This window comes from Biomphalaria glabrata, chromosome 9 (genome assembly GCF_947242115.1).
Source record: "Biomphalaria glabrata chromosome 9, xgBioGlab47.1, whole genome shotgun sequence".
NCBI lineage: Eukaryota > Metazoa > Mollusca > Gastropoda > Planorbidae > Biomphalaria > Biomphalaria glabrata.
This window is the reverse complement of record NC_074719.1, coordinates 21761718-22050075: the sequence shown is the minus strand read 5'-3', so window position 1 is coordinate 22050075 and position 288358 is coordinate 21761718. Positions and strand designations below refer to the sequence as shown.

The following is a 288358-nucleotide window of genomic DNA, read 5'->3' as shown; positions in this document are numbered from 1 at the left end:
CTTTCAGAGTATTTTATTAAATTTTGTTTTTGTATTTGAAGATTATGGTTCAGTGTTTTATGTATAATTGCTACTTTACTTTTATGTCTTCTATCCTGAAGGCTTTCTAAATTTAGTGATTTTACTAAAGGTGTTACTCTAGTCAAATGTGAATATTCGTTTGTTATGAATCTTTCTGCTCTATTTTGTGTCTGCTCCAATTTTTTAATGTTTTCTTGAGGTTCGTGTGTCTATTTAGCACGTAACAGAAATGAACAGTATACAAAGACTTGAGTTCATCTTCAGCAGACTAATATAACATTTATTCAATAATAATATGTACTGCAACTTCTTTGTCCTTACCAGGGGCGGACTGGGTATCAAAATCGGCCCGGGCATTACCATATAAACTGGCTCACAAATAGCATGTCATATATTTTCTGGGGGGGGGGGTTACCCCACTCCGCAATTTATATATATATTAGTGTGTGTGTATATGTAATTAATCTTCATTACATTCTGATCTTTCATTCTTTCAAACGTTTTTTCTACCCTAGAAATAATTAGTGAAATAATAGTACACACCTTCAAAGTGCAGCTAGGGAGTCCGGGGGAGCGCTGTGAGCTCCTCCCAGTGGGGTCAGGGGCGATGCCCCGGAACCAAGCATTATTTCCGTTATTTTAAGCTTTAAAAATGCATATTTTGAGGTATCTACAGTGCAATTAGCTTGCTACTCTTCCGCTAAAAAATTCAAAAACCAAATCTGCTATGGAATTCAGCGACTGGTAGAAAATGGTAACAATAGTTTTGCTTTACTTTTTGTATTGGAGGAAAAGGGAAACCACAAAACCCCTTTTGGCTTTGCTCATGAAATTTGGTGACTGTAGTCTGCTTAAGTTGGCTGCACTGGGGCAGTAAGTAAAGTTTCCCTTTCAGACAATGAGGTCTGAGGCAAGTGATGGTTTGAAGACCCTCCCCTCCCGGCTACGCCCACATGTTATCTTATAGATGTAAGTCTAATTCTTTACAAAATATATAAAGTTTGCTAACGCATCGAAAACAGGATGTATGCATTCGTAGGATTACAAAATGCATTCTATTTATACATGTATGTAGTCTGGAAACTATTATCAATACAATAGCAGCCTAATGAGTTTAAAGCTTTTTGGTATTACTTATAGATTACAGACGTTTCTTCAAAAAATAAGATTGTTACGTCTTACGCATTACATGTATCAATCTAGTCATGCATGCTAAATCATTGGTTTTCCTGGCTGACTCAGGCAACCCATTCCATTAAAAGATAAGAGAAAGCAGAACGGTTAGAGAGGCACTTACTTAATGTGAAAAGCTCTTGCTTCCTCTTAGTACATTCTCAAAAACGCGATTTGTATATGAATATACTATGACCAATTATTTAATTACAATATAATTCCTTTCACTAAATATCGGATGTGACAACGCTATATAAATTTTTGTAATTATTGTAAAAATTTTCATCATTAATGACTTCATACTAAGCATAAGTTTGCCATTAATTATAATAGTGTAAAAATTGATTTAGATCTAGATTTATTTTTTAATTAAATATTTTTTTTGTAAGCCTTAAGTGTAGTATTTTTAGAAAGAAAGTTACATTTTCTTTTCAAATCGCAGAAAGTAGAGCTTTATACCCATATTGAGCTGTAAATAAGTTGTGTGGTTTGCAATTAAGCGGCTGTGTGTATGTGTTAAAGTTAATTTCTATTAAGTAATGTTAAAGAGCTAATTGTCACGCCTATTTATTTTTTTGCTGCGTTATATCAATGTTTTCTAGCTTAACCTCTCTCATCCCTCTTTTTGGTTAAATTTCATTGGAACCATTAAAAGACGGGGGAGGGAAGGAGAAAAAAAAAATGGGATTGTCATCAAAGGCCCATGCCGACCGGCACAATGATTAGGCCAAACACAACATCGAAGACATCAAAGCAGTCCATGCCGCTCGTGCAGAGTAGAAAGTACGGTCTAACGTTTTGCAAATGATAATACTTACAGTATACAGTGTATTTTTTGTCTGGATATTCTTGTTGAATTTCAAACAAAATTAACTGTAATAAGAATTAAAAAAAAAAACGATAAGAAAATGTGTTCGGGCCTTTGTGTCTTGCTGCTGTCACCACTTTTTTTTTTAAGTTGTCTGTATTGAATTTTTTTTCTTTGGTCGCGACCAGACCGGCCCATTTGTTACCGGCCCACCGGCATTTGCCCGTTTGCCCATATAGCCAGTCCGCCCCTGGTCCTTACATCAAGATATACAATTTGAAACATATTTACATACATCTAACAGCGGTGTCAAATGTACAAGTCCCTTAAAATAAAACTTCACTACTAAAATACATCCGCATCACAGCGGGTAACAAAAAACTTCAATAGCATGTATCCAACTCTAAGTACAGAAAATAACTAATAGAATAACGTGTACAGTCTCTAAGGACTTTAAGTTACTACTCTGAACTCTGCTCAAGTTACTACCATCTCCAACGTACTAAAAGATTATAGAACTTCTCTTTGCAAAGAAAGTTTTATACTTTAACACATGAACATACATTCAAATTTGTTTTTCCAAAGGATTTTTTAATGCATTCATTCGTTCGCTAAAGCTGCGAAGCCGTGTTAAGATGTATTCTAATAGTTTCATTCATTCGAGTACATCTAATTAAAAAGGTCACGCATGTGCACAATGAACTCTACCCAAGCCAATATTTAACTCCAGATTACTCGAGATCTAGATCTATGTCTAAATCAATATCTACTTTATACTTTAACACATGAACATACAGAATTTAGTCTATTCATTTCAAATTTTAATCAAATATATGTAGACAAGCAAATGTTTTTATTTGAAAAAAAGTTGATATAAGTAGATTAGCTATTTTGATAGCATCATTCATACTATTTTTACATTTACGCATTCCCTTTACTTATAACATTATTATTTCGTTGAATTGTTTACAAACCACTCCCAGTGACTCATCGACAGTGATACGCAAACAAAAAACCCGCGGGCCGCGGGTAATATATGTCTAGTGTAATGATAAAGAGAAATATCGGTTTTAAGAATATCATTTCAAACTGCTTCGTTATTAAACATTAAACTTTGGCAATGCATATCAGATACTTACAGGAGAGTTCCATTCTATACTTACAGGAGAGTTCCATTCTATACTTACAGGAGAGTTCCATTCTATACTTACAGGAGAGTTCCACTCTATACTTACAGGAGAGTTCCATTCTATACTTACAGGAGAGTTCCATTCTATACTTACAGGAGAGTTCCATTCTATACTTACAGGAGAGTTCCATTCTATACTTACAGGAGAGTTCCATTCTATACTTACAGGAGAGTTCCATTCTATACTTACAGGAGAGTTCCATTCTATACTTACAGGAGAGTTCCATTCTATACTTACAGGAGAGTTCCATTCTATACTTACAGGAGAGTTCCATTCTATACTTACAGGAGAGTTCCATTCTATACTTACAGGAGAGTTCCATTCTATACTTACAGGAGAGTTCCACTCTATACTTACAGGAGAGTTCCATTCTATACTTACAGGAGAGTTCCATTCTATACTTACAGGAGAGTTCCATTCTATAACAGAAGGAACAGTTAGTTATGCTCATGAACGACAATAGCTTAGTAAAGGGGAGGAGGGGGTCGCCGCAGAGTGGAGAATTGTAAAAAGGGGTCGCCGAGCTACATAGGTTAAGAACCACTGACTTAATACTTTGCTTTAAATTTTGAAATTAACAAAAGATAACTATAAAACCTTTTCATAAGCACTTCTCTGGTGCAGATTGGTTTGAGGAGGGTAGAGCCCTCGAGTAAAGAATTTAGGTTGTTCAACTTTTATTTTCCTTTTTAAAAAATGGTTTTCAAAAGCGATCGCGGTGATATTCACACAGATACATCCTTCTTTCTTCATCTAGCCCTTTCCTAACTGGTCTAGAGAAGCGATAGGATCATAGCGTATTGAGAAAGTTAAAAGCATGACATTGCCCTAAATAAGAATAATTGATAATCGCACAAATTTATTATTGTTAATCTAGATCTATTACAAATTTAATTACATGACATGACTGATCCAAACTAATTGATACAACTACACTTAATATAACCTTTTTTCTTTAAAAAAAAATTATTTTGATATTTACTTTTTTTTCATGGGAAAAAAATTAGAAGTAGATGAACATTTTATTTCGTACTGATACAGTAAGCCTGATTTGCATTGCAAATTCGTTTTAAATACAAAGAGGAAAACACATTTCTATGTTTTCATTGAAAATACATAAAAATTTATTAAAAAATAATCAAAAGGTAGGAGAATAACAAAGTGAAATGAATTGAAAGTTTAAAAATAATACAATTTTAAATGACAAATAAAAATAAATATGTAGACTCTAGGACCAGCAGTATGTAAATCTCGATAGATGTAATAGCGTGCACATTTTTGTTTTTAAATTATCTAATTAAAATTTCACTCAAGGCTGGTTAGCAAGTTTCATAGAACGTTGAGCTCATCTCAAATGCCATGGGTTCGATCCCAGAAGAGTCTATTTTTTCTCTCATCTCTTTCAATGACAAATAAAATAATGTTTTTTTTTATACTATCTGAACGTAAATTAAGAAATTGGTTTTAAAAAATAACAACTAATATTTTAATGTTTTGTTTATTTGTGCCTTTTAAAAGAAAAGGCGAAATACCTCATATTCGAAAGAGAGTCCGAATTTAATTCCATTCTTTGAGAAAAGCATTGCGACATTGGCTTATGAGTGAAAAAGGGTAGATAAGTGTGTATGTTCTCTTGCCACAATTAGATATATGTATGTTGTTATTATCAAGGACAAACACGTTTTCCAAGATCAGAGATAACATGGAAGCCGTAAAGAGGAAAGAAAATAAAAAAAGTCCGTCAACGTATAACATGGCGTCACGCCTTCTTAAAAGACTTGGGCACCAGATGGGAAAAGGCTGTGAGACCGATCTAGATGGAGAGATCTGGACGCTTTATGCGATGAACGGCACGGAGGTGGGGTGGGAAATCTGTGTCAGTTGAAGTTATCATCTGATAATTACCTTGACCTATCCCTTAGTCTGTGTTGAGCCTTTGGGGCCCAACTGAAGACTGTCAACCGTCTTTCTTCATTCCGCTCTGTACTTCATCTTGTTAGAATTTCATTCAATGACAGGCCTGTCCATTCTTTGATGTTGTCTTCCCATCGCGTCCTCTGTCTTCCTCTTCTTCTTCTTTCTGGTACTGTTCCCTGAAGGAAGGTCTATGCGAGCCCTGAGAACCTTGTGGTTTGGCCATAGAGTTTGAGTTAACATTTTTTGACAGAGGTTAGCAGATAATCGCTAATCTGATATAAATGTCCAAAAGTGCAACTGTCTATATATCACTTCTGTGTTGCTGTATATATGTATATATATGTATGTATTTATATACATCTTTGTCCACGGCTGATAAAGTTCATGTAGATTCTGGTGTGCTGAGGAAGCCTACTCATTAGTTGAAGTCTGTCCCAAGTAAGACATAGATAGTATTATTTTTCGATGACCTAGATAAACCAATTCTCTCTTTTTGACTGTTTTCGTGGTCCCGCTAAACTTTACCTTCAATCTTCCGAGCTGCAGCAATACTTTCTTCTGTGTAGGCTCTAAGACCAAAGCCTGACTTCAACAAAATTTAAATCTGAGTTTTAAACTTTTCATTGAAATGGGAAAAAACACTTTCGTAAATGTTTCCCTATAATTTTTGTTTATTATGTAATATAAAACTGCGCTGGCGCTTGCGTTGATAGAGTCAAACAGAAAAGTAAATGATATACTGCTGATGTAGATGTTACGGAGTGGTCCATTAAGACTCATGCCCGGAACAATATAAACGACTCCACACATAATAAAACTTGGAGTGAATGTTAGTATCAGAAATAAAGCTACCACCACCACTGTCCTGACTACCATCTTTTCTTTGCTGGTAAATCTCTTAGCCTGCTCATTTTTTATCATTGAATTCTGTCGCCACTTAGTCATTCTCTTGAGTTGGATAATTAAATTAAGGGTGAGGCCTATGACAGCTAAAAAGGAGATGATCATACTTATAGAATATATGAGTATAGTCAGGCCTTCTAAGTGAATATAATCACTTCTAATGACTAGACCTAATTTCAAGACATTCATTTGTGTGAAGTTTTTAAAGTCCAATGTGAAAAGCAAGTATTCCGGTATTAGCTGTACAATGTTTGCCACGTATATAAAGATCATAGCCAGAGTTGTTCTCTTGACAGTTATACATCTTTTCACCATGAAAGGCGATGCAATGCAAAGACATCTCTCGGCGGTAATGTAGACTGTGATCCAGGCCGTGATTCTAGCCACGCAAGCATGGGGCATACCGCTAGTATAATAGCTGACCTCTTTTGGGAAAATCACAATGTCTGGACTGTTTAATAATAAAGGATACGAACTTATGCTGACCCATTGCAGTAGAATGACGTTGATGAGGTCAGTGATGGACAGCGCCATGAAGCTAATGTTGACTGTTGATTTCAGCCCTTGTCTATAAAAGACAATTATATTAATTAGATTTGAGAAGAGCCCCAGAATGCAGAAAAAACTGGTCAGAACGGAGATATTCACCATTTCAAACATGCACCTCACTTCATCGCTAATATCTGAAGAGGATCTGTTAACACCTACATCCATGGTGTAAGAAGCGGGATAAACTTTTGCTCGTTTGAAACAGACTCTGAAATAAATAAAAAACAACAATGAATTGACTGGAAAGTTAACTTTATGTGGAATATTATAGGTACAATGTAATATTGAATCAAATCGATAAGTATCTAAAAAAGCATGTGTGTCTATTAAGAGTTATTATTTGGTTACTAAATGATATCTTTGTCGTATAGGCCTCAGACAAAACTTCAATTAATATTTACTAAAATAATTGTCATAGACATTTTCTTTTATCAAACAACTGCACTATTCTATTACTGCTATAATTTTAACTATAAGGTCATAAAATAATTCTTAAAATTTCAAATCTAATGTAGATTTTTGTCATTAACTTCAAATATTTATAATAAATTATAAGATATGTTTTGGAAACGAAGTCTGGGGAGATATCATTAAAGCTAAAGAGCTGAAATTATCAGCCAATTAAATTAAAACCTTTACCGTTGTATATGCCACAGAACTAAATACTAAATTATGAAAATAATGATAGTATTTATTTTGAAGAAAATCACAAATAGTTGTGTTGACTGTAAATACATACACATAGTCACAAAGGCTACAATTAGAATCATTTGTTGTTTTATATCCAAGATGTTATTAAAATCAGTGTGCTCCCAATCTTGTCTCTATCACTCTCCTCTCATTTCGTCTTCAGTACTCAATGATCCAGTTCTATTTTTATAGTTCCTATTGCAGCTAGTTTTAGTGTGGAGATTTGATGTTATTACTATCACATAAAATGGTACACAAAATGAGAGCGTCACTTTCTACTGCTGCGCACCCCTTTCTTCTATGTGCTACGTAGACGTTTCAATGACGTCATTGGCACTTGGAATTATTTTGATTTTTTTTTCCTTGACGCTACGTCATGATTTGTTGTGATCTCAGTTACTTTTGAATGTCAGTCGCCATCTTTAGCTTATTGAAGAAGCCGTGTTATGGGTCCGGAAAAGTTTTGTGGTTTATAAGCTAGACTCTAGAGGACAGCCACACCCTTGTTTCCTTGTTGCCTAGGACATATTCTTTGGAAGGACTTTTTGACCACTGTTTAGGGTGAGTTTTATTTCATATTGGTATGATATATCCTATGTCAGGGCTGGTGCCCAAGATGGCACGCGAAACGATTTTGTGTGGCACGCGACGACGATGATATTAAGAAATGTGTTTTTTGGAAAAGTCACGGATATCTCAAAGTACCATAATTAATAACGTTCCGAGAACTGTAAATAATAAGGAAGAAGCGCTAGTGGATAAGATCCCATATAATTTTTTTATATGACTGTGTTTCATTTGGGGAGCATAGGGCATAATAAGTTTTGTTCAAGACAAATCTCGTATTTGAACGAGATCTCTTTAGCTTCCGCCATTTTGTCGATACTGAAAACGTGTCGGTCTTACATCGATTGCTAGCGTTGCCATCAATAAATTTTATCAGAATAATTACCATAACATGTCATTCTCAAAAATAAAAAAAAATATAACTTAATGAAGAAGAAGTAAGTGGCCGACCTTTTCAAGACTGGTGGACTGAAAGATATGGAATGATTCACAGAGAAAACAAGGCCTTTTGTGCCATGTGTTTGGAAAGTGTTGTTTCTCGGACATCATCAGTAAAACGTCATTATGAGTCCAATCACAGCTGGCCCTTAGGCAAAAGCGAGGATGAGCAAAAATAACATATATCGCGTGAGTTTAAAAAAAAGTGATTTCACAATCCAGTTCTTTTGTAAACTTTGTTAAAATTCTTCTAACATAGTGGCTGCAAGTTTTGAGGTATCAAAAATTATAGCTAAGCATGGAAAACCTTTAAGTGACGGTGATTATATCAAGGAAGCAATGTTAGAATGTGCGTCTTATTTGTTTGAAGACTTTCAAAACAAGGATAAAGTCATTAAGAGAATAAAGGATTTGCCAGTAAGCCGAAACACGGTTAAAGCGATCGTTACGAAATTGCATGTTAATATTCAAGAACAAGTAAAGAAGGATATTAATGCATGTCAAGCCTATTCTATTTCCCTTGATGAAAGTGCTGATGTGACATCGTCCGCTAGACTGGCCATCATTGCCAAATATAGCAAAGGAAATGAAATACACGAAGAACTAATAAAATTAGCAACTTTACCAACGACAACAACAGGTTCAGATATATGTCAAACTGTTGTGACTGAACTCAGAAATGCAGGTGTATATCTCAAAAAATAGTTTCTGTTACAACTGATGGTGCTCCAAGTATGACTGGAAAAGATGCAGGTTTCGTTACTTTGTTTATAGGACATGTTGGACACCCACTAATAACTTTTCACTGCATTGTGCACCAACAAGCCCTATGTTCAAAAAACGGCTTGAAGAACTTGAAGACATTATGAAATGTGTCACAAAAAACGTAAACTTCATTACTGCTCGTACTTTGAATAAGAGAAAATTTGAACAGCTGCTAAATGAAGTTCAGTCCAGTTACTCTGGCTTATTAATGTACAACAACGTACGTTGGCTAAGCCGAGGTCACGTTCTGGAACGGTTTGTGGAATGCCTTGATGAAATTCGAATCTTTATGGATGATAACAAACAAAATTGCTCAGAATTGACAAATGTTGACTGGCTTATCAGACTAATGTTTTTTTTTACCGAGTTTTCATCCCATTTCAATGAACTTAATACGAAGTTGCAAGGTTTCGGAAAATCTGTCCATCAGACATTTGACATCTTGACAGCATTTGAGAAAAAGTTGAAGATTTACAAACGTGACATAGAGAAGGAAGAATTAAAATATTTTAACAAACTGAAGACATTTTGGATGATTTAAAAGTTCATGATACTACCGGCAAAGATTATCAGAAAATATTGTTTTTAGAGATAATTGACACAACTGCTGAACAATTTTCACTGCGTTTTGAACAATTTCGAAAATTCGAGTACACCTCCAAATTTATAAAATATTCAGATACAGTAGATTTTGAAACTCTGGATTTGACCATGTTTTCTTGAATGGGATTACACGACTTTGAAATGCAGCTTGTTGAGTTTCAGTCCAGCGCAATTTGGAGACAGAAATTTAATGACTTACGAATACGACTTGAATGAATTGAACGTGAACGGTTAAATGGATCATTAGAACCTCAGATATTAGCAGAAACTAAGATTCTTCAAGTTTGGAAAGACCTGCCTAAAACTTTCAATTCTCTGATAAAAGTAGCAACATCCATTCTGTCAATTTTCTCGTCTACTTACTCATGCGAATCTTTATTTTCTACAATGAATTATATTAAATCAGAGACCAGAAGTTGCTTGACCGATGAACTAAGTGCGGCGTGTGTAACTTTGAAGAATACACGGTATACACCAGATATCAAACTGTTATCGTCTACCACACAACAGCAGAAGTCGCACTGATTGACCTGCCCTAAGACTTCAAATCTGTAGGTCAGGATCATAAAATTGAATAAACAAGTAATATTGTTTCTAAGCTGTTTTTATACATGCAGTTGACGTACTGGCTGTTGCACTTCTTTTATATAGCGGCGTCACTAGTAGACCTACTGGGCACGCAACAATCTTCATTGTTTTTAAATTGAAATTAATTGGCACTCGGACTGAAAAAGGTTCGCCAGCCCTGTCCTATGTGGATTCGTTTCCAGTGTTAGATTAGTCGTAAGAGTCTTGCTGTTTATTTTGTATATGGTTTAAGTGTTAATGTTATATGATTCCAGTGTTAATGTTATATGATTTCAGTGTTAATGTTATATGGTTCCAGTGTTAGTGTTATATGGTTCCAGTGTTAATGTTATATGGTTCCAGTGTTAATGTTATATGGTTTCAGTGTTAGTGTTATATGGTTCCAGTGTTAGTGTTATATGGTTCCAGTGTTAATGTTATATGGTTCCAGTGTTAATGTTATATGGTTTCAGTGTTAGTGTTATATGGTTCCAGTGTTAGTGTTATATGGTTCCAGTGTTAATGTTATATGGTTCCAGTGTTAGTGTTATATGGTTCCAGTGTTAATGTTATATGGTTCCAGTGTTAGTGTTATATGGTTCCAGTGTTAGTGTTATATGGTTCCAGTGTTAGTGTTATATGATTCCAGTGTTAGTGTTATATGGTTCGTGTTAGTGTTATATGGTTCCAGTGTTAGTGTTATATGGTTCCAGTGTTAGTGTTATATGATTCCAGTGTAAGTGTTATATGGTTCCAGTGTTAGTGTTATATGGTTCCAGTGTTAGTGTTATATGGTTCCAGTGTTAGCGTTATATGGTTCCAGTGTTAATGTTATATGGTTCCAGTGTTAGTGTTATATGGTTCCAGTGTTAGTGTTATATGATTCCAGTGTTAGTGTTATATGGTTCCAGTGTTAGTGTTATATGGTTCCAGTGTTAGTGTTATATGATTCCAGTGTTAGTGTTATATGGTTCCAGTGTTAGTGTTATATGGTTCCAGTGTTAGTGTTATATGGTTCCAGTGTTAGTGTTATATGGTTCCAGTGTTAGTGTTATATGGTTCCAGTGTTAGTGTTATATGGTTCCAGTGTTAGTGTTACTTTTACGTTATACGGATGTATTCAAACGCGACATGAAGCTCTTCAAAATCAACACTTGCAGCTGGGAAGAGGTGGCACTGGAAAGATCCACATGGAGACAGAGCATAAAGGAAGGGTCACGGATTGCAGATGTCATACAAAACAGAAGCAGAAAGAAGGGTGAAAATGCAATGGCGCCTGGTGATTATATATGCCCAACCTGCGATCGCAGCTATGTATCAAGGATTGGCCTCTTTAGTCACACAAGTGTTCCAGTGTTAGTTTTATATGGTTCCAGTATTAGTGTTATATGGTTCCAGTATTAGTGTTATATGGTTTCAGTGTTAGTGTTATATGGTTCCAGTGTTAGTGTTATATGGTTCCAGTGTTAGTGTTATATGATTTCAGTGTTAGTGTTATATGGTTCTAGTGTTAGTGTTATATGATTCCAGTGTTTCTGTTATATGGTTCCAGTGTTAATGTTATATGGTTTCAGTGTTAGTGTTATATGGTTCCAGTGTTGAGTTACTTCTCTCAGTATTGATGTTACCCTTGCTAGTTCAAGTGTTCATGCTACCGTTATCAGGATGGGTGTCGAAGTGCTGATTTAGGACTTCCATACCGGTGTTGGCTTTCAGAAGTGTAGATAACAGTCCTGAGTTGCCATTGTCAGTGTTGATATTTCATTACCAATGTTACTTCATTGATTGTATCATTGCCAATAAAGAATAGTTCGATGTTTACGACCGATTTTCAATATTAAACTAGGTGATTCGAAGTTTATACTCCTTTATTTAGGTCTATATCTGAATAATTACTGTTAAAGTTATTATAATTTAGCACCTATATCTCGATATATGTTATTACTTATTCTTCATTCATATCATTTTCATTGTGTATATATTGTTACGTATTTCTGAATCTTATGGCTAGATGTATTAGTTGGCACACACAGCAAAGAACTTGACGACTAAACTTTCAGTTTCATATAACTTTAATGACTATTAACTCTAACATTACTGTAACATGTAGCGTAGGAGACTGTACAATATCTGTCAGTTTACAGTTAGCTATACTTCGTTGCAATTCATCTCTTCACTTCGTTGCAATTCATCTCTTCTCAACTTTCCTCGAGCCGTATTCCACAGAACAGACCAACGACACACTTCCCAGTGTCGCTCCAGGTCTCCCAAAGCTGAACCAAGTCGTCCTCAAGTCTATCGAATCAGAGCCGCACACGTCTTACATCGACTGTATCGACTGTAACGGCTCAAGTCCACTGTAGTTCGCTGTATAGACTTTAACGACAGTAGTCCACTCCAGTTAACTCTACCCTAGTTAACTTACATCGAGTCGTACACATTTCTCTTCCACAGAGCCGCATACGTCTTACATCGTCTGTATCGACTGTAACGGCTCACTCACGACTCCATACGACTGACTTTAACATTAACTCTCTGGCTTATATAGAGTCCCTAATCGCTTGTCCAAAGTTGCACAAACACGGCTAGTATCCTCTGAAATAACACGTGAGGAAACGTCACATCCTGTCTTTGTTTATACATGTAGATTCCAGAAAACATCGGCTGCAGTGTCATCAAGTTGGGGTCACACGTAGTGACCCCTATCTGTCACTGTTCATTAGTAACTATCCCCCTACTTAGATCTGTTCGTCCCCTGGAACAACACGTGAGGGCACGTCACATCCTGTCTTTGTTTGTACATGTAGATTCCAGAGGACACTCGCTGCTGTGTCATCTCGCCGGGGTCATACGTTGACCTCTACCTATCACTGTTCATCTGTAACAATATTTTATATATATATATATACATATATATATATATATATATATATATATATATATATATATATGTATGTATATATGGTTCCCGGTCATTTCATCCCGTCACTTTATCCCCGGTCACTTCATCCCCGGTCATTTCATCCCCTGTCACTTCATCCCCGGTCACTTCATCCCCTGGTCACTTCATCCCCGGTCACTTCATCCCCGGTCACTTCATCCCCGGTCACTTCATCCCCGGTCACTTCATCCCCGGTCATTTCATCCCCGGTCACTTCATCCCCGGTCATTTCATCCCCGGTCACTTCATCCCCGGTCACTTCATCCCCGGTCACTTCATCCCCGGTCATTTCATCCCCGGTCACTTCATCCCCGGTCACTTCATCCCCGGTCATTTCATCCCCTGGTCACTTCATCCCCCGGTCACTTCATCCCCCGGTCATTTCATCCCCAATTAAATATTTAATATATAAATATGATTATGTAGAATGCTTTCTTTTTGACATTAAAGACATATTACTAATGCGTTTATGGTGTTTCCTCTTCCACTTTGTATTCTTAATAAGAAATCTATTATATGGTAAATCTGGATGTGCACTTATTAAAGGCCAAGGTGTAGTGCAAGTAGTGGGAATCTTTTGAGAGATAGAAGTGTGATTAGAATAATTATGACCGTGCCGCTGATAACTTATCATCAAAGGCCAAGGTGTGGTGAAAGTACGACCATATTTCACTTTATTTTATTTTTCAATCGCTCTTTCTTGAAAATGGGAGAGTCATTTTTAGCCTTGAAATGAGGTTTTATTTTTTTCTAATAAATGCGGACTTACTTTTAAACAATAAAGTTACAAATTGTGTTATAGGACTATTTCTATCGATATTTCATTTCTACAAGTAAATGTAATTATGTATTTTGTTTATTGATATTCATTTTAGATATCAAAACTGGTGGGCCTATATTTATGTGAACATAAATGCCCATCATGATGAGTTTAATATGTCCTTAAAATTAGAAAAAATGAAGGAGAAGATGTCGGAAACCACAACAACACCGGGGGCGTTGCCAGGCTAATGTAATCATCGACTTACCTCCTTCTGTTCTGATGGCTTGGCCCAGAAAAAAGTGTTATAAGCAGGACTCTCAGACGACATCGTGAACGACTCAGAAACAAAGACATTGGTAGAGCTTGGCCATCTCTTCTGGCTGAGGCTAACTTTGAGGTACCAGCAGTGTACAAAGAGTTTCTATTATACGACTCCTTGGAGAAAAGCGAAAATAATCGATTTCTAGTTTTTCGGTGACCGACAGTTACTAGAATGGCTCGGACGTAGCAAATGTTGGTTTGCTGATGGTACTTTTAAGGTTGTCCCCTGTTTATTTTATCAACTCTACACAATTCACTTTCAATACGCTCAGGGTGTGATTCCACCAGTGTTGTACTGCTTACTTCAGGACAAAACCAGAGTTACGTATGATAGATTGCTGGAAGCAATCTAAGAACTTGTACCAAGTGTAACACCAGAAATTATTGTTACAGACTTCGAGAAAGCCGCCATGACAGCTTTACAAGAGAAGTTTCAGACATGCAGAGTAACGGGATGTTATTTTCACCTCTGTCAAGCTGTATTACGTAAAGTCAATGAATTGGGCATGAAAAGTGACTATGACGGTTGTAATGAGTTACGTGGTATGGTAAGATGTCTTTCGGCTTTGGCCTATGTACGTGAAGAACACATTAGTGATTCCTTTGAATTACTCGCTGATTCCATGCCACAACACGATCGGATGCCGGAACTGTTATCCTACTTCGAGCATACCTATGTACGTGGTCGCAGACAGCGTGGCAGAGGAGATAACTATGCTTCAGCTTTAATCCCTCCAAGTACATGGAATAAATACCTGGACATAATAGGTGGTGTTGCGAGAACGAATAACGCTGTGGAAGGTTGGCATAACGCCCTCCAATCTCTATTTTCATGCCACCATCCAACTATGTGGACATTTCTAGATGGTTTACGAAAGGATAGTCAGCTGCACAAGGCATCAGTTTTACAGGCTAGCGCCGGCACTGAAGAACGCCCAAGGAAGAAATATGCAACACTGGCTAAGAGAATAACAAACATTGTTCATCAGTATGAATCGATGGATCGTCTTCTGTACTTACAATAGATAAACACAAAAACACTTTTTTACATTACCTTTTTATTTTTACATGCTAAAATTTTTTATAGTTTTTAATAGTATTTAATTTTTATTTTGTTCTGTTACAATTTTGTCATTTAAGTAAAAAAGGAATACATTAAATATTGCTCATTTAATGCTTTTTAAAATTACAATTTGTTAGATAAAATGAACAGATGATGAAAATATCAGGGGATGAAATGACCGGGGGATGAAGTGACTAGGGGATGAAATGACCGGGGTATGAAGTGACCGGAGGATGAAGTGACCGGGGGATGAAGTGACCAGGGGATGAAATGACCGGGGATGAAGTGACCGGGGATGAAGTGACCGGGGATGAAGTGACCGGGGATGAAGTGACCGGTCACCATATATATATATATATATATATTATATATATATATATATATATTATATATATATATATTATATATATTATATATTATATATATTATATATATGAGCATTAAATTCATGTTTTATTTTAAATCATCATTCACATAGTTTGTTCCTTTATTTACAACTGTGTGTGCATGGTGTGTCTGTTAGGTGGAATTTCAAGCTTCAATTGACCCAAACGGCACGGACTAACATTTCTAACATTTCACACTACAGAAACACATTATAATATAATTATAGAAATTAAATATAATAATTGATTACATAAACATTAATAATTTATGTAATTGCAATTTATTAATAATAATTCAGTAAAATAAAATTCTAGGCCATGACATATGCCAATGATATTTGACACAAGTTTGTTCACATCACTAACGGATCCAGAACATTGGAGTGGGGGGGGGGCGATTTTTTTCCGAACCCTAACCCTTACGCCCACTAACTCTAACTCTAAGCATAAACGCGCATACTGCGTATATAAGAGAATTAAAAGATAAAGCAGTGTTTCTCAAGCTTCGGCGAAAATTAAAGAAAAATAAAACCAAAACAACAGCCATGTTGAGGCCTTTCTCTTGATAGCTAGGTGGTCTGGGGGAGCGCTGTAAGACTCCAAAAGTGATTTCTTGTATTCTTCACTGCAGAAACGCATTCTCCTGACATCTACAGCTCATTATTCATCCTATAAGGAAGGAACTTTTGAATAATGTTTTACTTGAAAAATATTCTAATGTGAATTTACAGGACCATACTAAATTGCAAATACAACCGATTAGTTCCTTGAAATGATAATATATCTCACATATTTAGATAAGGCTTTGAGAATCGCCGCCGAAAAAAAAAATATTCGAAAAAAAAACTTTAAAAAAAACCCAGCCATGTTGAATCCTTTCTGTTGACAGCTACGAGGTCTGAGTGCAGCAAGCTCACCCAGTGGGGTCAGACGCCAATAACGTTTCCTTGCATTCTTCACTGCAGAATTGCATTGTCCTGACATCTGCAGCTCATTATTCATCCTATTAAAAAAATGACTGTTTGAATAATGTTTTACTTTAAAAATATTCAAATTTGAGTTTACAGGCCTTTAGTACAATGAAAATACAACTGAGTTGTTCCTTGAAAAAATAAGATACCCCATATATTTAGATTAAGATTTTTAGGATCGCCGCCGAAAAAAAAATTATTGGAAAAAAAATATTTTTTAAAAAAGGTAATTTGTAAGTGATACATCTTATTCAATAGGCATATTTGTAACTTTGTTTTGTTACAAAAGTATAATTCAAAGCTCTAAACAAAAAAATTTGGAATGGCTTTAGAAATGAAGTGGACCAATTAGATTCTACTCTAATTTTATTTTTTTTTTGCATTTTTAGGATTCAAGTGCATATTGTCAGTTAAAGTCCCATTTTTGTCTATATAATATAAAAATTTCATTGTGAGTAAAGGTTTGAAAAAGATGACTAGGAAAACAATATTTGGGTTCAGAACTCATCTCAATTGTTACTCTTATAATGAAAAATTTCGTATGAATTCTAAATTTTCGAAAAACAAAGTCTTTCTTAAAATAATTAAGATCAATTTGTGTGCAATTACAGAAACTCTGCCGTCATATTTGACAATTCTGTTTTAAAACGTCATGTTTTTTGTCTGGAAAGGGGAGAGGGCGGTAGAGTGAAAATGTTAATCCTCGCTCTTTTTTATCATTTCTGCTAGTGATTGCATTTTGCATTAATGTATTCTTTGATATAAGAATTTAATTTATAGCACATATAAATTATATTAGTAACATTTTTTTTATTAATTTTGTAATTTCTTATTTAAAATAGAAAAAGAAAAAGTATTAGTTTGTCCGATGGACGGAAGGTGATTGCATGTATTGCCCCTCCCACCTGGTACAACCCTTTTCATTTTATATTTACTAATGATACAATTTGAGGTCAGAGTGTGGTGCCACATAATATACAAATGGGTTAAAACATCAACATGTACCATTTTTTCTAGTTATTCAATACATTTTGTTCACAAACTATGATTTCTCCATAACAATAAGATCGCCCCACCACTCAGAGAGCTAGAGTAGAGAAAGCAGTAGAAACAATTCCCCCCCCCCCACACCTCACCGACTCGGTTAAGATACTAGACGTGTATCGATATAATATAAAAACTATAAAGTAATTCAACTAATTTTGTTCACAAACTTTGATTTCTAAATAAAAGTAGGACCGCCCACAACTCAAAGGGTTTAGGTAAGTGTGACAGGTAGGGAAATGTGACGTGTGTTTGACGCGTTTTATGTCTAGGGGATGATTATTTTTAAAGCTATCACACACCAACCTATCAACATATGAATCGGGAGCAGACACGCAACGAGACAAAGCAATGAAAGTTAGATACAAAAGTTAAAAATGAAGAATATTTATTTACATAAATATACATATAAGAATAAAAGGGGGGAGGGTTTGCCTCTATCTCTAAATAATACTAGCTTTAATCATCACTCTTGCATTTAATAAGAGAGTATGTCACTTTGTCCTCCGACTTAGCTGGTTGTCCTGTTGATGTCGCAGCTGGCTGTGTCCTGGCTTGAGGTTCTGCAGCTGGAGGTGGCGCTCTAGCGGATAGAGGGACGCCGGTGATATAGCTCTTGTGGAGTTTCAATCCCAAAATTCTAATATCTGTAGTGGGCACAGTAGGGCGCGTGGCCGGCTAACGTGGGCACAAGTGTACTGCGGGCAGAGCGGATCTGCCTGGGCAGCGTAGTGAACAGGGTATGTCCAGTGAGTTGCAGAGGGTTGGCGTAGCTATGACGTCTCGCACAGATCTGAATCTATAGGGACGTCTCACCTAATAGCTCGGCAGGTGGGCTGTCGAATAGGCGGGCAATGCCGATAGCGCCAAGTAATAGAGTTGAGTAGATCTCAGTAGGCAAAGGCAGTGCTGAATAGCACTAAGCACATATGCAGGTAAATAGATCGTTGATCCAATAAATAAATAGGCAGACACCTGAGGGAGGCTGCGGATAAATAAAGACAAGTTAGGACATGTCTCTCATGCATCTTATCGATGCCCTCGACTGAGGTGCATTCGTCAGATTGGTAAAATTGCTTTTGAGCACAAAAGGGGAGATGATGACAAATGGGATTTGGAATAATAGATGGCTGATAGTAGCAATATAAAAATGTACATAAAAGGGAAAGTAATAATATAATATGTACATAGAAGGGGAAACAATAATCTCAAATAAACAACGCAGGTGGATAGAGAAAGAAAAGGGGGGGGGTTAATTGGGCGGTGGTCAGCGACCCTGACGGTATGTTTACATATGACCGTCGATCGAGAACAATGGAGCGCGCTTGAATGGAGAGGGTGTCAGTTCAAGCGGCGCAACTCTCGTTAGAGTGAAATGGCTACAGGGGAGATAATTCATATCTCCTTTCTAAGCGCAGTATTAGTGCGATAGTAAAATTATCAAGGCTGTCAACCGAGATAAAGGAAATAAAATAAGGTGTACAAATATATACACGGTTGCATCAATGATCAATTGAGCAACGTAGCATTAATAGATTAATGCAATACATAAAATATACATTAGCCATGTTCATGTTTTCTACTTACGACAGTGAGAAATACACAATGCACTAATTAAATATAAATGAAATAATAAACTACACATGATAAAATCCAATGGAAATATACACAGAGTAATTAAGATGGAACTTGTGATTAAGTTCGGCCTACCACCAGGTATTCCTCTAGGAGGGAGAATAAATGATATAGTCCAGACTCGATTGACAGCGATAGAGGAGTGAAAGGGTCTGGCTTGATTTGGATCTACTTTTTATAGGCCTGGAAATGCGGGCGGAAACAGGAAATGTACTAGGCTTAGAATTATCTTACACGTGGGTGAATTAGACTTGAGATGGAAGTCGCACATTGGGAAGATCAATGGGCGGGTTTGTCCTCGCGGTCTCCTAGATCAAAGAGAGACGTGGGAAAAAGGGGGGGGGAGAAAGATTGGTTTGCATTCCAACCAAGGTGGTGTCAACCGCGACCGTACTTCAGACATCCGGCGGGTAAGACAAAAGAGATTGTGTGTTTACCTTTCCCCGATCAGGGGCAGATAAATGAAAGGACGCGCCTTAGCTATCTCCAAGGTTGTCAACTAAGTCTAGCCTGGAGGGGAAAAGGTGGTGCGGGTGGAGAATTTAGGGGTAGGATGGGGAAATAATTAAAATAAAATAAATAAATAATGAAAAATAATAATTAATGCTGTGATAAATTTGAGTGACTCTGACAGCGAGTTTTTGACTTGTCACAGTAAGAAGGTCAGTAGATATATATTTGCGCCCCCCCCCACACACACACACGTTATCGACTACAAGGGAATAACATAATATAAAGATTGATTAAAATATCAATAACAAGTTTTAATTATGTAGATATTTAATTGATTCTGTTAACAAGCTGTGATTTCTACAAATAAATTGGACAGCCCCCCCCCATTCGAAAGTTTATGGTAGGGGTGGCGGGATTGATGCCCCATCCCACAAAATACATACTAGAAATAATATAGAAATAGATTGAAATATAAATAATTAGTATATATTATTAACATAACTAGTAAATTCGCATACAAAATTGTGTTTCTTTTCTTTACTAAAATTCGTAGCCCCCCCCCCCCCCGAGTGGTAGGGGCGATCGCCCCTAAGGCACCCCCCCACTGGAACCAGTGCAATAACTTGAAATAATACTAACCATTCAAATTAATATATTTTATTTGTAGAACAAGCGATATTCAGATTTTTAAGTATAATACCTCTAATATCTTTTACGGCTCACATCTCTATGGGTAGCTTGTAGGCTTTTAGTGTGGCCGTCAGTCCGTCACGTTTGTTCGAGCGAATATGTGTTTGCACTACTGCATAAGGTGAAAGACATAACATAATGAGAAAATATCAATGACACTATGATTAAATGCCAGACACAAACTCGACAATGTCTTCGACTCCCTAGAGTAAGGATGAGTGCAAAGTATTTTACCTGACCAGCAAACTCAGTTGCCACTTCTGACATCTGCCGTAGAACTATTAAGGTAGCAAACCCCCAAATACGATTTTTATTTCTCTCCCTACGTCAGTGTTTCACAAACTTTTTTTTTGAACAGTTTGTTATGGCACGATTAGGAATTCCTGATTTAGTTCGGAAATAAGGGAACTTAGTGACTTAGTGACAATGACGTGACTTTAAATAAGGATAAAGTTTTATAGTTAGAATGAAATACCAGTCGACATAATCAGACGCTTTCATAACAACGTAGAGATAAGAAGCTATAAAAGGCTATAAGTAGGTGACATTCGATGGTTCCTTTCATTGGTATTAAACTTGTTTGATATTGAACATCAGCGTCGACTAACTTCTATTGATTGTTCGGCCTTTCGACGGTGTTAGTGGATTCTGCATGACGTTCAGTGTGACCTCCATTTAGTTTGTTTGCATTAGTTACCGCGGAAGCGCCTAACAGGGAACACTTCGCACATACTGAGGTTTTAGCGGAACACTTTGCTTTTTTTTTTGTTGTTTTGTTTGTTTAAGATAGATTAATTAACGTGCTGGCCTTCAAGTTGACTACTCATTTCATAGAGCACCTATTCTGGCCTTGTGCAACACGTAGGGTACTGCGTAAAGCAGTTTATGTAAACACTGCACTAAGTAATTGCACTATAAAACTATTGAAATTAGGAAGAGAAAATTAATTTAGGTTCAATACCGCTGTCACAGTTCTTTAATTATAATATATTGCTCAACAATGATTACTCAGGTTCTAATTGGCTGTTAGCTTTAATATCTTGCAGCAGAGCTTACAAAGGCCCCCCTTTTCTCCACACAAACACACACACACACACACATTTTTTGGCAGATTTTTCAAGGCTTAATAATAACATTTTAAATGAATTTAGTACTCAAAAGATTGAAATTTGCTTCATTGTGGAATAATAAAAAAAAAAAAAATTAAAATGTTCGATATAATATTATACTTTAAATCAGCTAGACGCCTTGCACATACAATTTTCAGTGGTCTTTAATGGGGGCGCTATCGCCCCATGTGGGGCGTTTTCGTGAAATTAGGGGGCGCTGGGAGCCAAGGGGCGGTAGGGGGCGCTGGGCACAATAGGGGGCGGTAAGAGGGCGCTGGGCCTACAGGGAAAAGTAAAGATGAAAGAAGAAACTAAAGGTGCACTGAAATAAAACAAATAATTTTTTTTTTGTATAATTAAAGCTGATAAACTAAATATAAACACAATTCTAGTTTGCTTGCTTCTAACTTAAGAACAGAAACAACGTTAGAAATTGAGTTAAGAATCTCGTTTTCCATTTTTAAACTCTTACTCTGTTGCTGTAATCAGACGGTATCTATTGTCCTTAGATCTTAAGCGCGTAAAAGTTTATGATTCGATAAACAAACTATGTATTACGACTTTCATATTTTAGTTTTTATGTTAGTATATTAATATTTAAAATCTAATTTTAAAAACCCGTTAAGGCTAACATCTGGATGGGATAGTTTAACCTTTTTTAAAACAAAATACATTGACAAAGTGTTGTTACGAAAACTCGCTTTTATGTAAAGGAATATTTTCCTGAGTTTTAGTGAATTTTCACTAGATAAAAAGTATTCCAATGTTCTACTTTCAATGACGGCATTTTCCTATACGTTAAGAAACCAAGTCGGCTTCACGAACATATAGCAATATCCCAAAATAATTTAGGAATATTCATGAACAATTATAAAATTCTACTATTCAAACAATATTAAGAACAAAAAAAAAACGGCAAAACGGGATATGTTTTAGTGGCCTCTTAGAAAAATGCATCCCTTTTTATAAGTCTTATGATATTGTTTGAAAATTGATTAAGACTAACAATTAAAACTGGTTACAAACTTATAGCCTAACGATTTTAAATAATCTTTCAGCATTGATTTGTAGAGATGTAGATTTACATAAACTAAACGTCTGATTTAGCACTCTTAAGATATATATATATATATATATATATATATATATATATATATATATATATATATATATATATATATATATATATATATATATATATTGTTTTAAACCTGGTGGTGGCACAAATGGGGGTAGTGGTGTGTGTGTAGTCACCCGAATCGCCCCAGGCCAGCGTTAGACGAGCGGTCAACCTTGACGAGCTACGACGGTTAGCCGAGTCGAGTGTCTGTGATAGGTTGGGGAATATGATGTGTGTTTGGCGCGTTCAATGTTTAGGGATGATTATTTTTGAGATTATCACACACCAACCCGTCAGCATATAAATCGGGAGCAGGCACGCAACGAGACAAGCAATGAAAGATAGATACAAAGTTAAAAATGAAGAATATTTATTTACATAAATATTTACATAAAGAATAAAAAGGGGGAGGGTTTGTATCTATCTCTAATCAATGATATCTCTAATCATCACTCTTGCACTTAATAAGAGAGTATGTCACTTTGTCTTCTGAACTTAGCTGGTTGTCCTGTTGATGTCGCAGCTGGCTGTGATCCTGGCTTGAGGTTCTGCAGCTGGAGGTGGCGCTCTAGCGGATAGAGGGACGCCGGTGATTCAGTTCTTGTGGAGTCTCAATCCAAAGTTCTGATATCTGTAGTGGGCACAGTAGGGCGAGTGGCCGGCTACCGTGGGCACAAGGTTATTGCGGGCAGAGCTGATCTGCCGTGGGCAGCGTAATGAGCAGGATATGTCCAGTGAGTTGCAGAGGGTTGGCGTGGCTATGACGTCTCGCACAGATCTGTGTCTATATGGACGTCGCACCTAATAAGTTGACAGGTGGGCTTTCGAATAGGCGGGCAAGGCCGATAACGCCAAGTAGTAGAGTTGAGTAGATCCACGTAGGTGGGAGATGAAACTCAATAGCAAATAGGCAATTGACTAGGCGGGCAATGGCAAATAAATAGGCAGGTGATCCAAACAAATAGTTGGGTAGATCTCAGTAGGCAAGTGCAGCGCTGAATAGCACTAAGCACATAGGCAGACACCTGAGGGAGGCTGCGGATAAATAAAGACAAGTTAGGACATGTCTCTCATGCATCTTATCGATGCCCTCGACTGAGGTGCATTCGTCGGATTGGTAAAATTGCTTTAGAGCACAATGGGGAGATGATGACAAATGGGATTTGGAAAATAGATGGCAGATAGCAGCAATATAGAAATGTACATAAAAGGGGAAATAATAATATAAAAATGTACATATAAGGGGAAATAATAATCTCAAATAAACAACACAAGTTGGAAGAAAAGGGGGGGGGGTGGAATGGGCGGTGGTCAGCGACCAGGACTGTCTGTTTATATTCGACCGTCGGCCGAGAACAATGGAGCGCGCTTGAATGGAGAGGATGTCCGTTCAAGGGGTGCAACTCTCGTCAAAGTAGAATGACTAAAGGGGAGATAATTCATATCTCTTTTCTGAGCGCAGTATTAGTGCGATTGTAAGGTTATCAAGGCGGTCAGCCGAGATAAACGAAATAAAATAAGATGTACAAATATATACATGGTTGCATCAACGATCCGTTGAGCGACATAGCATTAATAGATTAATGCAATACATAAATAAATACATATGCCATATTTAAATGTTTTCTACTTACGATAGTAAGAAATACACAATGCACTAAGTAAATATAAATGAAGTAATAAAATACACATGATAGTATCCAGTGAGAAATATGCACAAAGTAATTAAGATGGAACTTGTGATTAAGTTCGGCTTACCACCAGGTATTCCTCTAAGAGAAAGAATAAATGAAGCAGTCCAGACTCGATAGCTCAGCTCAAATGAGAAAATGAGAGGGTCTGGCTTGATTTAATCTACCTTATATATAGGCCTGGAAAATGTGGGCGGAAACAGGAAATGTCCTAGGCTAAGAATTATCTTACACGTGGGTGAATTAGACTTGAGATGGGAGTCGCACCTTGGAGCGTCGAGAGGCGTGTTGACTCAAGTAATCTCTTTGATCAAAGAAAGACGTGGGGGGGGGGGAGAAAGATTGGTTGCATTCCACCCAAGTAGTGTCAACTGCGGTTGTCAGACATCCGGCGGGTAAGACAAAAGAGATTGTGTGTTTATCTTTACCCCGGTCAAGGGAAGATAAGTGGAAAAGCCGCCAAGGTGGTGGACTCAGTCTAGCCTGGAGAGGGAAAGGTGGGGCGGGTGAAGAAATTGGGGATAGGACGTGGAAATAAGTAAAATAAAATAAATAAATAATGATAAATAATAATTAATGCTGTGATAAGTTTGAGTGACTCTGACGGCAAGCTTTTGACTTGTCACAGTGTCAACAGGACGGTTCGGGAAGGATCGTCGTCGTGAACAGAGCTCAGGAGCGTCACGAGAGTTGTAGTCTTCTGACCACCTAGAAACGTCGAGCGGCGTTCTGTCCGGTTCGAGAAGGCCAGTAGGGACCCTATATAAGAGCGGAGGTGTCGCAGTCAAGACGGTACAGAAAGGACGTTCACGACAAGAGTTCAGAACACGGTCGACTACAGCACAGTTCAGCGGTGTGGTTTTGTACGGAGCATTACGACGGTTCAGTGCGGAGTACTATCAAGTACAGTTGAGACGAACGGCGTCTTGATCTTGGTCTGTGATCGAAACCGACACAACGAGCCTAGTGTGTGAAGTCAGTCCTGAACTGTTAAACCCAGTGCAAGCCCGGAACGAGACGGAGAGGCCAGTGCAAGAGTTGATACGTCGGAGAGATATTTGTACAGTCTTGTGTTACGTGCTGCCAATTGTACAGTATTCGCTGTTATTTATTCAACTATTAAAATGTTACGTTACTTTGGAGCCCTGGGTTGTCAAGTTCTTTGAGTTGGTGTTATATGGTGCAGTTTGCAGAGAGCCTGGATAGTGAGATTCGTAACAATATATATAACGCCGTCCTCCTCTAAGCTCGCCAAAGAAGACCACCTTTGTCATGCGGTCGTCCCCCATGCGGGATAAGTGTTATCGACAGCTTAAAATTTAATAAATAAATGACTTTTTTTTTCTTAGAGGGAGACGCTGGCAGATTTTTCTAAAAAAAATAGGAAAAGGGGGGCGGTAGGCCAAAAAAGGTTGAAGACCATTGAATACATCCATATATAAGGATGTGTATAATACATTTAAAGCAATAGAGCGATATTGTTCAAGTAATGTTAATTTTAAATCTTAGGTGTTTATCGACAAAACTTAATTTTCTGAAAATAAAAAAAAATAGTTTTTTTTGTTTACATACTGCCTTACTTTTAGCTTGACCTATCCCTTAGTCTAGTGGTGCCCAAAAAATACGGCCAGCCCAAATGTGAGCACAAAGTGTAGAAAATCCCCCATCCAAAAAAAAAAGTGGACAAAAGTGTCTTTACCTATGTTAGGGCCTTCAATTTTTCTTTAGTTAATTGGTACCATGACTTTTAATATCTGTACGCTTATTAAATGGAAACAGTGATCTTTACTTTTTGTGGAACATTATAATAAGCCAACAGATTTGATTTGTAAAGAAAATGCGACTGTTTTACATGTAAACGGCTTTATAAAACAAATATGGCAACATCCTTGATTTAAGCCGCGAATAAAAGATGTTAAACTACTCATACAGATTGTAGGACCAATGGGAATATTTACTAAAAAGAGAAAATGAGTCGTTGCAAAATTAGCTACAACGTTGCTCATATTATAAGAACAGAAATCAAGCCATTTTCTGGCCCGTGAAAAAGAAGATTAGCTTCCAATATCCAATTTATTAATGTAAGATCCAAGGGTATCTTATCTAATAGTTTCTGGTCATTTCAATTCGTTTTTGTACCTTTTCGTTCTTGTTGCCCGCGACACGAGTATCGGAAAGTAATAAGCCCGCAGGTCAAATTAGGTTGTGCATCATTAGTCTATTGGACCGTTGGGGCATCATTGTCGACCGTCTTTCTCCATTTATCTCTGTCTTTTGCCTTAGTTAGAGCCTCTTTCAATGGCAGACCCGTCCATTCTTTTATGTTGTCCTCACGACGCTTTCTCTTTCTGCCTCTTCTTCTTTTTCCTGGTACTATTCCCTGAAGGATGGTCTTTGCGAGCCCCAAAGATCTTGTAATATGGTCATAGACTTAAAGCTTGCGTTTTTTTTATAATAGTTAGCAGGTCATAATGGGGTCAAATCGCAACAGTAACCCTGTCTCTAATCGCTTGGTTTGTGATGCTATCTCTAAAAGTGATACCTAGGATTCTTCTGTATCATCTCAATTCCATTGCTAGGATCCTCCTATCTAGTTCTGCAGTCAGCGCCCAAGACCCACAAGCATATAAAAATGGGGCCATGACCAGGGAGCGCATCAGTCTGATTTTGGTACCGAGGGCTAAGCCTTTATTTCAATATTATTTTAAGTTTTGAAAGGGCTGCTGTGGACTGTTATTCGGGCCAGTAGGCCAGGTTTCGTTCCCTCATCTGTGACTATAGCTCCGAGGTATTTGAAGCTGCTAACACTTTTCACCTCCAATACTGATGCCCCCTTTTAAAGCCCTTTTGACTATTTCATAAGTTGGGATTTTTCGGCATTCACTTGCATACCATATGCTGCAGAAGTCTTGTCAATGCGCATCACTAGGTCAGCTAGTCCTTTTCTGTCCCTGCTAGGCCATAAATGTCATCTGCGAAGCGCAAGTTAGTAATTCTTCTTCCTCCAATGCTTACAGTACCTTCATAACCCTCGAGAGCATCTTCCATTATCCTTTCAAGGAAGATATTGAAAAATGTTGGTGAAAGAAGGCAGCCTTGTCTTACTCCAACTGTGGTTTTGAACCAGTCCCTAATATTATTGTGGCATCCTTGTAGAGGTTCTGGATCACTTTAATTATGTTTTTATTGATGTTGTACTTTTCCATTGTCGCCCAGAGTGCCCTGTCTCATACTCGAGCGGAAGCTTTCTTGAAATCAATAAAGACATTGAAAAGATTCTCTTGGTTTTGGGGATATTTCTCACAAAGTATTCTTTCTGAGGTATAGGATTAATTCTGTTGTGCTGCGATCTTGTCTAAAACCCGCTTGTTCTTCTGATATGATTTTACCAGCTATCGGTTTTAGTCGATTTAATAAAATTTTTAACAGGACTTTGCTAGAATGGCTTATGAGGCCGAGGGTGCGATAGTTTTGACAGAGTTGTAAATTGCCATTCTTCTGACTGCCAGATCTTGTTGCAAATCCTACAAGGTGCGTTTATTATGGTTTTTCCTCCCGCCTGTAGAGGTTCACCAGGAATGTTGTCAACTCCGGACTGTGCCATGTGGTTATACACGATTATTTTGTGGCATCCTAGTGTGTAAGCCAGTAAGAGATTGTTGTGTGGCATCCTAGTGTGTTAGCCAGTAAGAGATTGTTGTGTGGCATCCTAGTGTGTTAGCCAGTATGAGATTGTTGTGTGGCATCCTAGTGTGTTAGCCAGTAAGAGATTGTTGTATGCCATCCTAGTGTGTTAGCTAGTAAGAGATTGTTGTGTGGCATCCTAGTGTGTTAGCCAGTAAGAGATTGTTGTGTGGCATCCTAGTGTGTTAGCCAGTAAGAGATTGTTGTGTGGCATCCTAGTGTGTTAGCCAGTAAGAGATTATTGTGTGGCATCCTAGTGTGTTAGCCAGTATGAGATTGTTGTGTGGCATCCTAGTGTGTTAGCCAGTAAGAGATTGTTGTATGCCATCCTAGTGTGTTAGCCAGTAAGAGATTGTTGTGTGGCATCCTAGTGTGTTAGCCAGTAAGAGATTGTTGTGTGGCATCCTAGTGTGTTAGCCAGTAAGAGATTGTTGTGTGCCATCCTAGTGTGTTAGCCAGTAAGAGATTGTTGTGTGGCATCCTAGTGTGTTAGCCAGTAAGAGATTGTTGTGTGCCATCCTAGTGTGTTAGCCAGTATGAGATTGTTGTGTGGCATCCTAGTGTGTTAGCCAGTAAGAGATTGTTGTATGCCATCCTAGTGTGTTAGCCAGTAAGAGATTGTTGTGTGGCATCCTAGTGTGTTAGCCAGTAAGAGATTGTTGTGTGGCATCCTAGTGTGTTAGCCAGTAAGAGATTGTTGTGTGCCATCCTAGTGTGTTAGCCAGTAAGAGATTGTTGTGTGGCATCCTAGTGTGTTAGCCAGTAAGAGATTGTTGTGTGGCATCCTAGTGTGTTAGCCAGTAAGAGATTGTTGTGTGGCATCCTAGTGTGTTAGCCAGTAAGAGATTGTTGTGTGACATCCTAGTGTGTTAGCCAGTAAGAGATTGTTGTGTGCCATCCTAGTGTGTTAGCCAGTAAGAGATTGTTGTGTGCCATCCTAGTGTGTTAGCCAGTAAGAGATTGTTGTGTGCCATCCTAGTGTGTTAGCCAGTAAGAGATTGTTGTGTGCCATCCTAGTGTGTTAGCCAGTAAGAGATTGTTGTGTGGCATCCTAGTGTGTTAGCCAGTAAGAGATTGTTGTGTGCCATCCTAGTGTGTTAGCCAGTAAGAGATTGTTGTGTGCCATCCTAGTGTGTTAGCCAGTAAGAGATTGTTGTGTGACATCCTAGTGTGTTAGCCAGTAAGAGATTGTTGTGTGACATCCTAGTGTGTTAGCCAGTAAGAGATTGTTGTGTGGCATCCTAGTGTGTTAGCCAGTAAGAGATTGTTGTGTGACATCCTAGTGTGTTAGCCAGTAAGAGATTGTTGTGTGACATCCTAGTGTGTTAGCCAGTAAGAGATTGTTGTGTGCCATCCTAGTGTGTTAGCCAGTAAGAGATTGTTGTGTGGCATCCTAGTGTGTTAGCCAGTAAGAGATTGTTGTGTGACATCCTAGTGTGTTAGCCAGTAAGAGATTGTTGTGTGACATCCTAGTGTGTTAACCAGTAAGAGATTGTTGTGTGGCATCCTAGTGTGTTAGCCAGTAAGAGATTGTTGTGTGACATCCTAGTGTGTTAGCCAGTAAGAGATTGATGTGTGACATCCTAGTGTGTTAGCCAGTAAGAGATTGTTGTGTGCCATCCTAGTGTGTTAGCCAGTAAGAGATTGTTGTGTGCCATCCTAGTGTGTTAGCCAGTAAGAGATTGTTGTGTGCCATCCTAGTGTGTTAGCCAGTAAGAGATTGTTGTGTGCCATCCTAGTGTGTTAGCCAGTAAGAGATTGTTGTGTGACATCCTAGTGTGTTAGCCAGTAAGAGATTGTTGTGTGACATCCTAGTGTGTTAGCCAGTAAGAGATTGTTGTGTGACATCCTAGTGTGTTAGCCAGTAAGAGATTGTTGTGTGACATCCTAGTGTGTTAGCCAGTAAGAGATTGTTGTGTGACATCCTAGTGTGTTAGCCAGTAAGAGATTGTTGTGTGACATCCTAGTGTGTTAGCCAGTAAGAGATTGTTGTGTGACATCCTAGTGTGTTAGCCAGTAAGAGATTGTTGTGTGACATCCTAGTGTGTTAGCCAGTAAGAGATTGTTGTGTGCCATCCTAGTGTGTTAGCCAGTAAGAGATTGTTGTGTGACATCCTAGTGTGTTAGCCAGTAAGAGATTGTTGTGTGGCATCCTAGTGTGTTAGCCAGTAAGAGATTGTTGTGTGGCATCCTAGTGTGTTAGCCAGTAAGAGATTGTTGTGTGCCATCCTAGTGTGTTAGCCAGTAAGAGATTGTTGTGTGGCATCCTAGTGTGTTAGCCAGTAAGAGATTGTTGTGTGCCATCCTAGTGTGTTAGCCAGTATGAGATTGTTGTGTGGCATCCTAGTGTGTTAGCCAGTAAGAGATTGTTGTATGCCATCATAGTGTGTTAGCCAGTAAGAGATTGTTGTGTGGCATCCTAGTGTGTTAGCCAGTAAGAGATTGTTGTGTGGCATCCTAGTGTGTTAGCCAGTAAGAGATTGTTGTGTGCCATCCTAGTGTGTTAGCCAGTAAGAGATTGTTGTGTGGCATCCTAGTGTGTTAGCCAGTAAGAGATTGTTGTGTGGCATCCTAGTGTGTTAGCCAGTAAGAGATTGTTGTGTGGCATCCTAGTGTGTTAGCCAGTAAGAGATTGTTGTGTGGCATCCTAGTGTGTTAGCCAGTAAGAGATTGTTGTGTGGCATCCTAGTGTGTTAGCCAGTAAGAGATTGTTGTGTGACATCCTAGTGTGTTAGCCAGTAAGAGATTGTTGTGTGCCATCCTAGTGTGTTAGCCAGTAAGAGATTGTTGTGTGCCATCCTAGTGTGTTAGCCAGTAAGAGATTGTTGTGTGCCATCCTAGTGTGTTAGCCAGTAAGAGATTGTTGTGTGCCATTCTAGTGTGTTAGCCAGTAAGAGATTGTTGTGTGGCATCCTAGTGTGTTAGCCAGTAAGAGATTGTTGTGTGCCATCCTAGTGTGTTAGCCAGTAAGAGATTGTTGTGTGCCATCCTAGTGTGTTAGCCAGTAAGAGATTGTTGTGTGACATCCTAGTGTGTTAGCCAGTAAGAGATTGTTGTGTGACATCCTAGTGTGTTAGCCAGTAAGAGATTGTTGTGTGGCATCCTAGTGTGTTAGCCAGTAAGAGATTGTTGTGTGACATCCTAGTGTGTTAGCCAGTAAGAGATTGTTGTGTGACATCCTAGTGTGTTAGCCAGTAAGAGATTGTTGTGTGCCATCCTAGTGTGTTAGCCAGTAAGAGATTGTTGTGTGGCATCCTAGTGTGTTAGCCAGTAAGAGATTGTTGTGTGACATCCTAGTGTGTTAGCCAGTAAGAGATTGTTGTGTGACATCCTAGTGTGTTAGCCAGTAAGAGATTGTTGTGTGGCATCCTAGTGTGTTAGCCAGTAAGAGATTGTTGTGTGACATCCTAGTGTGTTAGCCAGTAAGAGATTGTTGTGTGACATCCTAGTGTGTTAGCCAGTAAGAGATTGTTGTGTGCCATCCTAGTGTGTTAGCCAGTAAGAGATTGTTGTGTGCCATCCTAGTGTGTTAGCCAGTAAGAGATTGTTGTGTGCCATCCTAGTGTGTTAGCCAGTAAGAGATTGTTGTGTGACATCCTAGTGTGTTAGCCAGTAAGAGATTGTTGTGTGACATCCTAGTGTGTTAGCCAGTAAGAGATTGTTGTGTGACATCCTAGTGTGTTAGCCAGTAAGAGATTGTTGTGTGACATCCTAGTGTGTTAGCCAGTAAGAGATTGTTGTGTGACATCCTAGTGTGTTAGCCAGTAAGAGATTGTTGTGTGACATCCTAGTGTGTTAGCCAGTAAGAGATTGTTGTGTGACATCCTAGTGTGTTAGCCAGTAAGAGATTGTTGTGTGACATCCTAGTGTGTTAGCCAGTAAGAGATTGTTGTGTGACATCCTAGTGTGTTAGCCAGTAAGAGATTGTTGTGTGGCATCCTAGTGTGTTAGCCAGTAAGAGATTGTTGTTTGACATCCTAGTGTGTTAGCCAGTAAGAGATTGTTGTATGACATCCTAGTGTGTTAGCCAGTAAGAGATTGTTGTGTGACATCCTAGTGTGTTAGCCAGTAAGAGATTGTTGTGTGGCATCCTAGTGTGTTAGCCAGTAAGAGATTGTTGTGTGGCATCCTAGTGTGTTAGCCAGTAAGAGATTGTTGTGTGGCATCCTAGTGTGTTAGCCAGTAAGAGATTGTTGTGTGGCATCCTAGTGTGTTAGCCAGTAAGAGATTGTTGTGTGCCATCCTAGTGTGTTAGCCAGTAAGAGATTGTTGTGTGCCATCCTAGTGTGTTAGCCAGTAAGAGATTGTTGTGTGCCATCCTAGTGTGTTAGCCAGTAAGAGATTGTTGTGTGCCATCCTAGTGTGTTAGCCAGTAAGAGATTGTTGTGTGCCATCCTAGTGTGTTAGCCAGTAAGAGATTGTTGTGTGGCATCCTAGTGTGTTAGCCAGTAAGAGATTGTTGTGTGCCATCCTAGTGTGTTAGCCAGTAAGAGATTGTTGTGTGCCATCCTAGTGTGTTAGCCAGTAAGAGATTGTTGTGTGACATCCTAGTGTGTTAGCCAGTAAGAGATTGTTGTGTGACATCCTAGTGTGTTAGCCAGTAAGAGATTGTTGTGTGGCATCCTAGTGTGTTAGCCAGTAAGAGATTGTTGTGTGACATCCTAGTGTGTTAGCCAGTAAGAGATTGTTGTGTGACATCCTAGTGTGTTAGCCAGTAAGAGATTGTTTTGTGCCATCCTAGTGTGTTAGCCAGTAAGAGATTGTTGTGTGGCATCCTAGTGTGTTAGCCAGTAAGAGATTGTTGTGTGACATCCTAGTGTGTTAGCCAGTAAGAGATTGTTGTGTGACATCCTAGTGTGTTAGCCAGTAAGAGATTGTTGTGTGGCATCCTAGTGTGTTAGCCAGTAAGAGATTGTTGTGTGACATCCTAGTGTGTTAGCCAGTAAGAGATTGTTGTGTGACATCCTAGTGTGTTACCCAGTAAGAGATTGTTGTGTGGCATCCTAGTGTGTTAGCCAGTATGAGATTGTTGTGTGGCATCCTAGTGTGTTAGCCAGTAAGAGATTGTTGTATGCCATCCTAGTGTGTTAGCCAGTAAGAGATTGTTGTGTGTCATCCTAGTGTGTTAGCCAGTAAGAGATTGTTGTGTGGCATCCTAGTGTGTTAGCCAGTAAGAGATTGTTGTGTGGCATCCTAGTGTGTTAGCCAGTAAGAGATTATTGTGTGGCATCCTAGTGTGTTAGCCAGTATGAGATTGTTGTGTGGCATCCTAGTGTGTTAGCCAGTAAGAGATTGTTGTATGCCATCCTAGTGTGTTAGCCAGTAAGAGATTGTTGTGTGGCATCCTAGTGTGTTAGCCAGTAAGAGATTGTTGTGTGGCATCCTAGTGTGTTAGCCAGTAAGAGATTGTTGTGTGCCATCCTAGTGTGTTAGCCAGTAAGAGATTGTTGTGTGACATCCTAGTGTGTTAGCCAGTAAGAGATTGTTGTGTGGCATCCTAGTGTGTTAGCCAGTAAGAGATTGTTGTGTGCCATCCTAGTGTGTTAGCCAGTAAGAGATTGTTGTGTGGCATCCTAGTGTGTTAGCCAGTAAGAGATTGTTGTGTGGCATCCTAGTGTGTTAGCCAGTAAGAGATTGTTGTGTGACATCCTAGTGTGTTAGCCAGTAAGAGATTGTTGTGTGCCATCCTAGTGTGTTAGCCAGTAAGAGATTGTTGTGTGCCATCCTAGTGTGTTAGCCAGTAAGAGATTGTTGTGTGCCATCCTAGTGTGTTAGCCAGTAAGAGATTGTTGTGTGCCATCCTAGTGTGTTAGCCAGTAAGAGATTGTTGTGTGCCATCCTAGTGTGTTAGCCAGTAAGAGATTGTTGTGTGCCATCATAGTGTGTTAGCCAGTAAAAGATTGTTGTGTGCCATCCTAGTGTGTTAGCCAGTAAGAGATTGTTGTGTGACATCCTAGTGTGTTAGCCAGTAAGAGATTGTTGTGTGACATCCTAGTGTGTTAGCCAGTAAGAGATTGTTGTGTGGCATCCTAGTGTGTTAGCCAGTAAGAGATTGTTGTGTGACATCCTAGTGTGTTAGCCAGTAAGAGATTGTTGTGTGACATCCTAGTGTGTTAGCCAGTAAGAGATTGTTGTGTGCCATCCTAGTGTGTTAGCCAGTAAGAGATTGTTGTGTGGCATCCTAGTGTGTTAGCCAGTAAGAGATTGTTGTGTGACATCCTAGTGTGTTAGCCAGTAAGAGATTGTTGTGTGACATCCTAGTGTGTTAGCCAGTAAGAGATTGTTGTGTGGCATCCTAGTGTGTTAGCCAGTAAGAGATTGTTGTGTGACATCCTAGTGTGTTAGCCAGTAAGAGATTGTTGTGTGACATCCTAGTGTGTTAGCCAGTAAGAGATTGTTGTGTGCCATCCTAGTGTGTTAGCCAGTAAGAGATTGTTGTGTGCCATCCTAGTGTGTTAGCCAGTAAGAGATTGTTGTGTGCCATCCTAGTGTGTTAGCCAGTAAGAGATTGTTGTGTGACATCCTAGTGTGTTAGCCAGTAAGAGATTGTTGTGTGACATCCTAGTGTGTTAGCCAGTAAGAGATTGTTGTGTGACATCCTAGTGTGTTAGCCAGTAAGAGATTGTTGTGTGACATCCTAGTGTGTTAGCCAGTAAGAGATTGTTGTGTGACATCCTAGTGTGTTAGCCAGTAAGAGATTGTTGTGTGACATCCTAGTGTGTTAGCCAGTAAGAGATTGTTGTGTGACATCCTAGTGTGTTAGCCAGTAAGAGATTGTTGTGTGACATCCTAGTGTGTTAGCCAGTAAGAGATTGTTGTGTGGCATCCTAGTGTGTTAGCCAGTAAGAGATTGTTGTTTGACATCCTAGTGTGTTAGCCAGTAAGAGATTGTTGTGTGACATCCTAGTGTGTTAGCCAGTAAGAGATTGTTGTGTGACATCCTAGTGTGTTAGCCAGTAAGAGATTGTTGTGTGGCATCCTAGTGTGTTAGCCAGTAAGAGATTGTTGTGTGCCATCCTAGTGTGTTAGCCAGTAAGAGATTGTTGTGTGACATCCTAGTGTGTTAGCCAGTAAGAGATTGTTGTGTGCCATCCTAGTGTGTTAGCCAGTAAGAGATTGTTGTGTGGCATCCTAGTGTGTTAGCCAGTCAGAGATTGTTGTGTGACATCCTAGTGTGTTAGCCAGTAAGAGATTGTTGTGTGGCATCCTAGTGTGTTAGCCAGTAAGAGATTGTTGTGTGGCATCCTAGTGTGTTAGCCAGTCAGAGATTGTTGTATTTAACAAATTCTATTAGTCGTTGCCGTCGTTCATTAGTTAAAGGTCACTGTATCTACCAATTGTGCCTTTCCAGGTTTGGTAGGAGTAGCCTCCTACTTGTGCATTCTAGTCTACTTGTACAACAAGGATGTCCTTTGTCGGGACCTTACTGTCCACTTCCTGTAACTACTGCCTCGTCTTCATATGTTGATGTAGGAGCGTACGTTTGAAAGATGGTGATGCTGAAGGGTGGATGCCTTTAAACATACTGACTACTTATACCTATATTTAGTGTACATTTTCTTTTTTTTTTAATAGCTGCTGAGGTAAATAAACAAAATCTTTAATAATAATTAAAATCTGAATCTCTATGTACTACATTTAATTTTCGTGCCCGAAGGCAAAGAACACTCATAAACGATAATATGGTTTTCCGTTTGTTTACCTTAGTAACAGCTAACAAAATGTACCGTTAATGACCATAAACATGTCTCATTATGATCCTTCTGAATTTTCAGGTTAAAGTCTGAATAGTTAGTACAGTAAAGAATACTCAAAGCAAATGTAAAATAAAAATTAATGCAACTCCGACGGTTTAATATTTTTTTAGGGTTACAATTACATGAAGATCTATTTAAAAATAAACAAGATTACAAAGAAAGTTAGCGTGGAAACTCAAACTTAAAATCGGCCCGAAGTGGTCCGCTCAGGCAGATAAAAAGGCAGGTTTAAACATTTTCAGAAAATTTATCAGAAACTATGAACTACAAACTATCAACAACTACAACCCTATCTCCATCGATACGAAAAGAAGAGACGTGCTGTTGTATTGTTAGTTCGACTAACGACTTTATACCACAGGATACGGAGATTTATTAATGTTATTTTTATTACATTGTTAATATTCATTTATATTCGATGAACTGATAGTTATGAAGATATAGTTAAATCCTAGGTGTCACTTACAAAGACCGCATCACGAATGAAGAGATTGGAAACAGGATTAATACATACTTGGACTCATGGGCGTAGCCAGGATTTTTTTTCGGGGAGGGTTTTGGGGGGGGGGGTGAATTCCCCCCGCCCCCCCCCCCCCCCCCCGCGGAAAAAAATTATATATATATATATATATATATATATATATATATATATATATGTGTGTGTGTGTGTGTGTGTGTGTGTGCATAATTAATCTATATTACATTCTGACCCTTTCGGAAGACGTTTATTATTTATTGTAGACTCCCCGCCCTTGCTAGCAAGGGGGTCTGGGGGAGTTCGCAGAGCTCCCCCACCGCGGGGCGAAGGCGGGCACTATTTCTGGTATTGAAAGCCAACAAAATGCATATTCTGAGGTATCTACAGTGCATTATCTTGCTATTAAAAAGTTTTATTTCAAAAACCTATTGTGCTATTCTTGCTGACTTAGACCCTCTCGCGCCGTTCGGCGCATTTTCCGGCAAGCTGTTTCCGCAACTCTTATTTTGCGTAATTCATTTTGTGTAAGAACATGTCCCGCAAAACCTCATGCGACGCTCTGTCACAACCTTACTAAGGATTCGACTCCCAGTTCGGCATATGATTTCTTTTATTTAGACCCGATCTCTATGACTGACTCCTAAAATCCGTCTTAGCCATCTTTGTTGAGATACATTTAATGATTTTCAATTTCGGCAGAAGACTATTCACACTTTATTAATGGAGCCCAAGCCACTGGTAGAAATTTGTAACCTTTCTTGACTACGCTCTTGGAATTACATGCTTGTATTTCGCTTTAGATTTTATATCGAAAAGGAAAGTTTTTTCGTCAAATCATCTGTTGAGGGGTTTTTAATTCAAAACCCCATTTAGCTACGATTAAAGAATTCGGTCACTATAGTTTGCTTTAAAATAATATTGAAGAGAGAGGTTTTCAACTCTAAACGCTCTGTAGGGGAATTTAAAACTCAAAACCATCTGGGCGGGGGTTTAAACTTTAAAGAAAAAGCCATCTGAAGGAGGGGGATTTACACTCAATACCCCTTTGGCTACGCTCATAGATTTTATAGTGTGTAATTTTTTTTTATATTGAAGAGGTACTTTTTAGCTTCAAACCCCAACTGGAGGGGGGGTGAAACTCAAAACCCCTTTGGCTACGCTCATAGAATTTTGAGTGTGTAATTTGCTTTTTTTATTTTGAAGATGGGTTTTATCGTAAATTTTGGAGGGGGTTTTAAAATCAAAATCTTCCTCAACTGTGCTGTTGGAATTTGGGGATTGTTGTTTGCATTTTTTTGTTTTGTTTTATAGAAGAGGGGGATTTAACTGCAAAAACCTCTGGTAGGGGGTTTAAAATTCAAAACCCCCTATAGTGGGTTTTAAACTCAAAGCCCCCTGGTAGAGGGATTTGTATCTCAAAACCCCCTGATAGGGTTTTTTTAAATCTCAAAACCCCCTGGTAGGGGGATTTAAACTCAAAACCCCCTGGTAGAGGGTTTTTAACTCAAAACTGCCTCGGCTGTGCTGTGGTAAGTGATGATTTAGTATTAAAATCTCACCTAAAATAAACAAAATGAAAGCAAAAAATCATTCACTTAATTCCGTTCCCCCCCCCTGCGGGGGGGGGGGATTTCATTTCGGGGGGGGGGGGGTTGAACCCCAAGAACCCCCCCCTGGCTACGCCCATGCTTGGACTCCACGATGACCTGATAACCATTTTCAAAAAAAAGTAAACTCCATGGCCACATCACAAGGTCCTCGGGGCTCGCAAAGACCTTCCTTCGTGGAACTGTTCCAGGATGAAGATGAAGATGAAGAAAGAGAAAGAGATGGGAAGAGTGAATGAAATTTTACCAAAAGCAAAGGACAGAGAGAAATGGAGAAAGACGGCAGACACATCTTGTGTGGTGCCCCAATGATCCAACAGACTAAGAGATAGGTGAAGATGAAGGTAAATGTGAACCTGACCTAACTAATATAATTTAATAATTATGTAATATTTCGAAACGTTTTGTAAATGGAAATCTCTAATTCATAGCATTAACAAATACAACGTTTCCCTAAAACAAAACACAACCTTTCCCTTTAGTTAATTGTTGCAATAACAATAGAATGCCCTGCAGGTCACGTTTATAATATAAAACACTATTTATTAATTGTTGTTTTAAATTATACTAGTCGACCCACGCTATTTTGCAGGGTGGCCTTAGGCCAGTGCTACCTATGCGACCGCAGTGGGCCCCGCAATTTCATAGGACCCGCGCTAATTCTAGATGTAAATTATTAAATTAAAACATTTTATAACTTATAACAGATTTCCCGCGGTCTCCTGATTTACCAGGAGCTCATGGAAATCTCCGGAAACTTTAAAAATCTTTTGAAAACTCAAAAATCTCCGAAAAATATAGATAAAAAATTGTCTTTTTGGGGTGTCATTCAATATGGAAAACGCCAATCCTAAGCGCGATGAAAAAAAAAAGGTATATTGCAATACCCGTAATTGTGGAATCTGGTAAACGAAGCTTCTCGCGCCTCAAACTAATGAAGAATTACTTGAGGTCAACAATTCTCGTAGATAGATTGAAACATTTGGTAATTCTTGCTATTGAGCTTGATCTATGTAGGAAATAGAATTTTTATGATATAATGTATGACTTTGCCACACGCAAGACTCGTAAAATAATTTTGTACGTAGTAAAGAATAAATAAAATAATTTTTTTTTTAAATTTGTATTGCTAAGTTAAGTAAGTTCTGTTATACTAACTAGTACATTTACAAAAAAAAACAAACAATGTTTACTTTTTTATTAAGAGAAAAAATCTATTTAGTATGCCTATAAGTCGGACATAATTTAAAACAACAATTAATAAGTAGTTTTTGATATTATCACGTGAACTGCATAGCCACAAGTTATCCATAGAACACTGAACTAAATGAATTAATTTTTTACGGAATAATAAGAGATTGTCCCTTAACAAAACAATTAGAGCGATACATTATAAGACATTAGTTAGGCCAGGCTCACATCTAACTTCACATGCACTTTCGCCTATCCTTTGGTCTGTGGACCGCTGGGGCACAACACAAGATACCTCAACCTACTTTTTCCATTCTTCTCTGTCATTTGTCTTTCATAGAATTTCATTCTGATGTCCTTTCTAAAAATATTGAAACCTGCCTTTTTACCTGCCTGGGTGGACCACTTGGGTGTTGGGGGGGGGGGGTAGCGAATTTGAGTTTGTGTCTCCACACAAACTGTCTTTGTAACATTGTTTAATTTTAGGCAACTCGTAGGACAGAAATTACTTAGTTTAGTAATACCAATTAAAAATATTTTTTTTGCAAAAAAACTAAACCCGTTTTCATAATTATGTTAAAATATGGCAAATAATAATTTTCTTTACTAATAAATCCCCCGTGTTTTTTATTATTAATAATGAATATTTGTAAAAATTGTGTATTTTTATGAAAAAACCGCTGGCATAGTTGATTTCAAAAACTAAATTTTTCCATTTCAGAAAAGAAAAAGTAGTCTTTACATCAGGAACTTTGAAAAGTCTAAAATACCATTATGTTGTATTTTCAAAATCTTTTCTAGTTTATGAGATCTAAACTCGATGGACCGAAAGACAGACCATACAAATCTAATAGTGGCTATTAGCCTTTCTTGAGGGGGGGGGGCACTAAAAATATGTTCTTTACCCCGATATAGTGTCTAAGTACGGGATCATACCTAAAGAGAAGGTTTGTTTAATTCGTCAAACTTACCATGTTGAAAAGAAGAAAATTTCAATTCAAAATGTTCTCATCCAAAACAAAATGCACTCATGTGCTATTATTGTAACATTGGATGTTAACAAATGAAGTGCTATTGACAAACGTTTGTTTCAGCACCGAAACATTTAAATTTATATGTAAATATTTTGATTACGATAGGTTATACTCTTCAGAGAGAGAGAGAGCCGTTACAATATTTGGTGATGGTGAAGCAAGTTTAGGTGGATTATTTCTGTATTTAGTCACGCACGGTACATCTGAACTGGCAGTTGTCACGTTCTTTGGTACATTTTGTTGTTTCAACGCGGCACTGTTAACTTGTAGTGTTGCAAAGCTTATATTAACTCATTTCTCCTGGGGGAAATATTCGGATCAAGTTGAAATTTTGTACAATTATTTATTGTTTCTATCGAAACATAAATCAATCACAAGTTAACCAATTAGTTTATTGAATAATGGTTATTAATTAAGGGATATAAATGTTTGATATATATATATAGATATTTCCCTGCTATTTATCACGACCTGCCTGATCTAGACTATGAATAATACAAATTATACATTTGATGTTAAATTGATGAACAGCTGCACATTTTACTTTTAAATCGAATTGAATTGTCTGTCAACAAAGTCTGTCTAAGCAACTAAGTACTGAGCTAGCTAAACGTGCATGTCTAACAAATAGAATAGAATAGAATAGAATAGAATAGAATAGAATAGAAAAACGTCCTGACAATTAGTATTTCCTCTAGAGTCATATCTGTTACTTATATCAATTATTAATTTAAAAAAAAACAACGCAGCTAGTATCATTTACTTATATGTAATTGCTTAGTAAACAAAAAAGTTTCAATCAATTTGATTTTTTTTTTTTTGGTTTTATAATTAGAAGCCTTAATTAGCTAACTTAAACGAGCATTTTGAGCCCAATAGAAATCTTTAAGCTCGCAAATAAAGTAATTCTCTTTCAATGATTTTGTAGTACGATGATATAGCAAGGATACAAAGCCACAGTTTGAGAGACGTTGTACTTGATACCAGCATGACGTTTGCTGCCTGACCTTAGAGACAACATCGTGCACTGCTATCTTTTTACTATTTCTCTTTTCTTTGATCCTTGGTCTCTAGTTTTAGAAGTTGAACGCAAAGATGGGAAAAGTTGGGTTTTTTTTTTTTTCATTCCCCGTGCATAGTTCCAAGACTGTAAAAAAAAAGCGTCTCAGCAGCAACACATTCAGATTGAAGTTAATCTTTCAAATCAATATAAACCAAGTATGACGCCACGTTGACTGAACTCCCTGCAGATGCGTTATTAGTAGCTCCCCCTGCCACCCGGAGTGACCGCTACAACAGTGTTTCTCAAACTGTGGTCCGAGACGATTAAAGGGGGTCCGCGGAAAGATGAAAATCGTTAACAATTAAAATAACTTCTTGGCTAAAAGGCAGTTTATCCGATCAGATAATTTGAATAATAAACTCACCCTCACTACTGTTTAATATGTCTATTATGTATTATTATGTGACGACCTAAACCAAAGATTTGAAGACATTCTTCACTTGGATATTCCCGACTGGGTATCGTATCCTTTAGCGCGTGGACAAACTCATTTCCCAATCAGATGAATCCATGCTAGTAAAAGAGCAGCTAATTAAAATATCCACAAACGAAGAACTTAAACCAATGTCACAAGATACCACAAATTCTGGTTACAAAAACATATTCCTAATTTATAATCTGAATGTAGGAGTCATTATAAAGACATTATCTGCTTTCCCTTCTTTTTTCCCGTAATAACGAACCTTATCACGATTAACAAAAAAAAATAAAAAAAAATACAACTCGAAAATTGTACTATTTGGGTCGGGCACAAAACTCAAACATTTTCATAAACCTCATCCAATTCATTTTTTTTTTGTTCATTTGTTACTTTAAAAATATTTTTATGCAGCTTTTTTCTTAGGGGTCTATCAGCAGAATGGGGTCTAGGGCTTAAAAAAAAAGTTTGAGAACCTCTGCGCTACAACAATATAGTATTTTGTTATAACAAACGTATTTTGACACGAAGTGCACTCCAACATCTAGTTGACTGTTTTTTGTCTTGCAGGAATTCTATCATCGTTACGTTTCAATAGTTCATAGAGCATCTAGTCATCATGGACAGAAATAAAACAACCTTTCTAAGTTTGTTGTCTGATTTATTCTAGACATTCATCTATATCCACACAATGAGAGAAATAAAAAAAAATTAAGTACAAAATATATATATACTAGACATATGTTACCCGCGACCCGCGGGTCTTTATTTGCGCATTACTGTCGATATAGTCACTGAGAGTGTTTTGTAAACAATTAAACGAAATAATAATGTAATAAGTAAAGCGAATGTGTAAAAATAGTGTGAATGAAGCTATCAAATCAAAATAGCTAATAGGCTTAAATCCATTTTTTTAAAAATTAAAACATTTGCTTGTAGGCCTACATATATTTGATTAAAATTTGATTAAAATTCTGTGCTGCGCATGCCTGAACTTTTTTTCATGAATGAATATAGGCCTACCTCAACACGGCTACGCAGCTTTAGCGAACAGCGAACGAATGTATTAAAATGCTTTAGAAAAACAAATTTGAATGTTAATTTGATTAAAATATGAAATGAATGGACAATAATTAGTATGTTTATGTGTTAAAGCATAAAACTATCTTTGCGAAAAGAAGTTTTATCATCTTAGAGTTCAATAAGAGTTTTAGACCTAGACCTAGGAATAGACTCAGAAGAGAGATGTGTTAATGAGTTAATGTGTAACCATTTGGTAATGTCTAATGAAAGAATGTTCGCCAGGAAATCTGTAGATATCAGGAACTAATTTATGTAAAAAATGCTTTTGAATAATCTAGTGGATTGGATTTAGATGTATGTTAAACGTAGCTAATGATCCTTTCACGTTATTTCTCTTTCGCTACGAAAATAAAATTAGTTTTGCGAAAATGGGTTTACCCGAAGTCGATACATTCTTATCTATTAAAAACGAAAAGAGCGATAGCTTTGTTAAATGAATGGGATTATAAAGTGAACAATTAAACGAAATAATTTTTAGTACGCGATTCATGAATGAATATAGATCTAGGCCTATCTCAACTCGGCTTCGCAGCTTTCGTAAACGAATGTAGCTTTAGAAAACCAAATTTGAATGTTTATTTGATCAAAATATGAAATGAATGGACTTTAATTAATAAGTTTATGTGTTAAAGTATAAAACTATCTGTGCGAAGAGAAGTTTTATCATCTTAGAGTTGAATTAGAGTTTTAGATCTAGGGATGGGATTATAAAGTAAACAATTAAACGAATTAATATTTAGTACGCGATTCATTACGGTATTGTCTAATGAAAGAATGTTCGTCGGGAAATCTGTAGTCACAGATATAAGGAACTAATTTATGTAAAAAATGCTTTTGAAACACAAAATTGAAGGTTAATTTTCTTATATAATGAAATCAATGGATCTTCTTTTGTCTTTTCATGTGTCAAAGTAAAAAACTATCTGCGCAAAGTGTATTTCTTAAAATTAGATCTAGGTCTAAATCCTTTCTATCTTTTCTCATGTCAACATTGTAGACATGGCCTAGATCCATAAAATACTATAGCTGTAATAGAGTCGGACAACTTTATTTTTTTTTAGGGTCTTAAGTTTGTTTTAGGGCTACAATACATACACTACGGTCTAAGTTGGTACCCAAGGAACATTCCTGCCTAGTTTTATCAAGATTGGTCAAGCGGTTTTTATGTCTATAAGTAACATACATCCATACATACACCACACATTCTACTTTATAATATAGATTGTTGTAACCACGCTCCCGCGCTACACTAATGGTGCGCATCTGAGCACTACTGAACACGACTAGTGAAAGACATATTGAGACAGGAAGAAGGACTGTTGTGAGCCGGCTAAAAGTCATGGGAGTCTGAACAGTCTGGTGCTGAGTGCTGTCCTGTGTGATACTAGGAAACTGTGTGGGAGACCTGGAGCGACACTGGGAAGTGTGTCGGTGGTCTGTTCTGTTTTCTGGTATGAAGTAGGACTCTTAGAACTTAAGACATATTACTCCCTGTGACTTTATAGCAGAAGTCCAAGTCTAACTAGTAACTATTACTATTTGTTGATGCTTATACTAGACTAGTTATAATAGGCCTAAATAAATACATCGTTTACTGTTGCCGACCTGTCTTTCGTTGAGTGCCTGCCTTAGAGAGCTACAAAAATATATTAAACAGCTTAATTTCATAAGACTGAAGTTTATAAGCATCGGATCAATGATGTAGCTAGAAATTGGCCATCATTTTGCGTAATATTTAATATTTAATATAAAAAAAACCCACTCATTGGGGGGTTCCTTTAAAGCGGGAGCCCGGGGGATTTTAAAATTCTGCCCGTCCCTCCTCCCACCATAGCTACGCCTCTGCATCAGATTGCAACTAGAATTTCTTCGAGTCCTGAAGAGGTGTTCCACAAACTATTGGAGTCATTCATTATTAGGCCTACACATGAATTACTACCACAGTAAATTAGCTCTTCTCGGCAAAGGGAAATAATCTATACTATAACACCACTACGAACTTTAAATTGCTCTAGATTGAACTCTAGATTGAAACAAAGATACACAGATAAACCATTAAATGATTTCTGGTCGACATTGTCTGAGAAGTACCACACAATTTTAAATCAAAAATCAATATTTTGCTTTAGTTTCAAGCTTAATATTTGTATGACTATTGTATATGTAGGCCTACTAATTAACGAATGTCAAAGATGATGATCTAAACAACTGAATTACATAAACATTAAATAAAATATGGAAACTTATACTTTAGTGAGTGTGTGGTTGTCACGTGTTTGTTCATTTTTTAGTTGAGGACCATGTGACCGTGGTGGATTTGTTCTTCTTACCAAGTTTAGACATTTCTTACATTGCAATACCTGTAACATCAAGGTACATGGGACATCTAATTACCTGATAACATCAAGGTGGGACATCTAATTACCAGATAACATCAAGGTGGGACATCTAATTACCTGATAACATCAAGGTGGGAGATCTAATTACCTGATAACATAAAGGTGGGTCATCTCATTACCTGATAACATCAAGGTACATGGGACATCTAATTACCTGATAACATCAAGGTTCATGGGACATCTAATTACCTGATAACATCAAGGTAGGACATCTAATTACCTGATAACATCAAGGTTCATGGGACATCTAATTACCTGATAACATCAAGGTAGGACATCTAATTACCTGATAACATCAAGGTGGTACATCTAATTACCTGATAAGTTACTTAAAGTTGGAAATCGTTAAATAATATGCACACGGTTTTAACACTAAGCACATCATTTAACAATGAAAGGGATGGCTGCATGGTGGTGCAGTATGCAAGTTGTTCGGTTGTCTCGATGGTCCAGGGTTCAAACCTTGCTCTACAACGTTCTATACAAAATGTTACAGGCATGAAAAATTATTTAATATTTTATTATATATACATATAAATCTTTGTGTGCGCTTATTTGAATAAATGTGCTTTTCAAATGTTTTTCTTTTCGTATAAAATTAATTGATGATAATTAATAACTTAAAAAATGTTTTTCATCTTCTACATGGAAGGCTTTTTTACAGACGTAGAAGACGATTCTTTGCAATACGTTTGATACCGTTTCTTGCAACATAGATTTCACCATACTGATCCAACCTTTTTGTGGCCTTCCTCTTTTTCTGTCAATGAAAGAGAACTCTCTTCTGTTCAGAGCGAGCATAGTTTATGCTGTTGGGGCAGACGATATACCAAACAATGTCTTGAAAGTTTCTCTGTAGCTTCTGTTCAGGGTGCAATACAACACGGTGTTGATGCTGGCGTTTGTAGCGTCAAACAGAAATGCAAACGATATGAATATAATATAAGAATTACTCAACGAGCCTGTCAAGGCGAAACCTGGAACTATAAAACAAACACCACAGAATATAAAACTGGGTGTAAATGTGATAATTAGAACACAAGCGACTACCAGGACTGTCCTGATGGCCATCTGGTCTTTCTGCGTCAAAGATTTTGATGGTTTGAGAGAGCCTTGTGCAGTACTGCGCCATAGTGACATCTTCTTGAGCTGTAGAATTAGAATCAGAGTCAGACAGATGACAGTCAAAAAGGAGGTGACTGTCATGACAGAGTACGACAGAAAACTAACTCCTTCTAAATGAAGCTGGTCAAGATTGGGCACCAAGCCAATGATGAGTCTATTGAGCTGCGAAGAGTATTTCCAATCAAGCTTGAAGAACAGATACTCTGGAACCAAAGGTACAATGCTGAATATGTATATTATTATCAAAACTATGACAGTGAGCCTTGGTGTTATCAAAGTTTTGATTTTAAACGGTAACGCTATACAGAGGCATCTCTCTGCGGTCATGTAGCATGTAATCCAGGCAGCAATCCTCGACATACACCCGTGTGGGAAGCCACCGGTCAAATAGCTAATCTCTCTCGGCAGAATATCAATGTCCTGGCTGTTTGACCAAAATGTATAGGAACTTATACAGACCCACTCAATGAGCAGGATGTTAATCAGGTCAGTGATAGACAGCGCCAGTAAGCTGATGTTGACTGTTGACGTCATCCCTTGCTTCAAGAACACAACAATGTTTAGGAAGTTCAAGGGGATGCCCAGAAAACAAATGATGGATGTTAGAATTGTAAGATTGACTAGTTCAAATACAGAGGCAGTCGAGTCACTGACATCTAAAGACTGAAGATTGAAAACTGTAGCTAAAGAGGAGTTTGTATTCAGGTTTACTTCTATACTCCTAGACATGACTACATAGTATTTCTGTTTCAACAAACTAACTTAGAACTTTAATGTGATTTTACTCAATATTGAACTAAGCATTTGCCTTTCTAATATATTTAATTTAAATCCATGTTTCAACCTGGCGAGAGTAACTGCAGAGATATCATTTAAAAGTACAGAAAATTTTATATTGATTTCATATGAACTGAGAGACACCTTACTACCTGACAAAACTGGCATTAAGTCTAATTGTCATACCTGTTTAATTGAAGTGGAAGACCGAAGTAACAGATAAACTCATTGAAATATTGACTATATAAATATATATTTTTACTCCAATTTTCAAGATACAATTACTATTTCTTGATTCCTCTGTGTGTTATTTGAAACATTCCAGTGCTATTAGCGGACAAAGCGTTGCGTACTATTACATTGATTCTTCATGTTTGTATAATACACTATCTAATATTAAAATTCTTATTGAAAATAAATTTAAAAAAAAAGCAAATTATTTAATTGTAGAGATGGAAAAATGTTTTATTGATGGGAAATATTGCTCTTTGTTAAAAAACAAGATTTAAACGAAATAATTCAGTGTGACAAGAAGTAGCCATTGGTCGTATACCTAGAGGTAAGCAGTTTTCTCTTCTTTGGATAAATTAAAGAACTTCTACTGGGGTGATATATTTAATAGATAACTCAACTATTTAACAACTTAATGCACTTAATGTTATCTAACATGCTAGTGTTATTCGAATTTATTACATGATGTTAATCTATAGAAAGTGCTAACTTGGAATTTTATGTTTTCAAATTTCTTTTAAACGAACCTGAAGCTTTTAATATGCAGGGAGTGTGTAGTCTCCTTAAAACACTAAAGACTAAGAACTTTAGTGTAAATAATAATGTATTTAAAATGTGGTGTAAGCTAGTTTGAATGTATTTTGAAAGAGAAAGAATAGACAATTTTTTAAATTATTTAATGAAAGCTTTTAGGTATGGTCGCTATGTATTCTATTAAAACTAAACTCTGAGATATCATGTATTTATTAAAGCTCTGTGATAGACACTTCGACCTTTACAATACAATGCTAACAACGTTTGTCGTCCAAGGGGGAGATGAGAGCTTTGCTGTACACTATGTTATCTCCCATTATGTGCTTGGTGAAACCAATGTGAGCTGTAAAAAGGGAGGCTCACCAGGCTACGCCCATAGAGAAAGAGATGCAGAGAGAGATGATATAAAGAGAAGTTAAAGCAGAAGTTATCGTCAACAGGCGATTCAGATCGATGTAGAGAATTATATATACAAATTGATTCAGAAGTTATTGTCACCATTTGATTAACAAGTTATTAAGAATTGATTCAGAAGTTATTAAGAATTGATCAGAGGTTATTGACAATAATAGATTCGAAAATTATTCAAAAGTTATTCAAAAGTTATTAACAGCATGGGGCGCAGCAGCCTAAACCTACTAAAGAAAAATTGACAATGTTCAAAACATTGGTCTAAGGATAATGACAGGAGCAATCAAAACAACACCCATTAGAGCTATGGAAGAAACCGCTGCCATGGTCATTGAATGAAAGAAGAGAAATAAAAATCCTTTCCCGATTCACTAAATTGTAAACTTTCGAAAGGCACCCACTCAAAACAAATATCCACAAAACTGGCATTAAAAACCGTTCTCAAAAGAACTAATTTATACAGGAACCTCTAAACCTAAAAATGAAACACCAACTTGAAAATATAACTCTGGAATCCACGATACATTTTGATTTCAGGGATAGATGAAACAAAAGCTCTGTTCCTACTATAAGAGACCATATTGAAAATATATCCGAAAAAAATCACACTACATTCCAACAGAGCCCAAGGAAATATTGAACTCTTTTCTACAATCTCACAATCCTAGCAAAATGTGGATCAGGGTTTAAAATGGTGGCTTATCTCATAAGATCAATAGATTCTGGAAGAGCAGGCTATGGAGCCTACATCGACTTTCTTGGCTCTTACACAGTCAAAATCTTTGGACCATGTGGTAGTGTTTGCAGTTTTGATGCGGAGACCATGGCAGTCTGTGAAGCCTTAAAAGTCATTGACTCTCAACTCGGCGAGGGACATTTGAGGGCAACACAGATTGTTGTGGTCACTGACTCAAAATCTGTACTACAGGCTTTGCAAAGCCCCGGACCATGGCCCTCCAATATCAACACTGTCATCATGGCTTCACATAACATTAAACAACGCTATGGCACCCCTGTAATAATGCAGTGGGTACCGAGTCACATAGGTGTGACTGGCAACACAATCGCAGACTCTTTGGCCCACCAGGGAGGGCAAATTTCACCCACTGATCAGGCTGTAAGCTTTCATCAAGCAGAAATGGAAAAGTGGTTTGAGTGTTGGGACAAGTCCCAAAAAGCCCATGGAGTCTGGGAGCGCATGAGGCGCCCTGACCGCACTTCCCCGTGGTGGAGGCTGTCCAGGCCTGCTCAAGCTATTATAGCACAGTGCAGGACAGGCCACTGTCCTGTTGGCTCATATTTCTCGCGGCTATGGCCAAATTTTGATTCACGGTGCCCCCGCTGCGGGGAAGAAGAGGAAACCGTGCCTCATATTCTGTTTGACTGCCCCAGACTTGCTGATCTCCGTCTCGACAGGTCTGGGAAACCCAAAATTCTCGACCTGTATGGCGACATTTATGCACTACGCAAGACAGCAGGGTTTCTGTCCAGGGCTTTTGCAAGAGAGGATTTGAGCCTCTCAAGCCCTAACTCTAATGGAGTTTGATGATGATGTTGATGATGAATCTATTATTAATAATAACTTCTGAATTAATTGTTGTTGCTACTGTCATTATCCCTAAACCAATGTTTTGAACCTTGTCTATTTTTCTTAGGTTGGTTTGTCTGCTGAGCCCCATGCTGTGGTACCATATTCTAAAACAGGTCTTACTTAACTGGTATAGGTCTTTTTCAGGATGTGACTAGCTCCCCAATCAGTACCAGCTGATGTTTTCATAAGAGTTAGTTTAGTGTTTTATCATAGGTGTGACTCAAAGATATGTAAGGCTTTCATTTTTTTCTAAAGCTTCCTCATCTAATGTTAATTTTTATTGTTTGTTGTTTTATTGACAGTGAAAAGATGGTATATGTTGTCTTTTTTTCAGTCTTTAGACCATTTATTGAGTTTATCGAGAGCATCATGTAATCAAAATTTCGATCTTCCTTTTTTTTCTGGGCTAATTAAGGCAAGGTCATATGCATACATGCTGTTTTTAATTTTTCTTGGTAGATTTTGATTTAGATCATTTATGAATATTACTAAAAGTGTTGGGGAGATGGCTCCTCCTTGGAGACGCCATTTTTTTATACCCACTAAGTGACTTCTTTGTTTTGCCCTAGCATGCAAGCTTGTCGATTATTTAGATATTTCTTTACCCAGTTGTACATTCTGTGGGATATGTGATGGTGGATTAGCTTCAGTAAGGGACCTTGGTTCCAGACTTTGTCAAACGCTTTTTCTAAGTCAACCCACACAATCTTTGCTGGTTTCTTTTCTTGAAAGCCGTCTTCTATTTCTTGTGTGATGAAGGCAATTTGATCTTCTGTTGATCTGCCTTTTCTAAAGCCAGCCTGGGCTTCAGTGAGTAGGTTATTTGACTCAAGGATCCATGTCAGCCTTCTATTTATCACTCTTTCCATAAGTTTGCAAGTACAGCTAGTGAGGCTGATGGGACGGTAGCTATCCAGTTTATTTCTTGGCTTGCCGTGCTTTAGTATAGGGATCATAATGGCTTTTTTCCAGATGTTTGGAATTCTGTCTGATTTCCAGCTAGCATCAAATATTTGTAGCAGTTTTCTTTTGGCTTGAGAACCCAAATGGAGAAGCATGTCATTAGAAGTTTTATCTGGGCCCGGGTCTTGTTTTGGATTGTGGGCTTTTAGGGTTTTATCTAATTCCTTCATTTTAAGGTTTGTGATTATTCCCAATGAGTAAGCTGGTTTATTATCTTTATTTCTGAGTTTTCTGTAAATAGCTGATAGCGAGGAAGAAACAAAGACAGAGGAATTTACAGACAATGAAGATCGAACTAATTGGTAGCTGACTCATGCCCCGAAAGTAATTTTTTGCGGACCCGAAAGGGGAATAGACGCTATTAGTTTTGTGTGGTCTGTCTGTCCGTCCGTTCCATTTAGATCTCGTTAAATAGAAAACATGTTGAAAATCCGACATTGTGATAATTAAGACCTGACAACGTTCTGATGCAAAGGCTACATTTTTCTTATCTGAAAGCAAAAATTTAATTTTTAAAATTAACTATGCAAGCAGTTTTTTTCATAAAAATTACACTAATTTTACAACTATTTATTATTAATAGTAACAAACACTGATTGCTGTTGAGTAAGGGAGATCAATACTTACCATATTTGTAACACATTTCTGTCAAAATTTGTTTTTTTTTACGATTGCATTGCTAAGTTTAATACGTTCTTTCATACTTACTTATTTGTTTACAAATAATGTTTATAAATGCATATAAGTGAAACATAATTTAAAACTATAACTAATAAGTATTTGTTCATATTATAAAGGAAAATAAGGACATTTCTATTTGTTTACGGAAATGTTGTGTTTTTTAATTGAAGCTTTGAATAGGAGATTGATCCTTTACAAAACAATTAGATCATTAAGATACTCATTATATGACATCAGTTTGACCAGGTTCACACCCAACTTCACCTTCACTTTCAATATCCCTTGGTATGGTGGACCATTGGGGCACCATACAAAATCTGTCAATCTTCATTCTCCATTCTTCTCTGTCATTTTCCCTTGATAGAATTTCATTCTGATATTCTTTCTAAAAAAATTAGGAAGCTTCTTTTTATCTGTCTGTTTGGATCATTTCGGGGGCCGATTTCGAGTAACTGTCTTTGTAACCTTTGTATTTTAGTTAGTTAGTTAGGAGACTATTGCCTTCCTCTTTAACAATCCACTTAAATAGTTTCACCAGCTTTCTAGGTACAAGAAACAAGATGACTAGATGACACAGATAAATTGTCAGAATTGTCGACTATGTACATTTCAATAAAGATTTGTGCCTCACTGAGACGTGAGAGAATCGTTAAGCCCTCAGCCCCCTGGATGACAAAGTGGTCTTCATCGAACCACGATGGACGAACTATTTATAAGCCAAAATTAAACTTTTGTCAATAGAAATTAGACTTTCAAGTGGTAGACAGTTGGCGCTCCAGGACGGTTTAGTTTCTTCTCATCTCTTTATTGCATTCTACGTTTAGATAATATGTAAGTAAACATTAGCGTGTGTACAAGAAAAATAACATTTCCATTAATTTATAATTACAATCTATTGAAAAATAAATGCAAGAATGTATTTAAACTGTTGTAAAAAATATTAGAAATAGAAAGAAGATAATGTTTAAATTAATGAATTAAAACTTGTAGGTATCATAATCAATAATGACAACTTTTCTTGTCCAAAAATGGCTGAGACATTTCCAGTGCACTTTGGTACCTCCCCTCATGTTATTGGTGAAAGTTTGTAATAGTTGGCAGCAAACTAGGCATGCTATTCCAGCTATAACTTGCGTCCATTTGCCTTCTTTATCCTCTCTGGCGCCTTGTCTATGCTAGAGTCGTCACCTTCACATCACAATTTAGACAGTATCAGGACTTAATGGACATTTTTTTCCGGCCAGCTCTTTGGAGGGTTTCTGTCTCATGTATCTTGTGGAAGGGATCTTAGCTTCTTTCAATTCCTCCAAGTTTTAGGGAGGAGGCTGAGCGGTAAAGCGCTTAGCTTTCGACCCGGGGTCCCGGGTTTAAATCCTGGTTCGAATCCTGGGATTTTTAATTTCGGGATTTTCTGAGTCCACCCAGCTATAATGGCTAAGTGACAGTAGTTGGGGAAAAAATAAAGGCGGTTGGTCGTTGTGCTGGCCACATGACTCCCTTGTTACCCGTGGGCCACAGAAACAGATGACCGTTATATCATCTGCCCCATAGATCGCAAGGTCTGAAAAGGGAACTTTACTTTTTAAGTTTCAGAGGTAATATAGTAAGTATAAGATCTCAATCGACCCCGAGCTTAGTTCGTGTGATGATGTCTGTGTCACTCATTTCTAGACAGCCTGCCTCAGGATGCATTGATCTTAGTACGTTTTAATCAATAATCAAACATGGTAAGTTAATTTAAAAATACTTTACATACTTTATTTCCAGTGATTTGTGAGTGATTATTGGTACTGGTATTGGCTGTACTTATTTGACTAGGTGCTTTGGGGGTAAAGCACCGATAAATCGCTGCCTTATCTCTCATTATTGCAAGTCTCATCTCTTAATTACTTAATACACTTTCCTTATAAAACAAACTTTATTAATTTCGACTTATTGATTGGTTAATTGGTCTGTTGTTATCGACTATGAATAATTGAGCCAAGTTTCAACCTGATTAATGGAAAGTGGGAAAAATAACGTGTACGAGATCTGTACCAGACAGCAGAGACATAGTGAGCAAAACATGCGTCCGGGGCAATGTACAAGATCTGTACCAGACAGCAGAGACATAGTGAGCAAAACATGCGTCCGGGGCAATGTACAAGATCTGTACCAGACAGCAGAGATATAGTCAGCAAAACATGCGTCCGGGACAATGTACAAGATCTGTACCAGACAGCAGAGACATAGTGAGCAAAACAAGCGTCCGGGGCAATGTACAAGATCTGTACCAGACAGCAGAGACATAGTGAGCAAAACATGCGTCCGGGGCAATGTACAAGATCTGTACCAGACAGCAGAGACATAGTGAGCAAAACATACGTCCGGGGCAATGTACAAGATCTGTACCAGACAGCAGAGACATAGTGAGCAAAACATACGTCCGGGGCAATGTACAAGATCTGTACCAGAAAGCAGAGACATAGTGAGCAAAACATGCGCCCGGGGCAAGGTACTTTATTGGCGCCCCCATGAACCTCATCTAGAAATATACGCTGCAAAGTCTACATTCACTGCATTCTAGTGAACAAAATTAATGCTAATGTTGATCGTGTTGATTCATGTATCTTCTGAAACATTTCTTATTAATAATCAAATCGGTACTACAATGAACAAAATAATCATTAAAAATACTTTAACAAAAAAATAACAAAAACAAAGTTTATTCAAAGTGTAGTTGTATCAATTAGTTCGGATCAGTCATGTCATTGAAATTGTACAAAAATGTGACTAACAACAACAAATCTGTGCAATTCGAAATATTTGTACCAATTGTTGTTGTTTTTTTCAGCGCTATTTCATGCTTTTAGCTTTCTCAATGCGCTGTAATCCTATCACTTGTCTGACCACTTTCCCTTGTTCGAGATACCAAACCAAATAATTAATTACTAATAGTTTATTTACTAATTGGTAATTTTTTTTATTCCTGTGTTGTCAGGTAAAAGAGATAATTATAATTATAATTGTTCAAAATCTTAGCTTGATCCGAGATTGGGTGTTTGAGAAATAACGTGAACAAACTTTTTACCAAACAGACAAAATGGCTTGATATAAGGCTTTGTAAACAAAAAAAAAACAACATTTTGTCCTCAAAATAACAAATTCAACCTTCACGCGCCCCATGGTCAATACATCGTGTAGCACAGTTTAACAAACAAAAGTGTTTCCTTGTGAGACTTGACTTCGAGAAGAACAAGACAAATAAGTTTGTAAAGTTTGCCTGTAGCTTGAATGCATCTTATAATACAAGACCATATTGATGCTGGCGTTGGTGGCCTCGAACACATACACTATAGACGAGACCACAATAAATAAATTTCTCAACCTACCATTGATCCCAAACCCAGGAACCATGAAACACATGGCACATAAGATCAAGCCAGGTGTGAAAGTTAGGATGAGAACAGATGCAATGACCAACACTGTCCTGATAGCCATCCTGTCTTTTAGACTGAGCCGATTGAATTGGTTTTCTTTGGAAATACTCAAAGTTCGCCATCTTGACATTTTCCGAAGTTGTACAATCAATGTTATAGTTAGGAAAATGACCAGTGTGAATGGAGACATCATCAAAACGGACATCAGAATAAAACTCACTTCGTCCAGTTGGTTGTTATCTACACTAACCACTAGACCAACTACGCTTTTATTAAACTGAGGTGAGAATTTCCAGCCGAGGTTAAAATACATGTATTCAAGAGTCATGGGCCCTACAATGTGAAGGTAGATTGTTATCATCACCAGCAACGTGCGCCGTGGGGTTAAAAAACGTTTCACTTTTAAAGGCATGGCGATACATAGGCATCTCTCAGCTGTCATGTAGACAGTAATCCAGGCAATGATCCTAGCCAGGCATCCATGTGAGAAGCCACCCGTTAGGTAGTTGACCTCTTTCGGGTTAATAACTATGTCGGAACTGCTATTCAGCGCAGGAAATGAGCTTATACTGACCCACACCATTAGCAGGACGTTGATGAGGTCAGTGATGGACAGCGCCATAAAGCTAATGTTGACTGTTGACTTCATCCCTTGTTTATAGAAGACAACAATGTTAATGATATTTGAGACTATACCCAACATACTTATAACACAAGTCAACACTGACATATTGACCACCTCAAATAGTTCACGTATTTTGTCGCTAACATCTGACAGTTTTGGGCTGGATAGTTGATTGATGGTACTGGATAGCGGCCAGTTAGCTGATATATTTACAGTCATTTTGCTTTGCCGGTACTCATGTAATTCTGTTAGAATTTTAGAGTACAACTTCTACTATTAGCAATAAGATGCTAGCTGGCTAGAGCACCTAAGATTGTTAAGTCATAAAAGCTCTAAATATACTTTCTTCGAAGTATGACGTGCTCTCAGTGTGGGGAAACATTTGATAAAAGTAATTATTGTATGTAGTACTTGTACATGTACACTATACATGTGCTCTTCTGATAACTTTCGGGGCTAACTACTTCTTCTGTTAGCTCCCATTATTTATCTACCTGTGTGTCGAGGATTATTTTTTTCTTCCATTTTACTGGATGTGTGCATGGAGATTCCGTCGATCAGCTGTACCCCATGATAAAATTCCTGACGCTATAAGTTATGCATGTGATCTGTGGTCCACGAAGACCTTTCAAAGAATTTTTCTGCTGAATTTATAGAATGCTCCCAAATGAACCCGATTCATGTTTCATGTCATATTTCAAATAGCTCAAACTTGAAACTCTCATTATGGAAGATTTGAATTACTCACAATACTCAACCACGACTCTATTGTATCTGCAATTCTATCGCAACAAAGTGAGTTCTTTTACAATTATTGCTGAGTTACATTTTTAATTTTTAATGTATTTCCTCTGATTGTGACCTCTGGAAGTGAAGGTCATATGGAAGCAACAGACTTCAGTCTGAATAGCCACCAAAAGAAAATCAAAGAGATTATATCGTTAACGGACGTCTTTAACTTCTAGAGCAATATACTTCAAGATATAAAACTTTTTGTAACCAAAAGTGATTTATGTCTATTATATAGCTTTGTATTTTTCGTATGGCTTTGTGTGGGTTTGGTCTAAAATTATGTAGGTTTTATAATAGGGATGTGACGACACATAATTATACTTTCGAATATACTCAATAAACATGGATTCGAAAGCCGATCTTAAAAAAAAAAAGGAATTTCAACTAAAAATATAAAAACTAATTTTGCCCATCCGTCTTTTATTGTCCAAGTCACCAAGACACACTTTAACACGAGTATTAAGTTCTAATATCAGTTGAAACCGACAATTACAGACAGCGACACCTATCATAACGTCAGGCAACCCAAGCAAAGATCGCTCAGTATGGTTTGCTGTAAACCTAGTCATTAGGATGTCTTATAGACATATGTTTCTATGTGATAAAAAGTGAACGGTCTTATTATCTCTTAATATACAGTCTGCTTGTCAATTACTTATGACTCACAAATTACAAACTGGTTCATTTCAATGTTACTAGTGTAGAGTAAATGTTTGCGGAATGAATGCAGGGGAAGTTATTCAATTGTTCGTAAGCTATACAGAATTACTATGTGAGTTGTTAGAGCAATGAATTAGACGAGGAGACATGACTAGTACAAGTAGTGTTTTAAATGTTAAACCCTATGTCAGACGAAATCACTTTAAGAGTAAATGAAAATGCAAGGGCTCTCAACTGAGCTATATAACATAAAAATATATTAAACAACATAAAAAAGAGTTTGTGTTATCACACAAACTCAAATGCGGCCCATGGAGCAAGAATATTCAAATCATGGTCTTGTTTGAACGTCTAAAGTGACAAAATCTTTAGGCGTTATTTTTTACTTGTAAGCAAACTGGACAATACATCATCGATAATGTCTTTTGACCATTGGCAAGAATAATAGATGCAATAGTATAAGTAAGATGAACAATTGCAATGGATCATTGAGGCATTTTATTAATGCATTCATGAAAAAACAACCACTTTAGAAAGTATTTTCGAAGAAGAGGTCACTATTACATTGATTTTTGAGGCCTATACGAGAAATAATCTTTTCAATATATTTTCTAGCTTTATGTGTCTAACTAAAAAAGACAGACCGAAAGACAGACGATGTAAAACTAATAAAAGCTTATCAACGTAAGAAAGCCGATTAAAAAAAAACTTCTTATGAAATCTGGATTTGAAATCGAGCTTCCTTGAAAGCAGAGTTAACTGAGCACCTAAAGACAGCACATAGATCTCCCGGGTCTCCCTCCTAACAAATTCACTCATGCATGAGAGTTGCGCTCTACAAATATAATTAAAAAGAAAGATCGGATCAGCTTTGAATTCAAGATTCCATTATTGAGGAGCGCCTTTGGTAATGTCTTGATACTTTGTGTAGAGAGGCGTCGCTTAAAAGTTTAAAACTAACAATAGATATCTATAAACCTTCAATTTTTATAAGCACTTTGCTGGCACAGTGGTTAGTGTGTTGGCATGAGGAGGATTGAGCACATGAGTTTGAATTCAATTCGTAGAACTTTTCTTTGTATCTAGGAAGCGATCACAGTAACATTTACTGGAATTATTAATTTCACCCTCAACCTTTTCCCAACTGATCCAGATAACTGATAGGGTCAGGGCGCATTGAGAAATCTAAAATCCTGAAATTGTGCTAAACAAAAAAACAACAACATAAAATGATATCTAGTCGCACAGATTTAATATTGTTATTCTAGACCAATGATGCCTAATCTAGCTCAACATGTGGGCCATTTTATTTCCAACACTCGAGTCGCGGGCCATATCAACCAAAAGAGAAAAAAATTAAATATAATTAACCTGAAACTATTTGATTAGAAACCCGTGGATCTAGTACCCGTAGTTTAACAATCTTTTATTCGCGGCACAAATCAAGAATGCCGTTATATTTTTTTACAACTCCATTGATATATTTTTATTCGACAGTCAAATGTTCCTAATGAAACAAACATGTTAGCATATCATCATGTTACACCAAAAAAAAAAAAAGTAAAAATAAGTTCACTTTTCCTGGTAGATTCTTTTTTCAGAGTCTCATTTCATAAACACGCTAATGTTACTAAAGGTCATGATACCAACCCATTACAGAAAAATTAGTACCCTAACGTAGGTAAAGATACATCTTTCAACCTTTTTTTTTTGGAGGGGGTTTTTCTACACTTTGTGCCGACGTTTTTGCGGGCCGGATGGAACCACTTTACAGGCCGGATCTAGCCCACGGGACGTATTTTGGGCATCACTGGTCTAGACCTATTACAAATTTAATTACATGCTGATCCAAACTAATTAATAGTAACACTTAAAAGAAGGTCTGTTTTCAAAAATGTAATTCTTAAAGTTGTCTTCTATTTTATGAGACGAAATATTGTTATAGTTAGTTATAAAGAGAAAAGCAATCGCTCAATTTGTTGTATAAAGGAGGTATTGTCTTTTTAATGAAAGTTTTATTTTACCTTTTTTCTTGTTCTTGTTTGTTCTAGTCTCAGAATCTCATTTGTTCAACTCATTTATACATAATTTTTTTTTAAATTCAAAGATGTATAAAATATAATCAATCACCTATTTCGAAGTGGTTCAGTCGAATCGTTAAGTATGGGGCGGAGAGAGGAAATAAAAATGTAAGATCTAATTGAAGACACTACATTGTTTAGACTACAAAGTACAATTAATGTATGTCCTAAGACTAATGTTGTTTTTCGTACTTTAAACATATTTTAAAACAAACAATAAACATAGTTTAAAACATACAATAAAGATAGTTTAAAACAAACAATAAACATAGTTTAAAACATACAATAAAGATAGTTTAAAACAAACAATAAACATAATTTAAAAAATACAATAAAATAATTTAAAACATACAATAAACATAGTTTAAAACTTACAACTATTCAATGATATCGTTTTGGAGATATTTACAAACGCATTTGAAATGTGTTTAGATGATCGATTGAGACTTAACAAATTTTTCAGGTGTCAAGAAGAACATCTCCCGTAAAGTTTTTCTGTAGGTGGAGTTCATGCTATAGTATAAAAAGGCGCTGGTGCTGGCGTTGATGGCGTCAAACAAAGCTACGAACGAAGCAAAGTCCAAATAAAGTTCACTGAACTGTCCATTGATGCTAAAACCTGGTAAAATAAAAGACAGCCAACACAAAACAAAGTTTGGAAAGAAGGTGACGATGAGGACACACGCAACGATCAGAACTGTCCTCACTGCCACGCGGTCTTTAAGGAATAAACGTCTTGGCTGCTCGTCCGTGTTTTGAGAACCACTGCGCCATTTTGACATCTTATTTAATTGGAAGATTAATATCAGTGTTAAAATTATGACCAAGATAAAAGATATTATCAGAGCTAGGGTAAAGAGAAGAAAACTAATACCTTGGAACTGGCTGTTGGATTTGTTGACCACAATACCAACTTTAGTTGTGTTAAACAGCGTCGAGAATTTCCAGTCGATTTTGTAATACAACAGTTCTGGCACCATGAGTAGAATGTTTAATAAATAGATAGTTGCGATTGCCAGTACAGTTCTTTTCTGTGTTATTAAACGTTTGACTTTGAACGGTAAGGCAATGCATAGACATCTCTCTGCGGTCATGTACACTGTGATCCAGGCAGTGATCCTTGTTACACAGACGTGGGGAAACGCCCCTGTCAGATAGTTGATCTCATTGGGTAGAATGATCACGTCTGGGCTGTTTAAAAGTAATAAGTAGGACCCGATGCACGCCCACTCGGTCAGTATGACATTCATGAGGTCAGAGATGGACAATGCCGTGAGGCTAATGTTGACTGTGCTCTTCATTCCTTGCTTAGAGAAAACGGCAATGTTAATGATATTGGTGACAATGCCTAGAATATTGAACAGAGTACTTAACATGGTGACATTTATCAGTCTAAACCATGAACTGCCACTTGCTTCAGTAGAGTGACTAGAAACTTCTAGAAACGTCTCGTTCATAGCCATGTATGTCATTGTAGCACTCTACTGCAGGTACACTACTGACACCACTTTTGTTTCGAGTTACCTGGCTTTATCAACAATAGAAACATTCACGATGTTCTCTGTGCTTTAAAGACTTGAGTGTTCAGTATATCCCATCAAATGTATCAGCCTATTATTCACTTCAAATAGATTATACGCAGACCCTTTTATGCTGCGACTTTATAGAAGAATAAGATTATTCCCCCTTTTTAAAGGTGTAACAAAGATTTAACAATATTTTAATGTATGCTTTCTGACTGTTTATGCTTCCGTCTAATGATGTATCCTCTTCTAATTATACGTAAATAATTAAGTAACAAGGGTTTGCAATGTCAATGGAAAATATTTTTTTCTGTTAAACCACTGTTATAACATATGTTAAATGGTTAGCTCCCTCTACCGTCTAATAAAGAACACACAATCTCGAGCCTTCCCCTCCCCACCCAGTCCCCAACACAAAATATTTAGTTTTCAACATCTTTACATAATCATTGAGTCAGCTTTTGTTTCAAGTCAAATTGTTTGGATTACAAGACTTTATGATTATAGTGTTTGACTCTTTTGATACATGAGATGTTTATGATGTTTGTATTGTCTTTATTTTGCCATATTTAGGTATACAGTAGGTTGTTACCAGTTTCTAATTATGTATCTCTTTATTACAGGACATCAACGAGTGCAGAGTATTGAATTTCAATTATACAGAGAGGGATAATTTATCATGACTTAGTCACTTTTTTAAAGACATTATTTCATAATCTTTCTTGGAAGCCGAGGTGGTGAGGAAGAAGATCTTTTTGCTGCCACATCTGCGTAAAGAGTTCGAGTTCTACTTGTTTAAAGTTAAACATTTTACTGTGAACTTTTCTTATTCCGTTAGAGAACTGTTTCCAGTTTTAAATTACACCAGAATGTAAACAGATTTCTCTTGAATTCTGTCGTTCAAGTCATTTGATTGTATATATAACAGAAATAGAATCAAAGTTTATAAGTACATAAAACCTGTACAGCCCTTTGTTGTAAACCTCTGCGTTGCCACGAGAGTAAGCTATGTTCAAACAAAGGTACTAATACACTTCCTACTAATAGATCAACATAGACAAACTCCAACAATGTAACAAAACAAGACCGATTCATAAACATTGAATGAAGAGAGTCCGTCTTTTTAGCCTGTAAGTCCAAAACTTCTTAATAGACTTAACGCTAACATATTAAAATAGCTTAAGAGGAGACGACTCAACGATATAGATGTTTATTTTCCAAAACATAGTGTTAATAAGCTCATAGATACAAGTAGAAGTAGATCAACAACACGGCCGATATACAAAATACACACAGACTTTATTCCATTATATTAGATAACGAACAGCAACATGTTCACTTTGTTTATAAAACTGTCTCCTACACTGGGACAAAAAAGCTTATTAACACAAGAACAACGTCTGACTGGAGCACAGCCTCTTTATCAGCTCTAGACTTGGGCGGAACTCCGTTATTCTCTACATGTCAACATTCCTTTCAAGTCCAGTCTCTAGCAGTTCGCACTTTCTGCACTAGGTTGAAAGTTGGTGTGCATGGCAGGGTTATAACATTATGAACTGTTTTCTTGATTCCATCTCTATCCCTAGTCCTTGGTTTATTAAGAGTTATTGACGCTATAGAAACTTTTCGTGCAAATTCCTTGTTGAAAACTAGCATAGCCTAACACTATATGTTTTTGTAATTAATTTTTTAAAATAACTTTCATATAGTGGTATACAATAGAAATTACAAACAATTCAAAGTATTTAAATACATATTGTTGTTTATGACAATTTTAAATTCAGAGTAAAATCTTGTATACGTTTTTCTCACGATTCCAATATTTGGATCTGCTGCAAAATTTTAGACTGTCGATGCTAACACATACATCAATCATAAAATCTATCTATGTATATAATTCTCTTCATGGCTCAAGAGTTTGGACACGCAAGAAGAAGTAAAGGTAAGATCATTCTTGTATTTCTTCAAGTCAAACGAACTAGTGTTACCCTATGAAAAAAAAAAAGGGGGGGGGGGAAGTAGTATTCACCCGTCACAAAATAGCAGGGCAAGACCGTTGTGACCAAGAAAGATGACTTTTTTTTTCTAACTCACGTAAATTTAGCGGCGAAAAAAGATGGGGGGGGGGGGGTGGAGAACAAGTAATCTAATCTGTATTCACCTGTCACTAAATAGCACGACCGAACTTAACCATTGTATGGCCTTATGCTAAACGGAATTCGCGGTGTCCAGTTTGGGTAGGGATACGGATTATAAGTGAAAATTAAGAGTTTATATTAGAAAATACATTCGTCTTTGCATTTTATTAATTCTTTACTACGTACAGATATACTTTAAGAGCCTTGGGTGTAGCGAATTCATACAGTTGTTACGTATTTCTTAATCTTCTTGCTAAATGTACTAGTAGGCACACAAATAAAAACACTGCAAAGAACTTCACGACTAAACTCTCAGCTTCATATAACTTTATTGACTATTAACTCTAACAATTTGTTACTATAACATGTAGCGTAGAAGACTGTACAATATCTGTCAGTTTACAGTTAGCTATACTTCGTTGCCATTCATCTCTTCTCAACTTGCATCGAGCCGTATTCCACAGAACAGACCAACGACACACTTCCCAGTGTCGCTCCAGGTCTCCCAAAGCAGAACCAAGTCGTACTCAAGTCTACCGAATCAGAGCCGCACACGTCTTACATTTAATGTATCGACTGTAACGGCTCAAGTCCATTGTAGATCGCTGTTTAGACTTTAACGACAGTAGTCCACTCCAGTTAACTCTACCCTAGTTAACTTGCATCGAGTCGTACACTTCTCTCTTCTACTGTCTCGCACAGTAGACAACAGTACCGACGACTCACTCACGACTGACTTTCACATTAACTCTCTGGCTTATATAGAGTCCCTAATTGCTTGTCCAAAGCTGCACAAACACGGCTAGTATCCTCTGGAATAACACGTAAGGAAACGTCACATCCTGTCTTTGTTTATACATGTAGATTCCAGAAAACATCGGCTGCAGTGTCATCTTGCCGGGGTCACAAGTTGTGACCTCTATCTGTCACTGGACATATTGCTAGTACCTTCTGGAATTACACGTAAGGGCACGTCACATCCTGTCTTTGTTGATACATGTACATTCCAGAGAACACCTGCTGCTGTGTTATCTCGCCGGGGTCATACGTTGAATTCTACTTGTCACTGTTTATTTGTAACACTGTATATCATAAAAATTCTATTTCCTATATAGATCAAGCTCAATAGCAAGAATTACCAAATGTTTCAATCTATCTACGAGAATTGTTGACCTCAAGTAATTCTTCATTAGTTTGAGGCTTGAGAAGCTTCTTTCACCAGATTCCAAATTTTCGGGATAATGCCGTTTTTTTAATCATGCGTAGGATTGTCGTTTTCCATATTGAATAACACCCCAAAATGACAATTTTTGTGTATATATTTCAGGAGATTTGTATGTTTTCAAAAGATTTTAATAATTTCTGGAGATTTCCATGCCTTTTTCGTATATTTTGCAATTTCATGAGATTTCCAGGAGCTCAGTAAATCAGGAGGCCGTGGAAAATCAGTTATAAGTTATAAAATTATTTTAATTTAATAATTTACACCTAGGATTAGCGTGGAACTATGACAGTGCGGAGCCCACTGCGGTCGCATAGGTTGCAATACACTACGGCCGGCCCTGCAAAATTGCGGCGTATGCTACGCCGCCGGTCTACTAGTTTTAACCTATAAGTTAGAAGGACGAGTTGGATTTACGTAAAAGTATATCAATAAACTTTAAAGTAACTTTCAGTTTAATAAACAACTCTTTTTCTATACACTACGCTATTGCTGATTAGTCCAAATATAAACCTTTAAATCTAGACTTGATAAACTAATTTTGATAGTTAGTAGTGACGTTTAAAGTGGATAGTTTTCAGTTATTTCGAAATAAAAAAAAAATCACCAACAATTAATTTACTAATTGTTTCATTTTTTTTGTTTGATTCATGTCTTGTCAGATTTAATGTCTAAACATGTCTAAACTTTTTACCAGACAGACAGACAGACAAACAGACTGAGTGAGTTTATATAAGCTTTGTAATAAAAAGGAACATTTTACCCCGTCCCCCCCCCCCCCCCAGAAATAATACTAGTTAAGAGAATGTATTAAAAATATATTACACTTACTCTACAAACTTGAGCGAGCAAGTCTTCAATTATTGTATGTGTTTGTGTGGGGCGTTGCCGGGAGGGGGGGGGGGGTTGGGGTTAACATCCCACTGAAATGAATTTTGTGAAAGATTGTTAGCTTTGATTTTGTTTATTTTATGTGACATATTATAATATTAAACCATCAATTGCCTCAGCGCAGCCAAGAGGGTTTGAGTAAAATCCCTTTCAATGGGTTTTAATGCTTTAAAACAAAACAAAAAAATAATGCAAATGACAATCTCCGAATTCCAAGAGCATAGCTAAGGGGTATTTTTATTTTAAACCACCCTCCGAAATTTTTTAAAGACAAAACTCTCTCTTTAATATAATACTTCTATGAGCGAAATGTTAAGTAAGTATGGAAGTTTCCTTGTGGTTTTGTGAATAATGTTTTTCTCACAAGGGCATTTTTAAGGTGGGGGTGTGACATAATGGGTAAATAACACTTTTGTGAGTATTTGTATAGTTAGGAGTGATTCCCCTTAAAAGGTTTATATAAGGGCATGTAGACCGTGTTTAGTTGCCACTGCTACCAGCTTGACCACTGAACCTGTGTTGTGAACTGTATATATATTGTTGTAACCCTGCCTTGCACCAGTGCTTGAAATGCGCACTAGCGCACTAGTGAACGTAAACAGGAAGAGACCAGAATGGAGAGAAGAACAGTATATCAGGGATTGTGAAGAGTCAGAATGTTTGGAAACTAAGAAGCCAGCTTTTGGTGCTGCCTGAAGGTTGTAGAAGGGACCTGGAGCGAAGCGGGGAAGGCTGTCGTTGGTCCACATTCGGGTTGCTGTCTAAAGGACTGGTAAATTAGTAGAAAGACTCCGAGGAAGCTGAAGGATGCTATGTGTTTGTCCTAGTGAATAAACACCTGTCTTTATTTCCTGTTACACTGTGTTGTGTTGCCTGCCTTTACGTTGAGTGCCTGCCTTAGAGAGTTACAACAATATCTTTTGTCAGTTATTGGTCGTGCGTCTTGGGGTACTCGGGAGAAGCGTGCCCTGCTCTGGACATCTTTGGGATAAGTATATCTTGAGTCATTATTGTATTTTCTATGATGTGATTAATTTGTAAATATAGCCTCAAATGATTTCCAGGCAGTAAAGTTTTATCCCATGATACATAGCATCAATTATTTCATGTACTTCACGTTTGACAGGGTTACAAATTTAGTTTCCTCTCTAGAAACAAGAAAGTTGAGTGTGACAAGAAAAAAAAACAAGATTACAAAAAGAGTTTGCGAAATCACTCAAAATCATAGCTTCCATCAGACCCGACCGTGGACAGGTCATATTCAAGTCATGATCTTTTTTGATTGTGTAAATTCATACATTTTCTTATTTTAAAATCCTCAACAACCTATTGTCGATATTTTTAAAAACGTCATTTGACATAACTTGTTTTTTGTTAAAAATCCGGAAGAATTTGTTACTGATAATTAAATTATGGTGACATTTCGTCAAAGAATATACGTGTAACATAAGTTAATAATGCGACTTCAAACATTTATGTGACGAAATTTCTATGTCATAAAACAATATCTGGAACAACATTATAGTTAATAAAACATTAAGTCAGTATAGAGATTTTCATTTAGCAAGTATATGCTATTCACTTAAAAACATTGGAACAACATATTATTGATAATGAGTTTTTGTAACGTTTAAGCACGAAAATAAAATGTTATACAAGCTAGAAAACATACAAACATTCGTTTGCATTCATTTGGAACAATCTATTTTAGATAAAACTACTGCGACGTTTTGGAAGGAACATTGAAGGTTAAATCAGATTAACAATAGCTTTTAAATTTTTTTTTTAAATCTTTACTTGACGGGGGTTAAACCCAGATCAACGATATAAAAAAACTTTAATACAGAATGGGCCACTGTCGACTTCGTCACTAACGGTGATGTAACCCCATTGAGAGCCTAGCAATAAATGAACTTACAAGTCTATCCTACTCTCTGACCCCAACGTCTAGGTCGTCACTATAAAATGTGCGTTCTCTGTCAGTCTACTATAGTGCGTAACTAAACTAGCTATCTAACAGACGTAATGGATTTTTTTTTTCTTTGACGTAATATGTAGTTAATTATTTAAATTAATGCTAAAATAACTCGGTGCACTAATGTCTATGAACCCTCGAGAGCCTGCTCGTATTCATAAAGACATTTTTTAGATGGTCCCACCCGTATTGATGACATGTTTTAGTCTAGCTAGGCCGTGTTGCTTAGTGAATTTTTTTTCTTTTGACGTCATATGGAATAAATTCTTTAAATGAATTGCTAAAACAAATCGGTATAGTAATATTTATTAAACCTTGTAATCCAACTCGTATTTAAAAAATACATAATAGCAAGATTTAGATCTAATCTAGATTTTCAACAATAGATCTAGATTTTTTTACACTAGATCAAGATTTTTTTTACACTAGAGATAGATTTTTTAAACTAGATTTAGATTTATATTTTAATTAAAACCATCGTAGATTCTAGATCTAGAATTTCTAGGTCTAGTTTAGAATGTTTGTTGTTTTACATGTTTCGGATGTTCCTTCAAAGTTAAAGATGTTTCCTTCCTAGTCCAAACCACCCACAGGAAGACGGGGGATGGGAGTGGGCTGGGTTTGATCCTGGGACCATAATTAAATCCAAACGACAGACCAGCGCGCAAACCGCACGACCAGGCAGCCATGATTTATACTAGATCAAAAACTATGATTTCAATTTTTATACTTACAGTGTTGATTTTTATTTTCAAATGTCTAGATCAATATTGCAATGTTATAAAATACTAAAACTAAGCTACTATTTTTAAATTTAATATTGCATTCAGTCTATTAATAGATTATCTAGGCTTTTTTTTTACATAAATCTTATCTAAATTACATCTACATTATTCTTATAGTTTAGATCTAGATCTAGTAGCTATAGATCTTAAGAGTGCTATATCAGTAGTTTAATTTAGGTAGATCTACATCCTTCTAGTTCCATTTAAATGAAAATGCCAATGGCTTTGTTGGTAACTGTGCTGGGACATCGAGCAGACGTTGCCGAAGTACAAGCTCGTTGCCTTGTTCTTTTTTTTTTCAGTTACAAATCAATACCAAAAGATTATCTAAAATCGCTGGTGTGACATTTTGTACTTATCCGGTAGTTGTCATGCCGTAATGTGTAATATACCTCTTTATCAATAATAGGCTATTAGTTTGTTATTAAGCTAACAGCAATGTCTGGTCGTGCAGTTAGCGCGCTGGAATGATTATCTCGATGGTCTCAGTTTTATACCCTGCTCGCCGCGATCCACTGTTGTCCAGCGGGAGATTTTGATAAGTAAGTAAATTATCTTTAACTTTGAAGAAACATCCAAAACATGTACAACATTTTACAGAAAAAAACATTTTTTTACATAGCCAATTGAATCTTTAAAACATTATTACTTTTGACAATCAAAACAAAATCACGTTTTGAATATTCCTTGCGAATAGGCGGATCCGACAGGGATCACACTCCAACGGGCGCCGCCTATGAGTTTGTGTGACAACACAAACTCTCTTTGTAATCTTGTTAAATGTAATTCTAATATTTTTCGTGTTTTTTTGTTTGCTTTGAAACGAAATATTGTTATAGTTAGTTATTACGAGTAAAACAATCGCTCTATGAGTTGTATAAAGGTGTTGTCTTTTTAATGAAAGTTTTATTGAATTTTTTTTCTTGTTCTTGTTTGTTCTAGTCTCAGAATCTCATTTGTTCAACTCATTTATACATATTTTTTTTTTTAATTCAAAGTTGTGTGAAAAATAATTGCTCACCTATCTGGAAGTGGTTCAGTCGAAATGTCAGCATGGGGGAAAAGAGTGGCGGGGGGAGGGTGCACTAGACACTAGCCATTCACGTGATCAGAAAGACAAATTTAAGATGTAATTGAAGAGACTACAACGTATAGACTACAAAGTATAGTGGATGTATGTCTGTCACAGTCTCGGTTGACATTGCCTGTTAAATGTTCACCTCGGGTCATGAGGGTGAAAAGACACGTGAAACTCCTGATTTAGAAACAGGAAGTAAGAATGAATAAATTGACTTTTAATCAGTCAAGTAGTATCCTTTGGTCCAGGGCAGTCGGTAGTATCTTTTGGTCCGGTCTGGACAGTAGTGACTTAGAGAGTCAAGTAGTAACTTTGAGTTAAGAAGTATCTTTTGGGCAGTCGAAGCCAGTGGTCACTTGAGACATGTATTTCTAGTAGTTATTATTCTGTACTGTTATTACTGAAGTATCTGTTACCAGCTGTGATGCGGACGTTACTTGAAGTCTATTTTGGAGAATTCAACATGTTGGATATATTTGATACCGATGTTATGCGGATGTGAATTTGTTTCTTAATGGATCATGTAACTGCCAAGAAGTGTAGTATTATTATTGTCATCAAATAAGCTTTATATTTTGTCTGCCAAAGTGGATTTAAGTCACTCTGTAATATCTATGTTTGCCACGTGTCATGAGTGATTCCAGGAAGCACGAACCCAGCATTCTACGACATTCGCGACACAGTAACCAGTCTCATGTGTAATAGTATAATACTACGTCAACGCGCACTTAACGTTGACAATGTCTTTAAGCTAATGTGAGTTTAAAACATACGAGAAACAGTGTAAAACATACAATAAGCATAGTTACAAACATTAAAAAATTAGTTTAAAGCATACAACTATTTGATTATTTCTTTGTGGAAATATTTATAAACTCATTTGACATGTCTCTAGATGCTCGATTGTGACTCAACACATTTTTTAGGTATCAAGAAGAACATCTCCTGTAACGTTTTTCTATAGGTGGAGTTTATGTTGTAGTATACAAATGCGCTGGTGCTGGCGTTGATGGAGTCAAACAAAGCTACGAATGAAGCAAAGTCCAAATAAAGTTCACTGAACTGTCCATTGATGCTAAAGCCTGGTAAAATAAAAGACAGCCAACACAAAACAAAGTTTGGAAAGAAGGTCATGATGAGGACACACGCAACGATCAGAACTGTCCTCACTGCCACGCGGTCTTTAAGGAATAAACGTCTTGGCTGCTCGTCCGTGTTTTGAGAACCACTGCGCCATTTCGACATCTTATTTAATTGGAAGATTAATATCAGTGTTAAAATTATGACCAAGATAAAAGATATTATCAGAGCTAGGGTATAGAGCAGAAAACTAATACCTTGGAACTGGCTGTTGGAATTGTTGACCACAATACCAACTTTAGTTGTGTTAAACAGGGGCGAGAATTTCCAGTCGATTCTATAATACATAAGATCTGGCACCATGAGTAGAATGTTAAAAAAATAGATCGTGGCGATGGCCAGTGCAGTTCTTTTTAGTGTTATTAAACGTTTGACTTTGAACGGTAAGGCAATGCATAGACATCTCTCTGCGGTCATGTACACTGTGATCCAGGCAGTGATTCTTGTTAAACAGGAGTGGGGAAACGCGCCTGTCATGTAATTGATCTCATTGGGTAGAATGATCACGTCTGGGCTGTTTAAAAGTAATAAGTAGGACCCGATGCACGCCCACTCGGTCAGTATGACATTCATGAGGTCAGAGATGGACAATGCCGTGAGGCTAATGTTGACTGTGCTCTTCATTCCTTGCTTAGAGAAAACGGCAATGTTAATGATGTTGGTGACAATGCCTAGAATATTGAACAGAGTACTTAACATGGTGACATTTATCAGTCTAAACCATGAACTGCCACTTGCTTCAGTAGAGTGACTAGAAACTTCTAGAAACGTAGCTGTGTACGTCATTGTAGAACTCCACTGCTGGTATACTTCTGACAATAAAGTTACCTGCCTTTACAAACCATAGAAGCATTCACGATATTCTTTGTGCATTAAAGACTTGAATGTTCAAATTTAACAGTGTAGTCTGTTATTAACATCAGACCAATACATTCTTGGTTCAAATAAATTACACACTTTTGTGATGCCACGCTGCAATATGTTATTACCCCCTATCAGATAGTTAAACAACTATTCTACAAATTATTCCACTTTTCTGAAGTTAAAACAAAAGTTTAAGTTAATTTTTAATATCTTCTTGTCTTATTAGTCATCAATATTAAACTATACCATTTTCTAATTATACGTTAACAATTAAGTAACAAGGGTTTTGTATATCAATGGAAAAAAATGTTCCTGTTAAATAACTGTCATAACACATTTAGAATGGTTAGCTCCCTCTGATGTCAAAAAAAAAATAAAAAATCTCGAGCCTTCCGTTCCCTGCGCCTCTCTTCAACCCTGTGTCCTACAAAACATATTTAGTTTTCAATATCTTTACATTATCATTGAGTCAACGTTTGTTCCAAGTCCAATTGTTTTAATTACTAGTCTGTCTGATTTGAAAGCTTCTCTACTCTTTTGATACATCCTAGGTTTAGGTTGTTTCTTTTGTCTTCATTTTGTCCTATTTAGGTATTCAGTAGTTTGTATCCAGTCTCTAATTATGCATCTCCAGTGATAGTCTCTATTTTAGAACATCAATACTTGCAGGGTATTGAATTTCAATTATACCAAGAAAATCAGTTTTAATGCTAGTGGTTTCGTCACTTTTTTTAAAAAGACATTATTTCATAATATTTCTTGGAAACCGAGGTGGTGAGGAAGAAGATCTTTTTGCTGCCACATCTGCGTAAAGAGTTCGAGTTCTACTTGTTTAAAGTTTAAAATTTTACTGTGAACTTTTCTTATTCCTTTAGGAAACTTTTTCCAGTTTTCATGTCACCATTCCTTCCTAGTCTAGTCTCTAACAGGGCTCACCTTCCTAGTCTAGTCTCTAACAGGGCTCACCTTCCTAGTCTAGTCTCTAACAGGGCTCACCTTCCTAGTCTAGTCTCTAACAGGGCTCACCTTCCTAGTCTAGTCTCTAACAGGGCTCAAGTTCCTAGTCTAGTCTCTAACAGGGCTCACCTTCCTAGTCTAGTCTCTAACAGGGCTCACCTTCTGCACTAGCTTGGAGGGCGGTATGCGTGGCAACACCTTAGTCCATCATAAAATGAACTAATAAGTTAGATCAGTGAGGCCAAAACTAATTCCACCTGCGGGCCATTTTAATTTCCAACACACGTGTCACGGGTGTCATGACATAAAGGTAAAAAAAAACGACTTGAAATTGACCTGACACTATTTTATTACCAACCCATGGGTCAAGTACATTTATAAAATGGGATATTTGAATTTCATCTTTAATCTATTTTATCTACGTGTTGGAAAATGTATTCATTTATATTCTTTAAATAGGAGCAGCATAGAAGCTAGCCTCACCACTAATTCAGTTTCTTGTCATATTTTGGTCAATATTCCTATCGATCCTCCAATCTCTAAGCGTAGTTTTACAATCTTTTAGTCGAGTTTTTTTTTAATGTTGTTTCTATGTGTTTTGTATTGAAACAGGTACACGTTCTCTATACAAGAATTGTGTTGGCTTATTATCATGCTACACAAACAAAAGATCCTTTCTGATAGAAAATTCCCTTTTCTTAAAGACATACATATGGTACCAATTTATCAGAGAAAAGTGAGGGCCCTAATAAAGGTAACGATACATTTTTCAAACTTTTATTTTTCAACTGGGTGGGGAGATTTTCTAAACTTTGTAACCACGTTTTGGTGGGCCTAATAGAGGCTCGTCACAGGCCGATCTGGCCCGCAGGCCGTATTTTGGATTTTGGGCATCACTGAGATGAACGAGTTTGATATACGTAAAATGATATCAATAAACAATAGGCGCGTTAGCTGAGCGGTAACGCGCTTGGCTACCGAACCGGGTTTCGGGGGTTCGAATCCTGGTGAATACTGGGATTTTTCATTTCGGGATTTTCTGGCCCTCTAAGTTCATCAAAATTTTATTGGGTACCTGACGTTACTTGGGGAAATGTAAAGGCGGTTGGTCGTTGTGCTGGCCAGAGTCCACGTAAACTTGAGCCGAGAATCAGAAATGCGGCGAGGTAAACAAAACACGTTTCAACTTTTTACCAAACAGACAGACAGACAAACATACTTTGAATTTATATAAGCTTTGTAATAAAAAGAAACATTTTTACGTTTCCTACGCATTTCATGCGTCAATTAAAAGTGATCCCAGTTGTGGTGACTATGTTGCTATATAGTATTGTAAACAGCACCGAATAGAACCTTGGTTGTCAGATTTTAAAAAGTCTATATTTATTTTTTATTATTTACTATTATTTCATTGGTTCATTGGTCGGGACAGAGTGACAGCGCTTGGAGTTTTGTTATAGTTGCCAGAGGCCTGAGCTTTAGAGCCTAGTCGTATAGTGTAGGTAATAAAGAAGTCAGTTTTCATAGTTGTGCACATTTACTAGTTGTCTACAACTACAGTTATCCTGATTACTTTTATTAAAGTTCTATTTTGTTGTTAATTCATCTCTGGCGTCTCTTTGAATGTATTGAAAGATATATGTGTTTATGTGTTGAGTCAAAGCCAAGCGAGGAGTTGACAACATCAGTTTCATTAACATTTAATGATGGGACTTTTTCTTGTCGTCCTAGACCCAAAGCCTTCCCCGTGTTCTAAACTTCGGAAGACTCTAAAAATGTGCATTGTTTCCTTTCTTCTTTACTAATCTACTTTCTTAGTCTGTATTTTGATCATGACACTATTGTCACTAAATCAAAACCTAACTCGAAATAAACAAAACAAATGACTTTTTGCGCCAAAGTCATGATTGTATATCAGCGTAGCTACATATTTGACCAAATCACTTCCTTTTATGACCTATGCACACGATATTGAACGATTTTGTTTTCGAATAAATAAAGTTTAGGTAGGCCAACATACGAAAGATACTGGATGGCGTATGATGGTGGCTGATTCGAAGAATGGTGGAAACTTTTTTAAATCAGACCTCAATACGTAATAGTAAGACTCTACCGTGTTGAAATTGTAATACTCCAGGTCATGTACGGAGGAACTGTTACATAATTGTAATACTCCAGGTCATGCACGGAGGAACTGTTACATAATTGTAATACTCCAGGTCATGTACGGAGGAACTGTTACATAATTGTAATACTCCAGGTCATGTACGGAGGAACTGTTACATAATTGTAATACTCCAGGTCATGTACGGAGGAACTGTTACATAATTGTAATACTCCAGGTCATGTACGGAGGAACTGTTACATAATTGTAATACTTCAGGTCATGCACGGAGGAACTGTTACATAATTGTAATACTCCAGGTCATGCACGGAGGAACTGTTACATAATTGTAATACTCCAGGTAATGTACGGAGGAACTGTTACATAATTGTAATACTCCAGGTCATGTACGGAGGAACTGTTACATAATTGTAATACTCCAGGTCATGTACGGAGGAACTGTTACATAATTGTAATACTCCAGGTCATGTACGGAGGAACTGTTACATAATTGTAATACTTCAGGTCATGCACGGAGGAACTGTTACATAATTGTAATACTCCAGGTCATGCACGGAGGAACTGTTACATAATTGTAATACTCCAGGTCGTGTACGGAGGAACTGTTACATAATTGTAATACTCCAGGTCATGTACGGAGGAACTGTTACATAATTGTAATACTCCAGGTCATGTACGGAGGAACTGTTACATAATTGTAATACTTCAGGTCATGCACGGAGGAACTGTTACATAATTGTAATACTCCAGGTCATGCACGGAGGAACTGTTACATAATTGTAATACTCCAGGTCATGTACGGAGGAACTGTTACATAATTGTAATACTCCAGGTCATGTACGGAGGAACTGTTACATAATTGTAATACTCCAGGTCATGCACGGAGGAACTGTTACATAATGTCTCAAGGCCAAGGTTGTGCGCCAGAACGTCAACCGCTACGATCCATTGGGCTTAGGAAGCAAAGACTAAGTGTCACAAGAGAATAACCTCCCCTTTTAAGTGTTAGAACAAAACAGAACCTTGAAATTGCAAGTAAAGATTGATGTTGGTTGTTATAAGTTCCTCTTGAACACAGGGGCTACGTGGTCAATAGTTAGACCCAGTCTGATCGGAGATCATGAAATAATACTAAAGAACGGCTACGCTCTTAAAAAGCATGTGGCGAACTTTTAACTATTTTAGGACAGATACTGCTTAACTCTAAGAAATGGAAGTCGAACCATTTATTCATGATAGTTTGATCGCCACGGTTGTTGACGATGGCATCCTTTGTGTAGATTGTATGCAGGAATTTGGGTTATCTCTAAACATTGGAAGAGAAACTGTACACTATGGACACATAGAGTTTCCATTGCTTGATGATAGTGTGGAAGGCGTTCAGGTGAAAAGAATCTTATCGGTGGAACATACGCTCATACCAAAATGGTCTTATCTGTCAGTAGACTGATTTCATTAAAGGGACAAACTGGAAGGCCAGCTACATCATAGAAGAGCGGAGAATGAAACCGCAACCAATCATTGTTGTGGCTGTACGGGTAGTTACAACGAAGATTTTGTTGGTGGCAGCACTGTCGGTGATCATGATGAGAAGTCGTATGAGTCTTGCTTTTAAGGTAAGGAAACTGACAACCTTCTCAACGTTATGTGCAAACCTGAAAAGAAAGAGGTATATAAAAAAAACTAGAGGAGAGACCTTTAATCAGAGTAAAACTATTGCTGTTGATGTACTTGATTCAATGGGTTTGACAAAACCAGACAACGTTGGGTACGGTTACAGTGAACCTAGCTGTACTTACAAAGGGTCATTCTGAGCCTCATAACTGTAGACAGAAATTTAGTAAAAACTGTATGGGCAGCACCTCGAATGAACATTGCAAATGCCAATGAAACTATCAACCGGTCTTGACTTGACAAACGTGTGTACGTCCGCCTTCACAAAGCAGAGTTAATAAAAACTAGGGGACTCAATTTCAGTGGAACCTGATCATGTGGTTAATGAACATGAGTAGAATGGAATACCCTCTTGAAATGGCTGAAAATGACAGTGTGTTTTCAATTTTTCCAAAAGTTCATCTACAATGACAACCCCACTGCCCACTGTCGTCAATCTGGTCATGTTCGGGACGAGCATGACTAGGGAGGGGCAGTGTTATGACCCTACATTGTGCACTGTCATTAGGTCCGAGACTGTGCACCATGAGACACAGGACAGAGACACGCTTAAAGATAGAGGAAATCGAAGATGGTCGATAATTAGAACTAGGATGTAAACAAGAACTCATCTCTCATTTCAATATGGCATTGATAAGAGAAACAATGATGCAGAAAACTGATACTAACTTAATCTCAGTTGAAACAAAAACACAGTTAAAATTTTGTAGTTAAGAAGTCTGCTCAGTTTCTTGCAAAACAGTAGAAGGGCAAGGACATCACTTGACTTTATTTTTATACAGTTACATTCTTCTCAATCAAGCCTTCTGTAAACACTGCCCAACAACACAGCACATCTAAAACATCCACTTGACAACAAGAGCTTCAATAAACAAGGTGGCGGTTTATTTACAATTACATCAACAACAGCCAATAAACACAATTGGCTACAGTAACTTCAAATGCTTTGCTACACAACAGAACTGCCTAACTAATCACTACAAGTCTCTCTAGCTCGTACAGCTACATTTTCAAGGACTCACTTCGTAGCAGACAGTCCTTACTGCTTGCTGTCCTGGACTCTACTGTCCTTTCTAACACACTGTCTCTCGTCTGTAAAGGCTTTCTGGTCACATGACCATAACATTGGTCATGATGCGTGCATTAGCAGTAATGTCCCTTGTTCACCAGCCCTTGACCTGTGTGGATGGCCTGAATCATGTGTGTCAGTAGGCCGCACAAACATTAACCCTTTCAGTCCGCCACTAGGGTTATAGCAATACTTAAGATGTGAATTGAATGTATTATTGCTAGCTTTAGCCTCTTACAGAAGGACAGAAGCGGGTACGATTTAAACCTGGGATTAGGGTCACTACAGCCAAAAGTGCATTTACACGACCAGGTAAACATCTTATGAGACCATACATTCTAACTGTTTCATTGTGATCAATCGATATCGTAATTATAGGACGCAATAATTTTTTACTACGTATTGAAAAAAAAAAGGCGATAAGATAAAGTGTTAAACAAGTCCTATAGTCCAACAAGCAGGTCCTTCAATAGTTGTACTTTTTTTTCTGATAACTATGTGATTATAAAGCATGCAGAAATGTGGAAACTTCGCTGCAATGAGGTCATCCCATGAAAAGATAAAGCGTACAATGACTAGTGTAAATAGATTTCAAGATTAGACATAATGGACTGGGCACTAAGCTTATAATTATTTTTCTGACATGGCGCATTTATTTCTAATACTGGGCATATTCTTTGTAAATTTACATTTCACAGGTTGGTAATCTGAAACTCTATTTTTCTTTTGTATTAGTTTAATAAATATATATCTTAGATGTTTAAAATTCCAAAAAAAAGTCTTGGCATTTAAAATGATAGTGTATTTATCTTTGACCAAACATGAAATAATCCAGAACCCATCTTCGTTTACCATCTTCAAGGAGGAAGGGAAAGTCTGACAATACACAAACAAACAAAATACAAGAAAAAAAAAACAAGATTTAAAAGAGAGTCTGTGTTATCACTCAAACTCCTATCGGATCCTTTGATGGACAGGCATACTAAAATCATCTTTTTTTATTATGTAAAAAAAATGTCATAAAATGTAACAGAATCACTTGTCTTTGTTTTTCACTTAAAAAACGAATTAAACAAATTATTATCGTAATGAGATTTCCGATTTCTATTTCATATTTCTATTTATAGACAGATTTGATCTTCTCACTCTCTTTTTTCTCATTCGCTTTTTCTTTCTTTCTTGCTCTATTTCTCTTTTTCATTATCTCTCTATGCCTCTTTTTTGTTTTTCGTTCTATAACTGTACTGTGAATGCTGGTTTTATTTGAGTGCTAGATGTGAAGATCTTTCTTTTCGATGTAAAGATGTCTTGATATTACTATAGGATTGTGTTGATCAGACAATGCTCTTCTGATATTATGATTTAGTGAAGATTTCTATTTCAAATATCTACTAAACACTCAAACAAGATCTTCATGCATGAGATTCAAATACAAATTATATTTAGTAATTCAAATAAATTATGTTTAGTAATTCAAATAATCAAGATCCTTCAAATAAATACAAAACTTTGATTCTGGTGCTATGAATCACTTGAATAAAATACACAATGAACAAGAAAATTATACAAAGTTAACTATCTTCGTTCAAGCTCGTTCTAGAACTAGATACAATTATAGTACTGACTTTACATCTCAAAAGAGCATAAGTCGTCTCGATCACGACTGCCTGGCTTCGTTCTTTCTTCTGCTATCTTTCAATAAGCCACGCCCAGCACATCATGACGTCACAGTAGTTTCTTGTTATGGTCGTTAGACACGACCCATTCTAAGAAGTCAGGCTTCATTCTGAAACATCTAGCTTGCAATCAGAGCTGGTAGATAGAAGACGGCAGTATTAGAACTAGACTGCTACGTGACAAGTAGGCCTACATTTAAGTTCCTACCCACAGAGTGTAGACCAGTCATCTCCAAACTAACGCCCGCGCAACATTCGGCCCACTAATGTGTTAAATCTAGCCCGCCACATATTTTGAAATAATAATAATAATATGATAACATTTTTAAAAATGCAAGTAGAGACATTGAAGTTATATAAATATTTTCAATTTTAATTGATCGGATATGCAGATTAAGGCCATCGATACAAACTTTTTATTTCACTGCGTAAGACATTTCAACTCCTAAACGTACAACAAAGAACTATAGGCAGTTTTCGAAGTTGAGAGTACTTAAAAATAAGTGTAAATAAGATTTAATAGCCAACTGCTGTGTCTCATTCTCAATAAAACGTCTTCCAAAGGTGTCTGCAACTCCGACAGCTGCAGAAAGACGTATTTGTGAAGACACTTGAGACAGCTATGAAGACCAGACCGCAGTTTCTTACCAGGGCACTACCAGAGGCCCATCCACAAATAAGAGTCTTTAAATCCCCCTCTCTTTATATATATCTTAGAAATAAAGTAATAACAATTTTTTTTTCATTTCTTTTCCTAAGAGCCACAACTTTTTATGTGCAGCAGACCTGACTATGACGTGCTTGAAACTACAGCGGTTAATGAATGTCTTTACAGTAGGTGTGTACATTGTAAGTCTAAGATTTCATACCAGGAACTAAACTACACATTGGCTGTTAAAATAAATGTAGGTATACAGCTGACACATTTATATGACTTTTGTAGCATTTTCAGCCAAATATCTCAATGTTGAAATCTTGTTGTGACCATTTACACGGTGCGTTAGGAACTTCACCTCATTCTTTACTTCTCTTTAATTGCTTTTTTGTGTCTAAAACTAGGTTAGATTTTGTGTGCATGGATTTCATTAATTTTTAAAAAAAATATGTTTAAGATACCCGATACAATAATGTTTTATAAGACAATGAATGCAAACACTGAGCTAATAAATTCTCTTGCAACACTCTATCCAGGAGACTGTTTGGACGCTGGATAAAGACAATGCTCTCTATTCAACTCAAGACAACTTGACTCAGATCACATTCCCTTTCAATGATAGTCTAGGATTTAGTCTGTTTGATGGTCCAGTACAGTTCCAATTTTCAATGTCAGCTCTAGAGGAAGATGGAAATGTGACCAATGAGACCAATCCTTGGACTGCACCTGAACAATTCAGTAAGATCGTTGTGACAAGCTGGTTTAAAATTTAGTCGTTATAATGCGTCTAGGGGGTTCATAGTTTGAGAACCACACATGCACAAATTTCCATACAGTCACAGCGTACAAATAGAGGCCACAAATGATGTATATGTATAAATATGTACAGGTTTATTATACACAGGGAAATAAGGTATAATAATAATGGATGGACTGGGATGAGATCTAGTGTATTTACATATATAGGTATATCATCATTGGATTTGAGAGCCAAGTGGTCTGCGTGTCATTAGGCTATCTTCCTTAGCTCATGTGTCCGATGCTGCCTTAAGGAGACAGGTGTTGCTGGTGCTGATGGCTTTCTTCTGATTGGCTGGTATAGTGGGTCCAGGCCGTGTGCCGTCCAACTCTTCCTAAGGGCAGTGATCAGCTTCGGCTACTGTAAGCAAGGCCAGTGGCGAGTATTTGGTTAGCGCTGTCATTTGGACGTGGTAGGTTGATAGGTCACCCTGTGGAAGTTGCCTAAGGATAAAAGATGCAACGACATGATGTACAAGTCGGTTAGCACTAATCACGTGACAGGGAAAGACATCTTCAGAATGTTAGCATAATGTATAAACCATAAGCTATTTCCGTAAATAGCAAAAGGAACTAACAGATTAAATATCATATCCCATCAAGGAAAATAATAATAATGGGAGACCCCATAATGGGAAATAACAAGTAGTAATAAACGAAAACGCAATACAAGTAATGTTCACCAGCCAAGGTGAATAGGAATTACATATATCGCTGACATGAATGAGATGAAAAGGAAGGGGAGATCAACAACTGATATTCGCCCATGCTTTAACATAAGTAATATATTTTGGCCAACATGGCCGGTAAAATAGAATACATAAATAACATGGGATTCCTTACAAGGTAATGAAAGTACATACATACTTGGTAATATGACATGTTAAAGAAATATTATGATAATTCCCTGATAAGGAATTAATCAATAGTAATATACGCAAGGCTCATGGTGAGCTATAAATTATCAGCGATAGATTAATAATAAGGCCAAAGAGCTAAATAAAAATTGAGCAATAAATTCTAGTCCAGATAAAGAGGATGACTTGAAAATTTAGCCGTAAGGTCATGATACAAAATATAAACATAAAAGTAATCTACTTACATTATCCATAAGGAATACACAAATATATGTAGCCAAATAATGTAGAAAATAAATTCCCAAATATATACACACAACTAAGTAAAATGGTTCTCAAGCACTTCACTAAGTTACATACCACCAATTCAAACTGAAAGAAAAAGGGAATGAAAATGCGTAGAGCCCAAGAAAGTGATCGATCCGCTCCTAATCAGCTCTCAAGAGAGAATAGCGAAATTTGTCCGGATATAGATGAAAAGGGGATGGAGCAAGAGCGTTGGGGCGATAAGCCGCCAATGCGATGAGGACTATTTGGCGCCATTTGAGAAAGAATTCCCCGCATGACCGAGATGAAAGTTTCCCGTGCGAATTGAAAGACCAGGGAATTGGTCCGCCCGCGCCTCTTGGTCTTCCTGCTTAGGCGGTCAGAAAAGGTGAAGGAGAGATAAGCAGGGCTTGGCCAGGGGCAAGGGAGGTTACGTCTTGACACTGGCTAGCTCTAGTCGATCAGGGAAACTGTTGCCCGAGGCGTTGAGTGTGCCTTTGAAGTAACCAGACGTTCCCGAAAATGTTGGGAAAGGGGGGGGGGGGTCAACAGGGGAAAACGTTACCTGGCTTGGAGGAGGGGAGGTCCAGTGAATAGGAGGGAAGGCAAAAAAAGATAGGTAAAGTGAGTGTACTCTTGTCAAGAGTCTAGTGTGGCACGTATCAAGATAGGTAAAGGGAGTGTATTCTTGTCAAGAGTCTAGTGTGGCACGTATCAAGATAGGTAAAGGGAGTGTACTCTTGTCAAGAGTCTAGTGTGGCACGTATCAAGATAGGGAAGGTAAAATGTGACGTCGGTGCCAGTGAGGGTTTGATTGGAGTGGTGGTGGTAGTATTTTTAGTGCTCTATGGGCTAAGCTTATGAAACTTGATAATTTAAATGTTAAATTTAATAATGAAATGCTCGAACCTGTGTGATACTTTGAGTGAGCTAAAACGGGTCGTAACAATCGTAAATTAGATCAAGTTTTGAACTAGTCATTGTGTGTGTGTGTGTGTTTGGTAAGAAAAAATACAATGTTTTCGAACTTTAATACTTCTTTCTTTTTTACAAAGCTTCTATCAACTCGCTCTGTCTGGTACAAAGCTTCTATCAACTCGCTCTGTCTGGTACAAAGCTTCTATCAACTCGCTCTGTCTGGTACAAAGCTTCTATCAACTCGCTCTGTCTGGTACAAAGCTTCTATCAACTCGCTCTGTCTGGTACAAAGCTTCTATCAACTCGCTCTGTCTGGTACAAAGCTTCTATCAACTCGCTCTGTCTGGTACAAAGCTTCTATCAACTCGCTCTGTCTGGTACAAAGCTTCTATCAACTCGCTCTGTCTGGTACAAAGCTTCTATCAACTCGCTCTGTCTGGTACAAAGCTTCTATCAACTCGCTCTGTCTGGTACAAAGCTTCTATCAACTCGCTCTGTCTGGTACAAAGCTTCTATCAACTCGCTCTGTCTGGTACAAAGCTTCTATCAACTCGCTCTGTCTGGTACAAAGCTTCTATCAACTCGCTCTGTCTGGTACAAAGCTTCTATCAACTCGCTCTGTCTGGTACAAAGTGTGTATTCGTTTTTCTCCCACATCCAATTTCGGATCAACTTGAAATTTTGTTAAATTATTTCTTGCACGTGACAAAATTAGAATTAATAAAAATTAATAAAAGAAATTACAGATAAATTAATTCACTTTTGGAAATTAATTATTTTGCTTTCTATGAAACAAGGAAAAGAAAGTATACTTAACAGATGTGGGATAAGTTGAATTAGTCTCATTGAGAAGGCTATAACCCTGAGTTCGAATTTAAGTCGTACTTTTTTAATGCATTTCAAAAGCGATCACTCTAGCATTCACACAAATAACTACTTCATCCCTTTTACCAATGGTTAATACAAGTGATAGGATCATAAGACATTTAGAAAGCTAAAAGCATGGGATTGCGCTGAACAAAAACTATTGTAAACATATTTCCAAAGCACAAATCTATTGTAAATGTAATTACATGACTGATCCATACTAATTGATACAAATACACTTATTATAAGCTTTGTTGTTGTTGTTATTTTTATTTTTATTATTTTACTTTAGATCCTCTAAAACCTTTAACACAATAATCTCCGCTGAAGGTTTTAATCGCTAAATGTGATTTCTTACAAACTAAGCCATTGCTCTAATACACGTGACTGTTCTTCATAGGTTTAAACCAAATTTGAATCATTTTCAATTAGTTTGCCCACACAAGTATAAAGTCTTGATTTGGTATTACAAGTCGATAGTGCACACATCAGTCCGATGAGATCTTGCACAGCCCCGTTAGTTGCACCAAGAATACTAATGTAATGATTACAGAGAATAAAGATTGCAACAGTAATGGGGATTTCATTCTGGGATGAGTTCGCCCGATACTTTGCATTTGTTTGGGTATTTTGTCATACTTTTCTTGTGTCCTCTGACATGTAAACCTTATTACGTCATTCTTTAAACATGATGTCATTCCGAAACGTTGAGTGACCTTATTGGTAATAGGTGTAGGGTAACCAAAGGTATTGACAATGATAATGACATCGAGACACAATTGTACAATACACGTCATGCAACAATATATAATTTGTTATCTGATCAACAACGAAATCCAGGGTCTAACATTATTAAAAAGTAAAACAGTACATTATTACTATAGTATTAAACAACAGGATGTATATCAAAGTTTAAGTTGGTTGGACATTTAAACTCAATTAACAAATAAATCGTTACAAGCAAGTATAATGATATTTGAGAAAAGTTAGCACGATCCTTACTAAATACATACACTTACACTTAGGGAGCCGTATTACTTGAGTCTAATATAGCATAGACTTTGTTGAGAAAGAACAAAAATAACCTTTCGTAATTGTTTCCTTAAGTTATACATTGAAAAAATCTCTTTTAAGCATACAATCAAAATATTTACTTTACTGTTATAACCCTTTCTTTGCAGAGATCTTGATGCCTTTACTATTCATATTTGCTTGAATTGTTTAATATTTGTAAATTATCTGTAAATTAAATAATTCACGATTCTAAAGCTGTTGTAATTCAGTTGTTTGTACGTCTGTATTTCCAAACAGAGGCTCCAGATTTTGTTTGTGGTAGTCCTGATTATGACAGATCAGAAACTCCCAGATATCAAGTATGCAGGCGAAATCTTTGTTTAGAATGTTTTTCCAATGCCACTTACCAACAAATAAATTCTCAATTGGCATACAAAGTTAAAGTAAGTATTTAAAATTGATGTACATAAAATTAATTAGGTACAGGTAAGTATTTGAATATCAAGTTCGTATGATTCATTAGGTTAAAGTATGTAAGAATAAGTTTGAAAGAGTAAGAAAAGAATTGTTACAACTGAAAGGAGACTGATATATAAACTATATAAAATGTCAAAGAAGTAGAGTTATTATGTACTTTGTGAAAGCAGTGCCCAAATTTAGTAAGGTTGCCCTAAGAAAATTTTGGTAGAGGCCTTTACCTCATCAAGCTTCATATGCTTTAAAATATTAATACTAAACATTAAGGTTATCATATTTGTGAACAAGCAAAATATGAAAAAAATTACTTAAAAAAAAAAGCTGATATTGAAGAGAGAGCACTGTCCAATCGCTGCCGTAACTCTCAATGTTGCTTGAAAGCTTTTCTTAAGGTTTTGCTAGAGAAATAAAGAAACAATAAAAAAAAATTGTTTAAAGTCCCATTACGTACTTTCAATGCAAACAAATCACTTAGCTATTTCAGATATGAGCATCTTTGTGGTCCTTTATAAGTTAAGATATTATGTACTGAATATTTTGCTGGGGCCCTAAGCTATAATTTGAGTTGTCTAAAGGTCAATTTGTTCTTGGGGAGGTATAGAGCAAATATCTACCTGAATTCACTTTCCAAAAGTGTATGCATGAGCCAGCATGAGGTGTATAAATGTGGGCCTTGTATTAAAGGATGAAGAAATGTTTTAGCCAACTATTTAACACACAAACTAGAGCATGCTGGCGACGACAAAGTTCTGGAAAGTATTTGTGTTTCTGTACTTATCATTATGATTTATATTATACTAGTCTATTGGCGGCGTAGCATTCGCCGCTGTTTTGCAGGGCCGTCCTTAGGCGACTGCTACCTGTGCGTCGCAGTTTACCCAGTATATTCATAAGACCCGCGCTAATTCTAGGTGTATAAATTATTAAATTAAACCATATTATAGATTAAAACAGATTTCCCGCGCCCTCCTGTCGATTTACCATCAGCTCCTGGAAATATCCCAAAATTACAAAATATACGAAAAAGTCCTTAAAATATACGGAACTATATTCACAAAAATTGTCATTTTTGGGTGTCATTCAATATGGAAAACGCCAATCTTACTCGCGATAAATAAAAAAGGCATTATGCATTAGCCGTAATTGTGTTATCTGGTGAAAGAAACTTCTCACGCCTCAAACAAATGAAGAATTACTTGAGGTCAACAATTCTCAAAAATAGATTGAAACATTTGGTAATTCTTGTTATTGAGCGGGAATGTAGGAAACTGAATTCTTATGATATACTGTATGACATCGCTACACGCAAGGCTCGTAAAAGTAATTCTGTACGTAGTAAAGAATAAATAAAATGCATAGACGAATTTATTTTCTAATACAAACTCTTAAATTTCACTTATTATCCGCTTCCCTACCCAAACTTGGTTCCGCGAAATCCATTTCGAAAAGGGCCCCACAATGCTCAAGTCCGTCCCTGCTATTTAGTGTTTGTAAAATGTTTGTTTGTAAAATGTTTTACATGTTTTGGATGTTCCTTCAGAGTTGAAGATAGTTTACTTCCTAGTCCAAACCTCCCGCAAGACGAAAGGGGATGGGAGCGGACAGGGTTTGACAGTCCAGCGCGCAGCCATCCGTAGCGACGTGTGTGAATACCCACGTGTTTTCCCCCCCCCCCCTCTTGTTTTTTCTTGGAGTGACTATCCACAGAAATAAGAGAGTGATCTTTCCTTTACTTCTTGCTTCTCATCCAAACTCTTGAGGGAAGAAGAGAATTATATATAGAGATTTATTGTCATGTATATGCTATCTCTTGTAGAATAGGTACCAGTGATACTAGTGATACTAGAGATACTAGAGATACTAGTGACTAGTGATAGTCAAGATTTTTGATAATTTTATTCTAGGAACACGTTTATGTTTCTCTGGGAAAACAAATTTCAATGGAGCACAACAAGATCAGAATTACATTTTTATTTAGCCATATGCCCAGGATATCTTTGGCTCATGATGGCCCAATGCATTATCAGTTTTCTGTGTCAGTTCTAGACAATGATTTCAGATGGAGGAAAGAAATCTCTCCGTTGAGTGAGCCATTCAAATATAGTAAGTTTACAATGTCATGTAAGTTGCACTTTAAAACATGCCTTCTTTGTACAAATGTATTTTAATCAATTTTCTCCACATATCAAATTTGTGTTTTATCGTCAAGTGTTAAGTACATGAGAAAAAGCGCACACGCCTTTGTAGCCAGTAAGTCGAGAAATAAACGACAATAAATGTTCCATAGTGTTAAAATGAAAGTGCTCCCCAATACATTCCTCTTGCCCGATAAGTCTTGTATCAATTACGTTGAACTGAACCAGTACGTAAATAGAATAAAATAATTGGCTTTATAAATATATGTTTATGCACCTAACTTTTATGACTAAACTGCTTGATATTATACATAGAAATGAAACGTTTCTTTATATGCTTATAATTATAAAAGCGCATTACCTACATAACAGTAATGCCTGGCTAATTTATATTACTTTGTCTTGACCTTTGAGTGGGCTAATTTACTAAGTCACTAAGTCCAGAGGTAGAGATGAACGACTCCCACTCCCTATGTATTTGTCCATAATATTGAGTTCATAGATTGACAGGTGACCAAATTAAGTCAGGACAAACGTTATGTCAACATATTGACACTGAAGTTTGTTTACTTGGTAGTAACCCTTAAATAGGAGGCAGGATTCAAACCATCTCCTCTACATGGGTAACCGGGTATGAGCTTGTTTACCTGTAGAAAAATGTCAAAGGTTGTCATGGTCGGGGATGTCAGTTAGGATAAGCTCTCATTGTCTATAAAATAATCCTAAAGGCATGCGTCTCAGATAGTCTCTGACAACTAAGACCAGCACCTGGCCTCTCGTGTGTGGCCTAGATACTAAGCCCAGCGAAACTACTCTTATTAACAAATGAATGGGATAAAGGAGGATGCCTGGCCTCACAAAACCGGAAGCTTCGGGCAGATTGAGCTCGTTAGCCTAGTAAGGGGTACTCTGACTTCAAACCCCCGCTGTCTCGCGGTAATAAGGTTTCAGGAAATAACCTCGAGGAAAAATCAGTAATGAAGCCTCTTAGGCTTTGGGAGTTTCAACTGTGGGTTAGGGTTAGGGTTTTCTTTGGATCTCATCAGCAAGGTCGAGAGATGGAAGCATGGGCCACCCATGACACCTTTATCTAAGGCCCAGGAATGTTTCCCGGAGAGGAAACTCTGGTACTGCTGCAAAGCGGCTAAAACAACAGGGGAGACAACAGTGACAAGTTCAACTTGATTACCGCAATGTATGGACGCCACGGATTGTCGTTGACTGTGGGAGAGGTCTTCGCGCCAACTGATCAGCTTCTGCCCGCCTCAACCTAGGCAGCCCCCAGACAGGCGCTGATCCGCCAAAGCCTGCCTGCTTGAATGGGTGCTTAGAGCTTAGTTTAGAACGACTAGTAGGATGAGCATCAAGCAACAAAAGAGGAAAAAGAAAAATGAAAAAGAAAATTTCTATCATGCGACTGGCCACATGAAACGTTAAGATGACCTTCTGCAGGTTGACGATGCAAGGACGACGGCAGTCACTAACAACGAGCTAAAAAGAGGAGACTTTCATACATTTTTTGCAATTTCAGGAAATTTTCCAGGAGCTCCTGGAAAACGGAGTCCGCGGGAACCCTGTTAGATTTAAAATGGTTTAATTAAATATATTATAATAAGGATTAGCACTGGGCATATGAATGTTTGGGGCCCTGCTTTTCCTAATGTTCTTAGAGTTATATAACTGTAGATAATAACTTGGCTACAGACTTCCAATGTAATAAATGCTTCGGCACCATCTATAAATATAAAAAGGTGTACATGATGTTCCCGCTGTTGATAAAATATTGTTCACGCAAATGAATTAATCTAAAACAAAAATATTGACCTGCAACGCTTCAGATTCCAACTATTAATTAATAGCCACTATCTGTATTAAGCCCTTAATTTCAGCACCAGCGGTCCGTGGACTTAAAATTACAAGCCTAATGACCAGTTGATGATCTTAGTTATTTGACCACATGCGTCTACCCACTAAACAAGCCAGATTGCAGTTTACTTTTAGAGATTTACTTTAGCATACATATACATTTACATATTTTACATTGTTCATCCCACACACTCCCTTTACAGTTGATGACCTCTTACATACACACATACACACCCATGCTACACAGATTATTTTGTGATTGGCCTATCTTCAATTCAATTTAATTGAATATAATTAAAAGTAAGAAACTAACTAACTAATAAAAATTTAGAGTCGTGTTTGAAACTAAAAACAACAAGTTATGAGCCAAATGTATCCAAACTTTCTAAAACCATGCAAAGCCAATGTCCTATTGAACTTTGTTTGCTCCATTGTTTCGTATTGAAGTGCAACCTAATGTTGTAAGTAAATGTTTAATTGCTTTAGTTGTTATACAAGTAAAAAATAATGATCTAATAATGACACATATATATATTGGTTGGGGAAAAATTTTACTTATATATGAATTCGTGTTTTTTTCATTTAAAAAAAAAATTAATTGTGAGTATTATTTATAGTTGGCAAGAAAAAACTTTGTGGCCTCTTTAAAAACTTTTAAATTTGTAAAATGTAATTTTTGGCTCTTCCGACTCAAAAGATTGCCGACCCCTGCCCTAAAACGCAATAGATGGAGAGAGTGACCAAGATAACTATGGGCTTTGGGCCTCAACACTGGAAGAAAAGTGTGTAATTTGAAAAATGGCCAGCTCCTCTACCACCAAAGCGAAAGCCACCTTAACCTGCGATATTTGTGGACAGGAGTATCTCTCCAAAATAGAGCTCCACAGCCACATGAAAAAGTGTTTGAGACGAATCATAGTTGTTCTATGACTGAAGAAAGCCAATAGTTTCATTTTTAGTGAATTCAGCAATAATAATGTTTATACAAAAAAAATATATAATTACACATAAAAATAGTAGGCCTAGTAGGTCCAAACAATCAATAACTTAAAAATTACTATTCAAAGGATTTGAAAGAAAGTTTTAACTATGATATCCATTTCTGTGTGTAATCACTGCAAAACATTTGACTTTAAAAAAAAATGGTTACACAATTATGTTGCAGAGAGCGTGAAAATTAATATATACAATTTTAATCGAATTTGCCTTCTCACGCTTAACAATAAGACGAAAAAAAATAAAATTTATGGGACCACCTGCTACAGCACTGAAATTCCTTTGATAATGGTTTTAAACTCAAAACTTCCATTAGCTCATCGAGTTTGGTGACTGTAGTTTAATTAGATTAATATTGAAGAGGGGGGTTTTAACCTAAAAACCCGCTGGAAGGTTTTTTTAAAACTGAAAATATTTTGAGGGTTTTTTTAAACTCCAACATCCTCTTAGTGCACTTATATTTTAGTGTTCAATGTAGAACTTGACATTTGTACTAAACTTAGAATTATACCGTTTGTATTAAACTTAAATTTTGACCTGCAATATTAAACTTAAAATGTAATGTTTTATATTAAACTTACAACTTGACCTCCCGTACTAACTCTTTCTCTCCTTTCCGATGATATCATAGTTGATTTTATCTCCATTATGCAGCCTAATCAACAATATTATCGTCTATGTTTAAAAAATGTGTTATCTTTCTATACAAAATGCTTTTAATTGCTAATAAATAAATCTTGAGTAGTTTCCCATTTTTAAAAAATAATGATTTTTTCATTTGATTTTGAAAAAAAAGATGTTTTTATAGAGTGGAGGCTAAAAAATGGATCTATTTTTTATATTAATTAGTATGAAGCACCTGACATGGGATAGTGACCTAAAGACAATTAATATATATTTTTTATATGTTATATTTAAAGATTTTGAGAATATTAACAAATATCATAAAAAATACTTTGCATTTTATTTGGATCATAAAATATTGCCCAGATCTGGTCAAAATCTGTATTTTAAGGAAAATACATCCACAGTCAATAAGTTTTAACTGTAGATGTCACTATCCAAAATAAACTTTAATTTTAGTTTTATAAACATCAATTTAAATTATCTAAAAAGGATGTGCGTTTTTCTTGAATTGAATACCAAATATAGCATTTTCTGATAACGAACAAAAAACATATTAAAATTCAATCATAAAAGGGTAGTGGAATATATGTGTAAAATGAATACTTCCGTCGGAACGTGGAAAGTAATTACGGAGAGAAAGAGCTAAACATATAATTTGACCTCCTGTACTGAAACTTATAATTTGACCTCCTGTACTGAAACTTATAATTTGACCTCCTGTACTGAAACTTATAATTTGACCTCCTGTACTGAAACTTATAATTTGACCTCCTGTACTGAAACTTATAATTTGACCTCCTGTACTGAAACTTATAATTTGACCTCCTGTACTGAAACTTATAATTTGACCTCCTGTACTGAAACTTATAATTTGACCTCCTGTACTGAAACTTATAATTTGACCTCCTGTACTGAAACTTATAATTTGACCTCCTGTACTGAAACTTATAATTTGACCTCCTGTACTGAAACTTATAATTTGACCTCCTGTTCTAATTTAATAATGATGTTCACTTATTTCAGACACAGCGACAGAAATTTACTTTTCAATCAACGGCAAGAACGACTCTGTGGTTGAGGTAGAAGACACTGTGCTGTCATTTCTCGGCAAGACTAATGGATACCCACCACCGGTCTTAGATCTACGTCCTCAAGGAACGCTTATGGATTTCTATCTTTTCGACGATATAATCCTTCAGGACAATATACCTTTCAATAAAACAATTCACAATCATTTAGTAGATGGTTCCTTTTCCTGTTCTACGTATGACATACACCAAGAAAAAACAATCTTTGTTTTGTCTCGCAGTAAGCTATGCATTAGTTTTTTTTAGACAGATAGATAGATAGATAGATAGATAGATAGATAGATAGATAGATAGATAGATAGATAGATAGATAGATAGATAGATAGATAGTTTGGTTCATTGATTGATTAAAATTACATTTTTATTAGCTTATAGTTATTAGTAAATATTTCAAGACCTATTGGAAAGCTAAAATTGTGTTGATTTTACAAATAGGAACTGCATGTTTCATACGAACCAGAAACTAAATGTGTAATTTTACTAAAGTGTGTACTCTGATAGCATCACCCAGGTTGTCTTTGTTGACACATATCGCGGGTCACATATTTCACTTGATAACGTACAGACATCTTGGTTTGTTTTCTACTCAGTCACATTTGTCTTGATAGTATTGGCTTCAAAACTCCCGTGTTAAAACGTATCAAGAACAACTTTTAAAATACTTTAAAAAAAAAAGACAACTTCTTTATTCTCTTAAAAATTAGTAAATGTTAGATTTAAAAACACTGGAACTTTTTTTTCTTCTCGCCTTCCTTCTCTCTGAGGAAGAATCCTGGTTAAGTGATTATATATAGATTTAATACACTTTATAATATTTAATAACATTTTAGTTTTATGTTCTTGATTTAAAGAATTTTTTAAATAGTGTGATGTTGCTAGTTCAGGCTGTCTTGAAGTCAACCAATTACTCTGCAATCGTTTGGGTGTAATTGTTCGGGTGTATTACGTGTAGTTGACCAACAACACAAACAAGAACTGGCACATCAATTGTAACAGGTGAAGAGATGTAGTCAACGATGATGAACAAGTTAATATATATTTATTATGATAAAAGGCCACAGTAGAAGTCTCTGTCACTAAACACGTCGTTACCCTGGAGTGTTCTAACGCTAACTGATTTTCCGGTCTCTAACCCAACATATCCCAAACGTCACTAGTCCCGTTCAATATGCGTCTACTATGGTGCGTCGCTAAATAACTAAAATAACTAACCTATATAAATAAGGTGTCTAACAGATTCCTCCCCCCCTTGAAAAAAAAATATGTCAATATTTTTCCACTACTGTCAAGTCTTACAAGGGCATTTTCAATTTAAGGGGAAGACCACAAACATAAAATCTTGACATCTTCATCTTGACATCTTCATCTTGACAGTTCCTCATATTCAATGTTCATAACAGTTCATAACATTCCAAAATCATCTTCATTGGTACACCGTTCATCATGGAGGAAAATGTGGCATCTTATGGGCATGTCCTACACATCTCAAATGTTCTTCACTGGCAGTAATCTGATAAAATACAATATTTCAAAAAACAATTACAAACTTTATTTACACATTCAATACATTTTTTCTTACCACCCTTTTATACGCTTTTGTCCATTTTTCTTTTATACTCACCCTTTTCCATAGAACTAACTTTCGTCAATGATATATGAAATGATTCACACAAAAAAAAATATATCCATACTTACTTTTAAATGCTTAACATCAAATTTACTTATCTCCCTTTTTCATAACATATAAATGGTGTCAATATATTAATATATATTACATACTCAATATAATCATAGTTTATTTACAAAACTGTTTCACTTCAATGTCATTCTAGACAATAAATCAGCTACAATATTCACAGCTCCACTAATAGCTTTCACTTCAAATTTATATTCCTGTAGTGCTAAGAACCATCTATAAACACGACTGTTTTTCATGCTCTTTTGCTGTATATATTGAATAGGTTTATGATCAGTTAATAATATGAATTTCCTTCCTATTAAATAACTCTCTAGCTTAGTAATTACCCATATTACAGCTAAGGCTTCTCTTTCAATGACACTATATTTTTTCTCTGCCTCTGACAATTTTCTACTTACATATAATATAGGATGTAAGTTATCATAGTTCTGCATTAAACAACCACCAATAGCATTACCAGATGCATCAGTTGTGACATAAAATATTTTGTCTTTATCAGGTAGTCTTAATATTAGTTCATGACTAAAAACATCTTTAATTCTGTCAATAGCTTTCACACATTCCTCATTACAAACTACTTTTTGAGGTTTTCCTTTTTTAAGTAAGTCATTTAGTGGATTCACTATTTCTGCTAAGTTCTTTATAAACTTTCTGTAATACTTTACTATTCCTAATATGCTTTTAATTTGTCTTTTTGTTGTAGGTATTTCAATATTAAGTACTTTCTTTATGTTATCTTCAATAGGGCTAATCATGTTGTTATTTACTTTATGTCCTAAGAAAATTATTTCCTCCAATCCTATTTCTACTTTTTCTGCTTGAATTGTAAGTCCACTTTCTTTTATTATTTTGAATACTTCTTTTACATCTACCAAATGTTCCTCCCAACTATTATTAAAAATACATATGTCATCCAAATAGCAAATAACATTTTCTTTGTTTCCAATTATCATGTTCATCATTCTATTAAATGTGGCAGGTGCATTTACTAATCCAAAACTCATATAATTCCATTGAAAAATACCATATGGTGTTACAAATGCTGTGTAAGGTTTTGCATTTTCTGTTAAAGGTATTTGCCAATAACCTTTAGTTAAATCTAATTTAGTAAAAAATTTTGCTCCATTTAATTTATGTAAAATATCCTCTATATTTGGCATTGGATATGGGTCAAATTCTGTGATGTTGTTAAGTTTCCTATAATCAATACATAACCTTATATCTCCATTCTTCTTTTTGGCTATCACAATTGGTGAAGCATAAGGAGATGTTGATGGCTCAATTATACCTGATTCTAGTAAATTGTCTATTTCTCTCTTTACTTTGTCTTGTAAATGTAGCGGTATTCTATATGGCTTAAGCTTGATAGGTTTTGGATCTGTTACTTTAATGTCATGTTTAATAATATTAGTTTTTCCTGGTATACTGGAAAAAATTTCTTTGTATTCCTGTATTATTTTAGTTATATCTTTTGACATTTCCTTAGTTAAATTATTAAGATTAATCTTTTGCCAAGTTTGATTCTCTTTTGTTTCTATTACAGGTATTTCCTTAATATCATTTTCATTATGATTTTCATTTGTTATTATCATCAAGCATTCTTCTCTTTCTGAAAATTTATTTTCTATTTCCTCCTGAATGTTTTGTATCAACTCATCTTCTCTATCATGATACAGTTTCAAATTATTTATGTGATATGTTTTAATTTTCCCATTTATTTCAATTTGATAATTCACATCACTAATTTGTTTTATCACCTTAAATGGACCTTTCCATTGTTTACCAATTTTATTTTTCAGGTCATTTATCAATATTAATACATTGTTTCCTACTTCTAGTGTTTTCAATTGTCTTTTCTTATTTATATTCTCATGAGCACTTTGTTTGTACTTCTTATTGTTGTTATATGCTTGAGTCCATATTTCTTTCAATTCTGTTGTGATTGTTGTTTCACTGTCATTATTTAATTTATTCTCATTGCCTATTAGATTTTCTTTAAAAACATCTAATTCCTCTCTGGGTTTTCTTCCATGTATTATTTCATATGGTGAAAATTGTGTTGCTTCATGGATGTTGTTTCTATGAGCAAATAGTACATAGTTAATGTAATGATCCCACTTGTTCTGATTATTCTGAATTATTTTTGTTAGTGATCTTTTTAATGATCCACCATATCGTTCACATAAACCGTTACTCTCCGGGTGGTAAACCGAAGAGTATATGTGTTGTATATTGTATTGTTTAGTCCATTTCTTAAATTGTTCTGACTTAAACTGAGATCCCTGATCACTCAATATAATTTTAGGTATACCATGTCTTGTAATTACTTTTTGAGTTATGGCATTAATGATATTTTCTGCACTTGTATTTGATAATGGGATTGCCTCTGGATATCTACTAAACATGTCTATTACTGTTAAAATGTATTTGTTATTATTTTCAGTTTGAATTAAAGGACCTATTAAATCAATAGATACTTTCTGAAATGGTGCTGTAGGTTCATCCATTTCTTGAATAGGTGCCTTATTCACTAGGCTTTTGTTAGATCTCTTTTGACATATGTCACATGAGTTTATGTATTTGTTGATTGTTGCTTTCATTTTGGGCCAAAATACTTGTTTTGACAAATTCCTATAACATTTCTTTACTCCCCTATGTGCTGCTAAATTATTATCATGTGTCATGATTAAAACATCTTTCCAATATTTCTGTGGTAAGACAAGTTGTTTTATTTTCTTGTTATCATTACTTGTTTGTCTAAATAATATTTTATTCTCTATACAAAATTTCTCCATTGGGTTATTATTGTTTTTATCTGATATTCTTGAATAAATTTTCCCAATAATATTGTCATTCATTTGTTCTAATGCAAATTTGGGTATTGTTTCTTTTTCACTTTGAGATATTTGTGTTTCAAGACTATTTTGTGTTTCATTTTCTATCTCTCTTTCCTTAGTATCTGTATTTTCTATTTGTATTACATTACTGGTTTCTTTTTCTTTATCATTACTTATTACATTTATTGTATTTTCCTGTTTCTCATCTTTTTTATCCATTGATCTTGTTATTACCATACTTGTTATATTTTGTGTTTCTATGTTTCCATGATTTTGTCTTATGTTTTTGTATTTGTTTTGCCAGTCTTCTAATTCTTTTCTTGAACATTCTTTAACTCCTTTTATGTTTCCTACTAACATATCATATCTCATTTCTGGTATTGCAATGCCATCACAATAACCAGTGAAAAATGGAGTTTCAATGTACACCCTTATAGCTTTAAATTCCCTTACAGTGCCATCTGCTAATTCTACTTTCTTAGTAAACCCTTTATACCAATGAGGTTTGACAAATTTAGTTTTTACTGCCAAAGTGTTACAACCTGAATCCCTGATTAGTTCCACCGGAATTCTATCTACAAACCCTGGGTACACTGCAAAATTGTTCCTATTTCCTTCCATGAAATATACCCTATCTGTACCTTTATTTTTGTATTCCCTACTGTAACTCCTATATCTATAATTTCCCTTGTCATTCCTATCTCTACTCCTATATCTATTGTTATTTTGTTCATTGTATCTATTTCTACTTCCAGACCTACTATTCCCTCTTCTACAGTTAGCTGCTATATGACCTTTTCCTTGACATTTAAAACAGGTTATTTCACTATATTTTCTATTTCCACTATTTGATCTGTTTCTATTTCTACTTCTATCAACATTTTCTTTGGTGTATCCTATTAAATCTACTTTGCTCTTATCCCTATCAGAAAATGGTTTATTTGGATAGGCATTTTTGTATACTCTCATTATTTCTGTTATTTCATCTATAGTTTTTGGGTTTCTTTCTCTAATAAAAGATTGTAACTGAGGATCACATTTATTTACAAAGTTGTCCACTAGAATAAAATTTTTTAATCCTTCATAAGAGTTATTCACTTTTTCTAATTTTACCCACTTATTGAAAAAATCCTTTTCCATATTAATGGTAGTTTGGGGTTCTATTCCTAATGATGGTATATTGTCAAAGTATTTCTTTCTAAAAGTTGTAGCATTATGACCATATGCATTTAATAACTCTCTTTTTAAAACCTGATAGCTATCATCAATATGATGGTCATGATTTTGGCATATTGTTAGAGCTTGACCATGAACGAAGTCTATCAGTATTTCAGACCATTCTTCTTCAGGCATATTAAATGTAGACATTTTTGCCTCATATCTTTTCAGAAAATCACCAATGTCATCCTTCTGTTCATCAAAACTTTGTATCTTTCTCTTTAGCCATGTCTGCGAATTAGGGTTTCTTTGTGTGGTATAATTATTTGAGTTATTTGTGTTATTTCCTTGTTCAGTTTGAGCTCTGGTTTGTGCTGCATCCAATCTCATCTTCTCCATTTTAGCTTCATGTTCTCTCTGCCTTTCTTGGTCCTCTTTTTGCTTCTCATATTCTTCCTTTCTGATCCTATCTTGTCTCTCCCTCTCTTGTCTTTGACGTTCTTCTTGTCTTTCTATCTCTTCTTTTTCCCTTCTTATTTTATCTTGACGTTCCATTTCTTCCCTCACAACTTGCTGTACATAAGCAGCTAAGTCTTTTCCTTTTAACTCCATGGCCTTTCCATCCTGCATAGCTGTTTCCTTAACCTCCTTAAGGTCCACATATGATGATGTAGCCATTGTGTTTTATATTTTATATATATTTTTACTTAGCCTATATTGGTTATGGCTATACTTTAAACTTATTTTATATTTATGTTTTTCCACACTTTTATACAAATTTTAAATGTTATGTCTCTATCTATAGATTTAGTAAATGTGTAAATCTAGTCTGAGTTATTATGGTTATATTCAAATCTGTATATTAGGTCCAGTATTACACACAAATTTAAATCTAGTATATTATAGTATGTATAATAATACTATTTAGATCTATAGTTATCAAGAGCACTATGACTTTTAGATCTAGTATGAATAACTATGATCAATTTTAAAATCTGGTATGACTGAAGTCACAGTGAAGTGTTTAGAGTAAATTCAAAGACTGTCTAGAGTCTAGATCTAGATTAGATTATGGTTCTATTTAACCATACGAAACAAATATGTGTATACAATGTCAAATATATCTTCAACAAGATATATATATCTAGAATGTACTACCTTCATTCATCTTTCAATTAATAATATTTCAAATTAGAGTCTAGATGATTAAATTGTACCAAAGAGATGTACAACAATTTGCAGATCTAAATTTAGCCAGACGATAGTGTTTGACTACATAGCCAGTTTCGGCATTATTCTCATGGCAAAATCATATTTGATTTTAACCGCTCAAACTAAAATTATTTTAGTCTGATTCACAATGAAAGAATCCTACCCGCACTTTCTATCATTAAGTGAAAAAAAAAATACAGATCTAATTAAATTAATAAAAATAAATAATTTAAAATAATATAAACAAATGAAATAATTAAATGAGACTATCACTATGGGTTGGGATGTGACAATATGGCACACAATGATAACGTCACGAAGTAACCAGGCAACAACGGATATGACGTTTACACAAACAAAACAAATTACAATCCTAAACGTATAATATAGCTTTTCATCTAAATTACGTCTTCTACCCCGACGGGTTTTAAGGCGCACCACCTGATTTTACTCAGGCTAACGTACCAAATTTAGACAAAATCTATTTCTAAGGGCAATCTAAACATATACTAATAAGAAAAATGGCACTTAGCTTTTGATAAGAAAGATCCCTTTGTTCGGACTCCCGAATATGTTAGATCACAACAAATTCCACTGCCTCTCTTCCAGTTCTGACTCTGCTCTCCGGTGCTACCAGTATCCCACGTAATGCCACAGATGTCCTGATATGCCACAGCAAAATGTTCCAGTTTCTTCGACGACTGTTGATGACCGTATGTGTAGTTCCGACGACTTTGTGTACACAGTTACTGACGAATAGGTTAACGGTTCTTCTGGCGATGACTTGACTTGTGTAGATGACTACTGACAAATAACAGTCTCTTGACGGCAACTTGATCTGGACGACTGACGAATAATGAATTTCTTGACGATGACTTGATCTGGGCTGACGAATAACGGCTTTCTTGACGATGACTTGATCTGGGCTGACGAATAACGACTTTCTCGACGATGACTTGATCTGGGCTGACGAATAACGGTTCTCTAAAATAGTTCACTGCTTCTGCTGCTACTCTGGTAGTACGACGAAGTTTGCTGTTGTACTCTGCTTCACTAGACCAAACTGTCCAATGTAGACTAGGTGAGACCAAGGTCACCTCCGACGACGTTCCGTTATACGACTAACGGTTTTCAACGAAATTAAGTGGATGTAGCTGTTTCCACAACTTCACTGCTAACAAGTCTAGGTATGGTCTAGACCGACGAATACTAGATAGATCAATGTTCAGTACTGATAAAGATTACTTCACTAACCTTCCAAAGGTTAAACACAGTGACCGTTATAAACGTGGCAAGCAACCGGTTCAATGAGCAAACTGCTCCACAAGAATCTCTCCAAGGGTAAGACGACAGAGCGATTTCGATTTAGTTAGCTACCAAACTTGTAGTACTCACAATACTTCTGACAGCGGGCAAACTGTCCTTCTCGAAACTGACGAGGTAAAACTTGATACTCAATGTGGCTCCTATGACGAAGAAAAAATATGTCCAACAGGTTCACTAACGATCTCTCACCCGTTATGAATGAACGGTTTCTCTGGTTGTAGGTCGGTTCAGCATATGAAGATCAGGCGTTGCGATGATTACGGTCCTGACGAAGGTCACCCTGAGTTAACGGCTCGTTGAACGTGCGATCAAACAGGCGACGACTGTATGTAGATCCAGAACAAAGTCACTCTGCGATGCTGCTGTGTTCAGCCGTACTCCGATGAAATCTTATAACTTCGAGTGCACGACCCTCACCTGAGTAAACGTTCTGCTTCGAGGTCCGGTTCGATGTTCGTCGGGCTTCGAGGTTCGGGGTCGCCACTGTGATGTTGCTAGTTCAGGCTGTCTTGAAGTCAACCAATTACTCTGCAATCGTTTGGGTGTAATTGTTCGGGTGTATTACGTGTAGTTGACCAACAACACAAACAAGAACTGGCACATCAATTGTAACAGGTGAAGAGATGTAGTCAACGATGATGAACAAGTTAATATATATTTATTATGATAAAAGGCCACAGTAGAAGTCTCTGTCACTAAACACGTCGTTACCCTGGAGTGTTCTAACGCTAACTGATTTTCCGGTCTCTAACCCAACATATCCCAAACGTCACTAGTCCCGTTCAATATGCGTCTACTATGGTGCGTCGCTAAATAACTAAAATAACTAACCTATATAAATAAGGTGTCTAACAATAGTAAACCCTATTTCTTTGTTTGATTTTATAATAGTTTTATTAATATGGAGATCCCAAGAACGTAGTCATGTTCTTTTTTATGTACGTCTATATTATATAATATAAGATATAAGGTAAGATAAGATATTCCGCTGACAGATATTTAGAATCTGACTTAACAGAAGACGATGCGCAATTTTTTCCGAACATTAATGTATTAAGTCTTCAGTCAGAAAAGCCTTGCATTCGGAAAGTCAAGAAAGCGATAATGATCTTAAGAACAATGTTCGATGAAGTCTTATATCGTATCTTATCTTATATAATGCAGATGTTACTTCAGAATAGAAGATAATTACGTCCCACGCGTCATGCATCTAGTCATGCATGTTAACAAATTAGTTAAATTCTGCCAACTCAGTGGTTTTCCTGGCAACCCATTCCATGCTCTAATAGCACTAGGGAAGAAGGAGCATTTATACAAATTTGTCCTAGCATATGGGATGAGGAATGTGCCTTTATCTTTGTGTCTTTCTGAGTATTTTATTAAATTTTGTTTTTGTATTTGAAGATTATGGTTCAGTTTTTTAGCGGCCCCCGTAAGGGGAAAAAGCCGCTATTAGGTTTGTGCAAAATGTCCGTCTGTCCGTCTGTCCGTCTGTCACACTCAGATCTCGAAAACTAGAAGAGATATGAAAAATATTATTTCATCATTAAATGCGGCTTGAAAAGTTTAGGTGCAACGGCTACTTTTGGTTTTCTAAAAGCAAACCGTTTAATTTATAAAATTAATTATGCAAGCGATTTTTTCATAAAAATACACCAATTCTAAAACAATTACGTAAATGTAAGGGAGGCAATGTTACAATATGCTAACAAAGATGGACAATTTTTGTGTATTTTCAGTATCACTAAGTCAAATATATTTTTAAAAGGTACACGAAATGTTTACAACAAATATAAATAATAGTTAAAGATGTTTTTTTCTGGTCAACTAGCTGCTAAAATTAAAAGAAATCATTTCTGTTTGTTTATAAAGGCTAATAATGCATTTTGTATGTAAATATCACGCACATTTTTTTTAATGGACTTTTTATGCAGCGATTTTCGTGCAGTAGCGTAACGTCGCTACATCATCAGGTGCTAAACCAATTCCTTAAACTTTTTAAAAAAATCAGATTTTATTTATTTTTTGTTTAGTGCCCCCATCCAAATAAAAGAAGATTATTTTTGTGCGTTTTGTCTGTTGGTCGGTCTGTCCGTCACGATTAGATTAAAAAAACTAGAACTCTAAAAGCTATTAAAAATCTGTTTACACTTTAATGTTCCTCCCGTAACATCTCAATAGTTTTAAGTATCTAAAAATTGATTGTTCCGGATTTTTTTTGTGTGCAAAACTAATCAACCCCAACAAATGTTTGTTTGCTCTTCTAATTTATATTACATTCAATTTCCATGCTTAAACGTTGCAAAAACACATTATCAATAATATGTTGTTCCGTTTTTTATGTAAATAGCATATTAATGCTAAATCAAAATCTCTATACTGACTTATATTTCATTAAGTGTAAAAATGTTCCGGATATTGTTTTATAAAGCATGAATTATGCCTAATGATTGTTTGAAATCGCATGATTTACTAATATTACACTTATATTATTTGACAATGCGTCACTATACTTTGGTTATCAATATCAAATTGTTCCGTATTTTCATCTTTAAACAAATTTTAAAAATATCGACAATAGGTTGTTAAGGGCTTTAAAAAAAAGTAATTTACTAGAATTGATTACTGAAAATTACTTTTTAGACATTTTTTTTTCTTGCTAAAACATAACATAGAAGTTTTGTAATCGATAAAGAAAGTTCCGGATTTTGTTTCTTACAAATCGTCGCCAGAAATTTCCGAATTTATTTAAAAATCTACTAACGCCAAATAATTGTTTGAACTCCCTCTTCTAATTAATTAACAAATAATCTTCTCATTTACGAAATAATGTTTTTACGGATTTTTATGAAAAATATTTTAACTCACTACTCTCTTACAGTACATTTAACTTTCTACCTAAAACATTATAAAATCTAATTATCGTTAATATTATGTTCCGATTTTTAAGGAAAACAGAATCCAAACACCAAAGTAAGGTATGAAAATCTCTCCACATGGCTGTAGTACATCTAATTTTTATACGAGACCATCCAAAAAATTTAATTAACTGTATTACATTTAACTGAAATTCTCTTTTTCTTTTACTATTTATACAAACATCCGGAACAATCTATTATATAAACTTTTCAATTGTGTTCATACCTAAAAATTATTGCGATGTTTTGAAACGTAAAATAAAGGTTAATCAATTTTTAATAACTTTTAGTTGTTGTTTTTTTTTTTATATCAAGATGACGGACAGACCGACTGACAGACAAAACGCAAAAACAATGCGGCTTTGATCCTTTTTAAATAAATTCTATTAGATCTCATTGCACCAATGTCTATGAACCCTCGTTAAATATCTCGTGTAAATAAAGACATTTTTTTATCGTACCGGTACTAGCCTATTGTGAGGTAATGGAATTTTTTTTCTTTGACGTCATATGAATGGACTCTTTAAATGTAATGTTAAAAGAACGCACTCGGTGCACCAATGCCTATGAACACTCAATAAATGGCTCGTAATGATGAAGGCGATTTTTATTCTAGCTAGGCCGTGTGACGTAGTGTTTTTTTTCCTTTGACGTCATATGGAATGAATTGTTTAAATGAAATGCTTAAAGAACGCACTCGGTGCACCAAATTCTATGATCACTCGATAAATGGCTCGTAATGATGAAGGCGATTTTTAGTCTAGCTAGGCCGTGTGACGTAGTGTTTTTTTTCCCTCTGACGTTATATGGAATTAATTCTTCAAATGAAATGAAAAAAGAACTCGGTATAGTAATGTTTATTAAGCCTCGTTATGTGACTCGCGTTTAAAAAAGGAATGATATCTTGATTTAGATCTAATCTAGATTTTTTAAACTAGATCTAGATTTTTATTACAGTATATCTAGATCTGGATTTATATTCTAATTAAAATTATTCTAGATTCTAGATCTAGAATTTCTACATCTAGTTTAGACTAAAATAAACTAGATTAAGATGTAGAATTTCAATTTCTAAACTTAAAGTGTAAAAAAAAGTGTAGATTTTCATTTCCAAACGTTTTGATCAATATTGTAATGTTTTAATATTGTTATAAACCTGGTGGTGGCACAGATGGGGGTAGTGGTGTGAGTGTAGTCAGCCGACGCAAATCGCCCCAGGCCAGCGCTAGACGAGCGGTCAACCGTGACGAGCTACGACGGTCAACCGAGTCGAGTATCAACAGGACGGTACGGGAAGGATCGCCGTCGTGAACAGAGCTCATGAGCGTCACGAGAGTTGTAGTCATCTGACCACCTAGAAACGTCGAGCGGCGTTCTGTCCGGTTCGAGAAGGCCAGTAGGGACCCTATATAAGAGCGGAGGTGTCGAAGTCAAGACGGTTCACGGCAGGGGTTCAGAGCCCGGTTCACTACAGTCCGGTCGACTACAGCACAGTTCAGAGGTGTGGTTCTGTACGGAGCATTACGACGGTTCAGTGCGGAGTACTGTCAAGTACAGTTGAGACGGCTGGCGTCTTGATCTTGGTCTGCGATCGAGTCCGACACAACGAGCCTAGTGTGTGAAGTCAGTCCTGAACTGTTGAACCTAGTGCAAGCCCGGAACGAGACGGAGAGGCCAGTGCAAGAGTTGATACTGCGGAACGGTGTTATCGGAGAGATATTTGTACAGTGTACGTGTTGCCAATTGTACAGTATTGGCTGTTATTTATTCAACTATTAAAGTGTTACGTTACTTTGGAGCCCTGAGTTGTCAAGTTCTTTAAGTTGGTGGTGTATGGTGCAGTTTGCAGAGAGCCTGGATAGTGAGATTCGTAACAATATACTAAAACTAATCTACTATTTTTTATTTAATTTAAATTTAAATTTACGACAAATGAATCTTTGAAACATTATTACTTTTGACCATCACAATTAAATCACCTATTGAATATTATTTGCGAATATGCAGATCTGACAGGGATCCGACTTCGACGGGGGCCGCCTTTGTAATCTTGTTATGCATAATTTTTATTTTACTTTTGAGTCTTCTGTCCTGAAGGCTTTCTAAATTTAGTGATTTAGTGTTACTCTAGTCAAGTGTGAATATTCGTTTGTTATGAATCTCACTGCTCTATTTTGTGTCTGTTCCAGTTTCTTATTGTTTTTTCTTGAGTTGAGCGGTCCCAAACAAAGGAAGCATATTCTATTATTGGCCTAACCAAGGTTAAATAACATTTTAGTTTTATGTTCTTATTTCATTTATAGAAATTTATTTCAATAAATCCTAATGCTTTGTAAGATTTTTTTTGATAGCTCCATCAATATGTGGATACCATGACAGTTTTTTATTTTTTATAACACCTAGGTATTTTGTGTTTTTAGTCTGTGTTACTGGTTTACCATGAATAAGATAAGTGGATTTTTTATATATTTTTTGTTACTCTTAACAACTGACATTTTTCTGGGTGGAAAGACATGCTCTAATTTGATTCCCATTTCTGTAATTCATCTAATTCTGTTTGTAAAATTTCTGTATCTTGTGTTGTTTTTATTGTTCTACATGTATTATACAATCGTCTGCAAATAATCTGATAAGCATTTGTTCCTGAACTAATGCAATTTGGTAAATCATCAATGTAAATTTAAAATAGTAGTGGACCTATTATTGTTCCTTGTTATTGATGTTGATTTAGAGCCATTTATTATTTCAGTTTGTTCTCTCCTTACCACGGGATTTATAGTCCACTGATGTAATGAGCCATCAATATCAAAATATTTTAATTTTGTAAGCAATCTATGGTGGTGAACTTTGTCAAAAGTTTTTGAAAAATCTAATAAGATAGCATCTATTAGCTCACTATTATATAAACCTTTTGAAAAATCATCAATTAGTCCTACTAGTTATATTTCACATGATCTATATTTCCTAAAGCCATGTTGGTATGGAGTAAGGACATTATGTTTGTCTAAGTGGTTTATAATGTTGCTACATATTATGTGTTCTAGGATTTTACATGTGATGCTTGTAAGTGATACTGGTCTGTAGTTTCCTGGGTCAGATTTTTCTCCGGGCGATTTGCGTCGGCTGACTACGCACACACCACAACCCCCATCTGTGCCACCACCAGGTTTATAACAATATATATGTCTGTGTGTGTGTTTGCATAATTAATCTTTATTACATTTTGACCCTTTATTCTTTCGGAAGACGTTTATTGTGCCCTAGAATAGGTTCTTCCTTAGTTTGTGGAAAGACTGGGGGAGCGCTGTAAGGCACTATTTCCGGTATTTAAAACAATAGACATGCATATTCTGAGGTATCTACAGTGCATTATCATCCTTTTAAAAAAATTAGTTCAAAAACCTAATCTGCTATTCTTACTTACTTAGGACTTAGAGCCTCGCCCGTAGTTCGGCGAATTGAACAGCAAGTTATCTCCACAAAAACCTGTCACTGGCAATGTCTAAAGGTTCCTCTCAGCTGGTGTCCACTGCTCTGAGCTTCTCTTTGAAAGTGGGGCACCAATTTATACTAGGATTTCCCTGTTTACGCTCTCCTCGTAATGGCCTCCATGTCATCGCAACTCTTGGTATGCGTAATTCATTTAGTCAGAGAACGTGTCACGCAAACCTCATGCGACGCTCTGTCACAACCTCACTAAGTGGTTGACTCCAAGTTCGGCATATAATTTCCTTGATTGAGACCCAATCTGTATAACTGACTCCTAAAATCCGTCTTAGCCATCTTTGTTGAGCCACATTTAGTCTTTTGTTTTAAATTTCGGCAGATGACTTCCATGCTATTCACTGCACTTTATTAATGGAGCCCACCGACTGGTAGAAATGTGCAAATTCTCTTGGCTACGCTCTTGGAATTTGATGACTGTAGTTTGCTATAGTTTTTTATATCGAAAAGGGAAGTTTTATTTCCAAAACCATCAGTTGGGGTTTTTTAAACTAAACAAACAAACTCAAAATCCCCAAAGCTACGCTCATAGAATAATATGAGTGTGTAGTTTACTTTTTGTCATATTGAAGATTGTGATTTTTAGCTTCAAACCCCAATGAGGGGGGTTTTAAACCCCAAACCCTCTAGAGGGGTTTAATCATAAAACCCTTCTAGGCTACGCTTCTAACTCTTTTGGAATAAGTAGAGTAGAGATCCAACTAATCAACTAAAAAGTAGAGATCCATTTGATCACCTAAAAACAGAATGGAAACCTCCCTGAGAGTCTCCATAGTGATTCTCGGTGATTCTCGGTGGACACTGTCAAACGCTTTCTAAAAGTCTACGAAACTGATCGTTAGCCGTTGTTGGTACTCAAGACTTTGTTGTAGGATATTTTGTAGATCAAAGATCTTTTCTGCACATGATCTGCCTCTTTGGAAGCCTACTTGTTCTTCTCTGAGTCTCTCATCTGCAGACTGTTGAAGCCGCCTCAACAAAAAGTGCTGAAAATTTTGCCTGGGACAGAGAGCAGAGTAATGCCCCTCCAGTTGTTGCAGTCTGCCAAGTTGCCCTTTTTTGGAAGCTTCACAATCACTCCTTTTTGCCATGTCCTTCTTATTTCCCTTTTTTCCTCCTAGCCATCGACTACATAATCAGGAGAGCAATGAACCAGACTGCCTTTGGTATTCCATGGCGTGAACAAAACCGAATGACGGACTTGGACTTTGCACTACTCGGGGCTACAAACTAATGCATACAAGAAATGACGGAGAGCCTAGATAGAGAGGCACCCAAAATTGGCCTCCGCATAAACTTGGATGAGACTAAAATTTTGTGAGTGGGATAAAAGGCAAAGGGTGCCTCCGTCAGACTTGGCGAGTCAAAGCTGGAAGAGCTGGACAAGTTCACTAACCTTGGCAGCATTATAACAAATGATGGGAGTGCCTACCGCCACCTTTCGCCGGTGTTATTGAATTACGTTTTCCGTTGAGTGTTACCTCCATTTGGTTTGTTTGCATTCTAGCCTCTAACAAAGATGTTAGTGGTAGGAAAAGTTATAGAAAAAATGATAGGTCTAGGGAACAGAACAACTCAAATACAGCGACAAAGTCAGAGTCTAGTGGTAGAATAACGACTATCTAGTTATCTAACAAGTAGTCTAGATTTCACCGATCCGTAGAGCAGTATAACAATATTGTGCCCAAGTGCCGTAGGAGGTAGGATGGTTTCTACGACAAAGTTCTTTATTGTGACCTCAACGGTTGATCCTCGCTTTCAAGATGCCGGGCAGGCGATATCTCTTCAGGACGCTTCGACAAGTCGGTATTCCTCACTTCCACAACAAAACTGTAGGCCTCCTCGAAACAGGACTGTTTCATTATACGATGCGATGCCCAAATCTATGGGCGTTTACAAAAATCTATCTCGTTACCTCCTACTCTCAAAGCCCACAGGCTGCAATTCGCCGACGTGGCTACGAAATCATATTCTAGCTGCAGACTAGGCCGATGACTAGAACTTCTGCCTCTCCCTGACAGAGGACTTCTCAAAACCTTCTGGATGATGGTGAGGGATACTTATTTCAATAACACAGGCGAAAGGGCGAACAAGCAATAGAAGTTATTCGACGCTGATGCTGAATATCAGACAAGTTTAATAACAATGAAGAAAACCGTCGAATGTCAGCTACGTTTATAAAATGCTACTTATTTCTACAATGATGAAGGCCGTCTGGTTTTGTCGACTTCTATTTTGTTCTGTCGTTCAAACCCTATTCTTCTTTTAAAGTCACGTCATTGTCACTAAGTAAAAACTTCCCCTATTTCTGAAACAAATAATTAATTCCTAATCGTGCCATAACATCTGTCACTAACCTTTTTCCGTGTTCAGTTTGAAATGTACTGTCACCTCTGCAGTGAAATACCCAATGAACCCAACTTCTACGAGTCTTATTATGGAGTCATTACAGGAGGAACGTAGGTCAGTGAAGCTGACAGCGTCATAAACACGAGTTCGAGACCCAGTGTAATCAATTTTTTTTAAATATTTTTTTTAACTGTACGATGGTTGCATTGTCTTTTCTAAATCTATTTTTAAATGTTTTTTTTTCTTGTTTTATTTATGTATATGTATGTGTATGTTTCACAGGCCAGTTGAGATTATATGGATATGTATGTGTATGTTTCACAGGCCAGTTGAGATTATATGGATATGTATGTGTATGTTTCACAGGCCAGTTGAGATTATATGGATATGTTTCTAATGCACAAGACGTAGACGTGCAATGGGTCTCGTACCTTAAGTTCAAGCCAGACTACGTGGCATCAATTTCCGTGTATGGCTACCCAGCGCCGAAAACTATGGTGCTGTCTTCCAATGGTAAAAACATAACGGATGGCGTGAACCTGATCTATATTCCTGACAAAAATAGGCAGGCGTTTGGTACCATCAAAGTATATTTTGCAGACCAAGCACTTCTAGAGAAATATGCAAGCTTTAATATGACAGTGGACAATGGACGTCTGGCCATTTTCACGTTTGACTGTGCAGGTAAGATGATATGTACAAAGTAAAAAAAATGTTTTGACAATATGTAACTCGCTGCTAAATCTGAATAACTCTGAATATTCTGTGAATAATTTAAGAGACAAAATTGAGGCCCATAGATCTAAGACAAGAACGCGGGTAATGTGGCTTAGTGGAAAACATTCATTACAAAGGGTCGCGAGTTTTGAATCCAGATATAGACTTCCATCTCGAAAGAAAAAAAATCATTTATATAATAAAGTTACTTGAAATAAATAAATATAATTTTAAATCTTAGTATTAATCTTACATATGTATTTGTTAGGGGATACAAGAGACGCATACCTTTAGCAAACATTTTTAGATAGTCAAGTGCTAATATCCATTAGCTTCTCCTGTTAGTTTCCAATGTCAGGAGAAGGGGCGAGTAACTGGCGCCTAAACCAGTAAGCAGGTGGGGCTCATTAGCCTTGGCTGGCTACCCATCTAGGAGAAAGAAAACTCTGAATTCAAATGCTGCCTTGCATCTATAACCAATCACGAAAAGGCTTCGGGAGTCAACCCTGAAGAAAAATCAGGAGCCGGCGACCCTATGACAGTTTGCAGACCTCATTGCTACACCCTGGCAAAGCCTGCATTGCCGCTGACCCTAAATGAAGCAACACTTGCCGCTTCTTTGGATACATCAGCTCGTAGAGAGGGGGAACTGATGTTTAGGTGACATTGTTCCAACCACTGCTAATGCCCAGGCATTTTTTCTTATTTCCATGAGATGATCCAGAGTCCTTTCGCGAATATATATATATATACATGTATATATTGATTTTATCAATTAGTCATTGTAATCTGATTGTGCTTGGTAAGAATCGTCTTTAACGATTTTCCTAGACATTTAACTGCGGATGTATATAGCTGCAAAAAGAATGAGTACATCGTTAGCCACTCTGAGAATACTGATGTGTGAGGATACAATTTTTAAATTTATTTGTACTGCAAAACTTCCAAAAGTAAAACTTGACATCTGTAAATCACTCTATCGTATTGAAGTAGGTGAAGAGGTTACATTATTTTGTTTATATCTTAGTAAATGAAAAAAGAAGTAGATATAATTATGCAATTAAATTTTGTGGATACTTTTCTCCATTTCAGATTGTGATGAACCTTCTCCAGTGCATAGCGACTTATCAACCTCCTCTGTTACTCTCCACTGGATTATCGTTCTATCATTTTTTGTATACCTTGTGTCTTGTTAGGTTTAAATTGCTTTTGTAAAAGATTGATTTGTAATATAATACATGTTCAAAACACTGAAACACATGTACTTTTGTTTATGTATAAAAGTATACTATATTGTTCTGTTTCTATATGACAACCGCGTGAATGAACAAGCAAAATTTGGCAAAACTACTTGCACCTAGTGAGTCGCTGGTCCTAGGAATGAGACAATGAAAAGATAAAGAATATTACAGTATCAAAAAAAACTTGTTATAATTAAGTATTTTTCTTTATGACGGTCTATGAAAGTATTAGATATTGAGCTATGATATAACTTCTGCGCAAGTATGTATATATATATATATATATATATATATATATATATATATATATATATATATATATAAATATATATATATATATATATATATATATATATATATATATATAAATCAGAGAAAAACAGAAATTAGACCAGTGTTTCTTAACCTTCGAAAAAAAAAAAAACAACCATTACGTTGGTGACCCTTCTCTTGACAGATATGGGGTCTTAGGGAGCACCACAAGCTCCCGCAACGGGATTCGGGGCTAGCCCGACTTATCTCTAAACTAAGACACGCTATAGGTCGATAAAACATAATTATTTCATTTTAACGCAATGCGAACGAACTGAAATTATTGGCACATTGACAATAACAGGGCCAAGGAATTCTCTGTTTAGTATCCCGAGTAGGGAAAGATCGCTCACTCCAGGCTCCGAAGAAAAGAATTGCCACGGATCGCCAAAGTCACTGGAGCAGACCAACGGCTCTGCGTCAGGTATACCAACAAAAAAGACTCAAAGTTACAGGCCTACCCGTCGACAGACACTCGATCCTCACACACGTTGCCATTTGAAGTTGGAGGATCTAGGCATCAATTACAATAAATAAAGAAAACAAGTTAAACTCATGTGTTGACCTATTTACATTACATTAATACTTCGGCCTATGGGCTCACTAGCTTTCTTCTTGGAGATCTGTCCCTACAGATTTGATGTCTCCTAAGGAGGGGCGACGCCGTGTGAAACATGGATGACATTGTTTTTGATATCTCCTTTTTGGTTTCCGTGAAACTGTTTTGGTCAAAAGGTTTTGTCTGTTCCAAGAACATGTCTTACGTATCTCAGTGGACGTTCGGTCACCACTCCACTTATAAGTGTTAAACCGGGCGGGAAATGTTTTCTCTAGTGGTAGAAAAAAAGAGAAGGAACAGGACTTTGTCTGACAGTTTGCGAATAAATAAATGACATTACAAAAAATTAAAGCTTTTATATAGCGCTAATTTAATACTTAAAGCATACTCAGAGTGTTATGGTCCAATCTCATTCGTGTACCATTGGGGGGAGGGGGTATCTGGGAGAAGTTTTTTCAGTGCTGCCTTTAGACGCTCAGTAAAAACAACTCTACTTGAGTCGGGTGACGAACCTAGACCCCCCTTCATAGCCAAGCCAAGTTCATGCGTACTTAGCCTCTCGACCACACTTCCAGTAGGCTAACGGAAGTAGGTGGCGATGACTTTCTGGAACGGTGTGGCAGACCTTTGGACTGCGTTCCATCCCCGCCAAAGAAGAGATAACAAAACAAAAAGCTCAACATCAGGCCTGGAATTATAGTTGTTTTTTTTTAAACAGTCTTTTTCTCTATAATTAAAAATGTCCCCATAGCAACTTCTAATGGAAGGCATCCTAATTTCAATTATACAGAATGTACGAGACTATCTTCAAATGTAGGTTCTATTTAGTGTCGTCCAATTTGTACAAGGAAGTTGTTGTTACTACTTCTGATTTTTTTTTTTAAATAAGTAAATGGTGAGCAGTCTTCCCATAGTCCCTTAAATGTGTTGAACACTTTAAAATGAATATTTCTGCAGTCAACACATCTGGATATAATGACATATATTGGATAGCTAAGTGTTCTAGTTGTAAGTTAGCATGCGTTGATTTTAACATATTTAGAGTTGGTGATCTTTAGTCCAAATAATATGCATTATTTCAGACATCCTTTTACATTTACCTGTAGGTGGTTAAATGTTTAAAAAATTAGCGTTATATTCCTTAATAGTCCTCCATTGTTAATTTGCAGGTTTTCCCTAGAACCATGTTATTATGTGTTTTTAAATTTAATTTGAGGTCCATTACAAAAAAACCCACCTCAATAGTGCATACTTAAACATTTTTCCCTTCCCCAGAATTCGCATTCAAATGTTAGGACCGAAAGTACGATTTGGTAACAAATTTGATTTAGCTCTATATTGAATTCTATTGGTAGACATCATGGGCGTAGCAAGGATTTTTTTCCCAGCGGGAGGGGGTTGGGGGGGACATTTTTCTTCCCCCCCCCACCCACCCCCGGCGAAAATAATATTTATATGTATTTATGTGTGTGTGTGTGTGTGTGTGTGTACATAATCTTTATTACATTCTGACCTTTCATTCTTTTGGAAGACGTTTATTGTGCCCTAGAATAGGTTCTTCCTGGAGTTAGTACAAACATTGTAGATACCCCGCCATTGCCAGCAAGGAGGTCTGGGGGAGCGCTAGTAGCCCCCCCCCCCCCCCAGCGCGGGGCGGAGCCCCACAGCCAAGAACTATTTCTGGTATTGAAAGCCAACAAAATGCATATTATGAAGTATCTACAGTGCATTTTCCTGCTATTAAAAAGTTTTATTTCAAAAACCTAATGTCTTATTCTTAGTGACTTTGACCCTCCCGCGCCGTTTGGCGCATTTGCTGGCAAGCAGTTTCTACAAACATCTGTCACTGGTAATGTCTGAAGCCTCTTTCCACCTGCTTTGAGGACCTCCATGAATGTGTGGCGCCAAGTTGTACTAGGATGTCATCGCAACTCTTCTTATGGGTAATTCATTTTGTCGGAGAACATGCCCCGCAAACCTCATGCGACGCTCTGTCACAACCTTACTAAGTGGTCAACTCCCAGTTCAGCATAGGATTTCCTTGATGTAGACCCGATCTCTATAACTGACTCTATAACTGACTCTATAACTGTCTTAGCCATCTTAGTTGAGCCACATTTAGTGCTTTTCAATTTCGGTAGATGACTATCCACTGCACTTTATTAATGGAGCCCCGCCACTGGTAGAAATGTGTAACCTCTTTTGTTATGAATCCGATTCATTTCTTAATGTGATACTATTGTTTACATAATTAATAAATCTGTACCCCCAGTGGCGTCACTAGGGTGGGTGTCAAACTTTCACAAAGTTAAATTGTAGGAAATGTCACGTAGAAATTCCATCACTTGTTGAACGGGGTCACCACATTTCCAAATCCTATATTTAGCAAGATATGCATTTTAAATATTGGTGACAAAGGGAAATGATATAAAATGTAAAGTGCTCTCGTTCTCTGCAAATATGGCTTACTTTAAGATCTATTAATATTGAAAAACATAGAGACATCAACCAAAAAGGCTGCCCAGGACATTAGATTATTAATAATCCGGTACTTTTATACACATCGTATATAAGTCCGCGCTATTTTGTCTTGCGCTATTTTGTCGGGAAATTCGCGCTTTTTAGTCGCGCTACTTTGTCGGCGCTATTTAGTCCGCGCTATTTGGTCGGGTCACCAGATTAGATCTAAAACTAAGTCTAGATCTAGCTTGATCTTTGTCACGTTTGTATGACGAATGACAATGGAGATATACATTTTTTTTGCGAGGGGAAAGTCTTGTTGTCATTTGTACACAATTGTAGCTTAAAGTAGGTCAAGAATTGTTTTTGTCGTGTTGCCAATTTATCTAATTTTGTTAGAAGACTAAATCTTTTTTAGTTTCTCTTTATTACATGTAACATGTTATTAATTTTGAATGTATGGATAAGGTTAATAATTATTATTTTAAAAAATATAAGTGTAAGCTAAATTAATATTTGGAGATGTTGTGGCTGAGGGGTAAAGCACTTGGAACCAGAAGTCCCATGTTCGTATCCTGGTGAAGACTCTAGATGGACCACTTCGGGGGCAAATTTTAAGTTTGTGTTTCCACACAAACTATCTATGTAACCTTGTTTATTTATTGATTCTTGTGTTGTCAGGTAAAAGAAATAATTGTGTGACATTTCAGCTTGATCCCTTAGATAAGCTTTGGCATGGCTTTTTATCGAAATAAAGCCTTTAGAATGTTTACTGTTTTTGAGAAAGGCATCTTCGATGTATATAATCGAAACAAAATTTTGTGATACACATCTCAAACACAATCTCTTTGACTTTCTTATGTTACAGTAATGTAATTTTTACAGCTGTCCTACATCGTTATATCAACCAATTTCGAGAAAGAAAATAAAATGTTCTCGATAAAACAAATTACTACATCTTAGAAATTGTTACTACAAAACAAATTTACGTGCGTCACTGGCATATATGTATTGGCTAGTGTTACATCTCTCCCTTTTGTTATTTCAATTTTACTTCAGCTCTTCTTACCAGGAGACCAAGTGATTTGTTGACGCCAGGTGAATTACATTTCTGTAGTTCATAGCTCAGGAAAACAATTAACATTTAAAGTTTGGTTCGTTTCGGGGAGAGGGAGACCCCGCTGAAGAAGTTTGAGAAACACTGATTTAATATTGTTCTTAATCGTTTTAAGTTCAATTAACACATTTGTCCTTGACATTGGTAGCAGTTTCTAGGCTCTGATAATGCTTCAAATAACGTCATACATGCATAGAATGCATTAGGAATCAAAGGTTATTAGATAATAAGTTTATTAGATAAACAGTGGGTCAGTATCAAAAGTTTCAAACTGGAGATATAGAAGTCTATCAAACCATTCAATAAACAAAGTTTTTCTCTCGTAAGAATGTGCTGTCATGCTTATCGCAGAGGTAACAAATACATTTTTTGGCCTAAATAAAGTCGTCAAATCAAGATAAATTGAAAAGACGCAGATCCGGATATTTCTGGGATCGTATTTAACTGTTTAACAAAAGATTGATTGAACATGATGTAATGATTAACAATTAAAGCGTTAAAGTAAATAATTTTCTTCTAAAATGGCGAACATATTTCTGATACTTTTTATGATTTACATAAATGTTCATTTAACAGGTTGGTAATTTATATAGTTAATATATATATATATATATATATATATGTATATGTGTGTGTGTGTGCGCGCATATTTAATAGATACCTAGGCAAAATCCGAAATCCGGCATTTTATAAAATGCCTGAAAATCTCTAGGCAAAGGCCTAGGCATTCTATAGAATAAATAGAACCGATTTAGGCAATGCGTGAAATTTCGATTTAAAGTATTTCATCAATACTATAAGTTTGTGTGAAGAATAATTCTATTCGCTGGAAATCTAAACACTTTAGTCCTGTTCTGCCTTAAGTTTAGTGACTTGTGTCGAAGTGTGGAAGCTGTCTACAACCTTATTGTGCTTGGTTTAAAGTTTCAGATCGTGTTGTATGAAACACTAAAGAAACAAGGTTACAAAGACAGTTTGTGTGGAAACACAAACTCAAAATCGGCCCCCGAAGTGGTCCACCCAGACACGCTTCAATATTTTCAGAAAGAACATCCGTGACCAATAGATGTCACCGGACTTTGTGACGTAGCAAAAACAATTCAAAACAAACATACAAGGCACTCTCGCCCCGTACAAGTAATACGAGTAGAGGAAAAAAACAACAAACAAAGCAAAAGATACTACGCGACATCCCCCCCTCCTCGAGGAACTGGAAATTTTGAAAGAACTTCCAGTGATCAAAAATCCTTTCGAAGACTAAACTTCGTCAGAAGAGCAAGGAAGGGGGAAAAAGTGCATCTATGTCATAGATTTGGAAATGCAATAGTTAAAGAAAGAAAAAAATGATTGGGAATCACAAATTGATTGACCAATGGTCACCGCATGAACCACAATATACGTCAAGATAAAAACCTAACAACAACAAAAAGTCGGTTTCCTTGACTTTTAAGGTGACCCGTATCAACTTGGGCCAAGAACAAGCTTCTAGAAACAAAATCGTATTTACAAATACAATACTATGATATGCCTAATAATAATCATGGTAACTATTACACAATATATTCTTTAAATTACATTCATTTGCAGAATATATAAATGTCATATAACACATAAAAACATAAATGGCCGATGGAAGTCATGAACAAAGATCAGCCAGCAGATTGTTCTCTACCTTCACGTGAACAGCGTCCAAGAAGTAGTCTTGTAGCATCAATGTGGTAGTCTTGTAGCATCAATGTGTTAGTCTTGTAGCATCAATGTGGTAGTCTTGTAGCATCAATGTGGTAGTCTTGTAGCATCAATGTGGTAGTCTTGTAGCATCAATGTGGTAGTCTTGTTGTAGCATCAATGTGGTAGTCTTGTAGCATCAATGTGGTAGTCTTGTAGCATCAATGTGGTAGTCTTGTAGCATCAATGTGGTAGTCTTGTAGCATCAATGTGGTAGTCTTGTAGCATCAATGTGGTAGTCTTGTAGCATCAATGTGGTAGTCTTGTAGCATCAATGTGGTAGTCTTGTAGCATCAATGTGGTAGTCTTGTAGCATCAATGTGGTAGTCTTGTAGCATCAATGTGGTAGTCTTGTTGTAGCATCAATGTGGTAGTCTTGTAGCATCAATGTGGTAGTCTTGTAGCATCAATGTGGTAGTCTTGTAGCATCAATGTGGTAGTCTTGTAGCATCAATGTGGTAGTCTTGTAGCATCAATGTGGTAGTCTTGTAGCATCAATGTGGTAGTCTTGTAGCATCAATGTGGTAGTCTTGTAGCATCAATGTGGTAGTCTTGTAGCATCAATGTGGTAGTCTTGTAGCATCAATGTGGTAGTCTTGTAGCATCAATGTGGTAGTCTTGTAGCATCAATGTGGTAGTCTTGTAGCATCAATGTGGTAGTCTTGTAGCATCAATGTGGTAGTCTTGTAGCATCAATGTGGTAGTCTTGTAGCATCAATGTGGTAGTCTTGTAGCATCAATGTGGTAGTCTTGTAGCATCAATGCCTATCTCGTGATACGTGCCTTGGTAAAGTTTGTGCTCCTGAGGTACGATCAGGCCTTGTGATCCGTCACGAGGTGAAATCTTGTACCTGTTAAATACCTGTCCAGTTTCTTAACAGAATATACAATGGCATGGCTAATCCTTCCCGTTCAATACTAAAGTACTTCTGCTCCCGAGGCAACAACTTACGGCTTACGTATTCTATGGGATGTAACACACCTTTGATACACTGACAGAGAATACCAGAAATTCCTTTATCTGAAGCATCTGTCTGAAGAAAAAAAAGATAGAAAAGGATCAGTTAAACGAAGAATTGGATACTTACTCAGACAAGTCTGCAGCCTATTCAATGCCAACGCACACTTGCAGTTCCAGTTTAATCCCCATAGGTAAAATATTTGAATATTCGACCCACACAGCAAATATATATATATATAACAGAGAATCAAAGTTATCATATCGTTACCCCCGCGCACGTATACGATGAGGAACAACTACAATAGTCCTACCTCCGAGTTTGGACTTGTCTAAATATTTAACTGCTCTCGCAACATCGGCCAGGTTCCTTAACTTTACATGACCTACGCCCATCGACTTCCCGTTCGCCATCAAAACCTCCACAAATCCCACCAATTTAACATCTCTAAATCTATCTTTTAACTTCTACCAGTTAACATTGAATGGCAAATTTTGAACAGTTACTGTGTAGCGATCCGGCACTAACTTATACCCACGGCGACCATCCGAACCGCTAGTCATCTATGTCTTGACCTTTGATCTTGATCGCTGATAATATCATTAGAGTTCACATCTTCAACATCAATCTCGTTAGACGGGGAAACACCATTACGACACTCGGTTAAATTATGCCCCTTTTCACCACAACTGAAACACACAATTACCTTTCTTTTACCCACAGGTTCACAACATGCTGCCGCCACATACACACTCTCTTTCTTCCTTATCTGACCCAGCAACCTTTAACCCTTCTATAACTTCTAGCATATTCTCTACTGTTCTGTGCTTGCTCAAAACTAGTTGCCTGTATACGTCACTCGAAACACTTTCTAAGATCTTATCTTTGATCAACAGATCTTTTAACTCCTCCACTGTTTTACCGACCTCGGCCATCTTGCACCAATTGTCTAAGGCCGTTCTCAATTCTGTTACATAGCTCCTAAAGTCGTTTTGACTAGGGCTCACGCGATGGAACCTTTTGCGGCAGGTTTCCGCATTGATATCGGCATGGCGAAGAGGTGCCGTCTTGACTTCTTCATAATTCTCGCTAAGGCTGTCCCTTAGCAGTTAGCATGAAGTTTCTGAGTGCGGTGGTCAGTTTATATGAGAGCAGCAAGGACCACTCTTCTTTCTCTATTTTGCATCTCGATGCAACGGCCTCAAAGTGTGTTAGGTAAGCTAGGAGGTCGTCGTCATCTTTTATTCCATGGAAACTCTTGTCAAGCCTGTCTAAATTATTCTTGTGTCGCACATCACCTGTCTGTCCTGCCGCTCCACCTGCCTCTGACGCAGACTTTTCTTTAAGCCTAGCCAGTTCCAACTCCTCTTTCCTCTTGATTGACTCCTTGTCATCTCCGAATCCGAATGAAGTTATATCAAAGACAAATGAGAGATAAAACTGGAGAAAGAAGGTTGACAGATCCTGTGTAGTGCCCCAAAGGTCTAGCAGATCAAAGGGTAGGTGCAAGTGAATGCAAAGTTAGATGTGAACCTGGCCTAACAAGTTCCCCTTGTGGTCTATAGGGCAGATGATGTTAAGTTCATCTGTTTTTGTGGCCTAGGGTTAACGAGGGTGTCATGTAGCCAGCACAACGCCCAACCGCGTTTACGTTTCCCCAACTAATGTCAGGTACCCATTAGAGCTGGGTGGACTCAGAGGCACCCAAAGATTCCGAAGTTGAAAATCCCAGTCTTCACCAGGATTCAAAACCGGGACCCCCGGTTCGGAAGTCAAGCGCTTTACCGCTCAGCAACCGCACCTCCCCTGGCCTAACTTAAGTCTTATAATTGATGAAATTGTTTTCAAAAGGCTCAATCTCTCTCTCTTTTTTTTTTTTTTTTTTTTTTTTTTTTTTTAGTTTACGAGATCTAAACGGACGGACAGACGGACATACGAACAGACGGACAGACATTTCACACAAAACTAATAGTGTCTTTTTTCTTTTCGGGGGCTGCTAAAAAGATCAAATTAGTGATCAAGGCTAATACGACTACTAAGAAGGAACCATTTTTTTAGATCTTGATTTATAAGCTGATCAAACGTTTTGTTGTGACAATCGTGGGAAACACAAGAAGTTAATGAACCCTGTTAACACAAGGTGTCGGTGCGTTATTTGTTTTCTTTTTATCTCTCTCACACCGTTCTACCAACACACTGTGAACGTTTTAAGATTTGTAAATTTACTTAAACTGAGATTACTCGGAGACAAGTGACACTGTCGTGGAAGTGCATTGAAGTATCTTCATTATTCGTCATAACACTGATCGTTGTATCATAATTATCATCGCTAGAGCTTTTAGTGCCCCTTCCCCCTCTCCTTTTTCTCAACGAGTCTTTATTACACGAGTTCAGATGAAATCTATTGATGGCACAGAAAATAGAATATTGTTTAACATTTAGGTATAACAGGCTTGTGAACACGCATTAGGGGGGCCTCATGCGGCCCGCGACCACATTGCGTGCGGCCCGCTTGGCCACCTAAAAAATTATCAAAGTAATTTTTTAACTGTTACGCTGGATAATAAGAGATGACAAGCTACTTGAATTAAAAAATAGTATTTGTTAAACTAAACAACGAGAGTGAGTCTGCAGTGTAAGCCCCCTACATTTTGTCAAACTTCATTGCAAGCCATAGCAAATCATTTAGTGAATGAGATTTTATGAAAGTGTGTGTCGTTAAAGCTGCGGAAGTAATTTGTCCAGAAAAGGTGAAAGCATTCAAAGTAATGGCGATAACTAGGAACACTGACAGATAGAATAAATGACATGTCAGTCAGCAGTCCACTGATGTAACGGGTGTGGCACAGTTGGCTATATTCCTAAGGGCCGGTGATAGGAATTTTGATATATGAGGTACTACTTTAGCTCTGATCTATGCATAACACCACAACAAGCGAGGATGTTTTTGAGAAATAACAGCAGGTGATATTGCAGTACAATTTACCTTTGGTAAAGCTAGCTAGTTTAACAACGAGTGGCGCACTAACCATTATGAAATGGTTTTGACGCAAAGCTACTTGCAAAAATAAGAGAGACTGATGCTAATTTTGAATTTGCTCATTTCTAAGTGCATCATTCACCAAGAAACATTCTGCGCAAAGCAATTACAGTTCCAACATGTCATAAGACTGGTTTCAGTCGCTCTCAATTTTATTCGTGCCCGTGGTTTAAATCATCGCCAATTTTTTTATGTTTCTGGATGGCATTGGACACGAATTTGATTGTGTTCCCTACTACACAGAGCTAATAAAGAATTGAGATTTTTTGCACTACTTGCGGAAATTGTTTCTGACCATGAAAGGTGAACCTGTTAAAAATGTCCAAACTGACGAATATGTTCGGTATTTTGCATTGGCAGTTGATCTTACTGGTCACCTGCAAGACTTGAATTTGAAACTTTAAAGTAAAGGCAAAATATTCACAACTGCGTGTGATGATATGAAGTGGTTTCAAGCAAAATTACGACTGTGGATAAACCAAATATGAAGAGAACATCTTCTTTACTTCTCAGCGTGTCAGGAACTAAAAAGATTAAATACGCTACAACATTTGGTAAATATATCTTACACCTGTAATTGTTAGTAGATACTTTCAATGACCGTTTTCGTGACTTCGTTTCATACGAGCAAGAAGTTTCGTGGTTTGTATCTCCATTCTCATTTGCTTCTGAAAATGCTGCTGGTAATGTGCAACTAGAGCTGATAGAATAGCAGTCAGATTCATTGTTGAAATCAAAGTATATAGAATTGGCTTTGCCAATATTTTACAGTTATTTACCCTGAGCGGTACGTTGAATTGCGGAAATTTGCAGCCAGAATACTTGCAGTTTGCAAGCACTTATATCTCCTTGAGCAGTTCTTTTCCATAATGAATGCTACAAAAGCACTTCACCGTTCGAGATTAGCTGATCAAAATTTGTCATCAGTGAGTAAAGTGTCAGTGGCAAACAAACTTCAACCTGACATTAATAAACGTGTATCCCAGAAAAGATGTCAAGCATCAGAACAAAGAAAATTATGCGTAATCATAGTAACTTTTAATGACGAGATAATATTGCAAATTTAGCTAACTTAGGGACAGGTATACCATTAATTATCGTATTCTATTGTATTGTTTCTAATTTACATAAAACTAGTAGGCTGTTTTGCAACTGATTTTTTGCTGCGGCCCCTGAAGTCATTTAAGTTTTTTATGTGGCCCATACACCTTAACAAGTTTGAGATGCCTAAGGAATATTATAAGAAATATTGCTGAAAGGGAGAACGCCACAACTGCAAATATTGATTTTTTTCTAATAATGTTAAAAAAAATAATTAAAGTTTCCCCTTTCAGACCTTGAGATCTATGGGGCAGATGATGTTAAGGTCATCAGTTTCTATGGCCATCGGTTAACAAGCAGTGTGTTATGTGGCCGGTTCAACTACCAACCGCCTTTACTTTCCCCATCTAAAGTCAGGTACCCATTGAAGTTGGGTGGACTCAGGGGAGCCCTAAAAATCCCAAAATTCAAAATCCCAGTCTTCACCGAGATTCGAACCAAGGACCCCAGGTTCGGAAGTCGAGCGCTCAACCATTCAGCCACCGAGTTCCCTAGTAATGATAGTTTAACTCTTATATTTGTTTTTACTCCTGGTAGGAAGTACACTTCTTGTCAAAGTAGATTACTTTGGTGTGGAGACTTACCTAATTGGTACTGTAGGAAAACAGTCCAGACCAGAATTTGGAATAAACAAAATCTGTTCGTTTCATTTAATGTTTTATTGTGTTTCCTTCCAAAGAGAGCCAACTATTTAACTGCAGCAGACCCGCGTACGACAAACTGGAAGAAACAGAGCCAGGCGTGTGTCTGTACACTTTATGTGTGCATTGTGTTTCTAAGACTACATCGTTCCAGGATTTAAACTACACCTTTGCCATTCAAATGAACGTAAGTTTACACTCTACATTCAGTGGTCTTCAACCTTTTTTGGCCTACCGCCACCTATTCGTATTTTTTCATAAAAAAAATCCGTCAGCGCTCCCCTCTAAGAAAAACACTTATAAAGAAGCTTGAGAAGGCCAATTAGAAACAAAATGTCATTTATTTATTAATTTTTATGCTGTCAATAACACTTATCCCGCATGGGAGACGACCGCATGCCAAAGGCGATCTTCTTTGGTGAGCTTAGAGTAGGACGGAGTAAGCGCTATAAAGATGCCCTCACTAGCATAGAGGAAAGTAACTGGCAGCATTCTCTGGCAGAAGATGGCCTCTGAGAGAGACAGCTGAACAGCTCTCACAAAAGCTGTGGGACAAACATTTGAGACTCAAAGAAAAGCCATTATTGAAGTCAGGCGCAAAAGACGGAAAGAAATTTTAAATAGACCGCAAGCAGACAACGGCTTTGTCTGCACACAATTCGGAAAAAATATGCAGGTCGCAACTGGGTTTGCGTAGTTATGTGAAACACTGCACTCAGTCGTAATCTTCGGAACCTAAGGCATTGTAAATATTATCATTATACAAAAATTATGTCAATTAATTTGCTTTGATTACACACAAAAATTAATCTGATTTTCATGACTTTCAAATCCTAAGAATAGTCCCCCTTTTAAATTTTGGGATATTAGTACCTACTGATTTCAGGTTTAATTGTAAATTTAGTTTTATTTTTAATATACACATTATTATTGCTGAATTTACTACAAAATGAAATTAATTTAATAGGAACCATTGTGCCTCCTGCAGTCCGACATTTTTAGAAACTTCAAGCTTTAAATCAGCCAAAGCAAGGCGAAGGTCTTCTCTAGTGGCTACATCCAGTTTATTTAATTGCTTATTCATTAAGTTTGTTATGCACTAAATCTAGGTTTATGTTGAAGGAAAAGCTAAAACATAATCCTATTGTCGACCACAGTTTTGAAATTTTACTGAAACATTTAAGTACAGCCACATCTCTGTTGTGTCTCCTGTGTTAACAGTCTTTTTACTGAAGACATAATTTTGTACATCTTTTTTTTTTCCTGCAACTCAATTTGAACATCAGTAACAGATGTTTAATATGTTGCCATTATATATATATATATATTTTTACATCCTAGAAGCGAATCGTCATTTCTTCATAGAGCATTGTTATGTGAATTGCATAGATATCGATGTCTTTAAGCAGTAATTCATTTGTCAACAAAGAAGTTATGTGAGATTGTAAAACTCTTTAAAATAGATTTAATATTTCGATAAAAGAAAATTGATATAATCATTGAAAGTACATTTCTTTCCTAGCAGGCGGAGGTTGGTTTCATTCATTTGCGTTAGATGCCTACCATGTAAAACCAATTTTTAGCCTGCTTTAAGTCACCCTGCTAACCGTTGAATCTTCCCGTTTCTCAAAAACCGTTTCGAAATCCAGTGAACTTCAGTTTACAACAAGAGTGTAACATCTTGTTCATTATTTGTTTCACAAAACTGTTAAAAGATGCCTGTGACGAACAGGCCGAGGATTGTATTAATAAGTTCATATGAAATGAAGTGAAGAAACATCTCTGTATTTTCTCGAAACTTCTTTAATAACACGTCTCCAACTTTCTTAGACAAATAACTTCTTCATTCAAATTATAGAGATACAAAAAACTTCACTTATAATGCTTCAACTCTTGTAACTTCAACTAATATCACTTCAACTAATATATATATAGTTCGTCCATCGTGGTTCGATGATGACCACTTTGTCATCCAGAGGGCTAAGGGCTTTGCACTGGGGTTTTATGCCTCCTCATGTGGCTGGTGAGACCTATGTGAGCCCGGAATGTTCGGCCGCACACTGGGCAGGTTATTCCAGCTGGAGCTAGTGTCGTTTGTCTTGCTTTTCTTTTCTGGCTTTTTTCTTCTGCCAGCGTTGTTCTTTTTTCCTCAGCAACCTGTGCACCAGTTTTCACAGCGCGACGCCAGAATGCTCTGTCATGTGCCTCTGTCTCCCAGGTGCCTGGGTCTATGCTGAACGCCTTCAGAGAAGCTTTGAGGGTGTTCCTGAAGCGCTTTCTTTGACCACCTTGCGAGCGCTTTCCTTTGCTTAGTTGGCCATACAAGAGTTGCTTAGGGATGCGGTGGTCTTCCATTCTGTAGACGTGACCTGCCCATCGCAGCTGGGACTGCATCAGGATTGTGTGGATGCTTTGCAGACACGCTCTTCGAAGGACTTCTGTATCTGGTATTTTGTCTTGCCATTTGACATTTAGTATTTTTCTCAGACATGTCAACTAATACAATTCTAATTAATGGACCCGCTAATATTACAAAACTTATAACTCTATCAAACCATTAATAAACGAGGACTAAGCGAGGACCCGTCTAACTAACTTTCCCCTAATTTATACCTTTTTAAATCGTATATTCTAGAATCATGGAAACTTCTCCATTTATTATTTTAAGAACTTTGACCATCTAGAAGCTGACGTCTGCTATTTTTCCCTTAAACTCTTTCTTTGATTGAATGCCTAAAATTAACTTGTTTACGCTGGACAGCACTGGCTTAACCTCGAGTTTCTAGAAACTGGTCGAAATAGGTCACAGACTCGACTCGTGACAATGAGATTATTTTCGGGCATTCTAGGCACGGGTTTGTATTTTATTTACAATTTTTATAATTAGATTCAAATAGAAATGAAATTGCAGGGTGAACTTTTCTTAAGATGTTGTCTGTGTATCATAACTCACAAGGTGAATAGTGAATATATCTGTTCTTTATTCTATATTGCTTTTGAAGCCATTGTCCAACAACTGATGGTTCCCTATATGCCGTCATAAGCTACATAACTAGACAATTTCGAAATTATATTTCATCACTAACAGAAACAAAAGTATTATTGTGTAACATATGTTGTTTTTTTTTTAAATAATTTTATTTTTAATCAATTTTCAAACAATTGTGAGCAGGTCAGGAGGTGCCGAGAGAGGAGACCTATAATCTGCTCAACATTAAATTATTAACAGTAGGCAGATGTTAGCGCTACTGAGTGGGTTTCATCTGTGACACCTCAGTCTACGACCAAGGGGCTAGAGTCGCCTAAGTAACTAGACAACTAGACTAAACTAACTTAAACTAAGAAGAAGCAATAACGAAACTTTACTTGACATTCAGTAAGACAAAATGAAACTTTATTTACATAAATATTATAAATCAATCATAAAATATAATATATACACTAACCATTGTAAACAACCCTCTAAATCTACGTCACTACAAACACCAACAAACTAACCAAACCAACTATCTAACACAAACTGATAAAACCAACTATCTAACTAAATCACTACAACTACTACACTAGACCTAGATCTACACTAACACACTACAATAAACTAGTCTAGATCTACAATATTCTACTACTACAACCAACCCATTAACACTAAAACAAGAACACCTTTGTACATGAGTGTTGAATGGTGTAACGTTACAGAATGCGAATGTCGTGTAATACTGGGTTCTTGCCTCCTGAAGTACTCTTGACACGTGACAAGACAAGTATTGTAAACTGACCGTATTCCGTTTCAGCAGAAAATATGAAGTTTATTTTACAACACAATAATAATAATACCTCACTTCTTGTTAGTGCTACAAGTCAAGAAGTAATAAACGATCCTATCCGCATGACAGCGGTATCAAATGTATCCAATATATGTTAGTTACAAATCACGTCCGCATCTCAGCGGGTAACACTGTACAGAATAATCGTAAATAATAATTCATATCTCAAAAGGAGCACTGGCAACAACTGCCCACAAGTTACTTTCTAACTGCAATTACAACTCGACTTTTCTAAGTCGCTACTGTCCGTCCCGGACCAAAATATTACTTGACCACTCGGTCCAAAGAATACCACTTGACTTCACTAACTTGACTTAACTTGACTGCTTGACTTGACTGACTGAACTCAAAGTCAACTTCATTCATTCTACTTCCTGTTTTCTACATCAGGAATTCCACGTGTCTTTTAAACTCTTAACATGTCGTGAACTTTAGATCATTCAATGTCAACTAAGACTGTGACAACCTTAGTAATGAGTACCTTACTATTAGAATTACTTAGTATTCAGTAAGAACAGACTAACTCACTAAGATGACTAAGTAGCTAAGTACCCAAAATAACACAAGAATTTCAGCAGTTAAAACAGCAGTTATAATCAGCAGTTAAAAATAGCAGGCCGTCCCAGTTACAGAAATATAGAAATGATTAAATAAGTATACGCCAGATCACTAAGATCATCAACTGTCACACAGACAGTGATATACTTTACTGACACTGTTCAACTGTACAGGATGTAGAATGGATTTAACTATTTATACTACCCGCCCTAACCCATATAACAAAAAGCGGAAGTACAAATATTAATTCTGGCGCTAGCCTATAAAAAATAGAATACATAAAAATAGCTGTAACCTATACAAGTAGAAAAATAAAATTACATATAAAAAAGAGCTAAAATCACATAATAATAACTTTGGGAGCGCAACCTCACACAATATCATAAGCTAAGTATTTTTCTAAGAGGTCACTTTGCTTTGCCGTTTTTTTTGTTTTTAATATTGTTTTAATAGTAAATTTTTATAATTGTTCGTGAATATTCTTAAATTATTTTTGGATATTGTTATATGTTCGTGAAGCCGACTTGGTTCCATAATCTCGTCTGAAAATGCCGTCATTCAAAGTAGAACATTGGAATACTTTTTATCTAATGGCAATTCACTCAAACTCTTAGCAATATTCCATTACATACCAGTGAGTTTTCGTAACAACGCTTTGTCAATGTTTTTTTGTTTAAAAAAAAAAGGTAAAATTATTCTATTTGTATGTTAGCTTTAACTTTTTTTTCAATTAACATTTACATATCAATATATTAACATATGTAGATAAAATAAACTATAACATGAAAAGCGCATTACCTACTTTGTTTATCAAATCATAAACGCTTAAGTGCGCAATATCTAAGGACACTAGATACTCTATGTAGAGTCAGAATTTAAAAATAGAAAATGGTATTCCCGAACTCCATTTCTAACGTTGTTTCTGTTCTTCAATTAGAAGCCAGCCAACTAGACCTTGTCTACATGTAGTTTGCCAGCTTTAATGTTGAAGTTTTTATTTGTTTTGTTTCAGTGCATCTTTAGTTTCTTCTTTCCTCCTTTATGCCCGGCGCCCCCTTACCACCCCTTATTATGTAAAGCGCCCCCCCTACCGCCCCTTTGGCTCCCAGCGCCCCCCAAAATCTCGAAAACGCCCCCAAGGGGGCGATAGCGCTCCCGTTGAAGACTACTGCTCTACATGGTAATTGACATTTAACACTTCATTAGATTGAGAGATTTGAGAATTGACGCCCAATTAAGACCATTAACGTCCGGTCTTGGGGTATTGAAATCATCTGTATTTATCATTTTGTCCAGTTATGGGCATTAATAACGAATCATTGACATTTACGTCCTGTTACGGCCAATTATGCACTTGCCGAAAATCTCGCACCGATTACGATTATTGCTTAGATATCGAGCCAAAACTTAATTATCGAGATTGGTGGCTGGATTGATGAATCATGAAAATATAATATCGTAGTATCACTTCTAAAGTGTGAGAGATCAAAGAGTGGCAAAAGAAGCTCTGGACATATTACACAAATGATAACATCAGCATTGTCTAAATGACGTAGATCTATCTCTTAATGTTTGTCTTGTTTTAGGGTATTGCTAAAGTGTATTTTGCTGATTTTTGTTGGTAACTTTTTACAAAATCTTTTGTTTGAGATACAATTCTTTTTTAAAGGATAAGTTAAAATTGAAACTAAATAGTTTCTACCAAAATATTGTATGCAGGGCACTGTTTGGACACTGGATAAAGAAAATGCTCTCTATTCAACTCAAGACACCTTGACTGACATCACATTTCCTTTCAATGATAGTCTAGGATTTAGTCTGTTTGATGGTCCAGTTCAGTTCCAGTTTTCAATGTCAGCTCTAGAGGAAGATGGGAATGTTATTCGTGAGACGAATCCATGGACAGCACAAGAACTATTCAGTAGGAGACATTTTGTTTCAGTTTTGAACAAGTTTAGTGTTTTGTGTGTGTGTGTGTGTGTGCGCGCGTGTGTGTGTGTGTGTGCGCGCGCGCGTGCGTGTGTGTGCGTGTGTGCGTGTATGCGTGAGTGCGCGCGTGTGTGTGTGTGTGTGTGTGTGTGTGTTGGTAATAAAAGTTATGATAGTTTGGAATTTCAAAACTTCTTCTTGTTTATAAGGTCAAAAATGTTTACTTTTATGCTCTTGAAATGTACGTACACAATTGTTTCCTTAGATTTAAAAATAGGAAACTTTTAGGAAAGAAACAACAACGTTTTGCCTCTACGTTTAAAAGTGACATTTTGCCTCTATGTTTAAAAGTGACATTTTGCCTCTACGTTTAAAAGTGACATTTTGCCTCTACGTTTAAAAGTGACATTTTGCCTCTACGTTTAAAAGTGACATTTTGCCTCTATGTTTAAAAGTGACATTTTGCCTCTACGTTTAAAAGTGACATTTTGCCTCTACGTTTAAAAGTGACATTTTGCCTCTACGTTCAAAAGTGACATTTTGCCTCTACGTTTAAAAGTGACATTTTGCCTCTACGTTTAAAAGTGACATTTTGCCTCTATGTTTAAATGTGACATTTTGCCTCTACGTTTAAAAGTGACATTTTGCCTCTACGTTTAAAAGTGACATTTTGCCTCTATGTTTAAAAGTGACATTTTGCCTCTACGTTTAAAAGTGACATTTTGCCTCTACGTTCAAAAGTGACATTTTGCCTCTACGTTTAAAAGTGACATTTTGCCTCTACGTTTAAAAGTGACATTTTGCCTCTATGTTTAAAAGTGACATTTTGCCTCTACGTTTAAAAGTGACATTTTGCCTATATGTTTAAAACTGACATTTTGCCTCTATGTTTAAAAGTGACATTTCGCCTATATGTTCAAAAGTGACATTTTGCCTCTATGTTTAAAAGTGACATTTTGCCTCTATGTTTAAAAGTGACATTTTGTCTCTACGTTTAAAAGTGACATTTTGCCTCTATGTTTAAAAGTGACATTTTGCCTCTATGTTTAAAAGTGACATTTTGCCTCTACGTTTAAAAGTGACATTTTGCCTCTATGTTTAAAAGTGACATTTTGCCTCTATGTTTAAAAGTGACATTTTGCCTCTATGTTTAAAAGTGACATTTTGCCTCAATGTTTAAAAGTGACATTTTGCCTCTACGTTTAAAAGTGACATTTTGCCTCTATGTTTAAAAGTGACATTTTGCCTCTATGTTTAAAAGTGACATTTTGCCTCTATGTTTAAAAGTGACATTTTGCCTCTATGTTCAAAAGTGACATTTTGCCTCTATGTTTAAAAGTGACATTTTGCCTCTACGTTTAAAAGTGACATTTTGCCTCTATGTTTAAAAGTGACATTTTGCCTCTATGTTTAAAAGTGACATTTTGCCTCTATGTTTAATAGTGACATTTTGCCTATATGTTCAAAAGTGACATTTTGCCTCTATGTTTAAATGTGACATTTTGCCTCTACGTTTAAAAGTGACATTTTGCCTCTATGTTTAAAAGTGACATTTTGCCTCTACGTTTAAAAGTGACATTTTGCCTCTACGTTCAAAAGTGACATTTTGCCTCTACTTTAAAAGTGACATTTTGCCTCTACGTTTAAAAGTGACATTTTGCCTCTATGTTTAAAAGTGACATTTTGCCTCTACGTTTAAAAGTGACATTTTGCCTCTATGTTTAAAAGTGACATTTTGCCTCTATGTTCAAAAGTGACATTTTTCCTCTATGTTTAAAAGTGACATTTTGCCTCTATGTTTAAAAGTGACATTTTGCCTCTCTGTTTAAAAGTGACATTTTGCCTCTGTGTTTAAAAGTGACATTTTGCCTCTACGTTTAAAAGTGACATTTTGCCTCTTTGTTTAAAAGTGACATTTTGCCTCTGTGTTTAAAAGTGACATTTTGCCTCTACGTTTAAAAGTGACATTTTGCCTCTATGTTTAAAAGTGACATTTTGCCTCTATGTTTAAAAGTGACATTTTGCCTCTAGCTTTAAAAGTGACATTTTGCCTCTATGTTTAAAAGTGACATTTTGCCTCTATGTTTAAAAGTGACATTTAGCCTCTAGCTTTAAATGTGACATTTCGCCTCTATGTTTAAAAGTGACATTTTGCCTCTATGTTTAAAAGTGACATTTTGCCTCTGTGTTTAAAAGTGACATTTTGCCTCTACGTTTAAAAGTGACATTTTGCCTCTATGTTTAAAAGTGACATTTTGCCTCTATGTTTAAAAGTGACATTTTGCCTCTAGCTTTAAAAGTGACATTTTGCCTCTATGTTTAAAAGTGACATTTTGCCTCTATGTTTAAAAGTGACATTTAGCCTCTAGCTTTAAATGTGACATTTCGCCTCTATGTTTAAAAGTGACATTTTGCCTCTATGTTTAAAAGTGACATTTTGCCTCTATGTTTAAAAGTGACATTTTGCCTCTGTGTTTAAAAGTGACATTTTGCCTCTATGTTTAAAAGTGACATTTTGCCTCTATGTTTAAAAGTGACATTCTGCCTCTAGCTTTAAAAGTGACATTTTGCCTCTATGTTTAAAAGTGACATTTTGCCTCTATGTTTAAAAGTGACATTTTGCTTATTTGTTCAAAAGTGATATTTGGCCTATAGATTTAAAAGTGACTTTTGCCTCTTGGTTTAAAAGTGACATTTTGGCTCTAGGTTTAAAATTGACATTTTGCCTCTAGCTTTAAAAGTGACATTTTGCCTATATGTTCAAAATTGACATTTTGCCTCTATTTTTAAAAGTGACATTTTGCCTCTATGTTTAAAAGTGACATTTTGCCTCTACGTTTAAAGGTGACATTTTGCCTCTATGTTTAAAAGTGACATTTTGCCTATTTGTTCAAAAGTGATATTTGGCCTATAGATTTAAAAGTGACTTTTGCCTCTTGGTTTAAAAGTGACATTTTGGCTCTAGGTTTAAAAGTGACATTTTGCCTCTAGCTTTAAAAGTGACATTTTGCCTATATGTTCAAAAGTGTCATTTTGCCTCTATTTTTAAAAGTGACATTTTGCCTCTATGTTTAAAAGTGACATTTTGCCTCTACGTTTAAAAGTGACATTTTGCCTCTATGTTTAAAAGTGACATTTTGCCTATTTGTTCAAAAGTGATATTTGGCCTATAGATTTAAAAGTGACTTTTGCCTCTTGGTTTAAAAGTGACATTTTGGCTCTAGGTTTAAAATTGACATTTTGCCTCTAGGTTTAAAAGTGACATTCGCCTCTAGATTTCAAAATGAATTTGTTTTATTTGTATTAGAGGCTCCAGACTTTATTTGTGGCAGTGCTGATTATGACAGATCTCAAACTCCTAGATATGAAATGTGCCGCCATTCTCTATGTGTTGTATGTGTTTCCAATGTCACTTACCAGCAAATAAACGCTACACTCGGTTTCTTATTTAAGGTAAGTAACTATTTAGACATAAATATGTAGACTTTAACCTTAGCCATAACCCTAACCAATTCATCAATGAATTATTGGTAATTAATTATTTTCGTTGATATAAGATGGGAAATAACTTCTACATTATTAACAGATGTAGTTGTATGCTTTGGTTTTTTTTTTATAAAAGGATTTTTTAAATATTTTGCTTGCAATATCGTAGAATAGTTAAAATTATTTCAGATGTTTTTTTGTAATTTAAAACTACTCATTTTTTACAAAAAAAAATGTACTACACATGATTTTCTTTGCTAGATTTATGATAATCCCATACATCATGAATATAGAAGTCCCTATACAGTAAGTATACATAGAAGTAATTGTGTAGATATTTAGAGACAATAAGATATAGCAGTAAGCATGGGCGTAGCCAGGAGTGGAGTGTTTGGGGTTCAAATTTCTTCCCTAAGGTGGGTTTTTGAATTTTTTGTAGTTTTTTTCTTAATGTTGTTTATTGTAGGTAATATTTTCATGTTAAGCTATCACTTGCCCCAGCTCAGCTAAGGGGGGGGGGGGTATTTGAGTTTACCCCCCCCCTTTCAGAGTTTTTCTAACGTTAAAAATAACCTCATCAATATAAACCTAAAGCAAACTAAAGTCACCAAATTATATGAGCGTAGCCTACGGGGGGGGGGGGGGGGGTTGAGTTTAACCCCCTCCCCAAAAGATAATGCAAAGAAACAAATACTAAACTTCATGAGTGTAACCAAAAGGGTTTTTGTAGTTATCTTTTCCTCCTCCAATAAAAAACTAAAGTAAAACTATAGCTAACACTTTCTAATAAAGTGCATTGTATAGCAGATTTGGGTTTTGACTTACACATTTCTTATTAGAAAAGTTGGAGGATAATGCACTGTAGATATGAATTTTTTTTTAAGTTTTAAATACCGAAAATAGTGGATGAGCATAGCCAATAGAGGTTAAAACAACATCAACAGCCAAAGGGGGGTTTGAGTTAAAACCCCTCTTTCAATAAAAAGAAAAAAAGCTGCAATCAATAAATTCCATAAGAGTAGCCGAAAGGGTTCTGTGGTTACCTTTCCTCCTTCAATACTAAACTAAAACACAATTAAAGTTACCATTTTCTACCAATCGCTAGGCATCATTAATAAAGTGCAGTAAATGGTAGATTCGACCTCTGATTTACAACCTTTTAATAGTAGCAGGATAATGCACTATAGATACCTCAGAATATGCATTTTTTTTTTAGTTTCAAATACCGGAAATAATGCTTGGCGGACCCCGATATGCGAGCTCCCAGCGCTCCCTCAGATACCCTAGCTCAGGGGTTCTCAACCTGTGGATTGCGACTTCTTTGGGGGTCGAATGACCAATTAGCCAGGGGTCGTCATTGGAAGTTGTTTTTTTTTTTGGTCATTTCTTACGTGGTGTAACCAGCACATGTTGTACCATGGATGTAATACAATTACACTCTACTATGTAAGAGAGATATGGATATTACTCTGATTAGAATGTTATAAAATAAATCATGAAACGATTTTGAAGTCAATTAAATGAATGAATTAATAATGGAAGGGGGGGGGGGGGATAATTAAAAACATGGCCATATAACCGAAAGACACAAAGGGACCTTTAAGTGAGTGTGACATCATTGCTTTATTTTTCCATTGGTAGTTACTTTTTTTTGTTTCTTTTTCTTAATTATAATTGTCATTCAATTTATCAATCTTAAATTTGAAAATGAATGATGCAGGAGTAAAACCTCATCTTTGGAATGGTAGACACAGAATGCATACATTCAAACTGTTTGAAATCCTTGTGGATTCAAAATAGTTCTCCTCCAATTGTAAAAAGTTGAACAAATATCGTATTCAAAGCATTGGTACCCAACATATCATGGATGAGCTCAATTTTCACTCTTTCAAAGTCATTTCTCACAATTCCTATTTCCTTATAATAAGCTCTGAGCCTGCAACATTTCAGACTACATTTGACTTTTGATCTTGGGGCTTAGGCAGAACTAACTTAAGTAGACTTCATGTTTTCCAGTTCTTCATAAGCTAGCCGCAGGAGTTGACATCGACTCGACTTGAGCGACGCTGATGCATTATTGACGTATACATGTTTTTTTAAAGGTCTCACCAGGGGCGGACACAGGCTATATGCCCGGTGGAGCTCCCGAATGGACCACATTAAATGTCAGTAATTTCCGTAAATGCAATTGGCCTCGCTTTACCTTTTACAAAAGATTTGTACATCTTTAGCTGTGTAATACTAGCCACATATTCCGAACTAATAGATTCGCATTTACCCGTAAACCGTGCTTCTGTGAGATTCAATTCTCTTTACAAACAAAAAGATTAGCAAACAACATGAGACCTATATTTTTAGGAGATCTGTAGAAGTCCAACTAGTGTGAGCAAACTCGAGTGAATCTTAAACGTGATACAGAAATAGAAACTATTATTTAAACAAATAAATATTCAAACAAATAGAAATCGAAAGTAAAAGTAAAAAAAAGAGAGATAGAAAACAAACAATAGGTGAAATCTTCTGCCTAGAGATGCAACAGCAGAGTTTCCAAGGCTCTACGGGAGGACTGATTTTTCCAGCCTTGCCATCAATTGGAGTTCATCTCAGGTGCCAAGAGATAGAGTCAAATGACTGATTTCCTCGCCAGTTGGGCACAAACAATTTTGGAACTTTGCTGAATCACGTGATCACTTTTACGAAGGAACATTTACAACTCCATTTGCTCCTGGGGATCATGTGACCTTCAACGATGTAGAGACACGAACTCATACCCACTAAGATGCAGGCTTAAATGCTCGTATTCCTTCAGTATTAAGACATCCTCAACTTCAGATTTCTTTTTAAAATGGAGTGTCTCTAAATACGACCACGAAACAGTAGATGTGTGTCTTCAGTCTCTGCCATGTTATTTGACGCTGACTTCACCGGGATTGACAGGAACAATTCATGTAACGAATTTATGACTAGAAATACGATACTTGGACTATAGAAATATAAGAACAATGGTGGAAATAATTTATGGAGATAACAGCAAAGTGTGCTGTCTTGTAATAACTGTCCCAAACGCTATTAATGAATTGAGGACATACTTTATTAAGGTGTATGTTATTTTCAAATCACCAAATAAGCTTTTGATTTAGTTATAATGCTGTAATATTCCTATATATAGAAGCTTTTAGCTCCATTTATGAAAGCCGTGAAAAGGACGCATGACAGGACGGAGCCCTGTGGAGGCCGTGCTCGAGGGTCATTTCCCTGAGACTTCTCCGTACATCTTTGTTTTTCTAGGAAGTCTCTAATCCAGTAAAATATCCGTCCCCGCACCCCCACAGCTCTTATCTGATAAAGCAAACCAGGCCGCCATACTTCATCATATGATGTTTTAAGTCAATGAAGACTGCGTATGTGCTTTCGGTACTTTGGAATCCATCTGCTACGCTCTGCACAAAGATGTTGACTTGGTCTATAGCGGACATTCCAGCCCTGAAACCAGCCTGTTCAGGAGCTACAAGACGGGCACTCTCAAGGTACCAAACCAGACGCTCATTTACCATTTTTCCGCCATCTTTCCCACACAAGATGTGAGTGAGATGGGCCTGTAGCCCTCAGCAATGGTAGCATCTTTCCCACACAAGATGTGAGTGAGATGGGCCTGTAGCCCTCAGCAATGGTAGCATCTATCCCACACAAGATGTGAGTGAGATGGGCCTGTAGCTCGCCTATAAAGATTGGGAAGTTCATTGTTCCCTCAGCACTTTCGGTCTGTGGTTCCTTTCGGTCTGTGGTTCCTTTCGGTCTTTTTTTTCATCAGCTTTGCGAGCTTTATCAATGGCTTTGGACATTGGGGACTTTTTGGCAGTCTTGTTGGTTTCGGCAAAATATTTGTTCAACAGGGTGGCAATTTTCTTCTTTGGTGAAATGGCTACCCCACTAGGTGAAGATAATGGGGTTTCTGTTTTCGTACGCCCAACATTTTTGAGATTTCTCAGAAAACTTCTGGCCTTCGAGCTATCCCTTAGGTTTAACCTTGCACAGGTGTTGGTCCAACGTTCTCGTTTTTCCCTGTCAACAGATGTTTTAACTAGTAGGCTGAGTCTGTTATATTTCTGCCTGAGTGTTGCATTGTTTGGGTTCTTTTGGACCTTTTAGTATGCCCTTTTCCGAGCCGTAACAAGTTTGTTGATTTCAGCGGTCCAAATGTTCTTGAATTTTTTACAAGGGTGTGTCCGAGGAATAAACTTTTTAGCCATTCCCACGATAGCTGCTGTTATCTGACGGTATACGAGGTCGACAGAGCTAGACTCTACATGGATTTTTTTCAAGAGTATTGTCAACAACTGCCTTGTATCGTTCCCAATTAGCTTTACTATAGCACCATTTTCGTGGCTCTTTAGTGGTCTTGAAGCTGATTTCAGAAAGAGTGGCAGTCTTTTTATCTTATATAATACAGACGTTACTTCAAAAAAGAAGATGATATCAATAATATTGGGAGGTAGTCATTATCAGTATCACCTAGTACTTGATAAGTTATGACAGATTCCAAGTTAGCAGAGACTAAAGAAAGATCTGGTCGTGATAGTGAACCATTGCTAGCATGCAGAAGAGTAGGAGGAGAGTGTTTATTTTGCAAAAGAAAAAGGTTAGTAGAATTGCACAGGTCATGAACTTTTTTACCAGACTGATCAGTGTCATCATAGCCCCAGGAAGGTGAATGGGCATTTAGATCTCCAGCTATGATAGTGTCTACAGTTATTGTCTCTCTGACATCTAAAGTCAGTTCTTGATTTTGTTGATTATAAACATTGATGCACTTGAAGCTTCTATTATTTTTCCAAATTTCTAACACCGAAGTGTCAGTCCTCCCCTGAATCATGTCTGTGGGCACTTTTTTGGCGACCAGAGCATTAGCCACCAATGTAACCAGGCCTCGGCAATCCCCACAGGAGCAGCGGAAAACAGAGTACCCGGGTATTTAGACACTTCTTTTTTTCACCTATCAGACAATCTTGTAGTAGGGCAACACCCACACACTCTTTGTGGAGCAGGTTAGTTATTTCAAGTGTCTTTGGCATAAGTCCTCGGACGTTACATTGAAGGACTTTGAAAGTTTAGTATAAGATTTTAAAAATTGGGGATCATGTTGCTTTATCTTTCCATTTAAATTAGCCTGAGTATTAGATCAAAGTGAAGCTATACTTTTTTATGAAAAGTAAGCTTGCTTGGACAAGACTGCCCTCCCTTTTTAAATAAACTACAATTTAAAGATGCTTTACTTATTTTACAAATTAGAAGTAGTATTGGCTACACCAACACCAATGGAAATGTTTACGTTGCGTTGAGAATCAATGTACGTTGCTATGGAAACATCCTTACATTAAATAATAGCACAAAACTAATAGCCTAAGGGGCTCTTGATCTTAGTGCTACAATCAATGCTAGACCTTACTTTTATATAATAGATGCCTTTATGTTTGAAAGCTTATGTAGTTAATACTTTCAAAATGAAACAAATACATTTATAAAGGTGCTTTCGTAATTAATTTTTTTTTCTTGGTAATCTGTTATAGATTTCAGTTGGCTATTCTTCAAATAAAACCACTTTCTATTTAACTAAAGACCACAAAACAGTCATTACATTCCCATTTAATGAAGACCTCATGGAAATTGTCCAATTTGAACACTCAACACAATATCAATTTTCTATGTCAGCCATAGACAATGAAGGCAGGTTGAGAGAGACATTTTCTCCTTTGAGTGAACCCATCAAATACAGTAAGCTTATAAATGTATTTTATTGACATTTTAGCAAAGGAGATAAAAATATATTGTGTCCTTCGTCGTCTGCAATCAATTTTTTTTTCTTTGTTAAATAAAATCATTGTCCATCAAATACACCATTGACACAAGATTTAAAAAAAAAGAAAGCTTATACTAATCGTAGTTGTATCAATTAACTTGTATCAGTCGTGCGATTAATTTTGTAATAGATGTAGATTAAACATAATAAATTTGTGTGATTAGAAATATTTTTACCAATGTTTTTTTATCACTATTTCAGGCTATTAGCTTTTTTTAATAGGATATGATCCTATCACTCATCCACACTAGTTGAGAAAAAAAGGGGGGGGGGGCGAGAAAGAAGGAGATATCTGGATGATCGCTGTTAAAATTTATTTATTAAAAAAAAAATGAGCGACCTGAATTGGAACTCCAGGGCTCCTCAAGCCAATACGGTAACTACGGAGCTGCTGATGGAAATAGTTTTTATAGTTACAAACGTATCTTTCTCTTACCAATAAAAAGGGGACACATTCAACTTATACCACCATAGTAGTCAAGCAAAATGTCTTTCCCATGTTCGAGATATCAAACAAAATAATTAATTACAATTAGTAAATTAACAGATTAACAAAATCACGTCTTGAATATTCCTTTCGAATAGGCGGATCCGACAGGGATCCGACGGTGGCCAAATCTGAGTTTGTGTTATTACACAAACTCTCTTTGTATCTTGCTATTCTCTAATACAGTGTTCCCCAAACTGTGTGCTGCGGAATCCTAGTATTCCGCGAGGCCTGAATAAGTTACCTAACGCAAGACCCAAGGGAGCACCTACGAGTTTATTCTAAAATAGTACTTAGAATATGTTTATATGTACAGACTATGGTCAGCCACACTTACCACCTTCACTCGGGGCATCGCTCTTACTGTTGAGCTGCCCACCAAACTAAACTAAGTAGCCCACTGCCATGATCTCCACAAAAACTCACCCTAACTTTTGAGCTTCAAACCAAGCTGATATTAAGCTGACAACTGCCTTTATCTCCATACTGACCATCACCCTGACCTTAGCTCAGACCAATAGTTAAATAGAATAATTAGAAGATTAATTCAACTATTACGTTTTAACATTTTTTAAAGTTGTTTTTTTTTGTAATGGTAACTGTTCTAGACATGATACAAAGACTAAAATCTCATGTGCTCAACTCAGGAATCAATGTTTTCTTATTTCAGAATCTACTACAGAAATTTACTTTACAATCAACGGAAAGAACGACTCTTTCATTGAGGAATCAGGCGACACTCTGGTGTTTCTCTGCACTTCAAATGGATACCCTCCACCTTTATTATATCTGGATTCACTTGTGACATACAGTTCAAAGCTATTTGATGATCATTTAATTTATCCTGACACACCAGTAAATATTACAATCCGTGGTCTTTTGGTGACAGGTTACTATTTATGTTACCATTTAGACAAATTACAATATGTAGAAAAGAAAATTTTTGTCTTGTCCCACAGTAAGTATTATTTTTGTTATTATTAATTATTATTATTATTATTAATAGACAGACAGACAGATATGCACGCATATAGATGGAGAGATAGAGAGGGGAAAACTAAATATAATACGATATATGAATAGATCTCTTCTGTAGCTTAGAGGCAGAGTTATGAAGTTGGTTATGTAGATTAGTGGCAAAGATCTCAAGTTGGTCATGTAGATTTGAGGCAGAATTATCAAGTTGGTTATGTAGATTAGTGGCAAAGATCTCAAGTTGGTTATGTAGATTTGAGGCAGAATTATCAAGTTGGTTATGTAGATTAGAGGCAGAGTTATCAAGTTGGTTATGTAGATTTGAGGCAGAATTATCAAGTTGGTTATGTAGATTAGAGGCAGAGTTATCAAGTTGGTTATGTAGATTTGAGGCAGAATTATCAAGTTGGTTATGTAGATTTGAGGCAGAATTATCAAGTTGGTTATGTATATTAGAGGCAGAGTTATCAAGTTGGTTATGTAGATTAGAAGCAGAGATCTCAAGTTGGTTATGTAGATTTGAGGCAGAATTATCAAGTTGGTTATGTAGATTTGAGGCAGAATTATCAAGTTGGTTATGTAGATTTGAGGCAGAATTATCAAGTTGGTTATGTAGATTTGAGGCAGAATTATCAAGTTGGTTATGTAGATTAGAGGCAGAGTTATCAAGTTGGTTATGTAGATTAGAAGCAGAGATCTCAAGTTGGTTATGTAGATTAGAAGCAGAGATCTCAAGCTGGTTATGTAGATTAGAAGCAGAGATCTCAAGTTGGTTATGTAGATTTGAGGCAGAATTATCAAGTTGGTTATGTAGATTAGAGGCAGAGTTATCAAGCTGGTTATGTAGATTAGAAGCAGAGATCTCAAGTTGGTTATGTAGATTAGAAGCAGAGATCTCAAGCTGGTTATGTAGATTAGAAGCAGAGATCTCAAGTTGGTTATGTAGATTTGAGGCAGAATTATCAAGTTGGTTATGTAGATTTGAGGCAGAATTATCAAGTTGGTTATGTAGATTTGAGGCAGAATTATCAAGTTGGTTATGTAGATTTGAGGCAGAATTATCAAGTTGGTTATTTAGATTAGAGGCAGAGTTATCAAGTTGGTTATGTAGATTAGAAGCAGAGATCTCAAGTTGGTTATGTAGATTAGAAGCAGAGATCTCAAGCTGGTTATGTAGATTAGAAGCAGAGATCTCAAGTTGGTTATGTAGATTTGAGGCAGAATTATCAAGTTGGTTATGTAGATTAGAGGCAGAGTTATCAAGCTGGTTATGTAGATTAGAAGCAGAGATCTCAAGTTGGTTATGTAGATTAGAAGCAGAGATCTCAAGCTGGTTATGTAGATTAGAAGCAGAGATCTCAAGTTGGTTATGTAGATTTGAGGCAGAATTATCAAGTTGGTTATGTAGATTTGAGGCAGAATTATCAAGTTGGTTATGTAGATTTGAGGCAGAATTATCAAGTTGGTTATGTAGATTTGAGGCAGAATTATCAAGTTGGTTATTTAGATTAGAGGCAGAGTTATCAAGTTGGTTATGTAGATTAGAAGCAGAGATCTCAAGTTGGTTATGTAGATTAGAAGCAGAGATCTCAAGCTGGTTATGTAGATTAGAAGCAGAGATCTCAAGTTGGTTATGTAGATTTGAGGCAGAATTATCAAGTTGGTTATGTAGATTAGAGGCAGAGTTATCAAGCTGGTTATGTAGATTAGAAGCAGAGATCTCAAGTTGGTTATGTAGATTAGAAGCAGAGATCTCAAGCTGGTTATGTAGATTAGAAGCAGAGATCTCAAGTTGGTTATGTAGATTAAAGGCAGAGTTATCAAGTTGGTTATGTAGATTAGAAGCAGAGATCTCAAGTTGGTTATGTAAATTAGAAGCAGAGATCTCAAGCTGGTTATATAGATTAGAAGCAGAGATCTCAAGTTGGTTATTTAGATTAGAAGCAGAGATCTCAAGCTGGTTATGTAGATTAGAAGCAGAGATCTCAAGCTGGTTATGTAGATTAGAGGCAGAGTTATCAAGCTGGTTATGTAGATTACAGGTAGAGTTATCAAGCTGGTTATGTAGATTACAGGTAGAGTTATCAAGTTGGTTATGTAGATTAGAAGCAGAGATCTCAAGCTGGTTATGTAGATTAGAAGCAGAGATCTCAAGTTGGTTATGTAGATTAAAGGCAGAGTTATCAAGTTGGTTATGTAGATTAGAAGCAGAGATCTCAAGTTGGTTATGTAGATTTGAGGCAGAATTATCAAGTTGGTTATGTAGATTTGAGGCAGAATTATCAAGTTGGTTATGTAGATTTGAGGCAGAATTATCAAGTTGGTTATGTAGATTTGAGGCAGAATTATCAAGTTGGTTATTTAGATTAGAGGCAGAGTTATCAAGTTGGTTATGTAGATTAGAAGCAGAGATCTCAAGTTGGTTATGTAGATTAGAAGCAGAGATCTCAAGCTGGTTATGTAGATTTGAAGCAGAGATCTCAAGTTGGTTATGTAGATTTGAGGCAGAATTATCAAGTTGGTTATGTAGATTAGAGGCAGAGTTATCAAGCTGGTTATGTAGATTAGAAGCAGAGATCTCAAGTTGGTTATGTAGATTAGAAGCAGAGATCTCAAGCTGGTTATGTAGATTAGAAGCAGAGATCTCAAGTTGGTTATGTAGATTAAAGGCAGAGTTATCAAGTTGGTTATGTAGATTAGAAGCAGAGATCTCAAGTTGGTTATGTAAATTAGAAGCAGAGATCTCAAGCTGGTTATATAGATTAGAAGCAGAGATCTCAAGTTGGTTATTTAGATTAGAAGCAGAGATCTCAAGCTGGTTATGTAGATTAGAAGCAGAGATCTCAAGCTGGTTATGTAGATTAGAGGCAGAGTTATCAAGCTGGTTATGTAGATTACAGGTAGAGTTATCAAGCTGGTTATGTAGATTACAGGTAGAGTTATCAAGTTGGTTATGTAGATTAGAAGCAGAGATCTCAAGCTGGTTATGTAGATTAGAAGCAGAGATCTCAAGTTGGTTATGTAGATTAAAGGCAGAGTTATCAAGTTGGTTATGTAGATTAGAAGCAGAGATCTCAAGTTGGTTATGTAAATTAGAAGCAGAGATCTCAAGCTGGTTATATAGATTAGAAGCAGAGATCTCAAGTTGGTTATTTAGATTAGAAGCAGAGATCTCAAGCTGGTTATGTAGATTAGAAGCAGAGATCTCAAGCTGGTTATGTAGATTAGAGGCAGAGTTATCAAGCTGGTTATGTAGATTACAGGTAGAGTTATCAAGCTGGTTATGTAGATTACAGGTAGAGTTATCAAGTTGGTTATGTAGATTATAGGTAGAGTTATCAAGTTGGTTATGTAGATTATAGGTAGAGTTATCAAGTTGGTTATGTAGATTAGAGGTTATCTGCCTGAGTGAACTGTACAGTCTAAAGGTAGACATAGCTGCTTACCAAGAAATTCCTGACTGCTCCTTGACCGCAATATGTGGAGAAATTTGTGGAGAAATATGGTGGCAAGAAAACTATGGACACTGAAAAATCCTTGGCTTCAGCTCTAGACGAAGAGCCTTCTAAACGAAAACAGGCAGGCCCTTTGTGATCATAGCCAGAGTTGTATGTGGGTGGGAATGTCTCTCGAGATTAAGTCTCAACAGTCAGAAGTAAAAAGGATCAACGACTGAAGAAGGTCAAGTTATCAGCCAGAGTGTAACACTGTGTGCTGCAAGCTGCGTAATGGTCGCCGTCTCCTGATTTTCCTCAGGATTAACTTGGTATAGTTGCAAGGCAGCAGAGGAGGGGATTCATAGTTTTCCTTCTCCTATGTGGGTAGTCAGCCTCAACAGAAAATAACCCTGAATGCATTTAAATAATAAACTGTGAATCACTTATGAGATTTTTGTTCTTTTAAAAAAATGTTTCAATTGTAAGGTCATTGCTTTAATGAAATTTGAAACTGAGTTTCTTTCTGTTAACATATTCCATTGTAACACTCTTCTTTACAGGCCAGCTCAGATTAATGTCAAATATATTTGAACAGAAGGACTTAGAGTTTCAAAGTTTAGGATACCTTGACTTCTGGCCAGACTACGAGGCCTATTTTTCCGTGATAGGATACCCAGCGCCGTACTCCATGCAACTCTGGTCTAATGGTGATAACATCACCGAAGGAGTAGAATTGACCTATGGCGATACGTCTGATTATGTAAACAGTAACATATACGTTAAGTTCACAGACCACGCTCTTCTAGTGCAACAGAAAAACTACAGTTTAACAGTGAACAACGGGCATCCGACCAGCTTCACGTTTGTGTGTGGAGGTAAGGTGGTCGATTTTTTGTTGACCTGACCCATGTAGTCAGATACTCAAAATAATTATAAGCATAATATCTTTTTTTTAGAAAAAAATGTTGAGAAATTATGTTTACCCAGTGGCGTAGCTAAGGGGGGTATGGGGGAGGATTTGAAGATCCCCCCAGGCCTCCACTTGAGGGGGGCTCCCAAATGGGTGTCCGAAATTTGTTTGTAAATACATAAATTAATATATTTGATTGACAAATAGTGTCAACATTTATGAATGAAATTTATAACAAAGACTAAACCTGGTTAAAGGTCTGTTGACATATTTTAAATATTTTTCCAACAGAGATCAAAGTTGTTTTTTTTAAGTAAGTTTTACATTTTAAAATGCAAATCTTTAATCATCATCATCATCATCAAATTCCATTAGGGAAAGCCCTGGACGGAAACCCTGCTGTCTTGCGTAGTGCATAAATGTCGCCATATATGTCGAGAATTTTTGGTTTCCCAGACCTGTCGAGACGGAGATCAGCAAGTCTGGGGCAGTCAAACAGAATATGAGGCACTGTTTCCTCTTCTTCCCCGCAGCCTGGGCACCGTGAATCGAAATATGGCCATAGCTGTGAGAAATATGAGCCAACAGGACAGTGGCCTGTCCTGCACTGTGCAATAATAGCTTGCTCAAGGCCTGGACAGCCTCCACCACGGGGAATTGCAGTCAGGGCGCCTCATGTGCTCCCAGACTCCACGGACTTTTTGGGATTTGTCCCAGCACTCAAACCACTTTTCCATTTCTGTTTTTTGAATTATGGCCAGAGAATGACGACAACTTACAGCCTGTTCAGTGGGTGGAATTCGCCTTCCCTGGTAGGCTAGGGAGTCTGCAATAGTGTTGCCAGTCACACCTATGTGACTTGGTACCCACTGCATTATTACAGGGGTGCCATAGCGTTGTTTGATGTTGTGTGAAGCCATGATGACAGTGTCGATATTGGGGGGCCATGGTCCGGGGCTTTGCAAAGCCTGTAGTACAGATTGTGAGTCAGTGACCACAACAATCTGTGTTGCACTCAAATGCCCCTCGCCGAGTTGAGAGTCAATGACTTTTATGGGTTCACAGACTGTCATAATCTCCGAAACTGCAAACACTACTACTTGTTCCAAAGATTTTGACTGAGCCAAGAAAGTCGATGTAGGCTCCATAGCCTGTTTTTCCATGCCGACCCATCAGTGTATGCAAAAATAGCACTGGGCTTGAAGATATCTTTAATAGATTTTGTTTGTTGCCGATATATTTTCCTTTTAAAAGAGATCAAACATGTGCTTGCAGCAAGAACTAAGAATATTTCTGTATGATATACAGCGAATTCCAGGTATCTTGTTACCTTTACTAATAATAGATTTAAATGGTGAGTATTTTAAGGTTACGCTAATTAACCTTGAAGCAATATTTAGAGAATCAGGTATAACAGATCAAATAGTTATTCTTAATAATGTTAGAATTGTCTATTATTCCGGTTTGGCTTCTATAATTATTACCCCTCTATTCATCTTTCCTCAATCCAATGGAAACATGTTTTTCTAAATTAAAAAAAAACACCGTTCTTATAGAGTGATAAAAGAGTGAATTGCAAAGGTGGGAAAATAAATCAAAAAACCTAAATGTATGTCTTTCGTCAGAGAAAATTTCACAATCATGGCATATTTTTTATTTGTGAAATTAAAAAAATGTTTTTTTTTTCTATGGGAACTTCCCCCATCCCGAGTTGACCAGCGTGGGGCTACAAAACAGCGTGACGCAAAGGTTAAACCTATGATAACGCAGCCACAATGAGTGGCCGTCTGTCTGGTCTGCGGATACGTCTGTTAGGCATAAATCCAAAAGCAACATTTCTGAACTGTGATAATCACTTTCTCAACCTGGCAACTTTTCATTCTGCTGAGATAGATCCAACAATTGTCACCTTTTTTTGGAACTGTACATGAATTGTTCAACTTTTTGTTTTCCAAATTAACTCCAGAGATGGACCAAACTGAAAGAAGATGACGCCGGGATTTTTTAAAAAAAGAGTAATACAAGAGAAGAAGCTACGTCGGCAGTTTCTCAACAAAATCATCATACTGTTGGAGAACATTTTTGAATCGACAACTGAAATAATGGACACTAGAAGCAGTGCACAGAATCTGTTCTGTTGTCACAGATAGATATTAACATAAACATACCAAAAATGACGTAATATCAAATAATATTAGCACAGAATCTTCTTCATGCAGTGTAAAATTAAGAATTTTTTGCCTATCTGGAATTCTGGTCAAATCTCCTGCGTCCAATTAATATAGTTCAGAAGAAACTACAAAAGTCTGGACTGCATATACGGGAAGCTGCTAAAGAAATTAGTACCCTTTCATGCTTTCTGCCAAATGATGAGAAACTAACAAAAACCCAATCCATCGAAAAAGCAAAAAAAGGTAGTGAATACTATGGATTCCCTGTAATCAAAACAACCAGAAGAAAGAAAAGACTTGATGGGAAGTTGAGTTCTAATGTAGGACTGTCAATAGAACTGCAATTCAAACGTGTTGCGACAGAAGTGCTGGACAGATTTCATATGGAGATGAAGGGCAGATTTCAAAGGCTGGAAAGAAAACGGATATCTTTGGGTTTCTTCTTGAACCAAGACACCTGTTAGAAGACACGCTTGTGACAAACTGTGCTACTTTTCCTGTTTGTATGATGAAATAAATGGCAAATCGCTTGTTCAATGATGTCATTGATGCACGAGCACTTTTCATCAACAAACCAGTAATACAATCACCAATAGACATATTGCGGAAACATGCTTCATATGGGAATTACGTGTGCTCAAACTTTGCAACCTCCTCCGAATACCGCTAACTCAGGCGACTTCCATTGTTTCATTTGAGAGATCATTCTCAAAGCTCAAGTTCATCAAAAGCTATCTCAGGAGCACAATGACGCTTTAATCATGGCTTTAATGTCAGTGAAGTCACTAATACTAGAAAGTATCGATGTAGATATTATAGATGTCTTTGCTGTACAGAATGCACGACGTGAAGCGATATCAATTGAGATTTATCACTTGTGCATTATTTAGCTAATAAACAACGGCATTATTCATTAAGAGAGTCTTAATGATTATTTTTTGTTAAGTTTACTGATATACTGAACCTATTTGATTTTGGGCTTATATAGTTTTTGCATACATTATCTCATGTCACATGACAAAACGCAAGGGGCCCCCAAAGAGGTCAATCCCCCCGGACCCCCAAATCCCTAGCTACGCCCCTGTGTTTCTAAAAGCGAAAAATCTAATTGTTTAAATCAATGATGCCAGCAATTGCTTCATAAAATACACCAGTTTTTACAACTATTCACTATTAATAGTAACAAACACTGGAGGCTTTCTAGTAAGGGAGTTGACCATTATTAACACATTTATGCAAATGGTTTTAGATTTTTGATCAAAAAATATTTTTTTACATTTGCATTGCTAAGTTATTTAAGTTCTGTCATACTAAATATTACATTTACAAAAAAATGTTAACTTTTTTTTTAAAGAGAAAAAATCTACTTACTATGCAAATAAGATGGACATAATTTAAACAACTATTAGTAAGTAGTTTTTCATATTATCGCGTGAACTGCAGAGTACACTCTAAACCATGGAACACAAAAGTAAAGGAATTTTTAGTGTTTTTTACGGAAATGTTTTTTTCTTGAGACTTTGAATAAGAGATTAACCCTTTACAAAACAATTAGATCAATTAGATACTCAATTAGATCAATTAGATACTCATTATAAGACATCAGTTAGGCCAGGTTCACATTTAACTTCACATTCACTTTCACCTATCCCTTGGTTTGATAGACCTTTTGGCACCACACAGGATCTGTCAACCTTCTTTCTCCATTCTTCTCTGTCATTTGCCTTTGACGGAATTTCATTACATTTTTCCTGCCTGGGTGGACCACTTCGAGGGCCGATTTTGAGTTTGTGTTTCCACACAAACTCTCTTTGTAACCTTGTTTTCTTACATTTTGTCAACTTAAAAGTCCTGGTCCAACAAGCGTTCAAGGTGCTTTAATTATAGTGTACATATTTTACTCTGTTGACCAGGAGAGTGTGTAATAGCCTAATAGTTGAAATGGGTGTCTCTCTTTCAGATTGTAATTTCTTAGCCAACTCCTGCACAATCAAAAGTAATGCAATGTCTTTGAACGTCTTTCTTCTTGTTGTTCGCCTGCTATCTCAGTAGAGCGCAAGGACTGAAATCAAGGACTAGCACAATTTGTGTGGACTTGACTTGTAAATGTGTATACTTTATTTTTAATGTGTAATGTGTTGTCATAGTTTAGACTATTTTCGGCATTGCTTTTGTCATAAGGTCAGAGACTCCCAGCAATATGCAAAGTTCTTTTTGACTTTTAAGTTACAGGCTTTTGGAATGAGGCTTTATTTTAGCATCCTTTATAACACCTATGACATAGAGAGAGATGGCAGAAACAAATGGCTCATGCTAAATGTAAATCCCATTTTGATTACAAAGAAAGTTATTCCTATGTTCGAGCACTTTAAATGAGAGGATCATACATGTTCTTTAGTCAGCATCAAAGAATCGAGCATCGAGTCAAATGCAATTTCAAGACATTTGAAATGAAAACAAATTCCTTTGTTTTGATCGCGGTGCAATAATTCAACAAGCTGAACAGTGTGAGGTAACGGGGTCGATCAATTGGAAAATACTAAAAGAAAAAAAGTAAGGGTTTGACAGTAGTAATTTAAAAAGTAAGGGTTTGTCAGTAGTAATTAAAAAAGTAAGGGTTTGTCAGTAATAATTAAAAAAAGTAAGGGTTTGTCAGTAGTAATTAAAAAAAGTAAGGGTTTGTCAGTAGTAATTAAAAAAAAGTAAGGGTTTGTCAGTAGTAATTTTAAAAAAGTAAGGGTTTGTCAGTAGTAATTTTAAAAAAGTAAGGGTTTGTCAGTAGTAATTTTAAAAAAGTAAGGGTTTGTCAGTAGTAATTAGGGGGGAGGCATTGTAAAGCGGGTCGTTCAAAATCAAGTTTAATGCTTAGGTCAGAGAAATTACGATGCGCATGTTTTTAAAATATCAACAATAACATGAGGATACAGGGGAAGAGAGAAGGAAAGAGATATAGAGCGGACCATTTCATTTCATGGTATTAGACACAATTCACGGGATAAAATGTATATTAGGGGGATCATTAAAATGTGACCCGATTATTGGAAGTTCAAAAAAAAAGGTAGAGCTGTTCCGGCCGTAATAAACCTTGAACAAATCAACGGGCGTAGTCGGTATCTAATACTAGTAAAATAGAAGCTCCTTAGGATGCTACTAACTTGTCAACAGTATTTATTATAACAACATCCTATGAAGACATTAAGACAGTGGACACTTGACTAGCAATGAACCAATGGCATCCAATGATACACAACTGGTCTAACATCAACAGACTTATACCGGTAATACTTCAAAATTAGCATTAAAACGTCTAGACTGACAACAGCACAGCACTCAAGGATTGAAAAAATGAACATTCAACACCAACACTAGCTACGATAGCACCATCACTGACAACAGCACAGCACTCAAGGATTAAAAAACTGAACATTCAACACCAACACTAGCTACGATAGCACCATCACCGTCTACAGTAACACCAACATTGACACCCTATAGGAAAAAAACAACAAGACTCAAACGTCAAATCTAAAATTAGAAATACGAAACGAATCTAAATAGAAAATTTCATAGAAATATAAAAGAAAACTCTATTATCTAATCAGGGGTTAAAGAGTCCTTCCCAAGAATAGGTCCAAGGCAATAAGACTAAGGCTGTCCACTAGCATTAAGTCAAGAATCATTTTCCGGATCCAAAATCTTTGATTATTTTAATTATCTAAATTTGGTGCCTGGCAATCAAAACTAAGAGCTGTCAATTGACGTCACAGGAAATTATGGCGTAGCCCCTGGAAGAACACTGTGGGCTATTTGAACTATCTACAATGAAGAACGCTGTGGGCTATTTGAACTATCTACAATGAAGAACGCTGTGGGCTATTTGAACTATCTACAATGAAGAACGCTGTGGGCTATTTGAACTATCTACAATGAAGAACGCTGTGGGCTATTTGAACTATCTACAATGAAGAACGCTGTGGGCTATTTGAACTATCTACAATGAAGAACGCTGTGGGCTATTTGAACTATCTACAATGAAGAACGCTGTGGGCTATTTGAAATATCTACAATGAAGAACGCTGTGGGCTATTTGAACTATCTACAATGAAGAACGCTGTGGGCTATTTGAACTATCTACAATGAAGAACGCTGTGGGCTATTTGAAATATCTACAATGAAGAACGCTGTGGGCTATTTGAACTATCTACAATGAAGAACGTTGTGGGCTATTTGAACTATCTACAATGAAGAACGCTGTGGGCTATTTGAACTATCTACAATGAAGAACGCTGTGGGCTATTTGAAATATCTACAATGAAGAACGCTGTGGGCTATTTGAACTATCTACAATGAAGAACGCTGTGGGCTATTTGAACTATCTACAATGAAGAACGCTGTGGGCTATTTGAACTATCTACAATGAAGAACGCTGTGGGCTATTTGAACTATCTACAATGAAGAACGCTGTGGGCTATTTGAACTATCTACAATGAAGAACGCTGTGGGCTATTTGAAATATCTACAATGAAGAACGCTGTGGGCTATTTGAACTATCTACAATGAAGAACGCTGTGGGCTATTTGAACTATCTACAATGAAGAACGCTGTGGGCTATTTGAAATATCTACAATGAAGAACGCTGTGGGCTATTTGAACTATCTACAATGAAGAACGCTGTGGGCTATTTGAACTATCTACAATGAAGAACGCTGTGGGCTATTTGAAATATCTACAATGAAGAACGCTGTGGGCTATTTGAACTATCTACAATGAAGAACGTTGTGGGCTATTTGAACTATCTACAATGAAGAACGCTGTGGGCTATTTGAACTATCTACAATGAAGAACGCTGTGGGCTATTTGAAATATCTACAATGAAGAACGCTGTGGGCTATTTGAACTATCTACAATGAAGAACGCTGTGGGCTATTTGAACTATCTACAATGAAGAACGCTGTGGGCTATTTGAACTATCTACAATGAAGAACGCTGTGGGCTATTTGAACTATCTACAATGAAGAACGCTGTGGGCTATTTGAACTATCTACAATGAAGAACGCTGTGGGCTATTTGAAATATCTACAATGAAGAACGCTGTGGGCTATTTGAACTATCTACAATGAAGAACGCTGTGGGACATTTGAAATATCTACAATGAAGAACGCTGTGGGCTATTTGAAATATCTACAATGAAGAACGCTGTGGGACATTTGAAATATCTACAATGAAGAACGCTGTGGGCTATTTGAAATATCTACAATGAAGAACGCTGTGGGACGTTTGAACTATCTACAATGAAGAACGCTGTGGGCTATTTGAAATATCTACAATGAAGAACGCTGTGGGCTATTTGAAATATCTACAATGAAGAACGCTGTGGGCTATTTGAAATATCTACAATGAAGAACGCTGTGGGCTATTTGAACTATCTACAATGAAGAACGCTGTGGGCTATTTGAACTATCTACAATGAAGAACGCTGTGGGCTATTTGAAATATCTACAATGAAGAACGCTGTGGGCTATTTGAAATATCTACAATGAAGAACGCTGTGGGCTATTTGAAATATCTACAATGAAGAACGCTGTGGGCTATTTGAAATATCTACAATGAAGAACGCTGTGGGCTATTTGAAATATCTACAATGAAGAACGCTGTGGGCTATTTGAAATATCTACAATGAAGAACGCTGTGGGCTATTTGAAATATTTACAATGAAGAACGCTGTGGGCTATTTGAAATATCTACAATGAAGAAAGCGGTGCGCTATTTTTTGTTCAATCATTTAAAAGTATAAACACACGATTTCCGCATCAAAACTAACTCCGACACCGTCTAGATCCTGACTGGCTGCAACAAGAATTGCAAGAAAAAAGGAAACAACTTACTTCAAAGTTTAAATCCAACATTTATATCGACATGTCCACACGGAACTTCAGATTGGCCAACATATATCGACATGTCCACACGGAACTTCAGATTGGCCAACATATATCGACATGTTCACACGGAACTTCAGATTGGCCAACAAAATTGAACATAATTAATATTTGCATGCGTACAAACGTATCTATGCTACACATGCTACATATGCATGTGAGACGTGGAAGTCATCTGTCAAAATTGAGAAAACACTAAATGTGGCTCAACAGAGATGGCTGAGACGGATTTTGGGAAGTCAGTTACACAGACCGGATCTCAAACAAGGAAATCCTATGCCGAACTGGGAGTCGAACACTTAGTGAGGTTGTGACTGAGTGTCGCATGAGGTTTGCGGGACATGTTCTACGTCAAAATGAATTACGCACACCAAGAGTTGCGATAACATGGAAGCCAAAACGAGGAAAGCGCAAACAGGGACGTCCTCGTATTACCTGGCGACACACCTTCATGGAGGACCTCAGAACATTGGACACCAGATGGGAGGAGGCTTCAGACATTGCCAGTGACAGATCATTATGGAGACAGCTTGCCGCCCAATGCGCCGAACGGCGCGGGAGGACCTAAGTCTAAGTCTAAGTAAACGTATCTAGAGTTTATGAGGAAAATGACATTGAATTTTTGTTAAAAAACCTTTGAGCTTTCAAACTTTTATAACCTACGTTCCCTTTTCGCACTTGCCAGAAGTTCATTCAGAGTTCAAGTTTAAGATATTTCGTTTCTCCTTAACGTTTGTTCTACAAATCTGGATCACGTGTTTACAGTCAGCTTCCGATTCGTCTATGTTGCGTCTTTTTTCTGAATTAAATGTCCAATATTTTTGCGAAACAAGGTTTTCTTACCTGTTAGTTATCAATTGTTATTTCTTGAAGACGACATCCGATGTGAAACAGAAACAAATTCAATCACCACCAATAGGTTTATTTCTTTTCACTGACATATTGTAGCAATGTAGCTTTTTACTGTCTCGATCACTCTCGGTGCTATTAGAGCATGGAATGGGTTGCCTGAGCTAGCCAGGAAAACCAGTGACTTGTAGAATTTAAGTCATTGGTTAATATGCATGACTGAATGCATGACGCGTAGAACGTAATTATTTTCTTTTTTTTTTGAAGTAACGTCTGTATTATATAAGAAGAAGTTGCTCCGCCCTGCTTTTCAAAGTATCAAGTAGGTCACATCAGTATGGGGAAGGACACATAGAAAATAAATACAGGTCTGATAGTTCAAATACAAAGTATTTCATAATAAAAGGATGTTCACTAGGTATTTATCTGTTTTTTTGATACATTATATTTCTAAAGCTTTAATCTCTATAAGAGAAAGACAAATGAAGTTCCCACGTAATTATCAAAAATTGTGTATATTATTATAAACTGTGCAGTTTGTATAAATGTGTCTCTCCATATTGTATGTAAATGTAACATCTTGTTGACATCTTGTTGATGTTGTGGAAGAACAACCACGCTTCAAGATTTAGTTTTAGTTTTTTATTATTGTATAATTCTATCAGTTTTTAATGATTAAGCAACTGCTTGAAATGAAATAATTTTTATGAACGTTTGATTGTACATGATTGCTAATTTGTCCATTCCAAATTGTTTGTATTTATAAAGAAAAGAAAATAGCTTATGTTTATTACGATTTTAGAGATATTAATTTCATTGACTGCAATTTTTAATCTAAATTTCTCAACGATTTAATACAATGTTATATTATGTTGATTGAATTTTGAACATTAATAAATTATATATCTAGAATGATGTATGAATAAACCAAAAATGCAAAATCCCACATTCATGTAAGCCTTAATAACTGTGGCGTCACTAGGGTGTGAGGGGGTTGAAGGCGATCACCTGGTGACACCCATCAAGTGATGACACCCACCAAGTGATGACACCCACCAAGTGATGACACCCACCAAGTGATGACACCCACCAAGTGATGACACCCACCAAGTGATGACACTCCAAGGGAAGACATGTACAAGCAAACGAAACCAAGTACAAAGAATAAAAACGATTGACAGAAGAGGATTGAACGGAGGAGGGGGGTGTCCGTTGCTTAAATAATGGTTCTATATCATTGTAGCGGTGGATGAGTGGTACATCGATGCCTGGAGAGTCCCTGGTTCAAATCCTGATGAAGACTTGGATTTTTAATTTCGAAATGTTTAGAGTGCCTCTGAGTCCACCCATTATTTGGGGAAACGTAAAAGTGATTGGTTATTATGCTGGCCACATGACAGCCTGGTTAACCGAAACAGATGACCGCATGTACTAAAAGGAGAACTTTACTTACATTCTACGATTGTACCAAATGTGGGGAAATACTTCGGCATAGCTCTCTCAATACAAAGATTTTAGTTTGTGTTGTTTGTGATCAGTAAGAAGTCTGAAATAAGAAAGTCGTGAGATGTCTACAAAATATTTATCAGGCTTTAAAACAAAAAAAAATTCTTTTGTTAAACAACGTCAATGAAGTTTGCCGGGTACTAGGATCTCTATCTTGACAGCAGACGTGATATAGCACAGCAATGATAACGTCGAAATCAATGAAATATTTTCATGATTTGTTCTCATCTTTCAATGTCAAAAAAAGCAGGCGAGATCAGTTGTCTAAACATCTGTGGGAAATGGATGTGCTTGGTTTATTGTTAAAGCTTAAGGCTATGATGATGCAGCTCAAACTTTAAATAGAACCCAGATATAGATATTTATGGTGTGAATGTGTAGACCAGATACCTAAACCTGTGTGATCAAAATTTCGTTTAAGAAATTATGTCTTATATAACATCCATATTTTAATTAAACAATTAAATGTAAGAGAAATATTTAAATACTTGCTGCAGACCACATCTGTAGACCACATCTTTCTGTAGACCACATCTTTCTGTAGACCACATCATTTTGTAGACCACATCATTTTGTAGACCACATCTTTCTGTAGACCACATCTTTCTGTAGACCACATCTTTCTGTAGACCACATCTTTCTGTAGACCACATCTTTTTGTAGACCACATCTTTTTGTAGACCACATCTTTCTGTAGACCACATCTTTCTGTAGACCACATCATTTTGTAGACCACATCATGCTGCAGACCACATCATGCTGCAGACCATATCTTGCTGAAGACCATATCTTTCTGTAGACCACATCTTTCTGTAGACCACATCTTTCTGTAGACCATATCTTTCTGTAGACCACATCTTTCTGTAGACCATATCTTTCTGTAGACCACATCTTTCTGTAGACCACATCTTTCTGTAGACCATATCTTTCTGTAGACCATATCTTTCTGTAGACCACATCTTTCTGTAGACCACATCTTTCTGTAGACCATATCTTTCTGTAGACCACATCTTTCTGTAGACCACATCTTTCTGTAGACCATATCTTTCTGTAGACCACATCTTTCTGTAGACCACATCTTTCTGTAGACCACATCTTTCTGTAGACCACATCTTTCTGTAGACCATATCTTTCTGTAGACCACATCTTTTTGTAGACCATATCTTTCTGTAGACCACATCTTTTTGTAGACCACATCTTTCTATAGACCACATCTTTCTGTAGACCACATCTTTCTGTAGACCATATCTTTCTGTAGACCACATCTTTCTATAGACCACATCTTTCTGTAGACCACATCTTTCTGTAGACCATATCTTTCTGTAGACCACATCTTTCTGTAGACCATATCTTTCTGTAGACCACATCTTTCTGTAGACCATATCTTTCTGTAGACCACATCCTTCTGTAGACCACATCTTTCTGTAGACCACATCTTTCTGTAGACCACATCTTTCTGTAGATCATATGTTTCTGTAGACCACATCTTTCTGTAGACCACATTTTTCTGTAGACCACATCATTTTGTAGACCACATCTTTTTGTAGAACACATCTTTCTGTAGACCACATCTTTCTGTAGACCACATCTTTCTGTAGACCATATCTTTCTGTAGACCATATCTTTTTGTAGACCACATCTTTCTGTAGACCATATCTTTCTGTAGACCACATCTTTTTGTAGACCACATCTTTCTGTAGACCATATCTTTCTGTAGACCACATCTTTCTGTAGACCACATCTTTCTGTAGACCATATCTTTCTGTAGACCACATCTTTCTGTAGACCATATCTTTCTGTAGACCATATCTTTCTGTAGACCACATCTTTCTGTAGACCATATCTTTCTGTAGACCACATCTTTTTGTAGACCACATCTTTCTGTAGACCATATCTTTCTGTAGACCACATCTTTTTGTAGACCACATCTTTCTGTAGACCATATCTTTCTGTAGACCACATCTTTCTGTAGACCACATCTTTCTGTAGACCATATCTTTCTGTAGACCACATCTTTCTGTAGACCATATCTTTCTGTAGACCATATCTTTCTGTAGACCACATCTTTCTGTAGACCATATCTTTCTGTAGACCACATCTTTTTGTAGACCACATCTTTCTGTAGACCATATCTTTCTGTAGACCACATCTTTTTGTAGACCACATCTTTCTGTAGACCACATCTTGTTGCAGTTAGATACATAAAAGATTTGTAGAATGTGTGTGACAGAGATTGAATCTCTTGGCCGCCAGTCTTAAAAGTATAAATACCAGAGGAACATTTGCAGGACTATTATAAGCTTCTGTGGAACAGCCTTTACTTGCCTTTCTTTAAAACTAAAGGTTTAACTTTTGATAAAGTCCTGGCTCAGTTACAGGTTCTTAAAGTTTTTCTCTATGAAAAATGAGACAAGTTAAAATTGTATTGAGAAGTCTATTCTCAGAGTAAACCAAAAATTAAAAAAAAAACACAGATTTAATGCTTCAAATGTGAATAGCTGTATAGAGAATACAATAAGTATGCATATAGGTAACTCTGCAAGACGAAGTAAAAACAAAAAGAACGTTTGGGCCACGAGGCCTTCATCATCTACAAAGCAAACAAAAAGTACAAATAATGAACACGAAATAGGTTTATAGTTAACTTATCTGTCTGATGTTGTTCTCTAGACATAATCAATTACTTCCAGACTGACAGAAAACTTCTCCAACAAAATGGCTGCTACACGTCCGTATAAAGAGAAGATAGCAATGAACACTAAAAAAATGTTCTAACAAAAACACTCATGCAGTGCACTTTGTCAAATACTACAAAATGGTAATACATTTAGAATATATTTATGATGTAGCTACTAAAGTAATGGTTTATTACATCTCGATAGTTAGTTTCAGAGTTATTTAGTAAAAACAAATTAGGTTTAGTAATTCTTGAATGTTTTGATTAAGCCAATAATATTCTAATTTTTAAAATTATGTTTTTCTCATCGTAAAAACAGAACTCATGGTCAATAAGACATTTCTGGGTAAATCAACAATCCTGCTTTCACTTTGTTATCGTCTTTATGACTGAATTTCAATCTATATCTAAAGACCCTTACATCATTTAACACTAGATCTGCATAATAAAGGACACATTTTTTCATAGCTGTTAAGAATATTCATATTTTATAATTATGAACGTGACTGCGTGTCTAAAAAAATGGAAGCATTTTTTTTCTCCAGTATCACAAGAGTTATGCTCTTTGTCAATTTTAGTTGTTTCCCCTAATTTCAATGTGCTTCATAACCAAAGTGGCTTCATATTGAACATAATAGGATATATGCATTCCAAATCCAGCATTGGTTCATTATGGTATTAAATTTATTTAACTTTGTCCGTAACGATCAGTTACAGTTAAGATAGGACCTATAATGATCACAAATGTTTATGCATATCGTGCATATAACGCTTTAGAACAAAAGTGATAAGAGAAACGATGGGTCACTATCAGAGATGCAAGGCTTACATCTGTCTATCAAATCAATCAGTGTGTTATTGTTTTTCTCCTAATAAAAATGTGTTGTTGTGTTTATCAAAGATGTAACAAACTCATAGCTTGACTTAAAGGAAGTCATCAAATTCAAGATAAATTGAACAGGTGCAAATATTGATAGTTGTGAGACCATAACGTACGGTGAGACAAAAGATTGATTAGACATTTAGAGTTAAATAGAGTTGTAACCAATAAAGGTGATACGACGATATTCAATGGCGAATATATTTCTGGTACTTTATATGGTTTATGTAAGTTTACATTTAACAGGTTGGTAGTTTATATGTTTTTATCTATAATAGTTATTTTGATTAGATAGATAAATAGATAGATAGATAGATAAATAGATAGATAGATAGATAGATAGATAGATAGATAGATAGATAGATAGATAGATAGATAGATAGATAGATAGATAGATAGATAGACAGGGCCGACTAGGGCCTCCAATTATATATATTTGTATATACATAGAGAGATAAACAGAGAGAGAGAGACAGAGACAGACAGAGAGAGTGATAGATATATAGATAGATGTAGATCAGTGATTCCCAAAGTGGTCTATATAGACCCCCAGGGGTCTACGAAGACCTCCTAGGGGTCTACGAAAGTAAAAAAATAAATTGGGGGTCTATGAGATGTCCACGGGGGTCTACGGTAATAGATTTCATTTAAGCAGGTCGTTACTTAATTTTCACATTCCATTAATGTAATTATTTCATACACTAATATATGATTTTATTTCATACACTTATATATGATTTTTACCCGAGTTAATCCTTTCAATATTTATCCTGCTATTGAAACAAAACATTGTTGTATTCAATTTCAATACTTATTTAAATAGCTTAATTTTGTCTACATGAAACTAATATTTAGAGAAAAAAAAAGAAATGTAGACAGTACATCATTAATTATTTAAAATTGGGATTCATTCCTTCCTTGTCAAACACACAGTTGCCTAAGTGACTCTTTTATGACGATATGAGACCAGTTACGATGGAGAATCATCTGAGACAATGCCACCCTGACCAAAATTAAGATTTGAACAACTTTCGATTACTCAAAGTTCAGAATAGACCCACAAAATCTCTGTTCGACATCATATAGAGAAGGTTTTGGTTTGTGAGCGTCTTACAAGATTTCTTTACTTATAGCAACATACGGAAAACAGCAAAGGTCAAACATTGATTTTACCAGCCGTTTTACAAAAACATACATCTGTTACTATTAAAAGAATTTCTTTAATCGACAATACAGTTTAAGGTCGCTTCGGTGGCATGAGTTATAAAATTAAAAGCTTCTTATGTAAATCTTTGCAAAAGATAGAAATACAGTTTGGTCAGACAAAGTGTAGTGCTGTGTGCTACAAACTGTCTAATGGTCACCATCTCATCTCATCTCATCTATGACTGTGGTCCTTTCTGGGCATAGGCCAACAACCAGCTTTCTCCAGGCATCTCGGTTCTGTGCGATAGTCTCCAACGGTCCCCACGTCTTGCCCATCTGCTTGGCATCTGTTTCCAAATCGCGGTGCCATGGTAAAGCTCGAGCAGTCTTCCATCAGCTGAAGAACACCTGGGGATCTAGGGAAAAAAGCACGACCACCACGATTAGGCTATGTAACACCATTGTTAAGCCGATACTACTTTATGGAGCATAGACCTGGAGAAACACCATCACCACCATGAAACAATCCAGGTATTCATCAATAGCTGCCTGAGGAAGATTCTTATAATCCGCTGACCAGACAAGATCTCGAATGAGGAACTGTGGCAAGAACAAAGCAGCAGCCCATGGAAGTAGATATCCTTCAGAGACGCTGGAGATGGATAGGTCACACCCTTTGCCAGCCTACATCCAGCATAACATGGCAAGCCCTAGCCTGGAACCCACAAGGAAAGAAGAAGAGGGGACGGCCCAGGGATACATGGCGGTAATGGTCACCGTCTCCTTATATTTCCTAAGGTTGACTCACGAGAGCTTGTTTAGGCTCCAGTTACTCGCCTTTGCCCCTCTCCAGTTAATGAAAACAGTTCCGCAGATTTAATATTTGAGCCACACGTGAAAGATCAATAAATACACGAGCAACTGCTCTTTGCGAAACCTTTTACAATGATACTTATGGCATATTCATTAATTAATTAATTAATATCAATGTTAGAAAGACTAATTCATAGAAAAACAGATTCGTATATGAAACATAATATCCGTAGCTGTGTAGTTTTAAATTACATGTTTACTCTTCAACTCACTACAGTTAGAAATTTGTTTAAAAATAATGTTGATGAATTTGCAAAAAATTTGCAAGTTGAGTAGGGGGTCTACCGAAAACCAGAAAACATGGCAAGGGGTCTACGAGACAAAAAAGTTTGGGAACCACTGATGTAGATAAAAAGATAGGTCCATAGATACATAGATACATATATACATAGATACTTATTATGTTTCCCACATTATCTAAGGGAAAACTAGATAGATAGATAGATAGATAGATAGATAGATAGATAGATAGATAGATACATACATACATACATACATACATACATACATACATACATACATACATACTTATATACATACTTACATACATACTTACATACATACATACATACATACATACATACATACATACATACATACATACATACATACATACATACATACATACATACATACATACATACATATATACTAATTATGTTTCCCATATTATCTAAGGGGAAACTAGATAGATAGATAGATAAATAGATAGATAGATAGATAGATAGATAGATAGATAGATAGATAGATAGATAGATAGATAGATAGATAGATAGATAGATAGATAGATTAATTGATTGATTGATTGATTGATCGTTTGAAGGCAGTCAACAATTTCAATGCAGCAGACCTGACTATGACAAGCTTCAACCCACAGATGTTGGCGTTTGTGTTTACAATATGTGTGTACATTGTATTTCCAAGACTACATACCAGGAAATAAACTACACACTGGCTGTGAAAATTAATGTAGGTTTACAGTTACATAGTAATCGACATTCAAATCAACATTAATTTTAAAGTCTTTCCAGACATCCCAAAATCCACAATCTAAACGTAGTGAATTACTTCCAGACTGTTGTTGAATTACGGTTCCAGTTTAGATATAAAGACTAAAGCTGTATTCTAGTTTTTGTGTTTGCAAGAAAAGAAACCAATGATAAATTTTCAACGCGCAAAGGAATGGAAACAATGAGGTTGATGGCTCGATTGATCACTCACCAAACGCCATAAATAAATCCTAAGAAAGAATTAAAACAAATAAAAAGAAGACGACAGAAGCTCACGACAGAAGCTCACGACAGAAGCTCACGACAAAAGCTCACGACAGAAGCTCACAACAGAAGCTCACGAAAAAAGCTCACGACAGAAGCTCACGACAGAAGCTCACGACAGAAGCTCAGGGTGTCACACATTGAACTGCTAGCTAGCTACGTAGATACGGCTCTTCATTTATTTTTTACGGAGCCTTCTCCATGTTTGTGTATAGTCTTTTCCTTCTGCTACGTAAGAAGTCTGCAAAGGGTAACAAGCACCGCCTGCCCGAAAATTATTGTTTTTTTTTGTTTTTTTTGTGTGTTTTTTTTTTTTTGGTAGATTAAAATTAAAATTTGAAAGATGTTTTGTTTAAAATACAATTCTGTCTTACAAGACAATGAATGTAAATGCTAAGTAAATAAATTCATTTATAACACTCTATTCAGGAGACTGTTTGGACGCTGGATAAAGACAATGCTCTCTATTTAACTCAAGACAACTTGACTCGCATCACATTTCCTTTCAATGATAGTCTAGGATTTAGTCTGTTTGATGGTCCAGTACAGTTCCAGTTTTCAATGTCAGCACTAGAGGAAGATGGGAATGTGACCAATGAGACCACTCCTTGGACTGCACCTGAACGTTTCAGTAAGTGTTGATGCCTTTCGCTGTGTAGACTAGACTTAATTACAAGAACGTTACAGGGGACGTCAATATACACGTAGAACCCAAACCTTGGCCCACAAACTGAGTCAAAGGCTGGATGCCATTCATTTATTAAATGTAACCATATAGAGAATCGGGGGCGCGGTGGCTGAGTGGTTAAGCACTCGGCTTCCGAACCTGGAATCCTGGGTTCGAATCTCGGTGAAGACTGGGATTTTGAATTTCGGGATTTTTAGGGCGCCCCTGAGTCCACCCAACTCTAATGGGAACCTGACTTTAGTTGGGGAAAGTAAAGGCGGTTGGTCGTTGTGCTGGCCACAAAACACCCTGCTAGTAAACCGTTGGCCATAGAAAAAGATAAACTTAACATCATCTGCCGCATAGATCTGAAAGGGAAACTTCTTTCTTTTTTTTATAAAGAGAATCCGTCCGTCGTCTCTACAAAAGAAATAAATAAGTCTGAAAATGACTAGAACTGACCTGCCTTCAGAGCCGCTATTCTATCAACTAAGTTTTTATTTCAGATCCATCCAAAGTCTGAGTTTTTATACAATTACGTCATTGTCACCATGACATCAAAACATAAACCAAAATCAACAAATCCCGAATTTACGCGCTAAATATAATCTAATACCCAGTGGCGTCAATAGGGGGCGTGGTCCTCACCGGGTGACATCCGTTAGGGGGGTGACACCCAAGTAAATAAAATGCACTTTGTGAAAAACTGTCAATTAAAAATTAAAAGACAATGGCTAAATATTGGAACATTCACAATTAATAAATAGATTTTTGTTTCATTTCGACTAAAAATATTTTTTTTATGAAATTCTATCAAAATGTTAAAAATGCTATATCTTACTTAATATTACAAGCAAAACGTGAAACCTTACTTTCAGATGTATATCAGCTGCATATATGTATATGAACACTGCTTCGATTGAAAAAATATTATTTTAACTTTTGTGGGTTTTAAGTTAGCATCGTAATATCAGGATACCAACCAATAGTCACTGTTTAACAAATGGCGACATTATTGAGGCATAAAATATTTTTGAAATAAATGTATTTAATCCAAATTTTGTAGAATGGGAAAGTAATAAAGTGGCCATTGAGATTTCTGAAGATGATGATCAGTTTTCTGTAAAAAAAAAAAAACTCTAGCCAAGATGAAGGAAATGTTACAATGTGTCAGTCGAATGATATACTTGAATATTTGAGGGGATTTGTCTTCTTGGCGTGTGTCAATTTCACATCATTTACGAAGGAATTATCCTGAGCAAAAGGAAAAGTCACCAGATTTCAAAAGAATGGTTCTGATGTTTCCTAATTGGCATTTAATAGCAAAAAACGGTATTCTTTTGTTGTCGACATTTTCAAATAATTGTCTTGAAATGAAATAGAAATTTGTAACTTAATTTCATGTGTGGTTGAAATAAAGTCCGATATCGGAATATTAAAAGACGTATGAAGAATTCATCTGGATTGGAAAATCGGACACAAGAGCATCAGACTTCAAATACAACTGACAACGAAGTCGTTGCTATGATTGATGTCAAGAAGTCAAACAATGGAAGCTTGCATTGCACGGGCTGTTTTGTATAAAAGCAAAATATTTGATAGTTTGTGATTATATTAACAACGAGTCTTTATTGAATAAAGAGTTCCCATGAGAGGATGGAAATGTTATGTAGATAAAACCCATAGATGAAAGTACATCTGTAATGTTAAAAAGTTTATACATGTTTCACCAAAGATGTAAAAGATGTCAGATGACTGAAAGCACCTTTGTATTTTGTTTGACGACACACCTGACATAGCACACTTGACACAGCATACCTGACTTAGCACACACTAATCAGATTCTGAAGGTATCAGATTTTAAGGGAGACAAAAAAAAAGCTGATGAGATCAACTTAATATCTTAAAATGTCTAGAAAAGGTTGAGCTGGAATGTATATGTGGAGCTCAAAGATATGAAAATGCAGCTTCATTGTCTGAAACCATGGAGGAGTACAGAAAATTTATTAAGAGCCAACAGAATAGCTATTTAATAGATGTGTATCACATTCACTCAATCTATGTGGTCAACATTCTTTTTCAGAAAATGCTTTTTCTCTAGCATTGTGTTTGGTATTTTTGAAATACTTTTTTCATTCTGCAATTATAGCCACTAGAGACGCAGCTTAAGATCTTTTATTGTACCTATCTTTAATTTATTTTTCGGGGGTGTGGAAAGGTGTACTAGAAGGCCAAAGATACACAAGAGTTGAGGCTTATCTTTAAACTATTGACAATGTGGTGACTAATTAAACCTCTTCTTTAACAAAGGCATAACACATTAGCGCAATGTGTTATACAAAAAAGGTTCTTCTAAAAAAAAACATGTGATTCAGAAGAAAAAAGAAAATAAAAACAAGAAGAAAATGTTAGGCGAGATGCCGGACTCACTCTTTAAGAAGAGAAAAAAGATGTTCATTCTTATTTGCATTGATAGTAACGCTGAGCTTCAACTCCTACTGGAAGAAATCACTGATGTAGCAGATACATTTTTAACAATCCCACCGAAAATTCTTTAGTTCAACAACCAACGAAGTATTGTAGATGTCAGTTTGAAAATATTGGCGTATATGATGATTTCACAAAAGGCGACATTCAAATAGAAATACCACGTGACTGAGAAGTGATCTCTAGGCAACAAAAGGTATTTTTGAAGAAAATATAAAAGTTGACAGTGCATGATTCATAGGCCACTGAGACCTTAAAGAATATCTCTAAATCATTTAACAAGCCTTCTTACCATCTGTTTATCGATGGCGCCAAGTAAAAAAGGATTTCTACTATTAAAATTAAGAAGAAAAAAAACAAACAAGGTGTAATTTTGTACATATGAAATCGTTAAAGACATTTACTATGATTAGGTTAGTGATAACTAGTCAAGTTTGAAATCCAGGGGAAAAAAAACAGTGTAATTTAGTTATGGTTGCATTGTTGCAAAACTGAACCAGATATTAATATGTTTTCAATGTTTTCAATTAATAATAATAATAATAATATCTTTTATATAGCGCTACTTTCATGCTTATAGCCTGCTCAGAGCGATGTGGTCTAATTTCATTTGTGGACCAGTTGGGGAGATGGGTATCTGGGAGAAGGTTTTTTGTGCTGCCTTTAGGCGCTCAGTTAACACAACTTTGCTCGAGTTGGGTGTCGAACCTCGAGTCCCCTTCATAAATAGCCCAGCCGAGAAAGTTCATGCGTACGTAGCCTCTCGACAACACTTCCTACAATTACGATTCCAAAGATTAAACATGCATGCAGAGTTTCAAATGACTACGCAAACCCAGGTGAACTATAGATAAATTGTAATAATTTAAACGAATTTAATGAAAATATAATGAATTTTAAAATTTAATAGACACTCATTTTGTAGTTGTCAAACAATCAAATAACGTAGGTAATTATCAACTAAATGTATTACAGCGCAACATATAAATGATTACAAAAAAAACAGGATTTTTTAAAAGGGGGTGGCAGGGGGGTGACGCCCTGAGCTGACCGCACCTGGTGACACCCATCCTAGTGACGCCACTGCTAATACCTAACAGTAAGATACGTTGCACATTATTGTAAGTTTTGAAACAGTTCTGTGTCTGAGTGTCTGTTAGTATGAGTGTTTGTAATAAAAATAAGAGGAGGTTTTGGTAATTCAATACTTTTTTTTTTATCTAAATGATTTTTTTTTACTTTTATTTTCTCTAAATCCGAAAATACAATTACCTCCCCCCGTATAATACAATTACGACAGCAAAGGGACCTTCAAAGAAGTACCAACATTTAGCGTAATCTATTCAAGATATAAATGTTCTAGACTTTGAACCAAATTAAAAATATTCTTTTTGATACTTTGAAAAATTATAGCAATCAAACCAGAGTTTTCCCTGTGTGGTCAACGAGCTAGTCATTCTTTTCCCAGAGATATACATCAACAGTCACATTTCTAGAAACGCTGTTAGAGCCGTTTTTGATAACGGTATCCATACATGTTACAGGTTCCACCTATGAATTTGCAAGCTTGAAAGAGGAAAAAGAAACCAAAGTTAAAAATTTCATGAAAATTAGTTTTTGCGTTTCTTAAGTGAAAGATGTGTAAATAGATAGATAGATAGATAGATAGATAGATAGATAGATAGATAGATAGATAGATAGATAGATAGATAGATAGATAGGTCTATGATTAATTGATTGATCCTTTGAAGGTAGTCAACAATTTCAATGCAGCAGACCTGACTATGACAAGCTTCAACCTAAAGATCTTGGTGTTTGTCTTTACAATATGTGTGTACATTGTATTTCCAAGACTACATACCAGGAAATAAACTACACACTGGCTGTGAAAATTAATGTAGGTTTACAGTTTAGATAGAAACTAACATTCAAATCATTTTTGAATTTTAAAGACTTGCCAGATTTCTCGAAATCTGCATTCTAAACATAGCCAATCCCTTCCAGACTGTTCTTAACGTTAGAAACGTCCAAACCTAAATCTCCCTTGAATCCGATCCCAACTTTAGACATTAAGACAAAATTATAATTTAAGTAATGAAGGAAATACTATTGTGTGTGTTTGCAAGAAGTATTAATGTTGAGGGTGATGGCTTAATTTTAACATCACCTAATGATATCCTTATATCGAATCTCAGTAAAGACTTGGATTTTCTATTTCGGGTTCTTAAGATGTCCCTAAAGCCGTTAGTCGCTTTTTTGGCCACATGACATCCTCGTTAACCGTTGGAGAGAGAAACAGTCAGTACTTTGATACGTTTACTTGGGGTGTCTGCTGCTTTGTTTTTAAGTCAATATGGCCTCCTTCAGTCTTGAGGTGATTACATCAGCTATGGTGGGAAGGATGTCACCCCGCAGCTCCCTCCTTCAGTATAGCTGATGATTTCATTTTTGTCGTGGTAGCGTTATGTACTGCAAGCTACCTTAGGGTCAACGGCTTTTGATTTTTTTTTCTCAGGGTTGGGTCACGTTGCCTTTATCCATGTTTGGGTATAAGTGTTTTCCTTCCTTTAGAATCTAGATGGTCTAACATGCCCCGCCTGCCCGAAGATTTTTTGTTTGTTAGCTTCAACTTTAAAAGATGTTTCATTTCAGATACAATTCTGTCTTTTATAAATTCCTTTGTAACACTCTATCCAGGAGACTGTTTGGACGCTGGATAAAGACAATGCTATCTATTCAACTCAAGACAACTTGACTCAGATCACATTCCCTTTTAATGATAGTCTAGGATTTAGTCTGTTGGATGGTCCAGTCCAGTTCCAGTTTTCAATGTCAGCTCTAGAGGGAGATGGGAATGTGACCAATGAGACCAATCCTTGCACCACATCAGAACAATTCAGTAAGACACATTGCACATTACGTAAACTTCATATCTTTATTGTATGTTTCGGTTTGTCTACATAATTTTGTACAAATTATTTTCATCCAATCTTTATTAAATTTTGCATACAAGCTTATGCTCGATGACAACAAAAGAATCAATAAAAAAAATAAATAATTAGTTAAATACATTTGTCGAAAATAATTAATTTTGATTTTATATAGACAATGTATTAAGCTAAATTGGGATAAGCCTTGTATAGAGAATTAAGTAATTAGAATAGAAAGATAGTATGAGTAGTATAAAATAATCAAATGTAAAGATTATATGATTATTCAAAGACTTTATGTTAATGTAAAAATTATATCAAATTAACTACAAAGAAAACTTTTCACTGGACTGTTTTTAGAACTGCTTTAATTACCATTTTAAAAAATGATAATAATATTTTTAAATAGTTTCACTTTAACTTAACTTTAAGCAGAATTACTGTCGTGCGCATCTAGAGTTGCTTCTTGTGGGATGTTTCTCTTTTGTGCACCATAATGGTTTGGGTTTTAGTTTCTAAGGACGCGCTATATTGGTGTCATTGCTCCGCTTGTTTTTGCCTTGAGATGGAGTACTCTGTTGGGTAGTTAGTTTAGTTTGCGTTATTCTTCGCGGGGTAGTTTTGAAATCTTTTTTGTTATAATCGTGTGAATGGCGGTCTCAAGTAATGTGTATTTTTCTTGTTTAGGGGACGCAGGTTTGGGACTCGGTGTAGTCAAGCCTGATTGTATTTTGTATGGTTTGATCCTTGAACCCATGGCATTGGGTTGTGGGCTTCGCTCCGTGATTGAGTTATGGCACTGAGCTTAAGGTGTGCTATATCTATTGTCAATATTTTGATTATGTGAACGTTATCATTTATATCATAACACCACATTTATTCATTAAATTGTTAAACTTACGCTCTTGTTGTTAACTAATGCAAGTTCACTTTTCGTTATTATTAACTATTACTCGTGTTGAACAATTGTTGTTACTAACGGTTCAGTTGAATGACATTTAGTCGTTGCTTTGGTCTATACGGTCAAGGTGGGGGAACCCGGAATAATAAGTCATACCCTAGATATACCTGGATAAACCCACCCTGACAATTACAACTATTCCATAGTGACAGTAAGTGTCCCATACAGTAAACGAGTAACAAGGCGAAAACAATGCATAGTGAAAGAGAAATAATAAAATTGAAATTAATATTAAAACGCACCAAATAGATCTCGTAGAAACTAAGTGTAGCAATGTTCCGTTGTTGTTGTTGTTGTTTATGTAACCATTCATTATTAAAAAAGAGAAAAACTGTCGCTTTATAATCTTTAGAAAAGATGTATTGTTTTTAAACAAAAAGTATCATTAATGTTTTTCACGTTACGTTTAAATTGGATTACAGAATCACAATTTATTCTCTCCCTCTATTACGTGACCTTCCACAGCAGAGACCTTAACGACGTCCTATTCCCTTGGTATGTTTATTTGTATTCAATGATAATACAAACTTTTCGAAAAATAATATTTCAAAATAATTACATCCTTCAACCCTCACGCAAGCAGATTTCACAGATAATTACATCCTGGCCCAGACCTCCCGCAAGCAGATTTCACAGATAATTACATCCTGGCCCAGACCTCCCGCAAGCAGATTTCACAGATAATTACATCCTGGCCCAGACCTCCCGCAAGCAGATTTCACAGATAATTACATCCTGGCCCAGACCTCCCGCAAGCAGATTTCACAGATAATTACATCCTGGCCCAGACCTCCCGCAAGCAGATTTCACAGATAATTACATCCTGGCCCAGACCTCCCTCTGGACGACGAGGAATATATCGGAAGGTAGGGTTTGAACCTAGGATCATCGAGACAATTAGGCCTGAGCGACACTCCAGAGCACATACCACACGACCAGAGAGCTATCAGATCATGCAGCCATCCAATGCCCTATTTGCTTGGTATGTTTTGTGTATTCAATGATAATACAAGACTTAAACGCTGCACTAATTCACTTGTTTGTTCTATCTGCATTAGAGACTCCAGATTTTATTTGTGGCAGTCCTGATTATGACAGATCTCAAACTCCCAGATATGAAATGTGCCGCCAGTATCTGTGCGTTCAATGTGTTTCCAATGTCACTTACCAGCTAATTAACGCTACACTCGGTTTCTTAGTTCAGGTTAGTAAATAAGTAGATGTGCAGATGATAATCCCTCACGTTTCTTCGGACACATGGAGGAGATGTCACGGATGAATGTGTGTATGTATGTATAATCTATTTTTACAATCTGCGCGAATGACCGGAAGTGTGTTGTTTGTTAGACAGAGACCAGCGTGTGTGATATGCAGTAAAAGTTGATTAAAGTGTATGTGTTTGATCTAGTGGTTTAATTGTTTTATTTCGTTAACTAGAACTGAACCAGGGACACCTAGACGTATCGAGACCTAAGGTAGATTCAATCGAGTTATAAGTATAAGTAGATAGAGTTATATAATATGAAAGCTTGTGACAGAGGAGAATTTTAAGATCTGTTTAAGTTCTGTTCTGTTCAAAATAAAAGAATGTAAAGTCCTAAAAATTTTTACAGTGAAAATAAAGGCCTATTAAAAATTTTAGGGATGAATGTATAATACGGTTTGTAAGATGGGTTATTCTAATTAAGGTGCCGCCTTTGTTGGTCTACATCTATGACTGACTTGGTCGTGGATGGCTGCCTGGTCGTGCGGTTTGCGCGCTGGACTGTCGTTCGGATTTATCGATGGTCCAGGGTTCAAACCCTGCCCGCTCCCATCCCCCGTCGTCCTGCGGGAGGTTTGGACTAGGAAGTAATTATCTTCAACTCTGAAGGAACATCCGAAAAATGTAAAACATTTTACAAACATTTTACAGACTGACAAAATTAACATAAATATGTCAAGAGTGGACTAAGTTGCCAATAGTGATGTTTTTTTTTCAAACTAGAACAAAGCTTCAGTAAATTGTTGATCAGTACTTTTATTTATTGACGGGTACACAATGTGTGTAGTGCCGGTGTTTATATATGCTAGGAGGGTATGTGCTTTGTTTCAGAACCGTGCTTTTGTTTGAGGTTGGGAATGAAGGCTTTCGATTGGAAGAAAAAAATGTGATGTTATTATAATACTGGCTATAGACTAAGCCACTAAGTTTTAAAATTGATGAGGTTAATACTTTAAACAATAGAACAGAAAGTATTTTTACTACAGATATTGTAGTTAATTCATATTATATCCTTTTTGTTTTATTTTTCGTGACAGTTCAAATGTATTAATTCATATATTTGACAACCTGTTGTAGGATAAAGTTGGCTATTCTTACAAGAACTTGACCTTCTTTCGAACTGAAGTCGACCAAACTACAATTACATTCCAATTCATGGATGAACTTATGGAAATTTTGGCTTATGGTTACCAAATTCAATATCAGTTTTCTATGTCAGTCTTAGACAATGTTGGCAGACGGAGGAAGGAAATCTCTCCTTTGAGTGAACACATGAAATACGGTAAAGTTTTAAAGTCATTTGATTTACACTTTTATAGCAAAAGTCGTGGTCTTCAAACCACCATCTTGACCTTGACTCTGTCCTCCACTCTGACCTTTCATCTCCACTCTAAATCCACCACTACTTTCATTGTTATCCACCTCTGTATGTTGACCTCCACTCTGCCACACCATGACGAGATGACCTTAATCTGGTCTCCACTCTTGAGCTTACCCTGACCTCACCTTGACCTAGAATTTGTCTCCATTCTTACCCCACAATGACCTCCACTTTTAGCCCACCATGAACTCCATTTGATCGCAACTCTGCCCCCCAACATGACCTCTACTATGACCCATAGTGACATCCACTTTACCCCCTATCAAAATGACCAAGTTGACCACAGCCCTGGTTTCAACATTGAACACCAAACTGGCCCATTCTCTGACCACCAGTAACATATAAGACTACTGAGATTACGCCATATGTAATACGTTTTAATATTAAAACAAAAGTCTCTTTAATAATGAAAAAAAAAGGTTCACGGTTCTAGAGATGATAACTTTTACATTTGAATTTCTTAAACTAAACCTATACCCGGGGTCGGCAACCTGCGGCTCGCGAGCCACATACGGCTCTTTGGATGTGAAGCTGCGGCTCTTATTAGTTCCATACGCAAATATTATTTATTTTATCGAATTTGTTTTTCAAATAGCCACTTGTACTCGCTATTCACCACACCTCTACCCCATTACACACGCCCTCACTGTTGATAAGTCCGACGGAAGCTCTCGGATGTCTCTATGTAAATTTTAATTCGCTTTCGACGCAAGACGAATTAGCATCTTCACCATGTGCTTTGGCTGTGACGAATAGTTTGTTGTTTCAAGTAATTGAGTTAGAAGCGATTATCTTCTCAAAGTTAGAAGCAATGTACAAGTAATGCTAATATGGCGAGCTTTGCGGTACCACTAGAAATTGCGAAAAAAATGCAAATTATTTATAGATGGTGAGTATGTCAAAAACTGCTTCATACATGCTGTGACTAGTCAAAAACTCGCTGTCAGAGTCACTCTAAATTATCACAGCATTAATTTTTTTTTTCCTTATTTATTTATTTTATTTTAATTATTTCCCCATCCTACCCCTAAATTCTCCACCCGCACCACCTTTTCCCCTCCAGGCTAGACTTAGTTGACCACATTGGAGATAGTTAGGCCACGTCTTTCGATTTATCTTCCCTTGACCGGGGCAAAGATACACCCAGACTCTTTGATCTCATCGGCAGGATGTCTGACAGCCGCAGTGGACACCACCTTGTGTGGAATGCAAGTCACTCCCCCCCCCTTTCTCCTACGTCTCTCTTTGATCTAGGAGATTACTCGAGTCAAAGTGCCTCTCGACGCTCCCATCTTAAGTCTAATTCACCCACGTGTAAGATAATTCTTAGCCTAGGACATTTCCTGTGTCCGCCCACATTCTCCAGGCCTGTATATAAGGTAAATCAAATCAAGTCAGACTCTCTCTCCTTTCTCATTATATCTGAGCTATCGAGTCTGGACTACTTCATACATTCTTTCTCCTAGAGGAATACCTGGTGGTAAGCCGAACTTAATCACAAGTTCCATCTTAATTACTTTTGTGCTATTTCCATTGGATATTATCATGTGTATATTGCTTAGTTCATTTAGATTTAATTAGTGCATTGTGTATTTCTCACTGGCGTAAGTAGAGAACATAAACATGTCCTATGTATGTATTTATGAATTGCATTAATCTATTAATGCTACGTTGCTCAATTGATCGTTGATGCAACCATGTATATATTTGTACGTCTTATTTTATTTTCTTCATCTCGGCTGACAACCGTGATAATTTTACTAGCGCACTAATACACCCTCTACATTCAAGCGCGCCCCATTGTTCTCGACCCACGGTCATATGTAAACAAATCGTCTGGGTCGCTGACCACCGCCCATTTCCCCCCCCCCTCTCTTTCTCTATCCACCTGTGTTGTTTATTTGAGATTATTATTTCCCCTTCTATGTACATTCTTATATTATTATTTCCCCTTCTATGTACCTTTTTATATTGCTACTATCAGCCATCTATTTTCCCAATCCCATTTGACATCCTCTCCCCATTGTGCTTTAAAGCAATGTTACCAATCTGACGAATGCACCTCAGCCGAGGGCATCGATAAGATGTATGAGAGACATGTCCTAACTTGTCTTTATTTATCCGCAGCCTCCCTCAGGTGTCTGCCTATTTATCTATTGGATTAATCACCTATTTGCTATCAAGAACTATTTACCTGCCTATTTATTTATTGGATCAACGATCTATTTACCTGCATCTGTGCTTAGTGCTATTCAGCTCTGCACTTGCCTACTGAGATTTACTCAACTCTACCACTTGGCGCTATCGGCATTGCCCGCCTATTCGACAGCCCACCTGTCAAGCTATTAGGTGCGACGTCCCTATAGATTCAGATCTGTGTGAGACGTCTTAGCTACGCCAACCCTCTGCAACTCACTGGACATATCCTGTCAACTACGCTGCCCACGGCAGATCAGCTCTGCCCGCAGTAACCTTGTGCCCACGGTAGCCGGCCACCCGCCCTACTGTGCCCACTACAGATATCAGAACTTTGGACTGAAACTCCACAAGAACTGAATCACCGGCGTCCCTCTATCCGCTAGAGCGCCACCTCCAGCTGCAGAACCCCAAGCCGGAGCACAGCCAGCTGCGACATCAACAGGACAACCAGCTAAGTCAGAGGACAAAGTGACATACTCTCTTATTAAATGCACGAGTGATGATTAAATCTAGTATTCACTAGAGATAGATGCAAACCCCCCCCCCCCTTTTTTTCATTCTTATATGTATATTTATGTAAATAAATATTCTTTTATTTTTAACTTTTGTATCTATCTTTCATTGCTTGTCTCGTTGCGTGTCTGCTCCCGATTCATATGCTGATAGGTTGGTGTGTGATAGCTTTAAAAATAATCATCCCCTAGACATTAAACGCGCCAAACACACATCACATTTCCCCACCTGTCACACATGCGAGTTAATGAGTTGAATAGTCTTCCTGACTGCTACAGTCAGGTAAAGAAGTTGGCATTTGGAGTGCAGACTATCTTTGGATCGACTTATTCGTGCGAGCAATCGTTCTCTTGCAGGAATAGAATTAAAAGAAAAGTATGAAGCCAACATCAAATGAAAATTTAGAGTCGTGTTTGAAACTAAAAACAAGTTATGAGCCAAATGTATCCAAACTTTCTAAAACCTTGCAAAGTCATCGACCCAATGCTATTGGGTTTGCTCAATTGTTTGTTAGTTAAGTACAAGTTAATGTTGTAAGTAAATATTTAACTGCTTTAGTTTTTACCGAATTAACAAAACAATTAGCTAACAATGCCATATATTATCTAATTGGTCGTGAAAAACACTCTAGAGATATCTGTGTGTGTGTGAGTACTATTTATTGTTGACAAGAAAAATTGTTGTGGCTCTTTAAAAACTTTAAAATTTTGTAAATTCTCATTTTTGGCTCTTCCAACTCAAAAGGTTGCCGACCCCTGACCTATACCAATGTTTTCTTATTTTCAGACAAACCGACAGAAATTTACTTTACAATCAATGGCAAGAACGACTCTGTGGTGGAGGTATCAGGCGACATGCTATCCTTCCGCTGCACTTCCAACGGATTCCCTGCGCCTGTACTCTACCTGGACTCAACTCAGTTTATCATTGCGAATCTATTCGATAATAGTCTCATTTCTCCTGGGATTCCTGTCAATATTTCCATCCATGATCGTCTAGCGTCTGGTTCTTTCACTTGTTATTATTCAAGTCAATTTGAAGACAGAGTGGAGAAACGAATGTTCGTCTTGAACCACAGTAAGCAATATATATGTTCTAGATAGCAGGGCCGGCCTTAGGCATAGGCAACCTGGACAGCCGCTTATGGCCTTCGATTGGTGGGGGTCTCTAAACATTTTTTTTTAGAGAAGAAATAAAGAAACTTGTATCCAATGTTATTTTGGAGTCCACTAGGTTTTAAATAATGTAATTTTGGGTTAGCGTTTTTTGTTTTTGCTGCTTATTTTTTATTTTTCTATTTCATTCGGGGACATCTAACTCACTTCGCCTAGGGCAGACTATGGCCTCCAATTATATATATATATATGTGTGTATACATTTAGAGAGACAGAGACATACAGAGAAAGAGAGAGAGTGATAGATAGATAGATAGATAGATAGATAGATAGATAGATAGATAGAGATAAAATGATAGATAGATAGATAAATAGATAGATAGTTAGATAGATAGATAGATAGATAGATAGATAGATAGATAGATAGATAGATAGATAGATAGATAGATAGATAGATAGAGATAAAATGATAGATAGATAGATAGATAGATAGATAGATAGATAAATAGATAGAGATAAAATGATAGATAGATAGATAGATAGATAGATAGATAGATAGATAGATAGATAGATAGATAGATAGATAGATAGATAGATAGATAAATAGATAGTTAGATAGATAGATAGATAGATAGATAGATAGATAGATAGATAGATAGATAGATAGATAGAGATAAAATGATAGATAGATAGATAGATAGATAGATAGATAGAAAGACAGATAGACAGATAGATAGATAGATAGATAGATAGATAGATAGATAGATAGATAGATAGATAGATAGATAGATAGATAGATAGATAGATAGATAGATAGATAGATAAATAGAGATGTCGTCATTTGTATATTTACAAGAGTAGACTATTAAGTAACACTATAAATATGCATTTGGGATTATAGTTTTAATGATGTGTGAGAGTCTACGGCTCTGGCCAAGGAACTAGATATGGGTGATCTGAAGGACACAGGATAAGGATTTGGCATTAACTAGGGACGTAACAATTTCTCACCCCACAGCATTTGCCACCCTCCACGCTGATGTGTCCAAAAGGAAGGACAGGTGTCGCTTAAGTTTGGTTCTTAGCCATATGTGGTGCAAGCTGCCGCAGATTAAAAAGCAGATTAACCAGCTCCTGATTATTCTTCAAGGTTAACACCATACGTCTTTCCCGTAACAGCCAATCAGTGGAGAGGTTTTGATTCAGAATTCAGGCTACCATGCTTGAACTGCCCAGAAATAATTCAAATCAGTAGAGGTTTCGATTCAGAATTCAGGCTACTATGTTTGAACTGCCCAGAAATGACTCAAATCAGTAGAGGTTTCGATTCAGAATTCAGGCTACCGTGCTTGAACTGCTCAGAAATGACTCAATACTTTATTACTATAAACTGTGAGCAACGAATGATCTGTTTGTTGTTTGTGCTATGACTTAGGTCAACATAAAGACGAAACGTTCTTTAGAAAATATTAGACAATATGTTACTTTTTTTTCTAATTCTTTCATATTACTTTATATATATATATATATATTTAACAGGCCAGCTCAGATTAACTTCAAATAAGGATGTAGACAAAGATATAGACATACAAAGTGTAGGAAGCCTTCACTTCTTGACAGACTACAGTTCGTCATTTGACGTGGCAGGCTACCCAGCGCCGAACTCAATTCTGTTATCTTCTAACGGTATTGACATCACGGATGGGGTCGACTTGACCTATACTGTTTACTTTGAAAAATATGTTTTTGGTTATATTAGCGTTAATTTCACAGACCACAGTCTTCTAAAGAAAAGCTCAAACTATAGTTTAACTGTGAACAATGGACGTGTCGCCATCTTCACGTTTTCTTGTGCAGGTAAGATGGTGTATCTCTATTTTTACGTGACTCATTTAATCAGACAGACAAATTGACTATAAAAATATTTTTTATTTAGCAAAAGGGGAGGCGTAATTCTCCATACCTTCTAAACTTGAACTAATTCGTATTTTCTTAAAGATACATGGCTGGGACTCGAACCATTTCCAGTCTCTACATTCAACAAAAAGTTGTGTACGTTAATCTCATTAAGTAAAAGTAAAATTTCCTTATTCAGACCTGGTCATCTATAAAGCAGAGGATGTTAAGGTCATCTATTGCTTTGGCCAACAGTAAATGAGCAGGGTGCCATGGGGCCAGCACAACGACCAACCGCCTTTACTTTCCACAAATAAAGTCAGGTACCTATTAGAGATGGGTGGACTTAGGACGCCCTGAAAATCCCGAAATTCAAAATCTTAGTCTTCATCGAGATTCGAACCCAGGACTCCAGGTTCTGAAGTAGAGTGCTTAATCACACAGCCCCCACGCCCCCACCACCTCATTAAGTATGAGGTATAAATATTTGTGTTTACTTGTCCAGCTCTGCTTTTATTATTTCTGCTATTCTAGGTTGAAGTGTACTGTAAACTAAACAACAAATACAATGTTTAACTGCATTGTTAGCTTGCTAACAGTTGAGTGTCTATTAGAAACTTAGAAAATAAACTCTGTCAAAAGCACGCCCGTGATATTTGTTCGGCAATGACATCTGACATGTTTTGTAGTCAATAAAACAAGTCAAAATGTAAAGTGTTGACGAACAAAGTGTCAATGATATATTAGTAAAGAAACAAAAGTGAAGTACCCTTTCATACTATGAGGTCTATAGGGCAGAAAAGGTAAAAGTCTTCTGTTTCTGTGGCCCAGAGTTAACGAAGGTATCATGTAGCCAGCACAACAACCAATCGTATTTACTTTTCACAACTAATGTCAGGTACCAATTAAAGCTAGGTGGACTCAGAGGCGCTCTTAAGATCTCAAAATTAAAAATCCTTCATTGGGATTTAAACCGGAACGCTCCGGTTCGTAAGCTGAGCGATTAACCAATAATATAATAGCTGATTTTTGTTGTTCTCTTTCAGATTGTAAAGATGTCATTTCCAAGTCCTGTACATCCAGAACTAGTCTAGTGTGTATCACAAGCTTTCTCCTTTTTACACGTCTGTTATCTTATTAGAGTGTATGTGTATAGTAGCTGATCTGCCCAGTTATCGTTGGTTGTATTCTTGATTGTATACCTTATTGTGAATGTCAGTATAATTAGTTGTCATGTTTTAGAATATTATTTGGCATTGTTAATTGTTTATCACAAAGTCAGGGATCAAGTAATAGATACTCCCAACAACATGCAAAATTTCTTTTACCTATTTAGATTTATGTATAATACTACAGATAATGTTATAAACAAAGTAATTATAATAAATACATGTATGTTTTTAATTATTTAGAAGACAAACTCGTTCATCTTTTTGAGCAAAACGAGGCTGTCCCAATCCTGATTGGCTGAATAAACGTATTCTAATGCTGTCTACAAAATGTATGAACTATAGCTATGTTACAAACAAATAAAAGTAGTGGTTTTAGTTTTAACTTTGATATGAAGAAAGAGCTACAGAGAGTTTTATTTTAAACTGTTTCTAGGAAGAAGGAATGTTATCAACTGAAATTAAAAGTACAATGCTAATGAGCTCAATGCCTCAGGGCACCGCGTGACAGACCTCTTCTTGCAATCCATGAATTTTAAGAAGAACTCTTAAGCTGAAAATTAATACGTTTTTGTAATGAAAATATTGCAAATCATATTATGAAGTGATGATTTTTTTTTTCGTTCAACACAGCTTGAGTTTTGTACTGCCTGCTTAAACAACTGTTTTTAGATTTTTTAATATGTATCTTTTTTTCTTTTTATTAATATGAAAACATAGACAAAGATATGTCTCTATGTAATCTAATGGATTTTTCATACACGTAGGCCATTTTTTTTAAAACTTTATTTAAAAATCTACTATACTTCATTATTTCCTCTACTGTATAAAGTATAGTTTTATACCATAGTTATTCTAAACTATTCCACATGTTTTGTCGAATGTATCACAAATATATAAGACAAATATATAAGAGAAATATATAAGACAAATATATAAGACATTGTAACATGAAAATATAAAGTATCTCTTTGTTGCTACTTAAGATACTTATTAAGCTTGAGAACTAAAAAATAAAAGCTCATGGAGTTAGCACGTAGATAGCAATACATTCTAGAGTCAAAGTCAGTGAACAGATTGTTTGTACAATTACTCCTTCTTCCCTAGCGCTATTAGAGCATTGAATGAGTTGCCTGAGCCAGGCAGGAAAACCAGCGATTTGGTAGAATTTAAGTCATTGGTTAACATGCATGACCTGATTGACCTAGGCACATGCGTAGGACGTAGTACGTAATCATCTTCTATTTGGAAGATTAAGATTTTCAAGATATAAAGATGCAATGAAGGTATGTAGGATAGAAAGTGAGACAGGAAGAGAGAAAAGAGAGAGATGCATTAGTAACTAAGCACAATAAAACTGAGCTATCAAAACACTACGAACTACCTCAATTAAATACTTAACCATCCGAAGTCCTTACTGCTACAGCTGAACTACCAAAACAGTACAAACTACCGGATTTAAACTTACTATTTTGAATTTGGAATGTTTTTGTTTTTGAAAATAAGTCTTATAAATACATAGATAGTATCATAAATAATGCGAGTTTGAATAAACTAAATGTTTTTAAGAAAAAAAAGAGTATATTATCACATATGAATTACTTGGTAAGTAAAGTGAGAAAAGTATGTTTATTTTAACAAAGGATTTATTTTATCCTAGACATATTTATATTGACCTTTTTGATAATTTAAAATGAAGTTCAAATAAAAAAAATTAAAGTTATCTTTCTTTATCGATTGACAATAGTAATTATTCAATATATAAAAATCATACACAGTGAAGAAATCTTTAAAAAAAAACATTAATTGTGCATATTTGTAATTATTAATATCTAGGAAATAGCATTTGAAGGGCGATATTGGTATTCTTAACACTATAACAAATGAAACTATTTCTATTTTGAATGAAACTATCTCTATTGTTGAATGAAACTATTTCTATTGTTGAATGAAACTATCTCTATTGTCGAATGAAACTATCTTTATTGTTGAATGAGACTATCTCTATTGATGATTGTTGCTAAGTGCTGGCCACCTGGGCCTAGATTATCTTAGTTTGAAAAGTGTAACCTAGAATAGCGAGATATAAATAGAACAAGATAGTACTGGCCTACCTATGCCTCACCTCTACCATTTGAAACATCGATATTTGTGTTTCATTCGATGGAGGACCTGCTGGCCATGTTGTCAGGATCAAGTGGTATTTGGCCTTCTTTTTGGTTATTACGCTGAGTTGGAATTCCCTGTGTGGTAATCAAAATATCGCAATGCCGCTGACGTCCTGAAGTGATACAGATAGAACGTGATATAAAGGTCAGGACTGTATTGGTTGTTTATGTCTTCAAGTCCTAGTTGGCAACTCAAAGTGTTTGGTAATGGCTTTCAAATGGACACCTTGTACCAAGTGTTTCTAAGTGTTTTAATGCTTGTACACATCACAGGTTTGTCGAAAGATTTCTAGTACGTGCATTAAAAACCTTTTGATCCTTTCTAAAGTATGTGTCTTTCTTTGTTATTCTGTCTTTCTCTCCGATATACTGTAGTTTCTCTCCGATATCCTGTAGTTTCTCTCCGATATACTTTAGTTTCTCTCCGATATCCTGTAGTTTCTCACCGATATCCTGTAGTTTCTCTCCGATATCCTGTAGTTTCTCTCCGATATACTTTAGTTTCTCTCCGATATCCTGTAGTTTCTCACCGATATCCTGTAGTTTCTCTCCGATATCCTGTAGTTTCTCTCCGATATCCTGTAGTTTCTCTCCGATATACTGTAGTTTCTCTCCGATATACTTTAGTTTCTCTCCGATATCCTGTAGTTTCTCTCCGATATCCTGTAGTTTCTCTCCGATATACTGTAGTTTCTCTCCGATATACTGTAGTTTCTCTCCGATATCCTGTAGCTTCTCTCCGATATACTTTAGTTTCTCTCCGATATCCTGTAGTTTCTCACCGATATCCTGTAGTTTCTCTCCGATATCCTGTAGTTTCTCTCCGATATCCTGTAGTTTCTCTCCGATATACTTTAGTTTCTCTCCGATATCCTGTAGTTTCTCTCCGATATCCTGTAGTTTCTCTCCGATATACTGTAGTTTCTCTCCGATATACTGTAGTTTCTCTCCGATATCCTGTAGTTTCTCTCCGATATCCTGTAGTTTCTCTCCGATATACTTTAGTTTCTCTCCGATATCCTGTAGTTTCTCACCGATATGATGTAGTTTCTCTCCGATATCCTGTAGTTTCTCTCCGATATACTGTAGTTTCTCTCCGATATCCTGTAGTTTCTCTCCGATATCCTGTAGTTTCTCTCCGATATCCTGTAGTTTCTCTCCGATATACTTTAGTTTCTCTCCGATATGATGTAGTTTCTCTCCGATATCCTGTAGTTTCTCTCTGATATCCTGTAGTTTCTCTCCGATATACTTTAGTTTCTCTCCGATATGATGTAGTTTCTCTCCGATATCCTGTAGTTTCTCTCCGATATCCTGTAGTTTCTCTCCGATATACTTTAGTTTCTCTCCGATATGATGTAGTTTCTCTCCGATATGATGTAGTTTCTCTCCGATATCCTGTAGTTTCTCTCCGATATGCTGTAGTTTCTCTCCGATATACTGTAGTTTCTCTCCGATATACTGTAGTTTCTCTCCGATATACTGTAGTTTCTCTCCGATATGATGTAGTTTCTCTCCGATATACTTTAGTTTCTCTCCGATATGATGTAGTTTCTCTCCGATATGATGTAGTTTCTCTCCGATATCCTGTAGTTTCTCTCCGATATGCTGTAGTTTCTCTCCGATATACTGTAGTTTCTCTCCGATATACTGTAGTTTCTCTCCGATATACTGTAGTTTCTCTCCGATATACTGTAGTTTCTCTCCGATATGATGTAGTTTCTCTCCGATATACTGTAGTTTCTCTCCGATATACTGTAGTTTCTCTCCGATATACTGTAGTTTCTCTCCGATATACTGTAGTTTTTCTCCGATATACTGTAGTTTCTCTCCGATATACTGTTTCGTACTTTTTTTTTCTATACACGCATCTATTTGTATTTACTTTCTTTTAAGTGTACAAACTTTTTCATGAGTTTATGACGTTCAATATTATTTTTCATAGCACTTTAACGGCAACATTGACATTGTTTGCGACATTCTTTTGTGTGTGTGTTATTTTTCTGTCAAAATAACTCAAAAATGAAATCTGTGTCAATTGTATTACTTTTCGCGTCTTAAAGCCAAAACGAAAAGGCGTCGTATCTTGATAAGGGAGCTGCTGTTTGCCGATGACGCGGCACTCGTATCTCACTCACAAGGAGGTCTACAGAAGCTAGTGAACGCCTTAGCAGCTGCTTGTCAAGAGTTTAGCCTTACTATAAGTCTCTCCAAGACCGAAATCCTGGCACAAGACGTCGCAGAAATACCTATAATACAAATTGGGAACCACACCCTTTCAGTGGTGCAGGAATTTACCTACTTGGGTTCAACAATTGTCAGTAACCTAGACTTAGACATCGAGCTGACAAAAAGGATAGGAAAAGCTACCACAGCATTGGCAAAACTCTCCAAGCGCGTCTGGGAAAATGGTAAATTGACCACAGCGACCAAAATCCTAGTCTACAACGCCTGTGTTTTGAGCACTCTCCTTTATGGCAGTGAAAGCTGGTCAACATACATGTACCAAGAGCACAGATTGAATAGTTTCCACTTGCGCTGCCTGAGACGCATAATGGGCATCTCTTGGAGGGACCATGTCTCCAATCAGGAAGTTTTGAGATTGGCCAATATGAACAGCATGTATGCTCTCCTGACACAAAGAAGATTACGCTGGCTCGGACATGTCACCCGCATGCCAGATGGTAGAATCCCGAAAGATATCTTATATGCTGAGCTTGTGGAAGGAGTCAGACCCAAGGGCCGCCCAAGACTAACATATAGAGATGTCTGCAAGCGAGACATGAGAGCCTCTGGCATCAGCGAAAGTATGTGGGAAAACATAGCCAAAGACCGGAGTGCATGGAGACAGACTGTGCGTGCTGGGACAACCCTTGCTGAGAACAAAAGAATTGAAGCGGCCTTAATCAAGAGGGAAAAAAAGAAAGCTGCCCTGTCCGCTAGCCCTAAATCAGAGGCATACACATGTACGAATTGTGGCAAAGTCTGCCATTCTAGAATTGGCTTGATTAGCCACACCAGATTCTGCCCGTCTCAAGATTAAGCCAAAACCAGTGACTCATTTGGGCGCATCCATTGCCTTTCGAGACAAAAGGAGCCATCTATCTATCTATCTATCTCTCTATCTATCTATCTATCTATCTATCTATCTCCTTCCCTTTAAATGCAGGTCCTGTTGAAAAAAAAACAATTGGAATGTACAGCGCTATCTTTGGAATGACATTAGTGAACTGAATTATTTGTTAGAGATAACATGAGATTTGGTGCGTAAATTGTGCGTTTGTTTGTTATTTTATTTTTTTAGCAGTGACATTTAGCTAGCGACTATGACGTAATTTAAGTCAGAGGGTTGATACTAGCCATCAATTTAAATGTTAGTTGATGAGACAGATTCGTTCGAGGCAGTTCTAGTACAGCAGTACAAAGTAGTATGGACTTTGGGTTTTTCGTATAGAGACAGTGACGACAATGTTGAATAAAATGTATTTGTTAATATATTCTACTTGAATCCAATCTTAATCAACTCATTGTTGGCCTAGTGGTGTGTTCCACTTGGTGTGCTAGTTTGAAGTTACCTGCTACATTATCATAATCAAAGTTCTACACTTAGCATCAGCACATCAAATCCCCAACCTCTGCAGGGTGAGGACATTTTATTTCGGGGAGGGAGGGATGAACACCCACCCCTGCAGAGGTGGAGCTGGGAGTGTTCGGGGCCCGTAGGCGAGTGTCTTATCAGAGCCACGAATAGTTGTAATAAAGGTTGACGGTGACAAAAGATTCACTGGTTGCCCCACCCTCTCATGTCACCTCTGACCCCTGATCCAACATGATTATTGTTTCGAGAAAAATGTATTACATTGACACAAATGTTTACATACAGACTAAGTTGGAAGTCAGGGTTAAGGACTATCATAATAGTATATTAACTTTTGGTTCATTTGGGATCTAGTGCATACGGTTGTGCCCTGGTTAATCAGTAGTTTGCTTTTTTTCAATTCTGAATTTAGATTACACGTTTTGTCTTAAATGTTTATGATACTAGAGAGTTAAGTATTTTAAAAAATTTGGGTCAGATTTTACTAGCATTCTGGATTTACAAGATGATTAGGCAAAAAAAAATATTTTTCTTTTTTCAGTTCTCGTCTATGAAATAAACCTGTCGTAGTCTATCAAATAACCCATGTTCCTCACTATTCAAAAAACTCATTTCCCTCTATCAAATAACTCATTTCCCTCTATCAAATAACCCAGTTCTAGCCTATTAAATGACCCAGTTCTAGTCTGTCCAATAACACAGTTCTAGCCTATTGAATGACCCAGTTCTAGTCTGTCCAATAACCCAGTTCTAGTCTATTAAATGACCCAGTTCTAGTCTAATAAATAACCCAGTTCTAGTCTATTAAATGACCCAGTTCTAGTCTAATAAATAACCCAGTTCTAGTCTATTAAATGACCCAGTTCTAGTCTGTCCAATAACCCAGTTCTAGCCTATTAAATGACCCAGTTCTAGTCTGTCCAATAACACAGTTCTAGCCTATTGAATGACCCAGTTCTAGTCTGTCCAATAACCCAGTTCTAGTCTATTAAATGACCCAGTTCTAGTCTAATAAATAACCCAGTTCTAGCCTATTAAATAACCCAGTTCTAGTCTGTCCAATAACCCAGTTCTAGTCTAATAAATGACCCAGTTCTAGTCGGTCGAATAACCCAGTAATCCTATCGTCACAATTCAAAAACTAAGTTCTCCTATTTCCAACCATTGGTCTTAGAAATGTCCATGCCAAACTTTGAAAGAACTTGATGTTCAATACCAGAGGATGGCGTCTTCGTTTATGACACTGCATTTTGACATCAGCTTTTTTTGTTTCATTCCAGATGGGACTCCTGATTTTGACTCTAGTAGCCCTCAATATGACAGAGCTCAAACCCCACAGTATATTGCTGGGAGCCCTCAGACAGAACAGGGGTGAAGAACCCCATGTCCAGGCCTGGTTATTAGATAAAAGCCTTTCTAACCACCAAGGGGATAATGGCGCCTGGCGCCGACGCCCTACTGGACTTCACTGAAGGTCATTAGAGATGATGCCCGTTGCCGACACTGCGGGGAATCAGAAGAAACGGTGGTGCACGTCTTGCAAGAGTGTCTGCTGCTCCGCGAGCTGCGTGGAGACGTATCCAATGGTCAACTAGTTTTGTATGGAAGCTATGAGAATTTAAGTGATTGCTTAACATGCATGACTAGATTCACCTAGGAACACGCCTAGGACATAATCATCTTTTTTGAAGTAACGTCTGTAAGATAAGATAAGATAAGATAAAATCATCTATTTCTATGACGTTCTTAGACGACCAACAGCTTGGAGTTCCTTAAAGCTAGTCAGGTAACCATTAAAGGTGGTCTCAGGGGCGTACTAAAATAAATGTTCAGCGTGATTTGAACTCGAGACTCCCTACCTACGGAAGCCATGCGCTTTACTACTTAGCTACTACACCCCTTGTGAAACAGATACTACGATGCCCTATGATTCTTGTTTCAGGAAACCATTTCAACTGTCTTATGATTCTTGTTTAACAAACTATTTCTACAGTCCTATGATTCTTGTTTCAGGAAACATTTTCTACTATCCTATGATTCTTGTTTAACAAACTATTTCTACAGTCCTATGATTCTTGTTTCAGGAAACATTTTCTACTATCCTATGATTCTTGTTTCAGGAAACTATTTCTACTGTCCTATGATTCTTGTTTCAGGAACTATTTCTACAGACCTATGATTCTTGTTTCAGGAAACATTTTCTACTATCCTATGATTCTTGTTTCAGGAAACTATTTCTACTGTCCTATGATTCTTGTTTCAGGAACTATTTCTACAGACCTATGATTCTTGTTTCAGGAAACTATTTCTACAGTCCTATGATTCTTGTTTCAGGAACTATTTCTACAGTTCTATGATTCTTGTTTCAGGAAACTATTTCTACAGTCCTATGATTCTTGTTTCAGGAAACATTTTCTACAGTCCTATGATTCTTGTTTCAGGAACTATTTCTACAGACCTATGATTCTTGTTTCAGGAAACTATTTCTACAGTCCTATGATTCTTGTTTCAGGAACTATTTCTACAGTCCTATGATTCTTGTTTCAGGAAACTATTTCTACAGTCCTATGATTCTTGTTTAGGAAACATTTTCTACAGTCCTATGATTCTTGTTTCAGGAAACTATTTCTACAGTCCTATGATTCTTGTTTCAGGAAACATTTTCTACAGTCCTATGATTCTTGTTTCAGGAAACATTTTCTACAGTCCTATGATTCTTGTTTCAGGAAACTATTTCTACAGTCCTATGATTCTTGTTTCAGGAAACATTTTCTACAGTCCTATGATTCTTGTTTCAGGAAACTATTTCTACAGTCCTATGATTCTTGTTTCAGGAAACTATTTCTACAGTCCTATGATTCTTGTTTCAGGAAACTATTTCTACAGTCCTATGATTCTTGTTTCAGGAACTATTTCTACAGACCTATGATTCTTGTTTCAGGAAACTATTTCTACAGTCCTATGATTCTTGTTTCAGGAACTATTTCTACAGTCCTATGATTCTTGTTTCAGGAAACTATTTCTACAGTCCTATGATTCTTGTTTAGGAAACATTTTCAACAGTCCTATGATTCTTGTTTCAGGAAACTATTTCTACAGTCCTATGATTCTTGTTTCAGGAAACATTTTCTACAGTCCTATGATTCTTGTTTCAGGAAACATTTTCTACAGTCCTATGATTCTTGTTTCAGGAAACTATTTCTACAGTCCTATGATTCTTGTTTCAGGAAACATTTTCTACAGTCCTATGATTCTTGTTTCAGGAAACTATTTCTACAGTCCTATGATTCTTGTTTAGGAAACATTTTCTACAGTCCTATGATTCTTGTTTCAGGAAACTATTTCTACAGTCCTATGATTCTTGTTTCAGGAAACATTTTCTACAGTCCTATGATTCTTGTTTCAGGAAACATTTTCTACAGTCCTATGATTCTTGTTTCAGGAAACTATTTCTACAGTCCTATGATTCTTGTTTCAGGAAACATTTTCTACAGTCCTATGATTCTTGTTTCAGGAAACTATTTCTACAGTCCTATGATTCTTGTTTCAGGAAACTATTTCTACAGTCCTATGATTCTTGTTTCAGGAAACTATTTCTACAGTCCTATGATTCTTGTTTCAGGAAACATTTTCTACAGTCCTATGATTCTTGTTTCAGGAAACTATTTCTACAGTCCTATGATTCCTGTTTCAGGAAACTATTTCTACAGTCCTGTGATTCTTGTTTCAGGAAACTATTTCTACAGTCCTATGATTCTTGTTTCAGGAAACTATTTCTACAGTCCTATGATTCTTGTTTCAGGAAACTATTTCTACAGTCCTATGATTCTTGTTTCAGGAAACTATTTCTACTGTCCTATGATTCTTGTTTCAGGAAACATTTTCTACAGTCCTATGATTCTTGTTTCAGGAAACTATTTCTACAGTCCTATGATTCTTGTTTCAGGAAACTATTTCTACTGTCCTATGATTCTTGTTTCAGGAAACATTTTCTACAGTCCTATGATTCTTGTTTCAGGAAACATTTTCTACAGTCCTATGATTCTTGTTTCAGGAAACTATTTCTACAGTCCTATGATTCCTGTTTCAGGAAACTATTTCTACAGTCCTATGATTCCTGTTTCAGGAAACTATTTCTACAGTCCTATGATTCTTGTTTCAGGAAACTATTTCTACAGTCCTATGATTCTTGTTTCAGGAAACTATTTCTACAGTCCTATGATTCTTGTTTCAGGAAACTATTTCTACAGTCCTATGATTCCTGTTTCAGGAAACATTTTCTACAGTCCTATGATTCTTGTTTCAGGAAACTATTTCTACAGTCCTATGATTCTTGTTTCAGGAAACTATTTCTACAGTCCTATGATTCCTGTTTCAGGAAACTATTTCTACAGTCCTATGATTCTTGTTTCAGGAAACATTTTCTACAGTCCTATGATTCTTGTTTCAGGAAACTATTTCTACAGTCCTATGATTCTTGTTTCAGGACACAGTGGTAGACACTGTAGATAAGAACGATGCTTTCTACTCTGTTGGAAATAATGGGACGCTTCTGACATTTCCTTTGCCTAGAAACAAAATTTCAGTTCTCAATGTCTGCTGTAGAGCAAGATGGAAACATGACCAATAAGACAAGCCCATGGACAGCACCAGAATATTACAGTCAGTATTGATTTCATTTTATTAATATAGTTATTGTAATCTCCTGGTTCAATATAAATCCAGGTTATTGTAATAGTATCTATAATATAGAATGTACTGTAGAAACGGCAAATGTTTATTTACTAGCCTATGATTCACTCAGAATAGTAACTTTATATTTTTTTACTACAATACTGAAAGTAAACAGCGTGTTGTGTATTCAAGTTTAAAAAAAACAAAAAAAAACAAGCAAAATATTTAAAAAATAGGTTTTAAAAAAAGCTAATTTAATACCTCACTATCACTGTCATATCTCTTTACACGGGTCAATGTAATTCTCCCTTATTCTATGTACATTATAAATAATTCAATACAACTATTTGTTGAGCTAGCTGTATTATATGTTGAAACTATTTGCTGGGTATTTAAACTTCCGTGAATATAAGTTTAGTGAAATACGTGTAAAATAATCGACCAAGACAGACACAGAGAGACAGACACAGAGACAGACACAGACACAGAGACAGACACAGAGACAGACACAGAGACAGAGACAGACACAGAGACAGACACAGAGACAGACATAGAGACAGACACAGAGACAGACACAGAGACAGAGACAGAGACAGACACAGAGACAGACACAGACACAGAGACAGAGACAGAGACAGACACAGAGACAGACACAGAGACAGAGACAGAGAGTGAGTTGATACGAGCTTTGTAAACTGTCTGCTTCATTAACGACTATGTTTCTTATGTTCTCTTAAAAGTTTCTAGTTTATTTGATGGAAGTTTAAATGTCCTGCAAATTATTTCAAAATGTCATACAGCTAGCTCAACAAATATATCTGATATTCTGAAACCACTGTCATGTAGCCATTATTGATCCCAATAGAAGAAGTTCCAGATTTGTATCATCTACAAACCGGTGGGCACGCCCATTGTAGTAACGAAATTAGGCTAGGAATATTCATGTTTATAGAATGCTTTTCAAAGCTATTTTATTGTAATTGTTTTAGCCGTACTATTGTTTCTATGCCAGTTAATTTTTAATTTAACGTTTTACTATTAAAACGAATAAAATCTGACTCTATGTTTACAATAGGTAGAACTAGCTGTATGGAAAAGAAAACGTATTTGAAAACATTTTCAGGCTATTTCAAACAGATGAACTTTACAATAAACGGACAAAATAACACTGTGATCGTCAATATCCACGACATTCTCAGTGCACAGTGGACGGCTACCCTACGCCCGTTGTTCTGCTCAACACATTGCGGACAAAGCAACCTAAGCTATTTTCAGAGATGGTGGTTACATCAGGACATCCGGTCAATTATACAGCAGACCGTTTCGTTGTTGGTTATTACACGTGCAAGTCGGACATACTCACAGGAAACTTGTTCAGGGTTATCAACGTCTTGTGTCGCTGTAAGTAGAGAGAGAACTAAATAGATAGATAGATAGATAGATAGATAGATAGATAGATAGATAGATAGATAGATAGATAGATAGATAGATAGATAAACTAATTGATTGACTGACTGACCGACTGATTGAATTTTTGATTGATCGATTGATTGATTGATTGATACCTATATAGAAAGGTCAGGTGATGGGGTATAGTGAAAAATCGCTTGGCTTTCAAACCGAAGAGTCCTGGGTTCTAATTTTGGTGAAGACTTCTGGGATTTGAAATTTCTAGATTGTTAGAATGTTCTGAAGTCTACTCAACTCTAATGGGTACCTGACATTGTTTGACATTACCTGACATTATTTGACATTACCTGACATTATTTGACATTACCTGGCATTATATGACATTACCTGACATTGTTTGACATTACCTGACATCATTTGACATTACCTGACATTATTTGAGGAAAAGTAAAGACAGTTGATCGTTGTGACATCCTCATTAAAAGTCGACCATAGAAATAGACGACCTATATAGATGGCAAGGTCTGAACGAGGGACTGGACTTTACAAGATAGAAAGATAGATTGAAAGAAACAAAGAAAGAAAAGTAATGATTGATTGATTGATTTTTTGTCTCTCATTCCTTTTATCTCCCTTTATTAGATTTAACACTACATGTATTCTGTTTATTTCCCTCTCGTGTTCTGTCGACAGGTCAGCTAAGAACCCATGGTTATGAAAACAATGTAGCTGACATCGATGTTCAAAGCATTGATGTCGACTTCTATGACAATCTCGTTACATTCCGAGTGTTTGGCTACCCAGGGCCCAGGACCATGAACCTGTCTTCCAATGAAGTGATCTTTGATGAAGGAGTGCATCTTTCTCATGAGACAGCCAGTAAAAACTCCTCTTACGACATCAAAATAATGTTTTTGAACCAGTCATTGTTAAAAAGATATAACGTCTTCAATGTAACTGTCAACAATGGATACTACACCTCTATCTTTACATTGCAGTGTACAGGTAAAGTCTCTCGTAGAACTAGTTAACAAAAGTACATGTCGATTGTGTCATTTTACTTCCCTTAAATTTAAAATACCATACACATTTCTAAAACTATCTTTGATATAATCAAGCATAAAAATGTACAGATTATGCGATAAGCAAGCAAAATATAATATAAATACAAATTTTTTTATTTTTTTTTCGAGTGAAGGGAGAGCACCGTACAAATGCTGTCATATCACTTAATATTGCAAGGATTACCTCCCCTTATTCCATGTGATACACAATTAATTAATTACCGTTAATTGATTAACTAGTTGGTTAATCTTTTGATTGATTGATGCATTGTCATCAACAATCAATAATTGTGCAAAGTTTACCTTGATACGAGAATGGAAAGTGGAGAGTAAAAAGTGCACAAGAATCCACCAGAACAACGGTCAAACAGAGCGAGATAATTCAAGTATTCTTTAAATATTGGGGCAGTAAATGGTAGTCAAAAAATATAAAGTTGGTTAATCGGATTATCAGTTTATTGGACCTGTTGTTTATTTCAACAGAATCAGAAAGTACCTAACAAATCTATAAAAGAATCCAATCCTGTTGATCAGAAAAGCGTGTTTTTCATTTTTCAAAAACATCAAGAACACACACGCATCGCCACCAATTTTTCCAATCCCCACAGACTCACTCACAGCTTTATCTCACATCAATCTCCACACACAAGGCTTAGTGGTTAAGCACTCAGCTTCCTAACCTGTGGTCCTGGTTTCAAATCTCGGTAAACACTTGGATTCCACTAAACTCTAATGTGTCTTGAAACTGAGATTCGTTACGAGTTGAGCTGTTCGATAAACTTCTGTTAATAGCAAGTCAACTTTCTCTTAGGTATATTCTCGTGGGATGGAGACTGAACCTGGGTATGCTATTGCATGAAAAGATGCTTGTTACCAAACAATAGTTTGAAGAAAAAAAAACATTTCTATAACAGTTGTCCTCAATAAAGATTTTGATGTCCCGGGAAACATCAAATGTAAATATGTGGGTCCAAAAGATAGAAAGATAAACGCAGGGAATAGAACCATCATTACAGACTATACTATAACTACTAAATATAGCATACGACATTGTATGATAACTGTTATATAGCATAACATTATAAATATATCAGTTGTTTGTTGTTGTTTATTTCAGTATGTTCAAAGCACAACGATGGTAGAGCAACAGTCTTCAGTTCCAATGTGCACTACATCTTTCTTGTGCTTATTTTGACTTATATGTGTATCTGAGTACTGTGCTGGCTCAGATTGCTCACACGTGAAAGCATCCATTTATCAACTTGAGTAGTCCACCGAGCGGACACTAGCTTTGTCTGCATCAATTGTGGCAGAAAATGTAGGTCGCTACTGGGTCCGCGTGGTCAAAGAATCACAGCACTCATCCTTAAATATTCGGACTCGAGGCCAATCTCTTACAATACTTTCAAAGTTGGGAAAGGGAGAGTACTAAAAAAAAAATATTGTCCCAATAAAAAACAATAAAAAAAGAAAAGTAAATACTTAAAATGATTTTTTTTTTGTTTACATGTTGATACTGACGCCATTTAAGCCTTAAGATTTGAAACTAGTTCTTAAGGCGCAATGTGGATTCGTTAAATTAAAAATGTATATAAACATAGTAAGATATAAGCAAGAGAACAATTATGATTTAAGTTACGAACAACGAGGGGAACGATTCCATTACCTTTGTTTCGCATATGTACCGAATTCTCGATGACAAAATCATTCTTGTCTAGGACACAAAGCCAACTCTTTTAAAGCTTGGGAAATCAACTGTTGGGAATATACTTATAAAAAAACGAATTAATTATTTTCCTTCCCAGTAAAAGCACTCAAACGTTTAATTAAACTAATAAACATGTTGTTTTTTATTGCATTGGTGGTAATGTATAGATTACATATTGCAAGCAACTGTTATTGTACACTTGTACAGATGGCATTGTAACATAGAAGTTCATCTTGGTCAGTACTACATGAACTGGACAACACAAACCAAGCTGACATTTGATACTACTTAATTTCACCAAACACTATTAGAACAATCGAATTGATAATTTAAAAGAATAAAATATTGGCCTTAATCACTTGTGCCAATCCATTTCTTGACCAGGCCATGTATTGAACGCTGGTTTGTATTTTGGGAGTAATATCTGGCGTGTTGTTATCTGTTATCTAACAAAGTCTCATTCGCTGCCGTTTGTCATTAATGCTAGGCTAATCTCCCGTTAGCCTAGTACATTTCCATATTAACAAATTTATAAATTTCGACTAACATTCGACACTAAATTCAGACGGATGAGGAGGCTACAATCCTATATGCTTGCGAATGTAGGACGCTGACTGCAGATCTCGAGAGGAGGATACTAGCAATGGAATTGAGAAGCTACAGAAAGATTCTAGTTATCACAAAGACTGCAATGACAAATAAAGGGATTAGAAACAGGACAACAATAGGACCACACGATGACCTGCTAACTACTGTAAAAAAAAATGCAAACTTAAACTGTATGGCCATATGCCAAATTCCTCGTTTCACTTGAATAAGCTAAAAGAAAATATAATGTACGATTAATTTCATCTGTTTTATCAACTCACTCTTTCTGTCTGTCTGTTTTTCTGTCTATCTGTCTGGTAAAAAGTGTGTATACGTTATTTCTCCCACGCCCATTCTCGGATCAAGTTGAAGCTTTGCAGAGTTATTAATTGGAATTGACAAGACATGAATTAATAAGCTAAACTTATTAGATAAACTCTAGATAAACTTTAGATAAACTTTTTTAAAAAAGATTTTTGTTATAGTTTGCTTGTTATTTTCCATGGTTCCCTCCTTTATGTGATAAGACCTTAATTTGGGAGGAAATTATTCATCTCTTTCAACTATAGACGTGCCTACCTCCGTAGCTTCCCACATCCTAAATTCATACATCATCATATTCATATAACAGAACCTTTGAGGGCATCACTACTGAATCATACAGTACTTCACGCCTTCTGTTTACATTCAAAACTGATTCCAATGTAGTTTTGAACTACGATACTACGCCCGGTAAGATTGTCATTGCAAAACAGTTGGTTCTTTCTTCCATCAACATTCATCCAAACTTTAGGGCTATTAATAGTTGATTATGTTTTCTTAAATATTGTTTTCAATTGGAGGATGAGTTTCGTGTCTAGTTTTCTTATGTCATAAGCATAGAAATGAAATAAGATAACTTATTAGTATAATTGTTAAGAATCAAATTTTAATCTTAAATTTATATATTGTGCCTTTGGATGCCAGTGATAACAATGATATGACCCAAAAAGATGTACAGCCACTTTCTGTTGTATATTATGTTCATATGGTGAAACTAACAAGAGTGTTATGTGGTCCAGTTTATTATCTGATTTCATTGTCTTAGATTAGCTTTGGTTTAAGTCCATTGAAGCGCTGTCGGCCATGTTAACACACATCTGTACTATTGATATTGTGTCCTACATTGAAGTATCATGTTCAAAGTTTGTGAAAGACAAATGCAGGGCAAGTTATGGTTCATGTTTCAGCTTCTTTCTGTTGCATTTTCGGAAATCAACCGAACAAGTTAGTGAAAAAAATAATGTAATATAATTGAATTAATTAATTCCAAATTCATTTTTTAAAATGTAACATAAATCATTAACATGTCTGCCTTACTTTTTTTTTTCATCATTCTGATAAATTGTGGTGTATTTTTATGCACGGATTTAACACTATAAATTTAATTAGTCAATATTAATGTAGTCTACAAAATACGTAACTAATGATAAGCTTTATACTGAAGCTCTATAATAATTTTTACATAATGCACTGCATAATAAAATTATTGTTCCTGGTCATTTCATCCCCGGTCACTTCATCCCCAGATGATTTTATCCTCTAATCAATCAAAAATTCTTGTAAAAAAATATAAATTAGCAATATTTCATATATTCTATTTTTATTTACATGAAAAAACGAATCAAACATTAACAACTAAGAATAGAATATGATGTCATTAAAAATATTTTAAAAAAAGTAACATCTATAAATATAGAGCTATTGTAAAACTTGTTTTTGTGTGTCAATTGAAATCAATAAGATAGGCCATTGCTAGTAGGTACGACAGACGTTCCATTGATTTGTATTGCTGTACATCGTTTGTAATGTCTAGGTCAGTGTTTGTAATGTCTAGGCCAGTGTTTGTAATGTCTAGGCCAGTGTTTGTAATGTCTAGGCCAGTGTTTGTAATGTCTAGGCCAGTGTTTGTAATGTCTAGGCCAGTGTTTGTAATGTCTAGGCCAGTGTTTGTAATGTCTAGGCCAGTGTTTGTATTGTCTAGGCCAGTGTTTGTTATGTCTAGGCCAGTGTTTGTAATGTCTAGGCCAGTGTTTGTAATGTCTAGGCCAGTGTTTGTAATGTCTAGGCCAGTGTTTGTAATGTCTAGGCCAGTGTTTGTAATGTCTGGGCCAGTGTTTGTAATGTCTAGGCCAGTGTTTGTAATGTCTAGGCCAGTGTTTGCAATGTCTAGGCCAGTGTTTGTAATGTCTAGGCCAGTGTTTGTAATGTCTAGGCCAGTGTTTGTAATGTCTAGGCCAGTGTTTGTAATGTCTAGGCCAGTGTTTGTAATGTCTAGGCCAGTGTTTGTAATGTCTAGGCCAGTGTTTGTAATGTCTAGGCCAGTGTTTGTAATGTCTAGGCCAGTGTTTGTAATGTCTAGGCCAGTGTTTGTAATGTTGTTTGAAATGGCACGCTTGCTTATAGTGAAGAAAAAACGATTGACGAATAAAGTGAAAGATGGCCGCCAAGAGATAAGTTATCAGTGGAAAGATCATAAGTAATCTAATTGTTCTCATCTCTGAATAGATTTCCACTACTTCCACACCTTGGACTTTGATGATAAATTATGAGTCTGATTATAATTATTTAAATTGTACTTTTAACTCTCAAAAGATTTTCCCTACTTCCAATACACTGTGGTCTTTCATTATTGCATCACTCAATATGCTTAGGATAGTATTGACATCCTTACAACAATAAGAAACAATAAAACTAAATACAAAACTCCGCGTCACAATACATCTACTTATTGACATTTATTCTTTCATTTCTCCACAAGTATGAAGAGAGTAGAGGGAATCACTTTATACGCCATAATAACATGTCGGAAATATCAACAAGTGTTCTAAATAAATATATTTTTTATATCAGATCAAATGAGTGCTTAAAGACAAAGCCTTAACAACACAATTACACAATGACTAAGAAAAAAAAAGTTAATTGGGGATGAAGTAACCAGGGATGAAGTGACAGGGGATGAAATGACCAGTCACTAAATTTCTAAGCTCTTCTACTTGTAGCAAAAAAATAATAATAATATTTAGAATTTAGTTTTCATAAGGCCTGATCAAGAATCTTTCAATAAAGCACCTTTGGCATTGTGAATATTTAATGTATATATATATATGTATGTGTATATGTATGTATGTATTTTATAGAGCGATAGTTTTTCTCTTGAAAATTAATTAATGTTAGATAAAAAAAAAACTGTGGAACATATTTTTACCCCGCCCCCGCCCTTTCTTCTCCCAGAGAAAGAGTCCTGGTTAAACGAATGGATAGATCTCGAACATTCCAATAATATTTAAATGATAAACATTTAGATCTAGGATGAGAAAACGTGGCATAAATTTTGTATGGACATTAATTTATTAACTCTTCCGTGAGAAAAGACTTGCATTCCAAAATTATCGAAAGTGACGGTCATGTCAAGAACACGATAGGGATTTCAAAGCCGATGTTTACTCTAGTTTAGATCTAGATCTCTAACCAAATTTAAATTTATTTCATTTTTAGCTAAAACTAGAGTTGTTGTTTTTTTCATTTGACCATCGAGCTAGTAATTGTTTTCTCAGCGATTTACATCAGCTGTTAAATTTCTAGAAAAATCGTTAGAGCCGTTTTTGAAATTAGAGTCCAGGTACCTCCATGAAGTTCTGAGAGGTAATGTAAAAATATATTCTTTGTGTAACAATCGAAAAGATTAAAACGTTCATTCTGCAAGCTGCAAAGTGTCTATAAAGTATGACACGGTATATTCTTACTTACTTACTTAGACTTAGGTCCTCCTGCGCCGTTCGGCGCATTGGGCGGCAAGCTGTCTCCATAATGATCTGTCACTGGCAATGTCTGAAGCCTCCTCCCACCTGGTGTCCACTGTTCTGAGGTCCTCCATGAAGGTGTGTCGCCAGGTAATACGAGTACGTCCCTGTTTGCGCTTTCCTCGTTTTGGCTTCCATGTTATCGCAACTCTTGGTGTGCGTAATTCATTTTGACGTAGAACATGTCCCGCAAACCTCATGCGACGCTCAGTCACAACCTCACTAAGTGTTCGACTCCCAGTTCGGCATAGGATTTCCTTGTTTGAGATCCGGTCTGTGTAACTGACTCCCAAAATCCGTCTCAGCCATCTCTGTTGAGCCACATTTAGTCTTTTCTCAATTTTGACAGATGACTTCCACGTCTCACATGCATATGTAACAATTGGAATGACGATTGTGTTGAGAAGGTGTATTTTTGTCTCGAGTCCAATGGCTTGGCTAGTCCAAATAGGCTGCAGCCTTTGGAAAATGCTCCCTGCCTTTCCTATTCGACATGCTACATCATGGTAAGCATCTCCATCATTTGTTATGATGCTGCCAAGGTACGTGAACTTGTCCAGCTCTTCAAGCTTTGACTCGCCAAGTCTGACGGGGACACCCTTTGCCTTATATCCAACTCGCATAATTTTAGTCTTATCCAAGTTTATGCGGAGGCCAATTTTGGGTGCCTCTCTGTCTAGGCTCTCCGTCATTTCTTGAATGCATTTATTTGTAGCCCCGAGTAGTGCAACATCATCAGCAAAGTCCAAGTCCGTCAATCGGAGTTGTTCATGCCATGGAATACCAAAGGCAGTCTGGTTCATTGCTCTCCTCATTATGTAGTCGATGGCTAGGAGGAAAAGGAAGGGAGATAAGATGCACCCCTGTCTCACACCTGTCTCGATTGTAAAAAACTCTGTTGTTCCCTCTTCTGTTTTAATGCAGCAACTAGACTGACTGTAAAGGTGTCGTAGGATCTGGACGAATTTTTCTGGGATACCGTATTCTCTAACTATTTTCCATAGTGATTCTCGGTGGACACTATCAAACGCTTTTTTGAAGTCCACAGAACTGATCGTTAGCCGTTGTTGGTACTCAAGACTTTGTTCTATGATATTTCGTAAAACGAAAATCTGCTCTGTACATGATCTGCCTCTTCGGAAACCTGCTTGTTCTTCTCTGAGCCTTTCATCTACAGACTGTTGAAGCCGTCTCAACAAAACAGTGCTGAAAACTTTGCCTGGAACAGAGAGGAGAGTAATGCCCCTCCAGTTGTTGCAGTCTGCCAAGTTGCCCTTTTTTGGAAGCTTTACAATCACTCCCTTTTGCCAGTCCTCTGGGACTTTTGAAGTTCGCCAACAGAGATTTAAGAGATCAGTCATTCTGTTAACAATGCACTGTCCCCCATATTTTAGCATTTCTGCTAATATCATGTCTAGTCCTGGTGCTTTGTTATTCTTTAGCACTGCTATGGCCATGGTAACCTCCTCAGCAGTTATTGGGTCTGTCTTGACCTTGAGATCATTGTCTGGAGAGGGGTCCTTGAATATGTAAGTTAGGTCTGGCGACAGTTGGTTAAGGGTCTCTTTAAAGTGCTCTACCCATCTTGCATCCTGTTCTTCTTTTATTAACAAAGTTTTGCCTTGCTTGTCTTTTATTGGTGCCCTATGTCCACTCTTTGCTCCAGTGAGATCTCGGACAATACGATGGAGGGTGTTTGTGTCATTTCTGCTTGCAGCTGCTTGTGCCTCTTGTCCCTTCTGCTCACTCCAGTCCCGTTTATCTCGCCGACAGCTTCTCTTTACTTTCAGATCTGCTTCCCTATAGGCTTCTTCCGCTAGGCTGCGATCCTGTAGGTATATTCACGGTATATTCAAATATCCGTAATAGTTTTATGAATTTTACAACAGAACTTTTATGAATTTGTTTTGTTTCTGTTTTTAAATTGCAGATGAAAGTCAAGCTTTCTTTTGTGACAGTCCTCATTATGACAGTCTTCAATATCCTCAGCATTACGCGTGTCGTTACAATCTGTGCATGAAGTGTTTGGCTAATAGCACATTCCAAGAGATCAATTCAACTTTAGCTATTCAACTCAACGTTAGTATAAACAAGTAAATAGTCATTGTCTATGTTGCTGCGATGGGAAACATTAACTGGAATCGAAGTTTATGGTTTGAGAACTATTCAGAATAATTGTTTATATAAGTATGTTTAACCTTTGATGGAAGCAATAGACTATTATATTAAACGAAGTTGTGATGTCATTGAGTATAACAGTAGCTACCATGTCGAATTGTTCCACTATCTAAACTTTTCAATCGCCGTATCTTCATGCTGGTCTTCCACTAGTTTAATCAAAACAGCCATTGGTCGTAACTATGGCCATTTAACTTAATCTATTCTAAACTATATCATGGGATGTTGGGCTGAACATATTTGAATGTCTATGGGAAGTGGTGGCCTATGGTTAAAGAAATTGCTTCCGAACCGATCGATCTCGAGTTCGAATACAGGCGGAGATATGGAAATTGATTTCGAAATTCGGGAAGGACACCCCTGAGTTTGTTAAACTCAAAGGTGTCACCCTACTTTGTTTGTTCTTCTGTACATGATTTGATGTTAATTAAGAATTGAAGATTGTTACCTCCATGTTCAAACCTCGCTCAGAATGGTAGGGGATGGCGACGAGCAGGGTTCAAACCAGGGATCATTAGACGACAGTCCAGATCGCATACCACACGACCAGACTGCCATCCACTTAGTTTGGAAAAGTAAAGATATGCCCTCGTTAATCGTAAGCAAAAGAAGCAGTTGAGCTTTACATCAAGAGCCCCCTAGATTGCAAGGTTTGATATGGAGCTTATTTTACTTAAGTTAAGAACATTAACAGAGTTCTGAAAGAACTTCTCAAAGATGACACATTTTTCTCAAGAATTTCTTACAAATATTCTGTATTCAAAGAAAGTATACATTTTAAGGATTTCCAGCTGACATTGTTAGCATTTGAGAACATGTTATACGTGTATATTCTAAATGGGTTTTGGAGCAAAACTCGTTCTAAAAAGAACATTTTGGTGAAGGGAAAATCGCTTGGCTACCGAAATTAAGTGTCTTGTACTAGAAACCCGGTAAAAAAACTGAGATTTTGAAGTTTCGGACATTTCAGGACGCTCCAGCGTCTACCCAATTCTATAGGGTACCTGACATTAGTTGGAAGTTAATAGTGGCTATGCTGACACCCTCGTTAATCCATCGAAACAGATGACTTTTAGTATCTACCGGTTGGATTGTAAGACCTAAAAGAGGTACCACTTCTAAAACACTATTATCCAAGAAAATAAATTGCTGCATATTTTTGGAAACAATTACCAGTTTGTTTATTCTATTACAAACTTTTGGACCTTCGCGTTGCTTTTTTAAACTTTCTTTAATTCAGATTGTTTCATAAATTATTTACGTACATAGGATCGGTTTTAGACCACTGCAATCTATGCGCCGCAGTGGGCCCCGCACTTTCATAGGCCCCGCGCGAATTTGTAGGTGTAAATTATTAAATTAACCATTTATAAAGGGTTCCTGGAATTCTCCTGAAATTCTAAAATATACGAAAAAGTAATGAAAATCTCCTGAAATTATTAAAGTCTTCTGAAAACTCATGCAAATCTCCTTAAAAACAGACAAAATTGTCATTTTGGGATGTCATTCAAGATGGACAACGCCAATCCTACTCGCGATAAAAAAACGGCATTGTCAGCTTTCTTTTAATAAAAATATAATAATGATGCGAATTGTAACCAAACCAAGAAAAGTTCAAATACTTAATTTACTTTTATAGTCCCTTGCATACAAATATAGATCTAAATCTATCTCAACCTCTTAAAAAAAGACAAAAGCGATATTTTGCTAGTCGATAGTAAATCTAAAAGGCAGATCTGAATGTTTATCGGCTTTTTGTTGAAAAACTGCTATCTACTGTATTGTAAAGTTAATTTGACAGTGATTTTGTACTTAGTAAAGTATGAATCAAATGCTAAGACGAATTTATTTTCTAATACAAAATCTTAATTTTCACTTATTATCGTTATCACAACCCACAATGGGAACCTGCCCAATCCACTTCGCATAGGGCCTCGCAATATGTAGGACCGGCCCTTTAGAGAATTTTTTTTTCTTTCTAACTTCAGAATAAAAGTATTGAAACTCTGATTGGTCAGAAAAATTTGATTTCTTCCACTGGAAATGAAACACAGATCACATTCGTTCTGCCTGAAAGTGAAGGTCTTTTTGAAGGTCCTACTCGGTTCCAGTTTTCTGTGTCTGGTGTAGACCAAGATGGGAATGTCACGGAGACCCACCCCTGGACATCACCAGAGCAATATAGTAAGGAAGGAAAGTTCAGCGTGGAAAAAAGTCTCTACAAATAAATGCAGCAGGTTATAACGATATAAGCGAAATGTTTAAGTAACATTGGACACAAAGTTATGATGCAAGTTTTTAATTAAAAATTAGAAAATGTATCTGTTGGGTAAATATTTAATCGCTAAGTCTGAGAATATTATTATCATGACTAATTATTAAATATCCTAAGCACATAGGCCTACATCAATCTTTTTTTTTTTTACAAGCTTAACAAATGTTTGGACACATGATTATTTTTGTGTAAGATCATATATTAGCGTCAGTCAAAATAGCTTTACGAGTGGGAATATGATGCTAGGACATAATTAAGGCAAGTTTCTTCTAAAATTGTTAATTTTAGCTTTGCCATTTCCAAGTAACGAACTATACACCTAAATTACTTTTTTTTAGCATTTGGACCAAAAAAAATGTTATTTAAGTCTGACTAGATCGTCCACTCAAAATTAAATACCATTTTATGCTTTAATTTTTTTTCAAGTAGACCTAATTAAACAGAACTTTAAAATATTACATTCTTTTAACTTTTATTTTTAGTTTTAGAAGTCAGAACCTACCATGAAATTATGCAGACATTACAATGCAAACCAATGTTATCTTTAAACAACAGTTACAAAAATGAAAGCTGTTTATTTTGTCTTTGAAGAATCTCCAACACAAGTCAATTTTACGGTCAACGGCTTGAAAGATAATGTGGTTGTCCATGTTGGTGAGGTCGCCAGGTTTCAATGTTCGGCAGACGGCTACCCAGAAGCAGTGGTAACAGTGACGTCACAGCAAATGTTTTCTGAGAATGTCTTCAACAATGTTGTCTTCACGTCTGAGGTCTCTGTCAATGTCAGCAGTTACTTCGTGTCTGGAATGTATTCCTGTTCCACAGAGGTGTCTTCAAATTTTATCCATCAGGAAATACAAGTGTTGGTGCCTAGTAAGTGTAAAGTTGATTAATTATATCAAGAGTTATTTGATAAATATATAAAATATGTGTACATTTGTAACTGCAAAGCATAAACGTGGATAAGTTCTATTGCAGCTAACAGCAGTGATACATTGATACTAGAATCAACAGACCCAAAATATGAATGAGCGTATTTATCAAGGTCACGCTATAAAATCAAGTCAAAAGCCTATGTTGGAGAAATTACGATGCGCAGGTTAAAAAAAAATAAAATGGGGGTTCCAGAGAGAGAATAAGAGAGAGTGAGAAAGAGAACGGGTCGTGACATTTCATTGTAACACAGCGGTTCTCAACCTTTTAAGCTCGGCGACCCCTTTTTTACAATCCCCCACTCTGACGCGGCCTCCCACCCCCAAACACACACATACAGCAATAGAAGAGTAGACAATAACAATCCATATTTTGATGGTCTTAGGCGACCCCTGGCAAATCGTCAATCGACCTCCAAAGGGGTCGTGACCCACAGGTTGAGAACCCCTGTAGTGTAACAGATGCATTAATTCACGGGCTAAAACGTATATTTGGTTGATCGTTAAAATGTGGCCCGTGTAGTAAAAATTAAAAAAAAAAAAAGAAGGGGGTGTTATGGCCATAATGGAAATTGTAAAGTCTGGGGAAAAACCAACAGAAGTCGCCGGTGTGTACTGCTAGTGTACTACTAGTGTACTGCTAGTGTACTGCTAGTGTACTGCTAGTGTACTACTAGTGTCAGTAGAAGCTTCTGTAGTACATGTTTGAAATGTTTCCTATCTAACAAAGAAATGTGTATCTTTAAGGCCGAGTGGTAAGGCTATAGGTCTGGGGACACAGGAAACTCGCGTTCGAATCTCGGTTAAGAATGGGAGTTTGAATTTCGGTATTTTCATGCGTCTCGAGTTCAGCCAACTCTAATGGGTACCTGACCTACGTTGGGGTACTCAATGTGGTTGGCCAGATGGCACTCTTGTGACATAAAAGCTTTTTGGTGTTTCCAATGTACAGCATTAAAGGAAGTATTTAGAGGCTATCCCACGCTCACCCACCTCAATACTCGGCTATTTACAATTGTCTCGCTTTGCCGGGACACGATTCTCAATGTCAGTGTATCAATGTAGGTCTAGACTCTAGACTCTAGACTAAGAATAACATGAGCGCAAAATGTTCCTGAACATTCATTTATATAAATTAAATGTATTAAAACTCTTTAAGGAATAGGGCCTACCTGTGGAAGATAAATAGACTGTTCGTGAAAAATATTTTCTAGACATTCAGCCAAATGTGATTTTTTTTTTTTTGATTTTTTTTTTTTATATTTTTTGTTTTGTCTGTAAAAATTGTTCACCCCTTTACGCCTCGCTAAAAGCATGGCACAGCAAAAAGGGGTTCTCCATTTTCAAATTCGGACAGGTGTTGGCGTTTCCGTCTGAAGGCGGAAAAATGTTCCTGTTCGAACTCGCAGACAGGTGGGGATGATGCATTAGGGTCACCAAGTGACTTGGTCTGTCTGTCAGTGCCGATTGAACGAGGCTCCTTTTAAGTAGTGGCCGCCAAGGCGGCTGGACCTGTCCATTTAGCGGCTTGACCGGTAGTTATGTCGTCTTCTTGTGAAATGGGAGATTAGTTTGCCATGGTGTACACTCTAACGCCATGGACGTTGTTTGCTATTTTATTGCGCACATGTATATTTTGTTTGTTTGGTTGCGGTGTGGTCAAAGGGAAGCAATACTTGAGTTAATATGAGAAAATCTATCAGTCGCAGCAACGGCATAAATTTAGTTATTTGTAATGCTAAGGACATCACGTAATGCTGGCTAACTCTTGCAGTGAAACACTTTGGGTAATATTAACCGGTAGCACTGCAAGAAGGCCACGTGCTAAAAATCTATAGACACGTGGAAAATGCAATTTTTGTTCGAAAGGTCAGCTCTATTTTTAAATGGTACCCGTTTGCCGATTATTAGTACATTTTTTTGCGAGAGTGAAGCATTGTGTTACATTTGCTTAAATTCCCACAGACTAGCGGAAGCACAGTAAAAGTACATTATCAGTTCTTATCAGCTATAAATCTTATACGTGACTCATTGAGTCATAACTGTAATAAACTGATATTTGGTACTAGGCAAGATGTCCTGGGCTTGATCTGCTCTCGCCACAGGTCGACCCGGTATTGCATTCCTTCCGGCAATGGCCCAAGTCAATAAATGGTACGAATGGTAGATCTCCTTTCACTCCTCCTCCTTTCATAGTTCTCTTTTTTTTTTCCTTCTACACTTGTGTAGCAATACTCTCCCTTGTGTATTCATAAAATGACATGTTTTTGTGTGCACATATTAGCACTGCATAATCAATTTTTTAAGCTTTTCTGTTAATAATTATTAGGCAATTTCAAAGTTCTGTTTAGCGTCTTTGACATTATTTAGTTTATTGTGGAAATGTCCAATAGAATTTAATTAATTCCTGTCAAAATACCATGGAGCAATACAGAAGTAATATGCTACAGTAAACAGTTCAAAATACTCATGCGCTTACGTTTTATATATTCAGGTCAGCTGAGAACAAAAGATTACATTCTCGGGATCGTGCCAGTACAGCGGGTATCGGCTGATCTGAAGGGTCCATCATTTACTATTGATGTCTACGGCTACCCACCGCCTACGACTATGATACTGAGCTCAAACAACTTTGTGATTTCGGAAGGTGTGTCTGTGAGCTATAAACCACCAGAGACGCAAACACTGGGATTTGGACACATACACATCTATTTCTCAAACAAAGTTTTGATATCTCAGTATGTCTGCTTTAATCTCACTGTCGATAATGGATTTGAAACTATTTTTGAATTCTGTTGTGCAGGTAATTCATAATATATTAGTCTATGTTTGTACATAACTTTAACAGTCTCTTTGACAAATCATAACTGTTCTTTTAAAACAAATCAGTAAGCTCTAATATAATATAATATAATATAATATAATATAATATAATATAATATAATAATATAATATAATATAATATAATATTTAATATAATATAATACAATGTTATACAATATAGTCAAAATACTCTAGTACACATTAATTCAGAATAATAAAGCGTAGTTATTTTTTTTATTCATTTTTAAACATTATTCTATAACTATTAAAACCTAATCTTTTGGGTTAGATACAACATTATAAAACATATTGACAACCTCGACACATACATATTCAACGTACTGTCACTAACCATGAGATTTCACATTCCCGCAGTGTAGATTCAGGCTCATGAATTAAAGGCTTTGGTATTTCTTGGTCTTTGGAACAAGAGTTCATTATGTCAGTATGGAAGCAGAAGCGTATGCTTTACGAAAAATATATATAAAATACATATAATACAAAAGTAATAATCAGTCGTTATGCAGCTGAAAATGTCTGTACTCCCAAAGTGTTTTGGTGCTTTCATATAAATATTGTTACGTATTTCTGAATCTTCTGGCTAGAAGTATTAGTTGGCACACAAATAAAAACACTGTAAAGAACTTGACGACTAAACTTTCAGTTTCATATAACTTTAATGACTATTAACTCTAACATTACTGTAACATGTAGCGTAGAAGACTGTACAATATCTGTCAGTTTACAGTTAGCTATACTTCGTTGCCATTCATCTCTTCTCAATTTGCATCGAGCCGTATTCCACAGAACAGACCAACGACACACTTCCCAGTGTCGCTCCAGGTCTCCTAAAGCTGAACCAAGTCGCACTCAAGTCTACCGAATCAGAGCCGCACACGTCTTACATCGACTGTATCGACTGTAACGGCTCAAGTCCACTGTAGTTCGCTGTATAGACTTTAACGACAGTAGTCCACTCCAGTTAACTCTACCCTAGTTAACTTGCATCGAGTCGTACACATTTCTCTTCCACAGAGCCGCACACGTCTTACATCGTCTGTATCGACTGTAACGGCTCACTCACGACTCCATACGACTCACTTTCACATTAACTCTCTGGCTTATATAGAGTCCCTAATCGCTTGTCCAAAGTTGCACAAACACGGCTAGTATCCTCTGGAATAACACGTGAGGAAACGTCACATCCTGTCTTTGTTTATACACGTAGATTCCAGAAAACATCGGCTGCAGTGTCATCAAGTCAGGGTCACACGTAGTGACCTTTATCTGTCACTGTTCATTAGTAACTGTCCCTCTACTTACATCTATTCGTCCCCTGGAACAACACGTGAGGACACGTCACATCCTGTCTTTGTTTGTACATGTAGATTCCAGGGAACACTAGCTGCTGTGTCATCTCGCCGGGGTCATACGTTGACCTCTACCTATCACTGTTCATTTGTAACAATATGTTGATAACAGCAGGATTTCTCAAATTTTGTGACACGTGCCCCCTGGGGTTGGAAAGTCGTGACAAAGGTGGATGGCAAAAAATCTTTTTTTTTTTTATTTTTGTTTTTATTTTGTAAGATATTTTAAAGATAAACTAAAGACTTGCCGTGAGTGGACCACTTTGGGGGCCGATTTTATGTTTCCGCACAAAAAGTCTTTGTAACCATGTTTTTACTTCAGATTGGCGTCTTGTATGAAAGATAACTTTGTTATAATGGAATACATACGCTTCATTCAGTCATAACTTTGTTATAATGGAATACATACGCTTCATTCAGTCATAACTTTGTCTCTTTCAGAATGTCCAGTACCTACAAGAAACACTGGAGGATCTATAAATAGTAACTTTACTATATTTAGTATGTACATACATTATAGTGCCATTTTTATTTTAGTCTTTTTGTCTATAAGATAATAAATAAATCTAAAATGATTATATGTGTTAATATTATTTTTTTGGTTCCAACTCGTAACCCATCAAACATTTTACCACTCGGCTGAGGACATAATATTCTTAAAAGTTAAGACCTTTCAGCGACTCTCTACTAGATAATAAAGCTTTCTTTACGCTGGATGTTTTTAAAAACATTATATTAACTCACTCCATCTGTCTGTCTTTATGTCTGTCGGGTTGGGTTTCCCACTTCCCATTACCTGGTCAATTTAAAACTAAGGAGAATTATTCAGTGTCAAAACACGAATCAATTCAAAAAAAATCTTATATTTAAAAAGGGAAATAAATCTAATAGTATTGAGAAATTATTGTAAATGTGCTTTTCTTTCCCTTACATAAGCTTCATTTAAGATGAGCAACATTGTTTTCTTTGCAATGACCTAGAGGGAGACTTCAATAGTTAACAAAAGCTATAGATCATTGGAGGACATATCAGTGTGTAGATAAAAGAAAAAACAAATTACACGAACTAATACTGAAAGATAGATCTTCACTTATATCAGGCCTGAGTTTCAATATCAGGAGATGTACCCAGCAGTTCCTAAGCGAAGATATGAGAACACTAATCAGTTCCATCGAAATTCACAAACACAAAATCACTGGGATAGAAAGTGTTAAGAAATGTTTCAGTCTTTGGAAAGTCTGGTGGATAGTCACATGACAGTGGCTTTTCTACATTGATGTCATTGTAGGGCTCAAATAAGCAAATAAGCAAATTATATTGACTTTTTTTTAATGATTTTTTTCTTCCTGTTTTTGGGACCAAAGAGCATGTTTAGTGTTGAGTCTAACCAATGATTCTGTTTGTTGTTGAAAATTAGACAAGGAAAATAAAACTTTTAAAACTTGTTTTATTACATAAAAAAAAACCTGAACATTATAATGAAAAATACTTACTATTAGTTATAAGAAATATACTACATTTCCTGTAACTTATTTCTTAAGTTTAAAACATTGTTATATGCGCATTTCTTGCACTCTTTCTTGCACTCATTCTTGCGATGAAAAGTCGTTAATAATAATGTCCTAATAATTATTTTGTTTTACGAAAAACTGCATGTAAAGGGAGGCAATGTCAAAATAATTTATTTCAAAGAAAATTACTAGTTGTTTCCCTTGATTTATAAAATACAACAACTCATACACAGACAGTTTATCTAGAACTTTTAACTGTAATCTAAACTTCAAATATATAAGCCAAACAACTGAACAGTAGTATTTGTATTTTCTAAATTTCCCAACAATGCCTCAACTATCTAGTATTTCAAAATGTTACATTTTCATAGTGTGCAAAAGTGTTACCGTACATGTTACTTAGATATAAGAGACTATTTTGTTAACATTGCCATACTGTAGAAACATATCCATATTTAGCATTGCACACCTCCAGGCCGTTGTATAGTTCACTGGTTCAATATTGTTATGGCCACTATTGGCCAGAACATCTACTTTCCATTTTTTTGTATTTAATAAACGAGCAACATTTTATAACATACATTTTATATATATATAACAATAAAATTATACGACCCGCTTTTTCATTTTTTCTCTCTCTACTCTCTTTCTCTCTCTCTCTCTCTCTTCTGGAACCCACATGCTACAAAGCTTATATCAACTCACTCTGTCTGTTAAAATGTTTGCACACTTTATTTCTTCCACACCCAATCTCGGATATTGAGGAAATTTTCTAAATTATTAATGTTCCTCACAAAACAAGAATTAATTAAAAATAATGTTTCAAAGAAAATTAGTGTGTAAACACAAACTCAGAATCGGCCTCCGAAGTGGTCAACTCAGGTAGATAAAAAGGAAGGTTTCAATATTTTCAGCAAGAATGTCAGAAACTATAACCTATCAACAACTACAATCTACGTCAATACATAAAGAAGAGACGAGCTGTTCTGTTATTAGAGCGGCTAAGAACTTGATACCACAGGATATGGAGATTTATTAATGTTATTATTATTACATTTTTAATATTCAATATGTATTCTATGAACTGATAGTTATAAAGATATAGTTAAATCCTAGGTGTATAGTAGATAAGTATACTTGCCAATAATAGAATATGCATCCTCCGTTTGGGACCCCTCAACTCAAGAAAACATTAAGAAACTGGAACAGACACAAAATAGAGCAGTGAGATTCATAACAAACGAATATTCACATTTGACTAGAGTAACACCTTTAGTAAAATCACTAAATTTAGAAAGCCTTCAGGACAGATGACTCAAAAGTAAAGTAGCAATTATACATAAAACACTGAACCATAATCTTCAAATACAAAAACAAAATTTAATAAAATACTCTGAAAGACACAAAGATAAAGGCACACTCCTCGTCACATATGCTAGGACAAATTTGTACAAATACTCCTTCTTCCCTAGTGCTATTAGAGCATGGAATGGGTTGCCTAAGCTAGCCAGGAAAACCAGTGACTTGGCAGAACTTAAGTCATTGGTTAATATGCATGATTAAATGCATGACGCTTAGGACGTAATCATCTTCTATTTTGAAGTAACGTCTGTATTATATAAGAAGACAAAACTACTGCAGATATCGAGATTTAAAGTGTTCAACAAGAGAACAATATTATTCGATGCTCCAAGAAGAATTGCCCAGCATACCATCATTTCATCTTATAAATCTCCAACATTAATTACAAATATTCACGAAATTAGCTACCAAGTAGCACTTGTCGACTGTTGACTAAAGTACTGCTATTTGTCAACGTTCTCTTGGACATGTCACTCACATGCTAGATGAAAACATTCCCAAAGACATCCCTTACGCTGAGTTTGCCGATGGAGTTAGACCCGATTGACAGCATTGAGAGAGTAAAAGGACTGACGCTTGCTTAGACAAAAGAAAGAATAAGAAACCTACCCTATCAACTAAGAAAGTTGCCCTATCAGCTAGCACTAAGAAAGTTGCCCTATCAGCTAGCACTAAGGAAGCTGCCCTATTAGTTAGCACTAAGAAAGCTGCCCTATCAGTTAGCACTAAGAAAGCTGCCATATCAGCTAGCACTAAGAAAGCTGCCCTATCAGCTAGCACTAAGAAAGCTGCCCTATCAGCTAGCACTAAGAAAGTTGCCCTATCAGCTAGCACTAAGAAAGTTGCCCTATCAGTTAGCACTAAGAAAGCTGCCCTATCAGTTAGCACTAAGAAAGCTTCCATATCAGCTAGCACTAAGAAAGCTGCCCTATCAGCTAGCACTAAGAAAGCTGCCCTATCAGCTAGCACATACATGAACTGTGGTAAAGTTTGCAGCTTCTAAATTGGCTTCTTTAGTCTCTGGCTGGTTTCGTCCCGATTCAAGGAGAAGAAACCAACACTGGGCGCATCCATTGTCAGTCAAAACATAAGGAGGAGCTCTAGTGCTACCGCAGAGCGTTAAAACTCTTTTCTTACGTGCCTAGTTCGAAACCCAACAAAGACTGAGACTTAAACATGTTCATGTCTAGGACAATTCCAATCCATCCGATTTTGAATGTGTACTTGACCATAGTTGCGATACGTAAAAGCCGTTGGTCTAGATGACATCCCCGTCGCCCATAGAAACAGATGAGATGTTACATCTGCCTCGCGGACTGCGAAGTCACGAACGTTTTCACGTGTAAACATGTTGTTGAGCTTGTTTCTGGTGCTGCTGTCTAACATCCACTGGGAATAAAAGACAATAAAAGGAATACTATGTTTTTTAATCAAGACAGTCTCAGGACTAGGCTTCTATAAGTTAACGTAGTTCGTTCACTGGCAAAACCAAAAGGCAGGCGCCCGAAATGCAGACCACGAGCATGGTGGCTTGATGACGTAGAGACAGATCTACAACGGCTGAAAGTCCTGGGCAGAAGTAAGGCGCAGGTTAGATCAGAATGGAAAGATGTGCTAAAGCAGGCCAGGGTTCTGCAGGCTGTAGCGCCACTGGGATGGGTGTATTTTTTAAAAAGTCAGCATAACATTTTAAATGCCAATGAAACATTTTAGAACTTAACATAACATTGAAAATGTCAACAGTTTAATATTATGTAGAATACTTTTAATTCAGCATATTAGTTTTATGTTACCTTACTAATTTAATCATCAATGTCAACATGCTATAGTAATTTTAACTTCATCATCATCATCATCCTCATCATCATCATTGGCCTCCTTCAGTCGTAGAACGACTATGGTTCATCTCAGAGCACACTTCCTCATGTGGCTGTGGAGCCCTATTTTGGAGAGACTCTCCCGTCCACAGATAGCGCAGGTTAAGGTGGGTTTTGCTTCGGTGGTAGAGGAGCTGGCCGTTTTTCAGATTGTACGTTTTTCTTCCTGAGCTGAGACCCATGTACTTTCACTGTCCATAGCTTTTTTGGTCACTGTCTCTCTCCATCTGTTGCGGTCCAGAGTTATGTCTTCCCAATTGTCAGTATTGATGTTCACTGATTTGAGGTCACGTTTTATTACATCTATGTAAAGGAGGTGGGGGCGACCAGTTTTTCTTGTGCCAGTCGCGAGTTGACCATAGAGGATGACTTTCGGGATGCGCTCGTCCTCCATCCGGCGAACATGTCCAAGCCAGCGCAAGCGGCGTTGTCTGAGGGATGTAAAGATGCTGGGAATACCTGATCGCGCAATGATCTCAGTATTGCACACTTTTTCTTTCCATGTAACATTCAAGATCCTACGGAGACATCTCAAATAGAATGAGTTCAGTTTTCTCTCTTGCTTTGCGTCGGTGATCCATGATTCACTGCCATACATCAGTGTACTCATAACGCATGCCTTGTAGACTTCCATTTTGGTCACCGTAGTTAGCTTATGGTTTTCCCAAACTCTTGGCCTGCGTCTAGTGAAGGTCGAGGCAGCCTTCCCTATGCGTTTTTTTTATCTCCTCTTCTAGAGACAGGTCATCCGTAATTGTGAATCCCATATAGCAGAATTCGTTTACGGCGTCCAGCTTGTTATCGTCAACAACATACCTATTAATGTCAGCATACATTTATGATGCCCACATACTTTTCTGATGTCAACATAACATTTTGATGTCAACATAACATTTTGATGTCAACATAACATTTTGATGTCAACATAAACTTTTCAAGTCAACAAAACATTTTGATGTCAACATAACATTTTGATGTCAACATAACATTTTGATGTCAACATAACATTTTGATGTCAACATAACATTTTGATGTCAACATAAACTTTTCAAGTCAACAAAACATTTTGATGTCAACATAACATTTTGATGTCAACATAACATTTTGATGTCAACATAACATTTTGATGTCAACATAAACTTTTCAAGTCAACAAAACATTTTGTTGTCAACATAACATTTTGATGTCAACATAAACTTTTCAAGTCAACAAAACATTTTGATGTCAACATAACATTTTGTTGTCAACATAACATTTTGATGTCAATATAACATTTTGATGTCGACATAACATTTTGATGTCAACATAACATTTTGATGTCAACATAACATTTTGATGTCAACATAACATTTTGATGTCAACATAACATTTTGATGTCGACATAACATTTTGATGTCGACATAATATTTTGATGTCAACATAACATTTTGATGTCAACATAACATTTTGATGTCAACATAACATTTTGATGTCAACATAACATTTTGATGTCGACATAACATTTTGATGTCGACATAATATTTTGATGTCAACATAACATTTTGTTGTCAACATAACATTTTGATGTCAACATAACATTTTGATGTCAACATAACATTTTGATGTCAACATAACATTTTGATGTCAACATAAACTTTTCAAGTCAACAAAACATTTTGATGTCAACATAACATTTTGATGTCAACATAACATTTTGATGTCAACATAACATTTTGATGTCAACATAAACTTTTCAAGTCAACAAAACATTTTGTTGTCAACATAACATTTTGATGTCAACATAAACTTTTCAAGTCAACAAAACATTTTGATGTCAACATAACATTTTGATGTCAACATAACATTTTGATGTCAACATAACATTTTGATGTCAACATAAACTTTTCAAGTCAACAAAACATTTTGTTGTCAACATAACATTTTGATGTCAACATAACATTTTGATGTCGACATAACATTTTGATGTCGACATAATATTTTGATGTCGACATAATATTTTGATGTCAACATAACATTTTGATGTCGACATAATATTTTGATGTCAACACAAACTTTTCAAGCTTGATATTTAAATGTTACATTTGTAAAAGACAGTTGTCGATTGAATACTGACACACCGAAACAGTTAGACTTTAGGAGGAGAAAAAGAGAGAAACAAGATCTTGATGTTGCTGCTAGATCTATCTAAATCTTTCTTCAATGTCTGCTGTCTTCATAATGACTATGTTTCTGCGCAGATGAGAATAAAGTGGATTAGAGAATCTAAAAGAGACATCTCCATAGTTGGCATCAAAGCTTAGATCACGTGATTGTAGACGCTATAAAAACAAACACATCCCTCCGTGCCCAACATCAAACACAGTTATCTTCTAATGACATTTCTCAAATGTACATTTTTATTGTTCAATATATCCTAGCAGTGGCGTAGCTAGGGTGGGGTGGCGGGGGATCCAAATTAGAAGGTCCCAGGTAAGGGGGGCCTCCAAATGAATGTTTCTAAATTTTATTTACATTAAATATTAATTATTAATATTTTATTATTGATTATTATTAATTATTATATGAATATTTGGACACTGCCATGTAATCTTGCTATTGACGTGAAGTTACCAATACTAGACAGCTTTGATCTGGATGACGCTATAGCTGCACAGAAAGCATGTAGTGAATAGGAATTCAGATGTGTCTAGTGTGTATTATCTCGCCAATAAACAACGGGATTATTCTTTAAACTGTCTAAGTGATTATTTTTTGTTCATTTGTACCAATTTATTAAGCACATTATCTCATGTCATAATTTCGAATGTCAAAATGCAAGGGCCCCTAGAAAGGTAAAGGCCCCCCGCTCCTCGGCCCCCAAACCACTAGCTACGCCAATGCATCCTTTGCAGTCTTTGCTTGCTGTTTTGTTTTTCCCCATATTCTTGACTTTAAGTCTCTATTCACTAACAGCACCAATGTTGTAAATGTAAGCCTAGACAAGACAACAAATAAACTTGACTTAACACATATGTAAACAGCTTTGGATTGTGGTGTAGACAAAGATTTAAACACAAATAAATTTACATTTAAGTCGAAATATTTCAAATACTTCAAAACTGTTTTCAGCACACATTTATAACACAGGATTTCGTCTTTTGTTTTTCTTCGTCGTTTGCTGCTCTTTCAGCCACTCATCTGCCACGAAGCTTTTACAAGTTTCATCAGACACTCAACACACTAATACACACACTAGACTTATCATTACTTATCACAATACTTATTAATAATCAAAAGATTTTGCTGGCCCCCCAAGCTAAAGCCAAAACACTAAAGTACTCCTTTCAGACCTTGTGATCTATAGGACAGATGATATGAACGTCATCTGTTTCTGTGGCCTACGGCTAACGAGGGTGTCATGTGGCCAGTACAATGACCAACCGCCTTTTGCTTTTCCCCAACTAATGTCAGGTACCCATTGGAGCTGGTTGGACTCAGAGGCACTTAAGGATCCCGAAATAAAACATCTCACCAGTCTTCACCAGGATTCGAACCCGTCCCCCCACTTTAACACTCAGCCACCGCGCCTCCTACAGCCAAGGCACTAAGTAGGCCATATATACAGCTAATGTCAGGTACCCATTGCAGCTGGTTGGACTCAGAGGCACTTAAAGATCCCGAAATAAAACATCTCACCAGTCTTCACCAGGATTCGAACCCTTCCCCCCACTTTACCTCTCAGCCACCGCGCCTCCTACAGCCAAGGCACTAAGTAGGCCATTTATACAGTGCTCGAGAGCTAATGGCATTTTGTGCCAAACCAATAATCTTGAGTTGAAGGAATAATAAAATATTCACGACATAGAAGAGCTTTGAAGTGTAATTGTAAAAGACAATTACAAAGTTAATATATACCAACTATTTGTATAACTAGTTTATTTGATCATCAGATTATATCATTACATTCCTCATAAACTTCTCTTTCTTGTACTTAATGCGTCATTTGTTGATCGTAAAGATCCGACTCCACAAAGATCATCTCACAAAGGAAAAGATTTTCGAAAACCTCAATAGCGCCTCGTTGACTTTCTGAAGCAGTCCCACAATGCATTTCACCGAGTGCCCTCTCTTTCATGTCTCCATGGTGATATACACACACGCCGATACAAAACACTGCGTTTATCTCGTTTTGTTTGGAGCAAATCTCTGAGGTCAAAGGTCGACTCTCCGAGGGGACACTGGTGGTGGGCTTGAGCCCGTGGTGCGAGGCGCTCGGATGCTAATTGAATCCATTTCCATTTGATTGAGACCCTCTGTGCCTCGCGCAGAGTGTTCTGGCTTGTGTCTTCTAATTAGGATCGGAATCCTTTCTTTTAATAGAAGACGAAGTAGCCTCTAAAGTAGTCGATAGTTAAACTATCAAACTTGACCTCGTCATTAGCCTCAATAACTTATTCCTTAATTTATGCATATTCTTACAATGCCGCTAATTAACGTGCTAACTCTTCATGGAAACGGTTGGGGGGGGGGGGTGGAATCTGAACACTCGAAAGGTATTTCGAAAACGGCTCTAACGATTTTTCTACTAATTTGAAAGTTTATCTTTGGGAGAAAAATTGTTAGCTAATTTGCCACAAGGTAAAAACTATGGCTTGGCAGTTATAGTTAATATTTTTTTAATATAATCATGTTTTAATTAAATTTCGCTATTTTGAAAAGCTTTAGGCGGGTAAACCCGCAAGACTCATATTTTTGTCTTTTTAGTCAGTAATGAGTGGACAAAATAAATAGACGTAGACTGACATTTCCAACAACATCTTAGGTAGACATTTGCTCGACTGTAAGAGAAGAACTTTGATGGTGCAAGCTCGCAGAAAGACTCCTTGCAATATTGAAGCATTACAAAAAAAAAGTCATATAATTAGCAAGAAAACATTTAAAAATTTAAAAAGACCATACAATACATTATCAACCTCCATTCTAAAACTTAAAATATAATAATACTTTTTTTTTTAATTCAAACGGGTATCGAACCCGTGATTTTGAGACCGTCAGCTGCTTGAACAAACGAAGTTACTGATTCGGGCGATGTAAACTTGAGCGATTATTTACATGTATTTTCATTATATGGACATCTAGATCTAACACTAGACCTGGACCTCTGATTTCGAGCTCTTCAAATCTAGTCTAGATCTAGATCTACTTCTAAATGTAGAATCTTTATGTGACCTATATTAAAATTACGTAAAAAACTCTTATATAATTCGATAAAAATAAAGCATTTTTTAAATACAAATAGTAATGGTATAATATCGATACACTACAGCTGACTACGCCATGTTTTTATTTAAATTAATTATTATTGAATACTTCTAATGATAGACTCCTGAACATTAATTAATTAAACTCTTGAATCAATAATGCATTGCTTTCGGAAATTCCCAAACTCTATAGTCCTTTCAAGAACGCGATAGACCTTTCAATACCTATGTTGGCTCTCACCATGTTCCATGGGTGCAAGGTTGGCGATTTTTTTTTTAAGTGTTTTTTTTTAACTAAACACAAAAGTACTAGCATCTACAGAAAACAAAGATAGACAGATAGATAAATAGATAGATAGATAGATAGATAGATAGATAGATAGATAGATAGATAGATAGATAGATAGATAGATAGATAGATAGATAGATAGATAGATAGATAGATTAGTCTTCTGCACCTTAGCGTTCAGCAACTCTGACACGCTCACATGCAAACCTACACACAGACGCACAAACACAAATCGTCGATGTCCCTCGATGTTGTCTCAAAGGAAATCAAATCAATCAGTGGGCGTGGCCTCGCGCGAGACGAAGGCCCGAAGAATCCCGAATGCCAGACACGATGAAGTCCCTGGGAGAAATTATTTATCGCCGAGTTTAATTGAGACTAGCCAGCGAGGAGAAATCAAAGGGATGTTTAAAATCGTCATGAACACTTAACCTGGTTAGGCCAAACGCTGGAGAAACAGAAGCTGAGGACATGCGCAGACGGCTAAGTTAATTCGCGCCATTTCCCACAAAAACGAGGCCAAATTAAAGCCCTTCTTGCCCCTGGAGCTAAATGTAATTTCTCATTCGATCTCTGTTCCCTCCCTTACTCTCTCTCTCAATCTCTCCCTCTTTCTTCAATCTCTCTCTCTCTCTTTTTAAGTCTATTTTTTAACGCAGATGCTCAGCGAATGTTTGCTCGCAGAGAAAAGCGCAGCAGGGATGTGGCGTGCGTTTGGGGTGGTTGGGATTGGGGGGCGTTGAAATAAACAGTGGGCGAGAGGGCGGCTAGGGCGAAAAACATGAGCGCTGCATCTGGAAATTTTTGATCCTGTTTAATGACATTCGATCTGACATGTGATTTGTCCACTGACTTGCCATTGCGTTTGTCATTTGATGTCATGAATCATTGAATCAAGAGCAGATCATCGCTGCAGACTTGCGAATGCTGAAAGTGTTTATAGAAACAAGATATGATCAGAACTTGGCCTGTCAATATTTTACTCTCCTAACTGTGCTATGCTATGCTGTGCTGTGCTATGCTGTGCTGTGCTATGCTATGCTATGCTATGATGTGCTATGCTATGCTGTGCTATGCTATGCTATGCTATGCTATGCTGTGCTATGCTATGCTATGCTGTGCTATGCTATGCTATGCTATGATGTGCTATGCTATGCTATGCTATGCTGTGCTGTGCTATGCTATGCTATGCTGTGCTATGCTTTGTTTTGGAATGTAACGGTTATGTTACAGTGTAAGCTATTCTTTTAGTATAATTATCAATGTATTCTTTTCTTCCGATTTCTTTACACCTTTGTCTCTGGCTTTCTGGAGACAATGGATGGTCCTCAAAGTCGAAAGTGAAAAGTGTATGTATTTTTTCTTAAAATTAATATGAAATTCTCTAGATGCTTTTAGATCTATGCCCTTCCCCCAGCTATGCTTCCACCAAGTTTAGTTAGCTTAAATAGTGCACGAAATAAGGAAATGAACAGGAAAACCTTCGAAAGAAAAGCTTTTCAATTTTCTATTTTTGTGATCAAGATTTATATTTTTCTCAATTAAAATATCATGAATAAAATGTAACTAAAATTTTCAATATGAAAATGTCTTAACTAAAATGTTCTAACTAACTGAACAAAAAAAAAACCAGATTAGAATAATTGAAAATTCATGGCACATTAAGTTCTCTCTGAATGTATTACACGATACAACAAAAACATGCCGGACGGTAATGAACAATAAACCACAACATTTTTCTGTTATCGAATTGTACGTTGTGCTTTTCTCGACTCTAATGATCAGCTGCATCCTGTAAATGCGTGCAATGATATGTTGTTGGAATACATCCATTAACCCGAAACTTTTAATAAATCCTGACAGGGACATTCTTTACAAGCTGCACGCGCCTATTACAATTGATCTCCGCGTTAAGCATACACGTTAAGCACATTTTATAAAGCGTCAATTTCGGATTCAGTGTCATCCAGAAATCATTTCAATATTTATTAAAATAAATTGGATGTGGACACAAAAAACAACAAAACACAACGCATGTTGGAGACACTCTCTTGTCGACGCATTCACATTTCGTTTTTCTATTCAATTACAAAGTTTTAAACGCTCTTTTCGTTGGAAAGACAAATTTGTCATCTCTGAAAGGTTTTTGGCTACATCCGGGTAGTCCAGAGCTGTGCGCAGACCCCCCACCCCTCGTGCCATACAAATCCAGGCTGAACCGAAGGAATAGCCAACTGGCTAGTCTCCCCGGACTTCCAAGTAAGGACCCGGATTGCGAAGTTTTAACTTCCCCATCCCCTCCTATCGTCTCTGGTTTCATTACGGGGACGAGAGAAATCGTGGCGAGGCGCATGCGCGTCACTTAATAAAATAACATTTTTTCCCGCCTGGTTTCTGAAGTGTTTCCAGAGACTGAGATAACTTGGTTGTGATCCAATCCGCTTTAGAACAGCTCAGCATGGGGGACAGTTTGTCAATGAAGTCACAAGAAATGGAGATGTTTCTTCTTTTTAATACCATCACCTTGGATTGGGGATTGCGTTAGAATGTCTTTTGGTTCTAGCAAATCTAGTCCATTTTGTGTGTTAATAATGTGTTCTTAATTGAGAGAGATGAAATTCTAGTTGTTGTTTTTTTCCCATGTAACTTCATATTATGAATGTCAAGATGCAAAGTAACTGTAAAATAGCAAGAAAAAAGATAATGGTATTTCCCTTTCAGATCTTGCAATCTACGGGGCAGCCATTTTAAAGGACGACGGTTAACGAGGATGTCGTGTAGCACAATGATCTTTTGAGTGCGGTACATTCTGGGGAGTCCTCTGAATTTCAAAAGCTCCCAATTCAAGTCTTCGCTGAGTTTCGAGCTACAAACCCCTCGGTTTGAATGGAACGCGGTTTAACACTCAGCCACCACATCCCACTGTAAGATACAATGATATTTTTTTTTGTTTTGTTTTGTTTGTTTATTTAATGTGCCCATAACATTTACATGAAATTTTTTAACATACGTTGGTAGGTAAAGGATTAATTAATATTCGCAAATGTTTTTTTTATATGAGATTTTAAATCTTATGTAACGTATTTTCTTTAAACTACTTTTTCACTCTGTCAATGTTTTATGTGTGGTGGGTACTTGTTGGGGTGTATGTGTGTGCATCTGTATGTGTGTGTGTGTTTATTCCACTTTATTTTCCTTGACTGTGAAATGAAGATAGAGAAGAGGGAATCAAAATAGAGCAGTGATGTCCAAAGTACGGCCCGCGGGCCAGATCCGGCCCGCAAAGTGAGTCCACCCGGTCCGCCAAAAAGTGTAGAAAATCCCCCCTTTTTCCAAAAAAAAAAATTGAATTTTAAAAATGTATCTTTACTTACGTTAGGGGCTTAGGGCCCTCAATTTTTCTCCTGATGATAAGTTCCATAACATTTAACATTTGAGTGTTTATGAAATAGGTATCTGAGTCTAGAATGTATGTTTTCTACCAGGAAAAGTGACACGGTTCTTTACTTTTTTGTGGAGCATGATAATAAGCCAACATATTTGTTTTATAAAGAAATTCTGGCTGTTTCAAACAAAACAACAACATATAAACGACATTATGAAACAAATATGACGGCATTCTTGGTTTGAGCCACGAATAAAAGATTGTTAAACTAAACCTAGAAATTGGAGGATTGATGGAAATATTTACCAAAAAGAGACAGGAAAATGACTCGGTTATAAAGCTAGCTACAATGTTGCTCATATTCTAAGCACAGAAATGAAGTCCAATCTTGCTGATATTTTACGTAGAGAGATAAAGCCATCTTCTGACGCGGGGAAAAAAAGATACATTTCAAATATCTCATTTTAATGAAGCATAGGATCTACGGGTTTCAGGTCAATATCGTTTTTGTAGGCCTACTTTTTGTTCCTGTGGCCCGCGACACGAGTGTCGGAAATAAAAATGGCCCGCTGGTCGAATTAGGCTGGGCATCACTGGAATAGAGGGAATGAAGAAGATAGAGGGGGGGGGGGGAAGAGAAACGAAGATTAAAGCTTCCAGATGTTTTTTCTTTCCCTTGTAACTTACTTCCCCTTTCTATATTCAACTGTAACTTACTTCCCCTTTCTATATTCAACTGTAACTTACTTCCCCTTTCTATATTCAACTGTAACTTACTTCCCCTTGCTGTATCCAACTGTAACTTAATTCCCCTTGCTGTATCCAACTGTAACTTAATTCCCCTTGCTGTATCCAACTGTAGCTTACTTCCCCTTGCTGTATCCAACTGTAGCTTACTTCCCCTTGCTGTATCCAACTGTAACTTACTTGCCCTTGCTGTATCCAACTGTAACTTAATTCCCCTTGCTGTATCCAACTGTAACTTAATTCCCCTTGCTGTATCCAACTGTAACTTACTTCCCTTTGCTGTATCCAACTGTAGCTTACTTCCCCTTGCTGTATCCAACTGTAACTTACTTGCCCTTGCTGTATCCAACTGTAACTTACTTCCCCTTGCTGTATCCAACTGTAACTTACTTGCCCTTGCTGTATCCAACTGTAACTTACTTGCCCTTGCAGTATCCAACTATCGCTTACTTCTCCTTGCTGTATCCAACTGTAACTTACTTGTCCTTGCTGTATCCAACTATAGCTTACTTCTCCTTGCTGTATCCAACTGTAACTTACTTCCCCTTCCTGTATCCAACTGTAGCTTACTTTTCCTTGCTGTATCCAACTGTAACTTACTTGCCCTTGCTGTATCCAACTGTAACTTACTTCCCCTTGCTGTATCCAACTGTAGCTTACTTCTCCTTGCTGTATCCAACTGTAACTTACTTGCCCTTGCTGTATCCAACTGTAACTTACTTCCCCTTGCTGTATCCAACTGTAGCTTACTTCCCCTTGCTGTATCCAACTGTAACTTACTTCCCCTTGCTGTATCCAACTGTAACATACTTCCCCTTCCTGTATCCAACTGTAACTTACTTCCCCTTGCTGTATCCAACTGTAACATACTTCCCCTTCCTGTATCCAACTGTAGCTTACTTCTCCTTGCTGTATCCAACTGTAACTTACTTGCCCTTGCTGTATCCAACTGTAACTTACTTCCCCTTGCTGTATCCAACTGTAGCTTACTTCTCCTTGCTGTATCCAACTGTAACTTACTTGCCCTTGCTGTATCCAACTGTAACTTACTTCCCCTTGCTGTATTCAACTGTAACTTACTTCCCCTTGCTGTATCCAACTGTAACTTACTTCCCCTTGCTGTATCCAACTGTAACTTACTTCCCCTTGCTGTATCCAACTGTAACTTACTTCCCCTTGCTGTATCCAACTGTAACTTACTTGCCCTTGCTGTATCCAACTGTAACTTACTTCTCCTTGCTGTATCCAACTGTAACTTACTTCCCCTTGCTGAATGCAACTGTAGCTTACTTGCCCTTGCTGTATCCAACTGTAACTTACTTCCCCTTGCTGTATTCAACTGTAGCTTACTTCCCCTTGCTGTATCTAACTGCTTGTCTTTTTATTAGGCTCTGGGCATTTATCAAGGACACTTTTTGTTTTCTATTCAGGAATCTCTTAAATCTTAGCCCCAGTCAACTTTTATATTTGTTTACTTAGGCAGTGTTTTTCAAACTGTGTTCCGCGGAACCCTAGTGTTTTCGAGGTCTGAATAGGTGATTCACTAACTACTGGAATAATTGACTAGTAAGCCACCAAGTAAATTAATCTCTCTAAAAAATAAGCAAAGTGTTCCACTAAATACTTAGGATGTGCGAAGTGTTCCGTTAAGGAAAAAGTTTGGGAAACACTGACTTAGGAAAACATGACTTTGTTTTTTTTTTAGTAAAATAAAATAATTTAACGGAAAAAGGAAAACGCAACACACAATTACTTTGATTCAATTCGATTCACTATGACTCACTTTGATTCACTTCGATTCACTCTTACAAACTTTGATTCAATTCAATTTACTCTGACTCACTATGATTCACTTCGATTCACTTTGAAACACTATGATTCATAATGTGTACATTATGTATATATATATATATATATATATATATATATATATATATATATATATAGAGAGAGAGAGAGAGATACTTACATACATACATACATACATACATACATACATACATACATACATACATACATACATACATACATACATACATACATACATACATACATATATACATACATACATACATACATACATACATACATACATACATACATACATACATACATACATACATACATACATACACACATGTATCTTAATATTTTAATAAATAAGAAAAAAGCCAACAAATCTTTGTTTTGCATCGGGGCAGGAGAACAGCATTTTTGATTAGGGCTTCATACGCTTTTAATCCGACACTGTGAATACTGTGAGGAAAGGGGGGGGGATTGGAAAGGCTTTACGAAGGGTTTGGGAAAGGAGAATGGTATGGGGTGGGGTTGGGGGTGCGTAAAGTCGAAAGCTGAGCCTTCCAGGTATTGTTTTAACATCTAAAGGGAGCGCAAGCCACGCTTTAGTTTGTTGGTCATTCCATCCATTACTTGAGGCCACGGGAGACTTGGGCCGGTTTGTGTCCAAGTAATGATTGTGGTCAGCGGGCTGGAGAGGGGTTCTAATCGTCTCGGGAAATTAACACTGCAGCGGTGTTGGGGGGGGGTATGGACGGGGGTTAAGGAGGATGCTGAATGTCATGTCATTGTGTTGGCGGAGAGGCTTGTGTGGGATGTGCACCCCTTCTCGTCTTGTTCTTATGTGTCTTGTTATTGTTACACTTTTTGTTTTAAATACCCAATAGATATTTGTTGTGTTCTTTCTTTTCTATTCATTACTGCCATTAGTCACACACTCAATTCCCTTTTGGGTATGTCGGATTTTTATATGTAAACCAGTAACGCCAGAATAATTGGTTTCAGTTAGTATTTGTGTAACAAAGAACTGGCCGACACTCAAAATTGTTCCTTCAGCAAATCTATTAGAGACAAACTTTCTAGACTCAAATTGGTGTCATCCACAATCCAACACACAAGTCAAACATTGAACAGAAAGTTAACTTCAAAGTTAATGCCGAAATGAAATGACTATATTTCGGTAAAGTAGCCAAATTCACGCGCGCACGCACACACACACACAAAACAAGTAAGATAGAGGGTGAGAGAAGATTTCCGTGCTGCCTTTTCAAAAGCTTTTTTTTTTTAATTGATTGAGTCTGAATTCGAACTTGAGGTCTCCATACTCCATGATGGATGGCCGACATGTTAACCACTTAGCTATTCAGATTCTTGTAAAGGTAGAAGGTCTATAGTCCTATTTGGTCAAAAATCTTAAGCGAACGACCTAATTCTCTACACAAGCTTAGTAAATTGGCTATATACTCAAAAATAATAAATTGACTAATTGACTAAGCTCTAAGTTTTAATTGATATATGTGTTGTCATCGACATTAAATTATTGTGCAAAGTTTCAACTTGATCCGTGTGCAAGATTCCACCCAAATAGAAAGAGTGAGTTAATATAAACTTTATAAAAACTCAGGAAATCGTAAAGTCGGAGATGAAGAAGTAATGTGGAGAAATGTTACAAGAAATGTGACATTGTCGCCATTGTGAAATTGTTATATGGCCCTGATATTACTAAAGTTACACAACGCTGGTTCTGTATACGTTGTCTGCTATTTACTAAGAACTTAAATATGGTAGGAAGCGTGGTCGCGAGGCTAAGTGCGCTTGAACTTGGCTTGGCTACCTAGAAGGGGGCTGGAGGTTCGACACCCAACTCGAGTAGAGTTGTGTTTACTGAGCGCCTAAAGGCAGCACGGAAAACCAACCACCTCTTTGGTGGCCCCTGTGTTTTGCGTAATATTTTAATTTTTAATGTAAGAAACACTAATTTGGTTCCCCCTCAAGATTTTCACATTTTCTCCCACCCTAGCTACGCCACTGACCTCACTGACCTAAGGAAGTATTTATAAAAATAAGAAACTAAAGTAATGAAAGTATTTCTGATAAGCATTATATTACTATATTTCTCTGACATGATTGCGTTCAACATGGTGGTATAGAGTTAGACAATAGGGGTAGGGGCTGCATGTGTCGTGGGTTGTTGTTTTTCTTCTGATAAGTGTGTAACCTTCACTCACGTAAGTGTAGATTTCGGGTCACGCCTTGCTCCAAAGGTCACGTGCCAGCGCGTGTCAGACGTCGCCTTGGTGAGAACAAGGTCAGGTGGGCGAGTTCCTTCTCCCTACCCCGTTCCCCCCTCCTCCACATGCTCACTACACTTGTAAGACCTCAAAAGTAGTGCTCCAATCCAACAAAGTGACACGAATTGCACTCCCCCCCCCCACCCCACCCTCCCTCTCCTTTATCTTCTCCCTGGCGAGACACGACGTACGTCACAGGACAAGCGACACCGCGCGATGAAGTCTCGGTGAGAGAAAGCAGTCGCACAGCTTGACCCTCCGCACAAAGGCCAACTCCCCGCGCGTGAGCGTGTCTTGCCTCGTGCGTACCTGTTGCCTCCCCACCTCTTATTCCCTGTGAAGGTGTTAGTATAGCCTAACTTTCACATGGAGAACGACGCTCTGTAGGTAACAGAGACCCATCAAATAAACACATGGAGCCTAACTTTTCTTTTTTCTTGGAGTCTGGACCTGTAGATTTGACTGGACCAAAAACTTGGTTTATTGGACCAACGATCGAACTGATAATAACATTTAAAAAAAAAATATAAAAAAAATAAACACAGCTTTAACAAGAATACACCATCTCCACCTTCACCACCTTAATAAGAGAAATAAAGAGAAATAAATAAACAAAAATAAATAAAAATAAAGAGAAATAAATAAAAATAAAGAGAAATAAATACAGAGAAATAAATACAGAGAAATAAAGAGAAATAATGAAAGGGAAATAAAGAGAAATAAATACAGAGAAATAAAGAGAAACCAGTGAGATAGATAAGCATAAATATATAAAGAGAAATACATAAAGAGAAAAAAAAGAGAAACATAAGAACTTTCCCTTTTTTACAAAAAAATAAAAGTGAATAATCAATACCATTATCAAATCTACGTAGGCCACTGACCATTTGTTTTACATTTTATTTCGTAATATTGCCAGTTCGATTCAATCCATTGTAAGACTTCAACTTTTCTTTGTATTATCCATCGTCAATCTAGGAAGAGAAACCTGTTATAAGCATGAATTATGATGTTTCATTTCATCAGAATGAAGAGACTAGAAACAAGACTATTACAGCAATTGGACTCCACAATGACCTACTAACTACTGTCATAGACGCAAACATATTGCCACATTACTAGGTCCTCAGGACTCGCAAAGACCTTCCTTCGGGGAATAGTAACAGGAAAGAGAAGAAGAGGCAGACAGAGAAAGCGATGGGAAGACAACATCAAAGAATGCGGACAGGCCTGCCATTGAATGAAATTCTTTCCTAGGCAAATTAGCAGATTAGCTTTTGGTGTAACAGCGTGACAAAAACAAAATAAATACAATTTGTTTTTATTTCTCAAAATATAATAATGATAATACAAAATAAGCTAATAATAATAAATTTATTTAGTATACCTTTTAAGATTTAAAAAAAAAAGAGTTAAATTTACTAGATATACCATTATAAAAATGAACAATAGTCTCAATAGTAATACAAAACGTATGTTAATAGATGCTGAATAGTCGATAACCCTAGTGAAGGTAGGCGAATCATACGACTGGCATTGAATTTCTATGAAGCGCAATCTAATTTGACATCTGGCCCGTTGGTCTAGGGGTATGATTTTCGCTTAGGGTGCGAGAGGTCCCGGGTTCAAATCCCGGACGGGCCCAATTTTTTTTTTAACTTAATATTTCATAAGGATTATCTTGAATCTAAAAAGGTATATGTTGTATCTCATCTCTTTAGTAGAAGTAAAACTAATTATATAATTAAAGTCTATATGGTGCACGAAGTTTATTGAGTATATAGTCTTCAAAACTGTCCTTTTGTTTTATATAAATAAATATCACTGCTATTTACACTATGTTACTGGTCTCTGCACTATGTCACTGCTCTTTACTCTATGTCACCACTCTTTCGACTATATCACTGTTCTCTGCACTATGTCACTGCTCTTTACTCTATGTCACCACTCTTTCGACTATATCACTGTTCTCTGCACTATGTCACTGCTCTTTACTCTATGTCACCACTCTTTCGACTATATCACTGTTCTCTGCACTATGTCACTGCTCTTTACTCTATGTCACCACTCTTTCGACTATATCACTGTTCTCTGCACTATGTCACTGCTCTTTACTCTATGTCACCACTCTTTCGACTATATCACTGTTCTCTGCACTATGTCAAGGTAACATTTTGTATTTTCTTGGAGATGCTTTGGATGTGGGGTACAGTTCAAACAAACAAACCCCGAGATGTTATTCTGTGGCGCCGACTCTGAAAAGATGTACTCAGAGTTTCGCTAAAATAAGTGTGTGTGCTTCTACATCTTTATACATGACTGCGTTCCCTTACCAGCACATGTTTGAAGTGTTCCCACCACGATAAGTGGACGACTGTGGGAAAGATAACGCCCTTGTAAATCAAAGAGATCACTGAGGTCCAAGTGACTTGACTCACAAGTGAAGTGACTGGGAATCTAGATCCTTGAAAGGGACTGACTGGTCTATGACCCCAATGCTAGACAAAACATATCAACAGTAGCTGGGAACTACAAGGTGGTAGGTCTAATGTGTTAGCAGGGGCGGAGAGTGTGACAAAGCTATGAAGAGTTGGGGGAGGCAGTAGAGTTTTGAACTTACTTGGAAGCAAATTCAAATACAAGATTTAGTTTCTAGGTTCGGAAGTTGTGAAAGTGGCAACTTCTCTTATTCTTCAGGTCATCATGCAGATGTAAAACAGTAGGACACAAATAAAACACAAAAAAAGACAGAAGTAAGACAAAAAAGTAAGACACGAGTAAGACAAAAAGTAAGACTTGAGTAAGACACGAGTAGTACACGAATTGTACACACGTAGATGACACAAGTAAGACACAAGTAGGACACAAGTAAGACACAAGTAGGACACCAGTAAGACACAAGTAGGACACCAGTAAGACACAAGTAGGACACCAGTAAGACACAAGTAGGACACCAGTAAGACACAAGTAGGACACCAGTAAGACACAAGTAGGACACCAGTAAGACACGAGTAAGACACAAGTAGGACACCAGTAAGACACAAGTAGGACACCAGTAAGACACAAGTAGGACACCAGTAAGACACAAGTAGGACACCAGTAAGACACGAGTAAGACACAAGTAGGACACCAGTAAGACACAAGTAGGACACCAGTAAGACACAAGTAGGACACCAGTAAGACACGAGTAAGACACAAGTAAGACACCAGTAAGACACAAGTAAGACACAAGTAAGACACCAGTAAGACACAAGTAAGACACAAGTAAGACACAAGTAAACTACGAGTAAGACACACTTTAGACACCTTGACTTTGACTTGTTTGGGTTCTAGAAAACAGTGTTGTGCTTGGAATGTCTCGAGATAGGAATCAACTTGTTACCTTCAGCAACAGCGACTACATGAACAAATCTATACAACAGCGACTACATGAACAAATCTATACAACAGCGAATACATGAACAAATCTATACAACAGCGACTACATGAACAAATCTATACAACAGCGAATACATGAACAAATCTATACAACAGCGACTACATGAACAAATCTATACAACAGCGAATACATGAACAAATCTATACAACAGCGACTACATGAACAAATCTATACAACAGCGACTACATGAACAAATCTATACAACAGCGACTACATGAACAAATCTATACAACAGCGAATACATGAACAAATCTATACAACAGCGACTACATGAACAAATCTATACAACAGCGAATACATGAACAAATCTATACAACAGCGACTACATGAACAAATCTATACAACAGCGACTACATGAACAAATCTATACAACAGCGACTACATGAACAAATCTATACAACAGCGACTACATGAACAAATCTATACAACAGCGACTACATGAACAAATCTATACAACAGCGACTACATGAACAAATCTATACAACAGCGACTACATGAACAAATCTATACAACAGCGAATACATGAACAAATCTATACAACAGCGACTACATGAACAAATCTATACAACAGCGACTACATGAACAAATCTATACAACAGCGACTACATGAACAAATCTATACAACAGTGACTACATGAACAAATCTATACAACAGCGACTACATGAACAAATCTATACAACAGATCGTATCCTGTTGATGAAGCTTCCTGTGTGTGTCCTTTTAATTATACTTTATATGTTATTGGAAGATGTAGTGGCTGAGTACTAAAGCGCTAGGCTTCTGAACCGATCAGTGTCGGGTTCAAATCCCAATAAGAACTGGATTTTAGTTCTCCACTGAGCTCATCTACCTCTAATGGGTTACGAAGTTGGTCGTTAAGGCGGCACCTTCGACATAGGTCACGGAGGTCACGGTTAAGCTGGCTGCATGACACTTTTTTCACCTGTGATCATAGAAATAGATTACTTTGACCTCATCATTAATCGCAAGGGCTGGGAAGAGATACTTTATTTAAGTTATACATTTAAAGAGAAAAGATAGGCACAAAAAGGTTATTTTTTAACCCCTTAAAACGCACTACACTTTCTCGTTTTCAGAAGAAAAAAAAAGGCCCCTCCAACTTTTCATATCTTGGGTCCGCCTTTAGCTGTCTAGGAAAGAACTTTTATAATTGACGTCGTTTGACGTGCTCAATAAAAAAAAAAAAAAAAAAAGGCCCAAGTCTCAGTGAAGTTATAACGTAGCGTCTGTGATTTTTCTCATGCTGTTAAATCTGATTCAGAGTTGACATTTTATTACATGAGAAACTGAGAGTTGTGGGACCTGCTAACATTGCCGTGTAGAGTAAGCTTGTATTTAGGTCGAAATATACCCAGCATGCTCCAAGTCTAATATAATATATCACCAAAGGGATATCACTTAGGGAAAGGGGAGATAAGATTTACAAAAATTACCTTATATATATATATATATATATATTGTTGGCCTCCTTCAGTCGTAGATCGACTATGGTTCATCTCGCACACCTCCTCATGTGGGTGTGGAGCCCTATTTTGGAGAGACACTCCCGACCACAAATATTGCAGGTTAATGTGGCTTTCGCTTTGGTGATAGAGGAACTGGCCATTTTTCACATTGTACGTTTTTCTTCCAGAGCTGAGGCCCATGTTCTTTCGCTGTCCATAGCTTTTTTGGTCACTGTCTCTCTCCATCTGGTGTGGTCTAGAGTTATGTCTTCCCAATGGTCAGTATTGATGTTCACTGATTTGAGGTCCCGTTTTATAACATCTATGTAACGAAGGTGGGGGGCAACCAGTTTTTCTTGAGCCAGTCGCGAGTTGTCAGTAGAGAATGACTTTCAGGATGCGATTGTCATCCATCCTGCGGACATGTCCAAGCCAGCGCAAGCGGCGTTGACTGAGGGCTGTAAAGACGCTGGAATACCTGTTCGCGCAAGGATCTCAGTATTGCACACTTTTTCTTTCCACGTGATATTCAAGATCCTACGAAGACATCGCACATGGAATGAAATTAGTTTTCTCTCTTGCTTGGCGTAGGTGGTCCATGATTCACTGCCATACAGTAGTGTACTCATAACGCATGCCTTTTGTAGACTTCCATTTTGGTCACTGTAGTGAGATTCTGGTTTTCCCAAACTCTTGACCTGAGTCTAGCGAAGTCTTACTCATGTCTTACTTGAGACTTACTTTTTTGTCTTACTCGAGTCTTACTTTTTTGTCTTACTTGTGTCTTATTTTTTGTCTTACTTTTTTGTCTTACTCGTGTCTTATTTTTTGTCTTTCTTTTTTGTCTTGCTTGTGTCTTACTTTTTTGTCTTACTCGTGTCTTACTTTTTTGTCTTACTCGTGTCTTACTTTTTTTGTCTTACTTGTGTCTTACTTTTTTGTCTTACTTGTGTCTTACTTTTTTGTCTTACTTGTGTCTTACTTTTTTGTCTTACTTTTTTGTCTTACTTGTGTCTTACTTTTTTGTCTTACTCGTGTCTTACTTTTTTGTCTTACTTGTGTCTTACTTTTTTGTCTTACTTGTGTCTTACTTTTTTGTCTTACTCGTGTCTTACTTTTTTGTCTTACTTTTTTGTCTTACTTTTTTGTCTTACTTTTTTGTCTTACTTTTTTGTCTTACTCGTGTCTTACTTTTTTGTCTTACTTTTTTGTCTTACTTTTTTGTCTTACTTTTTTGTCTTACTTTTTTGTCTTACTTTTTTGTCTTACTTTTTTGTCTTACTTGTGTCTTACATTTTTGTCTTACTCGTGTCTTACTTTTTTGTCTTACTCGTGACTTACTAACAATAGATAATTATGAGACCATCTATTTTAACAAGCACTTGTCTAGCTCAGTGGCTAGCGTATCAGCCTTCTGTTTGAGCCCTCGAGTTCAAATTCAAGTCGAGCATTTTTTTTTATTGCTTATGACAGCGATACCCAAACTACGGCCCGCGGGCCAGATCCGGCCCGCGACGTGCTTCTATCCGGCCCGCCAAAGCATTGGAATTAAATGTAAAAAAAAATATAATAAATAAATAAAAAATTAAAAAAGAAATTAGAATGTTGAAAAAATATTCTCTTTCAGTTAGGATTCTCACTCATTCTTTGATGTATTCCATCTTTATGTTTGGTATTCTAATATTCATAGTCAATATTTTTTTTTATTGTAAGAACACAAGTGTTGTTTATTTCAATGACGATAAAACTTGACAGCTGCTATTTTTAATTCTTGGATAATTCGCTACTGTCTTGAGCTAGCCGTGTGATTGACAGCTTGTGTGTGCAACACAGAGCATCATTGATGCATCGTTTTGGGTTGTGTTCTTTTGATGTCAAACCGATTGGTACCGTAGTGTTTAACGTTTGTGATTTAATGAAATGGGAGAGCTTAAGAAACGAAAAGTGGATTCTGAATGTAGAAACTTTCAAGATCTTCACTTTTTTGTGGAATAGGATAGTAAGCCAACCTGTTTGATTTGTAAAGAAAGTGTGGTTGTTTTTAAAGAACATAACATTAAAAGGCATTATGAAGCCAAACACATAAACACATATGGTGGCATTCTTGGTTTGAGCCGCGAAGACAAGATTGCCAAGTTACGACTAGAGATTGGGGGATTGACCAGAATATTTAACAAAAGGAGACAAGAAAATGAGTCTGCGATAAGGGCCAGCTACAAAGTTGCTCACATCTTAAGTAGAGCAATGAAGACTTTTTCCCAAGGCTAATGTGTTAAAAAGTGCTTGTTAGCAGTGATGGAAAAAATGTGTCCTGAAAAGAATACAGTAGAAGCTGTCAGCCTTTCTCGCATGACAATTACAAGGCGAGTGGAAGATATGGGGGTAAACCTTCATTCACAATTAAAAGACAGAGCAGCAGAATTCGAAATGTTTTCTATTGCTGCTGACAAGTTTACTGACATAACTGATACCGCGCAACTCTTGGTATTTATTCGCGGTACAAACAGCAATTTTGATATAACAGAAGAGTTAGCAGCTATGAGGAGCGTGCATGGGACAATAACTGGAGAAGACCTGTTCAAAGAAGTGTCAACCATCATAGAGGATCTTGCTCTTCCTTGGAATAAATTAGTTAGAGGGACTACTGATGGCGCTAGAATAATGGTTCGATGTCACAGCGGAATGACAGCAAGAGTTATTTAAAAAGTTGTTGAGTCAAATGGAACTGAACCCCCGCGGCTTCACTGCATCATTCAACAACAAAATCTCTGTGGAAAGGTTTTGAATTTGGACCATGTGATGATGATTGTGCTCAACACTGTAAATTTCATTAAATCACAAGAGCGTTGAATCACAAAACTTTCAAAGATTTTCTGACAGAAATAAAAGCCAAATATGAAGAGGTTCTATTTCACAGTGAAGTGCGCTAGTTAAGCTGAGGAAAGGTATTAAAACGATTTTTTAATTTGAGAAATATTTATGACCGATAAATCAAAACAAGTGCCACAACTGAACGACCCCTCATGGTTGTGGGTTTTGTCTATTTTATGCGACATCACATCAAATCTAAATGAACTCAACACCAAACTACTAGGGAAAGACAAATGGATTTCGCATGTGTATGCAGACATATATGCTTTTCAAACAAAATTGTAACTCTTCATTCAACAGGAGGAAAGGGTGTATCTTGTCCACTTTCCAACCTGTACCACTCTACAAAATGATAAGCAGCTAAATATGTCTTTCCCTAAAGAAAGAATGATCCAACACCTGAGGCTCTTGATGAATAATTTCAGTGAAAGATTTGTGTATTTTCAGAATTTAAAAAATGAAATCCGTCTTTTTGAAAATCCGTTTGCTGCCGATGTGTCAAGTGCTCCGACATATCTGCAACTGGAACTGATTGACTTAAAAAGCCAGACATCCATGCTTGACAAATTTCAAGTTAATTAATTTATGTAAGTAGGTCCACAAATAAAACTATTAAAATAGCTTATTGTATTTTTTTTTCTTTTTGGTGTTATGGCCCGCGACACGAATGCAAAAAATTAAAATGGCCCGCAGACCAAATATGGTTGGGCATCACTGGCTTATGACAAACCAGCACGTATAAACCCTCGTCACCTCCTCGCCTTCCTTTCACAAATGATTGGACCCAGTCATAGGTCTGTACAAATTGGTAACGACCTATAGGTCCTCACTGCCCATATGTTGCAACGTTGGGGGTGAGTGTTCAGGCCATTTATAACAATTGGTCACGGTCGAAGCATGCTTAATAATTGTGTCTCTCTGAACATTCCAAAGTCTGGTGAATGGTTTTGTGCCTTAAGGTTTTGGATTCACTTGAAAATTAAGGGCAACTTCTTGATAAAATAATAAAACAGTGTTGGCTTTGGCAACACAATCTTAACTGCACAACAGCGTCAGCAGCTAAACCTTGTGTTGTTTCTTCTCTTTGTTCTCACTGAACTACACTCCGATAACATATTTCAACAAATTTTACCTTTACCTTTTACCTATCCCATAGTCTGTTGGACCGTTGGGGCACCAAGAAAGACTTGTCTACCGTCTTTCTCCTTTCCTCACTGTCTTTTGCCTTGTTTAAAACCTCTTTCAATGGCAGGCCCGTCCATTCTTTTATTTTGTCCTCCCATCGCTTTCTCTGTCTGTTTCTTCTTCTTTTTCCTGGTATTGTTCCCTAAAGAAAGGTCTTTGCGAGCCCCGCAGATCTTGTAATATGGCCATGAGATTTTAAGCTCGCGTGTTTTTTTTACAATAGTTAGCAGGTCATCATAGGGTCCGATCGCTGCAGTAACCGTCTCTAATCTCTTGGTTGGTGATGCGGTCTTTGAAAGTGATACCCAGGATTCTTCTGTAGCATCTCAGTTCCATCGCTAGGATCCTTCTCTCTAGCTCTGCAGTCAAGACTCACAAGCATATAAAAATGTGGCCATGACCAGGGAGTACATCAGTCTGATTTTGGTGCCGATGGGTAAGCCCTTGGCTTGTCTTTCATATTATTTTAAGTTTTGAAAAGGCTGTGCTATTCGGACCAATAGTTAGGGTTTGTTCCCTCATCTGAGACAATAGCTCCGAGGTATTTGAAGCTGTTAACACTATTCAGCTTTTCACCTCCAATACTGATGCCTCTTTTAAAGTCCAGTTGGTTATTGTTATAATTTTTTTTTTTTTCGGCATTTATTTGCATGCCATATGCTGCGGAAGTCTTTGTCAATGCGCATCACCAGTTCAGCCTCTTCTGTCCTTGCTAGGTCACCAATGTCATCTGCGAAGCGCAAGTTAGTAATTCTTCTTCCTCCAAAGCTAACAGTACCTTCATAGCCCTCGAGCGCATCTTCCATTATCCTTTCAAGGAAGATATTGAAGAGTGTTGGTGAAAGTAGGCAGGCTTGTCTTACTCCAACTGTGTTTTTGAACCAGTCCCCAATATTATTGTTGAAGTACACCGCACTGTTGGCATCCTTGTAGAGGTTCTGCATAACTTTGATTATGTTTTTATTAATTTTGTACTTTTCCATTGTCGCCCAGAGTGCACCGTGCCGTACTCGATCGAAAGTTTTCTTGATATCAATAAAGAAATGGAAAAGATTCTCTTGGTGTTGGAGATATTAAACCGGCTCAAACCGATAGCAGACAAAATCATATCAGAAGAACAAGCGGGTTTTAGACAAGGGTCCCAGCACAACAGAACAAATCCTAAACTTCAGAATACACTGTAAAAAAATATCTCCAGCTTACCACTCTGTCTGACTCTAAGCTTTTGTAGCGAGAGTGCAGTATCATAGCAAGATTCCTTTGGGCCCGGGTTAAATCATTTGATGGTAGGCCGCCTTTGAATTTAACAAAAAACTAAAAGGAAACATCCTTTATTTATTATCACGTCTACGATATAAGAAGTCAGGTACTATCTTTACAAGTCTTAGCAGTTTTAACACTGATTTCAGTAAGGACTTATAACTACACTACATTTGATTCACTTACATTATTAAAGTCAAATTTTCATTATTCTTTTAAGAGCTTCTCTGCATTGGCCCTTGCGCTATGATCCTCCTCGCGCCCTGGTTGTTACGCCCAAGAGTACGCGCGTGTTTGGGGTAGTAGGATGAAAGAAAGAGTCAAATGATTAGCACAAAGTGGGTCAAAAGTAAGTTCCATTTTCAAACCTTGCGGTCTATAGGGCAGATGATGTAAAGGTCATCTGTTTCTGTGGCCTGTCATGTGGCCAACACAACCACCAACCGCCTTTACTTTTCCCCAACTAATGTCAGGTACAAGATCCCGAAATTAAAAATCCCAGTCTTCACCAGGAATCGAACCCGGGACCCCGGTTCGGAAGCCAAGCGCTTATCCACGGCGTCACCGAAATAAGAAGGAGGGGAAGGGGAATTTAAATATCCATAAGTCTGGCTGTTGTTATTTAAATGTCCATAAGTCTGGCTGTTGTTATCTAAATGTCCATAAGTCTGGCTGTTGTTATCTAAATGTCCATAAGTCTGGCTGTTGTTATCTAAATGTCCATAAGTCTGTCTGTTGTTATTTAAATATCCATTAGTCTGGCTGTTGTTATCTAATATCCATAAGTCTGGCTGTAATTATTTAAATGTCCATAAGTCTGGCTGTTGTTATTTAAATGTCCATAAGTCTGGCTGTTGTTATTTAATTGTCCATAAGTCTGGCTATTGTTATTTAAATGTCCATAAGTCTGGCTGTTGTTATTTAATTGTCCATAAGTCTGGCTATTGTTACTTAAATGTCCATAAGTCTGGCTGTTGTTATTTAAATGTCCATAAGTATGGCTGTTGTTATTTAAATGATCATAAGTCTGGCTGTTGTTATTTAAATGTCCATAAGTCTGGCTGTTGTTATCTAAATGTCCATAAGTCTGGCTGTTGTTATTTAAATATCCATTAGTCTGGCTGTTGTTATCTAATATCCATAAGTCTGGCTGTAATTATTTAAATGTCCATAAGTCTGGCTGTTGTTATTTAAATGTCCATAAGTCTGGCTGTTGTTATTTGATTGTCCATAAGTCTGGCTATTGTTATTTAAATGTCCATAAGTCTGGCTGTTGTTATTTAATTGTCCATAAGTCTGGCTATTGTTATTTAAATGTCCATAAGTCTGGCTGTTGTTATTTAAATGTCCATAAGTATGGCTGTTGTTATTTAAATGATCATAAGTCTGGCTGTTGTTATTTAAATGTCCATAAGTCTGGCTGTTGTTATTTAAACGTCTGTTTGGAACTATCAGATCTAAAGATGTGATGACAACAAAATTAAATTAAGTCTCCTTCATATAATCTATGCAATGAAAAGAAGACATAACAACCCATAAGTCTGTTGCGATACTTTGTCCCACGCCAAGCAGCAGAAGCGGCGTTTGAGAATGGCAACGATGCGAAAGTCCAGGCTCTTATAATAGCTAGGCTCGTCTGCTGAATCATTACATACTAATGATACTATACATAGTCCATTCAAACAATTAGCTCATAATTTAAGTTAAGTATGCTACTTTTTATTTAAGGCCATTTCTTTTGCCCTGTTCTTCCCTAACCCTAATCAGCATCTGGAGCGAGCACTGCTGCACCAGTTTGAGAAATCTAGGACTAGTTTTTAAAGTTGCCGCGATTCAGATCCGCCCCATAGCAGAAATGGCGCTAACAGACAGATAACCTTGAGCTCTATAACAAGTTGAGTACCGGATGAATGCTCTGCTAATCTCGGACCAAGCACACATACACACCCAAAGAAACTTTCAATAAATATAAACATTATTATTTGGGTGCAATAAAGACCTCTGTTGCTGGCATCTTTTCTTAAGGTGTGACCCATCCATATTTACTTTCTCTCTAAGATCTGCACCTCTATTTGTTTCTGTCCGCTCATCTCCCACAGTTTGGTGTTTACTATTTGACCATATTATAAACCATTATTTTTCGGACTCGAAGACAAGCCTTATTTTTATTATTATTATATTATAAACCAACGTATTCCCTCAACAGTTAAATTATCTCAGCCATCTATGTCCACAGCCCACGTGTTTAAATACGCTACTACAAAGGCTCTTTACAAACACATTAGTTATGTTTAACGGCTTAAAATAATAACAAAGATCAAATTAATCTATAAATGTATTTTTGTGGAACTATTAGATCTACAGATGTCACGAAAACAAAATTAAATTAAGTCTCCAATAAATGACCTAAGCAATTAAAAGAAGACACAATTCATAACGATGGTGTAATTAGATACTTTGTCCACACTAAGCAGCAGAAGCGGCGATTGAGAATGACAAGGGGGTACCTGGATATGTTCTTACAAACAACTAATTTAGTTAATTGATTCTAAACTTAGAAAACTGGAGTGCAGGCAAATGTTAGTTTGGACATTCAACTATACCAGGTGTACAAACGTTGTAGGGACTCACTGATCCGATCCAACTCTCCAATCAGCAGTTTATGTTTACGCTATTTGATATGTTTCAAATTCAGGAGTGAAGATTATTAAATACTAGCACAAGCCTTAGCTAGGACGACGGAGGATTGTTACAGAAGGGTTCAAACCCAGCACTATCAAGATGACTGAACAGAACGCAAACAACAGAACTATGTAAAAAGTAAAATTTCATTTCAGACCTTGTAATCTATTGGGCAGATGTAAATGTCACCAGTTTCTTTGGCCAACGGTTAATGAGCAGGGTGTCATGTGACCAACACAACGACCAACCACCTTTAATTTCCCCAACTTAAGTTATTCATTACAGTTGGGTGGACTCAGGAGCGCCTTAAAAAATCCCGAAATTCAAAATTGCAGCCATCATCCATTACCCCAGGTTCTGAAGCCAAGCACTTAACTTAGCCACCGCGCCCACTACAGAACCATGTAGCCATCCTTTAAAAAAACATCAACTCCTGAACCTTGATTTAAGAAAAAACACAGAAAATTTCAAACCCTAAGTGACAAGAAAGCAAACCCTCAAAGTAAGAAACAAGAACTCCAAAACTTGAGTTTTAAAAAGTCAAAATCTCAAACCCTGAAAAAAAATCTGACAAAACCCTTGCGGAAAAAAAAAATATCTAAATCTCATAACCTGAGTAAAATAATAATAAATCTCTGTCTCCTTCTGGATCGAATCCGTATAATTCAGCTCAGTATCCCAGCAATGAGACTTCGAGACTATTGTATAACCAATCTTGTAAATGAGACTCATTTCTAGACATGTAACTTGTAATCCTAAACGCCTTCTAGCTCACTGTAAGGTGTGCGATCCCTAGATCTACATTTCGGTCATGACGCGCAGTAAAGAAAGCTTAGCAGACGACGCAAGCTTCCCCGGCAGATGTGGTTTATTTCAGATGTCCAGCCGGGCGTGTTTTTGTCAGAAAGAGACCCGAGTCATCGATCACAGAGTTCGGCCACTCGAATCAAAGTTTCACGAATCAATAAGCCAATCGCGTTTAAGCACTGTCGCGTGCTGGTGGCGACCCGCGCATGCGCTCGTCGAATAAGAAGGAGAATCGGAAAAAAAAATGTCTGAAACTCGCCCCACCTCCTTTTTATTTCTCCCATGCTAATGTATTTTTTTCCTATTGAAGTGGGACATTCGATTTGTGTCAACATAATCTAAGGGACAGGAGTGGGCGGAGCTTAGAGTTTGACAACATTCGACATGGCCAGAAAGGGGGGGGGGGATGAAATAAGGTTAGTTCTCACTGAGTTTAATCAAGGCTGGGAATCGGGGAGGGGGGGAGTGTCGCAAGAGGTGTGTATATGACCAAGAGAAGCATGATTTTACTAGACACATAATGATCTAAGAGGGGGGTAGGAGAGTGGTCGGGAGATAGAAAGTAGACTGTCAAATCACACCTCACGTCGCACTGTGGATCTATCCATAGCTCTGCCAGTCATTATATGACCAGATCCAGGCAGGACACTGGCAGTGAAAAGGGACATTCGGTGTTCTGTAGATCTCTACTTGATACACTGAAACACCTAGTAGCAATGTCTAAAACAAAGTACTGTCAAGATGTTGAAAGTGAATATCATTGATTATCGCCTAATTCTGGGTGTGTAAAGATCAAATATATTGACGCCACCTTTCAAAGACACACACACACACACACTGTTTTTGTTGTAAACACACTTTGGCATTAGCGTACCAAGTCAGATCAATACATTTAAAACGGATTATTGAAAACATTGGACATAGTTCTAGTAAACCCAATCAACTGTACGTTTAATGACAACATTTTTAAGGAACTGCGCCATTTCAAACAGTTTTAGGGATCTTTCAACCAAGCCCAGACCTACCAGAGCAAGGCGAGGTAAGTCCTTGATTTTCTTCTTTAGATGTAGGCCTATAAATATTTGCATAATATCTTTTCAAAGATTATAAGGCCATTACTACATAATGCATCATTGACTAGCATTGGTTTACAATATTGGTTTGTTTTAGATTCAGCTACTGTGTCAATACTTAATCTTATGTTTACCAAGCAAAGTCAAATGTTTAGTTTTGACGACTTGTTTCACCCTCATTTTTTTATCTGACATATTACTTGACCTGTCCAGTAATAGCCTACCTATTGCGTTAGTCTCAAGATATTTGCTTAAACAAATCCAGTTAAACGTCTACTGTCAGTACAGTGGTAAGGTAAAACTTGGCGCAGACCTGAAGTAAAATGTTATGGACATGTCTTGACTGTTCTACGCACACATGTTGTCAACTATGAAACCATGTGTTATAGTTCACACAATAAATACCTCCGACTTATCACCACAAATAGTCTGAAATGATTGTAGGAAAAAAACAGTCAAGTGAAAATAACAACAACGGCTGCAAAGTATATCCAAATGTGGACATTAGAATTGAGAGATAATATATAACAGTGTAGTTGGAATTTTTTTGTATTCGCAGTAGGTAATATATAATTATATATATATATATATTAAGCAAAAATTTGTAGTACACATATTGAAAAATTAAATTTGGTATTTTTGCGATAAATTTAAAAATTTAAGAGATTACATTCGGTATCTAAATAATAACAATTCTATAAAAAAAAAGTGTGTGTGGAAACAAACTCAGAATCAGCGCCCGAACTGATCCACTCGTGCAGGTCAAAGAGCAGGTTTCAATATTTTCTGCATAAATCTGGGAAGCTGTCCACACAAAGGAAAGAGTGCGTGTCCAAATTGTTGCCGATATAGTTGTATTGTTTGGCCGACTGACGACACGATACCACAGAATACGGAGATATATTAATGCTAGTATTGTTATTACATTATTAATATCCATTTGTATTCAATTTCTTCTTCATCATCATCTTTCTCATCGTTTTCACGTTGGAGGGTTCAGATCAGTACCCCTATATCTGAGACATATCTGATGTATGAACTACGCAGTGGTTTCCAGATCAGCCAGTTCTCCGTAAACTTATTCTTCTATAGAAGGTTATTGGGGCCAGAGTCTTGTAAGGACCTCTTGATAAAAGTATGCCGCTTCGGAGGACATGGTCAGCATTCTCTGGTGATGCTCCGCAAGGGCAAGTTTCTCTAGTCCCGACTTTTAGCTTCCGGAGCATATGTTGTCTCATTTTTTTGTATTTGGTTCTTAGTCGAAAAATTATGCGTTGGTCATGTCGAGATAAAGTTATTGTTGAGGAGATATGGTATGAGCCTGGCTTAGGGGATGTTATTGAATGATCAATTCATAAAAGATTTTTTAAAGAGTCACTATCTCATTCAAGGACTCCAGAAAGAAACCTTTTCCTTTGTTTAAGCATCCAAAGATGTACAACTGTATATCGCATGTATGTATATGGTATCTATAATCTATAATACTTGACAGTGCTTATTAAATGTTGTTTTAAAATAAATTTGATGCATTAAAATATTACAGGCATTTTTAAAACAAAAATAAACATTTTCTTTAAAATGTCAGTAGCTTGTATAACAGAAAGAGTGTAGTTTAGTAATACAAATAATATGTATAACATCATTTTTTAGAAATAAAAATGCATACTTAATATAAGAATACTTTTTTGTATATGCGTGAGTGTTAATAAGTTTTTTTTCTTTTTAATCTTAATTGTCATTAATCATAAAAATGGTTTATTTTATGAAATAATTGCTTGCATTTTTAATTTAAAAAAATTAAACGGTTCGCTTTCAGAAAACAAACAAGTAATCGCTCTCAAGAATTTTGGAAGATCTAAAATATTATAATAATGGATTTTCAATATCTTTTTTAATTTTTTTTTTAGATCTAAACCAGACAAACGTATGAATAGACAGACCAGACAAAACTATTAGCGGCTTTTCTTCTTTCGGGGGCGGCTGTAAATTAGTTTGTGCAACATGCGAAAGAGCTTACAATTTGTTCTTAAAATACTCCAAATTAATCAATGTGCAGATACAAGTGACCTTTCAACATTTTCATGTTTGACGCATGTTGTAAACACGAGATATTTCAAAGCTTTATTTTGACCTGAAACTATAATAACAATGATAGTTCACCTTCACATTCACCTATGCCTTTGTCTGTTGAACTGTTGGGGCACCTTTTGCCTTGATTAGAATTTCTTTCAACGACATTCTTTTATTTTGTTTTCTCATCCCTTTGTCTGTCTGCCTCTTCCTATTTTTCCCGATACTGTTCCCTGAAGGAAGGTCTTTGCGAGCCCTGATGACCTTGTCATATGGCCATAATTTTTGGCTTTCCTTTTTTTTCCCAAATATGTAGTGGTTTGAATTCCAGGCTAAGATAATAATTCTGGTACCCACCCTGCTTGGCAGTTTGTAGCATTAGGCTTTGGTCAACATGAAGAGATATTGGTTTGAAAAATACATAGCGTTAATCTTCTCTGCATTTTTATCTTGGACTAAAACTCTTTCAAAGTTAACATTGACCTGTTCAGCACATTAAAGATCAATACAAAATGAATCCTCTAGTCGTAAGTTTATGTGCATCTGTATAACGCATGTGTACAAGACATAGGACAAGTGGCTGAAGGTATGGCTGCCGATCCAAAAGTCCTAATGGCCTACATCCGTATTGGAGACACTGTAAATGTTATTTCTGAATATTGAGGTTGGCTACACATGCCCCACGTAAACCATGAACTTAAATAAGAACTCCCCCTAAAGACCTTTTATTAACTTTTGAATTGATGATAATTTTCAATTAATTAAGATCTCTTCACGTTAACTTTTTTGAGGGTAGAGGAGGCGGGTGAAGAAGGGGGGGGGGGAGCAGCGTCTAAAGTTTCCAACTTTTTCTCCAAGCGTTAAAACAGAAGTTAAGTACTTTTATATGTCAGTGTTGATGTAGCAATCAATGAGTTAACACGATTTATGACCCTCTTACTTCTCTATTAAAGTCTTTCCCATGCTATGAACTAGTTTGATTGATTTCACCATTTAGACCTAGACTATGGTTTACAAGGAGTCATTGCATCATTGATACTATTTATTAAAATACCTGTTTAGTAATTTTTGTTGTAACCAAATGAATTAAAATGAAGGCGTCATGTTTTACATGTTGAAGTGACATATACTTACATTCTCCAAAAGTAAGTTAAGTTCCCCTTTCAGACCTTACGATCTATAGGGGCAGATGACGTAAAGGTCATTTTTATTTTATGGCCTACGGCTAATGAGAGTGTCATATGGCCAGCATGACAACCAACCGCCTGTACTTTTCACTAACTAATGCCAGGTACCAATTAAAGCTGGGTGGATTCGGTTGCGCCCTAAAAATCCTGAAACTCAAAATCCAAGTCTTCACCGAGATTCGAACCCGAGACCGGAAGCTAAGCGCTTTAACACTCAGCCATCTGTCTCCAAATTTACATTTTACAGGGACGATTCTAGTCATCCTGTTTCTATCTCTACATTTACAAAAGACATTCCACTGAATGTTGAACACTCTATTCAGTAACGACTTCTTTGTCAACTTTAAATGACCTCTGAGTGCCACAATGAGCTATGGTTGCGGACGTAACGTAAAACTTGTTTAAAACAGTATTCGCTTATGTTTTAAGCCAGTGATGCTCAACCTAATTCGACCTGCGGGCCATTTTAACTTTCGAAACGCGTGTCGCGGGCCACATCAACAAAAAAGGTACGAAAAATGAAATCAAAATTCACCTGAAACTATTTGAAACTATTGGATCTAGTACTTACATTAATTAATGGGATAGTTAAAGCCTATCATTTTTTACGCGTCTTAAAATAGTTTCATTTCTCTACTTAAAATGTGAGCAACATTTTAGCTAACTTTATTACCAACTTATTTTCTTGTCTCTTTTCGGTAAATATTTTCATCGGTCCTCCAATCTCTAGGCGTAGTTTAACCAATCTTTTAGACGCGGCTCAAACCAAGAAGGCCTTTATATTTGTTTTACAATGTCGCTATACGTGTTTTTTTTTTGTTTGAAACAGCCAGCCTCTCTTTACAAAACAAATATGTTGGCTTATTATCATGTTCCACAAAAAAAGATCCATTCTCTTTTCCTGGTAGATTCTACATTCAGAGTTCCACTTCAGAAACTCGTAATCGCCCACTCGTTAAAGGTCATGTATCAATCCATCACAGAAACAGTGAGGGCCCTAACGAAGGTAAAAATACATTTACAACTATTTTAAAGGGGGAGGATTATCTACTTTTGTGCCGATGCTTCGGCGGGCCGGATGGAACAACATCGCGGGCCGGTTATGGCCCGCGGGCCGTACTTTGGGCATCACTGTTTTAAGCTATTTTGTGATCTATCTTCCGCTCCTTAAAGATTTCACATCAACTGAAGATTGGAGTGTCCAAATAAGTACTCCTCCGTATTTGTTTCTCGCTTGTATGTAATGCAGTTTCGATATTAGTTTGAATATCAAGTTTCAAAGAATCAAACACGACATATTTTCACATCCATTATTTCATTTTTTTAAACAACTATTAAATGGATTGATTCCCAATCAGTACTGCAAATCTAATGTCTATCTAACTTCCGCTAAGTGGTATAAAGTTATGTAACAACCATATGTTGTTGGAAGTTACTGGTTAATAAAAGCCGAGGAGTCCAGCTCCGGTAACCCTAACGTGACGTTTAGATGGGAAAGTCCAGTGGTGGAACGGAATAAGCTACTGACGGGTAGAGGAGCCAGGCCTACGTCGGGTTACCTTGGATGAGTTAAGGTTTTCTTGTTGATTTTTTCCCTCGGTATGAAGGAGCGTAGGATATAACGGTTACCGTGCGTCGTGTACATGTGGCTCGACCCAACCCATTAGTGGATGCTACCATTGTACACAGTGTACAGGACTTGGGGGGAAGAGCTCACGGTCCACGTTTGTCCTCTGGATAAAATCCTTTCCGACGGTAAACGGGATAATATGACACCTTCGACGCCGATTACTTACGGAATTTATCGAAAGTTAACAAAAGCATCTTCTAGGCTGCTATTTTTGTTTGTTTGGTGGAGGGGGAAAATTTCGCTCCTATTCTAATAAACTCTTCCAGTGGCGGTGTCAAGTATGTTTTTGGGGAGGAAACATTAATGGGAAATGCAAAACTCTTTCTCTGTGTGTGTGTGTGTTATGTTGTCAGCCAAGTCACCAACTGACTTTTGTTGTTCCAAGAGCTAGCAGTCTCCGAGTTGAGATAACTGGATATTGACTTCTCCCGGAAGTCTTTCAAATGGCTCAAAAGTTACAAACTCAAGACCAACTTGTGCGCGTGTGTGTGTGTTGTTGTTTTAATTCTACACAATTCATCAGGATCATCCAAATAACAATTACTTTCAAGAACTGTCCAGTTTAAGCAGCGACTTTGAGAAAGTGGATGTCGAGAAGTGGCTGTTTGACATTCAAGATTAAACCAACTTGATTTGGTCAACTACCATTGACCGTTTTCTGCTGAACCAGCATCGAGCGCCCCTAACCTTAACCGCCACTTTATTAACACCCCAAACTTTACTACCACTGAGCGCAACTTTCTCAACTATAGATATCACTGAGCACCCCCTCCTTTTTGTACCCTGCTCAAACACCCTGTGTGTGCACCACCACATCCCCGAGTTTAGAGTTTAAGTGTTTTATAATATGCTCATCTTATTATTATTATTATTACTATTGTCAATATAATTCTTATAGAAACTGCTGCCAAATATGATATTCCGAAATTAAAACCGACATTTTTCATAGAGCGTCTATAAATGTAAATTACCTGGCAATAATAAGATTAAACTGTTTTGTATTTTTATTTACCAGCTTATTGTTATGAGCTTAATAGATAAATGATTCATCACTTTTTAGGACTTAAAATAGAATTAAATAAGGTACAATTTTTCGGGTCTAAAATTGATTAGTACTATGTCATTATGGTTACCATTTAAATGTAGAATGAGCCCTAAATTATCTATCCTCCAGATCTTCTGCAAAAGAAGTCAAGTGATGGTTTTATACGATCTAATTTGTTTATTTTAACAAATGAGTAATGAGGATGTCAATTATGCTAAACCATGTCAGACATCAAGATGCTTTGAGACCTGGTTCCACGCTACTCAATCCTTCCTAATGTATAATTAGGTCGTCTCTCGTACTAGTCATATTAATAAGCGTCCATATATGACATCTAATTGATCTAATAATTACATTGTTACCTCCCTCTCCAAAAAAAAAACCAACAACTTTGTTTTATGTAAGGCCGAGTCGCTGGGCTTATTTCTTTGTTTAGGAAATGTTTACAATAATAATACAAAAGTCAATGTTCCTGCATATGACTTCTGACAAATTCGACTAAATATCTGCTGAGTGGCCTCTGTGGTGAATACGCTCGCTCCCGTTTAACTCTTGATAGCCGACCAATTAACCTAAAAGCATGCCTGTCATTACCATTTCTCTCCGAAATTGTACAATATAGTGCAGAACTATAAGCACTTCCTGAAAAGAAAAAACTAGACCATGAAGTTTTAACACAAAGGGGAAAAAAGGCATGTAACTAGACGCACACTTCAGGACGCTAAAGCAGATACTAACTTCAGAAACCAATTGAGGATCTACGGATGTACAGGGGAGGGACGATGAAGCTCCTTAGAGAGTCAAGTTATCACCCTTGACAATGATATTTCCGTAATGATGAGTTTTAGAGAAGAGTAAAACGCCGTCTGATTGGTTGAAGTTTTCCCCTGAGATTTGTACCGGTGTTCTGTTTTGTTTTTCCTACTGAAATCGTTATCAGCTGGAGTTGATATTCTGTTTTCAATGAGGCTTGAGTTTCTTTTGATGGTGACTTGTCCTCGTGGCCAGGGAGATAGGGGGTTGACTTGGTGGACTAACGGACTTGATGACATCTTCACATCTCTTAGAACGGCTACACAGTTAATGCCCTTGGAGATTGAAGAGTAGTGATGAAACGCACTCGCACACCTACGAGGTTTAGTGAAGAAACATTGAAACAATCTGAATACCAAATATTGCAAAAAATATAGTCCCATAAGACGAAAGCATCTGTATACCAAGTATTGCAAAAATATGTTCCCATAAGATAAAAAACATCTGATTACCAAAAATTGCAAAAATGTGTTCCCGTAAGATGAAAACATTTGTATACCAAGTATTGAGACATTTGTTCACATAAGATAAATACATCTGTGTAACAAAAATTGCAAAGACTATGTTCCCATTAGATGAAAACATCTGGTTACCAATTAGTGCAAATACAGGTTCTCGTAAAACACGTTAAAAATCTGGCAAAATAAAAATGACAAATAATGCAGGTCACCAGCCACCAAGTATAAGTATATCAGAAGTACGGCAAAAGACGGCCATGTTGTTCTTTTAAAGTTCCAGGTAGTCGATTGTAACCAAACCTTTTCATTTCATGTTGCCTGTAACTTATTGGTCGAGTAGCAAAGCTCTTGGTTTCAGCACTGAGAGGTCTCGAGTTCGATTCCTGTGAAGACTGGGATTTTGAACTTCGGTATTTGAAGACGTCCCTGAGACTACCGAACTTTAGTGGGTACCGGACATACTATGAGGAAGTAAGGGCAGTTAATGGTTGTGCTTGCCACATGACACATTGGTTAACCATAGAAACATATTAGCTTTCCATGAATTGCTCCCATAGATGGCTAGGTCTGAAAGAGACAACTCTACCTGTAGCTTCGTAACGAAACACTGTAGCAGTTCATGTTTACACAAAAATCAATTAAAAAAAAAACTTTTCGTGCAATTAAAAAAAAAATCTTTCATGATCTCGAGAGCTCGGTACATTCTAATGTCCCCTTTCAGTTTTCCCTTTCAGTGCAAGTCCAGACAATCTCCGCTTTCCACTACACTGTAGCCTACACACACACACATACGCACGCACGCGCTCACACACAACAAGTAGTTAAACTTGGCAGACCCCAACAAAAGTCGAAGGCAGTGAATTGTAGACTATAGGCAACACCTGACATAAGAGAATATTTTATAGCCCAAGTTGTACAATGTAGTGGCATGCCTCGAACAATGGAGGCACCAGCCATAAACTGAGATGTGCGTCATGGGAAGACAGTGTGAAGTCTTCCTTGAATCAAGGGAAACAATTTTTCTTTTTCCGTTAGCGCTGTTTCTACCCCCCCCCCTCCGAGTATTCTGGAACCTCTCACGAACGTTCTAACATTGTCTAGACTCTATACATTGGACTTGAACTGAGCCTTGAAGGGACCGTTTATGCAAAGTGGGCATTTTCATTTGTTGATTATTTCGTTACTAATGTGCCGAACGAATTCGCCCTAATGGAAACAAGTTTTACAAAAAAAATACTTTAAAAAAAAAGAGACTATTCCTTCTGTATGAAGCTGATGATATTTTTCTCCCCGATTTCCCCCCTCCTTACGAGCCCCCCCCCCCCCCCCCAACAATCTTGATTTAGCGTATTTATGAATCTACCCAGAACCAGGGTATATAAAATTATAATGATAGGCCTCTAGATCTAGACTTTGAAGCCGGCGCGCAAAATATTCTTGAATATCTAATAATTTATTAAACTCTTGAAACGCTGTTCAAGATAAAGATTTTCTAGTCCTCTAGCTAAGTATTTTTTTTTAATACTTTTAAAAATTATAACAGTCCAACTAGATTTTTCACATTGTGGCCAACGATCTCGTGATTCTTTCGCAACGATATACATCTACTGTGTAATTTCTAGGAAAATCGTTTGAGCCGTTTTCGAGAACTGTGCCCAGGTTGCATTTGTTTCCAGGATCCAGGTTCCATTTGTTTCCAGGATTCAGGTTCCATTTGTTTCCAGGATCCAGGTTCCATTTGTTTCCAGGATTCAGGTTCCATTTGTTTCCAGGATTCAGGTTCCATTTGTTTCCAGGATTCAGGTTCCATTTGTTTCCAGGATTCAGGTTCCATTTGTTTCCAGGATTCAGGTTCCATTAGTTTCCAGGATCCAGGTTCCATTTGTTTCCAGGATTCAGGTTCCATTAGTTTCCAGGATCCAGGTTCCATTTGTTTCCAGGATTCATGTTCCATTTGTTTCCAGGATCCAGGTTCCATTGGTTTCCAGGATTCAGGTTACATTTGTTTCCAGGATTCAGGTTACATTTGTTTCCAAGATCCAGGTTCCATTTGTTTCCAGGATTCAGGTTCCATTTGTTTCCAGGATCCAGGTTCCATTTGTTTCCAGGATTCAGGTTCCATTTGTTTCCATGATCCAGTTTCCATTTGTTTCCAGGATTCAGGTTTCATTTGTTTCCAGGATTCAGGTTCCATTTGTTTCCAGGATTCAGGTTACATTTGTTTCCAGGATTCAGATTCCATTTGTTTCCATAAATGTGCGACCTGAATTGTAATCTTAAGATCTGTTAAGAAAAATCATTTGGATCAGGGAGTGAATAAGAGACGATCGTAGTCCATTCAAAAATATGTTTTAATTCAAAAGTAATTAAGACATAAGTTTCGCCACCGTAAGAGATATTTAGACATGATTAGTTCCCAGAAGTCTAGCGACCCAAAGCTGACACAACTGATAGACACGCCCATGACATCGCCCGTCACGTGATCGCATTGTCCTTATTTCATTTTTGTTTTGTGTTGACTTGTTATTGAAAGCCCAGCTCTCGGTCCGGCGATCTTCTATTCAAACTGCGTGTTAATTGTTAGTTCACTGTGTCTTAAAGAGATCATCTCATGAATCCTAACCTTACAACACAAGACCTTTTACTGGAGGCGGTATATGGACCGGGGGGGGGGTTCCAACAAATAACAACAAATAACAAAGGCAAGTGTAGTGGACCTACAATACTAAGTTAGACTACACCAAAGATTTGACAAAAAAAAAAAAAAAAAGAAAGGATGCCATCCTAACCACTTTTGTCACCAGGACTGTAAATATTGTTGATGCTTGAGGGGCTAAGTTATTGCAAGGGAGCTAATCTATTGACTCTAGTACGTAGTGGTTAGAGCACCGAAGGAACGGGACGAGCAGTGGTGACCTACTGGTGATTCAACATGTATTTTACAAGGAATTTCTTGTCTCTATACGACCGTTCGCAGGTCGTTGGCATGTCGACAATAGAGAGTAGAGAAAAAAAAGTATAAGAAATGACTGCATAGAATTACGACTGACACAAAGTCTATTTTTAAACTCATGTGTGTGTGTGTGTGTCTGTTGGCGAGCGCATTGTTCCCATGTCAGAACAGTTGACATCACAACTTTCACAAACAGCAACAGGGGAAGACCAGTCAGAGAGCAATAAAGTTCTATAACTCTGCTGGCCACAGGTGGAAACATTTCATGAACCCAATAAAAGAAACAAAACACAAAAAAAAATACATTCCATTCCCTGAACTAGTCCGACCCGTCGTAAAACAGACCATATGGCCTATGTCTTGGAGGTGGGAACAGATTGGTAAGGTCGTTACAGAAATGCTTAAATTTATGTCCCAAAGACTTGTCTCCATAAGAATAATCCGAGCATTACTTGTACGTAACAATGCCTGGGTCAATATTGATCTTCCATCCCCCCCCCCAACTTTCTAGTCCAGTCCACTAATGAACCGTGGAAGATGTTTGTGTGTCAAGTCAAGAAGTGACCCAAAACAAAAGATGGCCAAAGACTGGTAGCTTGTTTTGAAAACATGGTTTTGTTGTTCTCTTGACTTCCACTTACAAACTGAACTAGTAAATCAATGTTAGTGAACTGTTAGGGTTATTACACCTACAATGCTAGAAGGGTGTTGAAGTATGGCAGGAAATTATTGATGTAATTAGTGTTAAGTTCTAAACAAATTTATTGCAGTAGAAACGTGGATTTGTAAAAGATAACAAAAGTGTTGCACTAACACCCCGCTCCACATCGTAGGATATGCCACATTTTTGTTTAGTTCTATGCAATAATGTAGCTGATTTCAGTGACGCTCTTAAGTGGAAAATCCGCTATTAATTTTGTGTGTCTGTCGGTCTGTCACGCTTAAATCACCAAAAAACAGAAAAGCTATAGGCAATCTGATTTCAACTTATTTTGTGTCTTGCAAAGTTTAGCTGGGTTTTTTTTTTTATTGTTTTTTTTTTTTTAAATTCATGCAAGTATTTGTTTTCTTAAAAAAACACCTTTTTTAAAACAATAGCCTACATAAATGTAAGGGAGACAATATTTTAAATATATACAAACCATTGCGTATACTTTGTTGCAACATTTGTACATTTGGTTTTACCAATTATCAAATATTATTAATATATTACTTTTGTGTTTTCTGTTATATTGTTTACTAACAGTTAACACAAAGTTTATAAATTATTTGTTTAAAAAATCTAATAATGCACATTACATGTACAAATCTGTACCCATTTTATAAATGAAATTTAGTATGCTGTTGTGTTGGGAATACACACAAAGATACAATTCACAATGTCGAAAATTACATTACAAATATCTTATCTTTCAGACCACAAACTTATGTCTAGGACTACATTGTGCATGTATTGTTAGTATTAAACAGAAACTGTAATTCCTTTCTGGAAGTCCCAGACTTCTCCATGCCCTGATCATTAAACTCTGCACAGTTCTCTCTTTAACCCGAAATAAATGTCCCCCCACGTCAATCAGACCAAGCAAACTTCTGTACAAGGATTAAAGCTCCTGATTTGGACTAGTCTACACAATAATTATTTAAAAATAGGATGGTGTAACTACACCCTTGCCCCATGTTGCCCCATGTTGCCCCAATTACCATAACGTATGTCTTCCTCCCCCACCCGCCTCACCTCAGCTTGTAAACTTTAAATCTGGAGCGTTGGTTTAAGGAGGGCCTTTGACGAGGTAGTGTAGTGTGAGGGGTGATAGCTAGCAGGTTAGCAGTTTCAAATTAGAAAAAAAAATCTAGGCAAGACTTTAATTAATTTTCAAGCTGCTTTCTCTGGAGACAATTACTCTCAGTGAAATGGTCAATCTTAGCCTTGGTTTCGTATTCAATGTCGATGTCTGGCTAGTATGTACGGCTTTTAATAAAAAAAAAAAAATCAATCTTTTGTTCACATTGTTTATAGTTTGTGTCAACTGGTCATGTTAATCTGGTTATGTTCTGTTTTTTTTTTTTGGCTATTTTTTCGTGTGCATGTACATATAGGTACTTACAAAAGTAATATGTGTCGAAGTATGTATTATAACTAGCAAGACCGGATTTACCACAGCGAAAGCCTGTGCAGCCCTCACGCTTATAGCGGGCTTCTACATTTCAAAAATAGAAAGCTTTTAACAAAATATTAAATAATATAAGAAAATAATGGAAATGAAATTTAGAATGACTTTATTTGATGGATTTAGATTTCTTAATATTATTAAGGGCATTTCTATTGAAGCCTAAAGAGGACAAGAACCTCCACCTATAATCCTACCCAGAGCGTCCACTTTCTAAACTCCGGCATTGATAAGTAACATTACAATAAAATAATGATTATTTCTCTTATAAGACGCAAACATCGAAGTCTCGAGTAGCGAAAACCTAAACACCAAAATATCACTTAAAAAATACAAGTTTATTTTATTACCCCACCCCCTCCCCTTTCGAACCTTTTTTAATTGCCAATTGCAATATGCATTGAAATATTTTCTAAACTAAATCTGGTAACACAATAACCAATTTTACAATCGGAATACAGCAAACAGTCACACTAGTGTTGGTGTAGTAGCCTATATACTGTAAATGTCACCTAAAAATAGACCCGGCCACTGGCTGAAGATATTGCAGTGCAATAGAAACATTAAGGTCTATAAATTATTGAAACCGGCTTTAAGATCAGAGCAATGTGTGATTTGTAAAACAAAGTGAATTAAGTGCAAGGGGCTTTTTCTGCTGAAGATGTTCAGTACGGTAGATTACTGAAAACTTGACCCTATAGCCAAGACATATCAACATTTTTGTTTAAAGAAATGTACAGCTCTTCGGAAAAGATATACAAGATATCAACTGTTGCAGTGTTTCTCAAAATTTAACTAGTGATTCCCCCTTTCCTCAACCAAATGAACATTCACAATTTCCCTTTCCTAGATGGCTAAAAACTTCCTCTACCTTTTATTTTTAGACAGCTCGGGGTTCTGGGGTATCACTGTAAGCATGTGCTTGCTTTCTGAAGTTCAGAAATTCATTTTCCTGGCGTCTCCAACTTTTCAAGTCAACTTAAGTTACACTTTAGTTTGTAACGGGTCTGTTTGGTTTAGGTAAAGATGTCAACTGCACGACGGTTAGTTTGAAGTAAGAAAGACGGACAGACTCTTGAATCACATTGATGAACACATATTGAAATGTATTTCTGAATAGAATGTTTTGAATCACATTTGGTGAAGATGCCTCTCGCAACAAAAAAAAAAAAAATTAGAAAAATCCAACTTAGAATATGAAGCAAAGTCACTTTCTTAATAATTTAATTTCTAAACATTGTTAATTACTAGATTAATTTTCAAATAGGGAATTAAAACTATATATATATATATGTGTATATTAGCTTTTTATATATAGCGCCACTTTTATGCTCATAGCATGTCCAGAGCGCTTTGGCCAAATCTCATTTGTGAACCAATGAAAATCGCATTCGCGTTCACATTATGACAGCGCGTTTTCGGAGGGGAGGGGAGGTAGAGTAGGCGCCTCACTGTTTCAAAGACGATGTTGTCTCCGTTCCTAGATCTATTCAATCTATTCTGTTTTCTTTCTCACTCAATCCTTGTCGTTACAACACACTGACATTTCATTGTTCCAATGATATTGTTTTGTACTTGAAGCCCATTAATTAGAATCAACATTATAATACAAATAAATAACTTAGCAAAAAAAAAATCTTTTAACAAGCCATTCAGAAACATAACAGACTTGGTTAGGACTTGACAGCACAAAAAAAAGAAAGGTCCTACGGGTCATATGAGTAAAATCTCCAACACAGTCAATAAAGATTTGACCCTTACCCACACCTAAATGTATCTAGATCTACATCTACTTTAGTGTTTAAAAAAAACAACGTTAATGTGGATAAAAAAAATATATCCATTGAAAATCTTGTTGGATTTATATAGGAAAAAAAGGGTGAGTTTCTTATTTAGGTTTAAAATATCATCTTTTTGACCAAACAGATTTTTAAACTATCTATAAAACGAAGTTTATTGTCCAATATATTTATATAGATAGATTTAATATATTGTTTTTATAATGCTGTATTGATTCATACCCATAAATTATGCGATTATATTTTTTTAATATATAGCCTTCTTCTCTATTGTTAATATTTTTCGGACTTTTCAATATTTTCAGTCCTATAAAAGTCTTAGGATAAAAAAACTATGGTATTGACTACACTTGAAGGAGGGAAGCCATAAAAGCTTTTAACATCTATCTGTCACCTTCTTTGTTGAGCTTCGTTTTGATTGACTGTAATACCCCAAGTTATTAGCTGCTTTTTTTTTTGTGTGTGTGTGCACTCTGGACGACTGGCGGATGTGACGTATTTAGTGGTAGCTCACCAACAGGGATACAAAAATGTAACTTTCAGTCAATTATCTTTGTCAATGTATCGAAATGTAAGCGTCATTGTCTGCTCTGAATTACAATACAGACATTAATCTTATGCTTTTATATTTGTCTCTCTGAATTACAGACATCACTCTTTGTTAGCTCAGAAATGTATCTATATTGAGACTTTAATCTTTGTCTGCTCTGAATAACTTTGCAGACCTCAATCTTTGTTAGCTCTGAATCACAATAAAGATTGTCTGCTCTGAATTACAGACTTCAATATTTTTTGCTCAGAACTTTATCTATATAGAGACTTTAATCTTTTTCTCTGAATTACTTTGCAGACATGGATGTCTCTCCCATACAAAGCATGGGCGTAGCCAGGGGGGGGGTTCTTGGGGTTCAAACCCCCCCCGAAATGAAATCCCCCCCCCCCGGGGGACGGAATTAAGTGACTGATTTTTGCTTTCATTTTATTTATTTAGGTGAGATTTTAATACTAAATCATCACTTACCACAGCACAGCCGAGGCAGTTTTGAGTTAAAAACCCTCTACCAGGGGGTTTTGAGTTTAAATCCCCCTACCAGGGTGTTTTGAGATTTTAAAAAAAAAAAACCTATCAGGGGGTTTTGAGATACAAATCCCTCTACCAGGGGGCTTTGAGTTTAAAACCCCCTACAGGGGGTTTTGAATTTTAAACCCCCTACCAGAGGTTTTTGCAGTTAAATCCCCCTCTTCTATAAAACAAAACAAAAAAAATGAAAACAACAATCCCCAAATTCCAACAGCACAGTTGAGGAAGATTTTGATTTTAAAACCCCATCCAAAATTTACGATAACCCCATCTTCAATATAAAAAAAAGCAAATTACACACTCAAAATTCTATGAGCGTAGCCAAAGGGGTTTTGAGTTTAACCCCCCTCCCCCTTCCAGTTAGGGTTTGAAGCTAAAAAGTACCTCTTCAATATAAAAAAAAAGCAAATTACACACTATAAAATCTATGAGCGTAGCCAAAGGGGGTTTTGAGTTTAAATCCCCCTCCTCCAGATGGCTTTTTCTTTAAAGTTAAAAACCCCTCCAGATGGTTTTGAGTTTAAAATTCCCCCTACAGAGCGTTTAGAGTTGAAAACCTCTCTCTTCAATATTATTTTAAAGCAAACTACAGTCACCAAATTCTATGATCGTAGCTAAATGGGGTTTTGAATTAAAAACAAAACAAAAAAAAACTCCAGAAATTTCTTAGTGTAATGCACAAATTATAAGACAAATTTCCTTACGGATAATAAAGATTATTATTATTATTATTATTTGACGAAAAAACTTTCCTTATCGATATAAAATCTAAAGCGAAATACAGGCATGTAATTCCAAGAGCGTAGTCAAGAAAGGTTACAAATTTCTACCAGTGGCTTGGGCTCCATTAATTAAGTGTGAATAGTCTTCTGCCGAAATTGAAAATCATTAAATGTGTCTCAACAAAGATGGCTAAGACAGATTTTAGGAGTCAGTCATAGAGATCGGGTCTAAATCAAAGAAATCATATGCCGAACTGGGAGTCGAATCCTTAGTAAGGTTGTGACAGAGCGTCGCATGAGGTTTTGCGGGACATGTTTTCCGACAAAATGAATTACGCAAAATAAGAGTTGCGGAAACAGCTTGCCGGAAAATGCGTCGAACGGCGCGAGAGGGGCTAAGTCAGTAAGAATAGCACATTAGGTTTTTGAAATAAAACTTTTTAATAGCAAGATAATGCACTGTAGATACCTCAGAATATGCATTTTGTTGGCTTTAAATACCAGAAATAATGCTCGGCGACGGGGCTTCGCCCCGCGCTGGGGGAGCGCTGCGAACTCCCCCAAACCCCCTTGCTAGCAAGGGCGGGGAGTCTACAATAAACAATAAACGTCTTCCGAAAGGGTCAGAATGTAATAAAGATTAATTATGTACACACACACACACATATATATATATATAATTCTTTTTCGCGGGGGGGGGGGGGGGGGAGGTCGGGGGGGGGGGCAAAACCCTCCCCGAAAAAAAATCCTGGCTACGCCCATGATACAAAGTATCTATTGTCAGCGATATTACTAGAATTCAATCACAAACGGGGCCTGATGGCTGAGAGATAAAGTGCTTGGCTTCCAAACATTGGAGGTCTCGGGTTCCAATCTTGGCTTGCATTTTGAACTTTGAGATTTTTTTTGTAACGCTCCTGTGTCTGCCTAACAGTACTGGTTACCTAACATTAGTTTGGGAAAGTATTGGCGGTGGGTCGATGTGCTGGCCACATGACACCCTTATTGCCATAGAGACAGATGCCGTTTAGTTCGTCTGACCTATAGATACTTCGCTATTAATTTTATTTCACTTTAGTTTAATAACTCGTACATTCGGGGGCCGTTAAAAGCGGAGAAAAATGTCTTAATAAACATTGAATATAATTTGTGTTGATGGTAATGTCGTAATTGATCTAGTCAAAGGGAGGTTATTCATTTATTACAAATCTCTGAGTTTCTTTTTGTTTTATTGCATTGATGAGTCTTAAACTCAGGACGCATATTCTACTATTGGGTCTAACCAATTAATGCAAGTATTTCTCTTAGTGGACTATTGCATCTAAGGGGATAGCTATCAATAGTTAGCTTTTCGGTGACTGCGTCAAACAGAATACAGAAGGATTGATAAGCTATGTATTTAAAAGTATACATGATAATTTAATTTCCATGCTATAATTTGAGACTCGTTCAAATATTTCTTCACGAAGCTATCAGAACAATGTCTCAACAGTGTGCTGAATAGGTATTGAAGTAGAATAACAAACAAACAAGGAAATTAACATATTCATCAAAAAAACTCATTTCCCAGAGTCACGGAGTTCGCCACCCCCTCTCCCCTTTCCACTCTTTTAAATAAAATGATATCTCAAAATCTGGAGTAAAGAGACTCTCCAAAGCTTGGTGTTTTAGTTTGCGTGTGTGTGTGTGTGTGAGTGTGAGTGGGAAGCCGTGTGGCGGGGAGGCAACGAGCCCCCTTATCACCCAGGAGGTAATTGTCGACCATGGTTTGTGAGAAAAAATAGACAATGTATAAGAAGCTGAGAACAGAAGACTAGAGAAACGTGGAGATAACTCTCAAAGTTTAACAGGTGTCATGTGTGGGTTGTTGCCCTTGAAGAGGGCTTCAGGTGTTTTTGGGTTTTGATATTGGCGGGATGTCGTGTCGTCTTCTGTTTTTGGCGCAGCTATTCACCGTAGATTGCAATCCTGTTTAAGTTAGTGCAGAAACCAAGATTGTTATGTCCTTGTTCAAACCAGCATGGGAAAAGCAGAAGGCAAGGGTTCAGACCCAGACCAGTCGTGACATAGGCAAAAGTGCATGCCCCTCCACTCATGCAGCCAGCCTGTCGTATAGACTACATTTCTTTATGAGATCTCATTTTTTTTAAAATTCATTCATTAAAAATGTTAAATTGTATTATGCCTAAATCTCCCCCCCCTTTTTTTTCACCCTAAAACTTACACACTCGACTAAAGTTTGCGTCAATGTATTAAATTATAATAAGATTAAATTTGCATCAGTTTTCTGTCTTCTTGGGCTTCATAGTTTTGAACAAAGTTGAGCAGAAAAAAAAAACTTCCAACATGGTGGACAAAAAAAATATAAGTGGCCACTTTTTGGTGTCTCTGGTGTACACAATAATAGAAGTTACTGATAGACTCTGTTTGAAATACGTTTATAGTAGTACCAACTGTAGCACTGCACAGTCATTAGTACCAACTGTAGCACTGCACAGTCATTAGTACACCTGTAGCACTGCACATTAATGATTCTATTAGTACACCTGTAGCACTGCACATTGCTTAGAGATAGTCTTTGATTCAAAATCATACGTAGGACAATAAAAGAAAATTGAGATCCAATGAAGTAAATACAGCGATAAGGCCAGCTATATGTCTTGTATGTTATCGTCTTCTCAACGTTAGGATCAGACTCCGCAGCAAATCTTTTTGAGTTTAAGAGAAATGAGTTATGTTTAACTTTGCCCATGCATAAAATGTGTAAATAATGCGTTTCATCTCTTATTTTCAAATCACTAACAGAAATCAAATAGGTCAGAGGGGAGTGTCTTCTCTGGTTGCCATGGAAACAGTTAGCAAGCAGACCAATCACCTGTCACCAGACAAACCCATTGAAAGTAAAACCAGCTTCTGTGCCTTCAGACCCTGGCTGACAGAGCCGCACAGACATGATGCTGCAAAGAAAGGTATAAGAGTTCAGCCTCATTGTCAGGGCTGTTTGGGACCTTGTGTATTGATTGCAATAACTGTCACAAAGCCGTTTCTCCCTCTCTTCTTTCCCCCCCCCCTCTCTCTCTCTCTCTCTCTCTTCCTCTTTCTCTTATTTCAGAGTGAAACAAAAAAGATTAATTTTATTTGTTTTTAACGCAGCTTACTTAACACCAATGTATTTTGAATCAAATTAATGGCAACATGTGATCTTCTTTGATTGATTGCTTATGTTACTGTAGATTTCTTTCGTTCTCATAATATTGATTCCTTTTCTTTTTTTTTTTTTCCCCTTTTTGTATTTTCTTTTAGGAAGGACAAGAGATGATAATCAAAAACCGAAATCACCAGACTTATCCACCAGATTTTCCAAATCTACAGATTTCCCGCTGACCTCATTATGGTCTCCAGATCTCCGAGGCTGCCAAGCATGGACAAAGCCCCTAGATACTCAGCCGTCCTGTATCCCTCATTTTTTCACCGCATATTTCCGTCACCTGAATCCGGACCTTGGAGCATACGGCATTCATCGAGGCTGGACAGGGCTCAATTATCCTCCAAGTCTTCAACCTCTAGAAAAAGTAGGGAAAGGAATCCTTTCTCCTTGGGTATCCAACACATCATCTAACGTCTCAACTGGACTGATGTTAAGGTCGCCACGCCCCATCCTTGAGGCAGAGTCTGAGCTGCACAAACATCCTCTCCACATCCACAAGCACCACATTCGACGTCCTCAGGGGATGGGCATCAACACCACTCCTTTGTCGAGGAATCATCACCCCAGCCTCAACTCTCCGTCTACGGCAACAGGGATGCTGCACCCCAGCCTAGATCCGCCCATCGGCCCCGCCTTGCCCGTTTTAAACTCCGCCCACTCCTGCGCCCCGGGCCACGCCCACTTCGAACAAAAGGGGAATTTCGAGTGCGTGAAATGCTGCAAACAGTTCAGCACTCCTCACGGTCTGGAAGTTCACGTCAGGAGGACGCACAGTGGACGCAGGCCTTACGCTTGTGATATCTGCAACAAAACGTTCGGACACGCGGTCAGTCTGACCCAGCACCGTTCTGTCCATACCCAGGAGAGGTCTTTTCAGGTAATCATAAGTATGAAGATAATATAGGTAATAACATATTCATTAGGCTGCTTAGTGGTCTGTATATTTCTCTTTCCGTTTAAATTATCTCATACGAGACCATCGGCTATTATATGTATCAAATCTGAACAGATGTCGTTGTTTTCTAGTTGTATGTTAAGATTTTGTCATCATGCAATAAACTAAATAAAATAAAATCGTCAAAATAGTAACGTTACCTTTTCAGACCTTGCGATCTAGATGTATATTTTAAAAATCCATATGCACACAATATTCATAACACATTTTATAGAGTGGATGCTAATTTCACCTTTGGACAGTTAATGCAAGCTAACTATCACAAATGACATGTATGGCTGAGTGACAACTTCTTTAGCATCCAAACCGAGGAGTCGGTGAGGACTGAGAATTATGAGTTTCAGGATCCCTAGGACGTCCATCAAGGAGGTTGGTCGTTGTGCTGGCCACGTGACACCTTCCTTAACTGTCAGCCATACCCCCAACTTTGCTCACTATCACAAGCCTTACCCGTACGTGTGTGGATTTGGTTGTGGCTTGAGCTCCTGTTCCATGCAGCTAGTCCAACTAGCCCAAATGTGTATAATTCAACTTATACAAAATTCTTGAATAAAGCTTTGAAACTTGTGTATAATATCCTGGACCCAATCACTCATCATCACACCCCTCCCCAAAGAAATGCAATTTCTGTCACACCATCAGCCTCATAGGCCAGCCTATCTTTAAATAAAGTCAACTTTGACTTTTATTAGCAAATAAATACAGCTTTCAATTTCAATGTGAAAAATGTGTTGAAACACAAATGAAATAAAATGTTGAATAATTTAAAACTATTTGTTTCATCCATCTTGAAACTAGTGCCTTCGCCTTACAATGAAGACAAGTACATCGTCTCCGAGTTCAACAGACATTCAATAAACCTTACTATATTCTTATCTACATCAATCCTATTAAAGGTTACATCAGAATTACTTAGCCAATACAAACACGGACACACACCATATAACAATATTTATATATACTATAAAGTAGAAAGTAAGGCGTATGTATGTCTGTATGTATGTATACGAATAGAAATCAAAACCGTTTGACCAATCTTGATAAAACTTGGCATCTTGGGCACTAACTGGGACCGTAGTGTATTGTAGCCCTAAAACAAACTTAAGACCCTCAAAAAAAAAGTTGACCAACTCTATGAAAGTATTATAAGTTCATCGATATAGGCCATGTTTACCATGTATAAATCGAAAGGATCTAGATCTATATCTAATTTTTTAAACTACACTTCGCACATACAGTTTTTTACTTTGACACATGAAAATACAAAATATAGTCTATTAATTTCATTATTTAATAAAATTAACCTTCAAATATGTGTTTCAAAAGCATTTTTACATAAATTCGTTCCTTATATCTGCAAAATTTAGCATTCCTGAAGTACATTCTTTCATTAGAAAATGTGCCCGAAATGTTACACATCTCTCTATTCCTAGGCCTAAAACTCTAATTCAACTCTAAGATGATACAAATTCTCTTCGCAAAGATAGTTTTATACTTTGACACATGAACATACTAATTATAGTCCATTCATTTCATATTTTAATCAAATTAACATTCAAATTTGTTTTTCTAAAGCATTTTTCACACATTCGTTCGCTATAGCTGCAAACTGTGTTGACTTAGGCCTACATTTTAATAGCCCCATTCATGAATCGCGTACATCTAACTAAAAAGGTCACGCATGCGCATAGCGGAGCATCCATACATGCGCAGAACAAACTCTCTATCCAAGCCAGTATTTAACTCTAGATTAGTCTAGATCTAGCTCTAGATCTATCTCTAACTCAAGATCTAATTCAAAGATGATAGATCTACTTTATACTTTAACACATGAACATACAGAATAAAGTCTATTCATTTCATATTTTAATCAAATATATGTAAGCCTACAAGCCTATGGCTAGTAAATAATATAAAGCAGAATGTAAGGCGTATTTATGTATGTATGTCCCGAATAGAAATCAAAACCGTTTGACCACTCTTGATAAAACTTGACATAAATGTTCCTAAGATCATGACAGAGACTTTAGTGTATTTTTCATGTCCCTCCCACAATATGAGGGCCCTAAAAATAAACAAAAATACCTTATTGTATCTCTATTAAAGAACCGAACTTTTAAAGGGGAAAAGACGCTATTAGTTTTGTATGGCCTGTCTGTTCGTCCCGTTTAGACCTCAGAAACTAGAAGAGAAAAGGAAAATCGGACATCATGATATTTTAGATCATTCAAAGTTCTGAGGCAACGGCTACTTTTTTTCTTTTCCGAAAGTAAATCATCTAATTTTAAAAATTATCTATGCAAGCAGATTTTTCATAAAAATACACCACTTTTACAACTATTCACTATTAATAGTAACAAACACGGGAAGTTCTTTAGTAAGGGAGAATATTATTTACCATATTTTTAACACATTTATGCAAACTGTTTTAGATTTTTTGTCAAAAAATATTTTATTAAATATTTGTATTGATAAGTTAAGTAAGTCCTTTCATACTACTACATTTACACATAAAATTTTAACTATTTTTTAAGAGCAAAAATCTATTTAGTATGCATATAAGAATTTAAAATAACATATAATAAGTAGTTTTTCATATAATCGCGTGACCCGCATGATTGGGATATTAACAGCAAACACTCAATCATAGGGAAACAATTTTTTATTTTTTTTAAGGAAATGTTTCTTTTAATGAGTATTTGAATACGAGATTGGCTCTTTACAAAACAATTAGATAAATTAGATATTCATTAAAGGCATGAGTTAGGCCAGGTTCACATCTAACTTCTCATTCACTTTCACCTATCCTTTGGTCTGTTGGACCGCTGGGGCACAACACAAGATCTGTCAACCCTTTTTCTCCATTTTTCTCTGTCATTTGTTTTTGGTAAAATTTCATTTTGATGTCCTTTCTGAAAATATTGAAACCTGTCTTTTTACCTGCCTTTGTGGACCACTTCGGGGGCCGATTTTGAGTTTGTGTTTCCACACAAACTGTCTTTGTAATCTTGTTCTAGATATGAATATGTCGGTTGAACTGGTAAACCCATTTTCACACCACTTTTAATTTCGGGACAAAAGAAAAAAAAATGTGAAAGGAACATTATTCATGTATATTTACCACATAACATTAGGCAGTAAGAATAGTTTAAGTGAACGCATTGTTTTTGTTTGATTGTCCACAGTGTCAGCAGTGTGGTAAAAGCTTCAAAAGGTCATCCACATTGTCCACACATCTCCTCATTCACAGTGACACTCGACCGTATCCGTGTCCATACTGCGGGAAACGCTTTCACCAGAAGTCTGACATGAAGAAACATACCTACATACACACAGGTGAGTAGTCACATACTTGTACACACACATACACGCGGGTGAGTAGTCAAATTCTTGTACACACATACACACAGGTGATTAGTTAAATACTTGTGCACACACATACACATAGGTGATTAGTTAAATACTTGTGTACACACACATACACATGACTGTGGCTATGAGGCATCTAGTTATTGTTTACCAAAATAAATACTTGTATATTGCAATATCATAACTGGTCAACATAACATTCTCTAATATCATAACTGGTCAACATAACATTCTCTAATATCATAACTGGTCAACATAACATTCTCTAATATCATAACTGGTCAACATAACATTCTCTAATATCATAACTGGTCAACATAACATTCTCTAATATCATAACTGGTCAACATAACATTCTCTAATATCATAACTGGTCAACATAACATTCTCTAATATCATAACTGGTCAACATAACATTCTCTAATATCATAACTGGTCAACATAACATTCTCTAATATCATAACTGGTCAACATAACATTCTCTAATATCATAACTGGTCAACATAACATTCTCTAATATCATAACTGGTCAACATAACATTCTCTAATATCATAACTGGTCAACATAACATTCTCTAATATCATAACTGGTCAACATAACATTCTCTAATATCATAACTGGTCAACATAACATTCTCTAATATCATAACTGGTCAACATAACATTCTCTAATATCATAACTGGTCAACATAACATTCTCTAATATCATAACTGGTCAACATAACATTCTCTAATATCATAACTGGTCAACATAACACTCTAATATCACCTTTGACTTCAATCTTTAATGGCATAAAAATATATATTTAGGGGGGGGGGGGATTCTAAAAGTGAGACCAACATAACGCAGAGTTCAACCACTGCTGATTATGCAGACTTGTATTATCTAAAGTACATAAATACTCATTTTCACCTTCACCTATCTCTTAATCTGTTTAACTGCTGGGACAGCACACATGATCCGACATCCGTCTCTCTCCATTCCTCTCTGTCTTTTGTCAGGATTAAAGTCTGTTCCATAGACAGGCCCGTTTAATCCTCAATGTTTTCCTCTCATCACTTCCTCTTTCTACCTCTCATTCTTATTTCTGGTACTGTTCCTTGTAGAAAAGTCTTTGCGTCCAACATGATATTGTTATGTCGCTATAAGGCTGTAAAATCTAAAACTTGCATTTTGTTTTTAAACAGTGTTCAGAAAGTCTTTATCTATATTTATATCACGGAACTGAAACGTAAGACTCTTTCTCTTTTCATGTTCACTTTTGATACCTTAAGAATAAAAGTCTCTGAATAATTTTACACTTGGAAAAATGTCTCTAAAATATTCGATTTAAATAATAATAAAAAAGGAAAGATTTCGTCTCAAAAGGAAGAGTTTCTAGCTAAATAATAACAGAAAAGGAAAGATTCATCTCAAAAGTAAGAGTTTCTAGTTAGATAACAGAAAAAGAAAGATTCATCTCAAAAGGAAGATAAATGTTATCAGTGAATTGTTAGCGTGAATTAGTTCAGAATTTATTCAGGTCGGCCTTAGGGCACTACAACCTTTGCGGCCGCATTGGGCCACGCACTTTCATAGCCCCGGGCTAACTCTATTTGTAAATTATTAATTTTTACCATTTTAACTTATACAGGGTTCCTAGCCTCATGATTTTCTAGGAGCTCCTGGAAATCTCCTGAAATTGCAAAGTATACGAAAAAAATCATGCAAATCTCCTGAAATTATTAAAATCTCCAGAAATTATTAAAATATCCTGAAAACTCATAAAAATGTCCTGAAAAATAGACAAAATTGTCATTTTGGGGTGTCATTCAATATGGAAAACACCAATCTTAGTCGCGATTTAAAAAAAACAAAACAAGGTTACAAAGACAGTTTTTGTGGAAACACAAACTTATAATCGGCCCCCGAAGTGGTCCACACGGGCAGGTCAAAAGGCAGGTATTAATATTTTCAGAAAGAACATCAGAATTAAATTCTGTCAATCACAAATGAAAGAGAAGAATGGACAAAGAAGGTTGACAGATCTTGTGTGGTGCCCTAGCGGTCTAGCAGACCAAAGGATAGGTGAAAGTGAATATAAAGTTAGATGTGAACCTGGCCTAACTAATGTCTTATAATGAATATCTAATTGACCTAATTGTTTTGTAAAGGGTCAATCTCTTATTCAAATCATAAAAAAAAGAAAAAAACATTTCCTTAAAAAAAAAAAAATTTCCTTTAGTTAAGTGCTCTACATCTGCGCGGTAGTGCTGCAGCTCACGCGATAATATGAAAACCTACCTATTGGTTGTTGTTTTAAATTATGTCCAACTTATTGCATACTAAATAGATTTTTTTCTCTTAAAAAAGTAAACATTATCTTTGGGTAAATGTAGTAACTAGTAGGACAGAACTAACATTACGTAGCAATACAAATGTAAAAAAAAATATTTTTTTAACAAAACGTCGTAAACCATTTGCATAAATGTGTTAAAAATATACTAAAGAGCCTCCAGTGTTTTTTAACATTAATAATGAATAGTTGTAAAAGTCGTGTATTTTTATGAAAAAAAACATGCTAGCATAAGTGATTTAAAAAATAAGATTTTTCGCTTTTAGAAAAGAAAAAAGTAGCAGTTGCATCAGAACTTTGAATGGACTAAAATATTATGATGTCGGATTTTCACTATCTTTTCTAGTTTACGAGATCTAAACGGGACGGACGGACAGAGAGATAGACAGACGGACAGACGTTTTACACAAAACTAATAGCGTCTTTTCCCCATTCGGGGGCCGCTAAAAACGGCATTGTAAGCTTTCATTTAATACAAATAATAGGGCGAATTTTAACCAAAACAGGAAGTGCCAATATTTAATTTACTGTAATAGTCAATGGCATACGAATAATGATCTAAATCAATCTCGATCTCTTACAAAAAAAATCAAAAGCGACATTTTGCTAGTCGATGGTAAATCTAAAAGTCAGTTCTGAATGTTTATCGGCTTGTTGTTGAAAACCTACTTTCTATTGTAGATGGCTCGTAAAGCTAATTTCATCGTGATTTTGCACTTAGTAAAGTATGAATAAAATGCAACAAAAAAATTGTAACATTCCCTTATTAATCTTATCCCTACCCAGACTAGGCCCGCGCAATCCGTTTCCCATAAGCCCCGCAATCTGTAGGGCCGGCCCTGAATGTATTTGTACCTTGACAGAGAAAGACCTGGGGAAAAAAAAAACATTTATTCGAGGCGTTGTTTTCTTGTTGCCTATATCAAGTCTATGTGCCAACTTGGCATACCAACAAACTTTACAGTCCGGCTACTCTAATAAACAAGCTACCATTACAAAATGTCTCATTCACAAACTGCACATGCAAATAGACGACTAAAAGTACAGGCTGCCTCGCATACAGACTTTCGTGTATAAAATCTGCTCTTTTATATACCGGTGTTTCTAGAACTTGAGCAGGCAAACATTTTGTTTCCTTCTATTAATAAGCAAACTTCTATAGAATTTCATTCTAATTCGAAAACAAAAATTATAAAATCAAGAATAAGTTTTCAACTATTTCGTTTAATTTAAATTTCATGCATCATAATGACGTTGATTCAGAGTTAAAGAGTTGACCTATTTCACTGTCTCTCATGTCTCGGTCTCTTTCACTAACCAGAGTAGACATACTTTAAATAGTCTCTATTTCATTCAGAGTCTAAGAACGGATCTTTCTGGATGTTCCCACTAAACTTTCATCACAGAAATCTGCTCGTGGCTCACCCTACAAGCCCCTGTACATTCTGTAAAGCAATAAGATTCAGTAAGATATTAAAGAAGAGAAAGCGGTATGGAAAAATGCGGAGGTCAAGTAATTGAAGTTCAAGAAAAATGTAACGAAATGAGAAGAGGAAGCTGGGGTGCAATTTTGACAAACTAAACAATGTCAAGGACACCAGACTGAAAGCTTCCAACTTAATAATATTGACACTTCATGCTACAAACGAAAGTGAAACAGTGAAACAGTGAAATAACTATTTCATAAAGTCTAAGAATAACTCAGCCTAATGGTGTTACATTTCACTAACATAGTCCGTGAATGAATCTACTTCACTAACATGGTCTGTGAATGAATGTATTTCACCAACATAGTCCGTTAATGAATCTACTTCACTAACATAGTCCGTGAATGAATCTATTTCACTAACATAGTCCGGCAAGAGCTCGCTGAGGACAAAAATCCAGATTATGTTCCTCTATTAGCTGAACACCAAACTATTCAATGATATGATTCAATTAACCCAACCGCCTTCATTGAGCTGACGGTAGTCTGAAAGGCCCCTGGGTCGTGCCGTGAATTCTTTCCAGGAAATATTGGTAATGTTTGCCAGATCGGTGCTTATGCTCAACCGACCCTGATGACCTTTTTGGCGATAGGGAGCGTCCGTTGTCTCAGGCAGAATGCGGGGATTTCCCTGTAATCTAGATAGAGGTCGCCTCGTGCAAACGAGAAGTTCAACGTCGTCTGACCGTTTCCCGCCTTCTGAATTTGTTTAGCCAAAACCTGTTAACGGAGATCTTTAGAGTTTGACTGAATATATTATTCATGTTATCTCATATACGCATCTCCGAATTAAGACATTTCCATTGCATATTGCAAGTTCCTTTTATTGCTATAATCCCATGCTGAAGCTAGGTTAGTATGTTTTACTCATGAGACTAAGTTGACATTATAGGCTAAGGCTATGGGCTAAATTGGTATATTTTACTATATTTTACTTATGAGGCTAAATTGGCATGTTTTTGTTACGAGGCTAAGTTGGCATGGTTTACTTTTAAGGCTAAGTTGGCATATTTTACTTATGAGGCTAAGTTGGCATATTTTATTTATGAGGCTAAGTTGGCATATTTTACTTATGAGGCTAAGTTGGCATATTTTACGTATGATGCTAAGTTGGTATGTTTTACTTAGTTGGCATTATAGGCTAAGCTGACATGTTTTACTTTTTAGGCTAAGTTGGCATGTTTTACGTATGTGGCTAAGTTGGCATGTTTTTACTTATGAGGATAAATTGGCATATTTTACTTATGAGGCAAAGTTGGCATCTTTTACTTCTACCTTATAGCGTACTTAAAGCGTTTCATTTACTCATTGAAAAGATGAAAGTGTTGGATATTAGTCCATACATAATACTATGGGCTAATGAATTTTTGACCCAGAGATCTCAGAGGGTTAGGGTAAACAATGTTATATCAAATGAACGCATAGTTAACACAGGGGCGCCCCAGGGGGCTGTGACATCGCCATTGTGGTTCATTTTGTACACCAATGATTTTCAATCCGATAGTCCTTTTTGCTCCTTCACAAAATTCGCTGATGATGCGGCTCTTCTTGCCCTGCTCTCAGAGAGCTCAGACGTAAATGAGTATTTCAAAGAAATAGAACACATTGAAAAATACTGTAAAGATAATTTTTTATTATTAAATGTAAAAAAAAACAACAAAGAAATGATAATCGATTTTCGTAGGGAAAAGAAGGAAAATGATATTGTTTCTGTAGCTGTAGAGACTATTGAAATTGTGCAAACCTTTAAATACCTTGGTACTATCCTAGACAATAAACTAAATTTTACTGCAAATACTGATTATATCAGCAAAAAAGGGCAGCAAAGATTACGATTACTAAGAAAACTGTCCTCGTTTAATGTTAGCGAAAAGGCCTTGGCTATGTTTTATCACGCTCATATCTGCAAAATTTTAAGTTTCAATATCACTGCCTGGTATGGCAATCTGAGCATTAAAAATAAGAATAAACTTTATAGAATCCTAAATGCTGCTGGTAAAATCATTGGCAAAAAACAAACCCCATTTGGGCAGTTATTTGAGACAAACATCTATTAAAAAAGCTAACAAGATCCTCGAAATAAAGAATCACCCTTTGTGTCAGGATTTTGTGATTTTACCATCACAAAAGAGATACAAGACACCGATGGCAAAGACAAACAGACACAAACACTCTTCTGTTCCCCAGGAAATCAAATCATTAAATAAGAACAATCTGGTATAAACTTTGTCACATGTAAATTATGAGTGAGTCTGGTGTGAATGTACACTTTGGTTTCTTATAGTTATAATGTTTTTTGTTAGGTGTAATGCACAAATCATAAGACAAATTTCCATACGGACAATAAAGATTATTATTATTATTATTATTATAAATCAACTGCCCTCAGAAATTCCTGTTTGAATGTCATTACTCGAGTTAGGGCAGGCCCTAGCGGGGCCCTATGCGAAACGGATTGCGCGGTGCCTAGTCTAGGTAGGATAAGCATAATGTCAAAATTAAATTTTTAAAAATTAGAAAATACTTTCGTCTTTGCAATCAATTTTTATTAAATGGAAGCTCACAATGCTGTTTTTATTTATTGGCACCCAAAAAAATGACAATCTTGTCCATTTTTCACGGGATTTCCAGGACTTTTTTGTATATATTGCCTTTTCAGGAGATTTTCTGGAGGCAATTGAAAATTATGAGGCCGCGGAAGCCGTGTTTTTATATAAAAGTTATAATGGTTTAATATAATAATTTACAAAAAGCGCGGGTCCACTGCGACCCCATAGGTTGCAGTGGCCTAAGACCGACCCTGACTCTAGTCAGTTCTAAGTGGTATAGAAGGTATTAAAACTTCATGAAATTTTTCATGGTAGAGTTAAAAGCTTATTTTATTTACAATACTCTGTTCACTCAGGGCAGGCCTTAGATAATTGGAATCCCAAGGCAAAGTGAATTAGGTGCCCCAAAGGAAAAATACAAATACTAAATAAACAGCGGAAAAGTAAAATGACGAAATGTATTGAAAAGCTAGTGTACTCTACAATTTGTACAAATACTCCTTCTTCCCTAGTGCTATAAGAGCATGGAATGGGTTGCCTGAGCTAGCCAGGAAAACCAGTGACTTGGCAGAATTTAAGTCATTGGTTAATATGCATGACTAAATGCATGACGCGTAGGACGTAATCATCTTCTTTTTTGAAGTAACGTCTGTATTATATAAGATAAGTATACTTATGTACAATATATAGCAGTATACTTATGTACAATATATAGCAGTATACTTATGTACAATATATAGCAGTATACTTATGTACAATATATAGCAGTATACTTATGTACAATATATAGCAGTATACTTATGTACAATATATAGCAGTATACTTATGTACAATATATAGCAGTATACTCATGTACAATATATAGCAGTATACTTATGTACAATATATAGCAGTATACTTATGTACAATATATAGCATTATACTTATGTACAATATATATATGGTTTTACTGGACCGATAAGATTAACGTTGATCACAAGTTTCGCTATTTCTTCTCTAAAAAGATTTTTTTTGGGTCCCATGCGAGGACCCCGCCAAACGGATTTAAAAAAAAACAACTAATTAGAATATTTCTCCCTTTGGTATTTGATGTTCTACTTAGAACACTTGTTCAGATCACGAAGAACAGAAGTGAGAGTTTCCATTAGTACTGTGTTGCCATCATTGTACTATTTCTTTGTGTGTGCGTGTCCTTCATTCTGTGTGTGTGTGGACGTGTATGTTTGTGTGTGAGTGTGCGTATTTGCCTGTGTGAGTGTGTGTGTTAGTCGTTCCGTGTGGGATGGAAACGAGTTGAGCGATGCTAGACACAATTTATTCAAAAATCTTGCTAGTGATTTCCCCTGGAGGACAAAGTTTGACCAAACGTCCTCCCGTGTCCAGCATACTGATGGACCTGTTGGTGGACAGGACAGGACACTAGCCTCCACAGTGACCATCGTTCAACTGAGATTCAATTACACCGACCTGGTACTGATTTCTGAAATCATGCCAACTTGGAAATGTTCCTGGCGCTGTTGGGCGGGATTCTGTACAAGTTCGTTGATTAGACTTAACACCCTGATAATGGAGACACGAAAGGAGGACTCAGATAGAGATCATATACAGAAATGTCATCGACCGACATCATACACAAAGATGTCGTTGACTGACATCATACACAGAGATGTCATAGACTAACATCATACACAAAGATGTCGTTGACTTACATTATACATAGAGATCTCATTGACTGACATCATACTCAGAGATGTCATAGACTGACATCATACACAGAGATGTCATAGACGGACATCATACATAGAGATCTCATTGACTGACATCATACACAAAGATGTCGTTGACTGACATCATACACAGAGATGTCATAGACTAACATCATACACAAAGATGTCGTTGACTGACATCATACACAGAGATGTCAAAGACTAACATCATACACAAAGATGTCGTTGACTGACATCATACACAGAGATGTCATAGACTAACATCATACACAAAGATGTCGTTGACTGACATCATACACAGAGATGTCATTGACTGTCATCATACAGGGAGATGTCACTCATTGCCTGAAATGATGTACAGAAATGCTATTGAACGACATCATAAACAGATATGTTGTTGACTGACACCATATACAGATGTCATTGACTGACATCATACAAGGAGATGCCAATCTAAAATCATCATGTACAGAAATGTCATCGGCAGAAATCATACACAGATGTTATTGACAGACATCATACACAGAGATGTCACTGAATGATATCATATACACTGATAAACGACATTAACTTAAGTCATATACAAGGATTTCATTGACTCAAGTCATATATAAGGATGCCGTTGACTGAAGTCAAGCAAAAAGAGGTACTGATTTAACTCACACAGATATCATTGTAAAAAGTTGTTTCAATGCTATCTCATTCATTTTAACTGTTAGCTTTGTACCTCTGTCAAGGCTATGTCTTCAGTAAGCGATTTACGAGAGGTCCGTGGCTAGAGTCCTCTTAGATGCCTACCCACTTTCCGTCATGTGTTCTTCTCTCTAAATATGTATCATTAAAAAAACTCTAGTCCAACTATTGTATGTTACATGTCTTGTTCAGTCATCAATTTTGTATATGCTCCATCGCTTGTAGCACAAATAAATTTCTATCATTGAGTTGGCGACTGTGATCATTCAGTATGGCGTCATTGACCTTTGTTCATTCAGTATGGCGTCATTGACCTTTGTTTATTTTATCTTTTTCTTTCAAAATCTCTCCCCAATCTTTTAATGTTTTCATTAGGTGCCATTATATTGCCTGCACATTTCTCTATATTCCTTTCTCTTGTACTTATCTCTATATGTATTTATCGCGTTGAGACTATACACTAGTTGAGAATCAAAATGTAAACAAAACACAGATTACTGTGATCAACAAGAATGAGCATTCTTTTAAAGTTATCTCTTAGAGCAGTCTTTCCCAAAGTGGGGTGCGCGTACCCCCAGGGGTACGGGAAAAGTTTGAAGGGGGTTCGCGTCTCACATGGTTAACTATGTTGATTTTCAAAAAATACTAATTTAGTTTATAAATTAGAATAAAGTATCATAAGTTTTAAATCCTTTTTAGTATGTAGTTTGGGTTTTTACAAATTCAAATAAGGTGCTAGTTTATATTTGGAGACAAATTTTCTACAAATATCCGGAAAAGGCTAGGATGTTACAACTTCCGTCGACACGCCCACTTTTTCAATGTAAAAACTATGTTTCCATGTATTTTTTTTTAGAATGTTATTGTTGTATCTAGGAAGCATTGCGAAGAATAAACTCATTAATTGAATATGTAATTGTGATAGAGTCATTATTATTTTGTGTATGTAAGCCTACAAAAAAAATTGATTGTTATTAAAATAAATCCATTGGGGGGCGGAGGGGGGGGGGGGCAAAGGGTACTCAGCGTTACAAAAACTCTAGAAGGGGTACGCATAAGTAAAAAGTTTGGGAAATACTGTAGAGGCTATCACATTTTGAACATAAATTTGTATATTGAAAAAAAAAATTAATAACTTAGTTAAACGAAGACACTGAACGAATTGTTAAAAAGAAAATCTAGGTTTATGTCAAGAACATCTTTTTAAGATTCATATTTAGCCAATAGCAATGTGTGTACTTTTCTTCTTTGGTCAGTTGTAAGTTGTGGCCAAAGAAAAACCCAAGATTATTCTATGCTCCCATTTTAAAGCACTCTTTGATAGAGTAAAGGCGTGGGGAAAATAAAAGCGACTCAACAAAATTTAAGCAAAAAGGAAAAAAAAATCTGAAAATACAAAAAATTCAAAAAGACACTTGAAAAAGTTAGATTTCAAAGGGAGCTAAGCTACACAGATAACACATAAATCATTGTTGTCTCCCTTGCGTGATGGCGAGGCTCAAAAATTGAATTAACCTCCCTTTAAATGAGCTTTGACTCCCGGGAGACGAGGAGAAAGCGTTGCCGGACTTCCAGCTCAGAGGCTCTCAAACTACAGGCGTTAGCGTCAACCGAGAAATTTTATACCAATTAATTTTTCCCGTTAATTTTTTTTTTTTTTTTTTAAAAAGAAAAAGTTTTGTTGTTGCATTTTTTAAAATAATAATTATGAGGAAAGAATGAAAAAGAAAGGAAAGAACTGATGGTGAGGACGCCTGAAGGCAATGGATCATAGTGTAACTGAGACGCTGACAAAATGTGGAAGTTAATTAAGACTAATTGTCATAACTGTTTACACGTCAAGTTGAATAAGATTAAGTTTACGTCACTTCCGCTGTGCCTTTAATTTGCTTCATCGCAATTTGGTTACAAAGAATAGCAATGGATTTATGGGATTGAAATGCGATACTGTTGTATTGAGGCATGTGCCCGACACCTCGCTTATAATAATTAGTACCATAAGAGCCGGTGGCGTAGCTGGCCGTGGAGAAGTCAGGGTTCAGAACCCTTCGCTGCTGGCTGGAAACAAAACTCACTTGATCCGGTAAGAGAATTACTCTCTCTGCAATAATTGTGATCTTAAAGAAGAGAAGGCAATGGCGGGAGTAGGGAGAATTAGGAACAGAGATTGTTATTTAGTTATTATAAAGCTGTCTGTCTGTCTGTCTGTCTGGGTGGATTCGTGTACACGTTGTTTCTCCCACTTTCTACTCCTGGATCAATTTGAAATTGTGCACCAACCAATTCATTCATTGTCGAAAGTCAGTGAGAATAGCACATAAGGTTTTAGAAATAAAACTTTTAATAGCAGAATCATGCACTGTAGATACCTCAGTATATGCATTTTGTTGGCTCTGAATACCAGCCACTGGTAGAAATGTGTAACCTCTCTTGGCTACGTTCTTGGAATTAGGTGACTGAAGTTTGCTTTACATTTTATATCGAAAAGAAACAAGAAAACTAAAAAAAAAATACTTAAAAAAAAAAATAGATGTGGGAGGGGAAGGAGGTGAGAAAGTCAAAACATGTAACACAAACAGAAAGCAAAAGTTTTGTAATAGTAGTGTTCGATATGTAACTATTAATAGACTGGTCAATGTTTGAAACAAGCAAAATATTTAAAAAATATACTTTAAAAAAACGAAAACAACTATTTAATGAGAATAACCACATTTACAGCAATATATCTTTCCCTTTTTCATATCAAACAAAATTAATTTATTACCTTATTTAATTAGCTATTTGTCTAATTCTTAAATTGATTCGTGTTTTGTTTGGAACAATGAATAATTGTTTAAAGTTTTAACTTGACCGAGAATGGGAAGTGGGCATGGGCGTAGCCATGATTTTTTTTAAGGGGGGGGGGGGCTAATAAAGGTGTGCTAATTTAAATTAATTGAAAATATTATATTAAGATTAGCCCATCCAGTGGATCATATAGATTCAATGCATTCAGCATAGAGTATTTGTATTTCTCTACTAGACTTTGCAAATAATGTAACTTCGATATTCATTTCATCAGTAACTCAGAATTAAGCAAGAACATAGACTCTTAAAGAATAACTTTAATACTACTGTTAGCGGGACAATATGGAGGCCAATTTTAATCCATTATTGTTGGGGTTATATGGTTGCTAAGTACTATATAATAATAAGGTTTATTTACAGTTCTGTAATTTAAGCAGCCCAGCCATATTATTCTTTTATATATCTGGGTTTTTTTTTTTTTTGGTGTCTACTTATTATCATGGAATAAAATAGTCGTTATTGATATAATGTTTTTTGTTATATTAAACAATGTTCTGTTTCTCTGATAAGCCAATTTCGCTCATCTGATCTTCAGTAGATCGGGTCAATCAGGTTATGTATGAGAAGCAAGATTGGACGTGATGACATCTATCATCTAAGCCAGGGTGTCCCAACTCTCATAAGCCCTTAACTCGCATGGGCTCCATCGGTACCGCAATACTATCAGCCATGCTTAATCTTACCTCAACAAGTCCAGACATGGACTGGGATCAGGGATAAAGAGAAGTCCCCGTTGGGATCTGAGGGATAATAGGCAGGCTCTCCAAGACAATCAAGTAGCGCCCATCAAGTCAAACTGGAATGCAAGAGACTTTAAGAGGGGGGAGGGGGCTCAATACAAATAAAAAAAGAAGTGGCCCTCTTGCCGAACTACCCTCTCTCTAATTGCCCCTCTCTCCATCTATCCCCCTCCGGTCTCGCCCTCTCCCCCCCCCCCCCAACCCTGTAATCAAATTGACACTTGCCCTCCTCTGAGCGGTAAACAGAACATCGTATGCGCGCGCATAAAGACGGTGGGGGTGGGGTGGAAAGGGAAGGTTAGTGACTATCCCAGCAGGGCGCATCTCCGCCAGCTCTTTCATTTACGAGCTAACCCACGGGGGCGACATAGCCCCGGGTTGTGGCATGAACGGGGCGGCTACCGGGTATGCGGGGGCGCATCAGTTAATATGTTCATGTTGTCAATTGGTCTTGTCGGTTGTGCTAGAAACGAGGGAGTTCGACTCCAAATGGTTACTGTACTTGTTGGGCTCGACAGAGATCTGGTCTATTTGCAGTCAATGGCCTGTGGCCAACTGATAGAATAGTTCATTGTGACATTTACAGTTAAGTTACAAATTATGCGACAGCTTTTATTGAAGCCACTCCAATGTACATAAAACTAAAATGGAATAAATTCTACAAGACACAGGCTAGCTTCCAACTCGTTTATTGTTCTACTAATTAAGAAAACCCGACAAAGTCAAATAGTGAATTCCTTACGCATCGAAAGATGGAAATTATAATATGTCCATCACTAACCAGCATCCCGAGTTAAACGGGAAGTCAGCTTTAAGATAGCTGCGCTTGTCCTGCTAATTACGTCACAAGGTCGAAATTTCCAACTGATGAGCTTTGAACAATAATCGCGGGTGTCGCCCCTAATAAACGACCGTTTCATGTTTTGCTTTAATAAACGGACTATTGGCATGGGTATAGTGTGGGTGATTGGGTATTCACATTTTTTTTCTGTCACCATACTATTATCATACTTTAATTATTGAAAATGGCATCTGCTTACAGATTAATGATTATAAAAAGAGACATATTGTCTAGGAGCTGAAACCGAGAAACAGACTTTAAGAATAAATTTTAGCGAAACAAGACAAACAAAGACAAATCAGATTTCCTTGACTTTATCTTCATGTCCATACAATGTATACACAATGTCGCAAGAGGAAACTGCAAACACATTTTTGTTAAAGAAAACATTTTTATTTGGCTGAAACTTCAATCTTCACACTACATTGTTCCGTGCCGCGATCTTCACTGACCTTTCAACAATTAAACATTAAGATTTCATCAGTTACGTACAACATTTCTATTCACTAATTTCATCACCCCCCCCCCCCCAATCTTTTTTCTCCCAAAGTTTTCCAGAACTAACCCGTAGAATGAATTCAATTTACCACCATGGTCTTCCTCCGAAATTCAAGATGGCGGCAGTAATCTCGCTCCTCGGCTGTTACCTAATTTTCCACCCAAAAGGGAAAAGCAACTCTCGGTTACTCTGATCCAAAGCAGCCAATCAGGGGCGAGGATGTTATTTCTCGACTTTGCCACTTCCGTTTGACTTTTATTGTAGCAGAAGGAACCGGCAAACTAGATTAGGGCAGCTCATCCTCGGAAACTCCAAGTTTGTCGCCTCCCAAATGGCTGTAATCGATTTCTCTCCACTGGAATTTGGATCTTTCCTCGCAAAACAAAAAACACTTCAACAACTTGTAACTCTGATTCGAAATCTACAAGAACATTTTCCATAAGTTCCCTCCAAAATGAGGAGAAAAACTTTCTTTTTTAAAAGCACTTTTTTTATTTTTTTTTTATTTGGTCTTCTGTTATGTGTAATGCTACAATGGCTTCAAGTTAGTAGGCTCATGATGAAATGTGGAGTCGGTCTTCAGAGATAATGAGCTAGAAATTTAAGCGTAATCAATTTTAAATGTGTTTAGTGTTATGTTTTCCTATCTAGCTAGACAGAGTTACTTCTCTTGGCTCCACATTCACTCCCCTTTCTCTCCTCTGGCCCTAATTCGCCACGGCTCCCCCCTGCTGACAAGGAAGGAGCAGCGCCAGCCCTTCAAGATTGAAAAGGTTTAGAACAATAGTGAGCTGGTCCTTGAAGGCAGAGGCGGGAGAGAGAGGGAAAGGGAAGGCTTATTAAATCTTCGAACCATTGTCTCAACTCTCTTGAATAATTGCACATCTTTAACACTGCGTCATTATCTCCTCTTGGGTTAATCAACGGGAGATAATTTGTGATTATATTTCTACCCCTGTTCCTGCACTTTAACCTCTGGTTCTTCCTTTCCCAAACCATCCACCTACCCACCTCTTTCTCCTTTTACAGTTTTTTTTATAAACTTCATTCCCTCTATTGTCGTTTTAAAAGAATAAATAATTGGATTACGTCATTTAATGCGGTTTATTTTATTTTATGCGTGTTTGCTATTATGCCATTGCCATATGATGATTAGCTTTATAAATTAAATATTATGTAACTTTATAGAAGGAATTTTTCTCTTCGTGTTTTCATATCTAGTATATACATGTCTGAAAGTAGTGTAACAATATAGTAACGTTAATGAAACTAATTAGTATTTCTCTACATACTTTTCTATTACATCTATGAGGTGTCCAAATATCCTGACATTAAAAATCCCATCAGCAGGATTTCAACCTGGTCTGGATCACTTCACTTCTTCTTGCTAGTCTGTTAGAGCTGCTTCATTTCTCTACCCAATAACTTACCTCCTCCGTGTTCACCTGGCTCTTGACGTCTTTCTCTACCCAGTAACTTACCTCCTCCGTGTTCACCTGGCTCTTGACGTCTTTCTCTACCTAGTAACTTACATCCTCCGTGTTCACCTGGCTCTTGACGTCTTTCTCTACCCAGTAACTTACATCCTCCGTGTTCACCTGGCTCTTGACGTCTTTCTCTACCCAGTAACTTACATCCTCCGTGTTCACCTGGCTCTTGACGTCTTTCTCTACCCAGTAACTTACATCCTCCGTGTTCACCTGGCTCTTGACGTCTTTCTCTACCCAGTAACTTACATCCTCCGTGTTCACCTGGCTCTTGACGTCTTTCTCTACCCAGTAACTTACATCCTCCGTGTTCAATTGGCTCTTGACGTCTTTCTCTACCCAGTAACTTAAATCTCCGTGTTTACCTGGCTCTTGTTCACGTTGCACATTCGGAATGAGTGGGCAAAACCTTCTGGGCAAAAACCTTGAGGAATACGGTTCTCGAAAACGGTACTTACTATTTTCCTAGAAATTCGACAGTTTATTTATATCATTGCGGAAATGATTACTATCTAATACTCTACTTTGACCGTTATAGTTTTTCTGTTAAGTATTAAAGAATTAATTTACATTTGGCTAGAAAATAGAAAATGTTTATTTTGAACATATAACGTGTTCAGATATTTCTGAAAAGGGGGTGGGGTGGAGTGGGGTAGATATATACCATTCATTACTTATTTAGAGCTAAATACTCGCTATACAAGTTGTATAAAAAGGTAATGAGTTTTTTCTTTTAAGTATTTTTATCTTTTTCTTGTTTTAAGAAATTGCTATTTTCTTTTTCTTACAGGTGAAAAGCCCTATAAATGCAGTCATTGCAGTAAAGCATTTAGTCAGTCTTCCAATTTAATCACTCACTGTAGGAAACACACGGGCTTCAAGCCTTTTACCTGTGATAGGTGCGGCAGGGCTTTCCAGAGGAAAGTTGATCTGCGGCGCCATGTAGAGACCCAGCATGTGGAGGCTGACGCCAAAGCAGGTCTTTCTCATCTCTCCCTCTTGATGTCGCAGGACAAGCTCCCCGAGGGCGTCGAAACAAAGGTGTCGGACAGGAGATACCTGTCTGAGCGTGACCCTAAGGGGCACCGCGTTGTTGACCTGCTGTCCGCCTCTAAAAGAAACATCGACGACATTCCAAAGGACGACGCCGGTGTTGGGTTCACTTCTCCAGTAGGTCACAATCCATGGCTGGAACCTAACTCCATCAGCCCTGACTCCGGGGTTGACCTTGTCTCCGCGAGTCCAAGGTCCTGTCATACGTCATACGAATGGGCGGAGGAGAGCCTACTAGCTACTGACACACACAACAAAAGCCAACTTCGTATCTACGCCGAATCCAGACCAGATTACAGAGGCTCATCCCCGCCGTCGGAGATCAACAACAACGACGACCAAGGCTACAAAACGCCGCTGAGGTATATGCCGAATCCAGGTGTGCCTGCAGCCAGATCCAGAATGAAAGCCAGCGTGTGGCGTCCCGATAACGACCTCCTGAATGACGACGAGACCAGTGATGAGGACATGAACGAGGATGACATCCAAGGGGAAGATGATGACAATGAATACAGTTCAGAAGAGGCGAACTTTGATCTAGACTCCAGCGCTCCGTCGCCAGTCATTGATGTGGTTAGCGCTAACGATGAATAAAAGTCGGTCCCATGGGAAGAACAAAACATTATAGAAAATGAGCTCACCTATTATTATCGTTAAACGTGTACAATATCAGGAGCATTACTATTGTTCCCTTCATTGCATGGGACAGGTGATACATATATAAACTTGAGAAATGATAAAACAAAAGATTTGAAATTATAAATCATTATATCCTTATCACATTTTTATAATTATCTTTTCGTTACCATAGATTAGATGACTTGATCAGAATTTCTCAGTACACTAGTTGTGGTTTTATTTGTATCTTGTTGTACTGTATCAATCTTATAACACATGATTGAAGCGCTTTAAAAACAAAATGTAGTAAACAATCTTGTTGGCTTTAACATTTGATAACATCATTTTAGTTGAATCGAAGGACACACGTAATCAAGAGACACATAGATTTATGTGCTTTCAAAAAAGTGTCCCATTGATTGAAATTGTTAATCTTTGGACTCCTGTTGCTTAAGTCTCCGTGTCTTCCTGAAGTTACAGCGACATGGACTTGTCTCGTTAACTCAGGCATTAGCTGGTTAAATCTCTTGTTCATGTACTACACCCCCAACCCGGGCCTCTCCCAATGCTGAGAAGGGCATCTTCGTCCCGGTCACTCTTAGTTCACAAAAAAGAGTTCTTGTATTTCATATATTTTCGTGATACAAAGAATACCGCCTCTGGCTTCTCCCTATATGTAGAAGAGTGCCTCTACTTTCTAGCCTCTCTCAATACACAAAAGAGCTCCCCACAGACACTTTTGTTTTCTAATCTCTCTATCACTAGACAGAAGAGCTCATCTATGCCTATCATGTCCAGTCTCTCTAGCACTAGACAGAAGAGCTCATCTATGCCTATCATGTCCAGTCTCTCTAGCACTGGACAGAAGAGATCATCTATGCCTATCATGTCCAGTCTCTCTAGCACTAGACAGAAGAGCTCATCTATGCCTATCATGTCCAGTCTCTCTCGCACTAGACAGAAGAGCTCATCTATGCCTATCATGTCCAGTCTCTCTCGCACTGGACAGAAGAGCTCATCTATGCCTATCATGTCCAGTCTCTCTAGCACTGGACAGAAGAGCTCATCTACGCCTATCATGTCCAGTCTCTCTAGCACTAGACAGAAGAGCTCATCTACGCCTATCATGTCCAGTCTCTCTCGCACTAGACAGAAGAGCTCATCTACGCCTATCATGTCCAGTCTCTCTCGCACTAGACAGAAGAGCTCATCTACGCCTATCATGTCCAGTCTCTCTAGCACTAGACAGAAGAGCTCATCTACGCCTATCATGTCCAGCCTCTCTATCACTTCTTGCAAATCATAAGTCAATGCAACTATTCAGAGCTGTAGTGGTAAACAATCAAATTGGATTGATTTTAAAATAAATTACCTATGGACAATTGAGTCAGAAATTCAACAATCTTCTTGACCACCCAAGTGAATAGTTTCAAAAGTATGCTCTACAGGCGCTTAGGACATACAAAAACAACAACATCTAGTTTGAAGAGTAAATAGAGATTTTAACATATTAAACATTGTTCCCCTAACATTTGAATACTGTTAATAGATTGGTAGATCCTAGTTTATAGTTGCTACACGAGTAAAAATAAGAGTCACCTCTGATTAGAGTGATTGTTTTTTTTAAACATTGCACAGTAACAAAATATTTATTCTGACTGGTTGTATGTTTATAACTAAAAAGAACAAAATACACAATTATCATCCAAAGTGTAAAATCATTGAAAATACCTTTGTTTATCTTTCTAGACTCGTGCACTATTTGTAAATACTATTTATATTTAATACGTATGCTATTTCCTTATTGCATTTATATTTTAGCTGCATTTCTATGGATTTGTTTTTCTTTTCATGATTAAAAAATGTACACATTTCTTACATTTAAAACTACAATTGTTCTTTCATTATTTCATCGACAGACTGTGTCCTGAGGCTGTTTATTAACGACAATAAAATGTGTTGTTAATTTTTAATTTGTTAAATCTAACTTGATACAAGATGATATAAGTTTTGCAATCCTGTAGTGTCATTGTATTATTGTGTTTTATGTACGTTAGGGGAGAGCAATGATTTTAGTGTCTTAATTCTAAAAATACATTATTTCTTGGAAATGGAGACAAACATCGATGACTGATACTTAAATCGTAAATTTCCTCAAAAAAGGATATTAACTCCATGCTATACAGATTTGTTGAATATTGATAAAATAAAATTTTCTTTGGATATCGAGGATATTAAGAACAGAAGACTACGTGATAAAATTAATGTTCCTTTTTTTTTCCCTTCAACTAGTATGATTTCTTAAATGAGGGGGAGGGGTAGACGCTCAAACTAGAGGCCTAGAGGTCTAGAAGACATTTACAGAGTGTATCATCAATTAGAATTATTATTTTAAAACAATCCCTCCACATGCTTTCTAGGTCTTATTTTTAAAATATATCTGTCAGATTGTTGTATATGTAATTTATAGAGATCTACTGAGAGAAAACTTCCATTCAACTACAAAGGGACTGTCTGATCTAGAGCACACACATAGTGCAGGTTTGTATGTGAGGAAAACAAAAGTATGTCAGAATAAAAAGGTATGCCTCACAGTATTGTTTAATAAAAAAGAATTAAAACAAAATATAATGCAAGATAAGGGTATATAAAGCTCTACTCAGGAGCGGCGTTCGAGGGTGGCTAATGAGACGGCCGCCCAAGACAACGTCCTCAACTTGGCAAATTATACGTTAAATAGGAAAATGCTGATAGAGGCTCTTAACATGCTTCTTCATAGTTGACTTCCCCTGACCTTGTCCTCTGTACTGTGATCATCTCAGGGTCTCCATCTTTATCCGACATTTGAAACTGATGAGTCTCCGAGGGTTAGGCCACTGCATCGCGTACTCTGAGCTGCACCCAGTTTAACAATTTTATTTGTTTTGCCACAAAAGCACAATTGCTACAAAATAAGTCAAAATTACAAATGATAAGACTATTCACACAATCAAGATGAAAACAAACGAAAAGTAATAATAATGAAATGTGTGCTTTAAATCACTACTCTGTCTTTGAAAGGATCTACCTGAATGAAATGTGTACTTTAAATCACTACTCTGTCTTTGATAGGATCTACCTGAATGAAATGTGTACTTTAAATCACTACTCTGTCTTTGAAAGGATCTACCTGAATGAAATGTGTACTTTAAATCACTACTCTACCTTTGAAAGGATCTACCTGAATGAAATGTGTACTTTAAATCACTACTCTGTCTTTGAAAGGATCTACCTGAATGAAATGTGTACTTTAAATCACTACTCTACCTTTGAAAGGATCCACCTGAATGAAATGTGTACTTTAAATCACTACTCTACCTTTGAAAGGATCCACCTGAATGAAATGTGTACTTTAAATCACTACTCTACCTTTGAAAGGATCTACCTGAATGAAATGTGTACTTTAAATCACTACTCTACCTTTGAAAGGATCTACCTGAATGAAATGTGTACTTTAAATCACTACTCTGTCTTTGAAAGGATCTACCTGAATGAAATGTGTACTTTAAATCACTACTCTACCTTTGAAAGGATCGACCTGAATGAAATGTGTACTTTAAATCACTACTCTGTCTTTGAAAGGATCTACCTGAATGAAATGTGTACTTTAAATCACTACTCTACCTTTGAAAGGATCGACCTGAATGAAATGTGTACTTTAAATCACTACTCTGTCTTTGAAAGGATCTACCTGAATGAAATGTGTACTTTAAATCACTACTCTACCTTTGAAAGGATCGACCTGAATGAAATGTGTACTTTAAATCACTACTCTGTCTTTGAAAGGATCTACCTGAATGAAATGTGTACTTTAAATCACTACTCTACCTTTGAAAGGATCGACCTGAATGAAATGTGTACTTTAAATCACTACTCTACCTTTGAAAGGATCGACCTGAATGAAATGTGTACTTTAAATCACTACTCTACCTTTGAAAGGATCGACCTGAATGAAATGTGTACTTTAAATCACTACTCTACCTTTGAAAGGATCGACCTGAATGAAATGTGTACTTTAAATCACTACTCTACCTTTGAAAGGATCGACCTGAATGAAATGTGTACTTTAAATCACTACTCTACCTTTGAAAGGATCGACCTGAATGAAATGTGTACTTTAAATCACTACTCTACCTTTGAAAGGATCGACCTGAATGAAATGTGTACTTTAAATCACTACTCTACCTTTGAAAGGATCGACCTGAATGAAATGTGTACTTTAAATCACTACTCTACCTTTGAAATGATCGACCTGAATGAAATGTGTACTTTAAATCACTATTCTACCTTTGAAAGGATCGACCTGAATGAAATGTGTACTTTAAATCACTACTCTACCTTTGAAAGGATCGACCTGAATGAAATGTGTACTTTAAATCACTACTCTACCTTTGAAAGGATCGACCTGAATGAAATGTGTACTTTAAATCACTACTCTACCTTTGAAAGGATCGACCTGAATGAAATGTGTACTTTAAATCACTACTCTACCTTTGAAAGGATCGACCTGAATGAAATGTGTACTTTAAATCACTACTCTACCTTTGAAAGGATCGACCTGAATGAAATGTGTACTTTAAATCACTACTCTACCTTTGAAAGGATCGACCTGAATGAAATGTGTACTTTAAATCACTACTCTACCTTTGAAAGGATCGACCTGAATGAAATGTGTACTTTAAATCACTACTCTACCTTTGAAAGGATCTACCTGAATGAAATGTGTACTTTAAATCACTACTCTACCTTTGAAAGGATCGACCTGAATGAAATGTGTACTTTAAATCACTACTCTATCTTTGAAAGGATCGACCTGAATGAAATGTGTACTTTAAATCACTACTCTACCTTTGAAAGGATCGACCTGAATGAAATGTGTACTTTAAATCACTACTCTATCTTTGAAAGGATCTACCTGAATGAAATGTGTACTTTAAATCACTACTCTACCTTTGAAAGGATCGACCTGAATGAAATGTTGACTTTAAAACACTACTCTACCTTTGAAAGGATCGACCTGAATGAAATGTGTACTTTAAATCACTACTCTACCTTTGAAAGGATCGACCTGAATGAAATGTGTACTTTAAATCACTACTCTACCTTTGAAAGGATCGACCTGAATGAAATGTGTACTTTAAATCACTACTCTACCTTTGAAAGGATCGACCTGAATGAAATGTGTACTTTAAATCACTACTCTGTCTTTGAAAGGATCGACCTGAATGAAATGTGTACTTTAAATCACTACTCTACCTTTGAAAGGATCGACCTGAATGAAATGTGTACTTTAAATCACTACTCTACCTTTGAAAGGATCGACCTGAATGAAATGTGTACTTTAAATCACTACTCTACCTTTGAAAGGATCTACCTGAATGAAATGTGTACTTTAAATCACTACTCTACCTTTGAAAGGATCTACCTGAATGAAATGTGTACTTTAAATCACTACTCTACCTTTGAAAGGATCGACCTGAATGAAATGTGTACTTTAAATCACTACTCTACCTTTGAAAGGATCGACCTGAATGAAATGTGTACTTTAAATCACTACTCTACCTTTGAAAGGATCGACCTGAATGAAATGTGTACTTTAAATCACTACTCTACCTTTGAAAGGATCGACCTGAATGAAATGTGTACTTTAAATCACTACTCTACCTTTGAAAGGATCGACCTGAATGAAATGTGTACTTTAAATCACTACTCTACCTTTGAAAGGATCGACCTGAATGAAATGTGTACTTTAAATCACTACTCTACCTTTGAAAGGATCGACCTGAATGAAATGTGTACTTTAAATCACTACTCTACCTTTGAAAGGATCTACCTGAATGAAATGTGTACTTTAAATCACTACTCTGTCTTTGAAAGGATCGACCTGAATGAAATGTGTACTTTAAATCACTACTCTGTCTTTGAAAGGATCGACCTGAATGAAATGTGTACTTTAAATCACTACTCTACCTTTGAAAGGATCGACCTGAATGAAATGTGTACTTTAAATCACTACTCTACCTTTGAAAGGATCGACCTGAATGAAATGTGTACTTTAAATCACTACTCTACCTTTGAAAGGATCGACCTGAATGAAATGTGTACTTTAAATCACTACTCTACCTTTGAAAGGATCGACCTGAATGAAATGTGTACTTTAAATCACTACTCTACCTTTGAAAGGATCGACCTGAATGAAATGTGTACTTTAAATCACTACTCTACCTTTGAAAGGATCGACCTGAATGAAATGTGTACTTTAAATCACTACTCTACCTTTGAAAGGATCGACCTGAATGAAATGTGTACTTTAAATCACTACTCTACCTTTGAAAGGATCGACCTGAATGAAATGTGTACTTTAAATCACTACTCTGTCTTTGAAAGGATCGACCTGAATGAAATGTGTACTTTAAATCACTACTCTACCTTTGAAAGGATCGACCTGAATGAAATGTGTACTTTAAATCACTACTCTACCTTTGAAAGGATCGACCTGAATGAAATGTGTACTTTAAATCACTACTCTACCTTTGAAAGGATCGACCTGAATGAAATGTGTACTTTAAATCACTACTCTACCTTTGAAAGGATCGACCTGAATGAAATGTGTACTTTAAATCACTACTCTACCTTTGAAAGGATCGACCTGAATGAAATGTGTACTTTAAATCACTACTCTACCTTTGAAAGGATCGACCTGAATGAAATGTGTACTTTAAATCACTACTCTACCTTTGAAAGGATCGACCTGAATGAAATGTGTACTTTAAATCACTACTCTACCTTTGAAAGGATCGACCTGAATGAAATGTGTACTTTAAATCACTACTCTACCTTTGAAAGGATCGACCTGAATGAAATGTGTACTTTAAATCACTACTCTACCTTTGAAAGGATCGACCTGAATGAAATGTGTACTTTAAATCACTACTCTACCTTTGAAAGGATCGACCTGAATGAAATGTGTACTTTAAATCACTACTCTACCTTTGAAAGGATCGACCTGAATGAAATGTGTACTTTAAATCACTACTCTACCTTTGAAAGGATCGACCTGAATGAAATGTGTACTTTAAATCACTACTCTACCTTTGAAAGGATCGACCTGAATGAAATGTGTACTTTAAATCACTACTCTACCTTTGAAAGGATCGACCTGAATGAAATGTGTACTTTAAATCACTACTCTACCTTTGAAAGGATCGACCTGAATGAAATGTGTACGTTAAATCACTACTCTACCTTTGAAAGGACCGACCTGAATGAAATGTGTACTTTAAATCACTACTCTACCTTTGAAAGGATCGACCTGAATGAAATGTGTACTTTAAATCACTACTCTACCTTTGAAAGGATCGACCTGAATGAAATGTGTACTTTAAATCACTACTCTGTCTTTGAAAGGATCGACCTGAATGAAATGTGTACTTTAAATCACTACTCTACCTTTGAAAGGATCGACCTGAATGAAATGTGTACTTTAAATCACTACTCTACCTTTGAAAGGATCGACCTGAATGAAATGTGTACTTTAAATCACTACTCTACCTTTGAAAGGATCGACCTGAATGAAATGTGTACTTTAAATCACTACTCTACCTTTGAAAGGATCGACCTGAATGAAATGTGTACTTTAAATCACTACTCTACCTTTGAAAGGATCGACCTGAATGAAATGTGTACGTTAAATCACTACTCTACCTTTGAAAGGATCGACCTGAATGAAATGTGTACTTTAAATCACTACTCTACCTTTGAAAGGATCGACCTGAATGAAATGTGTACTTTAAATCACTACTCTACCTTTGAAAGGATCGACCTGAATGAAATAAGTACTTTAAATCACTACTCTGTCTTTGAAAGGATCGACCTGAATGAAATGTGTACTTTAAATCACTACTCTACCTTTGAAAGGATCGACCTGAATGAAATGTGTACTTTAAATCACTACTCTACCTTTGAAAGGATCGACCTGAATGAAATGTGTACTTTAAATCACTACTCTACCTTTGAAAGGATCGACCTGAATGAAATGTGTACTTTAAATCACTACTCTACCTTTGAAAGGATCGACCTGAATGAAATGTGTACTTTAAATCACTACTCTACCTTTGAAAGGATCGACCTGAATGAAATGTGTACTTTAAATCACTACTCTACCTTTGAAAGGATCGACCTGAATGAAATGTGTACTTTAAATCACTACTCTACCTTTGAAAGGATCGACCTGAATGAAATGTGTACTTTAAATCACTACTCTACCTTTGAAAGGATCGACCTGAATGAAATGTGTACTTTAAATCACTACTCTATCTTTGAAAGGATCGACCTGAATGAAATGTGTACTTTAAATCACTACTCTACCTTTGAAAGGATCGGCCTGAATGAAATGTGTACTTTAAATCACTACTCTACCTTTGAAAGGATCGACCTGAATGAAATGTGTACTTTAAATCACTACTCTGTCTTTGAAAGGATCGACCTGAATGAAATGTGTACTTTAAATCACTACTCTACCTTTGAAAGGATCGACCTGAATGAAATGTGTACTTTAAATCACTACTCTACCTTTGAAAGGATCGACCTGAATGAAATGTGTACTTTAAATCACTACTCTACCTTTGAAAGGATCGACCTGAATGAAATGTGTACTTTAAATCACTACTCTACCTTTGAAAGGATCGACCTGAATGAAATGTGTACTTTAAATCACTACTCTACCTTTGAAAGGATCGACCTGAATGAAATGTGTACTTTAAATCACTACTCTACCTTTGAAAGGATCGACCTGAATGAAATGTGTACTTTAAATCACTACTCTACCTTTGAAAGGATCGACCTGAATGAAATGTGTACTTTAAATCACTACTCTACCTTTGAAAGGATCGACCTGAATGAAATGTGTACTTTAAATCACTACTCTACCTTTGAAAGGATCGACCTGAATGAAATGTGTACTTTAAATCACTACTCTACCTTTGAAAGGATCGACCTGAATGAAATGTGTACTTTAAATCACTACTCTACCTTTGAAAGGATCGACCTGAATGAAATGTGTACTTTAAATCACTACTCTACCTTTGAAAGGATCGACCTGAATGAAATGTGTACTTTAAATCACTACTCTACCTTTGAAAGGATCGACCTGAATGAAATGTGTACGTTAAATC

The 288358-nt window shown here is 36.7% G+C and overlaps 7 protein-coding genes, 1 long non-coding RNA gene and 2 other non-coding genes across 15 annotated transcripts; 8 read left to right on the top strand and 2 right to left on the bottom strand.

The window, feature by feature from the left end:
• Positions 1–45896: 45896 nt before the first annotated feature.
• On the bottom strand, positions 45897–46946 carry LOC129928371 (histamine H2 receptor-like). Its single transcript, XM_056042587.1, has one exon. The coding sequence runs from the start codon at positions 46944–46946 to the stop codon at positions 45897–45899; it is 1050 nt and encodes a 349-aa protein (XP_055898562.1).
• Positions 46947–72204: 25258 nt separating this feature from the next.
• On the top strand, positions 72205–109644 carry LOC106053016 (uncharacterized). 2 transcript variants are annotated; one of them, XM_056040832.1, is made up of 8 exons: positions 72205–72309; positions 78859–79004; positions 79291–79492; positions 83773–83918; positions 85857–86055; positions 90600–90884; positions 108034–108351; positions 109477–109644. In XM_056040832.1, the coding sequence occupies exons 2-8, from the start codon at positions 78873–78875 to the stop codon at positions 109578–109580; spliced, it is 1386 nt and encodes a 461-aa protein (XP_055896807.1). In that variant the 5' UTR covers positions 72205–72309; positions 78859–78872; the 3' UTR covers positions 109581–109644. The 2 variants fall into 2 exon arrangements, with proteins under 2 accessions (XP_055896807.1, XP_055896806.1); XM_056040831.1 differs by lacking the exon at positions 72205–72309 and adding an exon at positions 76944–77121.
• LOC129928128 (uncharacterized) lies at positions 91687–99745 on the bottom strand. The gene is made up of 2 exons (XR_008779744.1): positions 97517–99745; positions 91687–92174 (listed from the first exon to the last, which is right to left on the bottom strand). It is a non-coding gene; the product is annotated as an uncharacterized LOC129928128 (long non-coding RNA).
• Positions 109645–114312: 4668 nt separating the features above from the next.
• LOC106053017 (uncharacterized) lies at positions 114313–152907 on the top strand. Of its 2 annotated transcripts, none has more exons than XM_056040503.1 (9): positions 114313–114426; positions 121581–121729; positions 127644–127845; positions 131161–131306; positions 131601–131645; positions 136907–137111; positions 138354–138641; positions 142656–142970; positions 147137–152907. In XM_056040503.1, the coding sequence occupies exons 1-9, from the start codon at positions 114402–114404 to the stop codon at positions 147226–147228; spliced, it is 1467 nt and encodes a 488-aa protein (XP_055896478.1). In that variant the 5' UTR covers positions 114313–114401; the 3' UTR covers positions 147229–152907. The 2 variants fall into 2 exon arrangements, with proteins under 2 accessions (XP_055896478.1, XP_055896477.1); XM_056040502.1 differs by lacking the exon at positions 114313–114426 and adding an exon at positions 114453–114649.
• Positions 152908–156785: 3878 nt separating this feature from the next.
• Positions 156786–177366, top strand: LOC106053018 (uncharacterized). Its single transcript, XM_056040696.1, has 10 exons — positions 156786–157270; positions 159867–160012; positions 160747–160948; positions 165223–165368; positions 166169–166370; positions 168421–168566; positions 169704–169908; positions 173506–173796; positions 175374–175691; positions 176777–177366. Exons 1-10 carry the CDS (start codon positions 157216–157218, stop codon positions 176869–176871), a joined length of 1806 nt encoding a protein of 601 aa, XP_055896671.1. The 5' UTR covers positions 156786–157215; the 3' UTR covers positions 176872–177366.
• Positions 177367–178748: 1382 nt separating this feature from the next.
• On the top strand, positions 178749–206105 carry LOC106059732 (uncharacterized). 3 transcript variants are annotated; one of them, XM_013217422.2, is made up of 9 exons: positions 186902–187327; positions 188463–188740; positions 189443–189754; positions 190931–193375; positions 197882–198030; positions 200118–200313; positions 200996–201277; positions 203831–204139; positions 205971–206105. In XM_013217422.2, exons 4-9 carry the CDS (start codon positions 193285–193287, stop codon positions 206084–206086), a joined length of 1143 nt encoding a protein of 380 aa, XP_013072876.2. In that variant the 5' UTR covers positions 186902–187327; positions 188463–188740; positions 189443–189754; positions 190931–193284; the 3' UTR covers positions 206087–206105. The 3 variants fall into 3 exon arrangements, 1 of the variants encoding a protein (XP_013072876.2); XR_008779719.1 differs by lacking the exons at positions 197882–198030; positions 200118–200313; positions 200996–201277; positions 203831–204139; positions 205971–206105 and adding an exon at positions 178749–179340 and having other exon boundaries at positions 183946–187327; positions 190931–193264; XR_008779720.1 differs by lacking the exons at positions 197882–198030; positions 200118–200313; positions 200996–201277; positions 203831–204139; positions 205971–206105 and having other exon boundaries at positions 181325–187327; positions 190931–193264.
• Positions 203292–203484, top strand: LOC129928459 (U2 spliceosomal RNA). Its single transcript, XR_008780001.1, has one exon. It is a non-coding gene; the product is annotated as a U2 spliceosomal RNA (small nuclear RNA).
• A 12432-nt stretch (positions 206106–218537) lies between the features above and the next one.
• On the top strand, positions 218538–281080 carry LOC106059731 (uncharacterized). 2 transcript variants are annotated; one of them, XM_056040073.1, is made up of 7 exons: positions 218538–218732; positions 236946–237070; positions 238711–238778; positions 257544–257707; positions 258042–258823; positions 262087–262237; positions 278266–281080. In XM_056040073.1, exons 4-7 carry the CDS (start codon positions 257584–257586, stop codon positions 279120–279122), a joined length of 1914 nt encoding a protein of 637 aa, XP_055896048.1. In that variant the 5' UTR covers positions 218538–218732; positions 236946–237070; positions 238711–238778; positions 257544–257583; the 3' UTR covers positions 279123–281080. The 2 variants fall into 2 exon arrangements, with proteins under 2 accessions (XP_055896048.1, XP_055896049.1); XM_056040074.1 differs by lacking the exon at positions 236946–237070.
• LOC129928370 (uncharacterized) lies at positions 218695–221328 on the top strand. Its single transcript, XM_056042586.1, has 2 exons — positions 218695–218732; positions 220056–221328. Exons 1-2 carry the CDS (start codon positions 218695–218697, stop codon positions 221326–221328), a joined length of 1311 nt encoding a protein of 436 aa, XP_055898561.1.
• Positions 225601–225672, top strand: Trnap-agg (transfer RNA proline (anticodon AGG)). Its single transcript has one exon. It is a non-coding gene; the product is annotated as a tRNA-Pro (tRNA).
• Positions 281081–288358: the final 7278 nt, after the last annotated feature.

What these genes read in the sequence shown, in the direction of transcription:
- LOC106053017 (XM_056040502.1), top strand. Translation starts at nt 114,595, where the DNA reads ATGGCGAACATATTTCTGATACTTTTTATGATTTACATAAATGTTCAT. An exon ending in CCTTTGCCATTCAAATGAAC is followed by an intron (nt 121,730 to 127,643) that starts GTAAGTTTACAC and finishes TATTGTATGCAG; the next exon opens with GGCACTGTTTGGACACTGGA. An exon ending in CACTCGGTTTCTTATTTAAG is followed by an intron (nt 131,307 to 131,600) that starts GTAAGTAACTAT and finishes TTTCTTTGCTAG; the next exon opens with ATTTATGATAATCCCATACA.
- LOC106053018 (XM_056040696.1), top strand. Translation starts at nt 157,216, where the DNA reads ATGGCGAATATATTTCTGGTACTTTATATGGTTTATGTAAGTTTACAT. An exon ending in GACTGCACCTGAACGTTTCA is followed by an intron (nt 160,949 to 165,222) that starts GTAAGTGTTGAT and finishes GATCCTTTGAAG; the next exon opens with GTAGTCAACAATTTCAATGC. An exon ending in CACTGGCTGTGAAAATTAAT is followed by an intron (nt 165,369 to 166,168) that starts GTAGGTTTACAG and finishes CACTCTATCCAG; the next exon opens with GAGACTGTTTGGACGCTGGA.
- LOC106059732 (XM_013217422.2), top strand. Translation starts at nt 193,285, where the DNA reads ATGTTCAAAGTTTGTGAAAGACAAATGCAGGGCAAGTTATGGTTCATG. An exon ending in TTCGGAAATCAACCGAACAA is followed by an intron (nt 193,376 to 197,881) that starts GTTAGTGAAAAA and finishes TTTAAATTGCAG; the next exon opens with ATGAAAGTCAAGCTTTCTTT. An exon ending in CTTTAGCTATTCAACTCAAC is followed by an intron (nt 198,031 to 200,117) that starts GTTAGTATAAAC and finishes TTCTAACTTCAG; the next exon opens with AATAAAAGTATTGAAACTCT.
- LOC106053016 (XM_056040831.1), top strand. Translation starts at nt 77,067, where the DNA reads ATGGCGCATTTATTTCTAATACTGGGCATATTCTTTGTAAATTTACAT. An exon ending in CATTGGCTGTTAAAATAAAT is followed by an intron (nt 79,005 to 79,290) that starts GTAGGTATACAG and finishes CACTCTATCCAG; the next exon opens with GAGACTGTTTGGACGCTGGA. An exon ending in TTTCACGTTTGACTGTGCAG is followed by an intron (nt 108,352 to 109,476) that starts GTAAGATGATAT and finishes TCTCCATTTCAG; the next exon opens with ATTGTGATGAACCTTCTCCA.
- LOC106059731 (XM_056040074.1), top strand. Translation starts at nt 257,584, where the DNA reads ATGGAAACAGTTAGCAAGCAGACCAATCACCTGTCACCAGACAAACCC. An exon ending in ACATGATGCTGCAAAGAAAG is followed by an intron (nt 257,708 to 258,041) that starts GTATAAGAGTTC and finishes ATTTTCTTTTAG; the next exon opens with GAAGGACAAGAGATGATAAT. An exon ending in CCCAGGAGAGGTCTTTTCAG is followed by an intron (nt 258,824 to 262,086) that starts GTAATCATAAGT and finishes GATTGTCCACAG; the next exon opens with TGTCAGCAGTGTGGTAAAAG.
- LOC129928371 (XM_056042587.1), bottom strand. Translation starts at nt 46,946, where the DNA reads ATGTCTAGGAGTATAGAAGTAAACCTGAATACAAACTCCTCTTTAGCT.
- LOC129928370 (XM_056042586.1), top strand. Translation starts at nt 218,695, where the DNA reads ATGGAACGCGGTTTAACACTCAGCCACCACATCCCACT. An exon ending in CTCAGCCACCACATCCCACT is followed by an intron (nt 218,733 to 220,055) that starts GTAAGATACAAT and finishes ATCCAACTGTAG; the next exon opens with CTTACTTCCCCTTGCTGTAT.